The 288,358-nt window shown below is 43.1% G+C and overlaps 4 protein-coding genes and 2 non-coding genes across 8 annotated transcripts in view; 4 read left to right on the forward strand and 2 right to left on the reverse strand.

The window, feature by feature from the left end:
• Positions 1-31,886: 31,886 nt before the first annotated feature.
• IL6 (interleukin 6) lies at positions 31,887-39,547 on the forward strand. Its single transcript, XM_038742455.1, has 5 exons — positions 31,887-31,905; positions 32,081-32,265; positions 33,059-33,172; positions 34,555-34,701; positions 39,258-39,547. Exons 1-5 carry the CDS (start codon positions 31,887-31,889, stop codon positions 39,444-39,446), a joined length of 654 nt encoding a protein of 217 aa, XP_038598383.1. The 3' UTR covers positions 39,447-39,547.
• Positions 39,548-51,223: 11,676 nt separating this feature from the next.
• TOMM7 (translocase of outer mitochondrial membrane 7) lies at positions 51,224-64,735 on the reverse strand. The gene is made up of 3 exons (XM_038770535.1): positions 64,588-64,735; positions 53,997-54,045; positions 51,224-51,448 (listed from the first exon to the last, which is right to left on the reverse strand). The coding sequence occupies exons 1-3, from the start codon at positions 64,688-64,690 to the stop codon at positions 51,433-51,435; spliced, it is 168 nt and encodes a 55-aa protein (XP_038626463.1). The 5' UTR covers positions 64,691-64,735; the 3' UTR covers positions 51,224-51,432.
• A 12,231-nt stretch (positions 64,736-76,966) lies between these two features.
• LOC119924658 lies at positions 76,967-77,047 on the forward strand. Its single transcript, XR_005449359.1, has one exon. It is a non-coding gene; the product is annotated as a small nucleolar RNA SNORD93 (small nucleolar RNA).
• Positions 77,048-111,347: 34,300 nt separating this feature from the next.
• On the reverse strand, positions 111,348-226,763 carry FAM126A (family with sequence similarity 126 member A). Of its 3 annotated transcripts, XM_038761290.1 has the most exons (13): positions 226,730-226,763; positions 189,319-189,456; positions 175,803-175,881; positions 165,964-166,065; positions 158,169-158,348; positions 156,668-156,748; positions 155,276-155,391; positions 154,809-154,904; positions 136,798-136,914; positions 126,097-126,184; positions 125,654-125,813; positions 117,960-118,174; positions 116,902-117,007 (listed from the first exon to the last, which is right to left on the reverse strand). In XM_038761290.1, the coding sequence occupies exons 3-13, from the start codon at positions 175,851-175,853 to the stop codon at positions 116,993-116,995; spliced, it is 1,221 nt and encodes a 406-aa protein (XP_038617218.1). In that variant the 5' UTR covers positions 175,854-175,881; positions 189,319-189,456; positions 226,730-226,763; the 3' UTR covers positions 116,902-116,992. The 3 variants fall into 3 exon arrangements, with proteins under 3 accessions (XP_038617202.1, XP_038617212.1, XP_038617218.1); XM_038761274.1 differs by lacking the exon at positions 117,960-118,174 and having other exon boundaries at positions 111,348-117,007; XM_038761284.1 differs by lacking the exons at positions 117,960-118,174; positions 226,730-226,763 and adding an exon at positions 189,540-189,558 and having other exon boundaries at positions 111,348-117,007.
• Positions 175,339-175,476, forward strand: LOC119924517. Its single transcript, XR_005449228.1, has one exon. It is a non-coding gene; the product is annotated as a small nucleolar RNA SNORA7 (small nucleolar RNA).
• Positions 226,764-282,083: 55,320 nt separating the features above from the next.
• KLHL7 (kelch like family member 7) overlaps positions 282,084-288,358 on the forward strand; it is a 50,351-nt gene continuing 44,076 nt past the window's right edge. Inside the window, exon 1 of the mRNA XM_038768146.1 lies at positions 282,084-282,304. Within this exon, the coding sequence (XP_038624074.1) occupies positions 282,161-282,304 (144 nt within the window). The 5' untranslated portion in view covers positions 282,084-282,160. The remainder of the gene's footprint in view (positions 282,305-288,358) is intronic.

The following is a 288,358-nucleotide window of genomic DNA, read 5'->3' on the forward strand; positions in this document are numbered from 1 at the left end:
AAGCCAACCTCAGCACTTTATGTAATTCACTTTTCAGGGTGGCCTAGTGGCAAAAAGCACAGGATTGGAAGTCAGGAAACCCAGGTTCTAGTCCTGACTTGGCCACTTATCTGCTATGTAACCTTGGGCAAGTCGCTCAACTGTTTTTTGCCTCAGTTTCTGCATCTGATAAATGGGGGTTAAATATATGTCTTCTCTCCCTCTTTTAGACTGGGAGTCCTTTGTGAGACAGGGACTGTAACTAATTCGATTGTAATGTACTTTAGTACAGCGCTTGACACACAATAAGCATTAAATAAATTCTACTATTTTTATCAGATTCTTACTGCGATAATTTCGGGGGGTTTTTCCTGCTGCTCCCTCTGTATGTACAGAATGCATACCTTCCTGTCTCTCCCATGTTGCAACTCTTTGAGAACAAGGACCATTCTTTTCCATCTATTTTACCCTCCCAAGGACTTAGTACAGTACTCTGCACACAGTAGATGTTCAATAAATACAACCGAATGAATAAAGGTGTCTCCCAGATAGGTTTCAGTAACATATCATTTTGAGATATGATTTCTTCTCTTTTTGGCTCTGCAGCTCTAATCGGTAACCAACAATGTCTATTTCTCCCCTATTGTCTAATTCTTTACCACTTCAAAGCCCTAAATAAATGGAAAAGCCTCATTTCTTCCAGTGCTGAGGTTCTTCTGAACAGAACCGCAAATATCAATCTGGTGGTTGGTCTGCGTCTTCAACCACTCAGCACGGTGAATAACTCCGAGAGCATCTTCGTACAGTACATAAAAACACATCACAGGACATAAACAATGACTTCTCCTGCCAAAGAGCATGATTCAGTACCCAACAGACTGTAGTGAGCCAGATGTCATTTACTTCATAGCCTATGCAGGGCTAATCTGCTATCAGCCCAATATTATGGCATTGGGTTTAGACCAATTTAGTCAGGGGTTGGCCTAGGGATTAGCTTTTCCGGACACCCATACAGCCTCAAGTCATAGCTAGTCCTGATGACCTGTGGATATTGGCAATGTCAGTCAGTCAGTCAATCATATTTATTGAACGCTGTACTAAGCACTTGGGAAAGTACAATATAACAGCAAACAGACACATTTCCAGCCCACAGTGAGCTTACAGTCTAGAGGGGGAGAAAGACATTAATATAAATAAATTACAGATATGTACATAAGGGCTGTGGGGATAGGAAGGGAGATGAAGAAAAGGAGCAAGTCAGGGTGACAAAGAAGGGAGTGGAAGAAGAGGAAGGCTTAGTCAGAGATGAAGATGTGCCTTCGAAAAGGCTTTGAAGTAGGGGAGAGTAACTGTCTGTTTTCCTCCCTTCCCCCCTGCCCTACCTCCTTCCCCTCCCCACAGCACCTGTACATATGTTTGTACAGATTTATTACTCTATTTATTTTACTTGTACATATTTACTATTCTATTTATTTTGTTAATTATCATCATCAATCGTATTTATTGAGCGCTTACTATGTGCAGAGCACTGTACTAAGCGCTTGGGAAGTACAAATTGGCAACATATAGAGACAGTCCCTACCCAACAGTGGGCTCACAGTCTAAAAGATTATTAATTATGTGCATCTAGCTTTATTTCTATTTGTTCTGATGACTTGACACCTGTTCACATGTTTTGTCTTGTTGTCTGTCTCCCCCTTCTAGACTGTGAGCCCGTTGTTGGGTAGGGACCATCTCTATATGTTGCCAACGTGTACTTCCCAAGCGCTTAGTACAGTGCTCTGCACACAGTAAGTGCTCAATAAATACGATTGAATGAGTGAATATGAAGAAGGAAGGTGTTCCAGGCCAGAGGCAGGACTTGGGCTAGAGGTCGGTGGTGAGATAGGTGAGATCGTGGTACAGTAAGAAGGTTAGCATTAGAGGAGCAAAGTGTGCAGGAGAGTAGTGAGGTAAAGTAGGAGGGGCAAGGGGATAGAGTGCTTTTTAGAGGTTCTGTTTTTGATGCAGAGGTGGACGGGCAATCACTGCTGAATCTCACAGTGATATATCGAGGAGGAGCAGCGTGGCTCAGTGGAAAGAGCACAGGCTTTAGAGTCAGAGGTCATGGGTTCGAATCCCAACTCCTCCACGTCTGCTGTGTGACCTTGGGCAAGTCACTTAACTTCTCTGAGCCTCAGTTACCTCATCTGTAAATTGGGGATTAAGACTGTGAGCCCCACGTGGGACAACTTGATCACCTTGTAACCCCCCCAGCGCTTAGAACAGTGCTCTGCACATAGTAAGCGCTTAACAGATGCCATTATTATTATTATTATATATGGGCCAAAACAGACCAACTGGTGCTGACACAGAGCAAAGTGAACAGCTGTTGCCTCGTTACAGTCTACTCTGCCCAATGCCTCCAACAATTCAACGGCATGACTTTTATCGGATTCAAATTCTCTGCTCTTACTATTCCTTAGTGGCCATATGGCTCTCTTTATAGTGCTTTTTGCACGGAAGCTTCAGCAAACACTATAGGGCGTCACTCTGAATGTTCTCATAAAAAGCTCCGGCCTGCCAGAAGCAGGAAGGCAGTGACAGTGGTGGTGTGCGTGACAGCTCATGGAATCATCATCAATCGTATTTATTGAGCGCTTACTATGTGCAGAGCACTGTACTAAGCGCTTGGGAAGTACAAATTGGCAACATATAGAGACAGTCCCTACCCAACAGTGGGCTCACAGTCTAAATGAAACCCAGAGCAGCTGGGAACTCTGTCTGAAGGAGAGCAGCAAGAGCAGGCTGAGGACCTGTTAGCAGGAATCAGCTTTCACTGATTGAGTCTCTTCGGAACATTTCATTCCCATCACAACCACAGTTATGAGAACCTCGCTCAGCCCCAAAGGGAGCTGGGGCAACACGCTATCTAGGTCACCTTGAAAGGGGGCCAGCATTATCAAATGGAGACCCCTCCCCACTTATTTGGAGTCAGACCCGTGGCCCTAGTGCTCTGAATGCTTCAAGGCCCTACTGAGAGCTCAAGGTCCTACTGAGAGCTCACCTCCTCCAGGAGGCCTTCCCAGACTGAGATCCCTCCTTCCTCTCCTCTTCTTCCCCCTCTCCATCCCCCCACCTTACCTCCTTCCCTTCCCCACAGCACCTGTATATATGTATATACGTTTGTACGTATTTATTACTCTATTTATTTTACTTAATGGCGTTTATTAAGCGCTTACTATGTGCAGAGCACTGTTCTAAGCACTGGAGAGGTTACAAGATGATCCGGTTGTCCCACGGGGGGGCTCACAGTCTTCATCCCCATTTTACAGATGAGGGAACCGAGGCCCAGAGAAGTTAAGTGACTTGCCCAAAGTCACACAGTTAACTGGCGGAGCCAGGATTTGAACCCATGACCTCTGACTCCATAGCCCGTGCTCTTTCCCACTGAGCCACGCTGCTTCTCTAATATCTATTCTTGTACATATCTGTTTTATTTTGTTAATATGTTTTGTTTTGTTCTCTGTCTCCCCCTTCTAGACTGTAAGCCCACTGTTGGGTAGGGACCGTCTCTATATGTTGCCAACTTGTACTTCCCAAGCGCTTAGTACAGTGCTCTGCACACAGTAAGCGCTCAATAAATAAGATTGATTGATTGACTGATTGATTCACAGGTTCCTCTGTTCCTTTAATACTCATTCTCCTTTTAGCTAGAGGAACTTCAAACCTTGGACATACTTTCCTCCAAGCTCATCTCTTCAGAACCAGGAAAGGGACCTGAGTTCTAATCCCAGCTCTGCCACTTACCTGCTGTGTGACCTTGGGAAAATTGCTTAACTTCTCTGGGCCACAATTACCTCATCTGTAAAATGGGGATTGAGACTGTGAGCCCCATAGGGGACAGGGACTGCATCCAAAGTGATTAGCTTGTATCTATCCCAGCACTTAGTACGGTGCCTGGCACGTAGTAAGCAATTAAATACCATAAAAGTTAAAAAAATTCAGGGAAGAATAAACAAATAAATAAATGGAAGGGATATAAAACAATTGGCATTGAATCAGCTCCAAAGTACAAATATACTGAAGTATTCGGATCAGGTGGGTCAGGCATACCAAATGTACTGATCTTGCCATAACAGTTTCTCTCACAGGAAGGAGCTATTCTAGTTTAGTTAATCTGATAGCAGACAAACCTTTTAAAATGCACCTATTATTTCCAAAATGCATCTCTTGTACTCTGAAAAATGTGGCAGTGAAGAGATTCCTGACAAAGGAGGCAATGGCCATTCAAAGCGTGCATTTAGCTTGCTCGTAAGCTTTGACTTTCAGCCACAGCTCCACTTTTCTTCAAGGTTTTAAAACAACGAATTATTCTTTGCAAGACAGACTATTGGAATGAAGTTCAATTTAAGATCAAAAACTGAGCCAAATAAAAAGCGTTAACCGGTGACCGCGTCCACGAGCCTTAGTTGAAGAACTGATTCAAATAAAACATGGTTGCATTCTTTTTAGAGCAACGGACATTGTTACAGTAACAGAAGTGGGGTGCCGAGCGCTACAGGCAAAAACACAAATAAATCGGGGAAGTATCGTGACCTGGTTAGAGAAAGGGCACAGGCTTGGGAATCAGGAGGACTGGGTTCTAATTCCGGCTCTGCCACTTGTCCGCTGTGTGACCTTGGGCCAGCCACTTAACTTCTCTGTGCCTCAGCCACTTCACCTGTAAAATGGGGAATAAGTTTGTGAGCCCCATGTGGGACAGGGGCTGTGTTCAACCTGATTATTTTATATCTATCCCTTTGCTCGGTGCAGTGTCTGCCACTTCTGATTTTAGAAGTGGCAGAGAAGCAGCGTGGCTCAGTGGAAAGACCCCGGGCTTGGGAGCCAGAGGTCATGGGTTCTAATTCCGGCTCAGCCACTTGTCAGCTGTGTGACTTTGGGCAAGTCACTTAACTTCTCTGTGCCTCACTTACCTCATCTGTAAAATAAGAATTAAGACTGTGAGCCCCACGTGGGACAACCTGATCACCTTGTATCCCCCCCAGCACTTAGAACAGTGCTTTGCACATAGTAAGCACTTAACAAATACCATCATCATCATCATTAGAATGGAGCAGCAGGGCCTAGGATAAAGCATTTGCCTGGGATTCAGAAGGACATGGGTTCTAATCTTGTCTCTGCCACTTGTCTGTTGCTTGACCTTGGGCAAGTCACTCTACTTCTCCCTGGGTTCTAATCCTGTCTCTGCCACTTGTCTGTTACGTGACCTTGGGCAAGTCACTCTTCTTCTGACTCAGTTGCCTCATCTGTAAAATGGGGAATAAGACTGTGAGCTTAATGTGGGATATGGCCTGCGCCCAATCCAATTAGTTTACATCTACCCAGTCCCTCAAGATTGAGCTCTACATCCTCTACTAGTTTCCATCTGTGTTGACTCTCTTGGAGAACTCATTCACTCCCAAGGCTTTAACTACCATCTCTATGCGGATGATTGTCAAACCTCCATCTCCCACCCTGCTCTCTCTCCTTTGCAGTCTCACATTTCCTCCTGCCTTCAGGACATCACTACTAGGATTTCCCACCAACACCTCAGACTTAACATGTCCAAAATAGAACTCCTTATCTTCCTTCAAACCCTGCCCTCGCCATGACTTTCCTATCACTGTAGACAGCACCACCATCCTTCCCATCTCACAAGCCTGGAACCTTGGTGTTATCCTCAACTCATCCCCCTCATTCAACCCACATATTCAATGTCACTAAATCTTGTCATTCAACCTTGACATCATTGCTAAATTCTGCCCTTTCCTCTTGATCTAAACTGCTACCACGTTAATCATCATCATCATCATCAATCGTATTTATTGAGCGCTTACTATGTGCAGAGCACTGTACTAAGCGCTTGGGAAGTACAAATTGGCAACATATAGACACAGTCCCTACCCAACAGTGGGCTCACAGTCTAAAAGGGAGAGACAGAGAACAAAACCAAACATACTAACAAAATAAAATAGAATAGATATGTACAAATAAAATAAATAAATAAATAAATAGAGCAAAAAAAATATGTACAAACATATATACATATATACAGGTGCTGTGGGGAAGGGAAGGAGGTAAGATGGGGGGGATGGAGAGGGGGATGAGGGGGGAGAGGGGGACGATGCTTAATCCAAGCATTTATCTTACCCTGCCTAGATTACCGTATCAACCTCCGTATGATGACCTCCCTGCCTTCTGTCTCTCCTCACTCCGGTCCATACTTCACTCTGCTGCACAGGTCATTTTTCTACAAAATTTTCCCCACTCTTCAAGAATCTCCAGTGGTTGCCCATCCATTACCGCATCAAATGGAAACGCCTTTTGGCGGCTTTAAAGCACTCACTTTGCCCCCTCTTTCCCCAATTCGCTACTCTCCTACTACAACCCAGTCCGAAGACTTAATTCCTCTAATTGAGTACAGTTAGCCAACCTACTTACTGTACCTCGATCTCATCTATCCTGCCCCCGACCTCTCGTTGTCGTCCTGCCTCTGGCCCTCTTCATATTCGACAGATGATCAGTCTTCCCACCTTCCAAGCGCTATTGAAGGCACATCTCCTCCAAGAGGCCTTCACTGATTAAGCCCTCATTTCCTCTTCTGCGTTGCCCTTCACTTTAATTTACACCCTTTAATCACCACCCCCGCTTCAGCCCCACAGCACTTGTGTACATGTCCATAATTTATTTATTTATATTAGTGTATCTCCCTCTCCGGACTGTAACTTGTGAGTGGGGAATGATTCTACCAACTCTGTCATATTGTACTCTCCCAAGCACTTAGTACAGTGCTCTTTTTAGACTGTGAGCCCACTGTTGGGTAGGGACTATCTCTATATGTTGCCAATTTGTACTTCCCAAGCACTTAGTACAGTGCTCTGCACATAGTAAGTGCTCAATAAATACAATTGATGATGATGATGCTCTGTATACAGTAAATGCTCAATAAATGCAATTGATTGATTGACTACAGTGCCTTGCACATAGTATGCACTTAACAAATACCACTGAAAATTGGCTAGGAAAAAACACTGGAAGACACAGAGCTAAAAACAGGGCTTGGAGTTCTGATTGATTGGGAAGCAGCATGGCCTAGTGGATAGAGCACAGGCCTGGAAGTAAGAAGCAGCATGGCTCAGTGGAAAGAGTGCTGGCTTGGGAGTCAGAGGTCATGGGTTCAAATCCCGGCTCCATTGCTTGTCTGCTGTGTGACTTTGGGCAAGTCACTTAACTTCTCTGGGCCTCAGTTACCTCATCTGTAAAATGGGGATTAAGATTGTGAGCCCCACATGGGACAATCTGCTCACCTTGTATCCTCCCCAGTGCTTAGAGCAGTGCTTTGCACATAGTAAGCGCTTAACAAATACCAAAATTATTATTATTATTAAGGAATTGGGTTTTAATTCCAGCTCTGCCTCTTGTCTGCTGTGTGGCCTTAGGCAAGTCACTTCACTTCTCTGTGCCTCAGTTACCTCATCTTTAAAATGGGGATTAAGATTATGAACCCCATGTGGGACAGGGACTGTGCCCAACCTGATTATCTTGTATCTACTCCAGTGCTTACAGCAGTCCTTCACACACAGTAAGTGCATAACAAATACCATTATTATTGATTATAGTGCCTCACACATAGTAAGCACTTACAAATACCCCAATAAAACTGATTGGGAAAGGAAACTGGAGGAAGCAGAGCTAAGGGCAGGGCTTGAAGTTCTGCAGGGTCTTAGTATAGAGAAAAGGACCTTCTCATACTATGCTCAAAGTTAATAATAATAGTAATAATTATGGCATTTGCTAAGTGCTTGCTATGTGCCAAGAACTGTTCTAATCGCCGGGGTAGATATAAGGTAGTAGGGTCAGAAACAATCCCTGTCCCACATGGGGCTCACAGTCTTAAATTGGGGTGGCCCAGGGGGTGTTCCTGAAAGAGATGGGGGCTCTAGACTACTCAAGCTTAGAGTTTCTGGGAACATGGCAACTCCGGGGAGAGGTGCTTAAAACAGAGACTGGAAGAGCCGTGGGAAAGAGTGCCCAGGTCAGGAGAAAGTAGAGATTATAAGAGAATGAATCAAAAATTCCAGTGAGAGGTGTGTGCTTTTAGTGTTCCTAAGGAAAGTTAGCAATTTTCTTCTCATTCAATAGTGTGGGCATTAACAGGCTTGGTCTGCATTTTGAGAGTCATTGTCATGGAAGGAAAAATATGCAGGTTGGTTCTACTTCCTTACTTTCCTTCTCATTCATTCATTCATTCAATCGTATTGAGTGCTTACTGTGTGCAGAGCACTGTACTAAGCGCTTGGGAAGTTCAAGTTGGCAACATCTAGTGACGGTCCCTACCCAACAGCAGGCTCACAGTCTAGGAGGGGGAGACAGACAACAAAACAAAACATATTAACAAAATAAAATATAATAAATATGTACAAAAAAAATAAATGGAGTAATAAATACGTACAAATATATACATATATGCAGGTGCTGTGGGGAGGGGAAGGAAGTAAGGTGAAGGGGATAGGAATAATAATCAATTGTATTTATTGAGCACTTACTGTGTGCAGAGCACTGCACTAAGAGCCTGGGAAGTACAAGCTGGCAACCAGCTCCACCGCAGGCTCAAAACACTCTCGCAATTCCTCCAGCTCTCCTGACCATGATTTTCTTTTTATTTTATGAATTGTGCTTCAACTTGAAAGATTTCTCAAATTCTTGAATCTTTCTTTGTTTTAGAAAGTACAAACTGTTGACTGCAAATGAAATAAGATGTAAGCTGAATTGAGGAAGGGAAGGTGGTGTGATTTGTAATGGTGGTAGAAATCTAAAATATCTAGAGCAACTTGCAAAATTTGTCAAATGGTTTCTCTTCTGCTTTCTGTAAAACCACATGCACCCAGCATCGGTGATTTTGATCCCAGTACATCTGGCTGGTAGAGAAGCAGTGGGGCTCAGTGGAAAGAGCCCGGGCTTGGGAGCCAGAGGTCATGGGATTTAATCCCAACTCTGCCGCTTGTCAGCCGTGTGACTTTGGGCAAGTCACTTAACTTCTCTGGGCCTCAGTTACCTCATCTGTAAAATGGGGATTAAGACTGTGAGCCCCATGTGGGACAACCTGATCACCTTGTATCACCCCTAGAGCTTAGAACAATGCTTTGCACATAGTAAGCATTTAACAAATGTCATTATCATTATTATTATTATTAAAACATGTCAGTTTTGGCCGATACCGGAATATTGTTAAAAATTGCTCAGTTAGTAACCATCTGCCCCACCACCCCAACAAATGAAATCCTAACACTTGTGAGTAAAAAAAAAAAAAATCTGACATCTTTCCTTGCATGTACTTCCCTCAGTTTTCCTGATCCGTAAGATCTATCTGTGGGACAAAAAATATTCTTTTTCTAAAGACTAACTTGAGAAAAGACAAAATTCAATTAAAGATCATACCAAATACATTCTGCAGTAAGCCAGGAAAAGTAAGAGTAATTATTATGTTTGTATTTGTTAAGTGCTTACTAGGTGCCAAGCACTGCTCTAAGCACTGGGATAGATACAAGGTAATCATGTTGTCCCACATGGGGCTCATGGTCTTAATTTCCATTTTACAGAGGAGGTAACTGAGGCACAGAGAAGTTAAGAGAAGTTAAGTGGCTTGCCCAAGATCACAGAACAGACAAGTGGTGGAGCCGGGATTATTACCCACATCCTCTGACTCCCAAGCTCATGCTCTTTCCACTAGGCCACACTGCTTCCCAGTGCAGAGATTTCATAAATCAAATAGCGGTCAGTACTGAGAAGAAAGAAGCAAATTAAATCTCAAAAGGACCTGACCAAGTTTACAGAATTACATAGTTTAGACCAGTATGGGAAAATAAGTGGATTGGGAAACTTACTGACTCTTCAACTGTCACACATATTTTACTTACGTTTCGGAGGAAGAGTTGTCAAGTGACACTTTCGAATGTTGACCCTGGGAAAAATTTTCATTGCAAGGTAGTTCTCTCAAGTACAGTATTTGTTTGAAAATCCTCTGACACAGAAGCCAAACTTTAGGATCCAGAAAATTCCCTGAATTATGTAAACATTCTTCTTTTACAATTGGGATATTACAGGCCAAACGTTTGCGATATATCCTGTTTTTCTTGCTTCACCCTGATATCCTGAAAACTCTTCCCAGACATGCTTAAAATAACAAAAAGAAATAGTTAAATCAACTCATTGCCTGGAAACAGGTACCCGGGAAAAAATTGTCAGCAAGTGTATATTAATAAAACGTTATTACTTTATGCATCCTAGAACCCTAAGATTTCCCAGTACTTTACAAATCACCTTGCCACTTATGCCAATATGAAACTGGGCAAGGGACAGTTAAGGGATTTTCTCATGGCCACAGGAAGGGGAGGAACCGCATAAAGAATTTAATGATTGGGAAAGGTTGCAAGAATTTGGATAGTTAGCCTGATGAAGAAAGGACGGTGATTATTTATTTAATCATTTTCTTCAAGATTATGCTGGGTTATTAGCAAAAAACCTGTGAGCATCTGTTTGCCTCCACTGGGGATAAAAGAGGAAGAAATTTAGATTAGATGAAATAATAATAATGACAATAATGGCATTTGTTAAGCACTTACTATGTACAAAGCACTGTTCTAAGCGCTGGGGAGGTTACAAGGTGATCAGGTTGTCCCACGGGGGGCTCACAGTTTTAATCCCCATTTTACAGATGAGGTAACTGAGGCCCAGAGAAGTTAAGTGACTTGCCCAAAGTCACACAGCTGACACTTGGCGGAGCCGGGATTTGAACCCATGACCTCTGGCTCCAAAGCCCAGGCTCTTTCCCCTGAGCCATGCTGCTTCTCCAAGAAAAAGAAAAGGTTTGATAGAAAAGGTTGCTATGGAAGGCGATTCTGGGGAACATTATGGGCTTTCCTGTCCTGCAGAGTTTGGAAAAAAGATGATTGCCCACACACCTGGGACTTGGCGAAGGTAGTCTGGAAATAAACGGATAAACTAGAGGAATTGATAGATGATTTTTCCAGCTTCGTGCATGTAGTCTTATTATTTTTTCCCAGCTTGGTCAGATTAAACCTCAACACTTAGACCAGACTGCTCTTCCTTACAGAGTAGGGCTGGTGACAAAGTACGTTAGACTAGGCCCAATTCGGAACACCACCTGACTGCAAAGAAAATGAGGAAATGAAGGTTTTGACTGGAATGGAACCATCTTTCCATACTGGGTGCTGATCTCCACTATAAATACAGCACTGCACACGTGAAATGAAGTTATAAAACATGGAACTGGTAACTTTTTGAGGAGTCGCTTTTGTCTTTGTTGAGTTATAGTTCAAATCGGTGAAATTGATAAGGTCACATTTTGGGAAGAGAAGCAGCATGGAGTAAAAAGAGCAAGGCCCTGGGCTGGGACTCAGATGACCTGAGTTCTAATCTTTGCTCTGCTAAATCCTTGCTGTGTGACCTTGGGCAAGTCACTTAACTCTCTGTGCTTCAATTTTGTTCTCCCACCTACTTTGACTGGGAGCCCTATGTGGGACAGGGTCTGTGTCCACCCTACATAATGTCTATCGACCTAAGAGCTTCTAACAGCGTTTAACACGTAGTAATTTTTCTTGACCTTCCAAAGCAGCATGGCCGAGTGGAAAGAGCCCGGGCTTTGGAGTCGGAGGTCATGGGTTCAAATCCCGGCTCCGCCAACTGTCAGCTGTGTGACTTTGGGCAAGTCACTTCACTTCTCTGGGCCTCAGTTCCCTCATCTGTAAAATGGGGATTAAGACTGTGAGCCCCACGTGGGACAACTTGATGACCTTATATCTTCCCCAGCAGTTAGAACAGTGCTTGGCACATAGTAAGCACTTAACAAATACCAAAATTATTATTATGAAATACCATATTTTTTTAAAAAATCTCTAACACATTTTGGAGAATTACTGTTGAACTCAAGTGCAGGTGATTCCTACTCAACAAATGACTTCCCTGTACTGTTTCTGCAGGTTGGATTTTCATGGTGGATCACCACATACAACCAGTAATCCTTCCTGTATTCATTCAATCGTATTTATCTAATTACCGCACTGTTACTTTGCATGGCATAGTGGATAGAGCACAGGCCTGGGAATCAGAAGGGTGTGAGTTCAAATTCCGACTCTGCCACCTGTCTGCTCTGTGACCCCGGGCAAGTCTTTTAACCTCTCTGAGCCTCAGTTACCTCATCTGTAAAATGGGGATTGAGACCATGAGCCCATCGGACAGGGACTGTGCCCAACCCAATTTGCTTGTATTCACCCCAGCAGTCAGTGTAGGGCCTGGCACAAAGTAAGCACTTAACAAATACCATTATTATTATTATTATTAGCAGAGGCCTTAAACAGATGCCCCCCCAACCCATGGTCAATTTGCAGAATGGCCAATGACCCGTAACTCCCAACTGATTACAAATGATGAACTTGTATCTACCCCAGTGCTCAGCACAGTGCTTGATGCATAGAAAGTACTAAAGAAATATCATCATCATGATTCCTACAAATCCCAGCCGAGACAGCAAATTTTTTGAGGGGAAAGAGGGTTGGCAGCAATTTTTCCAGGAAAAGAAATTTAAATTAAAATCTTTTACCTTAATGATACACGGAATTTCTCCACCCAGTTTTCCTAGAATGTGGGGGCTGCTTCATGCGAAAACCTATGTTAAGGAAAACTCTATTGAAATACTCATTAGATCCAACACTGCATACATGAGCACAGACTATTTGTTCTAACCCCACGATGGGCTATATCCTTACAGATTCATTCATTCAATCGTATTTATTGAGCGCTTACTGTATGCAGAGCACTGTACTAAGCGCTTGATCCATGCTGTCAGCAGAACACTCCTTAATTCCTTAACACTTTATTCATATTAATGTCTGTCTCCCCTTCTAGACTGGAAGCTCGTTATGGGCTGGAAATATCTGCTCATTCTGCTGTATTGTACCCTCTCAAGCACTTAGTACAGTGCTCTGCACACAGTAAGCACTCAAAACGCTTAACAAATGCCATAATACTGCTGATTAACAGCATTCTAGAGAAAACGTGTTGTGAAAACGCACCATCTGGTAGAATCGATTGTGCGTAACTTCTGTCGCAGTTCATGTTCAACAAAACTACCTCGTGGCTCAGTGGAAAGAGCACGGGCTTTGGAGTCAGAGGTCATGGGTTCAAATTCCAGCTCTGCCAACTGTCAACTGTGTAACTTCGGGCAAGTCACTTCACAACTCTGTGCCTCAGTTACCTCATCTGTAAAATGGGGATTAGGATTGTGAGCCCCCCGTGGGACAACCTGATCACCTTGTAACCTCCTCAGTGTTTAGAACAGTGCTTTGCACATAGTAAGCGCTTAACAAATACCATCATCATTATTATTATTATTACCTGCACACATTTAATGCAGTGACCAATGGCCTTGTATGACCAGGGGTGGGCCCATGAACCCCGTGATTTATTTTAAAAATAAAAATTTGAGGAGAGGGAATAAATTTAGTCCCCAAAGGCACTAAAACAACCAATTAATAAGGCATCCTAAGATGCATCCTTTGATTTCTCCAAACACTTCTGTGCCTTGAAAAGTGCTGGATCTTAAAGCATACGCCATAGATTACCTACCTTGGAGTGGATCGAACCACTCTATTATTATTATATTATTACTGTTATTATTACTACTACTAATAATAATATTTGTTAAGGGCTTACTATATGCCAAGAACTATACTAAGCACTGGAGTAGATACAAGATAATCAGGTGGGACACGATCTCTAACTGACACACTTCTCTGAGCCCCAGTTACCCCAACTGTAAAAATGGGGATTAAGACTGTGAGCCCTACATGGGACAACTTGATCACATTGTATCCCCCCCAGCGCTTAGAACAGTGCTTTGCACGTAGTAAGCGCTTAACAAATGCCATGATTATTATTATTATTATTATGTGGCTCACGGGCTAAGTGGGAGAGAGACTAGGTACTGAATCCCCATTTTAAAGGTGAGGAAATGGAGACACAGAGAATTCAAGTGACTTGCCAATGGTCACACAGCAGGCAAATAGCAAAGTGGGATTGATATTAAGTGCCCTTCTAAATGAGAGAAGGAAAATGTTGATTGGTACTGGACATGCATCAAGAGTTTCTGACAACTCAACATGATAATAATAATGATGGCATTTTGTTAAGCACTTATTATGTGCCAGGCACTGTACTAAGCACTGGGTGGATACGAGCAAATTGAGTTGGACACAGTCCCTGTCCCACGTGGGGCTCACAGTCTCAATCCCCATTTTACAGATGAGGTAACTGAGGGTCAGCGAGGTTAAAAGACTTGTCCAAGGTCACTCAGCAGACAAACGACGGAATTGGGATTAGAACCCATGAGCTTCTGAGTCCCTGGGCAGTGTCCCTCCACTTACTTCCGTCTCTTCCACTTGGCTGCCACTGCACAAACAGAGCAGTGGGGCAAAGATTCTGTTTTCCCCATCCTGACACTACGCAGCTTTTTCAACAGGGTCGCTACACTGGTTCTCCTCCGAACAATCATGTGAAAAGCTGGGAATGTCCTTTTCTCTCTCCTGAACCATCTCAGGGAACAGTCCCTAACCTGGGGCTCCCTTGGGTTTGGTAGTTTTAGACAGAGTGGATCTTCTAGGCTGGGGTTTCCCAAACCAGAGGTCATATGCCCCTCGGGAACTGAGACCTGGTTTCCAGGGGATTTTACAGAATGGAGATAGATACAGACCTCTCAAGCAATAGCATGTGGACAACCGCCATCTCCAATACCATCACAACTGCTCTTCTCCTTCCTAGTCTGCTCTTACCAGCCCCATACCCCTCATGATGTTGTTCCTTCCCCCCTTCCCCCCAGTTGACACCTCTCATCCCCCAAATCAAATTAGCTTAAAATATTATTGTCAGTCTCCAGTGTTCAACACTGGAGTCAGGATTAGGTAGTAGGAAAGTAGAAGGCAGGAGAAGCTAATTCTCACTTTAGGTTTGCTTTTTTCTTTGACCTCTATGTCTTTATTTATATTAATGTTTGTCCCCGCCCTAGACTGTAAACTGGTTGTGGGCAGGGAACGTACAATATAAGAGAGTTGGTAGATACGTTCCCCATGGGGGCTCACCAGTCTCAAGGGGAGGGAGAATAGGTATTTAATCCCCATTTTACAGCTGAGAAACTGAGGCACAGAGAAAGCCACAAAGCAGGCAAGTGGTGGAGTCAGGATTAGAACCCAGGTCTCCTAACTCCCAATCCTGTTCTTGCTCTTTCCACTAAGTCACATTGCTTCTTTTTGTATGCCACCACTGAGTGAGACTCTCATCTCTGATGCATGACATCGACAATTAGAAAGAGCTCAGTATGGAAGTGCCAACTACAGAGAGTGAAGGAGGGGGGAAGAAAAAACTATAAGGAAAAAATATGGAGTCACATTTTATGCCAGTGCAACCTTCAACAGAAACCCCTCAAAACTGGGCAAAGCTGGTGGAATCAGTTAAGCAATCAATGGTATTTATTGAACACTTACTGTGTGCAGACCACAGTACTAATCACGTTAACCATGGGTATCTGAGCAGCGTGGCTCAGTAGAAGGAGCACGGGCTTTGGAGTCAGAGGTCATGTGTTCAAATTCTGGCTCCATCAACTGTCAGCTGTGTGACTTTGGGCAACTTCTCTCTGCCTCAGTTCCCTCATCTGTAAAATGGGGATTAAGACTGTAAGCCCCCCGTGGGACAACCTGATCACCTTGTAACCTCCCCAGCACTTAGAACAGTGCTTTGCACATAGTAAGCGCTTAATAAATGCCATTATTATTAGTAGTAGCAGTAGTTGTCACTGAAGAACAAAGAGCCAAAAAAGGACCTCTCCAGTATTTCACGGGCATAGTTCGTTCATTTATTCAATCGTATTTATTGAGCGCTTACTGTGTGCAGAGCACTGGACTAAGTGCTTGGAAAGTACAATTCAGCAACAGAGACAATACTTGCCCACAACGGGCTCATAGTCTAGAAGGGGGGAGACAGATATCAAAACAAGTAAACAGGCATCAATAGCATCAGTATAAATAAATAGAATTAAGAAATATACATACACATCAGAACAAGTAAAACAGTAAATAAATGAAATTATAGATATGTACATGTAAACACAAGTGCCAAATAAATAGAATTATAGATAGGAACATATATACATGAGTGTTGTGGAGAGGGGGGTAGAGCAAAGGGAGCAATTTGGGGTGAGGTGGGGGGGGAGCTAAGGAAAAGGGGGGATTAGCCTGGGTTTTAGTGTACAAGAGATTCTCAGTGTGACATATACCTATTGATATCAATCTTACCATCAGCAGTGAATTTTTTTTAATGGCAGTTGTTAAGCGTTTACTATGTGTCAGGCATTGTTAACATCAGCAGTGGGGTTTTTTTTGTTGTGCTTTTAATGGTATTTGTTAAGCACTTATTCTGTGCCAGGCACTGTACTAAGCACTGGGGTAGATAAAAGCTAACCAGGTTGGACACAGTCCATGTCCTACATGGGGCTCACAGTCTTAATCCCTATTTTATAGCTGAGGTAACTGAGGCTCAGAGAACTTAAGTGACTTGCCCAAGGTCACACAGCAGACAAGTGGCAGAGCCAGGATTAGAACCCATGACTTTCTGACTCCCGAGCCCGTGCTCTATCCACAGTTGCTTATGGCCAATGGAAATCCTGACATTTTATTTTAGTGGAAAGGTGATGGAAGACGTGAAGGATTTCAAAAATCCTCCAAGAAGGCAAAGATTGAAAATGTAAGACTCACTCCTCAAGCAAGGAACAGCTCAATGTATTTTTAAGGGATTTCCCCAGATGTAGTCAAAGAGAGAGGAAGAGTAATTTGCTAAGTAAATACTTCCCCTCTCTTCTTTCATAAATCCCCATCTATTTCCCATCTGAGCCCCTGAGATTAGAAATGATTATTTATGGTGTTCACGTAGATCTGGAGTTTTGTGGTTGTCAGCTCACAAGAATGCATTGTGATAACTATTCCTAGATCCCTGTTACTATCGCTAGCTTCTTGTTTTAATTTTACTACTCACAGTTGCCCTTAGAATCATTAGAAATATCGAATGTTAGGTGACCTCCTGTTGACACTGCTACTCAGATATCAATCCCCATAAACCAAGGTTCCTACCCTCTTGAGGCTTGAAATCTATGAAGACGGTAACAGAGACATGGGATATATTATTATATCGAGAACAATTCTTGAAAAGTTTACTTGTGTGGCTCATTTTTGGTCTTGTCAATCTCTATCATAGACATGGTCTATCAAGCCATCAATTGAATTTATTGAGTGCTTTCTACGTGCAAAGCACTGTACTAAGCACTTGGGAGAGTACAGTACAACGATAAATGGACACATTCCCTGCCCGCAATGAGCTGTCAATTAGAAATGCACCCTCATCTCCAATCCCATACTTCACCCCACTGCCTGGATTATTTGCCTCTCCCTCCTCAAAACATCCATTCCTCTCCTCCTTGATTTTAAGGCACTCAATCAACTTCCTTCTTGCTACTCATCCACTTCCTTATCCCACTACACCCCATCTTGTACACTTTGTTCCTCTCACGCTAACCTTACATACCTCTTTCTCATCTCTCCCACCACCAACCTCTTGCTCTCATTCTCCCCTCTGCCTGAAACTCCTCTTTCACACAAAACAAACCCCTGCTCTTCCCTCTTCAAAACCCTGATTGATTCACTCATTCAATCCTATTTATTGCACGCTGATTGTGTGCAGAGCACTGTACGAAGCATTGGGAGAGTACAATATAACAATTAACAGACACATTCCCTGCCCACAGTGAGCTTACAGTCTATAAGGGTAGAGAGACATTAATATAAATTACAGATACATATGTAAGTGCTGTGGGAAATCACACTTCCCCCAGGAGGCCTTACCCAGTTAGTGGGGGGAAGGAGAGGGAGTATAATGTTGGAAGATTTGAAATAAACTACCACTTGAGCACTTCTACATCACCTAAACACTTGAGCAAGTCCACCCTCCTCACCCCTTAGCACTTACATACTCCTCTTTCTACTCTTGCTTCCTCCTATCAGTAATATATTTTTGTGTCTCCCTGCTAGATTGTATTCTCCTGTATATTAATTCTACTGTACTCTCCCAAAAGCTTAGTACAGAGCTTTGCACATCATAGCTGCTCAATAAATGTGATTGATGGAAGAAATATTAGGAGAAGCAGAATGATGGAGTGTACATATCTATTCTATTTATTTATTTTGTTAATATGTTTGGTTTTGTTCTCTGTCTTCCCCTTCTAGACTGTGAGCCCACTGTTGGGTAGGGACTGTCTCTATATGTTGCCAATTTGTACTTCCCAAGCGCTTAATACAGTGCTCTGCACATAGTAAGTGCTCAATAAATATGATTGATTGATTGATTGATAGAGCATGGGCCCGGGAGTCAGAATTCCCAGTTCCACCACTTTTCTGCTGTGTGACCTTGGGCAAATCACTTCACTTCTCTGTGCCTCGGGTACCTCATCTGTAAAATGGGGATTGAGACTGGGAATGCGATGCGGGACAGGGACTGTGTCCAATCCAATTTGCTTGTATCCACCCCAGAGCTTAGGGAAGCACCTGGCACAGAGTAAGTAATTGACAAATACCACAATTATTATCATTATTATTATCACTAGGAGGGAGAAAAGATGGTAAATTAGTGAACGAGTTAGAAAGAGAAGATAAAAAATGCAAGCGGATTAATTTAATGGGATGCAGTGGGAGAAGTGGGGCTGAAGGGGAGAGGAAAAAAAAGGAAAGAAATTAATATTCCCAAGAAAATGGAGGCAAAGCAAGCTCAAAGTTTCTATTTCTCCTGCTCACTTCCCCTAACATTCTTCTCTGAAGGCTAGGATTTCCACTGAGTTTCATCCTCCTGTTGCTAAAGGACTTTGTTGGGAGGCAAAAACGATCTCGCCTTTCCTGCTTCGCACCATTCTACTTCAGTATTTCATCATTTCCTCAGTGAGCTGAGCACCCATGGTCGACCCCACCCTTAGCAAAAACAAAACATCCTTAAAACTTTTACATCTAATGAAATAGTCCAAGAAACAACCAAAATTTCCTAAAGAAACCCACTCAGAATTCAAAATGGGGTGAAGTTTTTTTGAGCATGGGGGTAAAGTTGCGGGCAGAGAATCCGGATAGCAGAGCCCTGAGAGGGTCTTTGAGAGACAAGGAGAAGGAACAGGAAAAATGATGAGGGAAGAAAAATGGGGAGGAAAGTTAAAGGAAAGTCAGAAATGGAAAAAACAAAACAAAGGGGGTAGGGGAGGCTCTGCCTGGATTCTCAGTGGGTTTCCTAAGGAAATTTGGGTTTGTTTTTCAGACTTTTTCATAAAATGTAAAAGTTTTAAAGATGCTCCGTGTTAGGTAAGGATAGAACAGACCAAGTCTAATCAGCTCCTGAGGAAATAATCAATCAATCAATCAATCAATCGTATTTATTGAGCGCTTACTATGTGCAGAGCACTGTACTAAGCGCTTGGGAAGTACAAATTGGCAACACATAGAGACAGTCCCTACCCAACAGTGGGCTCACAGTCTAAAAGGGGGAGAGTGAGGGAGACAGAGGAGGAAAAAGGTATGGAAAGGAAGGAAAAGAGTGGGGCAGTGGAGGAAAAGAGGGAAGGAAGGGATAGGAAGAAAAGGAGGAGGGGAGAGGAGAAGGAATCAAAAGACGAGGGGAAGGGGAAAAAAAAGAAGTAAAAGTCACTCACTCTGATTATCTCTTTCCCCTCCACTGTCAGCACTATTCTGCTTCCGCTGGGCCCTGGGACTGAGCACAAGGTATTTATTCAATCATTCAATTCAATCGTATTTATTGAGCACTTACTGTGTGCAAAGCACTGTACTAAGCACTTGGGAGAGTACACTATAACAATAAATAGACACATTCCCTGCCCACAACGAGTTTACAGTCTAGAGGGGGAGACAGACATTAATATAACCTCTCATCCTGAGCCCTGAGGTCCAGTGATGCCCACCTGACTTCACTCAATCACCCAGGAGCAGCGTGGCCTAGTGAAAATAGCACAGGCCTAGGAGTCTGAAGGCCCTGGATTCTAGGGCAGGCTCTGCCACTTATCTGTGGCGTGACCTTGGGCAAGTTACTTCACTTCTCTGCCTCGGTTACCTCATCTGTAAAATGGGGATAAGAGTGTGAGCCCCATGTGGGACAGGAACTCTGTCTGACCTGATTAACTTGTATTAACCCAGTCCTTAGAACAGTGCTTGGCACATAATGAGCGCTTAGCAAATACCACAATTATTACTACCACCCACTCTATAAACTAGTGAACAAGATTTAAAATATTAACAAAAATATAGGTAGTGGAAAAATGCTTCAGCTAAATGGTTCCTGAGAGCTAGGTGGTGAAGGGCTGAGGAAAAAAAAAATATCAGTCTTCAGTCCCTCTCCAGATCAACAATACTTGGTTGAAAATACCACAAACTTCTCAACACTCTAAAAGTCATATAAACAAGCTTAGCTTCTACAGAGTTTGGAGGAAGTGGAAAAGCAGCTCAGGAAGCAGGAACACCCCAACTTCATAGATTCCTAACAGAGTATCTTCTCACCCACGAGGTAGATGTTAGAAATGGCCTTTCAACCACACTATTTCGACTTGACTTTACATGTTCTTCATATCTGCAAAATGCTCTTTGACTGTGAACAATGTCTACATGAAGCCAAAAAGGCATTAATAACTAGATAACATCCAAGTGAGATCACTTGATAGCTCACTGCCCAGAAAACTGGGCTGTATAATGGAAAAAAACACTGTGGTAAACAGGATGTGGAAAAAGCAGGTTGAAACCCATGGATGGAAGAATTGTTTCAGGATGCTGGCCTATTTTTTCAGTTTTAGATGTCAAATCTAGAGCAGTGGGGATCACCAATATTCTCCAGAAGAGCTTTAAAATATTTTGAACTGAGGTTTTACCCCTTAAAAGGGCATAAATGCTGTCAAGAGAACTCTGGGATTCTATGGAAAAGGCACATGGGGCCTTACCTTATATGCCAATATAATCTTGGGAAGCATTTGGTGGAGAGGAAAGAGATGTTAAATGTCAGGGCTTCCTTTTACCCTTCAAAAGTGATTTAAGCCTCCTGGGAGAGCAGTTCATTCCTCTCCATCATCATAGATACAAAGCATGGACCAGTATATTTTAATTGTTTTCCATTTAGATAAATTAATGAACTCTTAGAAATCCTATTGGAGACTTTGGAAACTTGTCCTGACTTTAAAAATATTCTGAAGCAGTCGAGCTACTGTTGGCCACAGTCTCAGTTTCCTTTCCAATATCCTCTCTATGCGCTGTGTTTAGCATGAGCTTATTCAGCTACCAAATGCCCTCTCTCGTTTTCTATCATGCCACCAAGCTGCAAAACTGGACCTGAACCTGAGGGGTATTATCAAACTAGCAAAACGACTAAGCCCTCAGTAAGTAAACTACTTCTCACAACAAAGTAAAATACTATGAATAAAATACTATGGCACCACTGATTCCCAGTGGCATTTCTACCTTCTGGTGGACCTTTTCCAAAGAATCCCAGAGTTCTCTTGGTAGCATTTATACCCTTGTAAGGGGGTAAAACCTCAGTTCAAAACATTCCAAAACTCTCCTGGAGAATATTGGCTATTCCCACTGCTCTACATTCATTGTCTATATAGTGGTATTGAGAAGCAGTGTGGTCACAGGTTCAAATCCCGGCTCCACCACTTGTCAGCTGTGTGACCTTGGGCAAGTCACTTAACTTCTCTGTGCCTCAGTCACCTCATCTGTAAAACGGGGATTAAGACTGTGAGCCCCCAAGGGACAACCTGATCACTTTTTATCCCCCCCAGCGCTTAGAACAGTGCCTCGCACATAGTAAGCACTTAACAAATACCAACATTATTATTATTTGTTAAGCACTTACTATGTGCCAAGCACTGTACTTTAAGCACTAGCTTAGATACAAGATAATTAGGTTGGGCAGAGTCTGTGTCCCTCATTGGGTTCACAGGTTAAGATATAATGATCTCTTAGTTTACTCTCCCAAGCACTTAGTACAGTGCTCTGGACACAGTAAGCACTCAATAAATGCCATTAATTGCTTGATATAAACAAGGACCAGTGACTGAGTGCTTTGATTCTCTTCCAAACAGTGTTTGAAAACAGTTCCGCTCACCTTAAAATCGAGTCCATCAGTTTTAAGTCCTTTGACAGCCTTGTGATAAAACTTTGTGGAATCACCTAGTGAACTTGAAAAATCCATGCTGACAATCTGAAGAATTCAAAGAACAAAAATACATTTTTGCCAAGGTATATATGTCAAATCCTCCTTTTTAAAATTAGCCAGATATTCACATTTACCACTAAACAAAGCCATTGTACTTTCATGTTAAAAAAGATATGTGCCTTAAACAGTACCATTGTTGTGAAATGTTATCAATTTAATTTTTCAATTACAAAGTAATTTTCAAGAAAGCTACAAGACAGCACCATTTTCAAAAGGTCCTTACTTCCCTGATGGATAATTTGGCATCAAACAGAACTGGACCTCTGGTGAACAAAGTGGAATTGGAAACTGGCACAACTGTCCAATTGAATCTAATAAGGTGGAAAATTCCTCTTATTCCTAAACAAAATACTCATATCATTGTCAACTGGCAAAACTGATCACTTCTCTCTAGACCTAAAAGCCAACATATCCCTATTTAAATCATCATTAATCAAGTGAAGATACTGTGAGGCACTCCTGTGAGGCAATTCCTCTCAAGTTGCATTACATCTAATTTATTGTTGACAAGATGAGAGACCTGCCTCATGTGACCAGAGATGTTTATGAGCCTTAGACAAAGAAAACAATTCATCTGTTGGAGTTGGGAACACTTCTTGGGTATTAAGACCATTTCTCCACCATTCCATGGCAGAAGACTCACCATGGCCCTTAATCCTACAGTCTTTTTCAGAATAGAGGAATCCATTAAAAAGTTGGCTCATTAGATCAAATTCTGTCCCTTCAGCTTCACTCCCCATCTCCCCACACACCACATAGATAAACGCCCAAATTTGACCCTCGAGGAGTTTTCTGTTTTATTACATTTGGCTGTCCCCAACATCCCCTTTTAGACTGTAAACCCGCTGTTGAGTAAGGTAGAGACTGTCTCTATACGTTGCCAACTTGTACTTCCCAAGCGCTTAGTACAGTGCTCTGCACACAGTAAGCGCTCAATAAATACAATTGATTGATTGATCCATGAGTAACAAGCAGCCTAAATAGCATGAGAACCAGTGTGGCCTCATGGATAGAATAGAGGCCTCTGTAGGACCTGGGTTCTAATCCCAGCTCTGCCACTTGCCTGCTGTGTGACTTTGGGCAAGTCACTTAACATCTATGTGTCTCAGTTACCTCATCTGTAAAATGGGGATTAATACTGTGAACCCTATGTGGGACAGGGATTGTGCAACCTGATTAACTTGTGCCTACCCCAGCATTTAGTAATAATAATAATAATAATAATGGCATTTATTAAGTGCTTACTATATGCAAAGCACTGTTCTAAGCACTGGGGTGATACAAGGTGATCAGGTTGTCCCACGTGGGGCTTACAGTCTTAATCCCCATTTTACAGATGAGGTAACTGAGGCCCAGAGAAGTTAAGTGACTTGCCCAAAGTCACACAGCTGACAAGTGGTGGAGCCAGGATTTGAACCCATGACCTCCGACTCCAAAGCCCGTGCTCTTTCCACTGAGCCATGCTGCTTCCAGTACCACGCCGGGCACATAGTAAGCTCCCAACGAATACCATAAAAAAATAAAAATAAAAATCATTTCATGGCAGTGCTGGTTTCTTCAATGTCCTGACATGAACTAACATTTTTATTTCTACTGTTTGAGGTGAAATAATAATAACGATGGCATTTGAAAGTGAATCATAAGTAATTGCAGTATCTCATTGCACCATAGCCATTGGTTGAGCAGGAATAGGGGAAAGCCACAGGGCAGAAGTTTCTCAGAATGCTGCTTTTTCATCATCACCACCATACGGACCAAGCACTTAGTACAGTGCTTTGCACAGGGTAAGTGTTCAATAAATACGACTGAGTGAATATGTACCACAGGAAAAATAAGTTCTTCCTCTTTTTCCTGACAATATCAAATTAATCAATCAATCAATGGTCTTTATTGAGTGCTTACTATACGCAGAGCACTGTACTAAGCTCTTGGGAAAATACAACAAAATTAGCGGACACATTCCCTGCCTATAATGAGCTTACAGTCTAGAGGGGGAGACAGACATTAATATGAATAAATAAGAAATTTAATATTAAAGATATGCACAATATCTGTCGGCCTTGCTTCCCTACTCCCTACTCAATAGTTTGTATTCTCGGGCACACACATTAATAGAATTATCTTCTTTTTAGTAGTATTCTGTGTGGGATTTCATTGGTTTGTACGCTACAGAGTGCTTTTATTCTGAAACAGTTCCTGATCCAATTAATCTATGTCCACGTGAATGATCATGAGAGTTAGAGTCAAAATGCATTATAGTTTCTTATTTCTTATACATGTTTTTCCCTTAAAAAGTCTATCTAGCAATTATTTTTCTTGCCAGTCTATGTCATAAGATAAATATTTATTTATCTATGATAGCAGAGCTACAACCTGCGTTGGTTATAAAGTGTACTGTGGGAGAGAAGATCTTATTTGGTTTCAGAATATGTGATAATATTGCAAATATGCCAATATAGCTATGTGGGTAGGGAGCATGCCTACCAACTCTGTGTATTGTGCTCTCCCAAGTGCTTAGTACAGTGTTCTACACACAGTAAGTCCTCAATAAATACAGTTGGTTGATTGATTAGTTACAGTGGAAAAATCACTGATACACACATTATTTTATTAAAAAAATAAGTTTTACTAAGTAATAATACCAAAGAACAGTCTTTTATGGGGAAAAAAATATCACAGAATCAGAGGAGCATTGATTTCCAAATCAATCAATCCATGGAGCGAAAAGCGAGGGGTGGAGGGTGAAGAAAATATGTAAGATTGAGTAAACTGAAGGAAAATCAATGGTATTAATTGAATGTAATTATGTGCAGCCCCCTCTCAGTCACACCTGGAGAGTTTCTAAGGGAGGGAGAGTCAGGCAGAGGCCTACCCATTCCATGCGTAGCTTGGGCAGTGGCTAGCAAGTGGAAGGCAATCCGCTACAAGTCATGCATGGAAGGCAGTGATGGTAAACCACTTCCAAATTGTTACCAAGAAAAATCTCCGGATCCACTACCAGAGCGATTGCAGACGGAGAGTGGGACATTCTGGGAGAGATGTGGTGTCGCTACGTGTCGAAAACGACTTGATGGCCTAAGACAAGACAATTATGTGCAGGGCACTGCACTGAGCACTTGCGTGAGTGCAACACGAGTTGGAAGACATGGTCCCTGTCCACAAGAAGCTTACCCTTGCTTTCAAAAAGCTTACTGATATTAAAATGAATAACAGATAAAGGAAGCAACAGAACATAAAAGCATATACTTATATGCTGTGGACAGGGGGTGGGGTGAGTATCAAAGTGTTTGAGGTGGTACAGACTCCAGTGTGTAAGTGACACAAAAGGAAATAATAATAATAATTATTGTATTTGTTAAGCGTCTACAATGTGCCAAGCACTGTTCTAAACACTGGGGTAGATACAAGGCAATCGGGTTGGACACGGTCTCTGTCCCACAGGGGGCTCAATCTTAATCCCCATTTTACAGATGAGGTAACTGAGGCACAGAGAAGTGAAGTGACTTGTCCAAGGTCACACAACAGGCAAGTGGTGGAGCTGGAATTAGAACCCACTTCCTCTGACTCCCAAGCCTGTGCTCTCGCCCTGAGGGTAGATGAATAGGGTGGAGAAATAAGGAGTTAGCCAGAGAAGACACCTTGAAGAATTATTTAAATCGGGTTTTGAAGTTGGGGAGAGTGGTGGTATGTTGGATATGAAGAAGAAGCACAAGACTGGGGGACTGACAGTGAGTGAGAAGAGATCAAGGCACAGGAAGTAGGTTGGTGTTAGAGAAATGAAAAGTGTGGGTTGGGTAGTAATGGCAGAGTGAGATTAGGTAGGAAGAATAAGGAGTTTTCATTGAGTGCAGAGGAAAATAGATAGCTAATAGAGGTGTTTGAAGAGGGGAGAAACTTGGGCAGAACGACATTTCAGGAAGATGATGCAGGCAGCAGCGTATAATATAAACCGAAGGAGGGGAGAAGCTGGACTTGGGAGACTGGAGAGAAGGCCAACATAGTAGTCTAATTATGAAATAGCAAGAACTTAACCCAGGATGACGGCTGTTTGGGTGGAGAGGGAAGTGTGAATCCAGGATATGTTGCAGGATTTAGCAATAGCCTGAAAGTGAAAACTATAAAGCAGAGAGGAGCCAAAGATGACAGCCTAGTTGATAGACTTTTGGGACAGACGGGATGGTGGCGTTAGGAGGAGGAGTGGGTTTATTGGGGCAAAATGAGAATTAATCCCGCTAGATTTAAACTCCTTGAGTGCAGGATCACGTCTACTAGTTATATCATACTGTCCCAAAAACTTAATGCAGTGCTCTGTGCACTGTAGAGGCTCAATAAACACTGTTGATAAATCAATTAATCTAAATCCAAGTAAACCATCCAAAATTGGTGGGTCTGGTCCTATTTTTAAAATTTCTAGGGACGAAAATTCCATCACTAATTCATTTTAGCTCACAACTTTTGAAGTGTCTGGACAATTTTTTTCTTTATACCTAGTTTAAAATCTTCTATTTCTATAGGTTTGTTTCCTGATTCCTAACTTGAAATAGATGTATATGAACTACAAGGGGGAACACGAAGCTTCCAGGTTGGGAAAGTTTAGTTGGCCGTGATAGTTAAGTCAAATCTTATTGCTCAAGTAACAAAATCTAATTGGTAGTGTCCAAAAAGAAAAAGACACATAAAGAATGGTTGGCAGCAGGATATCCAAGTAAATGCTATATAGTGAACTAAAGCAAGACATCTTGCAAACAGGGTGGGCAAAAGAAACACTGTTAAAAACACCCCAAAGTGACATAGCTATGTTTTCCTGGGAAATGGAATGAGTAAAAATGTCCTTGGCATTTACCAATCTTTACGGTATTTGTTAAGCGCCTACTACGTGCCAAGCACTGTTCTAACCACTGGGATGGATACAAGCTAATCAGTTTGAACGCAGCTCCTGTACCACCAGGGGCTCAGAGTGTTAATCCTCATTTTACAGATGAGGTAACTGAGGCACAGAGAAGCCAAGTGACTTGGCCAAGTTTGCACAGCAGACAAGTGGCAGAACCCAGGATCTTCTGACTCCCGAACCCATGCTCTCTCCACTAGGCCATGCTGCCTCTCTGGCTCTATTTTACCATCAGATTCAATCAGTTGTGAGGGGATCCATTTGGAGCAAAAACACCAAGCAGCCCTTTGTCTCTTTGCCAAGAGACAAAGAGATGGAGCTGCAAAAGATGACTGACCCTGCACTGAGGAATTCTAGTCTAAACCAATGGGTTATTTATTCATGAACCCAGAACAGAAACAATTTCTGGTCAACTACACAATCACTTCGGGCTTACTCACAAGTAGACTGTGAGTTGCTTGGCTTGCAACACAGTCAGCAGCAGGTTCTTCAAAGACAGAGACAAGCAGACTGCTTTATACACATACACACAAATACACACTTCTCGGTCTGGTCACTGCCTGTTTCCACCACCACTTGACCCACTGCTTTCTAGCCGATTCATTTTGAAGAGTTGAAGTCTTTCAGTGTCACTCAGTGTCATGGCAAATTCCACTAAGGTTCTAGGGTGGGATAGTAGAGCAGGCTGACTTTGATTTTTTCAAAGAAAGCAGTCCTGTATTTCCTTACCTGCCAATACCAATAATCTTCTATAAATCCTCCCTCCATGTCTGAAGTGCCAACTGTAGATTGTCCTTCAAGGTTTGAGGTTGACCCTCCTGATAATAAATTATGTCAGTGTGGCTGAGGTGACTGGTGATCCCTTTGCTACCCTGCGTATATAAAGACTGACATTTCTGCTAGTAAAATAGAGCCAAAAGAAGATTTCACCACAAAAAAGAAAGCGGATAAACACAAAAACCAACAGCAGCCTGTTCAGTGATTGGCAAAAGGCACCAGGTTTAGGGGGTCATGTAGTACCCTTGAGGCTGCCCTTTATTCACCACTGATCAACATCTCTGGCATTGGTCCGTAAGCTGGTCAAAGAAGACCAGAATCGCCCAAAAATCATTCCCATTTCCATTTCTCACTTACAGCTCAACCAATGCTCCAAGAGAACCTTTTCCAGGTTTGAGCCCCCCAATGTCCACACAAACACAAACACACACACACACAGAAGTGTGTGTGGCTCAGTGGAAAGAGTCAAAGGTCACGGGTTCTAATACCGGCTCCGCTGCTTGTCAATTGTGTGACTTTGGGCAAGTCACTTCACTTCTCTGGGCCTCAGTTCCCTCATCTGTAAAATGGGGATGAAGACTGAGCCCCACATGGGACAACCTGATCACCTTGTATCCACCCTGGGGCTTAGAACAGCGCTTTGCACATAGTAAGTGGTTAACAAATGCCATCATCACTATAATTATTAAGCACAGGATGTGGTGAAATGGAGTGCCAGCTTTACGTAGATCAAGTCTTGATTCACCATTAATGGACGGGCACAAATAACGGTGACGATCGCAGGCTTTCCAACATACGCATCCTGTCAGAACAACCACAGGTCAGAGTCACGTTTAGTGAGCAATACTAAATCCCAGGAAGGGAAGGAAGGAAATGAGGGAGCGAAAGGAACATGTGACTGGATGTCCAGAAACTTGTAACAATTGAAACTGAAGTTTTAACAGACTGCAAGTTGAAAGGCACCTAAATCGCTTCCTCTTTTACTTCCAAGTATCTTGCTGTGGCATTTTGCATCATCCCGGTATTCATTTATTCATTCGATCAGATTTATTGAGCGCTTACCGTGTGCAGCGCACTGTACTAAGAGCTTGGAAAGTACAGTACAGCAATAAAGACAGAAAACCCCTGCTCACTACAGGCTTACAGTCTAGAGAGGGAAAACAGACATCAAAATAAGTAAACAGGCATCAATATAAATAAGTAGAATTACACATATATACATAAATGCTGTCGGGGGGAGTGGTAAGAGCAGAGAGAGTGAGTCGAGGTGACAAGGGAGGGAAGGGGAGCTGAGGAAAAGGGGGCTTAGTCTGGGAAGGCCTCTTGGAGGAGGTATTCTAGTATTCATAGAAGTCACGGATTATCATTTGGCATCATCCTAGTATGTGTTGAAGTCACAAATAATCAATAATCAAGTATTTGTTGAGTGTATGCTGTGTACCAAGCGCAATACTAAGCTCCTGAGAGGATACAATAGAATAGGTAGACATGATCCCTGACCTCAAGGAGCCTACAGTAGGGGCTCAATAAATACACACTGATTGATATTCTTCACTTTGTTTTTCATTTTACTTTCATTTGAAGAACTAAGGGGTCCAAGGAGTTTTCTCTTTACACTTAAATGAAAGATCCAGAAGTACAGAAATGCTCTGGGCATGTCACCCCCCACCCTCAAAAATCTCCAGTGGTTGCCTATCAACCTCCGTATCAAGCAAAAACTCCTCATTCTTGGCTTCAAGGTTGTCCATCACCTCGCCCCCTCCTACCTCAACCTCCCTTCTCTCCTTCTCCAGCCCAGCCCGCACCCTCCGCTCCTCTGCTGCTAACCTTCTCACTGGGCCTCATTCTCACCTGTCCCGCCGTCGACCCCTGGCCCACGTCCTACCTCTGGCCTGGAATGCTTTCTCTCCTCAAATCTGCCAAACTAGCACACTTCCCCCCTTCAAAGCCCTACTAAAAGCTCACCTCCTCCAGGAGGCCTTCCTGGACTAAGCCCCCATTTTCCTCTGCTCCCCCTCCCAGCCCCACAGCACTTATGTGTATATATATACTTATGTGTATATGTGTATATATGTCTTTTAGACTGTGAGCCCACTGTTGGGTAGGGACTGTCTCTATGTGATGCCAATTTGTACTTCCCAAGCGCTTAGTACAGTGCTCTGCACATAGTAAGCGCTCAATAAATATGATTGATTGATTGATATGTACATATTTATAATTCTATTAATTTTATTAATGATGTGCATATATCTATAATTCTATTTATTGATATTGATGCCTGTTTACTTGTTTTGATGTCTGTCTCCCCCTTCTAGACTGTGAGCCCACTGTGGGCAGGGATTGTCTCTATTTGTTGCTGAATTGCACTTTCCAAGTGCTTAGTATAGTGCTCCGCACAAAGTAACTGCTCAATAAATTCATACGATTGAATGAATGAATGAATAAAACAGCTGCAGGGTAAAGTTGAATTTAGGAATCCCTCATTTCCCATTTTTTGAAGGAGCAAACGTTTTTTCACATTACCTCTAGCCCATTAGGATATCATTTTGAGAGCTTTGAACCTGGATAAAATGGGAGAAATTTTACCGGAAAGATAGTTGATGACATCTTTATGGAATTGGGGGAACGTCCTCATATTTTTCAGAAATGAATTTGCAGGCATCTGGTAAGGTTCTAAAAGTCTTGATTAATTAACAAACAAGTAGAAACTGCCTTTTTATGCACCTATTTTCTTATAATTTACTGTGCTGAACAATTTGTATGCATTTTAAAATGATTGAGGTTTTTTTGGAAAACTGAATTTAATTTTTCATAACATAAATCTCCATATTTTACAGACCACACAAATGTTGAAGGATGCCCTCTCCTCTATGACAAGCTCTGAGGGGGTTCACAGCAGCCCTGCTTTCCAGATGAGCGCTAAGTAATAACAGTGTCATTCATTCAGCACTTTTATGTGCCATAGCCCAGTGGCAAATTCAGGGGTAGATAAAAAATAATCAGATCAGGCACAGTTCCTATCCCACTTGGGGCTCACAATCTAACAGGTGGGGAGAATAGGTATTTTATCCCTACTTTGCACATGAGGAAACTGATGTCCAGGGAGGAAAAGTGACTTGTCAAAGGTCACACAACAGGCCAGTGTTAAGAGCTGGGATTAGGATCACCTAACTCAAACCAGAGCTCTTTTCCACTAAGGTAAAATAAGGACAAAAACTGAACCGTATAACTACGTTTGTCTCTCCCCTCCTCTGAATGTTTTTTTTCAAAGTAGAATATAGCTAGGGTAGTGTGCAAGCTTTTTACTTTTGTTCATGGAAATACATAGACAGCACATCTCAAATCTTGACATTTCCAATGATTAAAATGATCTTCTTTAAAGTAGCTGGCTTTCTTCCTCCACAGCCAGTCCAACTGGTTGCTATTCCCCTGCAAATGACTGCAGAGTCTTCTGGTCTTTCTCAAGAGAATGTTTCAACTGCTGAGTCACTAAAAAAAGAAACTGATTAGAAAGTGGTTGGACAAATCATCACAGTGGTCTCTAGGGGCTAGCATGATGACCTAAGAGGCTTGGTTTTTTTTTTTCAAAAGAAAAAAATCCCACACTCCGGTGATGTTAGGGATCATACACTTACATCCTAGTTGATTGCACAACTTTAACGAGGTTTCCAATAATTCACACAGCCCCATCCTTCCCCCACTCAAAGATGATCACTTCGCGTTGTCAAAATGTGGATTTTCCCAAGAGCCAACTCTGAAATATAAAAATCAGGGATGCCCGCAGGAGCTCATTCTGCCCTTGAGTCCACCAGCTCAGAACCTCTTAGGGAGCAGTAAGAAATAAAAGAAAGAAATGAACTCTGTCCTCAGAAGTAAGTATGAGAAACTTTATGCGGTGGAATTGCCTCTGTGTGTGTGTGTGTCTGTGTGTGTGCGAGCTTGTGTGTGTGTGTCTGGATCTGGTAGTGAGGGAAACTGGCCAGCAGCAGGAAGTAAAGCTACAGCAGCTGTGCAGTGATCTCACTCGCTTCTCTGCTCTTTCCACAGGCACAGCTGCTCTAACCCTGCTCCTCATCATGACTGCTACGGCCTTGCCCCCCTCAAGATCCTCCAAGGAAGAACTTTCGGACGTCGCTCTGCCCAACAAGTCACCCTCGGGCCAACAGCCGTTTGGAAATCCCGAGTCCATCGCAAAGACTCTCTGGCAACAGGCTAACGGTTTGAAAGACAAGGTGGGTAAACTTGCCTTTAGGAATGTAGAATTCAGAGCGGGGCTTCTGAGATTTCCTCCGGGCCCTCGAGTCCGGGTGGAGGTCTACGAGTCTCACCCGTTGGCTGCTCTCTGTGTGCTCTGGACGAGGCTGGTTTTGAAAATGAAGGGCAGCATTGTGTTTCCGAATTTCTACTCCTCTGCCGGATCCATAGAACCCATTTTCCTTGTGGTCTGGGCACAAGGGCGGGTGATGGGAAGTCTGAGCTCTTTCCAGCTCCGCCAGTCTGGCTTTGTGGCCTGGGATGTCTTACCTCCTAGTGCTTCCAATAATAGATTCGCTCGTTACGCTTACCATAGGGAGAATGCAAGGTTTGGAAAAGGAACCAAGAAAGGCCTATTCAGCCCAGGAGGTGCTCAACAAATATAATGATATTTTGTGTGTGTGTGTGTACTGTGAGACCACAGAAGAGAAATCTTCACAAAGAGGAGAAAACTAAATGTAAAAACTGATATGATTTGTTTCTCAAATTAGCATAAGTTCTTTTGAGGTGAGATAGTGAAATAGTTAAAGTAGCATCAAAACTGTAATGCAAAGTATTTGGAGCTGTTACTCTCAGTTACGCCTCACATGCTAGATTTGTTGAATTGGCCTCTTTTTTTTTAAGGAGGATTTTTTCACTAGTGCTTGAGGGCTGATTATCAATCGTATTTATTGAGCGCTTACTATGTGCAGAGCACTGTACTAAGCGCTCACCTTAGCTCTTGTTTCAGAAACATCGGTGTGGTAAAAACTCATTTCCATCTCTTTTTAGATATGTGATCAATACAATTTGTGTGAGAAAAATAAAGTGGTACTTGCAGAAAACAATATGAACCTTCCAAAAATGACAGAAGAAGATGGATGCTTCCTTTCTGGCTTTAATGAGGTAAGGAGTTAGCCAAATTATTTTCTTCAAGTCATACAAAGTGAGTGTTTTAATAGTAGTAATAATAATAATGATGGCATTTATTAAGTGCTTACTATGTGCAAAGCACTGTTCTAAGCTCTGGGGGGGGTTACAAGGTGATCAGGTTGTCCCACAGGGGGCTCACAGTCTTAATCCTAATTTTACAGATGAGGTAACTGAGGCATAGAGAAGTTAAGTGACTTGCCCAAAGTCACAGAGCTGACAATTGGCAGAGCTGGGATTTGAACCCATGACCTCTGACTCCAAAGCCCAGGCTCTTTCCACTGAGCTACGCTGCTTCTCTTGTTTTCTTGTGTCTAGTAAGAGTTATGGTGTTTGGCAAGTGAATTCATACCCCTGAATGATATATTGTACTTTCCCAAGTGCTTAGTACAATGCTCTGCATACAGTAAGCACTCAATAAATATGATTGAATGAATGAATACATGAATCAATGAATACCTATTTTACTAGGTGGCTGCTATAAAGCCGGACCTATGTAAGATCTTGGGTCTTCAAAACAGGCTTGTGTTCAAATGGTTCCTTGGGGTAATTATGAATTTGAGTGTAGTACAAATTTACGTAGTCAAGGGAGACTTTTCCTCTGTAAAAAGGTCCGGTGATTTTTTTTTCTTTCTTTGCTGCCTTCAGCATGATGCTGTAGGTCCTTCCGCAATGATGTCCACAATTTTTCCAGTCCAATATACCACAGCGATTCCTACTATTTGGTATTGTGGCTTGGCATAACTGGACCATGTCTCACAGTGAGATGTGCCTCAGCTCACAATTCCCCCTAGGAATTTCAGCCTGGCAAGGCATGTCCATGACGCTGCACTCACGTGAACTCGTTGTGGGCAGGGAATGTGTTTGTTGCTATGTTGTACTCTTCCAAGTGCTTAGTACAGTGAGTCGCAGACAGTAAGCGTTCAATAAATACGATTGAATAAATGAATGAATGTAGATGAGGCTTCAATCGATCCCTCAATCAATGGTATTTATTGAGCATTGACTCTGTGCAGGGCACTGTACTACACGCTCGGGAGAGTACGATAGAACAGAGTTGGTAGACAGATTTCCTGCCCCTAATGAGTCTACAGTCTAGAGGATGTACCCATGCATCCATCACAGACTCCCTCTGTCCCCGGGGGACTAAGGCAAGTAATTTAATCCATGTTTCATCTTTCCAGCCTTTGGAATCTGGGGCCTGCATTTTCCCTGTACCTGATGGGTGTAGCAAGGGTCTATAAGATGATTCGTGAACAAACACATCCAGCTGAAAGTATTATAAGCGATGAACTTGAACATTTTTAACCGTAAAGTTTCTCAAGCAATAACCAATTTTACGCATTCTTTCACCCTAGGAGACGTGCCTTAAAAGGATCGTCAGTGGCCTTTCAGAATTTCAGATCTACCTGAAACATGTACATAAAACATTCAAGGGTGAAGAGAAAAAAGTGGAATCCATGCAGAGCTACACAAAACATCTCTCTAATATCGTGAAGCAGATGGTGAGTCTTCCTTTACACCTGCCAAGATGCACTTATTAGGATTTAGATTTCAAAGTAAAAAAGTACACGGATAATGCACTGTTTTTTTAAACCTCATTAATTTTGAATGCAGCAGGCAATCAGTAATCGTTATTACTTCCAGTGCATAGAAAGCACTGATTTAACCATTTGGAGCTTACAAATAAGCAAGAGCTGGTACCTGTCATCAAGAAGTTTATCCTCTAATGCGTATTCATTTTTAGACAGCTGTAGCTTCTTTGTAAATGTTTTGTGTTATTTTAGAAGTAACAAAATCTACTGGTAGAGAATTGAAAACATGCATCAATGTGTGTGGCATACCTTTAAATTAACCTAGAAAAATAGGATTGAATAAACTTCGCAAAATCTCAAATAATTATGGCAAAAGAACTCAGATAAGATAAAATAGTGGTTTGGGCTTTTTAGATGAACTTTTTAAGGAAACATGTGAACTGAGACAAAATGTCAGGCCATTGGAGAATGTTTTCCTTTGAGGTTTTACTTAAACCACGAGCCCCGGGCGGGACCGGGACTTTGTCCCAACCTGATTTTCTTGTATCTACCCTCAATGCTTAGTACGGTGCTTGGCACATAGTAAGCTCTTAACAAGCACCACTAAAATAGAAAAATCACTGGGTCAAAACTGGTTGAGATTGGGGGAAACCAAAAATTATAAATTTTCAAAGTCGGGAAATTAGTATATAGGAAACACCTTCGGCAGCCCCAGCCTGACCACCCTCCCACCTTCAGTGCCCAATTATTGAAAGAAATCTTGGTTGAAACTCACACTAACAGACCCCACAGTGAGGTCCTTCACTTTTACCTAACCAAAGATGCTCCTTCTTGATCCACAATTGAGGCATATTCTTTAAGCAGAAGAAAGAGGTACATTATCAAGACACGCCTTCTACTGACTGCCCTCTTGATAAATGAAAAATCTGCAGCTTCTAGTTTCAGTGCCAGCTAAAAGGAGAATAAAGTGGAGCTCACATATGGAACACTCTGGCCTAGAAGGAAAGATAAAATGGACACCCCTCTGTGGGTCTTCTTTCCCTCTCCTTCCCGGGCCCTTGATTTTTTCTCTTTTATAGCACCCACTATGCAGCTGGGCAGTTATATCCTTAAAACAGGATGGGGTTGGGGGAAATTCTGTCAATCACACAACCCACCCACTATTAATAAGTCCTTTCCAGCTGAGAGGCAATGTGGTTTTAAAAATAAAGTGCCAGAAAGGGTTTGTGTGAAAGAGGAAGTATTGGTTTGGGCTACACCCAAGGAGCACCCCATTATATTGCAAACTTTCTGAGGACGGAGACTGTGTTTTTCACTTTTATTGCATGTTCACAAGCACTTAGTACAGTGCTCTACACACAGTAGGTGCTCAATATATGCTGTTGCTGCTAAAAGCAATTTTTTACCAACCACAATTTTACACAAGGCTAATCCAACCTGGACTGTCAAGTGAGCATTTTGTTCAATCCTGAATTCAATTGTTCTAAAATTAGCATCTTGAGAAGAGCTAGCTTTGTAAATCAGCATATTCAACGATAATAAGAAACCATGTTGACAATGGTCTTTGACTGAAAGATAGTCCAAGGGATTTGTAAAAGACTTAAATTAGAAAAACTCTGAAAATGGCTTATCGTACGGTAACGGTATTTATTGATTACCCACAAGGCATAATGGATTTATGCATTTGGGAAAGAACATGACAATCATTTGAAAAATACAAATAAATAAATAAAATTCCACTGAGGCCAGCAGAGTTGTGGTCCTTTTCCATCCCTGAAGACACCTTTAATGGCTTTGAAAAACCTTGGTCGGGGAGAGGAAAAGGCCATATTTCCATTATTCTTAAAGTTAAAAATTCTGATTTTCATGTTTTGCTGGCTCAAGATGTGAAAAAGCAAGACTAATATGCACTTGGCTTTGCCTAGGTGATTAGGCAAGCTTTTGTATAGCATCACTCCGTTTGCCTTTGGTCTTTGTTTAGTTTTTCATGGTGTTTGTTAAGTGCTTACTATGTGTCAAACAACTCTTCTAAGGGCTGGCATAGTAGAAGTTAATTAGGCTGGACAAAGTCACTGTCCCGCATGGGGCGTGGGGCTCATAGTCTGTTGGAGGGAAAACAGGCATTCTCATTTTACAGTTGAGGAAACTGAGGCACGGAGAAGTTAAGTGACTTGCCCAAGGTCACACAGCAAGCAATTGGAAAAGCCAGGATTCGAACGTATGTCCTTCTAACTCTCAGGCCCATGCTCTCCCCACTAGACCATGCTGCGCCTCTGAGAGACTTTGGGATGGACTCTGAGAGACTTTGATTGCAGTGGGGAGTGGAGGAATCAAAAATCTGACTGAATTAGAAAGAACTAAATACAGTGTGATAGTTCCGGTCTTTAAAGTTGGCAGGCTTTGAGTCAAATTCACTTCTCCATCTTCTTGTTATCTTTTCAAAATTCAGAGATTGGTAGTAAAGCTTTAACCAGATTAATAATAATAATAATAACAATAAGAATGGCATTTATTAAGCGCTTACTATGTGTGAAGCACTATCCTAAGCGCTGGGCGGGGGGGGGGGGCGGGGGGGAACAAGGTGATCAGGTTGTCCCACATGGGGCTCACAGTCTTAATCCCCATTTTACAGATGAGGTAACTGAAGCTCAGAGAAGTTAAGTGACTTGCCCAAGGTCACAGCACCTGTATATATGTATATATGTTTGTACATATTTATTACTCTATTTATTTATTTATTTGACTTGTACATATCTATTCTATTTATTTTATTTTGTTAATATGTTTGGTTTTGTTCTCTGTCTCCCCCTTTTAGACTGTGAGCCCACTGTCGGGTAGGGACTGTCTCTATATGTTGCCAACTTGTACTTCCCAAGCGCTTAGTACAGTGCTCTGCACACAGTAAGCGCTCAATAAATACAACTGATTGATTGACATAATAATGATGGTATTTGTTAAGTGCTTACTATGTGCAAGGCACTGTTCTAAACTCTGGGGAGGTTACAAGGTGATCAGGTTGTCCCACGTGGGGCTCACGGTCTTAATCCCCATTTTCCAGATGAGGTAACTGAGGCACAAAGAAGTGAAGTGACCTGCCCAAAGTCACACAGCTGACAAGTGGCAGAGCCGGGATTAGAACCCATGACCTCTGATTCCCAAGCCCGGGCTCTTTCCACTGAGCCACGCTGCTTCTCTTTATTCATTCCATTAACAAAGAGTTGCTCTCCATACTGAGAGAATCCACAGTATTTTAAAATGTTCATTCCCCAGATTTCCCCCTTGCAATACTGCCAAATCTTTCAATTCTGGTCTTTAGCATCACCCTCGCCAGCCCAAGGACTGACAATTATATTTAATCCTGCCGGTTGCATTCAGCGCTTCAAGTTCCAAGAAAAAAATTGCTTGAGTAGTTGAGCAAATTTGAACCTAAGCCCCAAAAATGTTAGGCAGATGTTAGGTTGTTGATCCCAACTCTCGTTCAATTCATAACGATGTGATTTTAGTCATTCATTCCAACTCCTTTTCCTCATGAAACAATTTACCAGAACTGCTAAAAATCATCAATATTGACTCAAATTTTATTTCCATTCATTTCCCCTTGAGTGTATATACCAATAATAATAATAATAATGGTATTTGTTAAGTGCTTACTATGTGCCAAGGACTGTTCTAAGCACTGGGGGGGATACAAGGTGATCAGGTTGTCCCACTTGGGGCTCACAGTCTTAATCCCATTTTACAGATAAGGGAACTGCGGCCCAGAGAAGTTAAGTGATTTGCCCAAAGTCACACAGCGGACAAATGGCGGAGCCAGGATTAGAACCCATGACCTCTGACTCCCAAGCCCGGGCTCTTTCCAGTGAGCCATGCTGCTTCTCCAATAAGCAACGGAATGATCAAAAGAGCAGGCAGCCAAAGGAGAAGGAAGACAAGGACCTCTTTAAACCCACAAATTGGATAACTAGACCCTGAATAGTCTACAATCAATCAATCGTATTTATTGAGCACTTACTGTTTGCAGAGCACTGTACTAAGCGCTTGGGAAGTACAAGTTGGCAACATATAGAGACAGTCCCTTCCCAACAGTGGGCTAACAGTCTAAAAAATTCCAATAGGGATCTAATTCCAATGACCCTTCCAGGACCACAGGGTGACAAATAGAAAAGTAGCCAACCGCATCCCTTGGCACTTAAAAATATTCCTTGGGAAGGCACGGGTTCCACAGATGAAAATGTGCTGTAGCAGTAGTAGTTTGAAAGTTATTTATCGAGTACCCATTGAGTGTGACGCACTGTACTAAGCACATGGGGAAGTACAACAGATACATGAAACATGTTCCCTTCCTACAAGGAGCTTGCAACTCTAACACAGATCTCTGAGTAGCCTAAAAAGATGTCTTTTCCCAGAGGTTCTCACTAGCAGAGCATTTTCTTCAATGATGAAATCTTTCCCACACATCAAAACGTCTCTCAAAGAGATACATGGTAGAATTAAAAACAACTTTTTTTCTTTTTTCCTCCCTACAGATGAAAAATTCCGATGCAGGAACCGAACCACCTCCTGCTTCACAGGAGACCCTGTTGACAAAACTCGAGTCACTGGAAGAGTGGACTAAGACAGTCAGCATGCAGCTCATCATTTCAAACTTCACCAAATTTATGGAGGACACTATGAGAGCTGTTCGTTTTGTGAAGACCAGGAGTCTGAATGCCTGAATGTTTTAGTTCATGCACATTCCTTTGCCAACTAGAAAATCTGCCTACCTGGCAGATAATGGTGTTATTCTTTATAAGAATCCAGAGTATGAAGTATGATCATAGAGGCACTATGAATAATTATTTAAAATTTATTTATTGGTATTTAAAATATTTATTCCTAGTGTTAATTTATATTTTCATATTGTAACATATTTAAAATATTTTCTATTTGCATTCTTGTAACAAAATATTATACAATTGCTAGTCACTGGCACTTTTTACTTGTTGAGCTACATACAGCCCCTGTAAAGATAGGTGATTGGTCTCAAGTGTCTGGCTAATTTATATTTTTTTTTAAGCTGGGGATATTTATAGTCTATTTTTGCAGTTTACAAATCCTGTTTTTTTTTTACCAATAAAAATATCTTTTAAAAAATCTACCAGCTGTTAAGCCTATGCATATTGAGAGTCAAATTTCTTCCCAACTGTTAATTCCAGCTTCATTAATCACTTTGAATTAGTTATAGTATGGATTGGCTATGATGTTTACTAAGCACTTACTGAGTGTTGGGGTAGCACCGACATAATTAGTTGAAACAATCTCTGGCTTAAGTGGGGCTCACCGTCGAAGTTGGGGGAGTTGTTATTTTATCGCCAGAATGTGATGGAAAATGAGGCCTAGAGACAGTTAAGTAATTTGTCCTAGAGAATAAGGATTAAAGGCCGGGTCTTCTGTTTCCCCGGCCTATGCCCTTCACCTCGGTCAGCCATGGGTGGGAAGTATCTGTGCTAAATCATGTCATATGAACCACTAATTAGAACTACCAAATAATGCGTATAGTAGATTAAGCATTGAAAATTTGAGTAAAGCCAAAGATAAGTTTTAATCTTCAAGTATTGCAGCATCGACTCATTCCTATATTTCAAAACAAGAAAAAGGCAAGCCATCTCTCTAAATATACCTAACAGCAGGATTTGAAGACCATTTCATCCATAATTCATAATATAAAGCAATTCAAAAATAAATCCAAAGTGGAAATGAAATAAGAACCATGAACTTTTGGAAAATACTTTGCCAGAGATGGCCCATCAAACAGCATGGAGAACTGATAGGTTTTAAAATGTTTTGAGTGTTTTAAATTGGAAAGGTAGAAGTCAGTGGTCAGTGAAAAGAAAACGTGTTTCTTTTAAGGACTACCCAAATTAAAAGTTAATTTTTAACTTTTCCTATATTTGGGCAAACCGTGAAACAATTATCAAACAATAGAAAAAAATAACACAGCATAATATTAAGATCACTGAATCAAGACAGAATCATTTAGACTTTAAAAGTCTGCATCTAAAGGTAGGAAAAAAGAAATGTTGATTTAAGAGCCAAAAGAAAACTTTCAACTGAGTGGCTGTTTTAAAAAGCCGACGAGCGTCTCCAGGACTGGAAAACAAGAAAGTCTTCGATAGGTCCAAAGGAAGACTGATTTGCAAGGCCAAAGGGGGCCATAAAAGATTCAGAAGAGGATCATCGGCCATGCTCAAAATGGGCATAATTGTTTGATCTCTCTGAGTTCCAAAGAGTAATTTTGCAATTAGAAATGACTCTGAGGCCCCAGGAATGGAATTTTCCATTGGAGCTACCACGTAACTTTGGACAGCACACACATGCACACTCTTATCTATTCCCTAGACATCACTTCTTCCAGTTCCAAGCAGTGACGACACAGGGAGTACAATAGCCATCTACACATATCTGAAGGTTGCAATCACAAGGGGAGCCAGCTAACACCATATCATCATCATCATCATCATCAATCGTATTTATTGAGCGCTTACTGTGTGCAGAGCACTGTACTAAGCGCTTGGGAAGTACAAGTTGGCAACATATAGAGACAGTCCCTACTCACTCCAAGCCCCTCCTGTTCAATCCTGTCCCAAAACTTGTCCTCTTGGCTTCCTTTCCGAAGAATTCCTAGTGCTGACTCTCTCTCCAAGGCCAGAGGAAGCTTCTCATCACTTGAATTTCCAGCTAAACTTGATTCTGGCTTCCATTACCCCTTCTGTGACAAGAATTACCAGTCAACAGAACTGACTTGGGAGAAACACCAGAAAAAGGGCTGAAATACAGCAAAAAGAATCCCGCATTTGGTTTAAACCACTAGAGCCGTGACTACCATGTAAATGCAAACTGAAAATGCTACTGGTAGGAGAAAAAAGAAACAATATTAAAAAGGGGCTACTTGAAAAGTATGTCTGGGTGACCACTGGCACTTTCCCACATTTCCACATTTATCAGTCGTCGTGTCAGTTTGCAGTAGCTTTTCATCATTATTGAATTCTATTTGAGGTTCCTGGAATCTATGTGACACATTCGGTCTTCTAACATGAACTCATTTCTCTAAGGAAAATCTGGGCAGTTTAACTACCTCATGTACAAAAGGAAGTATGGCATAAAGCCTTACCCTCCGTTGCCAAATGTGGAATCCAAGGACCGAGCACTCGACTGTCTCCACTAAGGGAAAATAGAACTTTCCACTGCAAATGGTTTAACCTTTTGCATGACTTTGAAACGTACCAAATGAAGCACAGCACGGTATCTTCGGGGCCGTGGCCCAGCCTTGACCCGCCTTTGGAGAAGAGCCTCAGGGGCTGTCGCGGGTGGGTAGAGTGTGCCATCCAGAGGGAACAGCCGCTGGAAATAAAGATGAGGAGAGTTTCTGGTTTTCATTCATTCGTTCGATCATATTTATTGAGTGGCTTACTGTGTGTAAAGCACTTCACTAAGCGCTTGGGAGAGTACGATACAACAATAAACAGACACATTCCCTGCCCACAGTGAGCCCAATAGCACTTCTCCTGAAACAACTGAAGCAGAAGTTATCTTAGTAAGTTTTGGCATTATCATCAATGCTTGGCACCTACTAAGTGCTTAAAAAATACCATAATTATTATTATTATTATCTCCTCATGCAATCCAAACCCCCCTCTTTCCTCTCCCCCTCCCAATCCCCCCTGCCCTACCTCCTTCCCCTCCCCACAGCACCTGTATATGTTTGTACAGATTTTTTACTCTATTTATTCTACTTGTATGTATTTACTATTCTATTTATTTTGTTAATGATGTGCATCTAGCTTTACTTCTATTTATTCTGATGACTTGACACCTGTCCACATGTTTGGTTTTGTTGTCTGTCTCCCCCCTCTAGACTGTGAGCCCGTTGTTGGGTAGGGATCGTCTCTATATGTTGCCAACTTGTACTTCCCAAGTGCTTAGTACAGTGCTCTGCACACAGTAAGCACTCAATAAATACGATTGAATGAATGAATATATTCAATCAGTCCCAAATTCTATTGGGGCTCCCATCACATCAACCCTAGAATCTACCCTTTCCTCTCTATCCAAACTGCTAACGGGCTGATACAAACACTTATCAAACCCCACTTTGACTACTGCATCAACCTCCTCAATGATCCCTCTGCTTCCTGTCTCTCCCCACTCCGGTCTGTACTCCACTCTGCTGCCCGGATCATTTTTCTAAAAAAACCATTCAGTCCATGTCTCCTTACTCCTCAACAACTGTTGGGTAGGGACTGTCTCTATATGTTGCCAACTTGTACTTCCCAAGCGCTTAGTACAGTACTCTGCACACAGTAAGCCCTCAATAAATACGATTGATTGATTGATTGAACAACTGCCAGTGGTTGCTCATCCACTCCCATATCAAACAGAAACTCCTTACCAGTGGCTTTAAAACACTCAATCAGCTCACCCCTTCCTACCTTAATAATAATACTAATAATAATGGCATTTATTAAGCACTTACTATGTGCAAAGCACTGTTCTAATAATGATAATAATAATAATAATAATGGCATTTATTAATCACTTACTATGTGCAAAGCACTGTTCTAATAATAATAATAATAATAATGGCATTTATTAAGCACTTATTATGTGCAAAGCACTGTTCTAAGCACTGGGGAGGTTACAAGGTGATCAGGTTGTCCCACAGGGGGCTCACAGTCTTAGTCCCCATTTTACAGATGAGGTAACTGAGGCCCAGAGAAGTGAAGTGACTTGCCCAAAGTCACACAGCTGACAATTGGCAGAGCTGGGATTTGAATCCACAACCTCTGACTCCAAAGCCCGGGCTCTTTCCACTGAGCCACGCTGCTTCTCTACCTTACCGTACTGATCCTGCACACTTTGCTCTTCTAACACCAACCTATTCAACTCTACCTCAATCTCACCTGTCTCACTGCTGACCTTTTGCCTTCATCCTCCTTTTAGCCTGGAATTCCCTTTCTCCTTCATATCTGACAAACCTTCACTCTCCCCACCTTCAAAGCCCTACTAAAATCACATTTCCTCCAGGAGGCCTTCCCTAAGACCTCATTTCTGCTATTTTTCCTCCCTTCTCCTTCACCTGTACACTTGTATCGCTACCCCTGAAGCATCTGATATTCACCCCACAGCCCAGTACATATCTTTATACTCTCCCATTTCCCTTATCTGTAATGTATTTTAACACCTGTCTCTACCTCTAGACTGTAAGCTCCTTGTGGTCAGGAACTGTGTCTACCAATTCTATTGTATTGTACTCTCCCGGGGGCTAGTATAGTGCTCTACACACAATAAGCACTCAAAAAATAAGTATAAAACAATATAAAATATGGGAACATGAATTAATAAAGTATCCTTGCAAATAAAAATACTGCACTGTGTAATAAAATCATAAACCACCACCAACCATGACTTGACGACTTGACACCTGTCCACGTTTTGGTTTGTTGTCCGTCTCCCCCTTCTAGACCATGAGCCCGTTGTTGGGTCGGGACCGTCCCTATACGTTGCCAACTTGTACTTCCCAAGCGCTTAGTACAGTGCTCTGCACACAGTAAGTGCCCAATAAATACGATTGAATGAACGAATGAATGAACCACCTCTGCAGCTCATCGGCACGGGTCTCTCTCTATCAGGAATCTGCATGTTCCGGAAGAAGTGGCAGCTTCTAATGATCCAAGGGAAGGTAGAAGAAGGGAAGCTGTCTCCATACGGCTCCTCCTCTGAAGGGCAACAGTGGCAGTGATGATGCCAGGAGGAAGATGGGCAGGTCTTTGTCACCAGGAATGGTGGCTTCTTTCTTCTTGCAATCCTGGATGCTTGAAAAAGAGGGGTTTAATTTGATTTAATTTAATTTAATTTAAAAAAGAGGCCTTTAATTTGAATCTTACAGAGTCAAAAGTATTGAAATATACTAAAGTTAAGCATTCTTTCTGGACTTCAGAGCAAATACTATGTTTTCTTAAGCCACTTCCTTCCTCTCCCCCTTGTTCCCCTCTCCATCCCCCCATCTTACCTCCTTCCCTTCCCCACAGCACCTGTATATATGTATATATGTCTGTACATATTTATTACTCTATTTATTTATTTATCTTACTTGTACATATCTATTCTATTTATTTTATTTTGTTAGTATGTTTGGTTTTGTTCTCTGTCTCCCCCTTCTAGACTGTGAGCCCACTGTTGGGTAGGGACTGTCTCTATATGTTGCCAACTTGTATTTCCCAAGCGCTTAGTACAGTGCTCTGCACACAGTAAGCGCTCAATAAATACGATTGATTGATTGATTTTCAACTTATTTCAGAACTTCCTCAAATATAACCTGGAATCAGCAATCATTCCCAAGCACTTAGTACAGTGCTCTGCACACAGTAAGCGCTCAATAAATACGATTGAATGAGTGAATGAATGAATCATTCCAACCTTCTAACACAGTGAATGAACTAATGAAATGAACAATTGAATAGGAAGGTGGATTTCAACATTGTCAGTAGCCACCTTTACTGAAATTGTTTGGTAACACAAAGTACTGTAAAACTAACAGCTCACACAGACTCATACTAAACTGATAAAAGAGAATGACATTGACACACATCAGATTAATTCTTATCTAGATATAAGCAAAATGAGGCCACATAGTGAGTGTAACTTTTACTGAGTTCTTCAGCAATGGAAAAACCTATGTTGGCTAAAAAATGTGTTCATGTTTTCCTTGGAGCTGGTTTGTGCGTTCTTGGCTTAGATCCCAGGATTTCCAGCACGGTTCTTAGGTTGAAACAATCACCTTAATTCCGCTAAATGATGTTCATCAGACACTAGTAGTTCAATAAACTTTAAAATTAGACACAGATCAGGACTGCGGAGGTCAAATGCTCCAATACGCCTAGCTGTTACATCGTGTGACTAAGACTATTTGTACCACGGGCTGAAATAAAGACTTTCCATTCAGGTGGTGGGGAAGGGGAGGAGACAAAATGAAGGGAATAGGAAGAATCGGAATTATACGCTGCTGTGGAGACCCTGGTTCTAGTTAGAATACTGTATTTAATTTGGAGCAGTTTAGTACCAGAAAGAGGAAGACCACATGCAAGAAACTCCCAACTATGGGATAAGAAAATAGATTCCTTTCAGGTAGAGGAATTTCAGTTTTCTTTGAACAATTCTGCAGAGAGAACCTAACAGTACTTTTGCATATTATAACCACAGCAAGAGGACAAAGGAAGAAAGAATAATTTGGTTGGGGCAAGAAATTGAGAAGTGTAAGGTAACATCAAGTAGGGACTGTCTCTATATGTTGCCAATTTGTACTTCCCAAGCGCTTAATACAGTGCTCTGCACACAGTAAGCGCTCAATAAATACGATTGATGATTATGATCAAGGAAAGGAAAACAGCTTTCCCATCTATGAGAATGTGTGAAACTTTCAAAGATGGCCTGGAAACTATGGGCAGGGAATGTGTCTGTTTAATGTTACATTGTACTCTCCCAAGTGCTTAGTACAGTGCTCTGCACACAGTAAGCACTCAATAAATACAATTGAATGAACTGTGGAGGTTCTTTTCAATCAATCAATGGCATTTATTGAGGGCAGAGCACTGTACTAACTGCTTGAGAGAGTATAATACAACAGAGTTGGTAGACATGTTCGCTGCCCACAAGAAGCTTTCAGTTTAGAGGACCGTAAACTCTCAATCTCCTTATTGTATTTTTCTAACATTAAAATACTGGGTTTAATTGATTGTACTAAAACTCTCACTAGTTCACAAGAATGCATGAGACCCATGGGTCAGTAGGTTCCAGGTTGCTGAATTTTGTATTAGTTCTCTTTCCATAAAGCACACAACGGAAGATTAACTATTAAAAATTAATGTACACTTTTTTTTGTCTTGGAAATTAGTCCATTCACTATCTAGTACAGTGCTCTGCACACAGTAAGTGCTCAATAAATACGATTGAATGAATAAATGAAAGTCCCACTTTGATATCCTAGAAGAGATGTAGTTTGGTGTGTGAAACCAATCCTAGAGCAAACTTTTGGACAAGTCACTTATCAATCAATCAATCAATCGTATTTATTGAGCACTTACTGTGTGCAGAGCACTGTATTAAGCGCTTGGGAAGTACAAGTTGGCAACATATGGAGACAGTCCCTACCCAACAGTGGGCTCACAGTCTAAAAGGGGGAGACAGAGAACAAAACCAAACATACTAACAATCAATTAATGGTATTTATGGACCACTTATTATGTTCAGAGCACTGCATTAAGTGCTTGGGAGAGTTCAAGAGTTGGCAGACATATTCCCTGTCCACAAATTAACTTTTCTGTGCCTCAGTTCCATTTCCTCTAGACTGTAAACTCGCTGTGGGCAGGGAATGTGCCTGGTATATTGTTGCGTTGGACTCTCCCAAGCGCTTAGTATAGTGTTCTGCCCACAGTAAGCGCTAAATAAATGATTGATTTGTAAAATGGGGATTCAATACCCCTTCTCTCTCCCCCTAAGACTTTGAACCACATGTGGGACAGGAACTGTGTCTGACTTGATTATCTTGTATCTACCCCAGTGCTTAATTCAGTGCTTGGCTCAAAATAAACTGCTTAAAAAATACCAGAAAATATTGTTAATAATATAAAATATTAAATATAAAATCATCATCATCAATCGTATTTATTGAGCGCTTACTATGTGCAGAGCACTGTACTAAGCGCTTGGGAAGTACAAATTGGCAACATATAGAGACAGTCCCTACCCAACAGTGGGCTCACAGTCTAAAAGGGGGAGACAGAGAACAAAACCAAACATACTAACAAAATAAAATAAATAGAATAGACATGTACAAATAAAATAAATAAATAAATAGAGTAAAAAATATGTACATATATACAGGTGCTGTGGGGAGAGGGCAGTTTCCGTGGAATGTAGGGGACGGAAGCCAGACTGGAGGGGGTCGAGGAGAGAGGAAAATAATATATAAAACATAAAATATATAAATAAATATATATATAATATAAATATAATATATAAAATAATATAAAATATAAAATATAAAATATTATTGTTAATAATAGCAACAATATCTTCTAATTTTCTTTGAAAGGGAGGGAACCTTTTAACCGCTAGAAGAATATCCCAGGGGTTTCGACAGGCCAGAAGCAAGGGAAAACATTTTAGGGATGAAAAACTTAAATTGCGTTATTCTGAACATTTAGAATTGCGAATACTGCTCTTCCACTCCATCTGCTGGGCTTCAATAGTCCACCACCAAACTATGAAACACCCATTTTATTATCTTAAAAGAGTTTCTTTCAGAGGGCACAGTGCAACAACACAGTTCTCCGTGATATACATCAACATCTTTCTAAGGTATGAGGCAAGTGATTTTCCTCATCAACCTTCTTCCATATTAATACTGCTAGATGTGGACGGAACAAAACGGGATATCAAATACAGTAGTTTTGCCTACAAAGGGCGGAACTCCACAGAAGACAAATAATCCACTATCAATCCGGCTTTCAGCAACCGCATCGAAGGAGCGCTAGACTGCAAACTCCTAGCGGGCAAGGATCCTGTCCACCAACTCCCACATGCTTTTTCGAGTGCTCTCCTCACAGTAAGTGGTCAATAAATCCCACTGATTAATTGAAGGGGCAGAAGCTGTCTTTTGTTGGATTTGCCCAGGTTGCTCTTCAGAACTAATCTTGAGAGAATGTATATCTTCCTACTTATATTGAACGCCGGACAATTCAACTTTTCAGCAACGTGCTCTCCCTTCAAATTACGTATTTGCCTTTCATTACGTGTTGAAATGACAATAATTTACTTTCAGCAGGCTGATTCGTGATGCAGGGAACTGTCGTTTCTGCCACCTTTAAAGTCCTTTCCAAAGCATTTACGAATTGATGTCAATATGTACCGAGTTCAGTTTGGTACACGAAGAACCCAATACAAATCAGCAATCTCTTATCTCACTCCAAGTGCAGTTCAAAAACAACTCAAGCACAATGCCTTGAGAGTACTTCCTAAGGAAATAATTTGAGGACAAGGAACCTTAGTCAACAGTGGAAATTAATTTCATGGACTGCACTCAATACCATTGTGAGACCACCGTTGGGTAGGGACTGTCTCTATATGTTGCCAACTTGTACTTCCCAAGCACTTAGTACAGTGCTCTGCACACAGTAAGCGTCAATAAATACGATTGATGATGATGATGGATAAAGATGGCATTTTATAACAGCACTGCATTCTGTACATGGCATACTAAGCATGCTTAAAAAATATAATCGATTAAGTACATGCTCGATTAATACTCCATCATCTACAGCTCTATCTTTGAGCATACCTTTCATAATCATATGCAGCTATCATATAAACGTGTAGATTTATAGCTACTTATTTACTTAGTCACCTAAGAAACCTGATGCAACTGCTTTTTATAACAAATAGTGTTGCCTTGACTTCATATGGACAGCATATTTTATCTCGTTCCTTCTAGAAACTAGACAACAGGAATTCATATTTCATTGAAATTGGACAAATAGGCAGCTGTTAAGGTGGATTAACCCCCATGTCTTGTTTTGGAATTATATTAATTTCACTGGGGCTGAGCCATGATCTAGACTGTGAACCCATTGTTGGGTAGGGACTGTCTCTATATGTTACCGATTTGTACTTCCCAACCGCTTAGAATAGTGCTCTGCACACAGTAAGCGCTCAATAAATCCAACTGAATGAATCATCACGCACTCCTGCTTTTCCAGATAAAGAAGTCACCTAGTACTATTCATGATACTTAGTGGTACTAGGTTAAATAATTCTATTAGATTAGAGCAGAGGCCTCGTCTTTCCTTTACTCTATGGGAGCTCAGTAAATACTGAATGATGATGAGTGTTTCATGTTTCAGAGTATAGTCCCTTAATATGTAAAAAATTTAGCTCTAGCATTTATACAATTCACAAAGCTAACCTGCAACTCAGAGCAAAACAGTTGAATAATTTGAAATTTGAAAACTAAACACTCAAAGGTAGCATGTTTATTAACCAAAAAGTTTTTTAAAGACACTAGTTAACCAATGAACTGTTATAACAGACAAATTGGGAAACTTTTAACAACGGTACGGCTTGTTTTTGTGGTTTAGAAGGCATTATGCCACAAAATAGTCCCTAAACTTTCGAGAGGCAGAGTAAGTTGCAATCTTTTCCCCTACTTACACTGACAAAGGGAAGGAAGCAGCGTGGTTCAGTGGAAAGAGCATGGGCTTTGGAGTAAGAGGTCATGGGTTCAAATCCCCACTCCGCCAACTGTCAGCTGTGTGACTTTGGGCAACTCACTTCACTTCTCTGTGCCTGTTACCTCATCTGTAAAATGGGGATTAAAACTGTGAGCCCCGCCGTGGGACAACCTGATTACCTTGTAACCTCCCCAGCACTTAGAACAGTGCTTTGCACATAGTAAGCACATAACAAGTATCATTATTATTAGTAGTACATATACCCTTTCAGCTAGAGAAAACAGCATTGCCTTTCAAAATGAAGTCCACCATTTCAAAAAAAATCCACTAAGAGGACCAAGGAGACGTTTTTCACGTTCTCTTCAGTGCCTGAAATTTAAATCAATCAATCAATCGTATTTATAGAGTGCTTACTGTGTGCACAGCACTGTACTAAGCGCTTGGGAAGTACAAGTTGGCAACATATAGAGACAGTCCCTACCCAACAGTGGGCTCACAGTCTAAAAGGTAGTCTTCCCTACCCACCGTGGCACTAATAATTAGCATCTTTTAACAGATTTGACTCACAAAATATGAATCTTGAGATCAAATATGCCAATCCCTTACCCTGCTGACCACAAAATAAAGTATGTCCTTGACGCTTACCCATGAAGACTTTTTTCCTCTGAATTTCTTCACTAAATGAAAACTTGTTCCCCTTCATCCTAACAAATTTTGCTCCTAATAAAGGAAAAAGGGGAGAGTAGAAAGATCATATAGAAATGAGACTAATAGCAAGAACTGTGCCCCAGTCCCCAAGGGTTCCTGAACCCAAGTCCCCATCATTACCATCAATCGTATTTATTGAGCGCTTACTATGTGCAGAGCACTGTACTAAGCGCTTGGGAAGTACAAATCTGCCAGTAGTGGGGATGCTATTCCACCACAGCCCCCTACGTCCTTACCGCAGACAGCCCGCTGCACCACAGCTTCACAACTGAGCTCCCTTGGCACAGCATTGTGTGCTACCTGAGTTCCTAACCCTATAATGCAATGGGGAACTGGGACCGGTCAATGAAGATGAGAGCTTTGCTTGGATTTTCTTCCCAGTTTCTTGGGGATTTCCTGTTTCCAGCTGCAAGCTGCCCCCTGAAAGTCCGGCCTAAAATACTCAAAATTTAGGAAAAGGGTTTTCGATAACTTCAGCCCCTATACGTGGAGTGAAACCAAAAAGGACCGAGGCAAAAAACCATGATTGAAAGCATTTATTTAGATACATTCTGTTGCAAATGAGTCAGCAGAAGTCCACTCTGCCATAAGTATGTCTGAAAAAGAGGCAATATGCAGTCCAGCTGTTGAAATTTTGAAACGGCCAGTGTCTTTGTTCTGGTCAAAGTGCATCCCTTCAGTTTTCTTCCTGTCCTTTGATTGCTTCCAGTGCCGATGGTCAAATGGTCTTTCATCCCCAAAGTAGGCTGAAATGTTTGGGGAGAAGAGGAAGAATCAATTAAGTCTGAAAAGAAAAACTTTTCCAAAATGAGGACCAGGCAATCAGTCTCTTTAGACTGCTTGAGCCTATGTATATTGAAATGCCTAAAACTAGTACGTTAGAAAAAAATGTCCTCGCCTACACATACCGAAACATAGTCAATCTATTCAATCAATGGTATTTACTGAGTACAACATCCTTACCCGATTTTCCCACCTACAACCAGAGTGGTTACGGCTGCCAGGGACCAACATCAACAATTCTCTTTTGATCAATCAACTGCATTTACTGAGTGCTTACTGTGTACCAGTCACTTGGCAGAGTACAATAAAATGGACACATGCCCAGCCCACAATAATTTTATGGTCTAGAGGTGGAAACAGACATTAATGTAAGGGAGCAAATTGGGATGACACAGAAGGGAGTGGGGAAAAAAGGAAATGGGGTCAATCAGAGAAGGCCTCTTGGAGAAGTGTGTCTTCAATAAGGCTTTGAAGGGGCGGGAAGAGTAATTGTCTGTTGGGTATGAAGAAGGAGGATACTCCATCCAAAGGCAGGATGTGGTCAAGAGGACAGCGGCGAGTCAGACGAGCTCGAGGTCTGACTTGCTCACACTTACCATCTACAATGCCCAATCCAGGCTAATATTATCTTTGGTGCCTCAAGTTAGGCTTGCTCCATAAAGACTCGGGAAAACTGGATGGTTTGTTTTTTTGGCTTGCCTTTTATTTTTTTTCCCAGAAAAAATAATTTAAAAAAAATACATCTGCCATGCACAAACATGGTCCATGCAAATTTCACTTTTTAATTTTAAAGAAGTACTGGGAGAAGGCATTCATTCATTCAATCGTATTTATTGAGCGCTTACTGTGTGCAGAGCACTGTACTAAGCACTTGGGAAGTACAAGTTAAGGAAGTGCCCTGGAAAGAGCACAGGCCTGCAAGTCAGAGGACCTGGGTTCTAAATCCGGCTCTGCCACTGGCCTGCTGTGTGACCTTGACCGAGTCACAACTTCCCTGTGCCTGTTTCCTCATCTGTAAAAAGGGGATTAAACACCTGTCCTCCCTCCTACTTAGACTGTGATTCACATTTGGGACATAGATTGTAACCAGTCTGATTATTTCAGATCTACCCAAGCATTAAGTAGTGCTTGGCACACAGACCCTTAAAAAAAATTACAGTTATTATTATTTTTTAGAGATGGCACGTCAACTCCACACAATTACCTGGACAAGTTACCCTGCCTCGCCTGATGTTTGAGAAAGGCTAAATGACATCATAACAGCAAGACACGCCTAGAATCTTCTCATAAGTGTCTCTAAAAGTCCTCCCATTTATAATGAAATCAGTCCTTAAAAGCTGTCTAGATGGTCAGTGAACTGAAAGATCCAGTACTCTGACCTAGTCCCAGAAATCTGACAGAGATGAGAAACTTTGCCCAAATGATCAGATTATCTCTTTATTCATTTCGCCAAAACACTGTACCCTTTAAGCACTTGATAGTCCCTCCACAACCTCAGCCCCACAGCATTTATGTCCATATGCATAAATTATTTTAACGTCTGCCTCCCCCTCTATTCTGGAAATTGGGCAAAGAATGTGTCTACCAACTCTGTTTTATTGTTCTTTCAAAGTGCTTAGTACAGTGTTCTGCACAGAGAAAGCCCTTCATACCATCGACTCATTCTCGGTTACACCTGGAAAGAAACTGGTTCAAAATGGGTAGTTTTTCAACAGATTTTAGCTGGAATCCCGTCTTGTCCAGGTGCTAATAGGGAGCTCTTCTGTCCCTACATCAACAGACTGCAAGGACTCCGTGACACCCCTTCAATGTTGGCCTGACATGAAGTCTCTTCCTTAGATTCTAATGGCCTTGACCCAAACGGCGGCTTTGTTGCTATTAAAATTTGGCAGCAGACTCTTCTAATTGCTGCAGTTGGCAGACATGCTCCTAAAATGTGAGAAATGGATCTCAGGGAAAAGCTTCCGTGATTTCAAAGATAGCTTAATGAGAACTCAAGATGACTGAGTGATATTTTCCCTTTTAGTAATGCTTCTCCTTTTACTTAAACTGTAGTTTCAATTTGTATTGTACTCTTCCAAGCACTTAGTACTGCTGTTCACAAAATAAGTACTCAATAAATACCACTGATTGATCGACTGGTTGTAAGCTTGTTTGAGCAGGAATGTGATTACCAACTCTGTTGCGTTATACTCTCCCAAGTGCTTAGTATAGGGCAGGGAACATGTCTACGGACTCTGTTATATTGTACTTGTATATTGTGTATTGTACAGTGCTCTGCACACAGTCAGCACTCAATTAAAAAACACTGATTGACTGATGAGGAATATGTGCACTTAATTGTCTTATCTCCTTTCCTTGTCAATTCTGCATGCAGGCACAATATGCACCATTACTAGAGGTATTAGTCCCTCATTAGTGGCTCAGAGCTAAGTGCACTGTTTCACCACAACTTTTTAGGCTGTTTTCCATTCCTTTTTAAACATTCAGCGTTTAAAATTCGGCAAATACCTCAAAACAGTTGGATCAGGCATTCCAGGATCTGCACCTCTCTTAAAGCCTAGAAAAGGCAGGGGGAAGAAAAAGCTTCAGTGATGTAAAATGTATTCCCAGCTAATTTTAATTTTGGTCCAAACAAAGAACAAAAACAGGCGGAATTATCAGGGTCACCTTGCTTAGATCTTGTCAACTGAAATGGGATTCAGATAATTTAGAAGCAGCAGGGCCTAGTGGAAAGAGCACAGGCTTGGGAGTCAGAGGACATGGGTTCTAATCCCAGCTCCACCAGTTGTGTCTGCTGTTTGACCTTGCATAAGCCATTTAACTTCTCTGTGCCTCGGTCACCTCATCTGTAAAATGGGGATTACGACCATGTGCACCAAGTGGGACAATCTGATTATCTTGTATCTACTCCAGCACTTAGATTAAGTGCTTTGCACTTAGGAAGCACTTAAATACCATAATTATTATTATTTTAATAAACTCTGTTTCATTTAACCGGGAAGGAAAAACCTATATACCATTTGTACACACGCCATACATCCCAAGTACCTACCGTAGCACACCGCATCAACTGGGAACTTAACATCAATCTACATGCTACTACTATTACTTGTTCTAAGACAATTCACACTACCCCACAGCATGAAAGATGTGCATCCTTTACACCAATCCACACGTGGAATGAAAGTGTCAAAACAGGTCAAAGAAACAATACAGTTGGGAAATCCACAAAACCACGTGAGGATGAGAAATAGGTGGAGAAACTCCTTACAGTGTCCCGGGTACATTCCGCCTACAGAAAACAAAGGTGATGTATCAGTCTGCACGAAGGAAGTCAGACACACGACCAATAATGTTTTTGGCAACACGGAGTTAAAAGCTGTGACAGGTCTCCTACCTAGGCTGCATACTAACCAACAATGCAATGACGGACAAGGAAATAGAAAATTCATTCGTTCACTCAATCGTATTTATTGAGCGCTTACTGTGTGCAGAGCACTGCACTAAGCGCTTGGGAAGTACGAGTTGGCAACTTATAGAGATGGTCCCTACCCAACAATGGGCTCACAGTCTAGAAAATAAAAATCATTTTTTTTGATCCTTCAGGTAGACTGTCAAACTGAATGTACGGCAGAATGATATCAGGGGTCCGATTAAGTGTCCGAGCTGTTGTTCCAACTTTCTCTACGGCTATGCGGACGGGACTAAATCCAGTTCCTTGAGCAGTTCCTTCAACTTTGCTCAAGGGCCACAGTCCTAGCACTGAAGCAAGGCTCACCATAACACAGCTATTTGGGTTGGGACAAGAGAGGAGGAACAACAGCAGAACATCCAAACAGCTGCTCTACGGAGAGGTGAAATTGGACAGCCAAAAAAAAAGGAGGGCAGTTGAACACTGTTCTAAGCCTTGGGGTAGATACAAACTCATCAGGTCGGGCGAAGTCCATGTTCCCCACAGGCCTCATAGTCTTAATTCCCATTTTACAGATGAGGGAACTGAGGCCCAGGGAAGTTAAGTGACTTGCCCAAGGTCACACAGCAGACAAGTGCCAAAGCCAGGATTAGAATTTAGGTCCTTCCGACTCCCACGCTCATGCTCTGTCCACTAGGCCATGCTGCTTCTCATCAATCAATCAATCGTATTTATTGAGCGCTTACTATGTGCAGAGCACTGTACTAAGCGCTTGGGAAGTACAAATTGGCAACATATAGAGACAGTCCCTACCCAACAGTGGGCTCACAGTCTAAAAGGGGGAGACAGAGAACAAAACCAAACATACTAACAAAATAAAATAGAATAGATATGTACAAATAAAATAAATAGAGTAATAAATATGTACAACCATATATACATATATACAGGTATACATCACAGGAGTGATGTGAGGGCTAAATTAAAATGAGTATCGAAAGATGCTTCGGCAATAAAAGCACAAAGTAGGGCAACGAGGGTCACGGGCCAGGGCAAGGGGACCTGCGTTTTAAGGAGGGGGTCTACCACTTGTCTGCTGGGTGACCTTGTAGAAGTCACTTAACTTCCCTGTGCCTCAGTTCCCTCAACTGCCAAATGGGGATTCAATACCTGTTCTTATTTAGAATGTGGTCCCCATATGGGACCTATTTGTCTTGTATCTACTTCAGCATTTAGTACGGTGCTTGACACAGAGTAAGCACTTAACAAACACTACAATTATTATTATTAAAATGGAGTGGGAATGCGGCTGTGAGAAATTTTGAGAAATTTTTGAGAAATCTCATCTTGTATCTACTCCACTGCCTAAAAAATACGACCATCATTATTATTGCTGCAGACAACCTGCACGGCCCATTGCAGTGAAATAGGGAGCGGCTCACTTTGACAAAAGTTTCACATCACAATCATTCATTCATTCATTCAATCGTATTTATTGAGCGCTTCCTGTGTGCAGAGCACTGGACTAAGCGCTTGGGAAGTCCAAGTTGGCAACATCTAGAGACGGTCCCGACCCAACAGTGGGCTCACAGGCTAGAAGGGGGAGACACAGAACAAAACAAAACATATTAACAATATAAAATAAATAGAATAAATATGTACAAATAAAATAAATAAGAGTAGTAGACTTTCATAAAGTCACTCAGCAGACAAGTGGAGGAGCCGGGATTGGAACCCAGGTCCTTCTGATTCCTGCTTACTGAGTACTTGCTGGGTGGAGCACACACTGTACCAAAGGCTCAGGAGAGCACAGTACAACAAAGTTGGTAGACGCGGTATTTGTTGAGCACCTACTATGTGACAAGCACCGTTCTAAGCGCTGGCGTAGATACGAGATCATCAGGTTGGATACAGTCCCTGTCTCACATGGGGCTCACAGTCTTAATCCCCATTTTCCAGATTAGGTAACTGAGGCACAGAGAAGTGAATCAATCGTATTTATTGAGCGCTTACTGTGTGCAGAGCACTGTACTAAGCGCTAGGGAAGTACAGGTGATTAAGACTGTGAGCCCCACTTGGGACATGGGGTTTCCCAAGGGCGGAGACACAAAATGGACTGTTTCCCCTCCTCCTCATTCATTCAATCAATCAATCAATCAATCGTATTTATTGAGCGCTTACTATGTGCAGAGCACTGTACTAAGCGCTTGGGAAGTACAAATTGGCATCACATAGAGACAGTCCCTGCCCAACAGTGGGCTCACAGTCTAAAAGGGGGAGACAGAGAACAGAACCAAACATACAGTTCAATCATATGGTTGAACATTCAGTTCAATCATATTTATTGAGCGCTTACTGTGTGCGGAGCACTGTATTAAGCGCTTGGAAACTACAATTCAGCACTAGAGAGAGACAATCGTTGCCCACACAGGGTTTACAGTCCTCCAACTGGGTCAGCTCGGGGTGGGGGGCTTGACTCCGGCCCCGACCTTCCTCAGCATGGAGAGTCAGGAGGCCATGGGTTCTAATCCCAGCTCTGCCACTCGGCTGTGTGACCTTGGACATGTCACTTCACTTCCCTGGGCCTCAGTTACCTCATCTCTAAAATGGGGATGAAGCCTGTGAGCCCCACGTGGGACGACCTGATCACCTTGTATCTATCCTAGCGCTTAGAACAGTGCTCGGCACATAGTAAGCGCTTAACAAGTACCAGCGTTATCATCATCATTAATAATCCCGGCTCCTCCGCTTGCCCGCTGTGTGACCTTGGGCAAGTCGCTTCACTTCTCTGGGCCTCAGTGACCTCATCTGGAAAAGGGGGATGAAGACTTTGAGCCCCACGTGAGACAACCTGATCACCTTGTATCTCCCCCAGTGCTTAGAACAGTGCATGGCACATAGTAAGCACTTAACAAGTACCATCATCATCATTAATAATCTCGGCTCCGCCACTTGCCCGCTGTGTGACCTTGGGCAAGTCGCTTCACTTCTCTGGGCCTCAGTGACCTCATCTGGAAAAGGGGGGTGAAGACTGTGAGCCCCACGTGAGACAACCTGACCACCTTGTATCTCCCCCAGCGCTTAGAACAGTGCTTGGCAAATAGTAAGCACTTAACAAATACCATCATCATCATTAATAATCTCGGCTCCGCCACTTGCCCGCTGTGTGACCTTGGGCAAGTCGCTTCACTTCTCTGGGCCTCAGTTCCCTCATCTGGAAAAGGGGGATGAAGACTGTGAGCCCCACGTGGGACCGCCTGATCACCTTGTATCTTTCCCAGTGATTAGAACAGTGCTTGGCACATAGTAAGTGCTGAACAAATGCCATCATTATTATTATTATGAATCCCTGTTCCACCACTTGCCCGCTGTGTGACCTTGGGCAAGTTGCCTCACTTCTCCGGGCCTCAGTTCCCTCATCTGGAAAAGGGGAATGAAGACAGTGAGAGCCACGTGGGACAACCTGATCACCTTGTATCTCCCCCAGTGCTTAGAACAATGCTTGGCACATAGTAAGCGCTTAACAAATACCATCATCATCATTAATTAGCTCAGCTCGGCCACTTGCCCGCTGTGTGACCTTGGGAAAGTCGCTTCACTTCTCGGGGCCTCAGTTCCCTCATCTGTAAAATGGGGATGAAGACTGTGAGCCCTACGTGGAACTGCCTGATCACCCTGTATCTCCCCCAGTGCTTAGAACAGTGCTTGGCACATAGTAAGTGCTGAACAAATGCCACCGTTATTATTATTATTATTAATCCCTGCTCCGCCACTTGCCCGCTGTGTGACCTTGGGCAAGTCGCTTCACTTCTCTGGACCTCAGTGACCTCATCTGAAAAGGGGGATGAAGACTGTGATCACCTCGTATCTCCCCCAGCGCTTAGAACAATGCTTGGCACATAGCAAGCGCTTAACAAATACCATCGTCATCATTAATAATCCCAGCTCTGCCACTTGCCCTCTGTGTGACCTTGGGCGAGTCGCTTCACTTCTCTGGGCCTCAGTGACCTCATCTGTAAAATGGGGATGAAGCCTGTGAGCCCCACGTGGGACAACATGATGACCTTGTATCTCCCCCAGCGCTTAGAACAGTGCTTGACATATAGTAAGTGCTGAACAAATGCCATCATTATTATTATTATTATTATTATTAATCCCTGCTCCGCCACCTGCCCGCTGTGTGACCTTGGGCAAGTCGCTTCACTTCTCTGGGCCTCAGTGACCTCATCTGGAAAAGGGGAATGAAGACTGTGAGCCCCACGTGGGACAACCTGATCACCTTGTATCTCCCCCAGCGCTTAGAACAATGCTTGGCACATAGTAAGCACTTAACAAATACCGTCATCAACGTTAATAATCCCGGCTCCGCCACCTGCCCTCTGTGTGATTTTGGGCCAGTCACGTCACTTCTCTGGGCCTCAGTGACCTCATCTGGAAAATGGGGGTGAAGCCTGTGAGCCCCACGTGGGACAACCTGATGACCTTGTATCTCCCCCAGCGCTTAGAACAGTGCTTGGCACATTGTAAGTGCTGAACAAATGCCACCGTTATAATTATCATTATTATTATTATTAATCCCTGCTCCGACACTTGCCCGCTGTGTAACCTTGGGCAAGTTGCTTCACTTTTCTGGGCCTCAGTGACCTCATCTGGAAAATGGGGATGAAGCCTGTGAGCCCCACGTGGGACAACCTGATGACCTTGTATCTCCCCCAGCGCTTAGAACAGTGCTTGGCACATTGTAAGTGCTGAACAAATGCCATCGTTATAATTATCATTATTATTATTATTATTAATCCCTGCTCCGCCACTTGCCCGCTGTGTGACCTTGGGCAAGTTGCTCCACTTCTCTGTGCCTCAGTGACCTCCTCTGGAAAATGGGGATGAAGCCTGTGAGCTCCACGTGGGACAACCCGATCACCTTGTAACCTCCCCAGCGCTTAGAACAGTGCTTGGCACATAGTAAATGCTAAACAAATGTCATCGTCATTATTACTATTAATCCGTATTACTATTATTATTAATCCCGGCTCCGCCACTTGCCCGCTTTATGACCTTGGGCAAGTCGCTTCACTTCTCTGGGCCTCAGTGACCTCACCTGGAAAATGGGGATGAAGCCGGTGAGCGCCACGTGGGACCACCTGATGACCTGGCATCTCCCGCAGCGCTTAGAACAGCGCTTGGCACCTAGTAAGCGCTTAACAAACACCACCATTGGTGTTATTCTGAACAAAGACCCTGATGATGATGATGGTTGTTACTGTGGAATAGAAGAAGCAGCGTGGCTCACTGGAAAGAGCACGGGCTTGGGAGTCAGAGGTCTTGGGTTCAAATCCCAGCTCCGCCAATTGTCAGCTGTGTGGCCTTGGGCAAGTCACTTACCTTCTCTGTGCCTCAGTGACCTCATCTGTAAAATGGGGATGAAGACTGTGAGCCCCACGTGGGGCCACCTGATCACCTTGCATCCTCCCCAGCGCTTAGGACAGTCTTCGCACATAGTAAGCGCTTAACAAGTGCCTTTATTATTATTAAGAAGTATTCCTAATTATTAAGAATTATTAAGCATTCTTAATTAAGAAGTATTGAGAAGCAGTGTGGCTCAGTGGAAAGAGCCCGGGCTTTGGAGTCAGAGGTCACGGGTTCAAATCCTGGCTCCGCCAATTGCCTGCTGTGTGACCTTGGGCAAGTCACTTAACTTCTCTCTCTCTCCCCCTGCCCTCTGCCTTACCTCCTTTCCTTCCCCACAGCACCTGTATATATGTTTGTACGGATTTATTACTCTATTTTACTTGTACATATTTACTATTCTATTTATTTTATTTTGTTAATGTTTTGTTTTGTTGTTTGTCTCCCCCTTCTAGACTGTGAGCCCGCTGTTGGGTAGGGACCGTCTCTATGTGCTGCCAACTTGGACTTCCCAGGCGCTTACTACAGTGCTCTACACACAGTAAGCGCTCAATAAATACGATTGATTGATCCTCTGTGCCCCAGTTCCTAAATCTGTAAAATGGGGGTTAAGACTGGGAGCCCCCTGTGGGACAACCTGATGGCCTTGTAACCTCCCCAGCGCTTAGAACAGTGCTTCGCACATAGTAAGCGCTTAACAAATGCCTTTATTATTATTATTAAGAAGTATTCTTAATAATGCACGTGGCTCAATAGAAAGAGCCCGGGCTTTGGAGTCAGAGGTCATGGGTTCAAATCCCGGCTCCGCCAATTGTCAGCCGTGTGACTTTGGGCCAGTCACTTCACTTCTCTGGGCCTCAGTTCCCTCATCTGTAAAATGGGGATGAAAACTGTGAACCCCTTGTGGGACAACCTGATTACCTTGTATCTCCCCCAGCGCTTAGAGCAGTGCTTGGCACATAGTAAGCACTTAACACATACCAACATTAGGATTATTATTATTATTTGTGCCTGTTACCTCATCTGTAAAATGGGGATTAAGACTGTGAGTCCCACGTGGAACAACCTGATTCCCTTGTATCTCCCCCAGCGCTTAGAACAGTGCTTGGCACATAGTAAGCACTTAACAAATACCAACATTAGTATTATTATTATTCTCTGTGCCTCAGTGACCTCTGTGCCTCAGTGACCTCATCTGTAAAATGGGGATTAAGACTGTGAGTCCCACGTGGAACAACCTGATCGCCTTGTAGCCTCCCCAGTGCTTAGAACAGTGCTTGGCACATAGTAAGCACTTAACAAATACCAACATTAGCATTATTATTATTCTTTGTGCCTCCGTTCCCTCATCTGTAAAATGGGGGTGAAGCCTGTGAGTCCCACGTGGAACAACCTGATTACCTTGTAACCTCTCCAGCGCTTAGAACAGTGCTTGGCACATAGTAAGCGCTTAACACATACCACCATTAGTATTATTATTATTCTCTGTGCCTCAGTGACCTCATCTGTAAAATGGGGGTGAAGAACATGAGTCCCACGTGGAACAACCTGATGACCTTGTAACCTCCCCAGCGCTTGGAACAGTGCTTGGCACACAGTAAGCGCTTAACACATACCACCATTAGTATTAGTATTATTATTCTTTGTGCCTCAGTTCCCTCATCTGTAAAATGGGGATGAAGACCGTGAGTCCCATGTGGAACAACCTGATTACCTTGTATCTCCCCCAGCACTTAGAACAGTGCTTGGCACATAGTAAGCGCTTAGATACCAACATTAGCATCATTATTATTATTCTTTGTGCTTCAGTGACCTCATATGTAAAATGGGGGTGAAGACTGTGAGTCCCACGTGGAACAACCTGATGACCTTGTAACCTCCCCAGCGCTTAGAACAGTGCTTGGCACATAGTAAGCGCTTAACACACACCACCATTAGTATTATTATTATTATTCTTTGTGCCTCAGTTCCCTCATCTGTAAAATGGGGATGAAGACCGTGAGTCCCATGTGGAACAACCTGATTACCTTGTATCTCCCCCAGCGCTTAGAAAAGTGCTTGGCACATAGTAAGCGCTTAACACATACCAACATTAGCATTATTATTATTCCTTGTGCCTCAGTGACCTCATCTGTAAAATGGGGGTGAAGACTGTGAGTCCCATGTAGAACAACCTGATGACCTTGTAACCTCCCCAGCACTTGGAACAGTGCTTGGCACATAGTAAGCACTTAACAAATACCAACATTGGTATTATTATTATTCTCTGTGCCTCCGTTCCCTCATCTGTAAAATGGGGATTCAATCAATCAATCGTATTTACTGAGCGCTTACTGTGTGGAGAGCACTGTACTAAGCACTTGGGAAGTACAAATTGGCAACACATAGAGACGGTCCCTACCCAACAGTGGGCTCACAGTCTAAAAGGGGGAGACAGAGAACAAAACCAAACATACTAACAAAATAAATAGAATAGATAGGTACAAGTAAAATAAATAGAGTAATAAATCTGTACAAACATATATACATATACACAGGTGCTGTGGGGAAGGGAAGGAGGCAAGATGGGGGGATGGAGAGGGAGACTGTGAGTCCCACGTGGAACAACCTGATCACCTTGTATCTCCCCCAGCGCTTAGAACAGTGCTTGGCACATGGTAAGCGCTTAACAAATACCACCATTAGTATTATTATTATTCTCTGTGCCTCAGTGTCCTCATCTGTAAAATGGGGATGAAGACTGTGAGTCCCACGTGGAACAACCCGATGACCTTGTAACCTCCCCAGCGCTTGGAACAGTGCTTGGCACATAGTAAGCGCTTAACAAATACCACCATTAGTATTATTATTATTCTCTGTGCCTCAGTGTCCTCATCTGTAAAATGGGGATGAAGACTGTGAGGCCCACGTGGAACAACCCGATGACCCTGTAACCTCCCCAGCGCTTGGAACAGTGCTTGGCACATAGTAAGCGCTTAACAAATACCACCATTAGTATTATTATTATTCTCTGTGCCTCAGTGTCCTCATCTGTAAAATGGGGATGAAGACTGTGAGGCCCACGTGGAACAACCCGATGACCCTGTAACCTCCCCAGCGCTTGGAACAGTGCTTGGCACATGGTAAGCGCTTAACACATACCACCACTACTATTATTAGTATCTTTTAGACTGTGAGCCCACTGTTGGGTAGGGCCTGTCTCTCTATGTTGCCAATTTGTCCTTCCCAAGCGCTTAGTCCAGTGCTCTGCGCACAGTAAGCGCTCAATAACTACGATTGATGATGACTGATGATATTATTATTATTCTTTGTGCCTCAGTGACGTCATCTGTAAGATGGGGGTGAAGACTGTGAGTCCCACGTGGAACAACCCGATGGCCTTGTAGCTTCCCCAGCGCTTGGAACAGTGCTTGGCACGTAGTAACCGCCTAATAAATGCTATTATTGGTATTATTAGTATTATTAGTATCTTTTAGACTGTGAGCCCATTGTTGGGTAGGGCCTGTCTCTCTATGTTGCCAATCTGTCCTTCCCAAGCGCTTAGTCCAGTGCTCTGCACACAGGAAGCGCTCAATAGATACGATTGATGATGACTGATGATATTATTGTTATTCCTTGTGCCTCGGTGACGTCATTATAAAAAGGGGGTGAAGACTGTGAGTCCCACGTGGAACAACCTGATCACCTTGTATCCTCCCCAGCGCTTAGAACAGTGCTTGGCACATAGTAAGCGCTTAACAAATACCACCATTAGTATTATTATTATTCTCTGTGCCTCAGTGTCCTCATCTGTAAAATGGGGATGAAGACTGTGAGGCCCACGTGGACCAACCTGATTCCCTTGTATCTCCCCCAGCGCTTAGAACAGTGCTTGGCACATAGTAAGCGCTTAACAAATACCACCATGAGTATTATTATTATTCTCTGTGCCTCAGTGTCCTCATCTGTAAAATGGGGATGAAGACTGTGAGGCCCACGTGGAACAACCCGATGACCCTGTAACCTCCCCAGCGCTTGGAACAGTGCTTGGCACATAGTAAGCGCTTAACACATACCACCATTAGTATTATTATTATTCTTTATGCCTCAGTGACCTCATCTGTAAAATGGGGGTGAAGACTGTGAGGCCCACGTGGCACAACCTGATGACCTTGTAACCTCCCCAGCACATAGAACAGTGCTTGGCACATAGTAAGCGCCTAATAAATGGCATTATTGCTATTATTATTATTCTTATGATGATTATTAAGCAGTATTCGCCCCCCAGGGGGGCCCACTGACCGAGGTAGAGGACGAGAGGGATGAAGCCCCATCGGATGGCGAACTGCCCGCCCTTGAAGAGCTGCTGCAGCCGCTGCTTGGCCTCCTTGCTCAGCTTCACCATGGCGACGGCGAGGGCGATGGCGGACGGGGCTGCGTTGCCGGGGCCGGCCGTAAACGCCGCCCGCGCCCTGCCGCGAAGCGTCGTAAAAGCGGCCGCGCGGGCCGCGGCGGCTGCCGTAAAGCCGGCGGGCGGCTGAGGGGAAGGCCTCACCGCCTGACCCCAAAATGGGCGGCTGCCATTCATTCATTCAGTCAATCAATCAATCAATCAGTCGTATTTATTGAGCGCCTACTGTGTGCAGAGCACTGTGCTAAGCGCTTGGGAAGTCCAAGTTGGCAACATCTAGAGACAGTCCCGACCCAACAGTGGGCTCACAGTCTAGAAGCAGCGTGGCTCAGTGGAAGGAGTACGGGCTCTGGGGTCAGAGGTCATGGGTTCAAATCCCGCCTCCGCCATTTAGCTGTGTGACTTTGGGCAAGTCGCTTAACTTCTCTGGGCCTCAGTTACCTCATCTGGAAAATGGGGATTAAGACTGTGAGCCCCCCCGTGGGACAACCTGATCACCTTGTAACCTCCCCAGCGCTTAGAACAGCGCTTGGCGCATCGTAAGCGCTTAATAAATGCCATCATCATTATTATTATTAGAAGGGGGAGACAGACAACAAAACCAAACATACTAACAAAATAAATAGATATGTATTCATTCATTCAAGCGTATTGATTGAGCACCTACCGGGTGCAGAGCACTGGACTAAGCGCTTGGGAAGTCCAAGTTGGCAACAGATAGAGCCGGTCCCTACCCAACAGCGGGCTCACAGTCTAGAAGGGGACGGACAGACAACAAAACATATTAACAAAATAAAATAAGTAGAATAAATATGTGCAAGTCAATCAATCAATCAATTGTATTTATTGAGCGCTTACTGTGTGCAGAGCACTGTACTAAGCGCTTGGGAAGTACAAGCTGGCAACATATAGAGACGGTCCCTACCCAACAGCGGGCTCACGGTCTAGAAGGGGGAGACAGAGAACAAAACCAAACATGCTAACAAAATAAAATCAATAGAATAGATAGGTACAAGTAAAATAAATAAATCAATAGAGTAATAAATATGTACAAACATATATACAGGTGCTGTGGGGAAGGGAAGGAGGTAAGATGGGGGGGCAACATCTAGAGACGGTCCCTACCCAACAGCGGGCTCACGGTCTAGAAGGGGGAGACAGAGAACAAAACCAAACATGCTAACAAAATAAAATCAATAGAGTAGATATGTACAAGTAAAATAAATAAATAGAGTAATAAATATGTACAAACATATATGCAGGTGCTGTGGGGAAGGGAAGGAGGTAAGATGGGGGGGGCAACATATAGAGACGGTCCCTACCCAACAGCGGGCTCACGGTCTAGAAGGGGGAGACAGAGAACAAAACCAAACATGCTAACAAAATAAAATAAATAGAATAGATAGGTACAAGTAAAATAAATAAATCAATAGAGTAATAAATATGTACAAACATATATACAGGTGCTGTGGGGAAGGGAAGGAGGTAAGACGGGGGGGCAACCTATAGAGACGGTCCCTACCCAACAGCGGGCTCACAGTCTAGAAGGGGGGGATGGACAACAAAACATATTAACAAAATAAAATAAGTAGAATAAATATGTACAAGTCAATCAATCGTATTTATTGAGTGCTTACTGTGTGCAGAGCACTGTACTAAGTGCTTGGGAAGTACAAGCTGGCAACATATAGAGACAGTCCCTACCCAACAGCGGGCTCACGGTCTAGCAGGGGGAGACAGAGAACAAAACCGAACATACTAACAAAATAAAATCAATAGAATAGATAGGTACAAGTAAAATAAATAAATAAATAGAGTAATAAATATGTACAAACATATATACAGGTGCTGTGGGGAAGGGAAGGAGGTAAGATGGGGGGGCAACATCTAGAGACGGTCCCTACCCAACAGCGGGCTCACAGTCTAGAAGGGGGGGGAGGGACAACAAAACATATTAACAAAATAAAATAAGTAGAATAAATATGTACAAGTCAATCAATCAATCGTATTTATTGAGTGCTTACTGTGTGCAGAGCACTGTACTAAGCGCTTGGGAAGTACAAGCTGGCAACATATAGAGACAGTCCCTACCCAACAGTGGGCTCACGGTCTAGAAGGGGGAGACAGAGAACAAAACCAAACATACTAACAAAATAAAAGAAATAGAATAGATAGGTACAAGTAAAATAAATAAATAAATAGAGTAATAAATATGTACAAACATATATACAGGTGCTGTGGGGAAGGGAAGGAGGTAAGATGGGGGGGCAACATATAGAGACGGTCCCTACCCAACAGCGGGCTCACAGTCTAGAAGGGGGGGGGGGGACGGTCAACAAAACATATTAACAAAATAAAATAAGTAGAATAAATAGGTACAAGTCAATCAATCAATCAATCGTATTTATTGAGCGCTTACTGTGTGCAGAGCACTGGACTAAGCACTTGGAAAGTACAAGCTGGCAACATATAGAGACAGTCCCTACCCAACAGTGGGCTCACAGTCTTAAAGGGGGAGACAGAGAACAAAACCAAACATACTAACAAAATAAAATCAATGGAATAGATAGGTACAAGTAAAATAAATAAATAGAGTAATAAATATGTACAAACATATATACAGGTGCTGTGGGGAAGGGAAGGAGGTAAGATGGGGGGGCAACATCTAGAGATGGTCCCTACCCAACAGTGGGCTCACGGTCTAGAAGGGGGAGACAGAGAACAAAACCAAACATACTAACAAAATAAAATAAATAGCATAGATAGGTACAAGTAAAATAAATAAATAAATAAATAGAGTAATAAATATGTACAAACATATACATATATAAGTCGTACTTAGTGAGCGCTTACTGGGCACAGAGCACTGTGCTAAGCGCTTGGAAAGCACAATGCAGCACCATAGAGAGGTGGAAATGAGCATCTATATGTTCATTCATTCATTCAATCGTATTTATTGAGCTCTTACTGGGTGCAGAGCACTGTATTAAGCGCTTGGGAAGTCCAAGTTGGCAACGTCTAGAGACGGTCCCTACCCAACAGCGGGCTCACAGTCTAGAAGGGGGAGACAGACAACAAAACAAAACATATTAACAAAATAAAATAAGTAGAATAAGTACAAGTCGTACTTAGTGAGCGCTTACCGGGTGCAGAGCACTGTGCTAAGCGCTTGGAAAGCACAATGCAGCACCATAGAGAGGTGGAAATGAGCATCTATATGTTCGTTCATTCATTCAATCGTGTTTATTGAGCGCTCACTGGGTGCAGAGCACTGTGCTAAGCGCCTGGAAAGCACAATGCAGCACCATAGAGAGGTGGAAATGAGCATCTATATGTTCATTCATTCATTCAATCGTGTTTATTGAGCGCTCACTGGGTGCAGAGCACTGTGCTAAGCGCCTGGAAAGCACAATGCAGCACCATAGAGAGGTGGAAATGAGCATCTATATGTTCATTCATTCATTCCATCGTATTTATTGAGGGCCTATCGGGTGCAGAGCACTGGACTAAGCGCTTGGGAAGTCCAAGTTGGCAACGTCTTGAGACGGTCCCTACCCAACAGCGGGCTCACAGTCTAGAAGGGGGAGGCAGACAACAAAACAAAGCATATTAACAAAATAAAATAAGTAGAATAAATATGTAGAAGTCGTACTTAGTGAGCGCTTACTGGGCGCAGAGCACTGTGCTAAGCGCTTGGAAAGCACAATGCAGCACCATAGAGAAGTGGAAATGAGCATCTATAGGTTCATTCATTCATTCAATCGTGTTTATTGAGCGCTTACTGGGTGCAGAGCACTGGACTAAGTGCTTGGGAAGTACAAGTTGGCAACATCTAGAAACAGTCCCTACCCAACAGTGGGCTCACACTCTAGAAGGGGGGGACAGACAACAAAACAAAACATAGTAACAAAATAAAATATATAGAATAAATATGTAGAAATAAAATAAATAAATAGAGTAATAAATACGTACAAGCATATATACATATATATATATGTTGCCGACTTGCACTTCCCTAGCGCTTAGTACAGTGCTCTGCACACAGTAGGTGCTCAATAAGTACAACTGAATGAATGAATCTAGCTTTACTTCTGTTTATTCTGATGACTTGACACTTGTCCACATGTTGTGTTTTTTTGTCTCTCTCCCTCTTCTAGACTGTGAGCCCGTTGTTGGGTAGGGACCGTCTCTATATTCATTCATTCATTCATTCAATCGTATTTATTGAGCGCTTACTGTGTGCAGAGCACTGTACTAAGCGCTTGGGAAGTACAAGTCGGCGACATATAGAGACGGTCCCTACCCAACAATGGGCTCACAGTCTAGAAGGGGGAGACAGACAACAAAACAGAACATGTAGACAGGTGTCAAAATAATCAGAACAACTAGAATTATAGCTATATGCACACCATTAACAAAATAAATAGAAGAGTAAATATGTACAAATAAAATAAGTAGAGTAATAAATCTGTAGTGGGGAGGGGAAGGGGGTAGGGCAGAGGGGGGGATTCAGGAGTTAAGGAGTTCAGTCTTGGACATATTGAGTTTTAGATGGTGGGCAGACATCCAGATGGAGATGTCCTGAAGGCAGGAGGAGACACAAGCATGAAGGGAGGGAGGGAGAGCAGGGGCAGAGATGGGGATTTGGGTGTCATCAGCGTAGAGATGATAGTTGAAGCCGTGGGAGCGAATGAGGTCACCAAGGGAATGAGTGTAGATAGAGAACAGTTCTAAGCCCTGGGGTAGATACGGGGTAATCAGGTTGTCCCACGTGGGGCTCACAGTCTCAACCCCCATTTTACAGATGAAGTAACTGAGGCACCGAGAAGTTCAGTGACCTGTCCAAAGTCACACAGCCGACAAGTGGATTAGAATTAAATGATCCAAGCAGGAGAATGAAGTATGGACTGGAGTGGGGAGAAACAGCAGGCTGGGAGGTCAGCAAGGAGGTGGATACAGTAATCAAGGCCAGATAGAATCAAGCAATGGTATTTAGTGAGGGCTTCCTAAGCGCAGAACACTGTACTGAGCACATTCCTCATCAAAGTACTTGACCTCCGCAGTTACAGAATCTGTCAGCATTCAAGAATACTAGACATCCCTTTGCCATCTACCTCCACATACAGTAATAGCTGAAACATACACATTTGGTATAAAACTGGTTAAACAGCCACCCCTGTAAAAGTATAAGGATATTAATATGGACTCTTCAAAATATTTCATCTCCTTTATGGCACCTTCCTTGATGTAGCAATTCTCCCCACCCATGACACACAACACTTTTCCCTGCCCAAGGAGAAAGATTGGGATTGCCACAATAATAATCATATTTTAGGTATTTACTAAATGCCAAACACTCTATTGAAAGCTGAGGACGATATTGTGTGTGTATATATATATACACACAGAGAAAAAAATAACAAATGCCTTGTGTAGTCTAGTGGAAAGGGCACAGGTCTGGGAAGTAACCTGGCCTATTCTGACCTCAGACAAGACACTCTCACTAAGTGCTTAGTACAGTGCTCTGCACACAGTAAGCACTCAATAAATACGATTGAATGAATGAATTAATGCGCAGTTTTTTCATCTGTAAAATAGAATAATCATTCCAGCCATATTATTGAGAGAGGGAGAGGAGGGAGAGAGAGGGAAAAGGAGAGAGGTGAGGGAAAGGGAGAGGGGGGAGGGGGGGAGAGAGAGGGAGGGGGAGGAAGGGAGAGAGAGAAAGAGTGAGAGTGAGAGAGAGAGGGAGAGGGAACAGGGGAGGGAGGCCAAGGGAGGGGGAGAGAGAGAAAGAGTGAGAGAGAGAGAGAGAGAAGGAGAGGGAGAGAGAGGGGAGGGGGGAGAGGAGGAAGGAGGACAGGAGAGGGAGAGGGAGAGAGGGGGAGAGAGAGGGGAGAGGGAAAGAGAGGGGAGAGAGAGGGAGGGAGGGGGGAGAGAGGGAGGGAGGAGAGGGAGGGGGGAGAGAGAGGGAGGGAGAGAGGGAGGGAGGGAAAGAGAGAAGGAGAGAGAGAGGGAGAGGGGGGAGGGAGGGGAGGGAGAGAGGGGGAGGGAGGGGAGGGAGAGAGGGGGGAGGGAGGGGAGGGAGAGAGGGAAGGAGAAAGAGGAGAGAAGGAGAGAGAGGGAGGGAGAGAGGGAAGGAGAGAGAGAGGGAGAGGGAGGGAGAAGGAGAGGGGGAGGGAGGGGAGGGAGAGAGGGACGGAGAAAGAGGAGAGAAGGAGAGAGAGAGGGAGGGAGAGAGGGGGGAGAGGGAGGGAGGGGAGAGGGAGGGAGGGAGAGAGAGGGAGGGAGAGAGGGAAGGAGAGAAGGAGAGAGAGAGGGAGAGAGGGAGGGAGAGAGAAGGAGAGAAGGAGAGGGGGAGGGAGGGGAGGGAGAGAGAGAAGGAGGGAGGGGGAGAGAGAGAGGGAGGGAGAGGGAGAGGGGGAGAGGGAGAGGGGAGGGGGGGAGGGGGGGGGGAGAGGGAGGGAGAGAGAGAGGGAGAGGGAGGGGGGGGAGAGAGGGAGAGAGAGAGGGAGGGAGAGAGGGAGGGAGAGGGAGAGGGAGAGGGAGGAGGGGGGAGGGAGGGAGGGAGAGGGAGAGGGAGAGGGAGAGAGGGAGAGGGAGAGAGAGAGAGAGAGAGAGAGAGAGAGAGAGAGAGAGAGAGAGAGAGAGAGAGAGAGAGAGAGAGAGAGAGAGAGAGAGAGAGAGAGAGAGAGAGAGAGAGAGAGAGAGAGAGAGAGAGGAGGGGGGGGGGAGAGAGCGCAAAAGGCGGGAGAGCAAGGCGAGGCCTCGGCCAGCAGGGGGCGGGGGAGCGGCTCGGAGGAGGGAAGGGGCCGCTGCGGGGGCGGGGCGGGGCGGAGAGGGGGCGCTGGCGGGGCCGGCTTCCGGCGGCGGCGTAAGCTGCCGGGCCGGGCCGGGCGGGCGGCCACGTGCGCCCTCAGCGGCCTGTCTCCGGCCCCGGGGCCGGATCGGGCCGGACCGGACCGGACCGGACCGTGTGCGGGTGAGTGGCGGCCACGGCCGGGGGGGGAAGGCAGTCGTGTTGATTGATTGGTGATCGGGAAGCAGCACGGCCCAATACTGAAGTAGCTGCTTAGAGAGGCAGCGGGGCTCCCTGCGCAGAGCCCGGGCTGGGGAGTCGGAGGGCATGGGTTCAAATCCCGCCTGTGCCACGTGTCCGCTGTGTGACTTTAGGCGAGTCACTTCACTTCTCTGGGCCTCACTCACCTCATCTGGAAAATGGGGATGAGGACTGGGAGCCCCACGTGGGACAACCTGATTCCCTTGTATCTCCCCTAGCGCTTAGAACAGTGCTTGGCACATAGTAAGCGCTTAGCAAATACCATCATTATTATTATTACTAGTCCCTTGTCCTCAGTTTCCTTGTCCTCAGTTTCCTCATCCGTAAAATGGGGATGAAGACTGTGATCGCCACGTGGGATAACCCGATCGCCTTGTATCCTCCTCAATGCTTAGAACAGTGCTTGGCACATAGTAAGCGCTTAACAAATGCCATCATTATTATTATTACTATTCCCTGGGCCTCAGTTCCCTCACCCGTAAAATGGGGATGAAGAATGTGATCGCCACGTGGGATAACCTGATCACCTTGTATCCTCCTCAGCGCTTAGAACAGTGCTTGGCCCATAGTAAGTGCTTAACAAATGCCATCATTATTACTATTACTATTTCCTGGGCCTCAGTTCCCTCATCTGTAAAATGGGGATGAAGACTGATCGCCACGTGGGATAACCTGATCACCTTGTATCCTCCTCAGCACTTAAAACAGTGCTTTGCACATAGTAAGCGCTTAACAAATGCCATCATTATTATTATTACTATTTCCTGGGCCTCAGTTCCCTCATCTGTAAAATGGGGATGAAGACTGATCGCCACGTGGGACAACCTGATCACCTTGTATCCTCCTCAGCACTTAAAACAGTGCTTTGCACATAGTAAGCGCTTAACAAATGCCATCATTATTATTATTATTATTACTAGTCCCTGGGCCTCAGTTCCCTCATCTGTAAAATGGGGATGAGGACTGTGATCGCCACGTGGGATAACCTGATCACCTTGTATCCTCTTCAACGCTTAGAGCAGTGCTTTGCACATAGTAAGCGCTTAACAAATACCATTATTAGTACTATTCCCTGGGCCTCAGTTCCCTCATCTGTAAAATGGGGATGAAGACTGATCGCCACGTGGGATAACCTGACCACCTTGTATCCTCAACGCTTAGAGCAGTGCTTTGCACATAGTAAGCGCTTAACAAATGCCATCATCATTATTCTGATTAGTAGTAGATGATAGAGCCCAGGCCCGGGAGTGAGAAGAAGCCGATTTCTAATCCCGGCCCCGCCACTTCCATTCATTTATTTGATCGTATTCATTGGGGCGCTTACTGTGTGCAAAACGCTGTATTGTACTTTCCAATCACTTATTAATAATGATGGTATTTGTTAAGCGCTCACCATGTGCCCTGCAAGCACTGTTCTAAGCGCCGAGGTAGATACAAGCTCATCAGGTTGTCCCACGTGGGACTCGCAGTCTTCATCCCCATTTTACAGGTGAGGGAACTGAGGCACAGGGAAGTGAAATGGCTTGCCCAAGGTCACGCAGCAGACGAGTGGTGCCGCGGGATTAGAACCCAGGACCTCTGACTTCTAGTCCCGGGCTCTGCTTCTAGACTGTGACCCCACTGTTGGGTAGGGGCTGTCTCTAGATGTTGCCAACTTGTACTTCCCAAGCGCTTAGTACAGTGCTCTGCACTCAGTAAGCGCTCAATAAATTCGATTGATTGATTGATTTCCACTAAACCAGGCTGCTTCTGCAGCTTAGTACAGTGCTGTGCACACAGCAAGCGCTCAATAAGTGGGATTAAATGAATGTACCAAGCGGTTGGGAGAGTACAGTGTGACAACCCTACCCACGACGATCTATCTCACAGTCTAAAAGGGAAAATGGAAATTAATATAAATAAATAGATTACAGACATATACATATATGCCGTGGGGATAGGATAGCCACTTGTCTGCTGTGTGGCCTCGGGCGAGTCGCTTTACTTCTCTGTGCGTCCCAGTTCATCTGTAAACTGGGGTTTATTCATTCATCCAGTTGTATTTATTGAGCTCTTACTGTGTGCAGAGCACTGTACTAAACTGGGGTTTATGACCGGGCGACTGTGCCCAACCCGATTTGCTTGTATCCGCCCCAGCGCTTAGTACAGTGCCTGGCACATAGTAAGCGCTTAACAGAAATCATTCTGATTACTAGTGAGGGCTTGGGACGTATACTGAGCGCTTGCGAGAGTCTAGTACAACAATAAGCAGGGAATGTGTGTGTTTTGTTATATTGGACTCTCCCCAGCGCTTAGGACAACGCCCCGCGCAGAGTAAGCGCTCAATAAATAGGATTGAATTGAATGACTAAGCCCCAAAGGAGGTTTTGTTGAGAAGCAGCGTGGCTCAATGGAAAGAGCCCGGGCTTTGGAGTCAGAGGTCACGGGTTCAAATCCCGGCTCCGCCAACTGTCAGCTGTGTGACCTTGGGCAAGTCACTTCACTTCTCTGGTCCTCAGTTCCCTCATCTGGAAAATGGGGATTAAGACTGTGAGCCCCCCGTGGGACTGTGAGCCTACTCTTTTAGACCGTGAACCCACTGTTGGGTAGGGACTGTCTCTATATGTTGCCAATTTGTACTTCCCAAGCGCTTAGTACAGTGCCCTGCACATAGTAAGCGCTCAATAAATACGATTGATGATGATGATGATGACAACCTGATCACCATGTAACCTCCCCAGCGCTTAGAACAGTGCTTTGCACATAGTAAGCGCTTAATAAATGCCATCATTATTATTATTAGTATTTGTCCCATTCGTGGCCGGTCACCCAACCCCCTCCCGGCTCCGGACTGGCCCACGTGGACGACAGCCCCGACCTCTGGGGAAACTGAGGCCCACCGGGGCCCTAACCAACAATTCGTATGAGAGATTAGCCCTTAAACTCGTTCTCCACAGGCCTGCCGTGGCCATGTTTCATAAGGAGCATGAGAAGCAGCATGGCCTAATGGCTAGAGCATGGGCGTGGGCGTCACAATGATCTGGGTTCCAATTTCAGCCCCTCCACGTGCCTGTCGTGTGACCTCGGGTAAGTCACTTCACTTCTCTGGGCCTCAGTTACCTCATCTGTAAAATGGCGACCAAGATGGAGAGCCCCACGTGGGATAGGGACCGTGTCCAACCCGATTTGCTTGTATGCACCCCAGCGCTTAGTACAGTGCCTGGCACATAATAAGCATTTAAACAAATATGGCTATAATTATAAAATGAGCTGGATTTGGGCCCAGTCAGCGTGGCTCAGTGGAAAAGAGCACAGGCTTTGGAGTCAGAGGTCGTGGGTTCATATCCCGGCTCTGCCACTTGTCAGCTGTGTGACTTTGGGCAAGTCATTTCTCTGGGCCTCAGTTACCTCATCTGTAAAATGGGGATTAAAACTGTGAGCCCCCCGTGGGACAACCTGATCACCTTGTAACCTCCCCAGTGCTTAGAACAGTGCTTGGCACATAGTAAGCGCTTAACAAATACCAACATTATTATTATTATTATCCAGTGCTCCCTCTCTCCACCCCCCCCATATTACCTCCTTCCCTTCCCCACAGCACCTGTATATATGTTTGTACATATTTATTACTCTATTTTACTTGTACATATCTATTCTATTTATTTTATTTTGTTAGTATGTTTGGTTTTGTTCTCTGTCTCCCCCTTTTAGACTGTGAGCCCACTGTTGGGTAGGGACTGTCTCTATATGTTGCCAACTTGTACTTCCCAAGGGCTTAGTACAGTGCCCTGCACACAGGAAGCGCTCAATAAACACGATTGATTGATTGATCCAGTGCCTCAGTTTCCCTGTTCCGTCTCCTACCTAGCCTGCCACCTGAAGGGATGAGTTCATATATCCAAAAATGTACAATTCTCGCAAATGAAGGTGTTACAGCACCGTTATTATAAATAACTACTGGGCTAAGTGTCTTCCCCTCCCTCCCCCCACAGCGCACACACACACTTAACTGCTTGGACATGTGAAACTATTTCCCTTGCTGTTTCCTGTTTTTCTTTTTCAATCACTCTTGATTTTAAAAAGGTCTGGGAAATGAGCAAGTTCCCTTCTCTGCAATTATTCAGGTAGAGATTAAGCAGTAATTGATTGAAACTTTTAAAGTCTGAACCCAGAGCAAATACAGATAAAGCTTTTCTCAGGTGGACGAATTAATAGGAATTTAGCAGTGTGGCAGCATTCGTTGTGCTTCAGCCAAGACCATTTATAGAGAAATTTCCAAAATATCCTAAGTGCCAGGAAGATCTTGATACCTAGAAGCTCCAGAGCATAGGACTTTCAACTCCAAGGTACCTGTGTAAATATCCTCAAAGCCCGTGAATTTTAACTTGAATTTTAAGCGCTTAGTACAGTGCTCTGCACACAGTAAGCGCTCAATAAATACGATTGATTGATTTAACGAGCATGCAAAATGGAAGTCTAATGACTCATACTCCCCTTGTTGTGTAAGATTCAAGTAAAAGCAAAGCACTTTTGGGAATCCTGCCAGCCGGGAAACAATGAAGGGTTTAGGTGATTAGACAAGAGCCCAAACCCATAGATACAAGAAACTAGTTGAGGATTACTCAGAAAAGCTGAAGGCCATCTTGAGAGTAAATAAATAGGATTTAGTTGAGGAATTCCTACTGTTAATTGTCTACTACTGTAAATCGTCTATGTTAAATGCCTCATCATAATTAGCTTAGAGAAACTGCTTGTAAAACAGCAGAGTGGATTTTTACAAATTTTCTGGTTTTAAAAAATACATTTTTTCTTGACCCTGTTTTGGTGGTATAGAGGAAATGCCAGAGTACAATAAACTTAAATTGCTCCACTATCTGTAGTATGGCAAATTGGGGCAATGTGTCCTCTGACCCCCCGGGAAGGGTTCAAGGGCCAAGATTCACGTCCTGCCAGTCTCCCATCCCTCCAGGGATAAAAATGGGGCCCAGATGTCCCCTCGGTTCTAAGGTGGCTGGAGAGCACGCTGATAATTCCTCCCAGATGCATCCCTCAAGAGTTATTTTCCTTGAAAGTTGCCTTTAAACATTATTGTGATTCATTGCAATACTGTCAAAAAATAACGCTTACCGTTTACTTTTGCAGTTTCACCGATGGAAACGTGCACATGCTGATTTTTATTTTGGAAGGTAAGAATCAGCAGGCTTCAGTTGATCATGAATTGAATGGAATATTGGCCGAGGATGAAAATCATAATCTGATTGGGCATATCTTAGTAATATGCTCTGATGGGTTAAAGGATTTAGCTGAGGCCAAAAATATATTTACGGATATTTTTATGTTGGCTTTTTAAAAATCCTAGACCTGCTAGAGACCTTAAACGTTGATCGGGCCCAGCCTCTCCACTAAGTAGGCTCAGTCATTCATTCATATTTATTGAGAGCTCACTGTACTAATGGGAGAGTGGAATATAACAGAGTTGGTAGAAATGTTCCCTGCCCACAAGGAACTTACTGTTTAGAGAGGAGAGGTGCTGCTTCCCTGATATGTGACCTTGGACAAGACACTTAACATCCCTGCCTCAGTTTCCGTATCTCTAAAATGGGGATTAAATACCCGTTCATCCATAGGATTAAGAAAAGAAGTGTGGTCAGGGAATATGCCTACCAACTCTGTTACATTGTTCTCTCCAAAGCACTTAGTTCAGTGCTCTGCAAACAGTATGTGCTTAGTAAGTATGATTGAAGTGCAAACTTCAGGTTTGAAGCAGGTATTTATTACTCTTGTAGTAAATTTTTATGGCTTAAACCTTTCTCTCTGGCTAATGCAGTATTGTGTTTTTTTCTAGGGTTGGCCCCTTGTAAAGAAGATATTTTTTAAATCGTTTGACAGCGGATAAGGTATTTTAATGCGAAGTGATTGTTGAAATTCTTCCTCCTAGATTGAAATAAAACAGTCTCATTCAAAATAGGCAATCTAGTACAAATCTGAAAGAATAGTCTTAGTTGGAATTTTAGATTCTGTGGCTTTCTGGAACATTCGTTAGCTTCTTTCATATTGTCCAGTGCTGTATGTCATGCCTTATCCAGTCCCATGACTTACTGTGTGGTAATGCCTGAAGCCAGATACTCATTCTTCGATATAAACAGATTCCAATTCAACCCTACTAGGAAAGACAGGGAGAGTTTGTGTAGTTTCCGGTACTTATTACCAGATCCTAAAAAGACGTTCTTTCCTCCCATATTTAATATCTAGTTTTAAAATTCACATTGCCTTTCCTATTCTACTTCTATGGTCATGAAAAAAAGGGTTTTGCTTTCTTTTCTCGTGCATCTAAAGTATCTTGCAGTAGTACCGCAAAAATTAAGAAGCCAAGAAACTGCTTTTAAATTCACAATCCTTGGCAAATTGCCATTCACTAGAATGGTGTTGTTTTCGTAATCACTTTACAGGCCTTTTAGAAAATGCATTAAAAATAAATTTTCCTGATCAAATGCAAGTGAATCTCTGAGGTATTTTTTGAGCTTCTCTAAGAATATTGATAGAGCGCCTAAGAGCTCTGTCCACAGTAAAAGGAAGCATTTGGCTTTTAGAAGTATTTAATTGCTAGTACAAAATGTACTTAATCTCTCAAGACTTAATTTTGGCTTTGGATGCATGTTTATCATTGGTGTTGGATCGTTTATGGTTAAAGTAGGGTTTCGTTAAATACATGCATTGTTAGCATAAAATCTTTTAACTGCCAAGTGTAATGTTTCTAATAAAACAATTTCATTATCAAAACTTAGAAATTCTGGAGTTTTTTGTTCTGAGTAAAATTATTGGTCACATGCACATGAATAACTTTCTCGTGGTAGTTATTATGTTTTAGGGCTTTGGTCACCCTAGAGCACTGTAGGAGTTGATTACCTGTTTTTGCCAGTATAAGGAGATCTGATTTTTGAAAGTGGTGACCTGTGGGCTATTAAATTAGGAATCTGTAAGCATCTTAAGCTCTCCATCCACATACTGGCAGGTGTGTCACAGGGCCCCCTGTTTAGAAGAAACTTGGTTTGAGCTAAGCCCTCAAATCCCATACTTTTCCCTTCTGTGTCACCAGTGCACTTGGATCCATACCCTTTAAGGACTTGATTTCCACCCCACAGCACTTAAGTAGATATTCATAATTCATTTTAATGTCTGTCTGCCCATCTAGGCTGTAAGCTTCTTATGGGCAGGGAACATGTCTACCAACTCTTGAATACATGTACAACCTGATCACCTTGTAACCTCTCCAGTGCCTAGAACAGTGCTTTGCACATAGTAAGTGCTTAATAAATGCCATTCTTATTATTATTGTATTATATTCTCCTCACCTTACCTCGTTCTCGCCTGTCCCGCCATCGACCCCTGGCCCATGTCATCCCCCGGGCCTGAAATGCCCTCCCTCTGCCCCTCCGCCAAGCTAGCTCTCTTCCTCCCTTCAAGGCCCTACTGAGAGCTCACCTCCTCCAGGAGGCCTTCCCAGACTGAGCCCCTTCCCTCCTCTCCCCCTCGTCCCCTTCTCCATCCTCCCCATCTTACCTCCTTCCTTTCCCCACAGCACCTGTATATATGTTTGTACATATTTATTACTCTATTTTACGTGTACGTATCTATTCTTTTTATTTTATTTTGTTAGTATGTTTGGTTTTGTTCTCTATCTCCCCCTTTTAGACTGTGAGCCCACTGTTGGGCAGGGACTGTCTCTGTATGTTGCCAGTTTGTACTTCCCAAGCGCTTAGTACAGTGCTCTGCACACACTAAGCGCTCAATAAATACGATTGATGATGATGATATTCTCCCAAGTGCTTTAGTGCCGTGCTCTGTGCACAGTAAGTGCGCAATAAATACCACTGATTGATTGAACCCAACAGCCAGTCAGCACTGGGGAAAATGCCAAACTCCCTAAGTCCAAACCTGCCCAGGTTTGGACTTGTACCCTTTCTGTTGTTTCTGCCCGACTCGACCCGTGGGGTTATCCAAGCGTCACTCCCACGAGGTCTTGGGAGCAGCTCTGACTCCTGTTCACCGATTGCTTTAAGGCCCAGTACTCTTCTCTGCTCCTGCCTTCAAGGGGCACCGAGTGCCACGGACTTCGACTCACACTTTCATCACCCTGCAAAAGCTATATTGCTTTATTGTGATACTAAATTTGTAACCACAGGGTTTTATTCCTTAGCGGTGCCATATTTTCACGTTCTTAAGATTAAAAGAATTTCAACAACCTTATTAAAATCCATCAGTTCATAAACGAATTGACTTGAAGTCTTCTCTCGTGCAACATGTTCAAAAAGTCCCGAACACACTGAAGATACTGCCATCGCATTTTCAGGAAAGGTGAGTTTTAGCTTACAGCAAATGATAGAAGTAGTCTACGTGACTTTTGTTACCTTGTTACCCCATGCCCTCCAGTTTTATTCCTGTGTAGTTTTTAAAAATTGTTTTATCAGAAGTGAAGGAAGCATCTTCCAGGTTAGATTGGTTCGTGAACAATGGTACTGAAACATTTTCAGTATTTGTATATTCCTTTACATTAGGGCCTATTTCAACATTAGTTGTTTTGTGCTCGTCACACACCTTTGAGGTATATTGCTGATCTCCAGAGAAGCATCGTGGCATACTACAGCACAGGCCTGGAAGTCGGAAGGTCATGGGTTCTAATCCTAGCTCCGCCACTTGTCTGCTGTGTGACCTTGGGCAAATCACGTCACTTCTGTGAGTCAGTTACCTCATCTGTAAAATGGGGATTGAGACTGAGCCCTACGTGGGACAAGGGACTGTGTCCAACCCGATTTGCTTATATCAACCCCAGCATTTAGTACAGGGCCTGGCATATAGTAAACGCTTAACAAGTACCATGATTATATGTGAGCAGGTGCCATGGTAACTAATCTATATAGATTTGAAGAATTCACTCCGCTCCACCACTCACCTTGCTCCAGTTCTCCATCTCAACTCTCCTCCTTACCCTTTCCCTTGCCAATCAATCAATAGTATTGTGGGTTGGGCACTGTGCTAAGTGGTTGGGGCAGTGCAATACAATAGTGAATAGAGATAATCCCTGCCCAAAAGGAGCTTGTCTAACATTTAGGAAAATAATCGCCCGCTACAGACCATGGTAGACTCAAACTATCAGTTATGGCAGCTTTGAGGTGTCCTAGGAGAATGAGAAATTTGGCTGGGTGTCTCTTAAAGCCGGCCCCGTGTGTCAGACCAGGCAGAGTGTTACCACGTTGGACTGAGGGCCAGGAAGCTCCACCAGATATTCCAGAACTCAAGGGCAGACTCAACGGATGAAGGGGGGAAGGAAGCATGGAGTAGGATTATTTTCTAGACTGTGAGCCCACTGTTGGGTAGGGACCGTCTCTATATGTTGTCAACTTGTACTTCCCAAGCGCTTAGTACAGTGCTCTGCACACCGCTCAGTAAATACGATTGAATGAATGAATAATCTGCACACAGGGCCCCTGCCATGTGGCTTGGCCATGATAGTCTGAAAAAAGAAACATCTCTTAGAGTTAACGGCTCCTTTGCTGAGATGCCACAAGTCTGCTACTTTTATTTAAAAACTTGGCCCCAGGGATTTCCTGACACACTTGTCAGGAAATGTCTAACATAAAAGTGATACGCAGGAGAGTGATGGGAAAGGTTCCTTGGTTTTTCCACTGCAAGCTGTGGACGAGAAAAGGAAAATGAGAGTGTTCTTTATTTCAATTGTATGTGCCGTAGTCTCCATAAATGTAATTGAGACTATTAGGGAAAGGGGCAAAAGAACATTAAAGTACCACTGGGGTGCACAAGCAATTTTCCTACTGGAATAAACGGTATTTAGTGAGTTCTTACTATGTGCAGAGCACTGTACTAAGTGCTTGGGAGAGTACAGTTCCCTGCCCACAATGAGCTTACAGCCTACATTTGGAGGGTACTCTGCATACCCCCAGGGAGGGCTATTCAAGGCTTCTGCGGGTTCAGACCTGCTTTGGGAAAAGTCTAAATTCTAGAATAGAATTGTCTTTCTAAGAAAACCTACAGGATAAGATCAACCAAGAAAGCTTCTTTGCAGATAGCAGCAGAAGCTCAGCACTGAGCAGGATCCTGGGAACATTCTGGGCCTCTGTGCTTGTCTTACTGAATGAGCTCTGAACCATCTGAAAATGCCCCAGGATTTGTCGGAATGCCTTATGTAAGGAGTCCAGCAGTCCGGTAGTAGACATTGTGAAAATCCTTTAATGCTACTTAATTATTATTTTTTTAATTCATTCATTCAATCATATTTATTGAGCGCTTACTGTGTGCAGAGCACTGTACTAAGCGCTTGGGAAGTACAAGTTGGCAACATATAGAGACGGTCCCTACCCAACAACGGGCTCACAGTCTAGAAGGGGGAGCCAGACAACAAAACAAAACATTAACAAAATAAAATAAATAGAATAAGTATGTACAAATAAAATAAATAAGTAGAGTAATAAATACATATAAATATATATATATATATATATATATATATACAGCGCTTAGGAGAGTGCCTGGCACATAGTAAGTGCTTGACAAATACCATAAAATACTATACCATAAAATACCATAAAAAAAGGCTGGCCAAAGGTGGCCCTATTTTACCTTGCCTAATGGATCTCTTCTTGAGAAGCAGCGTGGCTCAGTGGAAAGAGCCCGGGCTTTGGAGTCAGAGGTCATGGGTTCAAATCCCAGCTCCGCCAATTTTCAGCTGGGTGACCTTAGGCAAGTCACTAAACTTCTCTGGGCCTAAGTTACCTCATCTGTAAAATGGGGATTAATCAATCAATCAATCGTATTTATTGAGCGCTTACTTTTACCTTTGTGCCATTCACTACTAAGCACTGGGGTAGATGCAAACTAATCAGGTTGGACCCAGTCCTTGTCCCACATGAGGGTCACAATCTTAATCCCCATTTTCCAGATGAGGTAACAAGCACAGGGAAGTTGTGACTTGTCCATGTTCACACAGCAGACATGGAGCCAGGATTAGAATTCCACCAGCCATCCAGTTGCATGAGTACCTACTTTAAAATATTTAAGCAGAGTGAAAAAAATATTGGGTAATAATAAGCACACTAAAAACTTTGAGGGGCTTCTTATGTGAAAGTTGATGAATGTCAATGAAAATAGCATTAGGGCCATACTTGCTTTTATGCTCTTCAGAATTTTGGTGTAGTTGTAACACACCATTAGTAAATTGTAAATATATGTATCTTTCCATTCTATTTGGAGAGAATAAATGTAGGAAAGTTCTGTAAATTGTCAGGTTTCCATAAAAAGTTCTAAAATTGAAGGCATGACTGTGCCTAGACCGCGGACTGTGAGCCCGCTGTTGGGTAGGGACCATCTCTATATGTTGCCAACTTGTACTTCCCAAGCGCTTAGTCCAGTGCTCTGCACACAGTAAGCGCTCAATAAATGCAATTGAATGAATGAATGAATGATGAAACACAATTTATGATATTTAATAATAATTATGGTATTTAAAATGCTTACTATGTGCCAGGCACTGTACTAAGTGCAGGGGTGGATACAAGCAAATCGGGTTGGACACAGTCCCTTTACCACATGGGGCTTACAGTCTCAGTCCTCATATTGCAGATGAGAAAACTGAGGCACAGAGAAGTTAAGTGACTTGCCCAAAGTCACACAGCTGACAATTGGTGCTCAGTAAATACCACTGATTGATTGATTGATCAGTACAGTACACAGTACTGTACTGAGCATCTGAGAGAGTGCCCATCCACCAAGCTAGCTCTCTTCCTCCCTTCAAGGCCCTGCTGAGAGCTCCCCTCCTCCAGGAGGCCTTCCCAGACTGAGCCCCTTCTTTCCTGTCCCCCTCGTCCCCCCTCCATCCCCCCATCTTACCTCCTTCCCTTCCCCACAGCACCTGTGTATATGTATATATGTTTGTACATATTTATTACTCTATTTATCTTACTTGTACCTATCTATTCTATTTATTTTATTTTGTTAGTATGTTTGGTTTTGTTCTCTGTCTCCCCCTTTTAGACTGTGAGCCCACTGTTGGGTAGGGGCTGTCTCTATGTGTTGCCAATTTGTACTTCCCAAGCGCTTAGTACAGTGCTCTGCACATAGTAAGCGCTCAATAAATACGATTGATGATGATGATGATGATGCAAAAGAGTAAAGACAAGTTCTGGTCCCTAAGGAGTCCACAATAACTCCTAGTTTAGGTGTGAAATCGCTTGCCAGCCAGTTGACCTCTATTATCGCCTGGGAGCACCACAATCCAGTCTCTCTGTATAGTAGTTGTCAGGGCTGTGCTGGCCAGGTGGGCCAGATCTGCTAAGATGATTACCACTGCAAAACATCATCAATCGTATTTATTGAGCGCTTACTATGTGCAGAGCACTGTACTAAGCGCTTGGGAAGTACAAATTGGCAACATAGAGAGACAGTCCCTACCCAACAGTGGGCTCACAGTCTAAAACAGACCACCTATTGGGAGTGGTTTGAAAATAAAGATTGGAATCCAGGAATACACTTCAGCAAACACATGTTCCAGTTTTTACTCAGCTGACTTTTCCTTCACAAATCAACATGGTCTTAAATAATAATGATGGCATTTATTAAGCGCTTACTATGTGCAGAGCACTGTTCTAAGCGCTGGGGCGGGGGGGGGGGGGATACAATTAGATCAAGTTGTCCCACATGGGGCTCACAGTCTTAATCCCCATTTTACAGATGAGGTAACTGAGGCTCAGAGAAGTGAAGTGACTTGCCCAAGGTCCACAGCAGACATGGGGCGGAGCCGGGATTCGAACCCGGTTTCAGAAAAAGGTTTAATATGGGGGGGGGGGGTAGAAGAGGGAAAGTTTTATTTTGTTGATTTAAGCCCTGTCTTCCTGCCCACACTGATCAGTGTGATATCTGATGCAATTTTTCATTCATTCATTCATTCATTCAATCATATTTATTGAGCGCTTACTGTGTGCAGAGCACTGTACTAAGTGCTTGGGAAGTCCAAGTTGGCAACATATAGAGACGGTCCCTACCCAACAGTGGGCTCACAGTCTAGAAGGGGGAGACAGAGAACAAAACCAAACATATTAACAAAATAAAATAAATAGAATAAATATGAACAAATAAAATAGAGTAATAAATACGTGCAAACATATATACATATATCCAGGTGCTGTGGGGAGGGGAAGGAGGTAAGATGGGGGGGAGGGGGAGAAGAAGGAGGGGGCTCAGTCCAGGAAGGCCTCCTAGAGGAGGGGAGCTCTCAGTAGGGCTTTGAAGGGAGAAAGAGAGCTAGCTTGGCGGATGTGCGGATCATCATCATCATCATCAATCGTATTTATTGAGCGCTTACTATGTGCAGAGCACTGTACTAAGCGCTTGGGAAGTACAAATTGGCAACATATAGAGACAGTCCCTACTCAACAGTGGGCTCACAGTCTAAAAGGGGGAGACAGAGAACAAAACCAAACATACTAACAAAATAAAATAAATAGAATAGATATGTACAAATAAAATAAATAAATAAATAAATAGAGTAATAAATATGTACAAACATATATACATATATACAGGTGCTGTGGGGAAGGGAAGGAGGATTTTTGTGTCAACCCCGAAAGGTGCTATTTCCCTGCTTCTTTTGTATCAGATTCAAGTTCCCATTCAGAAACTAGAGGTGGAATGGGCTATCACAGAAAGATATGTTGCCAACTAGTACTTCCCAAGCGCTTAGTACAGTGCTCTGCATACAGTAAGCGCTCAATAAATATGATTGATTGATTGATTGATTGATAAGATGCCTCTAAGGTATTAGCGATGGGATTAACCTATGCTTTACATATGTACATTCATAACATACGTCTTTGAAGTTCATTTTGCTGTATAAGAAACAGTTGAGTAAACACTTACAGTAAACTAGTCATGCCACGTTTGTTCAATCTCACTTTTGTAAGAAAATACCAGCGTAAGTACTATACCACAGGCAGTGACAGATGAGTTCTGACCGAATAATGATGCATGAGCAACTGTGAAATGAAACAATTATCATTAACACAATAGCCACTGCATGTTTTAAAGGCAAAGCACGCATACTTCATCTTAACATAGCCAAATCTCTTTGCCACCCAGGAAGATCTTTAAGCCATAACCAAAATGCAATACTTTGATTTTAAATGAAGGCGTTCTGCTATTAAAGAAGGTTGGATTTATCAGTAAATTAAGGGCATACATTCAAGGAAAGGGAAAGATGAAGACACCGGATGAATAAAAAAAACATGGGTTCTAATCCCAGCTCTTCCACTTATCAGCTGTGTGACTTTGGACAAGTCACAACTTCTCTGTGCCTCAGTTACCTCATCTGGAAAATGGGGATTAAGACTGTGAGCCTCCCGTGGGACAAACTGATTACCTTGTATCTCCGCCAGCGCTTAGAATAGTGCTTGGCACATAGTAAGTGCTTAACAAATACCAAAATTGTTATTATTATTATTATTATCAAATAACCGATTTCTCAATTTTCTAGTACAATAATATGTGTTTCTTTAGGCGGTTGGCACAAACCCTAGTTTTCCAAAATTGGAAGATGTAGGTTAGAGCAATTTTCTGTGCCTTGAGTGCTGACCCTACCACACCACATCTCCAAGGTCAGAATCATTAGCTACTTTGCTGACTAGCAGTGAAAGATTTGCTCACTAAAAGGACAAGGAAGTTGGAGAAAATCCTGCATTCTGTTCTAGATTGGTTAGAAGAGGGGAAGGATGATGTTGCCTGCCAAAAGTTATAGGTAGATCTATGTTTGACCAGGTAAGTCCCCAGGGCTGAATCCCTAGTTTACACAGATTACCTGGTGGAGACACAGACACAACTTTTCCACATAAGAAGTTTTCATAAAGTACAGTTCCATAAATACATTGCAGGAGGATCAGCATCAGTACACTCAAAATAGAAAGTTTCTAGGGACTTAATGCTGAAGCCTAGGCTGCATGGAACCTAACTGTTGTGTCAAAATTGATTTTTTAAAGTAATGCATGGTTTGTAGAATGATCATTCAGTCAGTCATATTTATGGAGCGCTTACTGTGTGCAGAGCACTGTACTAAGCGCTAGCTGTGCTATCCAGTGAACAATCCATGGAAAACACATGATGGAGAGGTATTCCTATAGCTCATCATTTAGATATTCACTTTTTTCCACCTTTATTTTCTTTATCCAGTCTCCAATTAAAACCCCAAATACTAACACAGAACCAGCAACCACTAAACTGAAAACGGCTGTTAGAAGAAAATTATGTCCATATAATTCTAACAGAAACTTAGATATGGCAAAGTGCCACATTTGGTCTCCCTGCAAGGCAGCAAAGGCAAAACACATTAAAATCCTGCAGCTATGGAATGGAATCAAATAACGAATAAAGAGATGCGTGTTCAAACAAAGATACAGCATCTGCTGAGGTTTTTAAAACTACAAAGCCAGGATACCATATTTTTTGCCAGGTGACAAAACACATTTTTAACGCCTTAAAGTATATTCTGGTAGCAAATTGGGTACTTTGGGAGGAGATTAACCATTTCCAGTAAGAACAGGGAAAATTTGGAGCAATTCTGTAGTGTCCTGAAATAGTTAATGAACTTTTCAAAATCCCTAACGAAGAGGGTTTAATTTATTCGCTGGCAAAATAGAACACAATATGTCTCATAGTAAGAATTTGGATATTTAGAAAGACATCAGTGTCAAGACTTCAAAAATTCTGATTATACTTAAAACCGTGACTTTGTTGATTGTTCTAAATAAAATGGATTTTATTTTTATTTCTCTTACCCATATAGACAGTGTACGGCTTACGTAAATTAAAAATCTTGGACTCGTGAGGTAGTTCAAAGCCGGCTCTGAAACACATACACACACGCACACACGCAAGGGAAATTTCAATATTATAAATTGTTAGCTGGCTAACAATTGATCAATCAATCAATAAAATTTATTGAGCATCTACTCTGCACAGAACATTGTACTAAGCACTTGGAAAAGTTCAGTAGAGTTGATACTTGCGATCCCTGCACCAAGTACTTTACAATCTAATGGGAAAAACATATGTTGAAAGAAATTATAGATTGGGGAAACTGTGTTTGCCCTCTATGTACTTTCATTCATTCAATCAAATTTATTGAGAGCTTACTGGGTGCCAAGCACTGTACTAAGCGCTCGGGAGAGAACACTACAACAACAGGCAAATTCCCTGACCACAACGAGCTCACAGTCTAGAGGGGGTGACAGACACCAATATACTGTAACCTTGTTGTGGCAGGTAATGTGCCCGTCTATTGTTGTATTGTACTCTACCCCAAGAGCTTAGTACAGTGCTCTGCACACATTAAACGCTGAATAAATACGATTGAATAAATGTAAATAAATAAATAAACCACAGACACATACATATGAGCTGTGGAGATGGGAGGGAAGATGAATGAAGGGAGTAAGTCAGGGTGATGCAGAAGGGAGTGGGAGGAGAGAAGCAGCGTGGCTCAGTGGAAAAGGGCGCGGGCTTCGGAGTCAGAGGTCGTGGGTTCAAATCCCGGCTCCGCCAATCGTCAGCTGTGTGACTTTGGGCAAGTCACTTCACTTCTCAGTTCCCTCATCTGTAAAATGGGGATTAAGACTGAGAGCCCCCTATGAGACAACCTGATCACCTTGTAACCTCCCCAGTGCTTAGAACAGTGCTTGGCATGTAGTAAGCACTTAATAAATTGTTTTGTTCTCTCCCCCTTCTAGACTGTGAGCCCACTGTTGGGTAGGAACCGTCTCTATATGTTGCCAATTTGTACATCCGAAGCGCTTAGTACAGTGCTCTACACACAGTAAGCGCTCAATAAATATGATCGAATGAATGAATAAATGCCATCACCATTATTATTATTATTATCTACATCAGTGCAGAGGGGGAGGGGCGAGTATGGCCCCAAGTGCATGGGTGAAACAAAGGAGGGCTTTCCAGACTGAGCCCCTTCCTTCCTCTCCCCCTCATCCCCCTCTCCATCCCCCCCCATCTTACCTCCTTCCCTTCCCCTCAGCACCTGTATATATGTATATATGTTTGTACATATCTATTCTATTTATTTTATTTTGTTAGTATGTTTGGTTTTGTTCTCTGTCTTCCCCTTTTTGACTGTGAGCCCACTATTGGGTAGGGACTGTCTCTATATGTTGCCAACTTGTACTTCCCAAGTGCTTAGTACAGTGCTCTGCACACAGTAAGCGCTCAATAAATACGATTGATGATTGATGATGAGGGAGAACAAGGATAGGGAGTTGACAGGTTAGCATGGGACAGTTTCCTGGAGGAGGTACAAATTTTGTAGGGCTTTGAAGACAGGGAGAGTGGTGGTTTGTCAGCTAGGAGGGAGAGCCTAAGCAGAGGGTTGAAGGTGAGGGAGAGGTGAGATTGAGGCACAGCAAGTAGGTCAGTGTTAGAGATGAGAATGGTATTTGTTAAGCGTTTACTGTGTGTTGGGCACTGTACTTCCCTTAACTTCCATCTTCAACTGCTCACTCTCCACTGGTTCCTTCCCCTCTGCCTTCAAACATGCCTATGTCTCTCCCATCCTAAAAAAACCCTCTCTTGACCCCACCTCACCTGCTAGTTATAGTCCCATATCCCTCCTACCATTCCTTTCCAAACTCCTTGAACGAGTTGTCTACACTCGCTGCCTAGAATTCCTCAACAACAACTCTCTCCTCAACCCCCTCCAGTCTGGCTTCCGTCCCCTACATTCCACGGAAACTGCCCTCTCAAAGGTCACCAATGACCTCCTGCTTGCCAAATCCAACGGCTCATACTCTGTCCTAATCCTCCTCGACCTCTCAGCTGCCTTTGACACTGTGGACCACCCCCTTCTCCTCCACACGTTATCTGACCTTGGCTTCACAGACTCCGTCCTCTCCTGGTTCTCCTCTTACCTCTCCGGTCGTTCTTTCTCCGTCTCTTTTGCAGGCTCCTCCTCCCCCTCCCATCCTCTTACGGTGGGGGTTCCCCAAGGTTCAGTGCTTGGTCCCCTTCTGTTCTCGATATACACGCACTCCCTTGGTGACCTCATTCGCTCAAACGACTTCAACTATCATCTCTACGCTGATGACACCCAGATCTCCATCTCTGCCCCTGCTCTCTCCCCCTCTCTCCAGGCTCACATCTCCTCCTGCCTTCAGGACATCTCCATTTGGATGTCTGCCCGCCACCTAAAGCTCAACATGTCGAAGACTGAACTCCTTGTCTTCCCTCCCAAACCTTGCCCTCTCCCTGACTTTCCCATCTCTGTGGACGGCACTACCATCCTTCCCGTCTCACAAGCCCGCAACCTTGGTGTCATCCTCGACTCCACTCTCTCATTCACCCCTCACATCCAAGCCGTGACCAAAACCTGCAGGTCTCAGCTCCACAACATTGCCAAGATCCGCCCTTTCCTCTCCATCCCTACCGCTACCCTGCTCATTCAAGCTCTCATCCTATCCCGTCTGGACTACTGCATCAGCCTTCTCTCTGATCTCCCATCCTCGTGTCTCTCTCCACTTCAATCCAGACTTCATGCTGCTGCCCGGATTATCTTTGTCCAGAAACGCTCTGGGCATATCACTCCCCTCCTCAAAAATCTCCAGTGGCTACCAATCAATCTGCGCATCAGGCAGAAACTCCTCACCCTGGGCTTCCAGGCTGTCCATCCCCTCGCCCCCTCCTACCTCACCTCCCTTCTCTCCTTCTACTGCCCAGCCCGCACCCTCCGCTCCTCCACTGCTAATCTCCTCACTGTACCTCGCTCTCGCCTGTCCCACCATCGACCCCCGGCCCATGTCATCCCCCGGGCCTGGAATGCCCTCCCTCTGCCCATCCGCCAAGCTAGCTCTCTTCCTCCCTTCAAGGCCCTACTGAGAGCTCACCTCCCCCAGGAGGCCTTCCCAGACTGAGCCCCTTCCTTCCTCTCCCCCTCGTCCCCCTCTCCATCCCCCCATCTTACCTCCTTCCCTTCCCCACAGCACCTGTATATATGTATATATGTTTGTACATATTTATTACCCTATTTATTTATTTCTTTATTTTACTTGTACATATCTATTCTATTTATTTTATTTTGTTAGTATATTTGGTTTTGTTCTCTGTCTCCCCCTTTTAGACTGTGAGCCCACTGTTGGGTAGGGACTGTCTCTATATGTTGCCAATTTGTACTTCCCAAGCGCTTAGTACAGTGCTCTGCACATAGTAAGCGCTCAATAAATAAGATTGATGATGATGAAGTGCTAACCCTCTCCCCTCAGTCCCCCCAGTCCTTGGCCTGACCTGATCTATGGATGTGGCTCAGATAATCAGTACCAGGACACGGAGTTGGGGGTGGGTTTGGGTCAGTGCTGATTTGGGCCAGGTGCAGGTAAAGTCAGGAACAAGTTAATGACTGAGTGGATGAATGAATGAATGAATGAAGGTTTGCTTGAAGGCCATCACTGTCATTAGAATGATTTTCCCTGCAAAGCCTTCCTCTCACCCGCCACCCAACCCTTTTTCCACACCCAGCTGCCCTTCCTTAGCCTTGGCCCCAGCCAGGAACAGTCTGCTCTGAAGGGAAGGAAGCAAGGAGGCTGCCTAATGCTTATGTTCTTTCTGCAGACACCAAAAAAACGCTCCTTACCCAGACCAACCCACGGGTATCTATGAGCAACAGTAGCAAAACTGCAGGCCAGATAAGGAGGCTTTTTTGGGTGGGTCCTGGGTAACTCTAGACTGCGGCAGGGGTATTAAATATTGTAACCATACAGGTCTCTAGAACCATCCTCCTCACTCCAGCCTAACCCCTCCACAGCTTTCTTCCCTCCGCCAAGGGAAAGTCTGGAGTTTGTATCCCTGGAAGATCCCATTGGACTTTAATCCTTATTAGTTTTTCAGGAGATGAGACTGTGGTAATGTAGCCAACTCCCCTAGCTATCCCACTTTATCGCATCATCAGTGGTAACATTTATAAAATTCTGGGGATTCCCGCAGGAAAATGCTTACAGTATTACTATTTTTATTTACAAATTAAAGGGAAAGGGAACGAGCATTCAGTGACGATGGAGTCATTTGTTGCAAATGACTGATGGGCTCGGATCCTGAGACTTCAGGACGGAGAAATCGCATAAAGAAGCTGATTACAGTGCTAGTGGTTTGCCACTCTCTCACTTCTCTGACAATCATATTCCCACTGGGGCATTCAGGGCTGCATAATTGTGTGTTTTCATCAGCCTCTTTGCATCTAGGGGCATTTTTGTCTTAGAGTTAACTTTATCTCAAACATCCACATGTTTATACCAATTAAACGCTCACTAGCCACACACAGAACGCCAATACATAATCTGAATATATATTAGATGAGATAGTATATTCATCAATTCAATGATGAATATTCAATCTGTCACCAAATCCCATCAGCCCCACTTTCACATCACTAAAATCCGCCCTTTCCTCTCCATCCAAACCATTATCACATAAATACACTCACTCATCCCTAACCTACCTGGATTACTGCATCAGCCTCCTTGCTGACCTCCCAGCCTTCTGTCTCTCCCCACTCCAGTCCATACTTCACTCTGCTCCGCAGATCATTTTTCTACAAAATGTTGCAGGACATGTCACCCCCCCAACCTTAAAAAAACTCAAGGGGTTGCCCATCCACCTTCGTATCAAACAAAACCTCCTCACCATTGGCTTTAAAGCACTCCATCACTTTGCCCCCTCCTACCTCACCTCGCTTCTCTCCTTTTACAACCCAGCTTGCACACTTTGCTCCTCTAGTACTAACCTTCTCACTGTGCCTTGATTTCACCTGTCTCGCCGCCAACTCCTAGCCCACGTCCTGCATCTGGCCTGGAATGCCTCCCTCCTCAAATCTGACAGATAATTACTCTCCCCACCCTTCAAAGCCTTATTACTCTATTACTCTATTTATTTATTTATTTTACTTGTACATATCTATTCTATTTATTTTATTTTGTTAGTATGTTTGGCTTTGTTCTCTGTCTCCCCCTTTTAGACTGTGAGCCCACTGTTGGGTAGGGACTGTCTCTATATGTTGCCAACTTGTACTTCCCAAGCACTTAGTACAGTGCTCTGCACACAGTAAACGCTCAATAAATATGATTGATTGATTGATTGATTATTGAAAGGACAATCCTCCAAGAGGTCTTCCCAGATTAAGCCCCACTTTTCCTCCTCTCCCACTCCCTTCTGAGTCACCCTGACTTGCTCCCTTTGCTCTTCCCCCCCTCCCAACCCCACATCACTTATGTACATATCTGTCATTTTATTTATTTGTCTTGATGTCTGTCTCCCCCCACCCCCCCAGACTGTAAGCTCGCTGTGGGCAGGGAATGTGTTTATTGTTGTACTGTACTCTCCCAAGTGCTTAGTACAGTGCTCTGCACACAGTAAGCACTCAATAGATATGATTGAATGAAAGAATAAAAATAATATTAATTCAACTAAAATGTGTTTTATATTCAATACCCTCCATAAATATAATAGTAACAATATTGATTAAATTAAAATGTGTCTAAAACTCAATGTCCTCCATCAATAATTAGGGAAATACCAGATGCTCAAATATTCCAAAAGAGGAGGTCTAGAGATAGCCTCCAATGTTAAATGAGAGAAATCAATTTACATTACAGTTGCTCACAATTACGTTCAAAATGTCTTTACCCATTCTACTTAACTGCATCTTCCAAGATCTACACAACTGAAATTTCAGCTTGATGTTACCAACAAGGAAACTGCTTCAATTTCTCTCAGAGCCCAAACTCATTAAAATGATGCACAGAAAAGCTAGTCAATAAAATTATCCCATAGGTCTATTATTCAATAGAAGAAACATGGCCAAGTGGAAAGGCCATGGGCCTGACAGTCAGAAACCTGGGTTCTAATCCCAGGTCTGCCACTTGCCTGCTGTGTGACCTTGGGAAAGTTACTTAACTTTTCTGTACCTCAATTGCCTCATTTGTAAAATATGGATCAAATCCCTCTCCCTTTGATTTAGACTGTATGCCCTAGGTGGGATAGAGTCTATACCCAATCCTGATTGCCTTTTATCTACTCCAACACTTAGAACACAGTGCTTGACATGTAGTAAGCATTTAACAAATATTATTATCGTTATTACCATGATCATCATCATCATCACCATTATTGTACCATTCTAATTTCTTCCTGGAGACTTACCAAAAAAATTCCTTTCTCTCGTAATCTGCACTCTGTCTACGGATTCCGTTGTCCTCCCCTTATTTCCAGAGTTTTCTAGGTCATTTAATTCTTCCAGCACTGCTGCATACTATGAAAAAGAGTTGTAAATTTTGAAAAATATAATCAAATTACCAGAATGGTGTTGCTATAAAACTATGAAAAATTAGGTGCCCCAAGCTCTGCTCTAATTGGATTCCTAAAAAAGGTTCATACTTCATTTCTTTAATTGAGAGTAATTGGGTGATTGAGCATAAGGGTAAAATAGGATAAAGTCAATGTAATTACTCTACCATTGGAGGCATATTAGTAGTATCAAAGGAAAAGGAATCTAAGTCTGTTAGTACCAAGGGTACTAATAGTTGTAATTTCACCACAAAAAAGCATATATACAGATTAAATTATCCATACTGCCTGCCAGGCCTGAAACAACTGAATGATAAACAGTTCTTTCATTAGCAACTCATTTTCTCCCCTTAATTTTCCCCAAGGGCAAAATTATGATGTTTTCTTTAACTAATGCAAGTTAAAACTTTAAGGACTGCTATTAATACATTACTTCTCGAGTATTTCTTCTCTAATCATTTTCCTACAGACAAAAGCTTCAAAATTTTAATATTTTTACTTACCATGCACTTAGAAGATGAAAATTTGCATGTGTTCTACCTTTTTTGGGTGCGTTTTTCACTCAACTACTGAGGATATATGGAAAGATGAATTCCAAAGCAGCACAGTGATCAGTTTAAGAATTTACACCTGCGCCTGCTACCATGTACCCCATTGTTTGGAAAATGCAGGAGGGGCAAATGTTTCTTGTTCGTTTTCAAAAGAAAAGCTAGCAGTTTCCGTCACACATGACAGGCTAATACAATGTGCCGTTACTAGGATGATTCTGTGCTATGTAAATTAATCCACTGGGAAAATGCAATTCGTTAGACAATCCTGAGAGAGTTGTGGTGTATCTCTCACATTTGTATGGACACATCAGGAAAGAAGAAACAGGCTAACAGAGAAGTTTCTTGCTGGATTTTTGTTGTTGCTGAATGATTCAATCGTATTTGCTTGTTTTGTTTTGTTGTCTCTCTCCCCCTTCTAGACTGTGAGCCCTTTGTTGGATAGGGATTGTCTCTATCTGTTGCCAAATTGTACTTTCCAAGCGCTTAGTACAGTGCTCTGCCCACAGTAAGCGCTCAATAGATACAGTTGAATGATTTAATGTAAGCCCTATGACTGGAGCAAGATAGAGGAAAAAGAATCTCGTGTTTCAAACACGTTAAGTAAGGAAGCAAAGAAGCACTTTACAACAGCTATTTTCAGTGTCACTATAATTAACTGATAATTATGGTATTTATTAAGTGCCTACCACGTGTCAAGCATTGTACTAAGCGCAGGGGAAGATACTAGACAATCAGGTTGGGCACAGTCCCTGTCCTAAATGGAGCTCACAGTTTAAGTAACAGGGAGGACAAGTTTTGAATCCTTATTTTACAGATGAGGAAATTGAGGCACAGGGAAGTTAAGTATCTAGCCCAAGGTCACACCGCAGGCGATTGGCAGAGCTGGAATTAGAACTCAGGGCTTCTGAATCCCAGGCCCATGCTCTTTCCATTTGGCTATACTTTAGAATATTGTGTCAAAGTTTCGCAAGGCATCAGTTTGCCAGTTTAGATCTGAAATAATCATTTCTTTACTTGGTTTTTGTTTTTTGAAAAGTTCTGTTTTATTTCTGAACCGCATGGCCTGTTGGAAAGACCGTGGGCCTAAGAGGCAGAGGATCTGGGTTCTGGTCCCAGCTCCACCATTTACCGCCGAGCAGCAGGAGCAATGCCTGAAACTCTGTTGGGTGAGCAGATGGGCTTTAGTCGCGAGGTTCCTTGAGGCTCCGAAGAGAGGGTGCTAGTGAGAGAAGCAGCGTGGCCTAGGGGATAGATGATGGGCCGGAGAGTCAGAAGGAGCTGGGTTCTAATTCTGGCTCCGCCCCTTGCCTTCTGTGTGACCTTGGGTGAGTATATTTCTAAAAAAGCATTTGGGGGATCAGGGAAAGTGAAACATTAGTGAGAAATGCACTAAGATGACAAGATCTATATTTTTGGAGCCCTACAGCATTAATAATAATAATGATAATGGCATTTTGTTAGCACTTATTGTTTGCCATTTACCTCCTCCAGGAGGCCTTCCCAGACAGAGCCCCTTCCTTCCTCTCCCCCTCGTCCCCCTCTCCATCCCTCCCATCTTACCTCCTTCCCTTCCCCACAGCACCTGTATATATGTATGTATGTTTGTACATATTTATTACTCTATTTATTTTATTTGTACATATCTATTCATTTTATTTTGTTAGTATGTTTGGTTTTGTTCTGTCTCCCCCTTTTAGACTGTGAGCCCACTGTTCGGTAGGGACTGTCTCTATATGTTGCCAATTTGTACTTCCCACGCGCTTAGTACAGTGCTCTGCACATAGTAAGCGCTCAATAAATACGATTGATGATGATGATGATGATGATTTCACTTCTCTGTGTCTCAGTTACCTCAGCTGTAAAATGGGGATTAAGACTATTAGCCCCATGTGCGACAGGGATTACATCCAAGCTGATTAGCTTGTATCTACCCCAGTGCTTAGAACAGTGCTTGGCAATCAATCAATCAATCGTATTTATTGAGCGCTTACTGTGTGCAGAGCACTGGACTAAGCGCTTGGGAAGTACAAGTCGGCAACACATAGAGGCAGTCCCTACCCAAAAGCGAGCTCACAGTCTAGAAGGGGGAGACAGAGAACAAAACCAAACATACTAACAAAATAAAATAAATAGAATAGATATGTACAAGTAAAATAAATAGAGTAATAAATATGTACAAACATATATACAGGTGCTGTGGGGAAGGGAAGGAGGTAAAATGGGGTGATGGAGAGGGGGACGAGGGGGAGAGGAAGGAAGGGGCTCAGTCTGGAAAGGCCTCCTGGAGGAAGTAAATGGCAAACAATAAGTGCTAACAAAATGCCATTATCATTATTATTATTAATGCTGTAGGGCTCCAAAAATATAGATCTTGTCGTCTTAGTGCATTTCTCACTAATGTTTCACTTTCCCTGATCCCCCAAATGCTTTTTTAGAAATATAGTCACCCCCTGCAAATGTGGCAAATATGTGCCTAATTAGATAGGTCCTTAGACTGTAAACTTGTTCTGAGCAAGGAATATATCTACCAACTCTGTTGTATTGTACTCTCCCACACACTTAGACCAGTGCTCTGTACACAGTAAGTGCTCAATGAATAAGATTGATTGATTATCATGGCAGTTGATAGGTTTTCTTTCAGTCCTTCATTCAATCATTTATTGAGCGCTTACTGTGTGCAGAGACCATACTAAGCGCTGTACAAGTTGGCAACATATAGAGATAAGCTTTCCTGAGCGCATCCCTCCTTTAACTTCACAGCTATAAACAAAATGAACTAGTCAGTTTGGACTGGTCTGTTTCTATGTAACTGTTTTTTTTTCTGATGAAGACAACTCATCCAACTCTATCCTAATCCTCCTCGACTTCTCAGCTGCCTTCAACACTGTGGACCACCCCCTTCTCCTCAACACGCTATCCAACCTTGGCTTCACAGACTCTGTCCTCTCCTGGTTCTCCTCTTATCTCTCCGGCCATTCATTCTCAGTCTCTTTTGTGGGCTCCTCCTCCCCCTCCCATTCCCTTACTGTTGGGGTTCCTCAAGGGTCAGTTCCTGGTCCCCTTCTGTTCTCTACGCTCACTGCCTTCATGAACTCATTTGCTCCCACGGCTTCAACTATCATCTCAATGCTGATGACACCCAAATCTCCATCTCTGCCCCTGCTCTCTCTCCCTCCCTTCAGGCTCGTGTCTCCTCCCGCCTTCAAGACATCTCCATCTGGATGTCTGCCCGCCATCTAAAACTCAATATGTCCAAGACTGAACTCCTTATCTTCCCTCCCAACCCCTGACCTCTCCCTGACTTTCCCATCGCTATAGATGACACTACCATCCTTCCTGTCTCACAAGCCCGCAACCTTTGTGTCATCCTCGACTCTGCGCTCTCATTCATCCCTCACATCCAATCCGTCACCAAAACCTGCTGGTCTCAACTCCACAACATCGCCAAGATCCACCCTTTCCTCTCCATCCAAACTGCTACCCTGCTGGTTCAATCTCTCATCCTATCCCGACTGGATTACTGCATCAGCCTCCTCTCTGATCTCCCATCCTCCTGTCTCTCCCCACTTCAATCTATACTTCACGCTGCTGCCCGGATCATCTTTGTGCAGAAACACTCTGGGCATGTTACTCCCCTCCTCAAAAATCTCCAGTGGCTACCAATCAACCTACGCAACAGGCAAAAACTCCTCACCCTCGGCTTCAAGGCTCTCCATCACCTCACCCCTACCTCGCCTCCCTTCTTTCCTTCTACAGCCCAGCCCACACTGTCCACTCCTCTGCTGCTAATCTCCTCTCTGTGCCTCATTCTCACCTGTCCGGCCGTCGACCCCCGGCCCACGTCCTCCCCCTGGCCCGGATGCCCTCCCTCTGCACATCCGCCGAGCTAGCTCTCTTCCTCCCTTCAAAGCCTTACTGAGCTCACCTCCTCCAGGAGGCCTTCCCAGACTGAGCCTCCTCCTTCCTCTCCTCCTCCCCATCCCCCCCACCCTACCTCCTTCCCCTCCCCACAGCACCTGTATATAAGTTTGTACAGATTTATTACTCTATTTTACTTGTACATATTTACTATTCTACTTATTATTTGTTAACATGTTTTATTTTGTTGTCTGTCTCCCCCTTCTACACTGTAAGCCCGCTGTTGGGTAGGGACCGTCTCTATATGTTGCCGACTTGTACTTCCCAAGTGCTTAGTACAGTGCTCTACACATTCTAAGCGCTCAATAAATACGATTGAATGAATGAATGAATTGTTCTATCAGTATCTCTCAGTAAATTGTAAACTTAAGGGTGTGAGTTGTTTCTATTACTTTTATTATATTCTCCCAAATGGCTAGTACAATCCTCGGTACACAGTGTACTTGTAATATTGCTCAAAGAATTATCTTTCCAACTTGAAACCTTTGGCGATCAAAACAAGGAGGAAATGTGTCACATGGTTAGAATTTGAGAAAATGGGTGGTGGCTCCTCTTCTGTGGGGACCCAAATATAGTTTTCACTAAATGAAAACGGAGTTATATTTAAGTATGTGCCAAAGAACACAAGATGGGAAGGAATTTATTAGTGCTGTTATAAAACCATAAACAGATGCTCTTACCACTCCGTAGCTGTATAGCAAATCATTAGCTCCATTGTTCATTTGATCTTTAATTAAATCTTGCAGCTGTGGGAAGTTTTTCATTGTTATTTTTTTGTTGACACGTGAGACAAAAGTTATGAAAACAAGTATTTCAAACTAAATTGGCCCCACTGACATTTCAACAATACTCCAGGAAGAGTATAAAAATCTCCAGTGGCTACCAATCAACATATGCATCAGGCAAAAAATCCTCACCCTCGGCTTCAAGGCTGTCCATCACCTCGCCCCCTCCTACCTCACCTCCCTTCTCTCCTTCTACAGCCCAGCCCGCACCCTCCACTCCTCTGCCGCTAATCTCCTTACCGTGCCTCGTTCTCACCCGTCCCACCATCGACCCCCAGCCCACGTCCTCCCCTTGGCCTGGAATGCCCTCCCTCCGCACATCCGCCAAGCTAGCTCTCTTCCTCCCTTCAAGGCCCTACTGAGAGCTCACCTCCTCCAGGAGGCCTTCCCAGACTGAGCCCCCTCCTTCCTCTCCCCCTCCTCCGACTCCCCCCTTACCTCCTTCCCCTCCCCACAGCACCTGTATATATGTTTGTACGTATTTATTACTCTATTTTATTCGTACATATTTATTCTATTTGTTAATGTGTTTTGTTTTGTTCTCTGTCTCCCCCTTCTAGACTGGAGCCCACTGTTGGGTAAGGACCATCTCTATATGTTGCCAACTTGTACTTCTCAGGTGCTTAGTACAGTGCTCTGCACACAGTAAGCGCTCAATAAATACTTTTGAATGAATGAATAAAATTTAATAAGTAAAATGAATAAGCAGTTTTTGTTCCTCTCACTTTCATTTTCAGCCTTCATTGCTTCCAGGCAAATGAAATAATTTTGTCCTTTTTTTTAATGGATATTTGTTAAATGTTTGCTACGTGCCAGGCCCTGTTCTAGGTGCTGTGGTAGATAGAAGCTAATCAGATTGGACACAGTCCATGTCCCAAATGGGGCTCCCAGTCTTAATCCCCATTTTATAGATGAGGTCACTGAGGCACAAAGAAATGAAGTGGCAGAGCTGGGATTAGAACCCAGGTCCTTCTGTCTCCCAGGCCTAGGCTCTATTCACTAGGCCACGGTACTTAAGAATGCTTCTTTACAGAATGTACATGTGAAATTAGCAGAAAAATGATTTGTGCTTAAAAACTGTATAATGACTTCTGGAAAAGATATATCATGTGTTCAAAGCCACTAGCTCACCCCCATAGCGGCATTATTTGTTTGTTCAGATGATGTGGGCCCCCGACTTGCAGAAACATTTCTTTCCATGTAAGCCCACTCTGACGTTCAAAGCTTTCCCTGTGCCTTTGTTCCCACCTGCATGTTTCTTTGAATTTTCCTCCCAATCTCTCTATGACTTCAATAGGCTTTCATGAGTATTTCTGTCACAAGTAATCTCCACTTTATACCCCACTGTGTCAAAAAGGTAAGAGTTCTGAACTAAGAAAAGATTTGAAGGCCAGATTTTCCTGTTCCAAGTGAATCTAACTTCGTCATTCAAAAACCATAAATTCAACCCCAGGTAGTCCCCCTTTGTTTGATTCTCCGTGTTTCATCACGGTCTAACTTGAAAACAGGAACACCTTAAAACAGGCTTGAAAGGCAGGTATCAGACACCAGTATTGCAGGGATGCTTTGAGACGCACAATTTATTCCGTTGGTTGCTTCAGTCACCCTATTGTGGAAACCACCTTTGAAATCAGTAGGGTTTCAAATACCCTAAACGATTCCAAGTTCTTCAAACCGTTTCTGTTCTTGCAGGCCGGGTATTTGATCGTCTGTTTTAAAGAGAAGTCTTCTGACAGGCAAGATCACATTTTTGTATGGTTTGCAAGCTGCAGCAAGACACGGAATCCACATCATTTGGGTCTTTATTCGGGCAAGTTCCCCTGCTGGCCCCTAACAAAAACACAAAAGCTATTTTCAAATTGTACATTGGCACCATTTTTCATTCTCCAGGGAAATATGTGAAAATTCTTTCGTTCACTTCATCCACCTCTGAATTAGATTGCCACCCTTTAGGGACTAACACTTGGACAGGAAGGAGACTAGGGCCTGGGAGTTGGAAGGACTTGGGTTCTAGTCTCGGCTCTGCCACTTTGCTGTGTGACTGTGGGCAAGTCACTTCACTTCTCTGTGTCTCAGTTACCTCATCTGTACAATGTGGATTATGACAGTGAGCCCCATGTGGGACAGGGACCGTGTCCAACCCGATTTCCTTGTATCTGCCCCAGCCCCTAGACTGTGAGCCTGTTGTTGGGTAGGGACCGTCTCTATATGTTGCCAACTTGTACTTCCCAAGCGCTTAGTACAGTACTCTGCACACAGTAAGTGTTCAATAAATATGATTGAATGAATAATAAGCTCTTGGCAAATACCATTTTAAAAAAACCGAATAAGCTTAACCTTTTAGGAGGTTAATTGCATCCATTTATGATTATAGTCAGGGATTATAAAGTACAGCGGCATTTGGAGGTCTAGAAGAGACCTGCATTTTATTGCTGGGACCACAGTGACACAATTCCTGTCATCTCATTTTTCCCATTTCTTGTCTGATGCTGTCGAGTCATCTCCGACCCATAGCAACTCCGTGGACACATCTCTCCCACCGCACTTTCCAACCTTGCCCTCTCCCTGACTTTCCCATCTCTGTTGACGGCACTACCATCCTTCCCGTCTCACAAGCCCGCAACCTTGGTGTCATCCTCGACTCCGCTCTCTCATTCACCCCTCACATCCAAGCCGTCACCAAAACCTGCCGGTCTCAGCTCCGCAACATTGCCAAGATCCGCCCTTTCCTCTCCATCCAAACTGCTACCCTGCTCATTCAAGCTGTCATCCTATCCCGTCTGGACTACTGCATCAGCCTTCTCTCTGATCTCCCATCCTCGTGTCTCTCTCCACTTCAATCCATACTTCATGCTGCTGCCCGGATTATCTTTGTCCAGAAACGCTCTGGGCATGTTACTCCCCTCCTCAAAAATCTCCAATGGCTACCGATCAATCTGCCCATCAGGCAGAAACTCCTCACCCTGGGCTTCCAGGCTGTCCATCCCCTCGCCCCCTCCTACCTCACCTCCCTTCTCTCCTTCTCCAGCCCAGCCCACACCCTCCGCTCCTCTGCCGCCAATCTCCTCACCATACCTCGTTCTCGCCTGTCCCGCCATCGACCCCCGGCCCACGTCATCCCCCGGGCCTGGAATGCCCTCCCTCTGCCCATCCACCAAGCTAGCTCTCTTCCTCCCTTCAAGGCCCTGCTGAGAGCTCACCTCCTCCAAGAGGCCTTCCCAGACTGAGCCCCTTCCTTCCTCTCCCCCTCGTCCCCCTCTCCATCCCCCCATCTTACCTCCTTCCCTTCCCCACAGCACCTCTATATATGTATATATGTTTGTACATATTTATTACTCTGTTTATTTATTTATTTTACTTGTACATATCTATTCTATTTATTTTATTTTGTTAGTATGTTTGGTTTTGTTCTCTGTCTCCCCCTTTTAGACTGTGAGCCCACTGTTGGGTAGGGACTGTCTCTATATGTTGCCAATTTGTACTTCCCAAGAGCTTAGTACAGTGCTCTGCACATAGTAATGTGCTCAATAAATACGATTGATTGATTGATTGATTGATTGATTCTTGGTAAAAATACAGAACTGGTTTACCACTGCCTTCTTCCATGCAGTAAACTTGAGTCTCTGCCCTCTACTCTCTCCCATGTCGCTGCTCCCCAGCACAGATGAGTTTGGACTTGTAGCAGATTGCTTTCCACTGTCCAAGCTAGGGATGGAATGGACAGGCCTCTGCTTGACTCTCCCTCACGTAGTCGAGACTGGTAGAGTACTGCAAACTCTCCAGGTGTGATCCTGAGAGATTTCCCAGTTCTAGGAATATTCAAAAACCAAGGCTGTTGTGAAGGTAAATGGTAACTAAAAGAAGTTGGATGTGCTGAGGGAAGATCACTTTCTCCAAACTCCTTAGGACAAAAAAGGAGGGTGGGTAGTGGTCTCTAGACTGTAAATTTGTTGTAGGCAATCAATCAATCAATCAATCAATCGTATTTATTGAGTGCTTACTGTGTGCAGAGCACTGTACTAAGCGCTTGGGAAGTACAAGTTGGCAACATATAGAGACAGTCGCTACCCAACAGTGGGCTCACAGTCTAAAAGGGGGAGACAGAGAACAAAACCAAACATACTAACAAAATAAAATAGAATAGATACGTACAAGTAAAATAAATAGAGTAATAAATATGTACAATATAAGGCAGGGAATGTGTCTACCAACTCTCCTAAGTACAGTGCTCTACAAACAGTAAGCACTCAATAAATAGGATTGATTGATTCTTTAGTACCTGATTCTGGACAAGGAGTTTGGAGATGATGTTTTCATTTTTTGTTTTGCTTCCCTGTAGACTCTGTCAGTTATTATAGCAAATATTTAGCCTCTTTGTGCCTCAAACCTCTAGATCGTAAGCTCACTGTGGGTAGGGAATGTCTCTGTTTATTGTTGTATTGCACTTTCCCAAGTGCTGAGTACAGTGCTCTGCACCCAGAAAGCACTCAATAAATGCGATTGAATGAATGAATGAACCATCTATGATGAAGGGAGGGTAGCAACTACATCCAGCCCCTTCCCCAGCCCTTGTCTTTCAGAGGTGGGGCGTGGAGTAAATGAAATATTCTGCTTGTTCAAGCAGAACATGCTTGTTCTGTTGTCTTCCCAGCTCTCTGGAGGGAAGGATGCTGTGGCAGACTGTAGCTTCCTGCATTTGTTGAGGGATGACAGATCCCGCCCTTCCTCCTACCCCCGCCTCCCACAGGGGTTTCTCAATCCTCTGGGATAAATTATGGGATCACAGAGGTGGCTATCCTTCAGTTCATCCAAGAGAACTCAGTGGTTTTGGAAATCCTACTTTAGGACTTCACAGCTCCGGAAAACCAAAAACATCGTAACATTTTCCTCTTCATTGCAGCCAGTAAGAGGCAGTTAAATTGTGGACAACCCATAGCGTATTAGAAGATAATATGTAGAAAATTATCTTTTTTCTTCACAATAGACTAACAATAATAATAATAGTGTTTGTTAAGTGCTTACTATGTGCCAAGCACTGTATTAATCACAGGGGTAGACACAAGTTAATCAGGTCTGACAGTTCCTATCCCACATGGGATTCCCAGCATAGAGGAGAGGGAGAAGGGGTGTTTAATCCCCATTTGACGGATGATAAAACCGAGGCACAGGGATGTGAAGTGACTTGCCCAAGATCACACAGCAGGCAAGTGGTAGAGCCGGAATTGGAACCAAGTCCTCTGACTCCCAAGTGCTCTTTCCACTAATAATAATAATAATGGCATTTATTAAGCGCTTACTACGTGCAAAGCACTGTTCTAAGCGCTGGGGAGGTTACAAGTTGATCGGGTTGTCCCTCGTGGGGCTCACAGTCTTAATCCCCATTTTACAGATGAGGTAACTGAGGCTCAGAGAAGTGAAGTGACTTGCCCAAAGTCACACAGCTGACAATTGGTGGAGCGGAATTTGAACCCATGACCTCTGACTCCAAAGCCCGGGCTCTTTCCTACTGAGCCACGCTGCTTCTCCACTAGGCCAGTTACAGTTGTGGAAGAATTGTATTCACAGGATCTGGCAAAATTATGGGTGTGTGTTCTCTTACTCATTCCTCCCCTCCATGTAATTCCATGTTTGCTGTCCTTTAAAGGATCATAGTTTTCATTTTAAAGGATCTTAATTTTTCTGCAATATAAAATTTAAATATATACCTACTTCCCTCTGTGGTTACATCATCTACTCCACAACCATTCATTATTACTTATGTAGAAAATGAAAAAAAATCACAAAAATTAGGAATATTGTGAACCTTAACTTCATTTAATGGGGCAGTCTGAAAAAGCAGGAGAGGAAAGTATTTCCTAATAAGGTTGAAATAAAATTATACCTTACTCTGAACATATGTATAGCAAACATATTCTTACCTGAACACATTTCATATAGTAATTATCACCTTTTTCAGTGCCAAAAGTAGGAAATAAGACTTTGCCATAGAAACAGCCTTGAGTTGCAACAGGCCAAGAGTGACTAAGTGGAGGAGGGGCCTTGTACTGCTACTACAACAAATACATTGCCAAATTTTCTGCCTACAAGGGTAGATGGTTTCAAGGATATTTTATTGATCACTTTGGCCTAGGTTTCTGAACTGTAAATGAACTGGAAGACTCTCTAATATATTTACATTCAGCTAGAGATAATCCTTTTGGGTTTATCTAAGAGTCTAACTGATTTCACTTGCAAAAAAAAAAAATTGGCTTTTGGGAATATTTAAAAATCCTTCTTATAGTTCCAAAGTTTGCTCTTTCAAAAATAATCTCACTCTAAATTGCCCCCACCACTCAAATTCCAATAAACTGTAGTTTTCTCTTCTCAGATAATATAGCATGGTGACTAAAGGAGACTTTTTTCTAGACTGCCATATCTGAAGAGTTGGATTTTGGGTAAAAATCAGCAGTTAATAATATTAATTGCTATAATCTAATAAATGACTAGGCCAGGAGCTTATTTACTGTCCTCTGGTAATGTTATGAGAAAAGCCAGAATTTTTGTCTTCTGTTCTCAGCAAAAATACTTTGTGACAAGTACAGGAATTAGATCACTTTGGGTTTGATATTACTGGGGAAATGGCTGGGAGTTATTTCCCACTGGTACACATTTAGCCTCCTGTGGCACTTAGTTACATATCTTACTGCCTCCTACCTGTAATTTATTTAGGTTCGTAAGCTCCTGCCCACAGAGAGCTTATATTTTAAATGGGGAGAGAGATAGAAATATCCCTGCACATGGCAGGTGCTCAAATTCTGAGGATGATAATATTGAGACGGAGAAGGGGACATCATTTTCGATTTTATAGGAACTCCCCACAAGAATTTTCTTCAGGGAAGTGCTTTAAGTGACAATGACAGGTTCTACTACAGAACCCCAAGGAACAGCAGCAATAATATCAAGGGACACTGGCCAGTAGCAATAGTATTTGCTAAGCGTCTACTGCATGCAATGCACTCTACTAAGAACTGAGAAAAATATACTGGCTAAAATTAAACATGGTCTCTGGTTCCAAAACGTCACACAATCTAAGAATAATGAGGGGAAATTGGCAACATATGCATAGGGAAAAATAAAACAATAAAGTCCCAAACCAGTCTAAAACACAAGGATACAAAAGCGACTTCTTGGACAGGTATTCCCTCACTAGCCTGGCTCCTGGTTCTTACAGGTACTCAGAAGTCCTTTGGTAGTATCCAGGATTAGTGAATGATCCACTGATCCCAATAACTTCGATTTTTTCAAAATCATCATTAAAACAATCCTTCTTTCCCATAGCCTTTGCTTTACTATCACTTGCTGCCTTTCATGGCAAAAAGTGGATTACATTTATATTTTTAAGCCAGCCAGTGAACAGGGATCCCTTCTCTCATGTAAATATGAAGAAAACATTAATAAATCCTGCAGAAACCACACCTTCTTCTGTCTTACCAGAAGAGTTCACAAGCAAAATAGATCCTATACTAAAAGGTGTATGTTACCTCTCTAGAGAAGATCAGGTTCTGAAATTTCTTCCTGGGTAGGTTTAGTAAGAGCATAAATAGTTATCTGTCTTTAAAAGGCCATTTTGCAAGATAATTAGATCCTTTTGATCCCAGCATGAATGCTAGCCTCTAAAGAAGATCATTGACAACCGCTGCTATCTTCAAGCCAGCAGGAGACTATTTCATAATGTAAACTCAATGATTCAGATACACCCAGTAGCTTTAAAAATTGGAAATTGTGCATAGAAGAAGCACCAGAAATTTTCACAGAAAACTGAAAACTGGTTTTTAGTCTGCTTCCTTCCTCTGAAAAGCACACCGAACGATCATCAATTTGAAATGTACTGATAATTTTCTCAAACCTCACGGAGAAGCATGGCACTGCAATTAAAATAGACTTCCACGGTACACTTTATTCAAGCCAGGGACAGCTATTTATTGAAAAAAATACTATAAGATAAAGGACATTCCCTACTTTTCAAATAACGTGCCTCTACTTATAATTAGATACTGAGCATCAACCATATAGAGCAAAGAAATGCAGGTCTCATGCTATAAATTAAAATTCAAAAAGCATAAGAAAGCAAAGGATTGATTAAAAGGAAAAGTTATTCCTGTTTGCTTTTCGAGGTTAAGGTGTTCTATTTCTTTCCTTCGACTCTTGGGCAGATCCTGCCTCAGCCAAGTCAACAGGGTATGGTAAGAAATTAAGGAATGACTGCATGAAAGGAGAAATTTTAGAAGGAAGTTGAGGAAGCAGTGGAGGCGGGTATTGTTTGAAGAAAGCGGCAGCGATGCAAAGATGGCTATGGACAGAAATGCACTACGCAAGATTTCAAGAAGTGAGTGATGAGGAAGGAGTGGGAAAGGTAATAAGACAAAGGATGCATTTGCCCAAGTGAAGAGAGTAAGAGCTCTAAGTGAAAACTATCAGTGCAAGGCAGCGAGGGATGGGCAAAGATCTTCAATGTGAGCTCAAAAAAAGTCCAAGTGTTATGCGGATTTCATTATCTAAGCAATGATTTCACAGTCCTCACGTACTTACCTAAAAAGTATCGGGTTTCCATCTTCTTCCAGTTCCCCTTCGACTTAGAAAATTTTGGGTCTTCGGAGTCTCCCACAGAGGGAAGATTCATGGCTAGGAAAAATCACTAAAACATTCCGGGGATGTTCAGATAAGGATGGTATCTCGTTTCCTTTTTGGTTGACGTATAGTATGTATCATTCAATCGTATTTACTGAGTGCTTACTGTTGTGTGGAAAGCACTGTACTAAGTGCTTGGGAGAGCACAATTTGACAATTAACAGACACATTCCCTGACCACAAGGAGCTTACAGTCTGGGTGGGGTGGGGGAAGACAGACATTAAATAAAAATAAATAATCACAGAAATGTACATAAGTGCTGTGAGGCTAGGAGCAGGGGAAGAAGGAATTCAGTACTTACGCTCCATCTTTCGTGAAAATTTCTTTTTCCTGAATTTTAGTTCTCCATTTCTACACTAAAGCATATCTGCTGCATTCAACTAGAAAGGACTAGTAATTTTATAAATTTGAAGTACGGGCCCAATAGATACCTTTTGATCTGCATCCTCTTTTGTCCAGTGTATAGCACTGTAGGGATGGGTGGCGTATTCCCTTTTTTTATGCCTGTGAGACATGGACCGACACAGAAGACCAACACAGTTTCGTGGCATCACCTTTAAACCATATTCATCATCAGATGCCACGATAAGATTGGCAAAAATGAAATCCTGGAACAGTCAACTCACCATCACAAAGCCCTGGGAAGTTTATATGAGGAGAATGGGTGACAGAAGGATATCTAAGCAGCTGATGAATGGAGAACTGAATTGAGAACCCTATACAAGTAGAAGGCTAGAGAAAAGTGTTTTAAAATCATCATGAAGTACAGTCTCGGACAATATAGTGAAGCAATGCACCGTCGAGGGATATAATAATAATTGTGGTATTTGTTAAGCGCTTATATATCAAGCATTGTAATAAGCGGTGGGATAGATACAAGATAATCAGGTCCCACATAGGACTCACACTCTAAGTAGGAGGGAGAACAGGCACTGAATCCTCATTTAGCACATCAGGGAACTGAGGGCCAGAGAAGTTAAGTGACTTGCCCAAGGTCACTCAGCAGGGACGTAGTAGAGCCGGGATTCGAACACAGGTCCTCTGTCTCCCAGGCCCATTTTCTTTCCACTAGGCCACGCTGCTTAAAGAGATTACCTTGGCCTGGCCTGTAGCAATCAAAATGGTTAATCTCTTTGAACAGGGGCCTTGGGAAAACACAAGGAACAAGTGGCCACAAATGGCGAATACATCGACATGGCAAAGGACAATCTTTACATGTGCATATAGTGGAATGCTTCCTTGACCACTTGATCTTTTTAACTGCATCTGCTTTCACCATCAGGAACATCTTCGAATATGAAGCAGCATGGCTTTGGAGAAGCAGCGTGGCTCAGTGGAAAGAGCCCGGGCTTGGGAATCAGAGGTCATCGGTTCAAATCCCAGCTCCGCCAATTGTCAGCTGTGTGACTTTGGGCAAGTCACTTAACTTCTCTGGGCCTCGGTTACCTCATCTGTAAAATGGGGATTAAGACTGTGAGCCCCCCTGTGGGACAACCTGATCACCTTGTAACCTCCCCAGCGCTTAGAACAGTGCTTTGCACATAGTAAGCGCTTAATAAATGCCATCATTATTATTATGAAGGACAGTTATGTATACATCAGTAAATCCAAGTGCAATCAGATTCAGATCCCAAGAAATAGATCTGTGAATTGCATTTTATTGTAAAAATAAACCTTGTGCTTCCACTGCCCCCTTTCAATCAAAGCTCGGTCACTCATCTGCTGTGTGGCCTTGGGCAAGTCACTTCACTTCTCTGTGCCTCAGTTACCTTATCTGTAAAATGAGGATTAGGACTGTGAGCACCATGTGGGACATGGACTATGTCCAACCTGATTATCTTGTCTCTATCCCAGTGCTTAGTACAGTGCCTGGCACATAGTAAATGCTTAATATCATTTTTAAAAAATCATACCACTAAAAACTTTCACTGTTCTGGACAGTAGATAATCAAGAATAGCAATTTGCAGAGGGAGGCAGATCAGTCAATCAATCATATTTATTGAGCGCTTACTGCGTGCAGAGCACTGTACTAAGCGCTTGGGAAGTACAAGTTGGCAACATATAGAGACAGTCCCTACCCAACAGTGGGCTCACAGTCTAAAAAGGGGGAGACAGAGAACAAAACCAAAACATACTAACAAAATAAAATAAATAGAATAGATATGTACAAGTAAAATAAATAAATAAATAAATAAATAGAGCAGATGACAGTGTGGTGCTAATTCTTCTGGCATCAATTTGGATAGATAGTAAAACCTTTGAGTAATGGTTTTCTTAAATATACTACCATACTGTTAAGCGCTTACCATCTTCCAGGCACTGTACTAAACAATGAGGTAGATCCAAGATAACCTGGAGGATTTAATCTCCATTTTACAGATGAGATAACTGAGGCACAGAGAAGTTAAGTGACTTACCCAAAGCCCAAGGTCACACAGGTGAAAAGTGGCTGAGCTGGGATTAGAACTCTGGTTCTCTGACTCCCATTCCTGTGCTCTTTCCACTAGGTCACACTGCTTCCCTTAATCTTTAAAACAGACACGGAATCTACCGAATGAGATTCCAACTTCCCTTCTACCTCCCATCCCCTCCCTCACCTTAGCAATTCTGTGATTAAATTACCCAGTGCTGGAGAAACATTGTTCATTTCAGTTTGCATCAAACCCACTTAGCACATTACAGTTTTCCTTCAATAAATGAACCTCCCCAGCAGGACTCACTCTCACTCAACACCTGTAAAACACTTTGAGATGAAAGGACATAAAGGCTATATTTGTCATAGCATCCACAAGCTTTTGCAACGATTTAAAAAAGTATTAGTTACTGTTGTCTCTAGACACATATGCAAGTCAACAAAATGGTTAGAGTGGCAGACAGGACTACTAACGTGAAATTTTAGCACTTTTGACTACAGTGTCCTGATTCGTGTCTCTGCTTGAAGAACAGTATTATCGTGTGCCTCCATCACCTTAGACCTCTAAGTTGACACTGCAAAAAATAACTTCCAGTTCCATGATTTCTCATTCTTCTGGCTCATCTATCCTGCTGATTCAACTACCTTCAACGGCTCCAAGATTCCTTCAGTCGATCTCCTCCCACTAAATCACATCCTTACCTTGCACATAACCTCCTAAAGTTCAACCCTGTTTTGGCTTGGCATCGTCCATTCAACTCCTCCAATTTAGTAAGAAAGCCTTGCTCCTTCCCACCACACCAACGCCCTCTCAAAATTTCCCTCCACTCCCGTCATTATTCTATAAACTCTCGGTCATTTTAATGGATCATAATGAGAATGTGAGCTGAAAAACAAGCAATTTTATTTACGTCAAATTTTATTTCAACAAATCTGTTAAGAACAAGACGCAAGGCTACTGTATAAAGTAGTAAATACCGAAAACATTTACACAGTGTACAAAACTTCAAAAAATAATCTCCAGTTAATCTCCATGGCCATAAAAATGTAGGTAGCGCATAAAAGTAACCCAACTTGTGGTTTCTACTTAGGAATGTAAACTCTAAGTGTAGACTTTAAAAGCAAATCCATTTACCATGTAAAAATTAGGACCTCTGCCTAATGGGGGAAAAAGGATAACAAAGAACCGAACACAACCGCACCTACACAAAAGAAAGCAGCAGAGATATTTTAAATCCGGATTTTGAGTTGACCAATAAGAAGTCATAAAAACAAGACGTTGGTATCCCTAAATCAAACTCTACTGAGCCTCTACTATTTAAAATGGATTAAACAACACAAAGAGTCCAAAGCCCTATACATTGTCATTGCTGTAAGCTTTTTGGAATTGAGAAATTGACATGGTAACAAACGGTTACAATAAGACAAAACAAAATATATTACGCATCTATTTTGGGAATTGAAAAATACCTAAATACAATATGAAACAATCAACAATATTGAACGTAATTTCACTGCTAATCAAAGAGCAGTAGTTACCATTTTCTTCCCCAGATTTAAAAAATATATATTTTTCTCTTATCTTTACTTACGAAATGTCAACAAATGATTTTCTCCTTAGACCGAAGTTAATACAAAACAAATGTATAAAGAACATCTATGAACTATCTGATTTTGAGGAATCCCCCTGGTTACATTTTTATTTCAATTGAGAAAAATACTGATTTGAAATGTTTATGTTCCTCAGGAAACACTTCACAAGTGGAATCTTTCTTACTTTAGATGTCAGCTTCGGCTACTTTTAAAGTACTTATTTAAGCTTCAACAAAAAAATCACATCTCTTGGGATCCATTTTCTTCTCCGAACCACTAATCAATTTAACACATTAAATATGAAAATGTTTTTCATCCAAAGAATAAGTAATCCTGTTAAAATTGGGAAATCTCTATATTGTTGAAAAAAAATCAACTTCCATTCAATTAAAACCATTCAAGCTTTAAAATGCCGAACGAGTGATGTCCGAAGAGCACTTATTTCATAATTGAAAAGGACGGGGAAGATAACGCTGCTTCAGAACAAATAACCTTTAGCAACTTCACAAAAAGCAAATTGCTTGCTAAGGGATAGGGTTTTATATTGGGAGTCCTGAGTGGGGCTTTGGGCTGGTAGATGCCCCAATAGGGGGAATCTTGACCCCCCCACTTACAGCGGCCTGAGCCAAGGGTCTCTGGGAATTTCCACTCCCAATCCATTCTGCCTTTCCCAAGGAATCCCATGGGCCTCCAAAATGCTGTTTTGTCGTTGGGGTTTCCTACAGTTCCGTAGTAGCTTGGGGAAGAGCAGACAAACTATTACCTTTGTGGGGAAAAAGTGGGGAAAGTCTAGATGTTCTCTCAGGCCCTGACATATCAATCACAGGATCCCAGTTTGGACTTCGCATCCAATCTTTTCCTACCAGGTAGCGACACTCGTTGGTCATATGGCAACATTTGGGATCCAATACAGCGTCTAACCACCTCAGGGATCTCAATCCTCCCCAACTTACAAACCCAATAAGGAATCCAGAATGTATTTTAATGCTACAGCTATCACAAATAGTTTTATGTCCACCTCCTCCATTAGAGTGTCGGCTCTTTGTGGGTAGTGAATGTGCCACTCTGTTATTTTGCATTTCCCAAGCACCTAGTACAGTGCACCTCACCAAGAGGGTGCTCAATGAATGTTACCACTGCTAAAGCCACCCAGCATTTTACAGTTATTCGAAAACTTGCCAATATTTAATTTCTGTCTAAAATTAAACATTTAAAGTGGATATGAAGAGCTTTAGGGTCAGTGTTTAAAAAGGCTGAAAGCTAATGGGCAAATTACTTAAAAACAAAGAGTATACCTCCCTAGGGAGACTTGGAGAGCCTTATTATGAAAACACACACACACACACACATTTTACAATCCAAATACAGGCCTTTTGTTCTAACAGCATTCATGTACAGAATAGGCTTTCTTTTTTGGTTAATGAAAAAACGTATATAATGTCATACTTAGATTGCATGAAATAAATCAAATTATGAGTTTGTAATGCTCATTTGCATAGTGACTGCTCCAACACAGAGAGAACTAAAGAATCAAGATGAAGACGGCCAAGAATGATGAAAAGAATGTGGAGTACTCTCAAACGGATACTTCATTTCGTAGCTCAAGAGGACTCGAGAGGGAGAGCACTGACCAGTCTATGGCGATAGATCTGTAAGCCTGAGGAAGAGATGAGCCATTTGCCCACTCTGACACTGCAGATACTTCATTTATCCACCAATGGTATTTGATTTGCAGAATTAGAATCCTGGTCCTGATCTATAATTTGCATCGTCTAGAAGAGATTCCTCTCCTTGTTGAGTTCACTGGCTTGCCTACCAATGCTTAATAAAGGATTTCTCCTTTGGAAATACCACAAAACAATTTATCCAGCTTGAAAGGGTAAAACGACTACTATTTCTAAAGGATACTCATATTCTGGTAGCTCTAAATGAAGACAAGCTGCTAGTTTTCCTTCATTACAGAAGTCAACAGGAAACTTACAATAACACTTAATTGGGGGCCCTACATGGGCCCTAAAATTAATTTGCACTGGCCATATCTGGATGGGGGCAGTTGTCTCTTTGGAAAGGAACTGTCTGTAGATTTTTTAAATTTTTTTTTTGGCTTGAATGGTAACTGTGCTATGTCACATGATCAATCGATCAGTCATGATTTTTATTGGGTGCTTACTATGTGGAAAGCAGTCTACTAAGCCCTTGGGAAAGTATAATACAGCACGACAACGTATCTGTTATGCCTTGAACTACAAGTCCCCCTTCCAACATCTTTGGAGATCCTAAAGTCAGCACATCCGCTTGACTGAAAGACAGCAGCCTTTCCAACCTGCCAGCTCCCTATCTGTCTCCTCTGCTGCCCTAAGAGTCAAGCAGAGAGGGAATCCAGGTCGGCCAGCAGCAGGGTGAAGAGGTCCAGCCCAGCCCAGAGCTACTTACACTCCTGGGCAGTGGCTAATTTCCAAAGGTATTATTGTGCTTGGCAAACCACACCAAGTTTTGAAGAACCAAAATTGCAGTGAAAATCCACAAAGATCTTGGCAATCGTAAGCAATGAGTCTTACCACTTATAGTAGTGATGGCATTTTTGACTTCTGTAAACTGGGTACCAAAGGAAAGAGTTTGGGAGTAAGGGACAAACAGGCTTTTCTCACCACTGAATAGCAGAGATGCTTTACAGCCAAAAACACAGCTCCATTTACTTTCTTCTCAGGCCCACTCATGCTCTTTGCTGCAACATTACTTCTTACTTCCTCTTCCCCGATGCTTAGTGGTAGCCCACTGAGGGAAAGAGTTTAGCCACGATCTGGGGACCTCTAACACACATAACGTTCTTTGAAATCAAAGGCTAAAATGCTAAGTGAGAATCTGCTGCCAAGCATACATATTCATTAGTTGAATATTTTATAATTGTGTCTGTGGGAGATGCAACAATAAGTCATTTTAAATCAACCCAGTTACAAAAATACAACTGAAACATGAGGAAACAGAGTGGGACATATCAGACACATTCAGATATCTAGTTTCATTTTTTTTTAAGAAACGTGAAACAGAACAACTTAAAACGGGTGCACATTTTCTTCGTTCTTCAGTGGGTCTTCGACATCCTTATTTTCCTTTGCAAACTTCTGTTTCTTTTCCACAGTTACCAAGCTTTCACTTACTTAACTTCTTTCAGTTGAACGTGAACTGAATATTTTCAAGAATCAAAATCACCAAAGCTCTCCTGCTTTGCTTTCCTTTACTGAGGTGCTGCACGGTTCACATTGATAATCCAGCCACGAGAATGCCCATCGTTTTCAATGAATCCACACTGGAAGTCCAGAAGGAGACATTTGGAAGTGTGCATCTCATCAACATGTGTCCCACTCCGTCTCAAAGGAAACGGAAGGTATTTGGACGTGCTCCACCTAGAGCGAACACTGAAAGGCAACATACTGGCTCCACAAGCTCTTGGAATAAAAAATCTCGCTCGCAGATGACGGCAATAGGTTAACCAACCCCCTATATCTCCTGGCATCTCTAATACTGAGAAGTGAGGCATTTTATGGATGCTCTGTACAATTATCAATGTTCTAATATTAAATAGCCTGTCTTCAAACCTTAAATAACTTCTGCTTCACAGAGTTTGCTTCTCACATGATGGTTAACAGAGCATTAGCAAGATTTTCCATAACCCAACCAGGCCCTGCCCTGAGAGACGCGTTATGGAGTTTCTCCCTCTCGCCACTCCAGATTAGCCGCTGCTCCCGGGGAGAACGAGGTGGGAAGGGAAAGGTCATGAAAGAGTCGGGAGACAGAAGTTTGGGCTGTGGCTGCTGGGAGAGGTACTTCACAGCTCTCTACACCAACTCCTACCTTCCTGCAGAAGGCTCTGCCCAAATTCCACAATTCCTAAACTCTTTCTCCTCTTCCTTTCCCCCTGATCTTTAGCCTATTGCCAACAGAAATGGCAGGCCTGCTACAAACACAACTAACTCTAAGCTGGCTACTTGCACAGAAAGATTCCTGAAGTCTCACAACTGCCCCATTCTTCGTCAACATGACCAATTTAACCCTTCACTCTGAAGGTCATATATACCACTTATAAAGAGTAAAATGGAAAGTCACACAACCTCACATGTGATCTTTGTCACAACTAAGTGCCACAGGTGCCCGTCTCAGGGGACAAAAGCAAAGAAGAAAAAAACATCTCAAAACGTGTCTGGGAAAACTGCAAAAAACACATTTCAACTTTGGGGAATCCAAGTCAGCGTTACCATCAAACACAGGCAGACCCCCAGGCTTTAAAGACATTGTGAATTTCCGTTGACAGCAGAGGTGGGTGAAATGGTGTTTGATTTTCAGGCAGGACCGATGAACTACCCCCACCCAGTGCTTCTGGTCCAAATTCAATCTGTGGAGAGGGTGATGCTGATGCTTGGAGGTCTCGGCTGACTGGATGGATGCTTGTTTGGGCCAGGAAGTTCGGTTCTCTCTGATATGTACATCAGTTTCTCCTCCTGCAGACTACCGGCAGAAAACCTATTGGCATCCACACTCACGGGAGTGGCCGGATTGGGTGGAACCGTAACACCACCAACTTGCTCAAAAGATTTGCTAAAAACGGTAGTGGCTGTCCTCGCCAGACTGTGGCTACCAGGCTTCGGCAGGGACTGGCTAGTGGTAAGAGTGAGCCTCTTTAGAGACAGAAGCTCGAGGTTCTCACTCACGGCTCTCTGAGTCTGTTTTCGGGCAAAATGCTCTCTGCACGATTCCCCAGGGACTTCTTTCTCTTTGCTTCCCCCTTTGATTCCTCCAGACCTTCGTTGGGTCTTTCCTAAATTTGTCTTGCCGGTGATACCATGGCTATTATTTGATAAGGCAGACTGGCTGCTACTAGATGCAGCCCTGGAATAAAACCCTTCATCGACTTCAGAGATTTCCATGAGTTCTTCTTGAACTGTTAAATCTGTATTACCTAAACGGAGGAACAACAAAAATCCATTAGCATTAGAAGTTATCCACATCCCATAATTCATACAAAATCCATTTAGAGTGAAATCCTTCCCAGCCTAGAGCCGTGAAAGCAAAAGGCCTACTACAGTGCAATTTCAAAGGGATGAATCAAAACAATCACTTAATACGCCAAATTGGGGAAATAATTCAAGGTGATTTAAATGATAGCAATTAGGGCTGCATTGAACAAAGAAGCATGCCACAATCACATTTCATGGTGTTTTTAAAAAGTGCTCTCCTATTGTTCATGCAAAAGATTAGCAGCGGATTGGAAAAATACCCCACAGAACCCAGGAGAAAAAACCCTCCTGATAAATAACAACTGGCTGGTGATCAGTGCCCCAAGACATTCAACCGTGATTCGTGGGCTTTTAGCATTCTCCTCAGCGCTCATCTTTTAAGGACTGCACAAAACCAAGGTCCCCTTCTGGATTAGGGTTTTTGTAATGATCATTACCGTTCATTTGGTATTTCAAATATTCTTTTTTAAAAAAACAAACATGGTATTTTTCCCTTCAGTGAAGATGCCCACTGAAAAAAATGACAAGTGCTTTGAAATCAATTTTTATCACAAGGCGAAATGCACGTCTTCCTTAACACCACAGATAAATAGTCATCTGTAACATCTCAAAAATGGAAGGCAGAAAACAAGCTTTCCTTCCCAAATTTGCTCTAGCCTGTTACCCTCCATTCCAGGTAGCATGAAAATTCATTGAGAAGGAGCTGGGAGTAAATCCATGCATTTTGATATTATTAGATGACATGCAAAAAAACACTGCAATTGTGCAATTTCTCTTCAAACATGCAGCAGTGACCCTTTCACCATCAGGTACCTTGGAGTGCAGCTATAAAGTGCTGTGCTAAAACTGCACTCTGCCAGGTGAGTTTATTCCATCCTCCATCATTTTTCTTACAGATTTTTGCCTCCTGATCTCTGGCATGCCTTTGCTCTCAGTTCTAGGGTCTGTAGCTGTTTCCTGTCCACCCTGCATATGCTGAGCATCATTCTCTGATAGTGCTCTGCTCTTTTCCCCATTCCCGGTTCTTTCTCCGGCCACATTTGTGATACTAATCTCGGGAATGACAAGGATGCCCAGTTCAGTAGTGTCATTACTGTTGTCAGGTTGCTCTAGAATTGAAGGTGATAAGACAAAATGATGGCTGAAAACGAACAAGACAAAAATGCGAAACAAGAAAAATAAAAAGACTCAAAACCAAAGCTGGATGACTGAAATGTTATGAATTAGGCCAAAATTTGCATTTTTAACTGTACATCATTTCAATATTTGGAGAATTGGAGACAGCTGGACAGCATACCTCAATTCAAAATGATAAAACAAAAAAGACCAAAACACCGTACAAGACACACCACTGCTTCTCCTCCATATCCTTCAGTACACAAACCTGAAAAATAAGTTGCTAAGAAAACAGAGAACATTTCACTACTGATTCAATTTTTTCCTGTTGTAATCAGAAATGTATTTCCGACTCCAGTAAATGAATACTCTACCTGGACGGTAGGAGCAATTATCAACCATTCTTCCAAAATGTTTAGCATTGGTATGATAGTCTAATACTGAAAGTGTACCTCTTATACTGCACAAACCACACAGTTTCACTGCCTGCCGCTTAGTTTTCAATAAATCAAATTTTTACAAGGGTTAAACGACAGACTTTCATATTCTGGAAAACATGCTTTCATCGGCTTTAAAAATATTGTTGGTGAATAATTACTAAAGGCTGTGCTACATAAAAGTCCTCTAAAGTCAAAAAGCAACTTTATAACGTTTCATTTATGATAGTCTTATTATTCTTCTATCACCTGATTCTAATGGAACACAGTTGCCACTATATGCCAGAATGAAGAAACTTATTAGGAAGCAAAAGTTTATTTCCGCATTTAGCATTATTTTAAGGGGACAAACTGAGATAATATAATAGCCATTATTATGAAAACTACAAAAAAAGTCTGCATATTATAAGACAAACATAACAAGCAAGGTAGAATGGGAGGGTCATGCTAGGTTTCATACATCATGTGAACACAGAGATTAAGAACCATCAAATTAGAATTCCAGAGTGTGAAAAACAGAAACTTTTAAAGCACCTCAATAATAGGTATGCTAAATTTACATGGGATTTTGAAATAGAGTAAATGTGTTTAAAGAATTAAGATAAGTTAAAAATGATATTCCACTCCTAGGTCAACATCTGGAAAAAAAGCAGCCGAATTTATTAATATTAATAATAATGATAATAATTATTATGGTATTTGTTAAGCACTTACTATGTTGCCAAGCACTGTTCTAAGCGCTGGGGTAGACACAAAGTAATCAGGCTGTCCCATGTGGGGCTCACACTTTTAATTCCCACTCTACAGATGAGGGAACTGAGGCACAGAGAAGGTAAGTGACTTGCCCAAGGTCACATAGCAGACAAGTGGTGGAGCCGGGATTAGAACCCATGTCCTCGGACTCCCAAACCCGTGCTCTTGCCTCTCCATCTGGACAGTTTTGAAACACTGACACAACTAAGACCTCTAGGTATGGGAACCATGATAGACAGAGGAGCCAAATTTGGCTTAAAAGATTTGTCAGTCTCAAGCATGTAGTGTTTGAAATTTTGATGACACAATTTCATTTGAAAGGGAACCGTATGTTTTGAAATGAGTATAGTTGTCGAGAACCTCACATTTTTTTATGGTATTTGTTAAATGCAAGGCACTATGTGCCAGGAACTGTATTAAATGATACTAGAGGATGATCCACTATTACAGGTGAGAGAGGTGGACTCAGCCAGGACTCGGAAAGAACAGACAAAGACCCAGCTTGGGGAACTTCTTGACTGACTGCTGCTAGTCCAAATTCTGAGGGACACTCTTCAAGTTACCATCTTCAATGTTAATAGAAGCAAACTGAAAAAGATGGCTGGAAGCAGAACACAGATGTTATATGCACCAGAAAAAAAAACAGAACACCCAACCAGACAAACTACTGAAATAGAATACAAACTAAATTTTCCAAATGGTCTTTAAAAACTGCCTACCCCAGACCCACTGCAATAATCTATTCCTGCAGATCCTCGTTAAAAACAATATTTCTGTATACCAAATTCTCATTTATACACCCTAGACTAAAATATTTATTAAGAAATAGGGGTTATGTTGACTATGAAGTTGTTGCTTCCTCCTCAGACAGTACGGTGGATAACTTCCTTTTCCTTCAATAACTAAAAAGAAACGTCCTTTTCTTCCAGTAGCAACCAAATCAGAGTTGGAGTCACAGAGTTCAAGTTCAGACGTCAAAGATGCTACTTTGGTTCTTTTCAGTGAAACACATGAGGTCAGATTTTGAGTCCCTTAAAACCTGGTCTTTTTAATGGAATGACTCTAGATGCAAGCTTTTTGTAGGCAGGGATCTGTCACATTGTACTCTCCCAAGTGCTCAGTACATTACTCTCCACACAGTAAGCACTCAGTAAATACCAGTGACTGGTTAATTTAAAGTACACCCTGTTCTCCTAGAAAGTGGAGGCTGTGATCCTGAAGAACCCTACATTAAGGAGAACTCGCCTTGTAGTAATTCCCCTGTGTCGAATTCTCTGCATATGCACACAACTGTTCTTTTTGACACCATGTCTTGCTGTATCCAGACAGATACATACTGTTGGAAGAACATTCCCTAATTCTGCCATCTCATTCCAGCCAAAATGTGTAGTGTAAATACACATCATGGAAGAACTGGGTGTATCAAATAAGGTTTCTATCTCATGAGTGATGACTAGGATTTTTACCTATTCTTTCTAAAGGAAAAAGAAGCGAAAGAAGCTCTCATGTGGGTCTCTCTATTTAAACATCCTTCCAAAGGTCCTCAAAGTAATCCTAGCCCAATCTCGATTATATTTAGCAAGAATGAAGGTACAATTCAAAATTCCCTGCCTTTAGGCCACAGATTTAATCTTTGTGATAATTTGCTCAATGCCGTTTTCTCATCTTGACAAGAACAAATTTTAGCAAGTAAATCTTTAACCCTCATAAATCGAACACCAATAAAACTGGGAACGACTGATGCCAATCTGGCTCCAATTTGGACCGAATCTTAATCTTCATTAAGCACAGAAGAGAAAGGATACTTTTAATATCAATAATAGTAATAATAATTGTGGTATTCATCCAGTGCTTACTATGTGCCAAACAACTTTCTAAAGGCTGCAGTAGATACAAGCTAAACAGTTCACACACAATCCCTGTCCCATATGGGGCTCAGTCTAAACAGGAGGTAGAACAAGTTCTGAGTTCCCATTTTGCAGGGTGGGGAAATGGAGGCTTCTTTTGCTGAAAATGTGATTCCTTGTGCATACCTCCTTATTGGCCCGGATAAAGTGTGCTATTAAGAATTTGAGGAACTAATACAAAGACGCACCCAAGACATTTAATTTTTTTCAGATCTCTATCTTCCCCCCTTCTCATATTCCTCCTTAGGAAAGGACCTGTATCAAACTCTGAAGAATGCTTCCAACTTAGTATTGTACAGCATAGGGTAGCACTTGACCTCTAGTGACAAAAGATGGTTTCTCAAAAAGAATCACTGAAACCTTTAGGTACCAAGCTAGTTTTGCATAGAAATCCAAACAATAGTTTAGGAAGGTATGACATTTTCTAATTCCTCTTAATGGACTGTTTATTTCAGTGGGTTAATGCTATGAACCTTGTCCATGTTTTTTTATTTCCTTTGCACTGAAGACTCATCAAGCATAAGCCCTGCTGTATTCACATTCTCTTGGATTACAGGATGGCTGGATTTGCAGCGAGGAAGCAAAACGGGGCCTGAGCACACAGTCTAGCTAAGCAAAATTATGACTCTCTGAAGGTAAGTGATGATTTACACAGAGTAAACAGTTAAGAAAGGAAATTCCACTTAGTTTTGCTACCTGTGAACCTCTTGGACTAACAGCTGACTGCTATGAAAATGGACTGGTAACTTTTTTGAATTTTTCTGCAAGTCTGAAAATCAGAGGTAGCATTGTGGAGGAAGTGGTAATTGAAAGAGATGACCAACAGTGCTCAGCATATTTGAAGTTTGCTCAAGATGGAGACCAATGCAAGAAAATAAGTGGAAGCAGAAAGGAAAAATTTCAGAAAGAAGCCAGGGAGGAGACTGGCTCTGGTGGAACCAAAGGAGTGAGAAAAGAGTAAAAAGATGTTATGTAGCTGTGACAGAGGGCCCTGAAACTGAAGATGATGACAGGGAGCCATTGAAGGATTTTCAGGAGGGGTGACACGGTTGAAATAGGAGGCAAGAAAGTTCATTTCAGAAATAGGCCTGACTTTGCAAAATCATCTGCGGTCTCAATTCTACAGGGCATTTTTAACTCCATTGGCTTTTTTCCTTTCTCTGAAAAATCACCAAGCCTCACCTTTCTCAAGTTTCTTTTCTTCTGCCTCTACCCTTCTCTTGCAGAAAACTCACTTCCATCGTCTGATTTTCACCCTTTGAGATCCCCCTTCAATCTGCTGCTGGCTGGAAAACCTACTCTTTGAAAACAGCCGAACAGCAGAAGTGGTTTTCTCCCTTGCCTTGAATTATTTCCACCATCATCCCCACAATGAAAATAAATGAAAACTCACCTGAGGTCTCAGTATAACAGATAGATTTTAAGAGGTCAAAAATCGCAATGCATAGTGTAATGAAAATTTCCCAAATACTGGTTTTAAAGTAAAATTATGAAGTCAAAATAATTTATCTGAGGCAGAACGAAGGCAGCAGAACAAACGAATAGGGCAAAATACAACTGCATGAAAATTGGGTTGTGCGTTGATAACAAAGACCTGAATAACAGTGATGACAAACTATTGAAAAAGATTATTTGTTATAAGACACAAGTAAAATCAGAAATCAAGTCGTTATTCTCTACTGAAGGAGTCTTTCTCTTAGAATATCAGCAATCCCTGTCACCTGGCAATGATTTTTTATTATATCAAAAATAGGTTTCGAGAACAGTTGGCTTTTTGCAGCTCTGAGATTGAAAATACCCAAGTGAGCATGAAAGCTGCCTGAAGCATGTCCTCTCTTAGCTTGGAAAAACATTTTTAAATGATGGCAAATCAAAATTTTCCATGATCATTCTAACTAGAAGAACGCACCCTACTGTGAACTAATTTGGGGGGACAGGAATAAGAACATACTAAAGATGGTAATGGAAAATGGAAGACAGGGAACACAAATTGAACATGAAAATCTGAAAGGTTCTCCATAACAGGATGAAAAAAGTAGATACAAATTCTCATTTTCTTTTAGGCTTAGGATTGTGGTTATAAATATTAAATTTTATAGAAAGTAGCATGCTTTGGAAACCAACTTATTTTAGTGTATAGTTTTCTACTAAAACAGAACTAGCTTCAAACATTTCCGATCGGTTCAAATGCTAAGGAAAAACACTGATAGGTCCTCCGTTCTTAGGAAACTTTTGAATATGGTACTAATTTCCATTTCCCTTCATTCTCACTATGCCCAATGAATTTAATACAGACGAAGCGAGAAAAATAAAAACGGTTTAAATCTATCTGCTTTTTCTGCAAGATCCACTTAACTTCAAGGTAAAGGCTCTGCACTCTCAAAAACAGTTCCTGACAGTTTCAAAAATGAATTTTCCAGTAGTGACAGGATTTTTGAGGTGATAATTATACACATCAGTGATTACAAATATAATCTTTAATATACAAGCCCTTACCATTTAATTAGGTGTTTCTCTCCCTTCCGTAACATTAGTTCTTTGTCTAGAGAATTGCAGTTATTTTTTAAGCCAAAAAATGCTGGCTCCGAAGTATCTAGGTCATTATGAGAAGTAACTGCATTGATCCACAGAGTGTTAAAAATGGTATCTATTTTATAAACTGAAAGCTTTCTCTTGCTAATGGCAAATACTACCTAGTTTTTACTGTTTGTTTGACTGTTTTAAAAAATCTGAGTCATTAATTTTAAGCAATGTAAAGCACTGTGAAGACAAAAATGATCTTTGATGACATTCACTTAGTAAAGCTGGACATACCACTTCGTTGAGGACTCTTCCCTTCTCTACATGGGGCCAGGCTTCTCCCCCCCACCCCTCGCCCCAGGGGCCACAATAGATATCCTCCTCAACCCCGACAAGCTCCTGTTGGGGACATCATTGGGGGCAGGGAATATGCCCATTTTTTGTTTTATTGTACTCTCCCAAATGCTCAGTACAGTGCTCTGCACACATTAAGCGCTCAATAAATATGACTAAATGAATGGCATTAGGACCCAAGCTGGGCCAGACCTCAGATTTTCTATCTGCCCTGGAATCATCATCATCAGTCGTATTTATTGAGCGCTTACTGTGTGCAGAGCACTGTACTAAGCATGGAATCTTAGTATTCTTAATCTTAATTCTTAATCTTCCACTGTACTGGAATCTAACTGGGGTGGATTATTCCTCTGACTCCTGGTTCCAAAGAGCCACCCTTCACTCTGAGTAAACATCTCCCCACGAGCTCTCTATGATGCCACACAGCCCCTCAACATTTCCTACTCTTATAAATCCATCAGTTTCCTAAATAGGTGTTGTGCAGCATCCATTTTGATCCCAAAATAGCCTCCATTTCTGATGTCCTATTCTAGTTTAATTTCTACAGTAGTCAATATTTGTACATCCTACATCCCACCAATTGTGCTACAGTGTACTCTCCCAAGCGCTTAGCACAATGCTCCGCACACACTAAGCGCTCAATAAATACTACCGGTTGACTGATTGAACACTTCCAGCTTGGCTGTTACTTGTATCAATAGCCACAAGAACCTCTTGTCACCCAGCACTAAGAAATGAGGTGCATCTGAGTCTGATTTTTTAAATATGATGAAAGCCCCTGCTTGAAAGGTAGCTTTTGAAAGTAAGCACTGTGGGCTTTTTAGGAGGAAACAGGCAACTTTTAGCCAGCACTCGTTACTGAATGAGTAGGAGTGGCCAGTAAAAGGGGTGCAAAATGACCCAAAAGTAGTGGATTTTCTACATCTAGGAGTATTTCCCGATAATGTTGAAGGGATATGAAAGGGGCAAGGACTTTGGGTCTATGGTAATTAAACCTATGTCAGCCAGAAAACAAAAAAGGAAAGACTAAAAGTGACTTACCATGCTGCTTCACCATGATTGCCTGATAGTTTTACTGCCTTAAACTCTAATTAAAGAGGATTTGGCGCTCAGTAATGCATGGATTATAACAAAGCCAAAAAGACTAGAATGGTTACATCAGTTTTACATTTCAGACACTTAGAGTCTTTGTGTCTGAAACACTTTTTTTTTTTTAAAGGAAACAACCAAATGACCATTGTCATTCACTTAGAAGACACCATAGAAAAATGTAATGGACTTTGTCTATGTCTGTCACTTCCTGGAAATGGAAAAGGTGGTTTGGGAAGTGTATTCACTCTTTTGGGTCACTAGGTCTCTAGCAAGTGCCCTTTTGCGGCATTGTGTGATTGTGCTTCTGCAACACTGGACAGAGAGAGGAGTGACTTAGTCACTGGGGCAGCTCTGGCGGGGTAAGTATTTTGCCACTAACATGCTCTTGCTAGAGAAAAGGTCGTCTTACCATGTCTTTTCCACCTATGCCCTCTAATTGACATGCTGGTTACGGCATTTCTTGATATTCTAGATGAAGTAGGTGTAATTTCAACCTGAATACATCTTGTACCTTCCTTACTTGATTTCATGGCACCTTGAGGCAAAGAAGCCTTTATTGCGTTCGCAACCTGGAAAGAAAAAGAGCAATTAAAGTTTTGGACATTCAACAGGTACATTTTGCACATTAATATCAATTAATTAAAAGTTAAAGAAGTTACGATTTAAACCTGCAGTTCGACATGTTTTCTCGAGGCCCTCCAAATCTTTATGTCTATTCTTTTTGGGCATAGGAATTGCGTTTTCTCATAAAACCGGAGTCGTAAACCATTTAGGATTGGTGATCCTCTTTCTAATTTAGAATTCAGTATATCTGGGTTAAAACTGTATTCAAGAATATGTTTTAGCACCTACCAAAAGAGGTTCTGGATACAGCTCCAGCTGGGCTCTGTATAAAACATCATCCAAAGCTTTATGAGCCAAATCCCACTCGCCATTATAACTATAAAAGGCAAATTCAGAAAGGTGAACATTTACTAGGTAATCTCTGTAATTAGACAAAAAAAAAGTAATTAGAGACTATGGTCAAAATGTGTCTTTGTCCTCCGTAAGGAAAATAACTGATTTTATCAACTCCTTGCCTGCCAGACATCTTCAGTTAAAAACTCAGACTTCCTTTCTGATAAATCGGTCGGCCCGTTAACAGCAACAAAAGTCATTTATAACTTACACGGCTTTGAAATAACAGTTCTGTGTTTAAAGGATGGAGAAATCAGAAAAAGCAACACAAAGTGTTCAAAGCTGTTCAGTGTTTAAAGTGTAAAAGATATATATCTTGGCTTTAGGACCAAATTGCTAGGCAACAACCCAGCGTCTAACAGGAACCACACAACCAGAATGCCTTGCAATATTTTGAATATTTATCCTTTAGCATTCCGACAGTCATTTGGAAGTTTACCCAGATTTTTTAAAAGTGACATTCATTATTCCTAAAGCAGTGAAATGTATCTTGTAATTTTTTTTTAAGTATCAAGCGGGAGAAAAAGCCAAAATGGGGAGAAATTACAGTCAACTCCACAGACTAAGACCACCGTGTCATCCAATTAAAACTGGATCTGACAAGTATGAAACCCAGTTCTCATAGCATAGAACCTTTCACCATCAAAATTTTGGCCCTTAGCACGTTAGGTAGTAAGTAAAGGGGTTAAAATCTGCTGGAATGGAGTCTGGGAGGCAGATTGCTATTATTCATCCTCAACAACCACATGCATGATTGTTTATATGAGGCACCAGCGGAAATGATACATTCATTCAATCATATTTCTTGAGCACTTGCTGTGTGCAGAGCACTGTACTAAGCGCTTGGGAAGTACAAGTCAGCAACATATAGAGACGGTCCCTACCCAAAAATGGGCTCACAGTCTAGATGGTATAACAGAAAAGGATCTCGCTTGCTTTTTAATTCTCCATCATGAGTTTTAAGCAGTAAAATTTCTCTGATTTTCACTGGAGCACTGGGAAACAAATGGGTGATTTGAAGTAGATGAGATTCTCCGGGGGGCAAGAGGAAAGGAGGGAAAACGGGTGCTCTCTTTCGGGATGAACATGGTGCTAGCTGGGCGGGATCAGAGGATGAGGTCTAAGGGAAGCTCCCCTCTGGAATCATCATCGTCGTCATTAACAGCACTGACAGGAGAGGGACAACTAGGAGCACAGCACTGAACGACTGAACTTTTAGACTGTGAGCCCACTGTTGGGTAGGGACTGTCTCTATATGCTGCCTACCCGTACTTCCCAAGCGCTTAGTACAGTGCTCTGCACACAGTAAGCGCTCAATAAATACGATTGATGATGATGATGATCAAATCTCCAGTGGCTACCAATCAATCTGCGCATCAGGCAGAAACTCCTCACCCTGGGCTTCAAGGCTGTCCATCCCCTCGCCCCCTCCTACCTCACCTCCCTTCTCTCCTTCTCCAGCCCAGCCCGCACCCTCCGCTCCTCCACTGCTAATCTCCTCACCGTACCTCGCTCTCGCCTGTCCCGCCATCGACCCCCGGCCCACGTCCTCCCCCGGGCCTGGAATGCCCCCAATCCCTCTGCCCATCCGCCAAGCTAGCTCTCTTCCTCCCTTCAAGGCCCTGCTGAGAGCTCACCTCCTCCAGGAGGCCTTCCCAGACTGAGCCCCTTCCTTCCTCTCCCCCTCGTCCCCCTCTCCATCCCCTCCATCTTACCTCCTTCCCTTCCCCACAGCACCTGTATACATGTATATATGTTTGTACATATTTATTACTCTATTTTATTTGTACATATCTATTCTATTTATTTTATTTTGTTAGTATGTTTGGTTTTGTTCTCTGTCTCCCCCTTTTAGCCTGTGAGCCCACTGTTGGGTAGGGACTGTCTCTATATGTTGCCAATTTGTACTTCCCAAGCGCTTAGTACAGTGCTCTGCACATAGTAAGCGGTCAATAAATACGATTGATGATGATGATGATGAACGATCAAAAAGAAAGACCTGGTCACCGTCCTTGAGGAGCTTTCGGTTTAACAAGTGAGGCATACAGCCACAACTTGGCATATTTGGCAATCTGTCACCAGCAAGGAAGGGTCAGCCTTCCCGTGGGTTAATCACAACCCATGCAGAATGACGATAATTATGGTACTTGCTAAGCGCTTACTACGTGCCAAGCACTGTTCTGGACACTGAGGCAGATACGAGTCAATCCCGTTGCCCCATGTAGGGTTTCGCAGTTTAAGGAGGAGGAAGTAGGACTTAATCCCCATTTTACAGATGGGGCCCAGAGAAGGGCAGTGATTTGCCCAAGGTCACACAGCAGACGTGTAGCTGAGCCAGGAGTAGAAGTGAGGTCCTTCTGACACCCAGGCCCTTGCTCTATCATCATCATCATCATCCATCGTATTTATTGAGCGCTTACTGTGTGCAGAGCACTGTACTAAGCGCTTGGGAAGTACAAATTGGCAACATATAGAGACAGTCCCTACCCAACAGTGGGCTCACAGTCTAAAAGGGGGCTCACAGTCTCAAAGTCTATCCATGAGGCAACAGTTGATTATAGTGTTAATGTTATAGTGTTAATGACTTGCTCTCGCACTCTCTTCCCTTTTGCCATCATGCTCCTACTGAGGCACAGAATGCAAGGGGTGAGTAGGTGGGCAGGCGTGCAGTACTTTACCAAGGGCAAATGGGGTCTCTGCCCATGAGCACGGCTTAGTGGAAAGAACAGGGGTTTAGGAGTCAGAAGACATGGGTTCTAATCCCAGCTCCGCCACCTGTCTGCTGCGTGACCTTGGGCAAGCCACAACTTCTCTGTGCCTCAGTTACCTCGTCTGTAAAATGGGGATTAAAACTGCTAGCCCCACATGGGAAGACCTGATTACTCTGTACCTACCACGGCACTTATAACAGTGTTGGGCACATAAAAAGCGCTTAACAAATACCATAATCGTTATTTATTATTATTGTGTCAGGGGTTCTAATCCTAGTTCCGCCACCTGTCTGCTGTGTGACCTTGGGCAAGCCACAACTTCTCTGTGCCTCAGTTACCTCATCTGCAAAATGGGGATTAAAACCGCTAGCCCCACATGGGAAAACCTGATTACTCTGTACCTACCACAGCACTTAGAACAGTGTTGGGCACATAAAAAGCGCTTAACAAATACCATAATTATTATTTATTATTATTATGTCAGGGGTTCAAATCCTAGTTCCGCCACCTGTCTGCTGTGTGACCTTGGGCAAGCCACAACTTCTCTGTGCCTCAGTTACCTCATCTGTAAAATGGGGATTAAAACTGCTAGCCCCACATGGGAAGACCTGATTACTCTGTACCTACCACAGCGCTTAGAACAGTGTTGGGCACATAAAAAGCGCTTAACAAATACCATAATCGTTATTTATTATTATTATGTCAGGGGTTCTAATCCTAGTTCCGCCACCTGTCTGCTGTGTGACCTTGGGCAAGCCACAACTTCTCTGTGCCTCAGTTACCTCATCTGTAAAATGGGAATTAAAACCGCTAGCCCCACATGGGAAAACCTGATTACTCTGTACCTACCACAGCACTTAGAACAGTGTTGGGCACATAAAAAGCGCTCAACAAATACCATAATCGTTATTTATTATTATTATGTCAGGGGTTCAAATCCTAGTTCCGCCACCTGTCTGCTGTGTGACCTTGGGCAAGCCACAACTTCTCTGTGCCTCAGTTACCTCATCTGTAAAATGGGGATTAAAACCACTAGCCCCACATGGGAAAACCTGATTACTCTGTACCTACCACAGCACTTAGAACAGTGTTGGGCACATAAAAAGCGCTCAACAAATACCATAATCGTTATTTATTATTATTATGTCAGGGGTTCAAATCCTAGTTCCGCCACCTGTCTGCTGTGTGACCTTGGGCAAGCCACAACTTCTCTGTGCCTCAGTTACCTCATTTGTAAAATGAGGATTAAAACTGTTAGCCCCACATGGGAAAACCTGATTACTCTGTACCTACCACAGCGCTTAGAACAGTGTTGGGCACATAAAAAGCGCTTAACAAATACCATAATCGTTATTTATTATTATTATGTCAGGGGTTCAAATCCTAGTTCCGCCACCTGTCTGCTGTGTGACCTTGGGCAAGCCACAACTTCTCTGTGCCTCAGTTACCTCATCTGTAAAATGGGGATTAAAACTGCTAGCCCCAGATGGGAAGACCTGATTACTCTGTACCTACCACAGCACTTATAACAGTGTTGGGCACATAAAAAGCGCTCAACAAATACCATAATCGTTATTTATTATTATTGTGTCAGGGGTTCTAATCCTAGTTCCGCCACCTGTCTGCTGTGTGACCTTGGGCAAGCCACAACTTCTCTGTGCCTCAGTTACCTCATCTGTAAAATGGGGATTAAAACCGCTAGTCCCACATGGGAAAACCTGATTACTCTGTACCTACCACAGCGCTTAGAACAGTGTTGGGCACATAAAAAGCGCTTAATACCATAATTATTATTTATTATTATTATGTCAGGGGTTCAAATCCTAGTTCCGCCACCTGTCTGCTGTGTGACCTTGGGCAAGCCACAACTTCTCTGTGCCTCAGTTACCTCATCTGTAAAATGGGGATTAAAACTGTTAGCCCCACATGGGAAAACCTGATTACTCTGTACCTACCACAGCACTTAGAACAGTGTTGGGCACATAAAAAGCGCTTAACAAATACCATAATCGTTATTTATTATTATTATGTCAGGGGTTCAAATCCTAGTTCCGCCACCTGTCTGCTGTGTGACCTTGGGCAAGCCACAACTTCTCTGTGCCTCAGTTACCTCATCTGTAAAATGGGGATTAAAACCACTAGCTCCACATGGGAAAACCTGATTACTCTGTACCTACCACAGCACTTAGAACAGTGTTGGGCACGTAAAAAGCGCTTAACAAATACCATAATTATTATTTATTATTATTATGTCAGGGGTTCAAATCCTAGTTCCGCCACTTGTCAGCTGTGTGACCTTGGGCAAGTCACTTCACTTGCGTGTGCCTCAATTACCTCATCTGTAAAATGGGTAAGAAGACTTCAAGCCCTATGTGGGACAGGGACTGTGTCCAAACTCATTTGCTTGTATGCACCCCAGCGCTTGGCACATAGTGAGCGCTTAACAAATACCATTACTATTATTATATAGTAACCAGCTACAGACCGACTTGGGACTAGAACCAAAGTTTACTGATTCCCAGATCAGTGCTCTTCCCACTGGAACAACAGCAGGGCTAAATACACAGTAAGCGAAGAAGAAGAGAAGAAATACCAATTATAACAGCTCCCAAAGAAGTAATTAAATAAACAAATGCAAACATGAGCGCTACGGTGCATGATGGGCGGCAAAACCAGGAAAGAGCGGGATTAGTTGAGGAATACCAATTGGAGGAGGTGATGCTTTAGGAGAGCTTGAAAAGAGAGGTTTTGTACATTGCTTGGTTAAGTTCCAGGGTGGAGACTGTAAACTCTCTGAGGGGAGGTAATTTGTACTTCCCAAGCGCTTAGTACAGTGCTCTGCACATAGTAAGCGCTCAATAAATACGATTGATGATGATGATGATGATGATGAAGGTCGTGTTTACCAATTCTTTTGAACTCTCCCAAGACCTTATTTAGTGGATAGAGCACGGGCTTGGGAGTCAGAAGGTCACGGGTTCTAATCCCAGCTCTGGCACCTGTCTGCTGTGTGACCTTGGGTAAGTCACTTCACTTCTCTGTGCTTCACTTACCTCATCTGTAAAATGGGGATTGAGGCTGTGAGCCCCATGTGGGCCAGGGACTGTGTCCCAACCCTATTTTCTTGTACCCACCCCAGCACTTAGTACAGTGCCTGGCACATAGTAATTACTTAAATACCATCATTACTGTTATTATTATTACAGTGCTCAACTCACAGTAGGTGTGCAATAAATACTACTACTAATAATAATGATGATGGCATTTGTTAAGTGCTTACTATGTGCAGAGCACTGTTCTAAGCGCTGGGAGGGATACAAGGTGATCAAGTTGTCCCACGTGGGGCTCACAGTCTTAATCCCCATTTTACAGATGAGGTAACTGAGGCTCAGAGAAGTTAAGTGACTTGCCCAAGGTCACACAGCTGACGTGTGGTGGAGCCTGGATTCGAACACATGACCTCTGACTCCAAAGCCCGTGCTCCTTCCCGTGAGCCACGCTGCTTCTTTGCCGCTTCTGCTACTACTGATTAAATAGGAGGAAAGGTATGGACAATAGATTAGATGCAGGAGAGTCATGAGGAAAGTACAATGAGAAGATCTGCTTGGGGTGAATAATAATAATAGTATTTATTGAGCACTTATGTGCCATGCATTATGTAATAATAATAATAATAGTGTATTTGTTAAGCGCTTACTTTGTGCCAAGCACTGTTCTAAGCACAGTGGTAGATACAAGGTAATCAGTTGTCCCACATGGGGCTCACAGTCTTAATCTCCATTTTACAGATGCAGTAACAGGCACAGAGAAGTTAAGTGACTTGCCCAAAGTCAAATAATAATAATAATAATAATAATGGCATTTATTAAGCGCTTACTATGTGCAAAGCACTGTTCTAAGCACTGGGAAGGTTACAAGGTGATCAGGTTGTTCCATGGGGGGCTCACAGTCTTAATCCCCATTTTACAGACGAGGTACCTGAGACACAGAGAAGTTACGTGACTCACCCAAAGTCACACAGCTGACAATTGGCGGAGCCGGGATTTGAACCCTTGACCTCTGACTCCAAAGCCCGTGCTCTTTCCACTGAGCCACGCTGCTTCTCTGCAGATGAGGCAGAGCTAGGATTCGAACCCAAGACCTCGGACTCCAAAGCCCGTGATCTTCCCACTAAGCCATGCTGCTTCTCTGTACTGAGCACTGGGGTGAATACAAGAAAATCGAGTTGGACACAGTCCCTGTCTCCCATGTGCAGCTCAGATTCTCAATCCCCATTTTACAGGTGAGGTAAATGAAGACTAGAGAAGTGAACTGCCCAAGGTCACGCAGCAGAGAAGTGGCAGAGCCGGGATTGGAACCCATGGCCCGTGCTCTATCCACTACACCATGCTGCTTCTCATAAAGACTGTGATCTGGGTGCAGTGGTGAAAGAAAAGTTGCTTCCACTGTTGCCTGTCTACTGCAAGTAAAGTAAGGATATGGACTTATGTATATATGTTTGTACATATTTATTACTCTATTTATTTATTTTACTTGTACATAGCCATTCTATTTATTTTATTTTGTTCTCTGTCTCCCCCTTTTAGACTGTGAGCCCACTGTTGGGTAGGGACTGTCTCTATATGTTGCCAATTTGTACTTCCCGAGCGCTTAGTACAGTGCTCTGCACACAGTAAGCGCTCAATAAATACGACTGATGATGATGATGACTTTGGCAGGCAGGGGCCTCGCAACTGCCTCACTGCCAGGAGGGCCACCAGAAGTTTCTAACACGTGTCCACATTAGGAAATCATCGGCAAGGTTTCTATCTAGGAACCATGATTATGTTACTGAGCAAGTGCACCCCTTCGTCCAATAGAGCCCATCTGAGTGGAAACATCTTTTGTGCAGGAAATGTGTCATTTTGCTTCCTACTTCCTAATCAATCCATCACTGGTATTTACTGAACATTTACCGTGCACAGAGCACTAAACACTTAAAAGCACAAGAGAATTGGCAGATATGTTCCCTGCCCACAAGGAGATAATGATGATGGCATTTACTAAGCACTTACTATGTGCAAAGTACTGTTCTAAGCGCTGGGGAGGTTACGAGGTGATCAGGTTGTCCCACGGAGGGGCTCACAGTCTTAATCCCCATTTTGCAGATGAGGTCACTGAGGCACAGAGAAGTGAAGTGACTTGCCCGAAGTCACACAGCTGGCAATTGGCGGAGCCGGAATTTAAACCCATGACCTCTGACTACAAAGCCCCTGCTCTTTCCACTGGGCCACGCTGCTTTTCTAGACGACAGTCTAGAGGGGGAGGAAGGCATTAAAATAAATCACAGATACGTACACAAGTGCCCTTGGGCTGAGGGTGGAGCGACAATCAATAAATGGCATTCATTGAGCCTTTACTGTGTGCAGAGCACTGTACTAAGCACTTGGGAAAGTGCAATACAAAAGAGTTGGCACACACGTTCCCTGCCCACAGGGGGCTTAAAGTCTAGATGGGAAGACAGACATTAATATAATTAATTCATTCATTAATATAAATGAATTACAGATATAATAATAATAATAGTGGTATTGAGCACTGCCCGGAATATGTCTGTAAGTGTGTGTGTGTGGGGGGGGGGGTGTCAATATCAAGTGCTCAAAAGGAATATGGGTGGCACGGATGGGACAGGGAGTCTGAGAAAAGAGAGCTTAATCAGGGAAGGTTTCTTGGAGGAGATTGATTTTAATAAGGCTTTGAATGTGGGGAGAGTGGTGGTCAGTTGTATAAGGAGGGAGAGGGAGTTCCAGGCCAGAGGACATCATCATCATCAATCGTATTTATTGAGCGCTTACTATGTGCAGAGCACTGCACTAAGCGCTTGGGAAGTACAAATTGGCAACATATAGAGACATGGACCAGAGGGCCGTGGGGACATAAACGAGACCGAGGTACAGTGTTGGTGTTAGAAGAGTGGAATGTGCTGGCTGAGCTGTAGGAGGAAATCAGTGAGGTAAGATGTAGGGGGTGACCTGATTGACATGTTTCACCCACTGGACACTCAAATGCTACTCCCCCTCTCTGACTGTAAGCTTTTAGTGGGCAGGAAATGTGTGTACTGTCTCTATCTGTCGCCAAATTGTACTTTCTAAGCGCCTAGTACAGGGCTCTGCACACAGTAACAGCTCAATAAATATGACTGAATGAATGAAATGTTGTATTGTACTCTCCCAAGCATTCAGGAGTATAGTGTATTGCACCCAGTAATACTCAATGAATACGATTGATTGAATGAATGAATGAATGAACTACAACAACTACTACTGAAATTCTACCTTTAGGGCAGCTTCAGGATTCCCTGTACCACCTTAGAGTTGGAGGACAGAACTGGGATAGGATTGGGAGCTAAAGAGACTTTGGGTTAACTACCAACCTGTAGCTAAGCAATCTGTAGCTCCACAATCTTGTTTTCATTATCTCGCTGTCCTCTCCTAAGTGCTTAGTACAGTGCTCTGCACACAGTAACAGCTCAATAAATATGACTGAATGAATGAAATGTTGTATTGTACTCTCCCAAGCATTCAGTAGTATAGTGTATTGCACCCAGTAACACTCAATGAATACGATTGATTGAATGAATGAATGAATGAACTACAACAACTACTACTGAAATTCTACTTTTGGGGCAGCTTCAGGATTCCCTGTACCATCTTAGAGTTGGAGGACAGAACTGGGATAGGATTGGGAGCTAAAGAGACTTTGGGTTAGCTACCAACCTGTAGCTAAGCGGCATGTCTCCACAACCTCATTTTCATTATCTCGCTGTCCTCTCCCAAGTGCTTAGTACAGTGCTTTGCACACACTAAGTGCTCAATAAAGACAACTGATTGATTGATTGATAACCAGGCTGTGCCACAGTTGAATCACGAAACCAAATCTCAATTAGTTGCTCTGCTCCTACAAGGAGGGACTTCTAATTCGAAGAAGTGGAGGAGGAACAAGAACCATTTTTCACCTTGGGCTGTTTAGGCAGTTCTTTTTCCTCCTGTCTGAAGTATAATAAATGCCCATAGCAATGAAAAACAAACCATTAGAAGATTTTCTAAACCACTGGTGTTCTTTATCAGTTGGACTGATTAGCTCCAATACGGCCACTGTGAAAAATGAGCTTGAATTGGTTACTAAGGTTGACAGGGTTTTATCACTGGTAAGGAGTAATGGCAATAATTAAAGCCTAAATAAAGCTTTTCAGAGTACACTTGCTCAAATGACACATAACAGTCCAAATCCAAAGAATATGAGAAGGGGGGTAAAAGAGGAAAGATAGATCTTCAGAGCTTGTTGTAATATGCTCACAAGTCTGATGTTCACTATTGTCCTTCTGCACTAGAAAATCAGCCCTAATCTTAGCCCAGTTAGAAAATTCACTCTTTTTACCTTTTCACTGTTAGACTATAAATTAATGATGTTCTACTGCGTTTCAGTATTTTTTTTTCCTTTCTGAGAAAGCAAGGAGGTTCAAGACAGGAAAAAGCTAAGGTTTTCTGAATCAGGTAAAAACACATTGGTACTCTTCGGGGAACTGTGGAAAAAATCAGCAGAATGGAAAATATATACATATTTTTAAACCTTATTCTATTGCTACACTGATGTGTCAATGAAGCAAGATAACATTCAAGTTGATACAAATCTGACTTTGATAATCCCCTCCATTTGACTGTCACGTTATTCATACATTGTAAAAACTTTTTTGAAGATGAAAACAGTGATCAAAAGTAAATTTCATAACTCTTCACACTCAGTAACATATTAACACATGAAGATATTCCCCTCAAAAGAAAGTCTTCTCCTCATGAATTAAAACAGGCCAAGCTTTCAAAAAAGTTTATATTCATGACACACTTACAAAGCGAAATAAATCCCTGTTAACATCTGCACCATGAATTCTGAAGACACCGGTATCCTGCTGTTGACACCTTTGTATTTTCTTACATTCTGCCGCGGATATCCAGAGACACATATTCTAAAGAGATCAAGACACTGTGTTAACGATCCTGGTGATTCAGATCATCAATCCTGCAACATTTTTCAGCAAAGAATTCCCCTTCAATGTTTTTAGCAGAAACCAAAAATTCACAAAGCATCTCTTCAGTTACAATCCTTGTCCAAATTCAGGTCCGAGTCATTCTATTAAATAAACTAAAGCACAAGAAACAACTTGGATATACAAAAACCACTTAGGTTAAAAACTGAAGACATCCAGCTTATAAATGCTGAACTACTGAATGGGCAGTTCTGTGGTGTGATAGATGTATGATTAGTGAAAGAAACAGAGAAAAAGCTGATCATTTTTACGTTACCCCGTACTGGAACCTCCTACTTCAGAATTGTTAAACCATTCCCTTGCCCTACTTCAAGTGTTTCCTGAGCCCTGTGGGATTCCGCGTGTCAGGATGTCATTTCCGACGGGCACAAGTTATCCGTGTACAGGATATAACCTTCTGATACAGGTACTGGTGTCAGGCAGGGGTCATATTCCCGCTTCAGGAGAGCTTCAAAACGTCGACTCCCAAGAAGATGGAGGCCAGAGATGGCAGTAACTAACTTGGGAATTGTAAGATATGAGAAAGGAGAGAGATCCCGATGGGAGAGGATGAGACACACAAAGGCAAGAGAGAGCAACAGAGATAAAGTGGCAGATGAGACGAGAGACGACAGAGCGGCGACAGGGGCACTGCTCCCCGAAATTTCCCGAGCCTGCGCACCGCTGCCTGCACTCTACCACCTCTGTGTGTTTGCGCGTGTATATTTGTACGTATATGCGTGTGTGTGTGTGTATATACTTGTGTACGTGCGTAAAGCTTTCACTCTATTTGTTCTGACGATTTTGACACCCGTCTACGTGTTTTGTTTCGTTGTCTGTCTCCCCCTTCTAGACTGTGAGCCCGCTGTTGGGTAGGGACTGTCTCTATATGTTGCCGACTTGTTCCAAGCGCTTAGTACAGTGCGCTGCACACAGTAAGCGCTCAATAAATGCAATTGAATGAATATATTTGTATATATGTTCCATGTGTATGGACGTGCAAGCATGTATGTGTGTCTATATATGCATATGTATCTATGTGTGTGCATGTGTATGTATATATTTGTGTATGTGCGTATAGCTTTCACTCTATTTGTTCTGACGATTTTGACACCCGTCTACATGTTTTCTTTCGTTGTCTGTCTCCCCCTTCTAGACTGTGAGCCCGCTGTTGGGTAGGGGGACCGTCTCTATATGTTGCCGACTTGTACTTTCCAAGCGCTTAGTACAGTGCGCTGCACACCGTAAGCGCTCAATAAATGCAATTGAATGAATTGGACTGAGGTTAGAGACAGAACTGAAGAAAGGTAGACCGAAGATGATGTTTGTGAGGGTTGGGTATACTCCAGGAACTTTCTCCAGAACCCACTCAAAGTTTGGGTCTGTATAGTCCAGAACGATCCTCAATCTCCTGAAATGCTGATCCCTGGGCAGAAAACAACCCATCGAGGTAGGTTAGTCAGTCAGTCAATCGTATTTATTGAGTGCTTACTGGGTACAGAGCACTGTACTAAGCACTTGGAAGAGTACACTATAATGATGTGTATATAACGTACACATGTGTATATATGTGTATAACGTATAACTTATGTGTATAACGTATGTGTATATAACGATGTGATGTGTATATAACGATGTGTATATAACAATGAGACTCTTCCTTCCTCTCCCCCTCGTCCCCCTCTCCATCCCCCCATCTTACCTCCTTCCCCACAGCACCTGTATATATGTATATATGTTTGTACATATTTATTACTCTATTTATTTATTTTACTTGTATATATCTATTCTATTTATTTTATTTTGTCAGTATGTTTGGTTTTGTCTCCCCCTTTTAGACTGTGAGCCCACTGTTGGGTAGGGACTGTCTCTATATGTTGCCAATTTGTACTTCCCAAGCGCTTAGTACAGTGCTCTGCACCCAGTAAGCGCTCAATAAATACGATTGATGATGATGATGATGTAACGGACACATTCCCTGCCCACAGTGAGCTAACAGGTCAACCCATCCTGTTCCCAGGAGTCAAATACTGCCGGAAGTATACTCTCGATTACTCCAAGCGAAAAAGTCAGCACGCTTATCCGGGTCTGTTGTGTGTATTGCCTAACCAGTGCAAGCTATAAAGCCACTGGGTAGAAACACTGACCAGCTTTATAATAATTGTGGTATTTTTTTTAAGCACTTACTATGGGCTGGACACCGTACTAAGCCCTGGGGTACATCCAAGCTAATCAGGTTGGACATAGTCCCTGTCCCATACAGTCTTAACCCCCATTCTACAGATGTGGTAACTGAGGCACAGAAAAGTTAAGTGACTTGCCCAAGGTCACACAGCAGACAAGTGCCGGAGCCAGGATTAGAACACAGGTCCTCCTGACGTCCAGGTCTGTGTTCTATTCACTAGGCCCCGCTGCTTCACTGTAGTCTTTCTTGTCCATTGCCAACTCTGCCCTCTCCCTTATTCTTAGATTGTGAACACCCTATTAGCCAGGACCACATCTAAGTTACCATACTTGTTTTCTCCCAGTGCTTCCTACAGTGCTTTACACACAGTAGGTGCTAAAATATACTGAATGAAAGATACTTCTAAAAGAATAATTGGCACTTAGCCTACTACTGAGTGAGGAATGGCAGAATTAAAATTCTAAAAGGAAGATGCAAATAAATGTCAGAGGATGTTACATTGCCTATAATTCCCTAGAGCTCAGGGATAACGCACTGCACTTTCAATTTAGAAATTATTCTAGCACTAAAAGTCTTACAACCTTGATGTAGAATCAGACTGAAAAGTAATATGGCCTTTGGTCATTCAAAGCTGTTAGTCGCCTGAACACATTCATTCATTCATTCAATCGTATTTATTGAGCGCTTACTGTGTGCAGAGCACTGGACTAAGCGCTTGGGAAGAACAAGTCGGCAACATTTAGAGACGGTCCCTACCCGACAGCGGGCTCACGGTCTAGAAGGGGGAGACAGACAACAAAACAAAACATATTAACAAAATAAGATAAATAGAATAAATATGTACAAGTAAAGTAAATAAATATAATAATAAATACGTACAAACATATATCCATATATACAGATGCTGTGGGGAGGGGAAGGAGGTAAGATGGGGAGGGGGAGGAGGGGGAGAGGAAGGAGGGGGCTCAGTCTGGGAAGGCCTGCTGGAGGATGCAATGATTCGAAGCACCATAATCATCACTATTATCATTATTAATCCAGCCCAATGATTCTATGCAATGATTCTAAACGCTTAACAGCTATCATAAGCACTGCGGCTCAGTGGAAAGAGTCCGGGCTTTGGAGTCAGAGGTCATGGGTTCAAATCCCGGCTCCGCTGCTTGTCAGCTGTGTATCTACCCCAGCTCTTAGAACAGTGCCTGGCAAAGAGTAAGCGTTTAACAAATTCCATAAACAAAGGGATTAAGAGTGTGTGTCCCCCATGTGGGACGGCTACTGTGCTCAACCTGATTAATCTGTATCTATCCCAGAGCCTAAAACAGTACTTGGCACAAAGCACATCATCAGCAACATCATCATCATTACTGCTAAATCTTTTTAAAAGGCAACAGGAAGTCTTTTCTTACTCTTCCCACTCTTTACTCCTCTCCCAGCCTCCAGCCCACTTCCCCCCCTTATCATCATCATCAATCGTATTTATTGAGCGCTTACTATGTGCAGAGCACTGTACTAAGCGCTTGGGAAGTACATCACAAGGACTATCTTCCTGCTCTGCCCACATCTCTCCTCCAAACATTTCACTAGCTTCCTGTATCTCCAGGGCAAACGAAACCAACTCACAATAAATGTACTTCAAGGCTCTCCATCTGGCACCACCTTACCTATCTGCTCTCTTGGACTACTATTTATTCATTCATTCAATCGTATTTATTGAGCACTTACTGTGTACTAAGCGCTTACTTAGTATTCCTCTACTTACCGTCTGCAGTCTAGACAAACAGCATGGCCTAGTGGATAGAACACAAAGCCTGGGAGTCAGAAGGACCTGGGTTCTAATCCCGGCTCTGCCACCTGCCTGCTGTGTGACCTTGGGCAAGTCACTTCACTTCTCTGGGCCTCAGTTCCCTCATCTGTAATATGGGGATTACGACTGGGAGACCCATGTGGGACAGGGACTGTGTCCAACCTGATTAGCTTGTATCTACCCCAGCGCTTAGAACAGTGCTTGACACACAGTAAGTGCTTAACAAGTATTATGTATTTATTTACATTAATATCTGTCTCCTCCTCTAGACTGTAAACTCACTGTGGGAAGGGGATGTGTCTGTTTGTTATACTGAATTCTCCCAATAGCTTAGTACAGTGCTCTGCACAGGGGAATCGCTCAATACGATTGAATGAAATACTATTATTGCCCAACCCATCCTTAGTAATAATAATGATAATCATGGCATTTATTAAGCGCTTACTATGTGCCAGTCACTGTACTAAGCGCTTGGGTGGTTACAATCAAATCAGGATCGCCACAGTCCCTGTCCCACATGGGGCTTACAGTCTTATTCCCCACTTTCCAGAACAGGGAACTGAGGCACAGAGAAGTGAAGGGACTTACCCAAGGCCACACAGCAGACAAGTGGCAGAACCAGAATTAGAACCCATGACCTTCTGATTCCCCGGCCCATGCTCTATCCACTAGGCCATGCTGTTTCTCAATACACCTTCTAGGTGTATGTTACTCTCAAGGTACATCAGCCATCTTATAACTTATTTACACATTCCTTTACACTTAGGTACATATGTCTACTCAATTTATTGTGACAGCCTGGGTAATATATTTATGTTTGCCTCCCCTAATATGATGTAAGCTCCTTGGGGGAAAGAAACGGGTCGTTTTGTTAATCTGCACTTCCCAAGCGCCTGGTGCTCAACAAATGTTGTTACTAAGACTGCCCTCCACAACTTCAATTTACCACTTTTCAGTCCTTCCCTGTGGAATTGTGGCAGAAGATATATGAATCAAAACCTCTAATCCTGGATACTGACAAATCAGACACCTTCACTGTCGTAAAGAAACAGGTGCTTTCCTTCATATTTTTTCAACCTACCAGTAGGCTGGCCCCGAGGAGAAACAACCTATCGACCCGTCGATCGTACTTACTGAGTGCATAATCTGAGCAGAACACTGAACTAAGTACTAGTGAATTTATCCTCTAGACTGTGAGCTCATTGTGGGCAGGAATGTGTCTGTTTGTTGTTACACCCTACTCTCCCCAAGCGCTTAATACAGTGCTTTGCACACGGTATGCGCTCAATAAATACGATTGAATGGGAGTGTGCCATAGAGTTCGTAGACACAAACAACCTCAGCCCTTGAAGTCCTCAAGGAGTTAATACTCTAGCAGGGAGACAAACATTAAAATAAATTACAGAAGGGGAAGTGGATGTGCATATAAGTGCTGTAGTGGTAGTAAATAATAAATAAATAATGTTGGCATTTGTTAAGCGCTTACTATGTGCAAAGCACTGATCTAAGCGCTTGGGGGGATACAAAGTGATCAGGTTGTCCCACGTGGGGCTCACAGTCTTAATCCCCATTTTACAGATGAGGCAACTGAGGCTCAGAGAAGTTAAGTGACTTGCCCAAGGTCACACAGCAGACATGTGGCGGAGCCGGCATTCGAACCCATGACCTCTGACTCCAAAGCCCGTGCTCTTTCCACTGAGCCATGCTGCTTCTCTAGTACTAAGCACCTACCGGGTGCAGAGCACTGGATTAAGTGCTGAGAAAAAGAAATTCACTGGTGAGATTTAGACACGGCCCCTGCCCCTCTACGGGCACACAGTTTACGAGCAGAAGGAGCGGGATAACCATAAAGTGAAGAGTAATAACAACAATGACAATAATTGTGGTATTTGTTAAGTGATTTCTATGATTTCTATTTCTATTCATTCATTCATTCGATCATATTTATTGAGCACTTACTGTGTGCAGAGCACTGTACTAAGTGCTTGGAAAGTACAATTCGGCAACAGAGACAATCCTTACCCAACAATGGGCTCACAGTCTAGAACGGGGGGGGGGAGACAGACAACAAGACAAAACAAGTAGACAGGCATCAATAGCATCAATATAAACAGAATTATAGATAGATACGTCATTAATAAAATAAATAGAATAATAAATATGTACACGTATTTCATTGTACTAAACCCCGGGGTAGGTACAAAATAATCAGGTTAGATCGTCCCTGTCGCACATGGGACTCACTAGTCTCAGCCAAATGGACCTGCATGACTATTTTGTTTCTCCCTTCTGCTCTCCCTTAGAGCCGTCTGACTCTTCTTGAAAAATCCAAACAGAAGGCCCAAGTCGTATGAATGCAAAAACATGAGCATCTGCATTAAATTCACAGTGTGCTCCCCGACAGCTGCCCCCGAGATTCTAAAAAACATGTGAAAAACAAATCTTTTGGAGGATAATGTATCTGCCAAGACATTACTTGAGATTCATTTTTTTAGTGAGAATCTGAGAATACAGATAACCACTAATTTTGCTTTTTGTCTCTCAAATGTCACTGGGTTGACTGACACTTGCCCTAAGTTTCTTGAATTGCACAAAAACCACCCATTTAAAATACACCCTTGAATAGCATGATACTATGTTTAGAGTAGCTATCCCTCTTACCTATCATCTCCCTGCTAACCTGTGTTGGGAAAAGAGAGAAAATGCTACTCTGTGATTAGACAGACTAGACTGTGAGCCCACTGTTGGGTAGGGACCGTCTCTATAAGTTGCCAACTTGTACTTCCCAAGCGCTTAGTACAGTGCTCTGCACACAGTAAGCGCTCAATAAATACGATTGATTGATTGATTGATTATTGTCAGTATGTTTGGCACCTGACCAACAGACAGAGGCACCACCATTACATAAACTTACAGTAGCTCCCTCTTCAATATCATTTGGAATTTTAGCTAATTCAGTTTTATTTCCATTTGGATGTAAAGTTGTGAAGAATCTAAATGGAATTCACTAATTTTCAAAGTGGACACTCTAATCTCCGCCTCTTCAAGCTGCTCTGTAATGCTTCTCTTCCCTTCTCCCCTCAACCGCCTGGTTTTTTGTTTGTTATTTTTTCCACTAGGCAACTAAATTAGTCTTCTCTGCTGGTAGTGGTTCCTTTTCTCCTACATTTCCTCACCGTCTCCACAAAAAACTACTCATTCTCTAAGACAGAGGGTTCCCTCCCCACTATTTAGTGATAATGCTGCAGCCAAAGGGAGGGTCAGCACACATCAAACCCCTGGCCCTTGTATGTCAGTAGAGTAGATGCCCGACAGTAAAGTTGCCAAAGCCACCAGACCCCCTAAGAAGTCCAAAAAAAACCCACTTGACAGTGCAAAATTAGAATGACTTGCCCTTCAATAACCAATCTCATGGTGGTAGAAGGAGCTATTACATCACAGAAGGATCACCTGCAGGGATTTCATCTTGCCATCTTTGTTACATAAAGAAGCAGCATGGTGGAGTGGGAGTCAGAAGGTATTGATTCTAATCCCAGCTCCACTACTTGTCTTGTGTGTGACCTTGGGCAAGTCGCTTCACTTCCTTGGGCCTCAGTTCCCTTGTCTGTAAAATGGGGATTAAGACTGTGAGCCCCATGTGAGACAGAGACTTTCCAACCCGATTTTCTTGCATTCACCTTGGCGCTTAGTACAGTGCTTGACACATAGTAGGCTCTTAACACCATAATAATAATAATTATTATTATTATAATATTTGGATTTGGGAGGAGCCACTACCGATGGCTTTGGTATCTCCCTAGGTTCGGGTCACTCACTCTTGCCATATTGTTGGCTAGACTTTTCCAGAAATAGATGCTCGCACACTAGATTGAGCCAGGGTAAACGAAGTAACCTGAACTATCCTCCACATCAGACTTTTAGGACAAAGTGGTCTATCATGGATACACTTGGTGATCACTCGGGGTGCCACGCTACCGTTTTACTGCCTTTCCTCATTCCTTGGTTTCCTGCAAAGCTTGGAGAGGCAAGGAGAGAAAAAACAGACAGGATGCTAACAGCAGACAAGTGGGTGAGGAAAGGGACACTGCTTAAAGACACAGACAGCAGCAGCTGCTGGAGCAGCTCAACACATTTCCCTTTCATCCCAGATGGGTTATTTTCGAATTCCTCCATGACTCTACAATTGCAGTCAATCAGCAGTTCTCCAATATAAAGTCTGACTCCCTGCACGTCTCAGGAGGTTTTCAATATCTCTAAGCTAGTCTTCATCATCATCATCACCAATCGTATTTATTGAGCGCTTACTGTGTGCAGAGCACTGTACTAAGCGCTTGGGAAGTACAAATTGGCAACATATAGAGACGGTCCCTACCCAACAGTGGGCTCACAGTCTAAAAGGGGGAGACAAAACCAAACACACTAACAAAATAAAATAGATAGAATAGATATGTACAAGTAAAATAAATAAATAAATAAATAGAGTAATAAATAGGTACAAACATATATACACATATACAGGTGCTGTGGGGAAGGGAAGGAGGTAAGATGGGGGGGATAGAGAGGGGGACGAGGGGGAACCACCATTACAGTTTTATTTTACCCCATCAAAAGCTGGGAATTTCATGTTTTTTACTGAGCTGTGCATTTAAACTGGATACATAATTTGTTTTCAGATTGACAGTTACCACAGTTAGCGTATTAAACCCAGCTCTTCCCAACAAATGTCCTCTGTCATTGACAGCAGTAAAAGGAGAAATGTGTGGAGAAAATCCTCCTTCCCTTTCCAGTTCTGCTAACTGCAAAGAGCATCGAAGCTCGTAGGGGGTATCTCCTCCAAACATTGCACCGATAAATACTCCATCTGGCTTCAGGACTTGATGTATCTGTTTAAATGCTCGAGGAAGGTCATTCACCCAATGCAAACTTAAACTGCTAACTACAAGATCAAATGTATTTTCTTTGAAAGGAAGAAGTCTTAACATCAAATGGTAAGATAAGGCCAATATCAACGCCACATTCCCAGTCATTCTTATGGATTTGCCTTAGTTCCTTGTTGGGAATCATCTCGGATGATTAAGGGAACCTTCTATCCTTGCAGTTCCGTTTCTCATAGAGGGATACACCCCAGTGGAAACAAATTTCACTGACCGTCAAGTTCAGAAAAGCAGATCCTACAGATCCAGAGAACAGATCAAGGACTCACTTTGTTGGCTGAGGTGGTGGTGGTGGGGTGGTGCAGGTGGGGCGTTAAACTGAGGCACAAGGACTGCAACTCTTTTAGCAGAAAAATGATGAAGAAATAGCTACGGCTGATTCATTCATATTTCTTGAGCACTTATGTGTGCAGAGCACTGTACTAAGCACTTGGGAAAGTACAACACCACAAATACAGTGACGTTCCCTGCGCACAACAAGCTTACAGTCTAGAGGTGGGGAGACAGACATCAATACAAATAAAATAACAGATACATACATAAGTGCTGGGCTGATGGGCTTCTATATTCACCAGGCATTTGCCTTTCCCAGAGAACCTAGTGTCTAATTCAATGCTGAATTGAATTAACCAATTCAAGCGCTTAGTACAGTGCTCTGCACACAGTAAGCGCTCAATAAATACGATTGATTGATTGATTAACCTGGAAGAGGCTGGTATTCGGCTCTAGTGAAATGAAAAGGGCCTGGAAATGGCTGGTCTGGTGAGAAGCAGGTTTTGTTGCCTCCCCTGCACCATTCTCCCAGGCCAGTGGAGACTTCTTGCTCCAGGGCCAATGTGGTTGCCCCCATTAACAATTTATCTTTCCCCACCCATCACTAGCATTCACCACTTGATGGAGGAGTTAGCTACAGCTAGCGAAGCTGTTCACGGGCTTGGCTAGACAGGATCTCTGTTGACTGTATTTTCCCAAGAATTTAGTACAGTACTGTGCACCCAGTAAGCACTTAATAAACACCACTGGTGATTGGGCGCCAGCTGACAGTTCGATTTCCACAGGGAAGGGGAGGAGCGGGAGTGGGGAAAGCAAGGAAGAGTGGAAAGAGAAGCAAAGGTGGAAGCCAAGAGCTTTCTCGACCCAGCTGCAGAGTCTCCCCAGTTCCCTCCCTCCACCCACCTCCTTCACCTGCTGCTATTGGCTTTCAAGAATAGGCAGTGCTGTTCCAGTGAAAATGTTTGATCAGTCTTGGTTCTATTCCTAACAGGTTAATGAGTTTCAACTGTGAAGGCTTTTAACTGCTTCAGTCAAAATTGCTTTAAAAGTGTACACTTGTTCGGGTCTCTAATTTTGCTAAAAATCCAAATGTCATTAGTCATTCTTCCATCTTCTTTGCTAATGGGCAAAAAAGTACATGAACTCATTTTATACCAAAACATGGTTTATTCATTCATTCAATCGTATTTATTAAGTGCTTACTGTATGCAGGGCACTATACTAAGCGCTTGGGAAAGTACAATACGACAATAAACAGTGACATTCTCTGCCCACAACAAGCTCACGTAAGGCTATGAAATACTTTCTAGCTATTATTTTCTAGTGAAATAAGATGTGGACATCTTAGCTGGATAGTTAAGATACCCCTTGTACTGGGATGTAAGAGAAAAAGAATAGCAGTTCCTTATCTTGCTGTAATCAGTACGGGAACCCAGGGGAAAAATAACAAGATATATTAAATTGTGTTGTTCCCTGTCGTTGTGGGCAGGGAACGTCACTGTATTTGTGGTGGTGTACTTTCCCAAGTGCTTAGTACAGTGCTCTGCACACATAAGTGCTCAAGAAATATGAATGAATCAGCCGTAGCTATTTCTTCATCATTTTTCTGCTAAAAGAATTCACGGGATTTCTTTTTAACCACACAGGAAAGAAGGCTTGCAAAATATCAGTCATTGTGAATGTTGCTTGTAAAACGTGACATCATCTGTGTAAATAACATTATGGCTAATGAAGAGCTATCAGAGTAAATCTAATTATTAAACTGTTGAGAACAATTAAATCATTATAGTAAAGAAAATCCGAGTGTTCACTAACCTTCCAGCACTCACTCCTCCCCAGAATGCAGGAGCTTGGGATACTAACTTAATGACAAAAGTGGGCAGTCACTTGTTTATGCCATTGGGCTCTACTGGGTTCTCCCCGGCTTCTACTGCTTTGCACACACTAAGCGCTCAATAAATATGATCGACTGGTAGCTGGGCTGATCCCAGAGAGGGGGATCCAAACTATTCCCAGCTCTCTCCTGTTGTAGTGGGCTGGGACTGAGGCCCAAACACGGGCCCTTGAGGAACGACGGACTTTCCCAGCATGTAGATGACCGCTTGTCCCCCAGACAGCTCTTTGCCAGGGAGATGGTGTGGCCCTGGGGAGCCTGAATGCCGGCTGTTAAAGCCAGCTGCAAAGGGCAACGTGTCCCAACCCATCCTAACAACACAGCCTTGTTATCCAGGTGGGAGGTTCTGTCCTCCTTTCTCCACCCCTGGAAACACGCAGGCGAGAGGAAATAGGGTTGGCGAGAACCACAGCGTGCTCAATGCAATATAGCGACTCCACTTTAAGTCTCCGAGAACCCTGCTCTTTAACACTGGTACGTGTCTGATTTAAGGCTCTGCAGAAACTCAGGTGCTTGGCAGTAATACCCTGTGCCTGGAGAGCTCTTGGGGAAAAAAAAAAAAACATGACATGTTTGTGCTGGCTAAGGGCACACTGGGAGGAGGTGTTATTCTCCCCAGCCTACCCACAAACGGCAAGTTCTTTTTATTTTGTTTATTTATGATTTGTTTAGGGCTTTCTGCAAAGCACTTGAATAATGGAATGTCCCCATCTACTTGCGGAATATTTGCTAATGCCTCGGAAGACAGAAATGCTGCCATAGCACTGTTCCTTGTGTAACCTTAGGCGACTAGCCGGTCCATTCCTCAGTCTGGTTGGGGTTTAGAGGATTTAGTAAACTGATTCACATTTCAAAACGAAGAATCCAAGGCTCAAGACTGGATCTCTCCATCATGGCATCCTGCTTATAAGCAGAGGGACCCATCTCCTTGGGAGTCTTCCTCTCCTGCTCTCATCCTCTTTTCCTCTCTCCCTTTCTTTTGTCAACCTCCTCACACATATATAGGGGGCATTTCATCCATAGTCAGTGCACAGGTAGATAGGTGGAAACACTGTCATTTGTATCTATCTTACAGGTTGTTGGGGAAAAAAGGAAAAACAGTTTTAGTTTTGCTTAGCCTTCCCTCCCACTGCTCTCTTCACCCTACTTCTTTGACCAGGGAAGAGCAGCCAGCGATAGGTACAGGGAAAGGTGGGAAGAGGAGAAATTGGGCAAAGAAGTGGGGAAGAACACTGAAAAAAGGAAGAGGAGGGAGAGTGAGATCATGATGGGCAGGGAACTTGTCCACCAACTCTGTTATATTGTACTCCCCTAAGCGCTTAGTACATGCTCTGCACACAGTACGTGCTCAATAAATATGACTGATTGAAAGAAAAGAAAAAGAAAAGAAAGGGAGGCAAACAAATGATCAGGTTGAAAGGGAGGGAAACGTTGAAGCAAATGGCATAGTTAAGCGCGTAGTACAGTACTCTGCACACAGTATACACTCAATACAATTGAAAGAATAGTTAGGAAAGAGAAAAGCAAGGATGTAAAATCAGAGAGAAAAAAAGAAAACAAGAGGAAAAAGGGCAAGTCACTGGAAAAATTACAAAGGAAAATAAGAGACCATAAGGAACAGATGAAGAAACAGAACAAAAAGAGAAAGGATTAGGAGAGGATCATTAAAGGAGCAAGAAACAAGAGAAAGCAGAAAGAAATGGGACAGTGATAGTGAAGGATCAAGTGGGTGTGGAAAAGGTATGTATGTACAAATGACAGTAGTCAGACTAAAAAGGATGCTAACACCCAGGGGATTATATTTTGTTACTTTTAGTAGTAGCAGTAATAATAATGCTTGTGGTATTCGTTAGGTGCCTAAAAGGTGTCAAGCATCATCCTAAATATTGGAATAGGTACAAAATAATCAGGTTGGGAAATAGTCCTGCCCCACATGAGGTTCACAAGCTAAAAAGGAGCAAAAACAGGTACTGAATCTCACCGTACAGATGTGAAAACTGAGGCACAGAGAAGTTAGTGACTTGTCCAAGGTCACACAGCAGGCAAGTGGTGGAGTCAGAATTAGAACTCAGGGCCGCAAACTCTCAGGCCCATGATCTTTCTGCTCAGCCACCCTACAAATAACCAATCTTATTTTTTTTATGGTATTAGGTAAGCATTTACTATAGTACCGGCACTGTACTGAGCACTGGGGTAGAAACAAGCTAATCAGGTTGGACAGAGTCCACATCCTACATGGGAGTCACGGTCCTAATCCCCATTTTACAGATGAGGTAACTGAGGCACAGAGTAGTGAAGTGACTTGCCCCAGGTTACACAGCAGACAAGCGGCAGAGGCAGGATTAGAACCCAGGTCCTCTAACCAGGCTGCTAGAGATTTTGAGAGATAGTGCTCTGCTGGAGAAGATGCGTTCTATAAAACCTATAGGGACAAGTATCTAATTCCTTGATATTACGCCATAGTCCTAATTTTGCCATTGTGCACATTTTTTCTTAATTCTAAACGTACATATCCAGAGAAAAGAAATTTGACCTAACAGCAAATTTCAGTGTGACCCATCTGCTTTAAGAAAAGTTAAAAAGCTGGAGGCAAAGTAAGCAAGTTAGCTCTTCAAGGGCAAAGACTGTATTGCACTGTAATTGCACTGTAATCGAGAAGCAGTGTGGCTCAGTGGAAAGAGCCCGGGCTTGGAAGTCAGAGGTCGTGGGTTCTAATCCCAGCTCCGCCACTTGTCAGCTGTGTGACTTTGGGCAAGTCACTTAACTTCTCTGTGCCTCAGTTCTCCCATCTGTAAAATGGGGATGAAGACTGGGAGCCCCACGCTGGACAACCTTGATTACCTTGTATACCTTGTACCCACCCCCCAGCGCTTAGAAAAGTGCTTGGCACATAGTAAGCACTTAACAAATACCAACATTATTATTATTATTATTATTATTAATTATTTTGTACATTCCCAAAGCAGTTAACAGTCCTCTACACATGCTAGGTGCTCAATGAATAAATATTGTTGATACTGGTGCAGATGAATGGTCCCTGCTCCTGGCAAGCATGTGCAGAATTTCACTGGGTGACCACTCAAGCTCTGGTCACACAGTTTGCTTAAATATTTATTCCATTCAGATACATACCACAAAATTATATTTCTGGAATTCTCAGAATAAGGGCAAATACCCCAGAAATGTTTCTTTCTTGGCTTCAACCAATACTATTTTACTGAGTGCCTTCTGTGTGCAAACCACTGTACTAAGAGCTTGGAAGAGAAGAGTGAACGTAAAAGACACGATAAAGGCAGGAGGAAAGAGTTTGAGGCAGTAAGATGGGAACGAAGGGGTCAGCGGTAGAAAAGGCAAGGATGAGGCACAGTGAGAGGGTCTGGGACATGAATCAATGATATTTATTGAGTGCTTACTCTGTGCAGAGTGCTGTATTAAGTGCTTGGGAAAGTACAAGAAGCAGCATGGCTCAGTGGAAAGAGTCCAGGCTTGGGAGTCAGAGGTCTAATCCCGGCTCCGCCACTTGTCAGCTGTGTGACTTTGGGCAAGTCACTTCACTTCTCTGGGCCTCAGTTCCCTCATCTGGAAAATGGGGATTAAGATTGTGAGCCCCACATCAGACCACCTGATCACCTTGTATCCCCCAGTGCTTTGCACACAGTAAGCATTTCACAAATGCTATCATTATTATTATTACAGTATCAGAGTTGGTTCACACAACCTCTGCCTACAAGGAACTTACTGTCAAGAAGGGGAAGATGGACATTAAAATAAATTATAGCTAGGAGAAATGGGAGAATAAAAGGATATGTACATAAGTGCTGGGTGACTATCAAGAGTTTAAGGGGTACAGAACCAAGTGCATAGGCTATGCATAAGAGAGGGCGGGTAGGGGAAATGAAGGTTTAGTTGGGGAAGGTGTGGAGTGTGGTGGTCTGTCAGATGGTATGGGGGAGAGAGATCCAAGCCAGAGGACACGGGCAAGGGGTCAGAAATAATAATAATAATAATAATAATAATAATAACAATAATGATGGCATTTGTTAAGCACTTACTATGTGCAAAGCACTGTTCTAAGTGCTGGGGAAGATACAAGGTGATCAGGTTGTCCCACGTGGGGCTCACAGTCTTAATCCCCATTTTACAGATGAGGGAACTGAGGTTCCGAGAAGTTAAGTGACTTGCCCAAGGTCACACAGCAGACATGTGGCGGAGCTGGGATTCGAACCCATGACCTCTGGCTCCAAAGCCCATGCTCTTTTCCACTGAGCCACACTGCTTCTCTTAATGAGATAGAAATGAGATAGAATAGCAATAAGATAGAAAAGATCAAGGTACAGTGAGTAAGCTGCCATTAAAGGACCAGTGCGTGCAGGCTGGGCTGTAGTAGCAGATCAGCAAGGCGAGTTAAGTGAGAGAGCTGATTGAGGGCCTTAAAGTTTATGGTATGGAGTTCATGTTTGATGCAGAAGTGGATGGGCAGCCATTGGAGGTTTTCGAAAAGTAGGAAGATATAGGATGAATACTTCTTGTTTTGTTGGGATTTTTTTTTTTAAGAAAAATGATCCAGGCAGCAGAGTGACGTGTGGACTAGAATAGGGAGAGGCAGAGGGCATGGAGATCAGCAGTGCTTAGATGCGCTTGGTAGTAATAATAATAATAATGGCATTTGCTAAGCGCTTACTATGTGCCAAGCACTGTTCTAAGCCCTGGGGGGAATACGAGGCAATCAGGTTGTCTCACATGGGGCTCACGGTCTTAATCCCCATCTTCCAGATGAGGTAACTGAGGCACACAGAAGTTCAGTGATTTGCCCAAAGTCACACAGCTGACAAGTGGCAGAAGCAGGATTAGAACCCAGACCTCTGACTGCCAAGCCAGTGCTCTTTCCACTGAGCCATGCTGCTTCTCAACAGTATTCAATAGTACTTTCGATAGAGAGGAAAGGGCATATTCTAGAGATGATATGAAGGTAGAATCAACAGGATTTGGTGGCAGATTAAATATGTGGGTTGAATGAGAGTGAGTTTCAGGATTATAAAACAGGGAAGATGGTGGTGTTGTCTAAAGTATTGGGAAAGTCAAGGGGAGGACACGTTTTGGGTGGCAAAATGCGCATTTTAAGTTTGAGGTGTTGGCAAAACACCCAGTTAGAGATGTCCTGAAGGCAAGAGGAAATGGAAGTCTACAGAAGTCTAGAAGGAGACAGGTCGGGGCTGGAGATGTAGATTTGGGAATCATATGCATAGAGACGGTAGCTGAAAGTACGGGAGTGAATGATGGAGAATAAAAGGGGATCCAGAACAGATAGACATATATCCCCACAGAAAGAAGTTGGGAGGCAGAGGAGGACCCATCACAACCAGCCCCCCTTGCTTTTGGGGGGAAGTTTTATGGCATTTGTTAAGCACTTACTATGTGACAGGCACTATTCTAAGGATTGGGGTACAAAGTAATCAGGTTGGACCCAGTCCATGTTCCACATGGGGCTCACAGTCTTAATTCCCATTTTACAGATGAGGTAACAGACACAGAGAAATTAAGTGGCTCCCAGGCCAGCGGTCTATCCACTATACCATGCTCTTCTGGCTTTAAGTTTCAATCACCACTATCTTCCCTGATACTCGGCGACATTCCATTGTTTCTCCACAACCAACTTATTACCCCTGGTGTTCCCTCTTATCTGGTTCTACATTTTCTCCTATTTCTCATCATCATCAACATCATCAATCGCATTTATTGAGCACTTACTGTGTGCAGAGCACTGTACTAAGTGCTTGGGAAGTACAAGTTGGCAACACATAGAGACAGTCCCTACCCAACAGTGGGCTCACAGTCTAAAAGTCTCCTTATGTGTCTGTGACCATTCGCCCCTTTCCCCTCTATTTTTTTTGGATTGTGATCCCTTCTAGGAATAGGGATTATGTCTAATCTCCGACTGTGTGATCCTTCCCAGCACTTAGTACAGTGCTCTGAACTCAGTAACTGCTCAATGAATACTATTACTATTGTTAGTAGTTATACTGTAAGCCCCATGTTGGACAGGGAATAAGTCCAACCCAATTAACGTGGATCTTCCCAGACTGAGCCCCTTCCTTCCTCTCCCCCTTGTCCCCCTCTCCATTCCCCCATCTCACCTCCTTCCCTTCCCCACAGCACCTGTATATATGTATATATGTTTGTACTTATTTATTACTCTATTTATTTACTTATTTATTTTACTTGTACATATCTATTCTATTTATTTTATTTTGTTAGTATGTTTGGTTTAGTTCTCTGTCTCCCCGTTTTAGACTGTGAGCCCACTGTTGGGTAGGGACTGTCTCTATATGTTGCCAACTTGTACTTCCCAAGCACTTAGTACAGTGCTCTGCACACAGTAAGCACTCAATAAATACGATTGATGATGATGATGATGATCTATCCCAGTGCTCAGAGCAGTGCTTCACATATAGTGAGCACTTAAATACAATCGTAATAACATGAGCTTGAAAGCTCCTTGGAGGCAGGGATTGTGTCTCCCTATTCTACTGAATTACACTTGTCCAAGCGCTTAGTATAGTGCTCTGAACACAGTAAGCACTCAATAAATAGTACTGATAGAATGTAGTACACTAAGACGCTATCAATTTCAAAAGAAAGAGATAATTACACAGAGTGCTGGTTAATTTAGATTCTGAGCAACACCAAACTTGTAACCCCAAATTCAAATACTTCGACAATGGAAACTTTCAACTTTTAATTTACCTTGAGCATATCTGGCACAGGGACTGAAGAGAAACATCAGGCATATAAGTCAAGGCAGCATTGTAACATAACAAGAGGAACGTCAATACTTCAAATCTAAAGATAAACGGAAAAGATTTTCGTTTAAGGTGACAACATAATTAGCACTCGTGTATACTCAAAATTAAAGGGAGAGAATAAGTCACTACGGAACATTCCTACAATATTACTGCACTGAAATTCTTGCAAAACTAACAGCTATCCAGTAACTTCGATATTTATAAAATTTGATTCTACCTAAAATTCAAAGTAAGACAAAGTCAAGAACGAGACCTCTGAAAGGCTGCTGAAATTTTCTCTTACATGAATTATCATCTACTAAGGGGAGCCCTATTACACAAGTTCCTTGGCAAATCGTTTGAACATCTACATATAAAGAAATTCGTTGCTTTAATTTAAGGGCTTAGGCAAACGATTTTGTTCTTTACCTGTTCTGCGCTGTTAACATTTCCCTTTGAGGATGTGGTCCACTGTACACAACCTTTGACAAACCATGCTGGGATAAAGCACCCTCTGTCAAAGCCATGGAGCCGATGCTGGAAGGCTACGGAAAAGACCGAGTATGACTGGATTTCTCAAGACTACTACTTAAAAAAACAACCCACAATATGGTATGGAATGCAGATACTACTGTGGAGGAGCATCCTAAAAAAAAATCTCTGAGGCAAGGTAGTATTTAGGCAAGGCTATAGTAAAAACTGACTCAAACTGGCACGGGTTAGGCCCAGGGCAAGGCACAGAAAGTTTCCAAAAAGATGAGCCCATGCGGGTGGGGTGGACAGAACCAATCAATCAATCCGTATTTATTGAGTGCTAATTTTGTTGTATTGGGCTCTCCTGAGAGCCTAATACAGTGGTCTGCATATAGGAAGCACTCAATAAATACCACTGATTGATTACTGTGTGCAGAGCACTGTACTAAGCACTTAGGAAAGTACAATACAACAGAGTTGGCAGACTTATTCCCTACCCACAATGATTTTATAGTCTAGAAGAGAGAAGGGGAAAAGCAAAGCATTTCAAACCAGAGCTGCAGTAGCACTGCAGCCCATTGTGGACTGTGTTCCCCCAGTGCAGCCCAGAGGTATCCCACGGGAAGCAGCGTGGCTCGGCGGAAAGAGCCCGGGCTTTGGAGTCAGAGGTCATGGGTTCAAATCCCGGCTCCGCCAACTGTCAGCTGTGTGACTTTGGGCAACTCACTTCACTTCTCTGGGCCTCAGTTACCTCATCTGTAAAACGGGGATTAAGACTGTGAGCCCTCCACGGGACAACCTGATCACCTTGTACCTCCTCAGCGCTTAGAACAGTGCTTTGCACATCGTAAGCGCTTAATAAATGCCATTATTATCATTATTATTATCTGGGCCTCAGTTACCTCATTCGTAAAGTGTGGATTAAGACTGTGAGCCCCATGTGGGGCTAGACTGTGTCTGATCTCATTATCTTCTCTCTATCCCAGTGTTTAGCATAATGCTTGGCACAGAGTAAGTGGTTAATACCACAGCTACTAATTATTATTATTATCCACTTTGAAATAACTGAAACCAGGAATGGCGCACCAGTGCCTATTTTGTTTCCAGTGTCCCTTTCTGCCCTATCAATCAATAATGTTTATTGAGCACACGAGGCTCACGGCCTTAATCCCCATTTTACAGATGAGGAAACGGAAGCACAGGGAAGTTAAGTGTCTTACCCTGGGTCACACGGCAGGCGATTAGCAAAAATGGGATTAGAACCCAGATCCTCTGATTCCCAGGTCCCTGCTCCTTCTACTAGACCACACTACACAAACAGCTTTATTTTTATAAACCACTACTTACTTCATGATATACTGATGGTTTGGATAAGGAAGGGATCGTAAAACTCAGCACTTTGCTATGACCCTGTTTGTCAACAATCTCCTATTAAAAAAGGGAAAGAATACTTTCAAACATGTGGTTAGTCTTTATCCTCTGCTACTTATGGATTCAATTATACTCTGTAAATACGTTTAGAATTCCCACTTAATAAGAACAAAATCCCAGATAGTCAAATCATGTTTTAACATCCCTGTGTGCTTGGTCAAAATTGAAAATCTGAAGACACACTGCATTTTCATCCCACTGACCTGAAACTATTTAATAATTAATCCAGTTGTCTTTGAAATTTAGGTTTATTTTCTAGCTTTACTGAAATATAGATTTATTGCCTAAAACTGGAGGTTTTCCCATTTGATGCATGGGTTTCAAATGCATCTGGTTTAAAGCTGTCCTGAATCAAATTTAGGAAAGACCTTTACTGTATAAAGTGTTATATTTATTTTATAATTACAAACACATATTGAATGAAAAAAATCCCAAATCCCCTTTGCCTTATTTAATCTCTCTCTCTCTCTCTCTCTCTCTCTCTCTCTCTCTCTCTCTCTCTCTCTCTCTCTCTCTCTCTCTCTCTCTCTCTCTCTCTCTCTCTCTCTCTCTCTCTCTCTCTCTCTCTCTCTCTCTCTCTCTCTCTCTCTCTCTCTCTCTCTCTCTCTCTCTCTCTCTCTCTCTCTCTCTCTCTCTCTCTCTCTCTCTCTCTCTCTCTCTCTCTCTCTCTCTCTCTCTCTCTCTCTCTCTCTCTCTCTCTCTCTCTCTCTCCATTTCCTAAGTCCACTCCCCTGAACCAGCCCACCAAAGCAGGGATTTATCCACCTCTGTTTTGAAAGTAGATGCAATATTTACCTGCATAATTGCCTCACTTCTTTGCATACTTTTTGCAACCCAAAAACATGGGAAAGGCTATTACATAGGGAAATAAATATAGTATTATGGGGAGCAGGATAAAAAGAGAGGCGATGGAAAAGAGGGGTAAGCAGGTACTTGAGACTCCCCGTCTTACCTTTCCGGCACTCTCCTAAATCCTGCACCTAATAAGCACCGGATTAATTCACCATCACCATCCCCTTCTCCTCTTCCTACCCTACAGTTCCCGGCGAAGATAATCTCCTGTGAGAGCCTCTACCTGCAGTCAATTCTATCTGTGGCTTTAGTGAGCTCTGACCCTTCTTCTCTTACTACTCTGGTGCTCCCAATTTCAAAGAAGAAACTACCTCACACACAGCATTAGCACAGCCTGATCCTCCTCTTCTTAACCTGGCATACATCATTAATGCTAACAAAAATAATCTTTCATTTCCTCTTCAAAAGCAGGGGACAATTATGACAGAGAAGCAATTACGTGAGGGATAGAGTGGCTAGATGGCTGATGGCTTTATTAAAACTTTCAGGGAATTCTCCTTTCGCCTTCAATAGGTGAATTACTGTCTCTTTGTCTATCCAACCTATGGTTGTGATTTATACAAACCAAATTGTAAACACCCAGAAGAAGAGCCTCAATGCATCCACTACTCTGCATATCTCTGCTGGCTGAAACTGCGAGGTAGCACCATATCAATTCAGGTAGAAACTGCAGTGTAAATCTCAGTAGCTGTTCCTCCCCACTGCGATAGAACTCAAATAGCTGGTGGCAGACAGGTTCAAGCAGCTGAAAGAAAAACATTTTAAACACAAACGTCATATATTATTTCACTGACAATGTTTAAGCAGAAAAGGCTTTCCTTGTTCTGTGAGTACCTAGGAAAACAAAAGAGTTCAGTTTTTGAGGCAAAGCACAATGGGCTTGTAACTACTCAATCACAGGTGACTTTTTTTTTTAGGCACTGCAAAATCTTCACCAGAAGGCTACACCACACAATACAGTACATAAGAAAATAAGAATTGCCATTTTTGAGTTCAGGGTCAATGATATTTTGGGATTTTTTTTTTGCAATGTTGAAAATATTTAAATTTGAAAGGCTACGTCTTTCTGTCTCAAGTCAATTTCTAATTATTTAATCCCGAGGGAAGCCAGGACCTCATATATGTTGCCAATTTGTACTTCCCAAGCGCTTAGTACAGTGCTCTGCACATAGTAAGCGCTCAATAAATACGATTGATGATGCTGATGATGATGACATTAACTTCCTTAGTGTTTTATTCCCGTGGGCAAAAGGGAAAGCCTCGATTATGAATGACCAAACCCAGCTGATAATGTATTTCTCGGACATTAGTCAAATATTTGATTCCGGATCCTGTAAAATTTTAATTGCAAATTTATCAAATGAAAGTACCGGCACCAATTTGAGTTAAGCAGACACACAGGGACCTAAAATCAGCTGAAAGACCATAATCAAGAATGATGTCAGATGGAAGCAGAGTTGAAAGTGAAGAGGTGATTTATCTTAATAAAAGTTTGTATGAATGATCAAGGAGATGATGTGGTATCATGGAACGATTATAAGAGTGGGAATCAGGCAACCAAGTTCTACTCCCAGTTCTGCCACTGGCCTGCTCTGTGTCTCTGAGTAAGTCACTTAACCCATTTGTGCCTCAGTTTTCTCACCTGTGAAATGGAGATCTCACATTGGTAACATGAGAAGCATTCATTCATTCAATCATATTTACTGAGTGCTTACTGTGTGCAGAGCACTGAATTAAGCGCTTGGGAAGGACAAGTTGGCAACATATAGAGACGGTCCCTACCCAACAACGGGCTCACAGTCTAGAAGGGGGAGACAGATAAAGCAAAACATGTAGACAGGTGTCAAAATCATCAGAACAAATGGAATTATAGCTATATGCACATCATTAACAAAATAAATAGACTAGTAAATATGTACAAGTAAAACAAATAGAGTAATAAATCTGTACAAATACACATACAGGTGCCGTGGGGAGGGGAAGGAGGAAGGGTGGGGGGATAGGGAGGGGGAGAGAAAAGAGGGGGCTCAGTCTGGGAAGGCCTCCTGGAGGAGGTGAGCTCTCAGTAAGGCCTTGAAGGGAGGAAGAGAGCTAGTTTGGCAGATGTGTGGAGGGAGGGCATTCCAGGCCAGGGGAAGAATGTGGGCCGGGGTTCGACGACGGGACAGGCGAGAACAAGGCCCAGTGAGGAGGTTAGCGGCAGAGGAGCGGAGGGTGAGGGCTGGGCTGTAGAAGGGTCAGAAAATATAATAGTAATAATATTAATTATGATATTTGTTAAGTGCTTACCATGTGCTAAGCGCTGTTCTAAGCACTGGGGTGGATACGGGGTAATCAGGATGTCCCACGTGAGGCTCACACCTCTAGTTCCCATTTTACAGATGAGGTAACAGGCACAGAGAAGTTAGGTGACTTGCCCAAGTTCACAGAGCAGAGAAGTGGTGGAGTCGGGATAAGAACCCATGTCCTCTGACCCCCAAGCCCGGGCTCTTTCCACTAAGCCACACTTCCGTCTTGCGCCGGTCCAAGAAATTCACCTCTAGCGGCACAATACGACTACCCTCGGCCGTCCTTCTTAATCATGGCCCCAGTTCCAAACACCAACAAAATAGGGAGTGGGGACCTATTCCATCATTCCTAGCTGGAGTATCCAGGTGACCGGGCCTGATTTGAACACTAATTTTTTCAAAGTTATGTTCAATCTACCCCAACGTTTAGGTTTTTTACAACAATATAGCGACTATTACTATTACATAAATGAAGAACAACGAATCGGAATGGCATAACACCAGTAATGCCTGAAAGATAAAGTGAAAATATCATTGCACAAGACGATTTTTTGAAAAGCCCTTGATATCTCTGGAAATAAAAAAATATGCCAAGACACATATTCAGTAGTGATAGGAATTTGAGGAGAAATAAAGCCAATGCATAAAACACCCCAACACGTAAAGGAGACATTAAATTTTCCTGTGGCAAATGCATTAAGATCTCATTTATTCGATTTCCATGTTTCACTAAAGGCCAATCACTGTACCGGCCGCTTCCCTCCTTCTCCACCTCCTTCTTGGCTCACCTAACTCATCTACTGGGCCTACGGAGTGGGGTGGGGAGGCAAGGCATGATGAGGGAGATTCCAGCTTCCGCCCTTTTCTGGAAAGTCTAAAAATTACTATTTATTATATCATTATCACTATTTATTTATTATGTCTAGTTAGGATAAGGGTCAGTCTGGTTAACCTGTTTCCCCCCTCTAGACTGTGAGCTTGCTGCGGGCAGGGAATGTGTCTGCTTATTTTCGTACTGTACATTCCCAAGCGCTTAGTACAGTGCTCTGCACACAGTAAGTGCTCAATAAATACAACTGAATGAGCTGAATGAATTAATAATTTGTTTCCAAAAGGATTCAGTGAAAAGACCTAGAATCAGATCACAAATTTATGAACTATAGCATTTCAGCCCGCTCCACTCCAAATCCCAAATACAAAATTATCTCCCAAAGTAAACTCTTAACATTTCAAATTATCACATTCATGGGAACCTCACTGCTTTCTCTTGACTCCTTTTTATTATCTCAGGTTTCTCAGCCCAAATCACTTCACCTCTAATCTCTGAAGGTAACGTCCCATGCTCCCAAAAATAAACTGAGAAACTCATGAAAGGAGGAATTTCATTGCATTCCTTTCATTTTGTGGGTGGAAAAAAAGCCAAGGGAATTCAGCTTACCCTGGCATGGGAGTTGGAGAAATGAACAAATCTCACATTTTTTAATATATATATTAAGGAACAACTCAACTGCAATACATATCATACTTCATATCCTTTAATATCACAGTCAGCTTTCATCCATCTTGCTTGAATTGCTCATTTCTATAACTTCAACCAAAATGGCAATCAAAAAAGCTTAACTACCATTTTTAACCTTTTTTTAAGTTTATCAACCTATCAACTACCTCAATTAGGATCAGGGCAAAATTCAGGGTTAGGTTTGAGAATAAAGGCAAATGTTACCTTTAATGATTGGCCTTGTACTGATGATCGGACTGTCAATCGCTAAACATTGGAAAATAGACTTTATTACTCTGTAAGTGTTCTGTTTTAGATAATTAGTTGTGCGGTCCTCAAAACAAGCCCAAACAAGCCTTCAAATAATCCCTCACAGAAGAACTGAAGAAGAAGAGAAGCAGCGTGGCTCAGTGGAAAGAGCACGGGCTTTGGAGTCAGAGGTCATGGGTTCGAATCCCGGCTCCACCACAATTCTGCTGTGTGACCTTGGGTAAGTCACTTAACTTCTCTGAGCCTCAGTTACCTCATCTGTAAAAATAGGGATTAAGACTGTGAGCCCCACGTGGGACAACTTGATCACATTGTATCCCCCAGTGCTTAGAACAGTGCTTTGCACATAGTAAGCGCTTAACAAATGCCAACATCATCATCAGCTGAACACCAGGGAAAACAATAGTATGTTATTAAGCATCAGCATAATAATTCAACTACATTTGATATGCTGCTTTGACAGAACAAACAAACTATTTTCTGGGCTTAGCAACAATATTTATGAGGTTTAAAATGAAGTTTCAGTGACTTCTATAATAATTATTCCTTCAACTGCCCCTTAGCTTTCTTTTAAGACCCTGCTACAGTAGGTAACTTTTATTGCCAATCTTTTTCTGTGACACTTTCGGGATTTCAAAAATTTGTTAGAATAGTTCTATTTTTTTCCCCTCACATACAAAAGGGACTTCACCACAAGCCCTGACTAGCCACTTCAGAGGCTGTGCCTGTATCATCTACCAGTGGAACTTCTTACCTCCCCGTCTATCATCTCTCCTTATGTTTTTAAGAGATTTCTTAGGGAAGTAGTGAGAGGCAGAAAAGAACTGAGTTGTGCTATAAATCCCCTCCTAGGTCCAGATTTTAAAATGGTGTCTCCTTAAGGCACTAGTGTACCAGACTGTCTTGACCACAGTACTATCCACAGAATCAAGGAAGCGAGAAGCAGCCTGCCTTGGTGGAAAGAGCACGGGCTTGAGAGTCAGAGGTCGTGGGTTCTAATCCCTGCTCCACCACTTGGCAACTTTGACTTTGGTCAAGTCACTTAACTTCTCTGTGTCTCAGTTACCTCATCTGTAAAACAGGGATGAAGACTGTGAGCTCCAGGTGGGACAACCTGATTAACTGTATCTACCCCAGTGCTTAGAACAGTACTTGGCACATGGTAAGTGCTTAACAAATACCATCATTATTACAGTGTGGCTCAGTGGAAAGAGCCCGGGCTTGGGAGCCAGAGGTCATGGGTTCTAATCCCGGCTCTGCCACTTGTCAGCTGTGTGACTCTGGGCAAGTCACTTCACTTCACTTTGCCAAGCTAGCTCTCTTCCTCCCTTCAAGGCCCTACTGAGAGCTCACCTCCTCCAGGAGGCCTTCCCAGACTGAGCCCCTTCCTTCCTCTCCCCCTCGCCCCCCTCTCCATCCCCCTCATCTTACCTCCTTCCCTTCCCCACAGCACCTGTATATATGTATATGTTTGTACATATTTATTACTCTATTTATTTATTTATTATACTTGTACCTATCTATTCTATTTATTTTATTTTGTTAGTATGTTTGGTTTTGTTCTCTGTCTCCCCCTTTTAGACTGTGAGCCCACTGTTGGGTAGGGACTGTCTCTATATGTTGCCAACTTGTACTTCCCAAGCGCTTAGTACAGTGCTCTGCACACAGTAAGCACTCAGTAAATACGATTGATTGATTGATTCTCTGGGCCTCAGTTACCTCATCTGTAAAATGGGGACTGAGACTGTGAGCCCCACATGGGGCAACCTGATCCTCATCATCAATCGTATTTATTGAGCGCTTACTGTGTGCAGAGCACTGTACTAAGCGCTTGGGAAGTACAAATTGGCAACATATAGAGACAGTCCCTACCCAACAGTGGGCTCACAGTCTAAAACCTGATCACCTCGTATCCCTCCCAGCGCTTAGAGCAGTGCTTCGCACATAGTCAGCGCTTAACAAACACCATCATTATTATTATTAATAACTAGAGTCAATTCCCCGAATTTAAAAAATTCAAAAGATCCACGAATGTTACCATTCATCGACCCCAAGGGGGTGCTCTCATACTCATGCATTCTTTTAAAGCTCCCAGGAAGGATAGATCCCATCACCGAGGGAATTCTGTTGTATTTTTGAACCATAAAATGACTCGGTTTATGTGGCATCCCATGAAGTTCTGAGACTTATAATGGTTTGCTTCAGGTCTTCAAATACTTCTGGAAATCACTTTAACTGTAAAGATTCTTCTCATGCATAATTCAGCTTTTCTTAAAAAAAAAATCATTCAGTTGCACTTATTAAGTGCTTAGTCATATCCGGAAAAGCGGCCTTTATAGCAAAGGAAATAAATCAGAACATAAATTAAAATGCACAAGTGTTTCATAGTGAAGCTCCCACGGCTTCAACTATCATCTCTATGCTGATGACACCCAAATCTACATCTCCGCCCCTGCTCCCTCTCCCTCCCTCCAGGCTCGTATCTCCTCCTACCTTCAGGACATCTCCATCTGGACGTCTGCCTGCCATCTAAAACTCAGTATGTCCAAGACTGAGCTCCTTATCTTCCCTCCCAAGCCCTGTCCTCTCCCTGACTTTCCCATCACTGTAGACGGCACTACCATCCTTCCCGTCTCACAAGCCCGCAACCTTTGGTGTCATCCTCAGCTCCACTCTCATTCACCCCACACATCCAATCCATCACCAAAACCTGCTGCTCTCACCTCCACAACAACGCCAAGATCCGCCCTTTCCTCTCCATCCAAACCGCTACCTTGCTGGTTCAATCTCTCATCCTTTCCCGACTGGATTACTGCATCAGCCTCCTCCCTGATCTCCTATCCTCCTGTCTCTCCCCACTTCAGTCTATACTTCACTCTACTGCCCATATTATCTTTGTACAGAAACGCTCTGGGCATGTCACTCCCCTCCTCAAAAATCTCCAGTGGCTACCAGTCAACCTACACATCAGGCAAAAACTCCTCACTCTCGGCTTCAAGACTCTCCATCACCTCACCCGCTCTTACCTCACCTCCCTTCTCTCCTTCTACAGCCCAGACTGCACCCTCTGCTCCTCTGCCACCGCTAACCTCCTCACTGTACCTCATTCTCGCCGTCCCGCTTTCGACCCCCGGCCCACGTCCTTCCCCTGGCCTGGAATGCCCTCCCTCCACACATCTGCCAAACTAGCTCTCTTCCTCCCTTCAAAGCCCTACTGAGAGCTCACCTCCTCCAGGAGGCCTTCCCACACTGAGCCCCCTTTCCCTCTCCTCCTCCCCATCCCCCCCGCCCTACCTCTTTCCCCTCCCCACTGCACTTGTATATATTTGTACAGATTTACTACTCTATTTTACTTGTACATATTTACTACCCTATTTATTTTGTTAATGATGTGCATATAGCTGTAATTCTATTTATTCTGATGGTTTTGACACCTGTCTACATGTTTTGTTTTGTTGTCTGTCTCCCCCTTCTAGACTGTGAGCCCGCTGTTGAGTAGGGACCGTTTCTATATGTTGCCGATTTGTACTTCCCAAGCGCTTAGTACAGTGCTCTGCACACAGTAAGTGTTCAATAAATACGATTGAATGAATGAAGCATAATCTGTCAAAATATCCATCATCTCCCCAAAATGACAAAATGCAGAGAAGATTTCACTTGGATAGACAAAGTGGTCTTAAAGTGGTCAAAGTATGACGACCCAACGAAATTTTAACGTCTAAAAACAGGGGAAAAAAAAAACCTCAAAAAGTCACGGCCCCCCAAAACTCAAATTGAATCAAGAAGCTCACAGTGAAAGATGGGAACTAACTGGTAAATGACACATGATTCCATTCCATTGTCTCACTGGGTCACATGGTCTTCGGCATTGCTTATGTTTGGGTGAGACGCATACAGTATAAAAATATAAAATATATATAAAAATAGAAAAACATAAAGACCAAAAAGTGCTATTTAAAATTTAAATTTGATCCACAGCATCACAGCTTCAAGACAAAAAAGGATTAGCTAGTAGTTCAGGCAAATTCCCAGGATCCTGGGTCACTGAACAGAATGCCTAAGTGGAATGCAACTTCTAACAAATGGGGAATATATCCTTGTGACCGTATTAGAGAAATAGGGGCCACATCAGGAGAGAAATGTTGCACCCCCACCCCTCCACGCAGTTCTCCCACCAGGAAAACTACAGCCAAATGGCCCCAGCAATGTCTAACTCCATCTGGATCACAATTCCATCTGAAAGTACATATGACCTGAGGCCTTAGGAGACTTGAATTTTTTTTTACAGTAGCCAGTATACTTACTTCACTGTGTGGCTCCTGGATAACTTTATATAAAGACGGAACCAAAGAATTCTTATCTTTCAAATTGTTGGCATAGTTTGATACAGAGGTTTCCGGTAGTGTCTAAAAACAAACAGAAAATATATAATTGTTAACAGCAGCTTAGATAAGCTGTCGAGACCGGAAACAAAATCTGGCATGTTAACACTGCTTTATTTTTAGTCTTGCCTTGGTAAGAGAAAAAGGAAAAAAAAGTCGCATATGAAAAAGAGACATCACAACTTTTACATTATCTTTCCAGATACGCAACCCATTCCATTTTAAGAGAAGATGGGCACATAACGTGTTAGCAAAGTATGTGATCAATGGCCAACCACTCATTTCATTATTTCAATTTATCAAAAGAACACGCATATTTAAAGGCCTCGTGTCATGCCCAGAATCTGTCTTTTCTGCTATACTGAGTATGAGACAAAATACAGACTTCCCAGAACTAGGGAACATTCTCTTCGATGAAAAGGGCAGCAATTCTATTACCACGCTTTAACTGCGGCCACCGTAGGCATTTAAAAAAATGGACTGGCAAATTCAAATCACCCAAGGGGATCCACTTCCAAATGGCAAATGGGATCTTGACTAGAAGGATCCATAATCTACAGAAAAATATGGAAAGACAACAGGTTTATGGTCTTTGGAAATGTGACTGTAGAATGAATGGTTGTATCAATCGATGGCATTTATTGAGCGCTTAATGTATATCACATGGTTCATTTTCCCATATATTTACATGCTATGAATAAGTAGTTGTTCCAGAACCACTGGGGAAAAAAATCATATGAAATTCCTTCATACGCTATCTACTGTAACATTAAATTTTGCTAAATTACTGTTCAATCTTTGTTAAAGGAATTAAAAGAGTAAAATCACAACATTAATATTGCATTTTTCTTTCACAAACTCAAGAACCAATTCACTCAAAAATATTAAAAAACAAAGATATCACAAAGCAAAACGAGAAGAGACAGAGTACCAACCCTGATGCTAGTCCTGAGATGAAGGAGTTACTCAGTAGTTGCTTGTGGGCAGGGAATGAACGAGTCTGCCAACACTGTTTTGTTGTATTCTTCCAAGTGCTTAATACGGTGCTCTGCACACAGTAAGCGCCCAATAAATACTATTGATTAGCTCAGTGACTCTCCCTGCCCTAACCAGGCAAAATAGACTGTGAGCTCATTGCTGGGTAGGGACCATCTCTATTTGTTGCCGATTTGTATTTCCCAAGCACTTAGTACAGTGCTCTGCAAACAGTAAGCCCTCAATGAAGGAATGAAATACACTGCTTGGGATGTGTTTCCAGACCAGATGAGTGCAATTAATCAATTACTGCACACAGCAAGCGCTCAATAAATACAACTGAATGAATGAATGAATGCTATTTATTGAGCACTTGCTGTGTGCAGAGTACAACTCCCATTTTTCCCTTCCCACTCTTTATCAAACCTCTGTTTCTGGCAGCTTGCCTATTTTCCTCTCCATGCCTTGAACTTATTCCTCCCTCCCTGCCTCCCACCCCAATAATCCCTTTGTACTAAACTTTACTGTTCAGTACAGTATTTTGGTTCATTATTCCAACACCATGACAACTACTAAAACCCCCTCCTCCTGCCCACCCAATCTCCACCTTGCTGTTTCTCTTTTGCCAAAGCCACAGGGGCGGTCAATCAATCAATGGTATATATATTTGGTGCTTACTATGCACAGCGTACTGTACTAAGCATTTGGGAGAGTACGAAAGAGTTGGTAGATACTCCCTGCCCACAGTGATCTTATAGTCAACAGGGGGAGAAAGACATCACTATAAATAATTTATAATATACAATTTAAAGACACATGTAAGTGCTGTGGGGTTGAAGGTGGGGCAGATATCAGATGCCCAAAGGTCACAGATCAAAGCGCATAGATGACGCAGAAGGGAAAGGGAGCCGTGGGGGGGGAATCAGGGCTTAATTGAGGAAGGCCTCTTGGAGGAGATGTGACCTTAAAGCTTACAGTCATTTCTCTTCACTTCAATCGTATTTACTGAGCACTTACTCTGTGCCGAGCACTATACTAAGTGCTTGGGAGAGTACAACAGAACAATAACGGACACATTCCCCACCCACAACAAGCTTACAGGCTAGAGAGACAGACATTAAACTAAATCAATTATAAATAAATCACAAATATGTATATAAGTGTCATGGGGCTGGGGGTGGAGGATGACTAGAGGGAGCAGGTCAGGGAGTAGGAGAAGAGGAAAGATGGAATTAGTCAGGGAAGGCCTCTTGGAGGAGATATGCCTTCAATAAGACTTCGAAGGTGGGGGAGAGTCACTGCCCGTCGGGTATGAGGAGGGAGGGCGTTCCAGGGCAGACGTGGGAGGGATGTGGACGAGAGGTCCAAGGCCAGATAGTTGAGTTTGAGGTAAATTGAGAAGGTTTGCATTAGAGGACCTTACGGTCTAGAGGGCAGAGACGAGGAAAGACTAAGGCTGGATGTGGAGAGGGAGAGGGGCAGCAGCCACCCACTCCCAACCCCCTTTCCTGACAAGTCAGCTGCAGTCCGTCCCTGTCTCTGTCCCCACAGCTATAGCTGTGCCGGGGCATTCAGGTCTAAGCAGCAGGCAGTTGGGGGACGGAGGGCGGTGGTAGTGGCGGCAGCTGCTGTGGCCGCTACAAACATTAGCTTGAAATGTGAAAGAACCAAAATACCACGGTGAATAAAATGCCTGCCAGGAATAGGGGAGGGCGGGGAAGGGAGGGGAAACGCAGATGGAGAGGGAACTGACATCGGGGTGGAACTTGGGACAAGACGGAAACAGCCCAGGGCACATCCCTAAGTTCCACATATGGCGGGAGTGGTCATAACTGGGGGTGCACTATGTTCCCAATGGAATGGAAAACCCTCCTCCAGTGAATACCGCTGCAGTACATCCTCGCAAAACACTGAATGCCTCTTGCATGCACTCCGTTCTCCTGCTCAAGCCTTCTAATTATTCTGAGTATAGAATGAGTAATTGAGATAATCATCTACCGAGATGTATGAAGTAGAAATTCCTAACCAGTTGCTTCAAAGCCATCCACCCAATGGGCTCCCTTCCCTAATTGTCGCTCTCTTTTTTCCCACGGTTCTCCTTTTTGTGCATTGCACTCCTAACCAAGGTAATAGACTGTTCTTCAGTCAATCAATTGTATTTATTGAGTGTTTACTGTGTGCAGAGCACTGAACTAAGAACTCGGGAGAGTCCGACACAACTGACACATTCCCTTCCCACAACAAGCTTCTATAACATGGCAGTTATGCTCTTGAAGAAACTCTTCTGAAGGAAAACACGTTATAATAGTCGCACCTTACCCAACACGATATTCCAACAGCAGGTAATGATAATAACTGTGGTATTTGTTAAGCGCTTACTATGTTTTAAGCACCCTTCTAAGCGCTGGGGTGGATACAAGCAAATTGGGTTGGACACAGTCTCTGTTCATTCATTCATTCAATCGTATTTATTGAGCGCTTACTGTGTGCAGAGCACTGTACTAAGCGCTTGGGAAGTACAAGTTGGCAACAAGTTGGTTCCACATGGGGTTAAGAGCATGGGCTTGGGAGTCAGAAGTCATGGATTCTAATGCCGCCTCTGCCACTGGTCAGCTGTGTGACTTTGGGCAAGTCACTTAACTTCTCTGCGCTTCAGTTACCTCATCTGTAAAGTGGGGATTAAGACTGTGAGCCTCACGTGGGACAACCTGATTACCTTGGATCTACCTAAGCGCTTAGAACAGTGCTTGGCACATAGTAAGCGCTTAACAAATATCATCGTCATTATTATTATTATTATTATTATTTTACAGATGATGTAACTGAGGCACAGAGACGTTAAGTGACTTACCCAAGGTCACACAGCAGACACGTGGTAGAGGCGGAATTAGAATCCAGACCCTTCTGACTCCCACGCCTGAGCTCTATCCACTGGCCACGATCCTGTATTTTCTACACAGAAGTTGTCATACAATAACTTTTATAAAAAACGTGCAGTGAAAACACACACGTAGGACAGACCTTATTACGCTTCTGTATTTGTGCCCTTGCCAGCGCCATTTCCCTCAGAGAATACCTTTTTCCTCTTCCCTTTTCAAAACAGAGTCTATTCTTCCTTCAAAATGCCACTAGGCCGCCTTAAATTGACTCTAAGTTTAGTCCTTCCAGTTGCACTTTAACATTTAAGTAGAACTGTGGGAATTGCGTGGGATTTCCTAGGGGTCTTAAATAGTAAGTCTGATTGCGTCTAAGGCTTCCGGGACAAGAGTGAAATAAATGTAGGCGCGATGGCCTCCAATAACCTTTGCTGAAATTTAACCACTTAGGCAACTTGATGCCATCACCTTCAAATCATGACGGTTACAATTAGCCATATCTCTGCTTGGGAAGCGTGTAATGTGGACAGCTTCCTTTTTTCATGGTATTTTTTAAGTGGCAAGTACTGTTCTAAGCACTGAGGTAGATATTCGTTTATCAGATTGGACACAGTCCCTGTTCCATATGGGACTCACAGGCTAATTTGGAGTGAGCTGGATTTAATCCCCATTTTACAGATGAGGTAACTGGGGTGCAGAGAAGTTAGGTGACTTGCTCAAGGTCACACGGCAAGCAACCGGCAGAGCCGGGATTAGAACCCAGGTCCTTCTGACTCCTGGACCTGTGCTCTCCCCACTAGACCTTGTTGGTTCCCTGTCCTTATGTTATCTATTCACTTTGACAAAGGTTGGAACAAACTCTTCTCCAGATGGGATAAAAGAGGAGGAGTTGCTTATGAAGAAGACATACAGCACTTTGCAGGATTTTTAAAGACCTTGGTAATAGCCTCTCTATTCAACCAATGGTACTGATTGAGCACCTATTGTGTGCAGAGCACTGTTCTAAGCATTTAGGAGAGTACTGTACAATAGAGTTGGTAGGAAGGATACCTGTCCATAAGGAACTTACAGTCCAGAGGGGGCCACAGACATTAAAATATATTACACATAGAGAAAATGGTAGAGCGTAAGGCTAAGGACATAAGTGCTGTGGGGCTCAGTGGGGAATGAATATCAGCAGTTAAGTGGTACACATCTGAGTGCTTAAGATACGCAGAGGGGAAAGGTGGTAGGGGAAAATAACGGCTTAGTCGGGGAAGGTCTCTGAGGAGATGTGATTTTAGGAGGACTTTAGAGTTGGGGAGGTTGGTGGTATGTTGGATATGAGGGGAAAGGGAGTTCTAGGCCCAAGGGAAGATGTGGGCAAGGAGCCAGTGGTGGAATAGAAGAGATGGAGGTACAGAGAGTAGGTTGGTGTCAGAGAAGCAAAGTGTGAGGTTTGGTTTGTAGCAGAGCAGTAAGATAAGGTATGAGGTGGAGAGCTGATTGAGGGACAGTAAGGAGCGTCTGTTTGGTGTGGAGGTCAGTGGGCAACCACTGGAGGTTTTTGAGGATGGGGAGATACGGTGTGAACATTATTTTTTTTTAGAAAAATGATCCAGGCAGCATGTGAAATAGAGACTGGAGAAGGGAGAGAAAAGAGGTAGGGAGGTCAGCAGGAGGCTGACGCAGCAGTCACTGTGAGATATGATAAATGCTTGGAGAAGCTTGGGAGCAGCTGGATGGAGAGGAGAGGTCTGATTCTAGAGCTGTTGGTTTTCAGTAAGCAGGACTGCTTGGATATTGCCTGCAGTTCCCTGATTCCCAGGAATTCCTCAGGATTCTACCAAGGGATGGATGGCATAATTCTCAACCATATCTGAAGAATTGCTGGATTGCCTACCAAAAATTCAGGTTCTCTAAAGTTGTGGAGCTATGCCACATGAGCTAATCTCCCATCTTTCCACCTTGGTTAGAAAAATGGTTCTGAGTTTCACTTCTTTTTAAACCAGAAGGCTTGGGTTGCCTCTGCTTTGGCACTTGGAGTATTCCAAGGAAGGAACATTCCCCAGACCTTACGGACGATCTGCAGCCACTCTAAATGCTAGGACAACAGTCTTTACCATTTCTTTTACAGAGATGCGCTCCTACATATTTGTGGTCAGAGAGCGCAGGGTTCTCCCCAATTTTTGGAGAATCTGAAATTTCATCAAAAAATTCATTCATTTGTTTTGATGAACAGTGAGATTATGTATTTGTTAAGCTCTTACTATGTGTCGGGCACTGTACTAAGCGCTGGAATGGGTACAAACACGGGGGTGGGGTGGGTAGAGATGCAGCATGGCTTAGCGGATATAGCATGGGCCTGGAAATCAGAGGATGTGGGTTCAAATCCTGGCTCCACCACTTGTCTGCTGTGTGGCCTTGGACAAGTCACTTCACTTCTCTGTGCCTCAATTACCTCATCTGTAAAATGGGGATTAAGACTGTGAGTCCCATGAGGGAAAGGGGCTGTGTCCAATCTGATAAACATGTATCTACCCCAGCGCTTAGAACAGTGGCACATGGTAAGCGCTTAACAAGTACCATAATTACCACTATTTTTATTATAAGCACAGTCCCTGTCCCAGGAGGGGCTAATTTACCTAATAAATAACAAGGTAACTGCCATCACAACTTCAACTGGCAAATAAAATACCGCATATTTCACATTATGGACAGGGGTGGGGATTTTTTAACATCTTCTCTGAGCAAGAATTTTGTTTACCAGAATAGTAGGTAAATCTGAGTCATTCCACAATTACCCAGCAACAAAAAAAAATTTAACGGGTAATGTTTACATAAGGTAGAGATTAGCAATTGTCAATATTTCAAAAGCATGTAACAAAAGATCACTAAACTGCATTCCGTTTAACCACCTGATCAACAGTAATGTAACCCAGGGAAAACAGACTGTAAGCCCGTTGTAGGCTGGGATTGTCTCTATTGCTGAATTGTACTTTCCAAGCGCTTAGTACAGTGCTCTGCACACAGTAAGCCCTCAATAACTATGATTGAATGAATGAATTTATTGAAAGAGACTGATTGTCAAATACAATAGAAGTACCAACATAATCCTAATGCCTGAATTTGGAAACATGCCCAAAAAACTGAATGCCAACTCTAAATAGAATGTGATAGAGCATTTGAAATCTGATTTGTAAGTGGAACAAATATTATATTACTTTGTACATACAATGTCAACTGAATTTGCACCACCCTTTTGTATTCAGTTTATAATAGTAACGGTCATCTTGAGGGGAAAGTATTTTTGAAAAAAAAAAATATCCAAAGACAAAGGCACAACTTTCTAGACAGGCAGAACTTGGGCCATTCCTGCTGAAAGGACTCTACTTCCCCATTCCCAACTAGTATTCTGAATTTGTGCGAATCACATCTCTTCTTAATGCCAGTTTCTCATCAATAAAAAGGGACAAATGATCTTTCCCATGCTACTACAGAGGAATGAAATATAAAAAGGCTCACTGTACTCTGAATTTTACAACACTTTGCCAGTTAAAACAATACAGCACATTCAGTATTTCTGGCACCTCTGTTTCCCTATCCTGTACTGACTTTTCACACAAACTCACCGGTTTTTCCCACTCAAGGTTCAAAAGACTGAATAAGAAATCTTGAAAGTAATGATAAGAAACAATGTGGTGCAGCACGTGAAAAGGAAACCAGATGTTCAAACTTAGAGTTTCATTTGACACACGGCTAAGAAGCAGAATTGTCATTAACCAGAGTGAGGGATTTGGAGAGAGAATAAACAAAGAAACAAAACAAAATCAATTGCCAATCACACTCATTGTATAACTGGTATCATTTTAAATCACTTATGTGAGAGGTGTATAAACTATCCCCTAAAACTAATCTACTTCAATGTCTGTAAACTCCTTGTGGTCAAGGGTTGTGCCTGCCAGCTCTGTTACACTGTACTTTCCCAAGTGCTTAATACAGTGCTCTGCATCATCATCATCAATCGTATTTATTGAGCGCTTACTATGTGCAGAGCACTGTATTAAGCGCTTGGGAAGTACAAATTGGCAACATATAGAGACAGTCCCTACCCAACAGTGGGCTCACAGTCTAAAAGGGGGCTCACAGTCTAAAAGGGGGCTCACAGTCTAAAAGTCTGCACACAGTAGGTACTCAATAAATACCACTGAATTAACTGATTCATAGATTTCCTAGAAATCAGAAAGAATGAGCAAGATGGGCTCTTTAACTAAGCCCAATAAACACTACTGCAGGTAATCTGAAAGATGTTGGAGTAAAAATATTTCCCCACCCACCCCCGCCCCCAAAAATGTAAAGGCATAACTACTTTTCTTTAGTGATAATACTGAACTATTTATTTTTAGTTTCAACGCCCTTAAAGGCCTAACATTCTCCTTAGAGATAGGGTTGATTAAAATGACAAAGCAACGAAGCATTTCAAAGTATAAAACTACCCAGCCAAATGTTAGCTAAAATCAAAACTCCACTCCTGAAACATGCTACTCCTTTGCCTCTGCCACTGGGTAAGCGGGCGGCAGCATTCATTCATTCATTCGTACTGATTGAGCGCTTACAGTGTGCAGAGCGCTGTACTAAGCGCTTGGAAAGTACAAGTCGGCAACATATAGAGAGGGCTCACAGTCTAGAGCGCTTAACAAATACCATTAAAGAAAGTCTGTGGGGGCCGGAGGGGAGAGAGGTGTGCAACCAGCCAAATTCGGGATAGTGCTCCACCATCTCCTCTTCTTGCTAGGCATGCCCACCCCTGTAATTTTCCCTTCTTATTTCCTCCCGCTCCTCTCAGGTTCACACCTGGAGAGTTTCCAGTACTCTACCGGTCTTGGCTATGGGAGGGAGAGTCAAGCAAAGGCATCCCATTCCATTCTTAGCTTGGGAAGTGGCAAGCGAGTGGAAGGCGAACTGCTACAAGTCAGAACTCACCAGTGCCGGGCAGCAGCGGCACATGAGAGAGTCGAGGGCAGAGACTCGAGTTTACTGCATGGAAGGCGGCAATGGTAAACCACTTCCATATTTTTACCAAAAAAACTCTCTGGATCCACTATCAGAATGACTGCTGATGGAGAGCGGGGCATTCCGGGAGAGATGTGTCCATGGTGTTGTTACGGGTTGGAAACAACTCAACGGCATAAAACAAGACAAGATTTAATCCCACCAGATGATTCAAGGCTCAAAGCCTCTTTTTGGCTCCCAGGAAAGGAAGAATAGGATTGGCAGACAAAGAGGGGATTGAGAAGGAACTCTTAGCAGACCACTAATTAAAAAGGTTGCCAATCAAAAAGAGTGCCATTTGTAAAACCCATTGTACTTCCCAAGTGCTTAGTACAGTGCTCTGCACACAGTAAGCGCTCAATAAATACGATTGATTGATCCAGACTAGAATTTTCTGGAGACTGTCATACTTATGCCCCACTCAGGGTCACACCTGGAGTGTTTCCAGTACTCTACCAGTCTCGGCTTTGGGAGGGAGAGTCAAGCAGAGGCCTATCCACTCCATTTCTAGCTCGGTCAGTGGCTGGCGAGTGGAAGGCAATCTGCTACAAGTCAAAACTCACCTGTGCTGGGCAGCTGTGGCGTGGGAGAGAGTCGAGGGTGGAGACAAGTTTACTACGTGGAAGGAGGCAATGGTAAACCACTTCCATATTTTTCTTATCAAGAAAACTCCATGGTTACACTACCAGAAGGACTGCAGATGGAGGTGGGGCGTTCTGAGAGAGATGTGTCCATGGCGTCACCGGTGGGTTGGAGACGACTTGACGGCACAAGACAAGACGAGTCATACTCACACATATCTTTTCAAAGGGTTATACGAGAGCAAAACCAAGAGCGTTCAATGCTGAAACTGGATTTCCATTAAACAATAAACGTTACCTTGAACTCTGAGAGCCATTCCTCCACAATCCCTTTGTCCAACGTGAACATCTTCCAGCATCTGTTCTTACCCTTCAACCTAAATTTAACAGAAAAAAAGTACTCTTGTAAATGCAAATAGCCTACTTACAACTAAAACACTACTAGGCAAAATATCAAACATAATCTGTTCAACATTTAATAAGATCAGTGTGCATTAGCAAGCCAAAGCCAAAAACTCCTAGGACTATAAATGCACGGGATGAAAAAAAGAACAAGTCATGCTCATCTAAACTTAATTTAGAAGGGGCCTCAAAGAGATTTGACCCATTTCTTCCATTCTTAACCCAGTAATAATCGCCCGAGATAAACCACTCAATCCAATAAATAATTTTTAACATTCATGAGAGGGAAAGACAATGTGCAGTTCACACAATGGCCAAAAACGAGAACGAATCCTTGAAAGGACACAGAAAATTACGAAGAACTTAATGTGTTGGGGGAAAAAAATCAAAATAGATTTTAAAACATACACATGCAAAAAACAGTCTCATTTTATTAATCATAAATGTACTAAAATGTATTGCCCCTTTCTTTTGTTTCATTTGGTAAGTAGAGCTATATAAATTCCCAGAGAATGACAGAACTCAAAAGAAGCTAAAAGGTAAAATTTTTGGAAGTGATTAGTATAAAACCAAAAAGCAAATATTTGAAATAACGAAAAGCTTTCTAGTAAATTTCTCATCAAACACTGGCAGGCTTTGAGGATATATATTAAGAAAAAAGTTGTAACCTGGGTGAAAAAAAGACTGGGCATAATTGTAAGAGGAGTGGGATTGTGGACCTGATTCTCTAAAAACAAAGAAATTATTATCCATCGATCAATCAGTCATTGGTATTTGAGCACTTACGGGTGCAGAGCACTGTACTAAGTGGTTGGGAAAGTACAATACAGTAGAGTTGGTAGACACAATCCCTGCCCACAAGGATCTTACAGTCTAGAGGTGTTCCCCCCCCCAACCCTCAGGCAAAGGTAGAATCACTGGTTTAAAATTAATTAAAAGACAAGGAGAAAAAAACATCAAAAAGAACTTAGGAGCCCTGACCCTCCTTATGAAGAGTGTTTTAAATTCACTGAGAATTAGGCACTAATGGAAATTTCAAATTTTAAATTCTGAATTAGGAAACACTGCCCCCTTCTAAAAATGATCGACTTCTGGGAAGAGGTCCTTTAACCTGATAAAGGTTATCAGACTGGGGAAGACTGATATAGGACTTTGGCACCAAGCATTACAGGAACGGTTTTGACAAACTGAACATGAAGAAGCTTCTTCACACACAGGCTCAAATTCTTGATTTGTTGCAAGCTATCTGGAACTTGAAAAATATAACAGCTTTGAAACCACACATTTTTTATTAAACAATAATAATGATGGTATTTGTTAAGCGTTTACTATGCGCAAAGCACTGTTCTAAGCGCTGGGGTAGATACAAGGTTAGCAGGTTGTCCCACGTGGGGCTCACAGTCTTAGTCCCCATTTGAGGACTGAGGCACAAAGAAGTTAAGTGACTTGCCCAAAGTCACACAGCTGACAAGCGGCAGAGCCGGGATTCAAACCCATGACCTCTGACTCCAAAGCCCGTGCTCTTTCCACTAAGCCACGCTGCTTCTCTTATAACGGCAAAAGGAAACCAATTGAAACGATTGAAAATAGCTTATCTTGTGTCCACTGTCTCCCTCGAGCCACCACAACTCCGACTCCTAGATGGATGACAGCATGAAGGTCACGCCTGCTCCCTCACAGTTCCACAGTCCCCCTTCAAGGAGAAGGGCTCCGAATGCCACGCGCTCTCTTCAACACCTCTCGAAGTGTTTCTTCCATCCACTCTGCTAACATCAACCCACTTGCAAAGCAATTCACCAATCTGTCACTGCTTTAGAGTCGAGCTGAAGCAAACATAATTAGCTTTCAAGATCCCGTTTCCCTCCCTAGGTTATCTGCCCTGCCACTGTGCTGCCACTGTCGCCTTTCGGCTTGGCCTCGCCAATCATCATCGTCAATCATATTTATTGAGCGCTTACTGCGTGCAGAGCACTGTACTAAGCGCTTGGGAAGTTCAAATTGGCAACATACAGAGACAGTCTCTGCCCAACAGTGGGCTCACAGTCTAAAAGGGGGACACAGAGAACAAAACCAAACATACTAACAAAATAAAATAAATAGAATAGATATGTACAAGTAAAATGAATAAATAGAGTAATAAATATGTACAAACATATAGACATATATACAGGTGCTGTGGGGAAGGGAAGGAGGTAAGATGGGGGGTGGAGAGGGGGACGAGGGGGAGAGGAGGGAAGGGGCTCAGTCCGGGAAGGCCTCCTGGAGGAGGTGAGCTCTCAGTAGGGTCTTGAAGGCAGGAAGAGATCATCATCTCTGGGGAAGACTGATATAGGACTTTGGCACCAAGCATTACAGGAACGGTTTTGACAAACTGAACATGAAGAAGCTTCTTCACACACAGGCTCAGAAATGATGATGATGAAGCTTCCCTTTGGAAATAATGGAGGTGGTTTCGTCCTTAGACTTAAGGACCAGGGACCTGTGCAGAGGAATTGATTTTTGTGCTAGTGACTTACACTATGTCACTGGCACACTTGTTCTTCCCTGCTAGTTTTGTTCCCGCCGGGGCCCAGGGTGCCAAGATAATTTAGGGGGGCAGAGACACAATACACTGCACGGTGCCCACTGAGGCTTTTTCAGCGAAGGACCCTTTTGCGGCCAAAGTGGCCGGAGTGTAGCGTCTGATCCTGTCCTGCAGTATCATAACCCAGAGATTGCATTGGGATCCACTGATACCTTCACTGGCCACATTAGACAACTACTTTCAGGATACGCGATGGGCCTGGCCACCTTGCAGAATACCCTAGTTGGTTCTTTGGATAGAAACTTTCATTCATTCATTCACTCGTGCAATCGTATTTATTGAGCGCTTACTGTGTGCAAGGCACTATACTAAGCGCTTGTTCACCACTGAGACATCACCCCAACAGGCAGGGTCGCGACTAGAACAGAGCTTCTGATTCTAAGGGCAGAGCTGTTTCCAGGAGACCAACAGCTAGCCTGCTGGTTATGATATACAGGTGTTCTAGGAAATACAAATTAAACCAAAGTCAAAATTTGTAAAATAAATAAACAAATATTTATTTATTTATTTTACTTGTACATATCTATTCTATTTATTTTATTTTGTTAGTATGTTTGGTTTTGTTCTCTGTCTCCCCCTTTTAGACTGTGAGCCCACTGTTGGGTAGGGACTGTCTCTATATGTTGCCAACTTGTACTTCCCAAGCATTTAGTACAGCGCTCTGCACACAGTAAGTGCTCAATAAATACGATTGATTGATTGATTGATTGAAAATTCAAGTTCTCAGTAAGCCATATTGGGGGAGGGAGGGAGAAGGAACCTGATTTGAACTCCTTCCATCTCTACTCAAGTTTTTCTGGTGGCCCACGTAGACCGATTGGCTATGTGTACTTTTCTATCTCTCAAAGGATGTCTCTTCACTTTCAGTTTTAAAATCCAATTTAAGTCGAGAGTTCTAAGAACTAACAACCAACTTCCTACGTTCTGAGCCAGTGTACAAAAGCTCAGAGTAAATTAGGCAATTCAGAATTCGGTTAACTCTTTCCAGTCACCAGGAGGCTGCCTTAATGCTTCAAGTCTAGTGGCCTGAAAAGTGCTCATGAAATTTCCAAAAGTGCTTTATTCCCTTGGAGTAATTTTCACAGTGTAAGTCGGTGCTAAATTTAACCTAAGAATTGCCAAGTACAATATAAACTCCTCACTGAAAATGAAAAACATATCTTCATTTAATATGTAGTGTTGATTTTTTATTGTTTTACCTTTCATTGTGGGTCTGTCCCTCTAATAATAATAATGATGATGATGGTATTTGTTAAGCACTTACTATGTGTCAATCACTGTTCTTAGAGCTGGGGTAGATATGAGTTAATCAGGTTAGATACAGTCCCCGTCCCACGTGGCGCTCACAGCCTCAATCTCCATTTTACAGTTGAGGTAACTGAGGTCCAAAGAAGTGAAGTGACTTGCCCAAGGTCACACAACAGACAAATGGCAGAGCCAGGATTAGAACCCAGGTCCTTCTGACTGCTAGGCCTGGGCTCTATCCACTAAGCCATATTGCTTCTCCTACGACCTCTACCACGCACCAACCTTAGTCTTGGATTGTGAGCCCCTCTGGGGGTCAGGGACTGGGTCAAATTCCCCCTTTTGTACTTTTTCCCAATGCTCAGTACAGTTCTTTTCCCGCAAAAGGGAATTAATAGCTACTATTAAAATGAGAGTGAAATAAAGTCTTTTTGTACTAATAAGTTTTCACAAAGCCATTCTAAGTATCCAACAAAAAACATCAGGGGTACCACTCATGCCTCTTCCTAACCTGCTTTTTTAAGGGGACATAGGAAGTCAACAGGGTGGACCATAGAGGAAAGGCACATCCATAAGGAACAAAAGTTCCCAGGAGCACCACAGATATGGGGAGCCAATTCCGACTGGAAAGCTCCGAAACTTTAGGGCTAGTCCCACTACTAATTTCTAAGGATTTGGTGAACATATTTTGATGTTAAAAAACCAAAGTTTACCCATATGCTGACCCTTAAACAAAGCCAAAATGGCTGGACAGGTACGCTGAGGTATGCCAACGGGTGGGGTGACCAGAGGACAGCAGGCCCGCACCAGCAGACACAAAAGGGTTTGGGAAGGGCGTCGGAAGCCAAGGACCGCAGAGGGTGGAGGGGGGTGGAAGAAAGAGATGGTACCCTGTGAATGGGCCCTAAAGACTCCGGGGCTCGGGAGCTAGCCTTGGCAGCTTCTGAACCCAGATTGGGTAGGACTTGGGTACAGAGCCAGGGCCCCCCTCCACAACTACCACCTGGGAAGCAGCAGCAGAAGCAGTCAATATTCACTAAGTGCCTACTGTGTGCACAGCACTGTAATAAGCACTTGGGAGAGTATAACAGACACATTCCCTGCCCACAATGAGTTTACAGTCAACTGGGCCATCCCAGGCCAGGCACCCTAGCTCCGGCTGCTTGAGGGGGGTACCGGTGGCTGAAAATGGCAACCCCAATTTTAAAAGCAAGCTTATATTTCCAAATCTCTAGTGTGCAAGTGGGAATTCTAATTTGCCTATCAACCTTAAGATGAAGCAAAAACGCCTCACTCTCGGCTTCAAAGCTCCCCATCCCCTCGCCCCCTCCTACCTCACCTCCCTTCTGTCCTTCTCCAGCCCAGCCCGCACCCTCCGCTCCTCTGCTGCCGCTAACCTCCTCACTGGGCCTCGTTATCGCCTGTCCTACCGTCGACCCCCGGCCCACGTCATTCCCCGGGCCTGGAATACCTGTATATATGTATATATGTTTGTACATATTTATTACTCTATTTATTTATTTTACTTGTACCTATCTATTCTATTTATTTTATTTTGTTAGTATGTTTGGTTTTGTTCTCTGTCTTCCCCTTTTAGACTGTGAGCCCACTGTTGGGTAGGGACTGTCTCTATATGTTGCCAATTTGCACTTCCCAAGCGCTTAGTACAGTGCTCTGCACATAGTAAGCGCTCAATAAATACGATTGATGATGATGATGATGGAATGCCCTCCCTCCACACATCTGCCAAATTAGCTCTCTTCCTCCCTACAAAACCCTACTGAGAGCTCACCTCCTCCAGGAGGCCTTCCCAGGCTGAGCCTCCCCATTTTCCTCTCCTCCTCCTCCTCCCCTCTCCATCGCCTACCTCCCTCTCTCTGCCCTTCCCCTCCCCACAGCACCTTGGTATATTTGTACATATTGTACATATCTTTTAGACTGTGAGCCCACTGTTGGGTAGGGACTGTCTCTATATGTTGCCAACTTGCACTTCCCAAGTGCTTAGTACAGTGCTCTGCACACAGTAAGCGCTCAATAAATAAGATTGATGATGATTTATGACTATTTTATTAATGATGTTTATATAGCTACAATTCTATTTATTCTGAATGCACTGACACCTGTTAACTTGATATGTTTTGTTGTCTGTCTCCCCCTTCTAGACCGTGAGCCCGTTGTTGGGAAGGGACCGTCTCTAGATGTTGCCGATTTGTAGTTCCCAAGCGCTTAGTACAGTGCTCTGCACACAGTAAGCGTTCAATAAAAATGATTGAATGAATGGATAATTTCAAGGTGAATTTGGCCTAGTGGATACAGCATATGCCTCGGAGTGAGAAAGTCATGGGTTCAAATCCCAGCTCCGCCACTTGTCTGCTGTGTGACCCTGGGCAAGTCACTTAATAATAATAATAATAATGGCATTTATTAAGCGCTTACTGTGTGCAAAGCACTGTTCTAAGCGCTGGGGAGGTTACAAGGTGATCAGGTTGTCCCACGTGGGGCTCACAGTCTTAATCCCCATTTTACAGATGAGGGAACTGAGGCCCAGAGAAGTGAAGTGACTTGCCCAAAGTCACACAGCTGACAATTGGTGGAGCCGGAATTCGAACCCATCAATCAATCAATCAATCAATCGTATTTATTGAGCGCTTACTATGTGCAGAGCACTGTACTAAGCGCTTGGGAAGTACAAATTGGCATCACATAGAGACAGTCCCTACCCAACAGTGGGCTCACAGTCTAAAAGGGGGAGACAGAGAACAGAACCAAACATACCAACAAAATAAAATAAGTAGGATAGAAATGTACAAGTAAAATAAATAAATAAATAAATAAATAGAGTAATAAATGACCTCTGACTCCAAAGCCCGGGCTCTTTCCACTGAGCCACGCTGCTTCTCTCAGCCTCTCAACTTCTCTGTGCCTCAGTTCCCTCATCTGTAAAATGGGGATTAAGACTGGGCACCCCGTATGGGACAGGGACTGTGTCCAACCCAATTATCATGTATCCAGCCCAGAGCTTAGAACAACAGTGCCTGGAACATAGTAAGCCCTTAATAAATACCATAATTATTATTATAATAATTATTATTTACCAAATGTACAGTCATAACATTATCCTGATCACTTGGAAGAGCATTACAATGAGCCAAGCACACTGAATTGGTGGAGAGCACTTTCCAAAAACTTCAAGCTAATCCAAACAAACAAACAAAAAAAATCCATCGGCTCAAAATGTAACTGCCCCATCCCAGTTCCAGAAAATCTTTTTATTCAGTCTCCTAAAGTGTCTATCATTTCTAATGTTCTGAAAAGGTTGACTTAAGAGTGTATCAAATACCATACTAAATAAGGAAACGTAAAGCAGCCATTTGAAGACTTTCAGAATATTCGATTCTGTGTGGGCTTTTTTGGTGACTTGTGGAGTACATTATCTTCCTTTATGCCCCGCTCCTCTTGCCAAAGCCAGCTGAAGTGACAAAGATACTCATTTAGAAAAGAATTCAATGCACTTTTTTCTGCAATAGTCACCCTTCTATTTAAACATGGAAAAGTAAGAAGTAAATAAATGTGCTGCCGCTATCATGAATGAAGTTTTCACTGAAATTTAAAGGAGATAAAATAATTAAACTAGGGTAAAATTTGTATTTGAAGGCTTATTTTTCCTCATTGTTAAAGGTATTGCGACACACATAAAATGTTTTCCAGCTGAGGTTTCAATGACTCAAAATTTCTGGAACAGTGCAAAATTATTTCTATAAAACAAATAATACAATTAGGTTGAAATAACATTAAAAAATAGCCTTTAGTGTCTACTACTGAGTCACTGATAGGAAATGCACGGAAGGATCACTTAAATATGTACCCTGCCATTAGTGAGTCCGACCCGGGCTCCAAGTATATATATATATATACCTGTATATTTGTATATATGTTTGTACATATTTATTACTTTATTTATTTATTTATTTTACTTGTGCATATCTATTCTATTTATTTCATTTTGTTAATATGTTTGGTTTTGTTGTCTGTCTCCCCCTTCTAGACTGTGAGCCCACTGTTGGGTAGGGACTGTCTCTCTATGTTGCCAACTTGGACTTCCCAAGCGCTTAGTACAGTGCTCTGCACACAGTAAGCGCTCAATAAATACGATTGATTGATTGATTGATTAGGCAATAATATATAAATTCAAACTCCTTTAAGACTTTTACTAAACAGAGAATTTCTTAGGGGAGCAGCAGAAATTTACACGCACCAGGCGACTTCAAAATTTGAAGTCTCAACGCGAAAACTTCCCAAGAGAACATTTCACGAAGCTAGTACCCCAAACCAAAATATTCTACAAAGTACGAGATCTCTGCTCGTAGATTACCGGCGTCTTTTCCTTTTTTTTTTATTAACCACGCAACTTCGCACTAATTTGTTGCCGAAAATTTCTTCCGAGTGATCCTACGCTTCAGGAGGAGTGGAACTGCGTGATTAAAACCTTCAATAGCAGCGGAGGGAACGAGAGGCGGGGTGAATAGGGTGTTTAATACAAAATAGAAACAGTGATTAAAAAACCGTTTCTGTCTAGCATGTTCTGGCACTCCACTTGGCAAGTGACTCTGTACAGCTGCCAACCGCACCCCCGGGTGACTCATTTTACATTAGTCTCTTAACCCATCGACAGCTATGGCCGCCTACGGCATCCGGATTTTTCAAGGATTTTCTCATTTTTACGCATCCCCAGCAATCGGGTGCCTTGCCTCCTATTTTCTCACAATTTTCCAAATGAGGTGTGCATCCCTCCTGCTGCTCCTCTGGGGAAAAAGGGGGTTCACCGACTCATCCCCCCAAAGGCAATGACTCAACACACCTCTCTACAATGGGTATTAGAGATGTTAGAGTATGACAGTACTCACCAGGCAGAGGCATAATATATGTGCAGGAGAAGCAGCATGGTGGAATGGATACAACTCCCAGTGCCTCCCACTGACTCCCAGTGCCTGGGAGTCGGAAGGTCAAGGGTTGTAATCCCAGTTCCGCCACTTAATAATAATAATAATAATAATAATGGCATTTATTAAGCGCTTACTATGTGCAAAGCACTGTTCTAAGCGCTGGGGGGTTACAAGGTGATCAGGTTGTCATCGTCATCATCATCAATCGTATTTATTGAGCGCTTACTATGTGCAGAGCACTGTACTAAGCACTTGGGAAGTACAAATTGGCAACATTGTCCCACGGGGGGGTCTCACAGTCAACCCCCATTTTACAGATGAGGGAACTGAGGCCCAGAGAAGTGAAGTGACTTGGCCAAGGTCACACAGCTGGCAACTGGCAGAGCCGGGATCTGAACCCACGACCACTGACTCCAAAGCCCGGGCTCTTTCCACTGTCCGCTGTGTGACCTACGGCGAGTCACTTCACATCTCTGTGCCGCAGTTCCCTCATCTGTAAAACGGGGATTGAGACTGTGAGCACCAAGTGGGACAAGGAACTGGGCCCAACCTGATTTGTCTGTATCCACCTCAGTGCTTAGGACAGTGCCTGGCACATAGTAAACGCTTAATAGACCCCATTATTAGCATTATTAGGCTTCGTTTCCAAAGTGAGCAATTAAATCACTCCTAAACAGATATACCCACGGATGGCCAAAATGGCCGAGGGAAATGACTGACACGATGAGGAAGGAGGGGCTAATCAGGTTGAAGCAGCGTGGCTCAGCGGAAAGAGCCCGGGCTTTGGAGTCAGAGGTCATGGGTTCGAATCCCGGCTCCGCCACATGTTCATTCATTCATTCAATCGTATTCATTGAGCGCTTACTGTGTGCAGAGCACTGTACTAAGCGCTCGGAAAGTACAAGTCGGCAACATATAGAGACGGTCCCTACCCAACAACGGGCTCACAGTCTAGAAGGGGGAGACGGACAACAAAACAAAACGTGTAGACAGGTGTCAAAGTCGTCAGAACAAATAGAATTTAAGCTATGTGTACATCATTAACAAAATAAATGGAATAGTAAATATGTACAAGTAAAAGAGCAATAAATCTATAATAATAATAATAATAATGGCATTTATTAAGCACTTACTACGTACAAAGCACTGCTCTAAGCACTGGGGAGGTTACAGGGCGATCAATCCCCATTTCACAGATGAGGGAACTGAGGCACAGAGAAGTTAAGTGACTCACCCAAAGTCACACAGCTGACAATTGGCAGAGCCGGGGTTTGAACCCACGACCTCCGACACCAAGGCCCGTGCTCTTTCCACTGAGCCACGCTGTGCTGTGGGGAGGTGTGTGACCTTGGGCCAGTCACTTAACTTCTCTGAGCCTCAGTTCCCTCATCTGTAAAATGGGGATGAAGACTGTGAGCCCCACGGGGGACAACCTGATCACTTTGTAGCCCCCCCCCAGCGCTTAGAACAGTGCTTCGCACATAGTAAGCGCTTAACAAATGCCAACATTATTGTTATCATCACTCACCCACTCCAAAGTCCCAAGAGGAGTTTTGCAATCATCTACTACTCATCATCATCATCAATCGTATTTATTGAGCGCTTACTGTGTGCAGAGCACTGTACTAAGCGCTTGGGAAGGACAAATTGGCAACATACTCCAAGCCCCTGGCTAATCCTGGGGTTCCAGGGGCAGTGACACAACAGGGGGACGGCAGGAGAGGGGAAAGGAGAGAGCATGTTGGACAGTCAACCTGAGTGCAGCCGTGTAAACAGCGAAGAAATGGAATCACCTAAGCCTTTCAATCCATGCCCCCTCTACTTCCATATGCACAGCACTTCCATACATATCCTTATATTCCTGTTTTTCCCCATCTGCAATTTATTTCAATAGCTATCTCCCCGGCTAGAACGTAAGCTTCTTGAGGACAAGGACTGTATCTACCCGCTCCCAGGTGCACAGTATAGTCCTCTGCACACATTAAGTGCTCAATAAATACCACTGATTCCAAAGAAGCCATTCCTCTCGACTTTTCTCCGTATCACAGAACTCCAAATCTCTCTTCCCCTCCCCTCCCTGACCACCACTCTGCATTTCAGACCCCAGGGACGGCAAGGTTCCCAGGCTCAACACAATCCATGCCTCTGCAGACCGCAGCTGCTGCACCCACTGTTCATTTCCATTTCTTGGAGGCCAGCTCTCAAAATGTTCTACCTCAAGCTAAAAGTTGGCTAATTACACATAGGATTATAGGGGCAGCCTAATTAACCTCGATTTGGGGTTCTTTATTAGAAGGAATCAGCAACCATTAGAGATTGAGAGGGAGTGATGTGCACCGATTAGCATTTTAAAAAGGCACCACTCTTCTAGAGAACTGCCCTCCTCGTAAGCAACTTTGAAAAGATTTAATATCAACAATATCCACCACTCCCCGAGGACCCCTTCTTCCTAACCTCAAACTCACATCCAATTGTCACGGGCTGTCATGAAAGGAGGAGTTAATACAGACGGTGTACCCAGAATGACCTCAAAAAAGTAATAATAATAATAATATTTTGGACGTACAAAGGGACCCATGAACTTATCTTCTTTTCTCATACGGCTGCTTTTAACGCAAAAAATTCACTGTTCCTAGGTTGTTTGATCCCTTGCTCTACAGAATACCATCGTTATTAGAAAGGAGTTTCAAATTTTTAAACTATATCCCTGCGGTTTCAAGACTTCACCTTACAGTCAACTAGTCAAAGGTACTCAACGAGTGTTTACTGTGTGCAGAACACTGTACTACCCCCTTATGTTCCTCCCCACTTTTTTTAAAAATGCTATCTGTTAAGCACTTACTATGTGTCAGGCACTGTATTAAGTGCTGGGGTGGATAGAAGCTAATCAGGTTGGACCCAGGCCAACCATCTCCATTTTACAGATGAGGCACAGAGAAGTGAAGTGACTTGTCCAAGGTCACACAGCAGACAAGTGGCAGACCCGGGATTAAAACCTAGGTCTTTCTGACTGCCCGGGCCCGTGCTCTATCCACTAGGCAATACTGCTTCTTACCCAGGCCTTCCACCCACATGGCTCCCCACCCCCACACTCCCATAGATATTCACTCATTCATTCACATTTATTCAGCGCTTACTGTGTACAAGTGTGGGGGGAGCAGCGTGGCTCAGCGGAAAGAGCCCGGGCTTTGGAGTCAGAGCTCATGGGTTCGAATCCCGGCTCTGCCCATTGTCAGCTGTGTGACTTTGGGCAAGTCACTTCACTTCTCTGTGCCTCGGTTACCTCATCTGTAAAATGGGGATTAAGATTGTGAGCCCCCCGTGGGACAACCTGATCACCTTGTAACCTCCCCAGCGCTTAGACCAGTGCTTTGCACATTGTAAGCGCTTAATAAATGCCATTATTATTATTATTATTTTTACAAAGCACTATACTAAGTGCTTGGGAGAGTACAAAATAACAACAGACACATTCCTGCCCACAATCAGCTCACAGTCTAGATATACCTTTGTACACCTTCCTGCCTGCACATAATAATAATTATGGTATTTGTTAAGCGCCTATGTGCCAGACACTGTATTTGTGCACGCACGCACGCACGCACGCACACACATACATATATATATATACATATATATATACACATATATATATACACATATATATACATATATATATATATATATATATATATATATATATATATATACACACACACACTAACTAATCATCACAGAGCCAAGGTCTCTTTCTGGTAAAGCAGAGAGGAGGAACAGCAGAAATATCTTCAGTGAAACAAAGAGGTAGATGATAATAAGAAATGATTTTTTATATGTCCATAGCCTGGACAGCCATCAAAGCAAGTGAATCTGCACGCATTAAGTGCCCAACTGAGTTCAGTAGTACTCAACCAATCAATCAATCAATGGCATTTGAGCACTGACTGTGTGCAGAGCACTGCACTAAGCAGTTGGGAGAATATAACAGAGTTGGCAGACACGTTTCCTGCCCACAAGGAGCTTACAGTCTAGAGGGGAAGACAGTCATTAATATAAATGAATTACGGATCTGACATAAGTGAGCCCACTGTTGGGTAGGGACTGTCTCTATATGTTGCCAACTTATACTTCCCAAGCGCTTAGTACAGTGCTCTGCACACAGTAAGTGCTCAATAAATACGATTGATTGATTGATTGATTGATAAGTACAGTGGGGCTGAGGGTAGGCTGAATAAAGGGTGCAAATCCAACCTCCACCCCGGACTCCTTTACCTTGTGCCCTTCTTTGGGTTCAAGGCATCTTGTTGGTGCAGAGGTACCAGCCTTATAACAATAATAATAAGGTATTTGTCAGGTGCTTAGATGTGCCGAGCACTGTTCTAAGCAGTGGGTAGATAAAAGGTAATCAGGTTGTCCCACGTGGGGCTCACGGTCTTAATCCCCATTTTACAGATGAGGTAACTGAGGCACAAAGAAGTTAAGTGACTTGCCCAAGGTCACAAAGCAGACAAGTGGCGGGGCTGGGATTAGAACCCAGGTCCTCGGGCTCCTGCCACTAGGCCACGCTGCTTATTATTCTTGCAGCCTCTCCGACAAGGTTGAGGGAGGTAAGGGGAAAGAAGAAGAAACCCATAACTCACCTTAACGAGAGCCTTAGGAAATAAAGGCCGCCTGCTGCTGGAGACGGTGCAGAGATGTGACGGGGGACTGCAATCTTCACGCTAATACAGTTGGCAAAAGGCAAGCTGACCCGGATTTGACATTTCCCTTCAAGGTGCCTGAAGCAGAACAGAAGACCCGTTGTTATTCATTGTGGTCTCGTAAATGACTGCTAATGATATTTTCCAGTTTAGCATCCTACCCTCAGTTGGGCAAAGGTAGTAGAAGTAGTTACTGGGCCACTTGACGGGCGGTGCACTGTACTTACCGAGGGCTTGGCCTACAAAACAAAGAAATGACAGGTTCCCTACCCTTAAGAAGCTTACACTCTAATGGGGAAGACAGACATAAAATAGTTACAAATACAGCAATTTAAATAAATCACTGGATGAGCATATACACATAAGTGCTGAGAATGGATGCAGATAAATACTTATGTCTAGAGATACTGATTGATTTATATAATTTAGGGTGTTGCGCGTTAATCAGGGAAAGCTTATTGGAGGAGGTGGGAGTTCAGGGGCACTGTGGATATGGGGAGGGCTGAGATCTTTCGGAGACTGTAAACCCATCCTCAAGATTGCAAGCTCGTCCTTTAGACTGTAAACTCTCTGTGGGCAGGGAATATGTCTGTTTATTGTTCTATTGTACTCTACCAAGCATTTAATATAGTGCTTTGCACACAGTAAGTGCTCAATAAATACTAGTGAATGAATTTGGGGAGGGAGGGAGTTCCTAGCCAGGGAACTAGAACGAACGATGCGACTGAGATTGGAGATGGCAAAACAAGGGACAGTTAGAAGGTCAGTTTGGGAGGAACAAATGAACCCTGTCCTCCTCCTGACTTTTCCAACACTGTAGACGGCACCACAAACCTTCTGGTCTCACAGGCCCATAACCTTGGCGTTTTCCTTGACTCTTCTCTCACGCAACCCACATATTCAATCCATCACTAAATCCTGTTGGTCCCAACTTCACAACATCACTAAAATCTACCTTTTCCTACCTTTTTCTACCTTGGTTTTGTTCTCTGTCTCCCCCTTCTAGACTGTGAGCCCACTGTTGGGTAGGGACTGTCTCTATATGTTGCCAGCTTGCACATCCCAAGCGCTTAGTACAGTGCTCTGCACACAGTAAGCGCTCAATAAATACAACTGATTGATTGATTGATTTTCCTCTCCATCCAAACTGCTACCATGTTAATCCAATTACTCATCCTATCCCACCTGGATTACTGCATCAACCTCCTTGCTGATGTCCCAGTATCCTGTCTCTCCCCACTCCAGGCCATACTTCACTCTGCTGCCTGGATCATTTTCTGCAAAAACATTCAGGCCAGTCACCCCACTCTTCAAAAAACTCCAGTGGTTGCCCATCCACTTCTGCATTAAAAAAACCCCAACTCCTCACCATTGCCTTGAAAGCAGTTCACCACCTTGCCCCCTCCTACCTCAATTTGCTAGTCCACTGCCTTGCCCCCTCCTACCTCACCTTGCTACTCTCCTTCTACAGCCCAGCCCGCACACTTCACTCTTCTAGTGTTAACCTTCTCATCGCACCTCATTCTCGCCTGTCTCGCTGCAAAGACCTGGTCCATATCCTGCTTATGGACTGGAACGCCCTTCTTCCTCAAATCCGACAATTACACCCTACCCCCATCCCTTCAAAGCCTTACTGAAAGCACATCTCCTCCAAGAGGCCTTCCCAGACTAGCCCCCCCACTTCTTCTTCTTTCACTCCCTTCTGCATCGACCTGACTTACTCCTTTTGTTCTTCCCCCTTCCCAGCCCCACAGACTTATTTGTTTATTTGTATTGATGTCTGTCTCCCCCCTCTAGATTGTAAGCTTGTTCTGGGTGGGGAATGTGTCTGTTTATTGCTATATGGTACTTTCCCAAGTGCTTAGTAAAGTGCATACAGTAAGCACTCAATTAATACGATTGAATGAATGAATGAACGAATGAAGTGAGGTAGGGAGTAGTGGATGAAAAAAGCAGGTACATATAGTGGGGTGAGTTTGTGGGGAGGTTTGAAGGCCACGGTGAGGTGCTTTTGTTTGAAGTAGAAGGTTTTGAAAAGTGTAGAGATGTATGCTGAGGGACATTTCAAAAAGCCGTAGCTGGCAGTATGGACTGGAGGGAGAGAATCTGGAGCCACGACCCCAGCGAGGAGGATGATGTAATGGTCTAGCTACGATACGATCACAGCTCACACCATGATGGTAGCTACTTAGAGGACAGGAAGACTGATATCTTAGGACAGTTGTACCCAAAGAACCAGGAGAATTTTAGCAGTGTGTCAAATGTTGTGGTTAAAAGACAAAAAGTCAAAAATGACCCCAAGATGGTGGGCTTCAGGGACAGGAGGGTGGCATTGTTAACGACCGAGTTGGGAAAGTTAGGAGACAGAGTGGTTTTGGCTGGAGAGATGAGTAGACCTCATCATCAATCGTATTTATTGAGCGCTTACTATGTGCAGAGCTGTTTTAAACATATTGAGCTTGAGGGATCAGAGGGCCATAGAAGTGAAGATGACTTGGAGATAAGAGGAAATGCAGGACTGCATGCTAGATGAGAGGTCAGGGCTTGAGAGCTAGATTTGGCAGTTGGACATTTATTTGGATTGATTGAGAGTTTACTGTGTGCAGATTAATGTACTAAGCATTTAGGAGGATACAATATAACACACTCCCTGTCCACAATGAATTTACAGTCTACTGGGGGAGACAAACATTAATATAAATTACAGATACACACATAAGTATGGTGGGGCTGGGAGGGGGGATGAATAAAGGGGGCAAGTCAGGGAGACACAGGAGTTGAAGAAAGGAAAAGAAGACTTAGTCAGGGAAGGTCTCTTGGAGGAAATGTGTCTTCAGTAAGCCTTTGAAGTGGGGGAGAGTAATAGTCTGTCAAAAATGAAGAGGAAGGGCGTTCCAGGACAGAGGCAGGATGTGGGCAAGAGGTCAGCCATGAGACAGACGAGATGGCGGTACAGTGAGGTTACCATTAAAGGAGTGAAGTGTGCAGGCTGGGTTGTAGTAGGAGAGTAGCGTGGTGAGGTAGGAGGGAGCAAGGGGATTGAGTGCTTTACAGCCAAAGGTGAAGCGCTTCCGTTTGATGGGAGGTGAATGGGCAACCACTGGAGTTTCCTGAAGAGTGGGGAAGCACGTCTTGAATGTTTTTGTAGAAAAATGATCTGGCGATCCTCGACTCCGCTCTCTCGTTCACCCCTCACATCCAACCCATTATCCAAACCTGCCGGTCTCACCTCCACAACATCACCAAGATTCACCCTTTCCTCTCCATCCAAACCGCTACCCTGCTCGTTCAAGCTCTCATCCTATCCCGACTGGATTACTGCATCAGCCTCCTCTCTGATCTCCCATCCTCCTGTCCCTCCCCACTTCATTCTATACTTCACGCTGCTGCCCGGATAATCTTTGTGCAGAAACGCTCTGGGCATGTTACTCCCCTCCTCAAGAATCCCCAGTGGCTGCCGATCAACCTACGCATCAGGCAAAAACTCCTCACTCTCGGCTTCAAGGCTGTCCATCACCTCGCCCCCTCCTACCTCACCTCCCTTCTCTCTTTCTCCAGCCCAGCCCGCACCCTCCACTCCTCTGCCGCTAACCTCCTCACTGTGCCTCGTTCTCGCCTGTCCCGCCGTCGACCCCCGGCCCACGTCCTCCCCCTGGCCTGGAATGCCCTCCCTCCACACATCTGCCAAGCTAGCTCTTTTCCTCCCTTCAAAGCCCTAATGAGAGCTCACCTCCTCCAAGAGGCCTTCCCAGACTGAGCCCCCTTTTTCTTCTCCTCCTCCCCATCCCCCCCGGCCCTACCTCCTTCCCCTCCCCACAGCACCTGTATATAGGTTTGTACAGATTTATTACTCTATTTATTTTACTTGTACATATTTACTATTCATTTTGTTAAGGATGTGCATCTAGCTTTAATTCTATTTGTTCTGATGACTTGACACCTGTCCACATGTTTTGTTTTGTTGTCTGTCTCCCCCTTCTAGACTGTGAGCCCGTTGTTGGGTAGGAACCATCTCTATATTTTGCCAACTTGTACTTCCCGAGTGCTTAGTACAGTGCTTTGCACACAGCAAGCGCTCAAGAAATACGATTGAATGAATGAATGAAAGTACAGAGTGGAGTGGGGAGAGACAGGAGACTGTGAGGTTAGCAAGGAGGCTGATAAAGTAATAAAGGCGGGATAGGCTAGAGAAGCAGCGTGGCTCAGTGGAAAGAGCCTGGGCTTGGGAGTCAGAGGTCATGGGTTCTAATTCCGGCTCCGCCACTTGTCAGCTGGGTGATTTTGGGCAAGTCACTTCACTTCTCTGTGCCTCAGTTACCTCATCTGTAAAATGGAGATTAAGACTGTGAGCCCCACGTGGGACAACCTCATCACCTTGTAGCCTCCCCAGCGCTCAGAACAGTGCTTTGCACATAGTAAGCGCATAACAAACGCTATCATTATATTATTATTAACATTATTGTGATTGAATTAACGTGGTAGCAGTATGGATGGAGAGGAGAGGGCAATTTTAGTGATGTTGTGAAGGTGGGACCAACAGGATTTAGTGATAGATTGAATACGCGGTTTGAGTTAGAGAGAGGAGTCAAGAATAATGCCAAGTTAACGGACTTGTGAGACAGGAAGGATAGTGGTGCTGACTACAGAAATGGGAAAGTCACAGGGAGGACAGAGTGTGGGTGGGAAGATAAGAAGTTCAGTTTTAGACATGCTAAGTTTGAGGTGACGGGAGGACATCCAAGTAGAGAAGTCTTGAAGGCCGGAGGAAAAACAAGACTGCAGAGAGGGAAAAAGATCAGGGATGGACATGTACGTTCATTTACTCATTCAATCGTATTTATTGAGCGCTTACTGTGTGCATTCATTCATTCATTCGCATTTATTGAGCGCTTACTGTGTGCAAAGCACTGCGCTTGGGAAGTACAAGTCGGCAACATATAGAAACGGTCCCTACCCAACAATGGGCTTACAGTCTAGAAGGGGGAGACAGACAACAATACAAAACATGTAGACAGGTGTCAAAATCGTCAGAATAAACAGAATTAAAGCTATAATGCGGAGCACTATACTGAGTGCTTGGGAAAGTACGGCACAACAATAATGACAACAATGACATTCCCTGCCCACAGAGAGCTTACAGTCTAGAGGCGAGGGGAGACAGACATCATTACAAATCAACAAAATTACAGCTATGTACCTAAGTGCTGTCAGTCATCTCCCTGGGGGAAGGAGGTGGTGCGGTCTCACCCTCTTGGGGCCCCAGCTGCGGCAGCCACGACTGATGTACTTAAGTTCTCTGTGCCTCAGTTACCTCATCTGTAAAATGGGGATTAAGACTGTGAGCCCCACCATGACAGAGACTCCATGGTGCTATCTTCCTGCTCTCGGAGCACTGTAGCTTAGGGTGGCCAAGAAGCCACCTCCTCCCCAGCACACACCATTTCTACACCTCAGTGCTGTCAGGACACCTTGAGGAAGGTCACGGACTTTCCCCTCGGCAGAAAAAACCTTGTTCTACCACCTCCTCTCCTGACCACTGGCCCAATTCTGGTCCTACCACCATTCTGCCTAGAAACGGACTATAAGAACACACCACTTCTCGGCTGATCATTATAGTATCGTGGCAGAGAAATATTGTACTGTATACTTTCATTCTGCGGTACCACCAAACTGCTGGAAGGGCCCTTTTGGCAGCTCTGGATGTACAACAGTATTTGGGAACGATGGTGTACTGACGGTACTGTCTGTACTGTAGATTTGGTTGTTATCCACATAGAAGTGGTAGCTGAAGCCATGGGAGCGAACGATTTCTCCAAGGGAGTGGATGGAGATGGAGAACAGAGGGGGCCCCAGAACTGAACACTGAGGGATACCCGCAGTCACGGTGTTGGAGGTAGAGGAGGAGCCTGTGAAAGACTGAGAATGAGAGGCCAGAGAGACAGGAGGAGAACCAGGAGAGGACAGTGTCAGTGAAGCCCAGGTTGGATAATGTTTCCCGGAGAAGGGGTAGGTAGACAGTATCAAATGCTGCTGAGAGGTCGAAAAGGATTAGGACAAAGTAGAGGCATTGGATTTGGCTAGAGGGAGATCACTTGTGACCTTTGAGAAGGTGCTTTCTGTGGAGTGAAGGGCACGGAAGCCAGATTGGAGGGGGTCCAGGAGAGAACTGGTTGTTCACACAGATGGGTTAGCCGAAACCATGTGAGCAACTGAGCTCCCTGAGAGAGAGTGAATACAGAGAAAGAAGAGTAGGGGACTCAGACAGAGCCTTTTGCACCCCCCGAGTATGAGAGTGAGACAGAAGAGGCGCCAACCTGTCAGAGAGATGAGTCAATCTATCAATCAGTGGCATTTACTGAACACTTACCATAATGCAGAGCAATATACTAAACACTTGGGAGAGTACGATGGAGTTGGTAGACATGATCCCTACCCACAAGTAGCATACAATCTAAGTGGAGACCCAGGTTGGCAATGGGTCAATAAAACAAAGGTCTGATATGATACGGATGTGAAGAAGAGGGAGTGCGTCACAGTGTCAAAAGCAGCAGCAGCAGCAGAGAGGAGGGAACCTTAAAAAAGGTGAACAGTAAATGGGTCATGAAGAGAACTGGTGGAGAAGAAATTAAAGCAGCAAGTGTACTAAATCCAGGAGTTTGGAGGAATCAGAGAAGGGAGATGGGATGATGGATGCAGGGGGTCATGGGATAGAGAGGGTTTTTATATATGGAGAAGATTTGGCCACGTTTGAAGCCAGAGGGGAGGAAGCCATCAGAGATTGAGATGATGAAAAGAGCAGCCAGGGAGGGGAGGGAGTGTGGCAGTAAGTGATTTTTAAAAGGTAAGAGGGGATAAGGTGAAATGCTCAACTTGAAGGGGTCTATTTAATGAGCAAGCAGGAGGCCTTCTCTTGAGAACAATTGGAAAGCCAGAGAAAGAAGCAGCTGTAGAGTGGTGAGGAGCTTGTGGGGTAATTTTGGAAAGTTAATTTGTGATGGTTTCAACTTCACCGATAAAACAGCTGGTGAGATCACTGGGTATTAGGGAGGGAGGTGGGGCTGGGGTTGGCAACTTGGAATCTTTGGGAAGGAGTGGAGGTTTTTGAAAAGTTGTGGGTGTGGGAGGCTTGCCGATCAATCAACAGTATTTATCTATCGCTTATGGTGTGCTGAACTCTGCGCTGAGCACTTGGAGAGTGCAAGAATAATAGATTTGGTAGTCAGGATCCCTGCAAACAAGGAGCTGTCTTCTCCTGTTCCTAACAGTAACAGTTTCCATCTCACTACTCATACTGTCTTGTCTCTGAGCACGGGGTCAAACCACTTCCCAAATTTTATGTGACAGATTTTTCATTTACATTTCAGGGCATTTTCTTTATGACAGCTGATGGATATCTTTCCTGGGGGTGAAGTCACATCCAGTGGATTATTGGATTGCGACAAATCACCCAGGGCAGAGCAACCCAAACTTATTTTTCCACCGAGGCAGCTAACAGTACCGGAGAGAGAGTTTCCCCGCTTTCTTATGGTACCTGTAATGTTAAAATGTTGAGCACTGCCTTGGAGGAAATTCCCCAAAAAGCATCCTGAAATTTGTCCACGAAACATACAGACAAGTCTGCTGCTTCCCGAGCAATGAAATTTCAGCGATCCCTGAATTTTCTTGGCTGTCACAGAGATAATGCACTTGAACTCTTGAATACTTTTTGATTCATCATTATTATCTGTCTCTGACATCTTTGAAATGTTTGATGTAGAAATAACATTTAGGAAATTTGAAAAGCACTTAGGTGCTGCAAAATGATTTTGCATAAAGCACAAAAGGCTCACTTATTCCCTAAATAATTCTAAGCTACTCATGACAAAGAATGCAAACCGTGGCTTCCACAACAAAATGAAAAGTTCTGGTCAAGAAAACCCACTTAATGGATTTTTTAGTAGCACAATGTCATGAATGGAAAGAATTCATACTGTCAATCAGTGAAACTGCTGCTTCTCAATATACCTGCTCAACTACACCTAGGATATGACGGTGTCTTAGGATGGTTAAACCATAAATGATATGCTTTGCTTTCTTCTTGAGAAAAATCTCATTCTGCTATTTTGTTATTCAAAATAAGGTGTGAGATCTACTAATGGAGAGAATGTCACAGTGCTTTAGCCTTTCCAAGCAAGGATTTTGTAAGTGAAACTAAATCTAAATCTTTACCTTAGGTTAATCTTTCTTGGTTAAAGGTAAAGTTCCCATTTAAAGTTTTGCGCAACGAACTCAACTCGATACTCAGCTTCAGTTCTAGCACGGCTGGGATAACAGCAGATGAAATTTTGGTGGTGTGATTACCTAACGCCCGGATAATCTTTGTGCAGAAACGCTCTGGGCATGTTACTCCCCTCCTCAAAAATCTCCAGTGGCTACTCATCAACCTACGCAGCGGGCAAAAGCTCCTCACTCTCAGCTTCAAGGGTCTCCATCCCCTCGCCCCCTCCTACCTCACCTCCCTTCTTTCCTTCTCCAGCCCAGCCCGCACCCTCCGCTCCTCTGCCGCTAACCTCCTCACTGTGCCTCGTTCTCGCCTGTCCCACAGTCGACCCCCGGCCCACGTCCTCCCCCCTGCCTGGACTGCCCTCCCTCCACACATCCGCCAAGCTAGCTCTCTTCCTCCCTTCAAAGCCCTACTGAGAGCTCACCTCCTCCAGGAAACCTTCCCAGACTGAGCCCCCTCCTTCCTCTCTCCCTCCTCCCCCTCCCCATCCCCCCTGCCCTACCTCCTTCCCCTCCTCACAGCACCTGTATATATGTTTGTACAGATTTATTACTCTATTATACTTGTACATATTTACTAGTCTATTTATTTTATTTTGTTAATATGTTTTGTTTTGTTGTCTGTCTCCCCTTTCTAGACTGTGAGCCCGCTGTTGGGTAGGGACCGTCTCTATATGTTGCCAACTTGTACTTCCCAAGCACTTAGTACAGTGCTCTGCACACAGTAAGTGCTCAATAAATACGATTGAATGAATGAATGAATAATAGAAGTGTTTTTAACCTACTCATCCCAGGATTGGTGAATTTTCAGAGCATTCCCATACACAACTCAGATGGAAGACTAGTACTGCAGTTAAAGATGGGCAGATTTAAACAACTAGCAGTCTTTCTTAGGCTTTGCATCTGATTAAGCAGGGTGCCAAATATGTATTTATACTAATGTCTGCCTCCTCCTGTACACTGTAAGCTCGTTGTGGGCAGGGAACGTGTCTACCAACTTGTTGTATTGTACTCTCACAAGTACTGTACTCTGCACACAGTAAGCATTCAATAAATACCAATGATAGATTGAAATAAGACTACAGGAAACATAACATCTAGTCTGAGGTAAGGGGGACATAGTAATTGTATAAGTGCTCAATAAATTCCATTGACTGATTGAAATAAGACTACAGGAAACAGAACATCTAATCTGAGGTAAGGGGGGACATAGTAATTGTGTAAGTGCTCAATAAATTCCATTGATTGATTGAAATAAGAATACAGGACACCTAGTTGAAGTAAGGGGAAAATAATAATTGTGGTATTTGTTAAGCACTTACTACATGCCAGGCACTGTACTAAGAGCTGGGGCAGACACAGGAAAATCAGGTTGGACACAGATCCTGCCCCCATGAGGCTCACAGTCTTAACACCCATTTTACAGATGAGGAAACTGAGGCCCAGAGAAGTCAAGTAACTTGCCCAAGGTCATTCAGAAGACAAGTGGCAGAGCCGGGATTAGAACCCAGGCCCTCTGACTCCCAAGCCCGGACTCTACCCATTAGGCCACGCTGCTTCCTCCCTGGAATTCCCTCCCTCTCAAGTCTTCGTCTCAATGAAAACCACTAGGAAGAAATGGAGAGGTGGGTCAAAGGATACAGACAGACCCTCGGCACAGGTCAGATTTTCAAGACTTGACTCAGCTCTGGTCTCAACCCAAATTAAACTAACTTGACAAAATCTGTGAGTCTGACCTCCTCCTATCCCACAGTTTAAGAAGGCCTACTGGAGTAAAACAATCAATCAGTCAATCGTATTTATTGAGCGCTTACTGTGTGCAGAGCACTGTACTAAGTGCTTGGGAAGTATAAGTTGGCAACATATAGAGACAGTCCCTACCCAACAGTGGGCTCACAGTCTAAATCGTATTTATTGAGTGCTTACTGTGTGCAGAGCACTGTACTAAGCGCTTGGGAAGTATAAGTTGGCAACATATAGAGACAGTCCCTACCCAACAGTGGGCTCACAGTCTAAAACTAAAAACAACCAGTTTCTTTTTAAAAGAACTGCCTTTAAATGGCTGCCAAGAATCTCTACCTGTATATATCAGGCAGGTTTGTTCATTTGCTCAAGTGTAGGCTGTTTTCAAGGCCCAGAATGCGCTGTCACCATCACTAAAAGAACTACCCAACTCTCCCTCATAGTACAGTCCCACGATACAGTGTGTCACCATCCTGAAAGCCAGTTAATTAAATTGGGGGTTACCTAAATGTTTAGTTTGGGGCAACTGAAGGGAACTGACGGAAGCAGAGCCGAGCTTATTGGGTTCAGACGAGAGCTTGACCCATCCAGACACGCAGGCTTGGCTTCGGACCCCCAGGCTCTCGAGATCACAAGACTGAAGCTCTAACAGTGCACGCTGGCAATGGCTCAATGGGAGCAGGGGCTCACAAGAGGAAATACAGGAGGTTCCATGGCACGAGAGACTAGAATTAGACCGAGACGCTACCCCTCCAGCTTTGCCTCTGTAGTTCTCCTTCAGTTCCAGAAAAGTCCAGCCTTAGATAAGGAGGATAATGAGTTCATCTGTAACTCAGAGACATGCTGATTTATATCTCTGAGCCCTAGGAAAAAGCAGGTCTGGGCAACAGCAATATCCCCATCCCAGTAAGAAAGGTAGCGAAACTGCTGGCCTTCACAATTGAAGAAGTTGCCTCGGATGATTACGACTATCCACGTGACAGGATGCTGCTACTGCTGCTGCTGAAAAGGATGAGATGTGATTAGCTGTCAGTTCCACTCCGTGAACGTGGAAGGACTGCCCTGAGGTCTGTGGTTGGCTGCAACCACTCTCTGCAGCACCTGGTGTTGTTTTGAACTCTGAGGGCCATTTGAATCACTGAGCAGGAGAGGGACGGTTGTTCCCAGCCCGGTGCCTTCTTTTAGACTGTGAGCCCACTGTTGGGTAGGGACTGTCTCTATATGCTGCCAACTTGTACTTCCCAAGCGCTTAGTACAGTGCTCTGCACACAGTAAGCGCTCAATAAATACGATTGATTGATTGAGGCCCCCGGTTCGTCCGAGGCACGGCGTGACCCTGTCTCCAACCAGGCCCCCCTCCAGGTGGAGTGGGTTGGGCAAGCACGCCTGCCTTCCTAATTCTTAGAGAGCAGGAAAGGTCATCACTGTTTCAGTTGGATTGACCCTGCTGAAGCATAAAGAACCAGAACGTTATTCCACATGGGGCTCGTCCTCTTAATCCCCACTTTACAGATGAGGTAACTGAGGAACAGAGAAGTGAAGCGATTTGCCCAAGGCCAAGCAGCAGACAAGTGGAAAAGCCAAGATTAGAACCTATGACCTTCTGACTCCCAGGAATGTTTTGCAGTGCTCATTGTTGATTTATTGTTTTTGCTGGGGGTTTTTTAAGGTATTTGTTAAGCATTCACTCTGGGTCAGACACTGTTCCAAGTACTGGGGTAAAGACAAGTTAACTAGGTTGGACACAGTCCCTGTCCTGCATGGGGCTCACAATCTAAATAGGAAGGAGAATAGGTATTGAATCCCCGTTTTGGGGTTGAAGAAGCTGAGACACAGAAGAAGGGAAGTGACTTGCCCAAAGTCACACCGCAAGCAATTGACAGAGCCAGGATTAGAACCCAGGTCCTCTGATTCCCAAGCCCATGCTTTTTCCACTAGGACACACTTCTTCTCACGTTTGTCGTGTCCTTTCCTTTCTTGGGTTTTCAATCCTCCCCATTTTTAGGTCAGGAGCTCCATGTGGGCCAGGGGCCATAGCTGAAATATTCCGCATAACCCTTTCCCAGGTGCCCTCCGCAAAATGGATGGATGAATGGAGTCTCCCATCAGGAACGACGGATGACACTCGGTTCTGAGGCTTTGGGACAGAGAACCTGCACAGAGGAACTGAAGAGAGAGCTAGTCGCTTGTGCACAGTCACACGCTCTTGTCCCTGCCCGAAAGCACCCAACAAACTATGATAATTACAACAGAGGGGCCAACTACATCCTAGTAACATCGACTACTACTACTAATTGTGGTTTTTCATTGATTCATTCGATCATACTTATCGTGTGCAGAGCACTGCATTAAGCACTTGGGAGAGTACAATACAGTGCCAGGCACTACGCTAATCACTGGAGTAGATACTCAGCATGGCTCAGTGGAAAGAGCCCGGGCTTTGGAGTCAGGGGTCATGGGTTCAAATCCCGGCTCTGCCAATTGTCAGCTGTGTGGCTTTGGGCAAGTCACTTAACTTCTCTGTGCCTCAGCTACCTTGTCTGTAAAATGGGGATTAAGACTGCAAGCCCTCCGATGGACAACCTGATCACCTTGTAACCTCTCCAGTGCTTAGAACAGTGCTTTGCCCATAGTAAGGTCTTAATAAATGCCATTATTATTATTATTAATTGGGTTTGACATAGTACTCTTAGCCCCTCTTAGGGCTCACAGTCTTAATCCCCGTTTTACAGATGAGGTAACTAAGGCCCAGGGACTTGTCAACCATCACACAGTAGACAAGTGGCAGAGCCAGGATTAGAACCCACATCCTTCTGACTGCCAAGCCCATGCTCTAGCCACTAGGCAACGCTTTTTCTAGTCAACTGTTACCCTCTCCCCTCCGGTCAGGCAGTCAGTCAGTTGTATTTATTGAGCGCTTACTTAGTTTAGTAGTGGCCACTGCAGGACTGTAAGCGCCCGAAGGGCAGGGTCCATGTAGCGCTCTAAACACAGCGAGTGCTTATTAATACTATTACTACGACTAAAAAGTACTCTCCCTAATCCTACTCCCCACCCAGCAATGTCAGGGAAGGAGCATATGTCCACACCTGATGACCCTGTCATCCAGTGCTTGGCATAGAGTCAGCACTTAAATACCACAATTACTATAGTGGCAGCATGCGTTAGTGGCTAGAGCACAGGCTTGGGAGGCAGAAGGAACTGGGTTCTAATCCTGGCTCTGCCATATGTCTGCTGTATGACCTTGGGCAAGTCACTTAACTTCTCTGGGCCTCAAGTTACCTCACCTGTAAAATGGGGATTGAGACTGTGAGCCCCATGTGGGATAGGGACTGTGTCCAAATTGATCCCGGCTCCGCCACTTGTCAGCTGCGTGACCTTGGGCAAGCCACTTAACTTCTCTGTGCCTCAGTTACCTCATCTGTAAAATGGGGATTAAGACTGTGAGCCCCAAGTGGGACAACCTGATCACCTTGTAGCCCCCCAGCGCTTAGAACAGTGCTTGGCAAATACCACCATTATTATTATTATTAGTTTGTATCTACCCCAGCACTTAAAAGAGTGGTTGGCACAATAGTGAGTGCTTAACAAGTACCATAATAATAATGATAATTATTATTATATAATATATAATATATAATATATTATGTTAATATATAATATATAATATAATATTTATATATGAATAATAATTATTATTATATAACACAATGTGTGTATGTTTGGGACATGGAGAGAGAAGGTACACTTAGGGTGGAGGAGGATTCCATTACGTTGTGAGCTCCTTGTGGAACAGGGACTGTGACCTGATGATCTTGCACCTACCCCATGCTGAGGTCAGGGCTCGGCCCAAAGTAAGCACTTAACAAATACCACAATTATTCCTCAAAAGGCTTCCTCTGCCCTGCTAGACACACTAGAGCTTTAGCCTGGTCCTGTCAAATCCATCCCTCTGGAATCCTCCCTAAGCCTCCGATTACAAAGAGTCACCCCACTCCTAACTGCCACGTGTCTGGTTGGTCTATCACTGTTGTTTCCCAGTAGATAAAGCCATGCTGTACAGTTGAAGCTGTGCTTCACTGAACCTTTAAATCATTAATGAGTACCATTATTTCTTCTTGTAAGAAAATAGCTGGGGTAGAAAAAGAGGAGAAATGTTTCCACAACAAACATAGTTTGATACCAGAAAAATATTTTTACTCGGTCAAAAGAGCATATGGTGATTGATCAATTTTCCTGAATTTTCCTACAGCATAAATGAATTCTTCAGAGGTGGGTGACATATTTAACGTATTTTACCTTATATTTAACATAAATTTAAGATTAAATTCTTAAGTCACGGCGGGCAGATTGGACCCATGGCCCCCGTCTGTCACAGTTCGCCTTCCACAAAATGCCCCAGTCTGGGGCTGGCCATCTGGGCCGGGGAGGGTGGGTGGGATAAGCCAAAAGAATAAGACAGACTAATTAAATAATAATAAAATAAATTATAAATAAATTGAGAACTGTTCATTTTTGTGATAATTTAATTCATTGAGGCAACATGTACCAGATAATCAATTGTATTTATTGAGCACTTACTGTGTGCAGTGTGGTGGGTGGGATAAGCCAAAAAAATAAGACAAACTAATTAAATAATAATAATAAAATAAATTATAAATAAATTGAGAACTATTCATTTTTGTGATAATTTAATTCATTGAGGCAACATGTACCTGTATATATGTATATATGTTTGTACATATTTGTTACTCTATTTATTTATTTATTTATCTTGTGCATATCTATTCTATTTTATTTTGTTAGTATGTTTGGTTTTGTTCTCTGTCTCCCCCTTCTAGACTGTGAGCCCACTGTTGGGTAGGGACTGTCTCTATATGTTGCCAACTTGTACTTCCCAAGCGCTTAGTACAGTGCTCTGCACACAGTAAGCGCTCAACAAATACGATTTATGATGATGTACCAGATAGTCAATTGTATTTATTGAGCACTTCCTGTGTGCAGAGCACTGAACTAAGCACTTGGGAGAGTGCAATTTAACAGACACAATTCCCTAGCCACAACAAGCTTACAGTCTAGAGGGGGAATATTATATGTCACAAATTAGGCTGTGAGGGACCCTCAAGCTACCCCATCCTCTGAGGTGGACGTGGGGGTGGGGGGAAACTTCAGACCCTGCTAGGACAGATAGAAACTCACTACTGAGGACACCCTCCCAGAGGGGAGGCTCATCTGCTTAAATACCAGGTACTTGGCTGGTGGCTCCCCAGGGAAAAGACAAAGATGAGGGGGCTAATACACTGGGGAGAAGAAGCCTCTCTGGCATTTTAAGAGTTAGGCCTGAGAGCTTCTAAGGAACGGGACCCAAGAGAAAGGTTCTCCAGATCTGGGTCCAGGGACTGGGATCCCCGAAAAAGAAGGCTCCTACCTCTGAGTGGGGTACACCACTGTGTCGACTGGGCAGCAGTGTCACCCCAATATCCGAAAGGGAAGGATCTGGAGGGGGTAACCTGGAACCTGAGATTTCCTGAGAGAGGCTGAGGGGAAAGGACGGAATGAACGTGTGCACCAGGATTTATTCAATCGTTCATTCAGTCGTATTTCCTGAGTACTTACTGTGTGCAAAGCACTGTACTAAGCGCTTGGGAGAATACAATATAACAACAAACGGACGCATTCTTGCCCATAACGAGTTCACAGTCTAGAGGGGGAGACAGACATTAATATAAGCAAACAAATTACAGATATAGGCTTGTAAGAAAGTAGAAAGAGTCCTGGGGAGGGAAGAAAATATGTAAGAGGAAAGGGGAGGATGCTTCTGGATCAAGGGATTTTAATTTTTGATACATAACTCTTATCTGGTCATTCACTCATTCAATCATATTTATTGAGCACTTACGGTGTGCAGAGCACTGTACTAAGCGCTTGGGAAGTACAAGTCGGCAACATATAGAGACGGTCCCCACCCAACAACGGGCTCACAGTCTAGAAGGGGGAGACAGACAGCGAAACAAAACATGTAGACAGGTGTCAAAATCGGCAGAACAAATAGAATTACAGTTATAGGCACATCATTAACAAAATAAATAGAATAGTAAATATGTACAAGTGAAATAGAGTAATAAATCTGTACAAATGCATAAACAAGTGCTGTGGGGAGGGGAAGGAGGTAGGGCGGGGGGATGGGGGATAGTAAATACCTAACGAGTGCTCCAGTCTCTGTTTTAGAGGGAAGCAGATGCCTGGAAAGCCAACGGAGGGAAAGGAAGATAAGACCCCTCCATGCTTCCTTCTGCCAACTTCAAGAGTTCCCCGAATGACCCCCTTGCAATTCTGGGTGCTTTTTTACGGTCTTTATTAAGTGCTTTTCTAAGCACTAGGGTAGAAAGATACAAGTTAGTCCACTGGGACACACAGTCCCAGGCTCACATAAGGCTCACAGGCCTTGTCACAGGCTAAGTGCACATCTGACAGCCATGGGACGATGGTATTGGCTTAACGAGCAGAGAAAAAGGATTTGCTTGTTGAGAGGGCCTCTAACTTCTGTAAGCTCCTGGAAGGTAAAATTGGAGGGCTTTAGAACCCTGTATATGCCATCAGGAGGCTGTTGGGTGACTCTGAAAGTTATTTCGGCCTGGAGAATGGCTGAGGAGACCCCCATCCATCACACAGGCCTGAAAGCTCAAGTAATTGGACCATGAGAGAGAGACAGCGAGAGAGAGGGCCAGAGAGAGAGAGAATGGGTGTGTCTGGTTGGGGGGGGTAGTGCGGTAATAGTTGTAGTTGTAGTCTCAGTATATAGGAAATGGGGTGAAATTCTACCCATGTATTCACACAGGGTTGAAAAGTCCAACAGCACTGATACTCTACCACAGGGTGAGCAGTAAGAACAGTCCTTTGGCACCTTGATGCTATTACCCACTTCCGTCCCAATCTTCCCGAGGCCCGTGCTCCAGATCAGCCACACATCTCCTGACTGGGGCCAGTTCACAATGCCCCGCTATACTGCTTGAGCCTGCTTCTGAAGTCGTTTAAAGATTTGCTCTGCTCTCCCTGCTGGGTGTGCCTTATTTTAGCTGGCCATCTGGCAGCTGCCCGAATATCTCCAAGACTGAACTCCTTATCTTCCCTCCCAACCCCTGCCCTCTCCCTGACTTTCCCATCACTGTAGACGGCACTACCGTCCTCCTCGTCTCACAAGCCCACAACCTTGGTGTCATCCTCGACTCTGCTCTCTCGTTCACCCCTCACATCCAATCCATCACCAAATCCTGCCGGTCTCAACTCCACAACATCACCAAGATCCGCCCTTTCCTCTCCATCCAAATCGCTACCCTGCTCATTCAAGCTCTCATCCTATCCCGACTGGATTACTGCATCAGCCTCCTCTCTGATCTCCCATCCTCCTGTCTCTCCCCACTTCAGTCTATACTTCACGCTGCTGCCTGGATCATCTTTGTGCAGAAACGCTCTGGGCATGTTACTCCCCTCCTCAAAAATCTCCAGTGGCTACCAGTCAACCTATGCATCAGGCAAAAACTCCCCACTCTCGGCTTCAAGGCTGTCCGTCACCTCGCCCCCTCCTACCTCACCTCCCTTCTCTCCTTCTCCAGCCCAGCCCGCACCCTCCACTCCTCTGCCATAGCTAACCTCCTCACTATGCCTCATTCTGGCCTGTCCCGCCATCTACCCCCGGCCCACGTCCTCCCCCTGGCCTGGAATGCCCTCCCTCCACACATGCACCAAGCTCGCTCTCTTCCTCCCTTCAAAGCCCTCCTGAGAGCTCACCTCCTCCAGGAGGCCTTCCCAGATTGAGCCCCCTCCTTCCTCTCTCCCTCCTCCCCCTCCCCATCCCCCCCGCCCTACCTCCTTCCCCTCCCCACAGCACCTATATATGCATTTGTACGGATTTATTACTCTATTTATTTTACTTGTACATATTTACTATTCTATTTATTTTGCTAATGATGTGCATCTAGCTTTACTTCTATATATTCTGATGACTTGACACCTGTCCACATGTTTTGTTTTGTTGTCTGTCTCCCCCTTCTAGACTGTGAGCCCGTTGCTGGGTAGGGACCGTGTCTATATGTTGCCAACTTGTTCTTCCCAAGTGCTTAGTACAGTGCTCTGCACACAGTAAGCACTCAATAAATACGATAGAGTGAATGAATGAATATTCCCCTGCGGGCCTCCACACTCACCACGTGGCCCACTGGGTATAGGTTGACCACCTGGTGAAGGGCCTCACCGTTTGGCATCCTTCTGCCTTTATCATTTTGTTATGGTATTTGTTAAGCACTTACTATGTGCCGAGCACTGTTCTAAGCGCTCACGTAAGGCTCACAGGTGACCTGATGAACCTGACAGCAGCTGGATGCAACTTTTGAGGGAGTTTCGCATCTCCACCACAGCAGCCTCCATCGCTCGCCTGATGGGTCACCCTGAGCCAGTCATTTAACTCCTCTGTGCCTCGGTTTACTCATTCATAAAACGGGGATGATGACAATGGTATTTGGTAAGCCCTTACTGTGTGTCAAGTACTGTTCTAAGTGTTGGGGTGACACAAGCTAATCAAGTTAGACATAGCCCCTGCCCCACGTGGGACTCACGGTCTTAATTCCCATTTTACAGATGAGGTAACAGACCCAGAGAAGTGAAGTGACTTCCCCAAGGTCACACAGCATACAAGTGGCAGAGCCAGGATTTTCCTTCTGGATCTCAGGCCTGTGCTCCATACACTTGGCCATGCTGCTTCCCCAATATAAAATACAGGGATAAAATACCTGTTTTCCACCCTTCTAAGATGATGAGCCCAAGTGAAACAGGAACGGATGAGCCCGGTGCTTAGTAAAGTGCTCTCTACATAGTAGGTGCTTAATAAATACTATTATTAGTAGTAGTATTACTATATGCTGGTCCAGAACTTCAGTTGGGATCTACCTGGGAATGGAGAACTAGGAGCTACCCTGGTGGTTTTTTTGCAGAAAGCTTTCTCTCCTTTCTTCCTGAAGACGACGACAGCAATAGTACCTATGGCGGTGAAGTCAAAGTATAGGACTAGAGGAGTTAGAAGACTGGATTAACTAAAGAACGATTCAAACATTCTCTGAAAATCTGAGCATCCAAATCACTTATCTTTGCAGATAGATAGTCTCCAAAAAAAATCTATCAGCAAAAATCATTCCATCCTTCCCAGTTGCAGCATATCCATAGTCCACCAGCCCAATGTTACCTGAATTATGCCCATGAATCTAGTATTTTCAATTTCTATTACATTTCTTATTTTCCTACAGCCTGATTCCTTTTGACTAAGCCATATCTGGAAGCGGGGGACGGGGTTTAGAGGTCAGTACTCATTTACTTACCTTAATTCAGCCTCATCAGGGAACTTCCTGAAATTTCCAAATGACAGAAAAGTGCTCACTAAAGTACTCTCTTTTGAGCGCTATCAATCTGGGCTCGAAGTCAGAGTGTAAACCTGATTCTTAAATCCTTTTTTTTTCTTGTTTTATGTTATAGCTGTAACACTACCTCAACGTCCATTTTTCTCGAAACCCTCTTTAAAATTAGTCTCCTTCCTTTCCAAGAAACGTACAGTATTTTTAGATCTTCATTGGGTTTAAACAGAAAATGTAGTTTTTTCTTTCTCCTTTCTCTCTCTCTCCCCCGCTCTTTCTCTTATTGTGCTCTGACAAGCTACTCCCAGGAAGCTCAGACTATTCAGTGTTTTCTGGGGTCATACAAGTTGTGTGACAGAAGAAGTGGACAACAATTTGCTCCACCACAAACCAGTGTATGTATTCCCTGGGCCTCTGGAACATTAGATTGTCAAGTCTCCTGCCTATGCATGCCATACGTGTTTATAAATAATGAGACAGCACCCCAGGACTAAAGCGACTCAGGAACACAGCCAGAACTAATCGTGTTATTAAAAATAGACTGCCGTTGCAAAGATGCAGTGCAGTGCTGAAATTCAAGTTCCTTTCTGCTTATATCCAAAATATGACTACTTCTGATTAAAGGCAGAACGAAAGTCTGAAAAACTCCATCTTATCAATTAAAACCCAACCATTCTACTCCTTATTTTCAGTAATCCAAGAGCTCAAAGAGTTGGAAAAAAAAACTCACCGTAAATATTATTTACTAGCAAGACTGCTGATATGCACATTTCTGTTTATGTTTAAAAACAATATTCAAATATCTTGGATAGATTTTTGAAATTATTACAAATGAATAGTATGCTGTTACTATTTACGGAAATGCATACTAATGGCAATAAAGAAAAACTGTAAGTGTAGGAATTACAGTTAATATGTTAAACCAAACATATTAACAAAATAAATAGAATAGATATGTACAAGGAAATTAAATAAATAAATATAAATAAATAGAGTAATAAATATGTACAAACATATATACATATATACAGTTAAGGAGATTACTGCTTTTGGCAATTGGGTATAGATGGCAACGAATACTATTTTGTGTCATATAGAGCTCACTTTGCTACTAACAATAATGAAAATTGAAACGATTTAAATTTTAAAATGATATTAAAATAACTAAATGATTATTGAACTGATGTGAGACCACAATAAAGCACCTCACTAATTTCATGTCTTGAGAAGTGATCCTCAATTCCACTCTGAATTTTTCATGAGGAAGACCATTCTTCTGTGGTTACGCATAATCCAACATCAATATATATACACTTATCTACCAATAACACCAGGAAACTGTAAGAGGCAGTATGACTAACAAACAAACTAATTAATACTATATCGAGCTTAAAGCTTCTCAAGGTTACGTTCCCAAGAAAAAGTAACAGGTTTGATATGACATGACTATGGAAATACACTAATCTGAATAAATGCATTAAAAGAAACACAAAAAAAGTGTTCTCAACTAAGCCTCCCAAAAGACTACATCGAGTTCATTAATACATCACTTCTGTGAAATAAGCAACTAATTCAATTAGCTCTCCTTTCACCGATATAACAACTAAAGCAATCAAATTTCTTTAATCAATCACTCAATCGTATTTATTGAGCGCTTACTGTGTGCAGAGCACTGTACTAAGCACTTGGGAAGTACAAGTTGGCAACATATAGAGACAGTCCCTACCCAACAGTGGGCTCACGGTCTAGAAGGGGGAGACAGAGAACAAAACCAAACATATTAACAAAATAAAATAAATAGAATAGATATGTACAAGTAAAATAGAGTAATAAATATGTACAAATATATACATATATACAGTTAAGGAGATAACTGATGCGTAGAAAAAGTTGGCAGTTCAATATTCACTTGGGTACTCTTTCAGTTAGTTTGAATGTAAAAATTTAGAAACTTTTCTTATCTTTCATTTATATAAGGAAAATTGAATATTGTCTAGCTTCTTCAATACGGACAACACCCAAAATAAATCCATTCATCGGAAAAATTCTGGCCAACTTTTGAAAATCTAACAAGTTTATCTTTTTTTTAATGTATTTGTTAAGCGCTTACTTTGTGCTGAGCACTGTGCTATGCACTGGAAAGATAACAAGCTAATAGGGTTGGACGCAGTCCATGTCCTGAATGGGGCTCATAGTATTAATCCTATTTTATAGATGAGGTAACAGCGAAGATAAGTGACTTTGCCCAAGGTCACCTGGCAGACAAGTGGCACAGCCAGGATTAGAACCCAGGTTCTTCTGACTTCCAGGCTCATGGTCTATCCACTAAGCATCACTGCTTTGACTTTGTCTAATAAATACATAAACTTTTGGAGGGTGGGGACCATGTCTTTCACATATATTCTCATAATAATAACGATGACGGCATTTGTTAAGCGCTTACTATGTGCAAAGCACTGTTCTAAGCACTGGGAAGGATACAAGGTGATCGGGTTGTCCCACGTGGGGCTCACAGTCTTAATCCCCATATTACAGATGAGGTACGTGAGGCACAGAGAAGTTAAGTGACTTGCCCAAAGTCACACAGCTGAAAGTGGCGGAGCCGGTATTAGAACCCATGACCTCTGACTCCCAAGCCCGGGCTCTTTCCAATCAATCAATCAGTCAATCGTATTTATTGAGCGCTTACTGTGTGCAGAGCACTGTACTAAGCACTTGGGAAGTACAAGTTGGCAACATATAGAGACAGTCCCTACCCAACAGTGGGCTCACAGTCTAAAAGGGGGAGACAGAGAACAAAACCATACTAAAAAAATAAAATAAATAGAATAGATATGTACAGGTAAAATAGAGTAATAAATATGTACAAACATATATCCATATATACAGGTGCTGTGGGGAAGGGAAGGAGGTAAGATGGGGGGATGGAGAGGGGGACGAGGGGGAGAGGAAGGAAGGGGCTCAGTCTGGGAAGGCCCCCACTGAGCCCCGCTGCTTCCCAAATGCTCTCATGCTGTGCAGCACCTAAAATGCTGTAAGCACTCAACTGAAAGTAGCTGATAAACTGAAATTCATTTCTGTGTACTAAGCGGGAAGCGAGGAAAGTGTACCACAGGGCACTATTACAAAAAGGCAATGTTATAAGGCAATCTAGGCTGAAAGGAATGTTCGTATGGGGGTTGTCCATGAGTCAGAGTTTGTCTCGGCCGGGAGAATGATGCAAGAGAGGGAAAGAACATAAGAGGGTTTTATTAGTTGAAAACCGCTCCTTGAGGGTGCTATTTGAGTTTGAGGAGCTTGCCTCTTCCAGAAGGCGAAGTGAGGCAAGACGACCTCAAGTTTGGAGGTTTAGCTGTGGAGACATGTGTCCTAAAAATCTGCCCCGGTAAGAGTTTCTCTGGAATACCAAACAAGAAGCAGCATGGCCTAGTGAACACAGTCCATGCCTCACATGGAGCTCACGGTCTCAATCTTCATTTTACAGATGAGGTAACTGAGGCACTGAGAAGTTAATAATAATAATAATAATAATAATAATAATAATAATAATAATGGCATTTATTAAGCGCTATGTGCAAAGCACTGTTCTAAGTGCTGGGGAGGTTACAAGGTGATCAGGTTGTCCCACGGGGGACTCACAGTCTCAATCCCCATTTTACAGATGAGGTAACTGAGGCCCAGAGAAGTGAAGTGACTTGCCTAAAGTCACACAGCCGACAGTTGGCAGAGCCGGGATTTGAACCCATGACCTCTGACTCCAAAGCCCGGGCTCTTTCTGTTGAGCCATGCTGCTTCTCCAACAGCAGATAATTGGTGGAACCGGGATTAAAACCCAGTTCCTCCTGACTCCCAAGCCCGTGCTCTACCCATTAGGCAACGCTGACTCTGTCATCCAATGAGGAAACTGCCATCCCTTTCAATCAATCAATCAATCGTATTTATTGAGTGTTTACTGTGTGCAGAGCACTGTACTAAGCGCTTGGGAAGTACAAGTCGGCAACACATAGAGACAGTCCCGACCCAACAGCGGGCTCACAGTCTGGAAGACTTTCAATACAGAGCCTCCAAAACCAGAGAATACCAATTAAAATAATCTCCGCTTATAATTACAAATAGTTTGTTACAATGTTTTTTTTTTTCCAATCGATGGATTTTAGGATTAGAATGAAATAATTAAATGTGGAGAAACTGAGGCAATTACTTACCCTGTATCATATCATCAGAAACCAAATCCGCTACTGTCTTTCATGTTTGAACACGCCATTACTGACGGTGAGATTTTACCTCAATAATATTGAGTATTTACTGTGTACAGAACACTATACTCAGTACATGAGAGGAGAAGTAAAAAACAAGGTTTCTGCCCCTCAAGAAATGTTTAATCTAATGGGGAAGAAAAGGGGACATAAAGGACTAAACAAAATAAAAAATAAAAGTAAAGGAATAAATATGTGGAGTCCATAATTTGATATAAGTATACGTGTTACAGGTGGCTAAAGAGAAAATCTCTATCAGTATAGGACACACTCATATATCCTCAACAATTTCATAAACCATTGTTGAGATTAGCACACCCAAGATTGCTACTAAGAGTTGGGGGCTGTGTTTCTTGCAAGAACCTGAACATGTCAGCATTTAAAACTAAGAAAGCATCCCAGAAACTAAGATATAATTTAAATAAACTGAATTATTTCACTGGATTGCCCTTTAACAGACTCTTCATAGTCTGACTTCAAAGGAGGTATTCGTAAGCGCCTTTTCAGCATGCAAAATAGACAACAGCCCTCTTTTCAATTAATTTAGCGCATAATTGAGTACCTATTGTGTTCCGAACACTATCTTTAACGCCTGTGTACATTAAGAACTATTATTACGGTATTTAAGTGCCTACTATGTGCCAGGCACTGTACTAAGCGCTAGGATGGATACAAGCATATCAAGCCGAACACAGCCCCACTTGGGGCTCACAGTCTCAATTCCCATTTTACAGATGAGGTAGCAGACAAGTGGCGGAGGGAGATTAGAAAATGCAGACTGTATCCCTGCCCCCAAGGTGTTTAGGACAAATACATTTTATGATAGGAGAAAGATACACCCATTTTAAAAGTTATTTTAAGTTAAGGCTATATTTTATAGACAGGAGAGCCCCTAGGTAGGGTGGGGGGCTTAGGACAAGTAAGCCAGTGTGGGGTGGGGTACAGTTTGGGAGGCGGGGGTGGGGGGAAGGCGAGAAAAAGGAGAAGTTCCTTTCTCTTCCCCTGCCAACGGACAAACCAAGACTCACAAAAGATACTCCACTGTCCCCCATTACCCTGAACCAAGAAGGGCTTCGGATAGCTCCACTGGGGAAATCAATCCGTCGTATTTATTGAGCACTTACTGTGCGCAGAGCACTGTACTAAGCATTTGGGAGCGTAAAATGCTTGGGAGAGTACAATACTACGCAGTTGGTAATAATACGAATGATTATGGTATTTGTTAAGCGCTTCCTATGCGTAAAGCACTGTTCTCAGCACTGGGGAGGTTACAAGGTGATCAGGTTGTCCCACGGGGTGCTCACAGTCTTAATCCCCATTTTACAGATGACGGAACTGAGGCCCAGAGAAGTTAAGTGGCTTCCCCAAGGTCACACAGCAGACAAGTGGAAGAGCCGGCATTAGAACCCACGTCCTCCGACTCCCAAGCCCGTGCTCTTTCCAGTAAGCCACACAGCCTCTAGGGGATGGTAGACCCGTTCCCTGCCCACAACGAGCTTATGGTCTAGGGGGCGAGGTAGATATGACTATAAATAAGTTACGGGTAGGTATGTAAGTGCCTTGGGGCTGAGGGTAGGGTGAATATAAGCAGCTTTCAAATCTCCATCTTGGCAACTTTCATATCTCCACCTCAGTACTTGAGTCTTCTTAAAGCTTCTGTTTGAGGACAGGAAACATTCCCCCGATCCTTGCATATCATTAGGCTTATTATTACATGTTGCCAACTTGTACTTCCCAAGTGCTTAGTACAGTGCTCTGCACACAGTAAGCACTCAATAAATACGATTGATTGATTGATTAGGCTGTTTTGTCTGCTGCTACTGCCTCCTAACAGTCCACTACTCTTCCACTTACTACGGCTCCGCAACATTTGCTCTCTCCACCCTGCTTACATATACTCCATTTATTCTTGCAATTACTCAGACTTCCTGCTAGCAGCCATTCTCCTCCTATGTCATTCCATGAGCACTGTTTCAGGGTTGGTGACCTAATAACCTTCCAATACATCCAATCTTTGGATCTGATTTTCAACCAGGCTTCCAGGTGACACTTAGGAAATCGAGATGTGGAATGAACTTTCTCTGACAGGACCGGGGCCAGCCACATCACAGGCTGGACATCTTCACGGCTTTGGAAACCTTCAACTGGAAATGAAGCTCACTGTCCTGTCTGTGCCAACCTCACGTGGGACACGCTGCCCTTCTTAATTGAGTTTTCTACCTCAGCCATGTCAGTTCACTGCTAGATGGCAGAAATCAGGGATGGGATTAAGCGTCTATCCTGGTGGTGAAAATCTCTGACGGTGTAAAGTTCTCTGGTGCAAACTCACAGATAACCTCAGTTTTCCTCAGGCTTACTGTCTATCCTTAGTATTGCACTGACTCTATAAAGTGTTTCATAATCATCTTCATGCAATAATAATGATTCATTCATTTCATCGTAATTATTGAGTGTTTACTGTCTGCAAAGCACTGTACTAAGTGCTTTGGAGAGTACACTATAACAATAAACAGACACATTTCCTGCCCACAAGACCCTTACATGATAGCATCTACTAAGTCCTTACTATGGGCTAAGCACTGTATCAAGCACTGGGGTAGATATAATATAGGCAGATGAGACGCAGACCCTGTCCCACAAGAGGAAGGGAGAACAAGTATTTTATCCCCATTCTACAGAGAAAGAAGCTGAGGCCCAGGGAAGTTAAGTGATTTGCCCAGGGTCACACAGCAGACAAGTGGCAGAACTTGATTTCCTGACTCTCAGTCCTCTGTTCTTTCCTCATGCACGTCTTCGCTGTTTATGCCTCCAGCCCATAGCCATCGGCATAATGCAGCTCCTAGATAATGAACTCAATCAATGGCATTGAACTCAAAGACCTTCAGTGATCCTCAGAGTCTGCAGAGTTGGAAGAGTCTCTCCACGAAACAGAAATGTAGTCTGACTACCTTCAAGATGCCCGGTCACATCTTTTAGCACTTGGGACAGTGCTTGGCACATAGTAAGCACTTAACGAATGCCATCATTATTATTCAAGCATGGCAACAAAGATTTCATAAGACTGGACTTAATATTCAGCCCTGATTTATTCAGTGGCAATAAGGAAAGGGTAACACTGACTCCATCAGCCATGACAGCATGGAGCCCAGGAAACTTCCCTGAACAAATTTGGAAGAGTACTTAGAAATAATCTGCAAATGGTTTTTCCCTCTTCCTCCTATCTGTAATGTATTTTAGGATCTATCTCCCCAGCTAGACTGTAAACTCCTCGAGGGCAGGGATCAGGCTTACTAATTCTATTGTTTTCTCCCAAGTGCTTAGAACAGTGTACACAGCAGGACCTCAATAAATACTACATTAACTGATTAATAAGAGATCTAAAACCTGGCCCACAAGTTTTACATATTAACATCTTATAAAAATTGTGGCAACTGTGGTATTTGTTAAGCGCTTACTATATGTCACCGCTGAGATTGATACAAGCAAATAGGGTTGGACACAGTCCCTGTCCCTCATAGGTTCACAGTCTTAATCCCCATTTTCCAGAGGTGGTAACTGAAGCACAGAGAAGTGAAATGACTTGCCCAGAATCACACAGCAGACGAGTGGGGAAGTTGGGGCTAAAACCCAGGTCCTCTGGCCCCCAGGTCCTTCTAACACCCAAGTCCATGCTCTATCCACTAGTTCATGCTGCATTTGGAAGTTAAATTTTAAAAGGTACTGGACTTATGTGTATTATTCCCACTAAACTAATGGGATACTGAATGCATTCTAAACATTTAAAATAAAAAGTGATTAGCTTTTAACAGTTCCAAGAGATGTAAAGTCTTATTTACCACCTAACATACGAAGCACTTATTTTTTACGGGATTCAACATAAGACAAATTGCTTAAACTAACGTAAAAGTACTGTGGAAAACATACTCTTCCATATGAGCTATACAATATGTATACAGACAGGATTCAAGAGTGCTTAAGTGCTGGAAATTGCTGAAAATCAAATAAGTTAAAAAGAGAATTTAATCATTATGTCACGCAAAACATTTTAAAATGAAATCAAGTTCTTTTTGTGTATGATCATATCCATACTGTACTGAACCTTTAACACTATCAATAATTAATTTTAAAAGCATGACAGTTCAACATGAAGCAGACTGATGGGAATTGGCGAGCTTTAATAAAAAAATGAACTCTAGCTTGTATATTTTATTAAGCAAGAAGCATTTTAAAAATATGCCACAGATGATTTCCTTAGTAGTGAGATCTACACTGCAAAGATAATCAGAAATAATACTGAAATTGATGACCATAATAGACTTTGAGCCCACTGTTGGGTAGGGACTGTATATGTTGCCAACTTGTACTTCCAAAGTGCTTAGTACAGTGCTCTGCACACAGTAAGCGCTCAATAAATACGATTGATTGATTGATTGATTGAAAAGGCCTTGCATATATCTAAAATACCACAACTGTAAGCGCACACAGTTGGTCATGATTAAGGTAGGCTCCTTTCAGACCATTTCCCACGTTAGGGAACCGTTAGTGTGTTTTAGTGGAAAGAGCTCAGGCTTGGGAGTCAGAGGACTTGGGTTCTAATCCCGGCTCTGCCACTTGTCTGCTGAGCGACCTTGGGCAAACCACTTAACTTCTCTGTGCCTCAGGCACCTCATCTGTAAAATAGGGATTAAGACTGAGCTCCCCATGTGGGACAACCTGATTACCTTGTACCTACCCTGGAGCTTAGAACAGTGCTTGGCACATAGTAAGTGCTTAACAAATACCATAATTATTATTATTTTAATGATCATGTTGTTTTATTTTTATAAGTTATATTGTCCTATACACAATTTTTGAAGGAAAAAAATGTTACATTGATAATCCTGACACAGAAGCAGCGTGGCTCAGTGGAAAGAGCATGGGCTTGGGAGCCAGAGGTTCTAATCCCGGCTCCGTCACATGTCAGCTGCGTGACTTTGGGCAAGTCACTTAACTTCTCTGGGCCTCAGTCACCTCATCTGTAAAATGGGGATTAAGACTGTGAGCCCCACGTGGGACAACCTGATCACCTTGTAAACCTCCCCCTCCATTGCTTAGAACAGTGCTTCGCATACAGTAAGCGCTTAACAAATGCCATCATTATTATTATTATTATTATGTTTCAAACTTGGTTAAAAAAAAATCATGAAATCTTTTATGATTAGTTAAAAACCAAGATAAGGCTTCAATGGCATGGGTTAAGGAGGCATGCGGCCGATTCATACAAGCTATACCTAAAAAACGTATCCCTAAAACAAAAACACTGCCTAAGGTACAAATTACAATTCTCACAAATAATAAAAATTTATATTTCAATTCAGCCCAATCTGACACCATAAACACAGTGACCAATCAGAGTCTATGATCAGGTCACCTATATTGCATATAGTGGCTGGCATATTGTTTGCACTCCACATTTATTCCATGATGAGATGCTGCTGCTAAAGGAGGAAACTGAGACAGAAGTTCTGTAAGTCTTCCAGTAAAAATGACAATACTAAGCACGAACAAAAAAAACCAACAGGACTTGCTTTTTTTTGTTTCGACAGAGCTATTTTCTTTTTTTTTGCAAATGTCTTTAAAAATTCATTCAAAGCGTGGGGAAAAAAATCTGCTTTCCTACTTTCAGTCCCTTTCTCTCAATTAGCAAACGTTAGGGATTGTAGCCAATTGCTTATACTGGCAAAGCTGCGCGAGTTTTTCATACCTCGGACTGTCTTTGGTAATCTTCCTGGAAAGATTGCAAAGTGTCCCCTGAATGCAAGAAAAAAAGATCTCCCAGGGCACTGAGTTACACGAACAGAAGGTGAACATAATTTAACAGAAGCTCGGCAATTGTGTTGAATAATGGTTACTGCAATCATCATACCTTTAATTGGATCAGGATTTTAGATCCACAATGCTATAAGGCATGTCAAACGCGCAAGAGAAAACTATAACGGGAATGAAGTGAAGGCACCACATGGAGCAATCTGCTCAAGTAAGCCGACTCCTCAGATCTGTAGCTCTAAATTCTGGGACAATCCCAGCCTGCAATTGCTGCTGCTGGAAATCCCGAGTCCTTCCTTAAAGAGTGAACAGGGATAGTCAAGGGCGACAAATAATGGATTTGTCCAAAAAAATGGGGAGGACCCCCTGTATGATGTACCGTAACTTCTCATTTTGGCACCACAATTACAGGAAGCTCCGAAAATTAAAGGACGTCTCCACTCTTGCACCATAAAGCGTATTTGTGGGATCACGGGAATTTTGCCAAAACCAGTTCACAGTACAAATACTTTGGTATTCGTGTTGAACAAATTAAAGCTACCATTTTAACCATGCTGGGCCCCAGCTAAACCGGCTGTAGGACAGGGAGTCTAGAGGCAGCCAAGCCCAAGTGCGGGGGGCTATTGTGGGCTGAGCCTACCTTCCCCCTACTGAGTAAGGAACGCTACTCAGACCGGCAAACGGCTCATTGCTGCAGGGAAGAGTCACTTGAGACGGTGGCAAGGGACTTCATTCAAAGCAAAGATGAGGAAAGACAGGAGGGGGGGGACAGAGAAGAGAAGGGGGGGCAGAGGAGGGAAGGGGGAGAGAGAAGGGGAGAGAGAAGGGGAGAGAGAGGTGGGAGAGAGGGGGAGAGGGGGAGAGAGGGGGAGAGAAAAGGAGAGAGAGAAGGGGAGAGAGAAGGGGGAGAGAGGGGAGAAGAGAGAAGGGGAAAGAGGGGAGAGAGATCGTGGGAGAGAGGGAGAGAGAAAAAAGTGGGGGAGAGAGAAGGGGGAACGAAGGAGGGGAGGGGGAGAGGAGAGGGGGAGAGAGAGAAGGGGGAGAGAGAGAAGGGGGGAGAGAGAGAAGGGGGAGAGAGAGAAGGGGGAGAGAGCAGGGGAGAGGAAAGAGGGGGAGGGAGAGAAGAGGGGGAGGGAGAAAAGAGAGGGAGGGAGAAAAGAGAGGGAGGGAGAAAAGAGAGGGAGGGAGAAAAGAGGGGAAGGGAGAAAGGAGGGGAGGGAGAAAGGAGGGGAGGGAGAAAGGAGGGGAGGGAGAAAGGAGGGGGAGAGAGAAAAGGGGGGGAGAGAGAAAAGGGGGGGAGAGAGAAAAGGGGGAGAGAAGAGATGGGGGAGAGAAGAGATGGGGGAGAGAAGAGATGGGGGAGAGAAGAGAGGGGGGAGAGAGAAGAGGGGGGAGAGAAGAGGGGGAGAGAGAAGAGGGGGTTGAGAGAAGAGGGGGTGAGTGAAGAGGGGGAGAGAGAAGAGGGGGAGAGAGAAGAGGGGGAGAGAAGAGGGGGGTGAGAGAAGGAAGGGGGAAGGGGAAGAGGGGGAAGGGGAAGAGGAGGAAGGGGAAGAGGGGGGAAGGGAAGGGGGGAAGGGGAAAAGAGGAGGAAGGGGGAAGGGGAAGAGAGGAAGAAGGGGAAGAGAGAAAGAAGAGGAGAGAAAGAAGAGGAAGAGAGAAGGAAGGGGAAGGGGGGGAGGGAAGGGGAAGACAGGGTAGAACTAGAACTAGAGAGGGTAAGGGCACAGAGCCAGAAGAGGAGAAAGGCGGGAGAAAAGAGGGGAGGGGAGGAGAGAGAGGCGAGCGGCGGGCCGGCTTGGGCAGCCCAGGGGACAGCCGGCGGCCGGGGAACGGGAGGGGAGGGCAGGGGAGGGGCGGCCCAGGCAGCGGGGGCCCCGGGGCCCGGGGATGACGGGGGGGGGCGGGGGGGGGGGGGTCCCCGGGGGGGACGCGGCGGGCTCCGGGGACCTACACACACACTCTCTCCCCTTCCTTCATTCCATCGTATTTACTGAGCGCTCACTGTGTGCACAGCACTGGGCTAAGCGCTTGGGAAGTGGAAAGAGCCCGGCCTTAGGAGTCAGAGGCCCTGGGTTCTAATCCCGGCTCCGCCACTTATCAGTTATGTGACTTTGGCCAAGTCATTTCACTTCTCTGTGCCTCAGTTCCCTCGTCTGTAAAACAGGGGTGAAGCCTGTGAGCCCCACGTGGGACATCCTAATTATCTTGTATCTACCTCACCGCTTAGAACAGTGTTTGACACATAAGAGCTTAACAAATGCCATCATTATTATTCTTCTTCTCTGGGCCTCAGTGACCTCATCTGTAAAACGGGGATGAAGACTGTGAGCCCCCCGTAGGACAACCTGATGACCTTGTATCCCCCCAGCGCTTAGAACAGTGCTTGACACACAGTAACCGCTTAACAAATGCCATCGTCATTATTCTTCTTCTCTGGGCCTCAGTGACCTCATCTGTAAAACGGGGATGAAGACTGTGAGCCCCCCGTGGGACAACCTGATGACCTTGTATCCCCCCAGCACTTAGAACAGTGCTTGACACACAGTAATAATAATAATAATAATAATAATGGCATTTATTAAGCACTTACTATGTGCAAAGCACTGTTCTAAGCACTGGAAGCGCTTAACAAATGCCATCATTCTTCTTCTTCTTCTCTGGGCCTCAGTGACCTCATCTGTAAAACGGGGATGAAGACTGTGAGCCCCCCGTGGGACAACCTGATTACCTTGTATCCCCCCAGCACTTAGAACAGTGCTTGACACACAGTAATAATAATAATGGCATTTATTAAGCGCTTACTATGTGCAAAGCACTGTTCTAAGCGCTGGAAGCACTTCACAAATGCCATCATTCTTCTTCTTCTTCTCTGGGCCTCAGTGACCTCATCTGTAAAACGGGGATGAAGACTGTGAGCCCCCCGTGGGACAACCTGATTACCTTGTATCCCCCTCAGCGCTCAGAACAGTGCCAAGGAAGTGCCAGGGCTGTGAGCCCGCTGTTGGGTAGGGACCGTCTCCCCCCTCACCCCCCTGCCTTACCTCCTTCCCCTCTCCACAGAACCTGCATATATGCATATATGTTTGTACGGATTTATTACTCTATTTTCCTATTTATTTTATTTGTACATATTTATTCTATTTTGTTAATATGTTTTGTTTCGTTCTCTGTCTCCCCCTTCCTTCATTCATTCATTTAATCGTATTTATTGAGCGCTTACTGTGTGCAGAGCACTGGACTAAGCATTTGGGAAGTACAAGTTGGCAACATAGAGACTGTCCCTCCCCTTCTAGACTGTGAGCCCACTGTTGGGTAGGGACCGTCTATGTTGCCAACTTGTACTTCCCAAACGCTTAGTCCAGTGCTCTGCTCCCAGTAAGCGCTCAGTAAATACGATTGAATGAATGAATGAATGCTCGGCACCTAGTAAGCGCTTTAACAAATGCCATTATCATTATTGTTCATTCATTCAATCGTATTTATTGAGCCCTTACGTATGAGCCCACTGTTGGGTAGGGACCATCGCTCTATGTTGCCAACTTGTACTTCCGAAGCACTTAGTACAGTGCTCTGCACACAGTAAGCGCTCAATAAATACGATTGAATGAATGAATTCCTCTATTTATCTATTTATTTTATTGGTACATATTTATTCTATTTATTTTATTTTGCTAATATGTTTTGTTTTTGTTGTCTGTCTCCCCCTACTAGACTGAGCCCGTTGTTGGGTAGGGACCGTCTGTCTACGTTGCCAACTTGCCCTTCCCAAGCGCTTAGTACAGTGCTCTGCACACAGTAAGCGCTCAATAAATATGATTGAATGAATGAATGAATGCTCAGCACCTAGTAAGTGCTTTAACAAATGCCATTATCACTGTTCATTCATTCATTCAATCGCATTTATTGAGCGCTTACTGTGTGCGGAGCACTGGACTAAGCGCTTGGGAAGGACAAGTTGGCAACATCGAGAGACGGTCCCTGCCCAACAGTGGGCTCACAGTCATTCATTCAATTGTATTTATTGAGCGCTTACTGTGTTCAGAGCACTGTCCTAAGCGCTTGGGAAGTCCAAGTTGGCAACATAGAGAGACAGTCCCTACCCAACAGTGGGCTCACAGTCATTCACTCATTCATTCAATCATATTTATTGAGTGCTTACTGTGTGCAGAGCACTGGACTAAGTGCTTGGGAAGGACAAGTAGGACGGTCCTAACCCAACAGTGGGCTCACAGTCATTCATTAAATCGCATTTACTAAGCGCTTACTGTGTGCAGAGCACTGTACTAAGCGCTTGGGAAGTACAAGTTGGCAACACAGGGAGACGGTCCCTACCCAGCAGTGGGTTCACAGTCATTCATTCAATCATATTTATTGAGCGCTTACTGTGTGCAGAGCACTGGACTAATCGCTTGGGAAGTCCAAGTTGGCAACATATATTCATTCATTCATTCAATCGTATTTACTGAGCACTTACTGTGTGCAGAGCACTGGACTAAGCGCTTGAGAAGGACAAGTTGGCAACATAGGGAGACGGTCCCTACCCAGCAGTGTGCTCACAGTCATTCATTCATTCAATTGTATTTATTGAGTGCTTACTGTGTGCAGAGCACTGTCCTAAGCGCTTGGGAAGTCCAAGTTGGCAACATAGAGAGACAGTCCCTACCCAGGAGTGGGCTCACAGTCATTCATTCATTCATTCAATTGTATTTATTGAGCACTAACTGTGTACAGAGCACTGGACTAAGCGTTTGGGAAGGACAAGTTAGGAACATAGAGAGACGGTCCCTGCCCAGCAGTGGGCTCACAGTCATTCATTCAATCGTATTTACTGAGCGCTTACTGTGTGCGGAGCACTGGACTAAGCGCTTGGGAAGGACAAGTTGGCAACATATATTCATTCATTCAATCGTATTTATTGTGTGTGGAGCACTGTACTAAGCGCTTGGGAAGGACAAATTGGCAACATAGGGAGACGGTCCCTACCCAAGAGTGGGCTCACAGTCATTCATTCAATCGTATTTACTGAGTGCTTACTGTGTGTGGAGCCCTGGACTAATCGCTTGGGAAGTCCAAGTTGGCAACATATATTCATTCATTCATTCAATCGTATTTACTGTGTGCGGAGCACTGTACTAAGCGCTTGGGAAGGTCAAATTGGCAACATAGGGAGACGGTCCCTACCCAAGAGTGGGCTCACAGTCATTCATTCAATCGTATTTACTGAGCACTTACTGTGTGCAGAGCACTGTACTATGCGCTTGGGAGGTACAAGTTGGCGACATACATTCATTCATTCAATCGCATTTATTGAGCGCTTACTGTGTACTAAGCACTTGGGAAGTACAAATTGTCAACATAGAGAGATGCTCCCTACCGAACAGTGGGCCCACAGTCATTCATTCAATCGTATGTATTGAGCGCTTACTGTGTGCGGAGCACTGTACTAAGCGCTTGGGAAGTCCAAGCTGGCAACATATAGTCATTCATTCAATCAATCGTATGTACTGAGCGCTTACTGTGTGCAGAGCACTGGACTAAGCGCTTGGGAGGTACAAGTTGGCAACATATATTCATTCATTCATTCAATCGTATTTACTGGGCGCTTACTGTGTGCGGAGCACTGGACTAAGCGCTTGGGAAGGACAAGTTGGCAACATAGAGAGAAGGTCCCTCCCCACCGGCGGGCTGTTTTGTTCCAAATGGGCCGCAACTTTGTCGGGGCAGCGGGCCCCGGCCTGCCGCCGCCCAACGGCCGCCGCCCGCCCGCTTGCCGTTACCCGGAGCCGTTACTCAATCAACCAATCAATCAATCGTATTTATTGAGCGCTTACTGTGTGCAGAGCACTGTCCTAAGCGCTCGGGAAGTCCAAGTTGGCAACATAGAGAGACAGTCCCTACCCAACAGCGGACTCACAGTCTAGAAGGGGGAGACCCCCCTCCTTCCTCTCCCCCTCGTCCCCCTCTCCATCCCTCCCCCGTCTTACCTCCTTCCCTTCCCCACAGCGCCTGTATATATGTTTGTACAGGTTTATTACTCTATTTATTTATTTATTTTACTTGTACATATCTATTCTATTTATTTTATTTTGTTAGTATGTTTGGTTTTGTTCTCTGTCTCCCCCTTCTAGACTGTGAGCCCACTGTTGGGTAGGGACTGTCTCTAGATGTTGCCAATTTGTACTTCCCAAGCGCTTAGTACAGTGCTCTGCACATAGTAAGCGCTCAATAAATACGATTGATTGATTGATTGATTGTTGGGTAGGGACTGTCTCTCTATGTTGCCAGCTTGGACTTCCCAAGCGCTTAGTACAGTGCTCTGCACACAGTAAGCGCTCAACAAGTACGATTGATTGAGACAAGAGAACAAAACCAAACATATTAACAAAATGAAGTAAATAGAATAGATATGTACAAGTAAAATAAATAAAATAATAAATATGTACAAACACATACATATATACAGGTATATCAATCAATCAATCGTATTTATTGAGCGCTTACTATGTGCAGAGCACTGGACTGAGCGCTTGGGAAGTAAAAGTTGGCAACATATAGAGGCGGTCCCTACCCAACAGTGGGCTCACAGTCTAGAAGGGGGAGACAGAGAACAAAACCAAACATATTAACAAAATGAAGTAAATAGAATAGATATGCACAAGTAAAATGAATACAGTAATAAATATGTACAAACATATACTTATATACAGGTATATCAATCAATCGTATTTATTGAGCGCTTACTGTGTGCAGAGCACTGGACTAAGCGCTTGGGAAGTCCAAGCTGGCAACATAGAGAGACGGTCTCCACCCAACAGTGGGCTCACAGTCTAGAAGGGGGAGGCAGAGAACAAAACCAAACATACTAACAAAATGAAATAAATAGAATAGATATGCACAAGTAAAATAAATAGAGTAATAAACAAGTACAAACATACATACAGGTATATCAATCAATCAATCGTATTTATTGAGCGCTTACTGTGTGCAGAGCCCTGGACTAAGCGCTTGGGAAGTCCAAGTTGGCAACATCGAGATACAGTCCCTACCCAACAGTGGGCTCACAGTCTAGAAGGGGGAGGCAGAGAACAAAACCAAACATACTAACAAAATGAAATAAATAGAATCGACATGTACAAGTAAAATAAATGAATAAATAGAGTAACAAATATGTACAAACATATATACAGGTATATATATAAATAATATATATAATATATTTATATATATATAAATAGAGTAACAAATATGTACAAACATATATACAGGTATATATATATAAATAATATATATAATATATTTATATATATAAATAGAGTAACAAATATGTACAAACATATATACAGGTATATATATATAAATAATATATATAATATATTTATATATATAAATAGAGTAACAAATATGTACAAACATATATACAGGTATATATATATAAATAATATATATAATATATTTATATATATAAATAGAGTAACAAATATGTACAAACATATACACAGGCATATATATATAAATAATATATATATAATATATTTATATATATAGAGTAACAAATATGTACAAACATATATACAGGTATATATATACAAATAGTATATATATTTATATATAAATAGAGTAACAAATATGTACAAACATATATATAGGTATATATATACAAATAATATATATAATATATTTATATATATAGAGTAACAAATACGTACAAACATATATACAGGTGTATATATAGATATATATAAATAATATATATAATATATTTATATAAATAGAGTAACAAATATGTACAAACATATATACAGGCATATATAGATATATATATAGATAGATATAGATATATATATACTGGGAGCCCAAGGGAAAGTTGCGGTGGGTCGGACTCACCGCGGCGGTTCCTCGGATCCTCCGCCGGCCTCCGCCGGCCTCCGCCCCGCTCCGCGCCCCGCGCCCCAACTGCCGCCCGTCACCCCCTCTGACGGGCACCGCCACCGGCCCAGCCCCGCTCAGCCAATCAGCACCGCCCCTCCCGCTCCCGCCCAATCGGCGCCGCGCGGGGGCGGGACCGCAGCTACGGCTCCTCCAATAGGAGCCCGCCTCGGGACGGTGGGCGGGGCCGAGGAGCGCGACGACGGGAGGCGGGGAAAAAACTCCTTCTGGGGGCGTGGCTAAGGGCGATGGGCGTGGTCGTCATGGAAATAAGGGGGGTGATTGATGGGCGCGGCGGCTGTCATTCATTCATTCATTCATTCATTCATTCAATCGTATTTATCGATCATCATCATCATCATCAATCGTATTTATTGAGCGCTTACTATGTGCTGAGCACTGTACTAAGCGCTTGGGAAGTACAAATTGGCAACATATAGAGACAGTCCCTACCCAACAATCAATCAATCAATCAATCATATTTATTGAGCGCTTACTATGTGCAGAGCACTGCACTAAGCGCTTGGGAAGTACAAATGGGCAACATCTAGAGACAGTCCCTACCCAACAGTGGGCTCCCAGTCTAGAAGGGGGAGACAGAGAAAAAAAAAAACAAAACCAAACATACTAACAAAATAAAATAAATAGAATAGATAGGTACAAGTAAAATAAATAAATAAATAGAGTAATAAATATGTACAAACATATATGCATATATACAGGCGCTGCGGGGAAGGGAAGGAGGTAAGATGGGGGGATGGAGGGGCGACGAGGGGGAGAGGAAGGAAGGGGCTCAGTCTGGGAAGGCCTCCTGGAGGAGGTGAGCTCTCAGCAGGGCCTTGAAGGGAGGAAGAGAGCGAGCTTGGCGGATGGGCCGAGGGAGGGCATGGGCTCACAATCTAAAAGGGGGAGACAGAGAACAAAACCAAACGTACTAACAAAATAAAATAAATAGAATAGATAGGTACAAATAAAATAAATAAATAAATAAATAGAGTAATATGATGATGGCATTTATAAAGCGCTTACTATGTACAAAGCACTGTTCTGAGTGCTGGGGAGGTTACAAGGTGATCAGGTTGTCCCACGAGGGGCTCACAGTCTTCATCCCCATTTTACAGATGAGGTAACTGAGGCCCAGAGAAGTGAAGTGACTTGCCCAAAGTCACACAGCTGACAGTTGGCAGAGCCAGGATTTGAACCCATGACCTCTGACTCCAAAGCCCGGGCTCTTTCCACTGAGCCGTGCTGCTTCCACATTTATTGAGCGCTTACCGTGCGCAGAGCACTGGACTAAGCGCTTGGGAAGGACAAGTTGGCAACATAGAGAGACGGTCCCTGCCCAACAGAGGGCTCACAGTCATTCATTCACTCATTCAATCGTATTTATTGAGCGCTTACTGTGTGCAGAGCACTGTACTAAGCGCTTGGGAAGGACAAATTGGCAACATAGAGAAACGGTCCCTGCCCAACAGCGGGCTCACAGCCTGGAGGAGCAGCGTAGCTCAGTGGCAAGAGCAGGGGCTTTGGAGTCAGAGGTCCTGGGTTCAAATCCCAGCTCTGCCAATTGTCAGCTGTGTGACTTTGGGCAAGTCGCTTCACTTCTCTGGGCCTCAGTTCCCTCATCTGTAAAATGGGATGAAGACTGTGAGCCCCCCGTGGGACAATCTGATCACCTTGTAACCGCCCCAGCACTTAGAACAGTGCTTTGCACATAGTAAGCGCTTAATAAATGCCATTATTATTATTAGAAGGGCGATGGGCGTGGTCGTCATGGAAATGAGGGGGATGATTGATGGGCGTGGCAGCTGTCATTCATTCATTCATTCAATCGTATTTATTCATTCATTCATTCAATAGTATTTATTGAGCGCTTACTGTGTGCAGAGCACTGGACTAAGCGCTTGGGAAGGGCAAGTTGGCAACATAGAGAGACGGTCCCTACCCAACAGTGGGCTCACAGTCATTCATTCATTCATTCAATCGGATTTATTGAGCGCTTACTGTGTGCAGAGCACTGGACTAAGCGCTTGGGAAGGACAAGTTGGCAACATAGAGAGACGGTCCCTGCCCAACAGCGGGTTCACAGTCTAGAAGGGTGATGGGCGTGGTCGTTATGGAAATGAGGGGGATGATTGATGGGCCTGGTGGCTGTCATTCATTCATTCATTCATTCATTCAATCGTATTTATTGAGCGCTTACTGTGTGCCGAGCACTGTACTAAGGGCAAGTTGGCAACATAGAGAGATGGTCCCTACCAGAGCGCTTACTGTGCGCAGAGCACTGGACTAAGCGCTTGGGAAGGACAAGTTGGCAACATAGAGAGATGGTCCCTACCCAACAGTGGGCTTACAGTCATTCATTCATTCATTCAATCGGATTTATTGAGCACTTACTGTGTGCAGAGCACTGGACTAAGCAAGCGCTTGGGAAGGACAAGTTGGCAACGTAGAGAGACGGTCCCTGCCCAACAGCGGGCTCACAGTCTAGAAGGGCGATGAGCGTGGTTGTCATGGAAATTATGGGATGATTGATGGGCGCGGCGGCTGTCATTCATTCATTCATTCATTCAATCATATTTATTGAGCACTTACTGTGTGCAGAGCACTGGACTAAGCGCTTGGGAAGTACAAGTTGGCAACATAGAAAGACGGTCCCTACCCAACAACGGGCTCAGTCTAGAATGGGGGGAGACAGACAACAAAACAAAACATATTAACAAAATAAATTAAATAGAATAAATATGTTCAAGTAAAACAAATAAATAAATAAATAGAGTAATAAATATGTACAAACATATATATACAGGGTATCTTACCTCCTTCCCTTCCCCACAGCACCTGTATATATGTATATATGGTTGCACATATTTATTATTCTATTTATTTATTTATTTATTTTACTTGTACTTATCTATCCTATTTATTTTATTTTGTTAGTATGTTTGGTTTTGTTCTCTGTCTCCCCTTTTAGACTGTGAGCCCACTGTTGGGTAGGGACTGTCTCTATATGTTGCCAATTTGCACTTCCCAAGCGCTTAGTACAGTGCTCTGCACATAGTAAGCGCTCAATAAATACGATTGATGATGATGATGATACACATATACAGGAAATGGCATGGAAATTAGGGAGATGGTTGATGGGCGGGGCAGCTGTCATTCATTCATTCCTTCGTTCATTCAACCATATTTATTGAGCGCTTACTGTGTGCAGAGCACTGGACTGAGTGCTTGGGAAGTCCAAGTCGGCACCAGATAGAGACGGTCCCTATTCATTCCATCATATTTATTGAGCGCTTACTGTGTGCAGAGCACTGGACTAAGCGCTTGGGAAGTACAAGTCGGCAACAGATAGAGACAGTCCCTACCCAACAACGGGCTCCCAGTCTAGAGGGATTACTGTGGACATTCATTCATTCAATCGTATTTATTGAGCGCTTACTGTGTGCAGAGCACTGGACTAAGCGCTTGGGAAGTACAATTCGGCAACAGAGACGGTCCCTACCCAACAACGGGCTCACAGTCTAGAAGGGGGAGATGGATAATCTTCTGCCTTCTGGTTGTGGAAAGTAGGGAGATGATTGATGGGTGGGGTGACTGTCATTCATTCATTCCTTCATTCATTCAATCGTACTTATTGAGCACTTACTGTGCACAGAGCATTGGACTACGCGCTTGGGAAGCACAAGTCAGCGTCAGTCTCTGAATAATAATAATAGTAATAATGGTAATCATCATCATCATCAATCGTATTTATTGAGCACTTACTATGTGCAGAGCACTGTACTAAGCGCTTGGGAAGTACAAATTGGCAACATATAGAGACAGTCCCTACCCAACAGCGGGCTCACAGTCTAAAAGGGGGAGACAGAGAACAAAACCAAACATACTAATAAAACAAAATAAATAGAATAGAATAGAATAATAATAGATAACGGTATTTGTTAATTGCTTACTCTGTGCCAAGCACTGTGCTAAGCCCTGGGGGAGATACAAGGTAATTAGGTTGTCCCACGTGAGGCTCACAGTCTTCATCCCCGTTTTACAGATGAGGGAACTGAGGCCCAGAGATGTTAAGTGACTTGCCCAAGGTCACACAGCTGACAAGTGGTGGAGCTGGCATTAGAACCCATGACCTCTGACTCCCAAGCCCCGGCTTTTACGGTATTCGTTACATGCTTACTAGTTGCCAGGCACTGTACTAAGCACTGGGGTGGATACAAGCCAATCGGGTTGGACACAGTCCCCGTTGCACATGGGGCTCACGGTCTCAATCCCCATGAGGGAACTGAGGCACGGAGAAGCGAAGTGATTTTCATTTATTCAATCGTATTTATTGAGCACTTACTGTGTGCAGAGCACTACTCTAAGCGCTTGGAAAGTACAATTTGGCAACAGATAGAGACGGTCCCTACCCAACAACGGGCTCACAGTCTAGAAGTGGGAGATAGACAACAAAGCAAGTAGATAAGTGTCAATACCATCAAAATAGATAAATGGAATTATAGCTATATACACATCCTTAATAAAATAAATAGAATCATCAATGTGTACAAATATACACAAGTGCTGTGGGGAGGGGAAGGGGGAAGGGCAGAGGGAGGGAGCCCACTGTTGGGTAGGGACTGTCTCTATATGTTGCCAACTTGTGCTTCCCAAGCGCTTAGTACAGTGCTCTGCATACAGTAAGCGCTCAATAAATGCGATTGATTGATTGATTGATTGTATGTATTTATTACTCTATTTTACTTGTACATATCTATTCTATTTATTTTATTTTGTTAGTATGTTTGGTTTTGTTCTCTGTCTCCCGCCATCGACCCCCGGCCCACGTCATCCCCCGGGCCTGGAATGCCCTCCCTCTGCCCATCCGCCAAGCTAGCTCTCTTCCTCCCTTCAAGGCCCTGCTGAGAGCTCACCTCCTCCAGGAGGCCTTCCCAGACTGAGCGCCTTCTTTCCTCTCCCCCTCGTCCCCCTCTCCATCCCCCCCGTCTTACCTCCTTCCCTTCCCCACAGCACCTGTATATATGTATATATGGTTGTACATATTTATTACTCTATTTATTTATTTATTTATTTATTTTACTTGTACATTTCTATCCTACTTATTTTATTTTGTTGGTATGTTTGGTTCTGTTCTCTGTCTCCCCCTTTTAGACTGTGAGCCCACTGTTGGGTAGGGACTGTCTCTATGTGATGCCAATTTGTACTTCCCAAGCGCTTAGTACAGTGCTCTGCACATAGTAAGCGCTCAATAAATACGATTGATTGATTGATTGATTGATTTTAGACTGTGAGCCCACTGTTGGGTAGGGACTGTCTCCATATGTTGCCAAGTTGTACTTCCCAAGCGCTTAGTCCAGTGCTCTGCACACAGTAAGCGCTCAATAAATACGATCGATTGATTGATTGACAAGTGGTAGAGCCGGCATTTGAACCCATGACCTCCGACTCCAAAGCCCGGGCTCTTTCCACTGCTGCTGTTGGGTAGGGACCGTCTCTATATGTTGCCAACCTGGACTTCCCAAGCGCTTCGTCCAGTGCTCTGCGCACAGTAAGCGCTCAATAAATACGATTGAATGAATGAATGAATGTGGGGCTGAGGGGGGGTTGAATAACAAATGCTTAAGGCATGCACAGGAAACTGAGGCAACAGAAGAGGAAATGAGGACGTGTGATTTTAGTAGGGGTTTGAAGGTGAGGAGTGGGGTGGTTTGTTGGACTTGAGAGGGAAGGAGGTTTCAAGTCAGAAGGAGGATGTGGGTAAGGCGCTGGGGGTGAGATAGCTGAGATCAAGGTCCAGTAAGTAGGTTGGCATTACAGAAGAGAAATACGCGGGCTGGGCCGTAATCGAAGATCAATAAGGTAAGGCAGGAGGACGAGAGAAAGCCCATGATAAAGAGCTTCTATATGATGCAGAGATCCATTCATTCATTCAATTCAATCAATCAATCAATCAATCGTATTTATTGAGCGCTTACTGTGTGCAATTGCTCTGCACACAGTAAGCGCTTGATAAATACGACTGGATGAATGAATGAGTATTTATTTTCCTCGTACATATTTATTCTATTTATTTTATTTGGTTAATATGTTTTGTTGTCTGTCTCCCCCTTCTAATAATAATAATATAATAATGGCATCTATTAAGCGCTTACTATGTGCAAAGCACTGTTCTAAGCATCAATCGTATTTATTATCATCAATCGTATTTATTGAGCGCTTACTATGTGCAGAGCACTGGACTAAGCGCTTGGGAAGTACAAATTGGCAACATATAGAGACAGTCCCTACCCAACAGTGGGCTCACAGTCTAAAAGGGGAGGTTACAGGTTAAGCGCTGGGGAGGTTACAGGGTGATCAACTTGCCCCACGGGAGGCTCACAGCCTTAATCCCCATTTTACAGATGAGGGAACTGAGGCCCAGAGGAGTGAAGTGACTTGCCCAAAGTCACACAGCTGACAATCTTCCACACTGTGAGCCCACTGTTGGGTAGGGACCGTCTCTAGATGTCGCCAACCTGTACTTCCCAAGCGCTTAGTACAGTGCTCTGCACACAGTAAGCGCTCAATAAATACGATTGTTGCTGATGATGATGATGCAGAGCACTGTACTGAGCTCTTGGGAAGTACAAGTTGGCAACATATAGAGACAGTCCCTACCCAACAGTGGGCTCACGGTCTAAAAGGGGGAGACAGAGAACAAAACCAAACGTACTAACAAAATAAAATAAATAGAATAGATATGTACAAGCAAAATAAATAGAGTAATAAATATGTACAAACACATATACATATATGCATATATATATATATATATAAATCGTATTTACTGAGCGCTTTCTGTGTGCCCACAGAAAGTACAAGACAGCAATACACAGTGACATTCCCTGCCCATAGTGAGCTCACAGTCCAGAGGCGGGGAGGCAGACATCAATAGAAATAAATAAAATTACAGATATATGCATAAGTGTTGTGGGGCTGGGAGGGGGAGAAGGGCAAAGGGGAAAATAAAATGACATATATGTACATAAGTGCTTTGGGGCTGGGAGGGGGGGAAGAGAAAAAGGAGCAAGTCAGGGTGATGCAGAGGGAGTGGGAGATGAGGAAAAGTGGGACTTCGTCTGGGAAGGCCTCTTGGAGGAGATGATGTGCCTTCAGTAAGGCTTTGAGGTGGGGGAGAGTGGTTGTCTGTCAGATTAGAGGAAGGAATAATAATAATAATAGCATTTATTAAGGCATTCCAGGCCAGAGGATGGATGTGGGCAAACAGCAGAGGGAGGAAGTCGGGGTGATGGGGAGGGGAGGAGGAGCAGAGGAAAACGGGGGCTTAATCTGGGAAGGCCTCCTGGAGGAGATGAGCTTTTCAGTAGGGATGATTAGTAAGTACCAGGGATAGCTTTTGGGCTGGTAAGATATGGGGTACTGGGAATTTACTGAGGAAGGCTGGAGGAAGCGAGTATTGATTTGAGGGAGTCTCCCATCAGGAACAACAAACAGATGAACTTTGGTTCCGAGACTTTAGGCCCAAGAATCTGCTTGAGGGAAGTGATTATACCACTTCCCCCGCTCCATCCCCCCAGCACCTGTATATATGAATATATGTTTGTACATATTGATTACTCTATTTATTTATTTATTTATTTTACTTGTACATATCTATTCTATTTATTTTATTTTGTTAGTATGTTTGGTTTTGTTCTCTGTCTCCCCCTTTTAGACTGTGAGCCCGCCGTTGGGTAGGGACCGTCTCTATATGTTGCCAATTTGTACTTCCCAAGCGCTTAGTACAGTGCTCTGCACATAGTAAGCGCTCAATAAATACGACTGATGATGATGATGGATGAGCAACTATTGGAGTTTTTTGCGGAGTGGGGAGTCATGGGCTGAATGCTTTTTGAGGAAATGATCTGCGCAGCAGAGTGAAGTATGAAATTGCTGTAGGAAGGACACAGGGAAGTCAGTGAGGAGGGATTCAAGGTGGGATATGAAAAGTATCTGGATCAGCAGCACTTAGTTCAGTGCTCTGCCCTAGTAAGTGCTCAATACATACCACTGTTGATGATGATGGCGACGACAATAATGATCAGTGCAGTAGCAGTTTGGATGCAGAGGAAAGTGTGACATCATCATCATCATCATCAATCGTATTTATTGAGCGCTTACTATGTGCAGAGCACTGTACTAAGCGCTTGGGAAGTACAAATTGGCAACATATAGAGACAGTCCCTACCCAACAGTGGGCTCACAGTCTAAAAGGGGGAGACAGAGAACAAACCAAACATACTAACAAAAGAAAATAAATAGAATAGATATGTACAAATAAAATAAATAAATAGAGTAATAAATATGTACAAACATATATACATATATACAGGTGCTGTGGGGAAGGGAATGAGGTAAGATGGGGGGGGATGGAGAGAGGGACGAGGGGGAGAGGAAGGAAGGGGCTCAGTCTGGGAAGGCCTCCTGGAAGAGGTGAGGGAGGAAGAGAGCTAGCTTGGTGGATGGGCAGAGCCTCAGTTACCTCATCTGGAAAATGGAGATGAAGATTGTGAGGCCCCCACCGTGGGACAGCCTGATCACCTTGTAACTCCCCAGTGCTTAGAACAGTGCTTGGCACATAGTAAGTGCTTAATAAATGTCATTATTATTATTGTTATTATTATTATTCTCCCAGTTATGATTTTTTTTTCCTCCAGCAAGCAACAGCAGTTGTCCTTTCGAACCAACCAGTGAGGGGTGGCAACCCCTTGGTCTCTTGGTCACCCGAGCAGGAAATGTGGGAATTGGTAATGGACAGGGTACAGAGTCGACGGCAACACCCCTTTGGAGACCCGTGGGTAGCGAACACCCGCCGGGAGAGGTGACCCAGGGCAACGCCACTAGGACTGTAGGGCACAAGCAGTGCAGAAGCCACATGGTGTAGTGATGATGATGGCATTTATTAATAATAACGATGGCATTTGTTAAGCGCTTATGATGTACAAAGCACTGTTCTAAGCGCTGGGGGGATGCAAGGTGATCAGGTTGTCCCACGTGGGGCTCCCAGTCTTCATCCAAATTTTCCAGATTAGGTAACTGAGGCTCCAAAAAGTGAAGCCCAAAGTCACCCAGCAGACATGTGGTGGAGCTGGGATTCGAACCCATGCCCTCTGACTCCAAAGCCCGGGCTCTTTCCACTGAGCCACGCGGCTTCCCTATTATTTATTTATTTATTAAGTGCTTACTTGGTGCCAAGCACTGTTCTAAACGCTGGGGTGGTTACAAGGTGAGCAGGTTGTCCCACGGGGGTTCACAGTCTTCATCCCCATTTTACAGTTGAGGGAGCTGAGGCCCAGAGAAGTGAAATGACTTGCCCAAAGTCACACAGCTGACAACTGGCGGAGCCGGAATTTGAACCCATGACTCCAGCTTCCCCAAGTGTCTGCTGTGTGACCTTGGGCAAGTCATTTCACTTCTCTGGGCCTCAGTTCCCTCATCTGGGGGATTGACACGGAGAGGGAAGTGTGAAGTCTAAAGATGTTGTGAAGGTAGAACTGATAGGATTTCATGACTGATTAAACATAATAATAATAATAATGGCATTTATTAAGCGCTTACTATGTGCAAAGCACTGTTCTAAGCGCTGGGGAGGTTACAAGGTGATCAGGTTGTTCCATGGGGGGCTCACAGTCTTAATCCCTATTTTACAGATGAAGGAACTGAGGCCCAGAGAAGTTAAGTGACTTGCCCAAAGTCACCCAAGTGACAAGCGTCGGAGCTGGGATTTGAACCCATGACCTCTGACTCCCAAGCCCGGGCTCTAGCCACTAAGCCAAAATGTGCCTGGCACATAGCAAGCACTTAGTAAAAATCATTCTTATTATTATCTGAACAGTAAATATCAAAAAACTGCAAAGACAATAATAATAATAGTAGTATTTATTAAGCACTTACTATGTGCCAGGCACTGTTCTAAGCGCTGGGGAGGTTACAAGGTGATCGGGTTGTCCCACGTGGGGCTCACAGTTTCAATCCCCATTTTACAGATGAGGGAACTGAGGCTCAGAGAAGTAAAGTGACTTGCCTCAGGTCTCACAACAGACAAGTGGCAGAGAGAGGATTCGAACCCACGCCCTCCTTACTCCCAGGCCCGTGGTCTATCTACTACACCATGCCATTTCTCTGCCAAGATCTCTATACTGTGCCCTCCTAAAAGATTTGACCCTGTTAGTGGACTTGGGCTCTAGAAGCAACCAAACAACTTTGGGTGGCCTGAAAAATTAATCAATATCTCAAGGCTGCTTGGGTCAGAGTTGATAAGGCCTTTTTGACTTATTCCTTACAGTTATGGAGAAAAGTTAAGATATGTAATCAGCCCTGATTGTCCTATAACGAACTTCAATGATCAAAGTTACAACATAAATTAGACTCTACTCCCAACTCAACAGAATATAAATACCAGTGCTTCGTATGCTCATGACTATATTCTTATAATACACAACTGTGAGCCCGTTTTGGGGTAGGGACCGTCCCTATATGTTGCCAACTTGTACTTTCCAAGCACTTAGTCCAGTGCTCTGCCCACAGTAAGCGCTCAATAAATACGATTGAATGAATATTTATTTTACTTGTACGTATTTATTCTATTTATTTTATTTTGTTAATATGTTTGGTGTGGTTGTCTGTCTCCCCCTTCTAGACTGTGAGCCTGCTGTTGGGTAGGGACTGTCTCTATATGTTGCCAACTTGTACTTCCCAAGCGCTTAGTACAGTGCTCTGCACACATTAAGTGCTCAATAAATAATAATAATAATAATAATAATAATGGCATTTATTAAGCGCTTACTATGTGCAAAGCACTGTTCTAAACACTGGGGAGGTCACAATAATAATAATAATAATAATGGCATTTATTAAGCGCTTACTATGTGCAAAGCACTGTTCTAAACGCTGGGGAGGTCACAATAATAATAATAATAATAATAATAATGGCATTTATTAAGCGCTTACTATGTGCAAAGCACTGTTCTAAGCACCGGGGAGGTTACAAGGTGATCAGGTTGTCCCACATGGGGCTCACAGTCTTCATTCCCATTTTACAGATGAGGTCACTGATGCACAGAGAAGTTAAGTGACTTCCCCAAAGTCACACAGCTGACAATTGGCAGAGCTGGGATTTGAACCCATGACCTCTGACTCCAAAGGCCGGGCTCTTTTCCACTGAGCCACGCTGCTTCCCAAGGTGATCAGCTTGTCCTACAGGGAGCTCACAGTTTTTAATCCCCATTTTACAGATGAGGTAACTGAGGCACAGAGAAGTTAAGTGACTCGCCCAAAGTCACACAGCGGACAATTTGGCAGAGCCGGGATTTGAACCCATGACTGCTGACTCCAAAGTCCGTGCTCTTTCCATTGAGCCACGCTGATTGAATGAATGACTGAATGAATGAACTAAGAACATAGATAATATATGGCAGTTTGCTGACTAAATCAATCATTCAATCAATCAATCATATTTATTGAGCGCTTACAGTGTGCAGAGCACTGTACTAAGCGCTTGGGAAGTCCAAGTTGGCAACAGAGAGAGACGGTCCCTACCCAACAGTGGGCTCACAGTCTAAAAGGGGGAGACAGAGGACAAAACCAAACATATTAACAAAATAAAATAAATAGAATAGATATGTACAGGTAAAATAAATAAATAAATAAATAGAGTAATCATCATCATCATCAATCGTATTTATTGAGCGCTTACTATGTGCAGAGCACTGTACTAAGCGCTTGGGAAGTACAAATTGGCAACATATAGAGACAGTCCCTACCCAACAGTGGGCTCACAGTCTCAAAGGGGGAGACAGAGAACAAAACCAAACATACCAACAAAATAAAACAAATAGAATAGATATGTACAAGTAAAATAAATAAATAAATAGAGTAATAAATATGTACAAACATTTATGCATATATACAGGTGCTGTGGGGAAGGGAAGGAGGTAAGATGGGGGGGGATGGAGAGGGGAACGAGGGGGAGAGGAAGGAAGGGGCTCAATCTGGGAATCTAGTACAGTGCTGAGCGCTTAGTACAGTGCTCTGCACATAGTAAGCGCTCAATAAATACGATTGATGATGATGATGATGGGAAGGCCTCCTGGAGGAGGTGAGCTCTCAGTAGGGCCTTGACAGGAGGAAGAGAAATAAGAGGTAGGAACTAAAAATAAGCCTGAAGGAGAACACCTGTACTTCCCTCTATCAACTCGTGTTGGAGACACCCCTCATAATAATAATTAATAATAATGATGATGATAATTGTATTTGTTAAGTGCTTACTATGTGCCAATCGTTGTTTTAGGCGCTGGGGTAGATACAAGCTAGTCCGGTTGGACACAGCCCCTGCCCCACATGGGGCTCACATGGGGCTTTTGTATGAGAACCATACGAAGAATAGGAAGAAAAAAGACCCATTAGGTATCCAGTGCAGGCCAAATTAAAAGGACGGAATACAGCTGTGGAATACTAGAAAGCAACAGCTAGACAAATGTAGTAAGCCCAAACCAGAAGAGTAATAATAATAAATACCTCATTTTCAAATGAGGTAACTGAGGCACAGAGAAATTAAGTGATTTACCCTAAGTCGTACAGCAGACAATCAATCAATCAATCAATCAATCGTATTTATTGAGCACTTACTATGTGCAGAGCACTGTACTAAGCACTTGGGAAGTACAAATTGGCAACATATAGAGACAGTCCCTACCCAACAGTGGGCTCACAGTCTAAAAGGGGGAGACAGAGAACAAAACCAAGCATACTAACAAAATAAAATAAATAGAATAGATATGTACAAGTAAAATAAATAAATAAATAAATAGAGTAATAAATATGTACAAGCATATATACACATATACGGGTGCTGTGGGGAAGGGAAGGAGGCAAGATGGGGGGGACGGAGAGGGGGACGAGGGGGAGAGGAAGGAAGGGGCTCAGTCTGGGAAGGCCTCCTGGAGGAGGTGAGCTCTCAGCAGGGCCTTGAAGGGAGGAAGAGAGCTAGCTTGGCGGGTGGGCAGAGGGAGGGCATGACCCAGGATTAGAACCCGGGCCTTTCTGACTAGGCTGTCAGCAGTGTCTGCAGTTGTTAATGAATTCTTCTATCAATCAATCAATCAATCGTATTTATTGAGCGCTTACTGTGTGCAGAGCACTGTACTAAGCGCTTGGGAAGTACTAAGTAGGACACTATACAATGGCCTCCAATAATTAGGGATTAGGAAAAAATAAATGAAGACAGTCTACATCATCAATCGCATTTATTGAGCGCTTACTGTGTGCAGAGCGCTGTACTAAGCGCTTGGGAAGTACTAAGTAGGACACTTTACAATGGCCTCCAATAATTAGGGATTAGGAAAAAATAAATAAAGACAGTCTACAGTCAACATGCCATCAAGCTTCAGACCAAACTAGAAAGAAAGCCTGTAGACCTGTGATAAAAAAATTCAATCCATTTTCTTGAATAGTTTTATCCACATCACAAATCAAAACAGCTGTAGCACTAAATAGCAAGGCAGGATTAATCAATCAATCATATTTATTGAGCGCCTGCTGTGTGCAGAGCACCTGTATATATGTATATATGTTTGTACATATTTATTACTCTATTTATTTATTTATTTTACTTGTACATATCTATTCTATTTATTTTATTTTGTTGATATGTTTGGTTTTGTTGTCTGTCTCCCCCTTCTAGACTGTGAGCCCACTGTTAGGTAGGGACTGTATATGTTGCCAACTTATACTTCCCAAGTGCTTAGTACAGTGCTCTGCACACAGTAAGCGCTCAATAAATTTGATTGATTGATTGATTGATTGACGTCTGACTCCAAAGCCCGTGTTCTTTCCACCGAGCCACGCTGCTTCTTTTGACACCTGACCACATGTTTTGTTCTGTTGTCTGTCTCCCCCTTCTAGACTGTGAGCCCGTTGTTGGGTAGGGACCGTCTCTATATGTTGCCAACTTGTACTTCCCAAGCGCTTAGTACAGTGCTCTGCACACAGTAAGCGCTCAATAAATACGATTGAATGAATGAATGAATGTACTAAGTATCTGGGAGAATATAATGCAACAGAGTTGGTAAACACATTTCCTGCCCACAACAAGCAGCGTGGCTCAGTGGAAAGAGCCCGGGCTTTGGAGCCAGGGGTCATGGGTTCAAATCCCGGCTCGGCCACTGTCAGCTGTGTGACTTCGGGCAAGTCACTTCACTTCTCTGAGCCTCAGTTCCCTCATCTGTGAAATGGGGATTAAGACTGTGAGCCCCACATGGGACAACCTGATCACCCTGTAAACTCCACAGCGCTTAGAACAGTGCTTTGCACATAGTAAGTGCTTAATAAATGCCATTAAAAAAAACAAACAGACTATATCAATCAATCATATTTTTTATGACATTTGTTAAACGTTTACTATGTACCAGGCACCGTAATAAGACTTGGGGTGGATACAAGGTAATCAGATTGGACACAGTCTCTGTCCCATACGGGGCTCACAGTCTAAATCCCCATTTTTACAGATGAGGTAACTGAGCCACAGAGAAGTTAAGTATCTTGTGTAAATTCACACAGCACACAAGTGGCTGAGCCAGGTTTGGAACCCAGATCCTTCTGAATCCCAGGCCCGGTCTCCATTATAACAGAGTTAGTAGACGTGTTCCCTGCCCATAACTACCTGACAAGTTCCCAGAACTCACGTGGCTCAGTGGAAAGAGCACGGACTTTGGAGTCAAGGGTCATGGGTTCAAATCCCGGCTCCGCCAATTGTCAGCTGTCTGACTTTGGGCAAGTCACTTAACTTCTCTTAGTTCTTTTAGACTGTGGACCCACTGTTGGGTAGGGACTGTCTCTATATGTTGCCAACGTGTACTTCCCAAGCGCTTAGTACAGTGCTCTGCTCACAATAAGCGCTCAATAAATGCGATTGATTGATTCTCTGTGCCTCAGTTACCTCATCTGTGAAATGGGAGTGAAGACTGTGTCCCCCCCGTGGGACAACCTGATCACCTTGTAACCTCCCCAGCGCTTAGAACAGTGCTTTGCACATAGTAAGCGCTTAATAAATGTCATTATAAAAAAAAAGCTACAAGTATTGATGCATACTTCTGCAACATAGCTTGAGTGTGCTGGATAAATGCAAAGATTAGAGGTCAATGGGATTTACAAATTAAGTAAACTAAGTGGAATGACCATAAAAAGGATAGGAAGAAAAAAGACCCATTAGGTATCCAGTGCAGGCCAAACTAAAATGATGGAATACAGCTGGGGAATATTAGAAAGCAACAGCTAGGCAAACATAGTATGCCACAACCAGAATAGTAATAACAATAAAATCTTTTTTTTGCTTTTGGTATAGCATTTTAATTTTTCCAAAGCCACCCACTTCCTTACTCTGTTCCAGCTGGCTGGAACTCCCTCTTCCTTCAACTTCATCACACCACAGCTCTTCCTATCTTCGAAACCCTCCTTCTCCAGGGTACATTTCCTGATTAAACTCCAATTTCTCCAGGTTGCCTCCACCAACAGCTGTCCCTAGAACTTAGGTTTATGCACCTTAGCACTTGTGCATAGTCTCAATTCCATTAATTTTACTTATTCATTTATCCTTCTGCTCTCTGAACAGCCGTTGTGTTCTTTCTTTCTCCTCTATCTGGGCATATCTTGGGTCTGTTAGTCTTCCCAGCTAGACTGCAAGCTCCTTAAAAGGCAGGGACCATGTCTCTTCCTCAACTGTACTCTCCCAAGCATTAGTACAATGCCCTTAACACAGTAGGGACACAATAACATATCTTTTTCCTTTTTTTCACATCTGTAATTTTAATTTCTGCCTGCCCCACTAAATTGTAAGTTACTCAAGGGCAGTGATTGTAGCTACTAACTCTATGGGAAGCAGTGTGGCTTAGTGGATACTGCATAGGCCTAGGAGTTATAAGAATTAGGTTGTTGTTGTATTGTACTCTCCCAAGCACTGAGTAAAGTGCTTTGCATACAGTAAGCCCTCAATAAATATGATTGAATGCATGGCTTCTAATCCCAGCTCTGCCACATGTCTGTTGTTTGACCTTGGGTAAATCACTTAATTTCTCTGTGCTTCAGTTATCTCAACTGTAAAATGGAGATAAGAGTGTGAGCCCCATGTGAGTCAGGGACTGTGTCTAACCTGATCAACTTGTCTCTATCTCAGAGCTTAGAACCGGGCTTGGCACATGGTAAGCACTTAACAAGTACCATTCCTATTATTATTGCTCTCCCAAGCTCTTAGTACAGTGCTTTGCACAAAATGGGTGCTCCATAATTGATAGAAAATGAGAGAGGGATGTACAGGGTTCCAGAAACCCCAGGCAGTAGCTGCCAATTATGTGGACTCCTGGATCAATCAGAAAGCAATCTTGACTATGCAATCTCGCAAACCTGCTTTTATACTTGTCCAGACAAGTTTCCCGTCCTACCAAGGTCCTTCCCCTCCTAGTATTATTCTGGAGCATAGGGGTGAGGAGGCAGAGGGGGAGGAGGCCACGTTTGAGGTTCAGGGGAGCAAGGAGAGCCCTAGAAAGGGGAATAAAAACGGGGAGAGTGGTTACCGGAGTGGCATGTAAGAGTATTATTTTTTCACTTATCTGTAGCGCCGAGTCATTGCGTCGTAGGTGGCTCTGGCACGGAACCTGATAAATTGCATATAAATCTAGGGGAAAATGCACCCCAGAATTTAGTCATTCACAGTACAGTCACCTTTTTGAGGAACACATGAAGGCTGTTTTGAGGGGTGTGCCTGAATTTGGAAAGAAAATGCTACCAGCGGTATTATTAAGAAAGATGTGAGATCAATTCACATTTTTTAAGGTATTTGTTAAGCCTATATGCCAGGCACTGATCTAAGCGCTGGGGTAGATACAAGATAATCAGGTTGGACACAGTCCTATCCCACAGTGCACTCACAGTTTTAATCTCTGTTTTACAGATGAGATCATTGAGGCACGGGGAAATGGAGTGACATGCCCTAGGTCACACAGCAGACGAGTGGCAGAGCCAGGATTAGAACCCAGGTGCTTCTGAGTCCCAGGCCTATGTTCTATCCACTAGGCCACACGGCTTCTCACTTCTCTTTGTATTTTTCCATCAGTCATCTCATGCAGAAAAGGCAAGTTCCACTGTATATGTAAAAACAAATGAATGTTCTTCAACCCCGGTTCTATAGATCAAGAATCCGTACCAGCGCTGGTATTTGAGGGTTAAAATACCAGGAAACCTCCTGAAAGACCATTTCTTTGAAGAGAGAAATACTTTAAATCCAAGGTAGGAAAAATATCCATCAATCAATTAATCACATTTATTGAGTGCTTACTGTGGGCAGAGCACTTATCTAGTTGCTTAGGAGAGTACAGTACAGAAGAATTCACCGACAAGTTCTCTGTCCACAGGGAGTTTACAGTCTAGAGGGATAGACAGACAAAATAAATTCCAGTTATGTACACAGGTGTTGTAGTGCTGAAGGTGGGATGAATATCAAGTGAAAAAAGGGTACAGCTCCATGGGCACAGGCAATGCAGAAGAGAGAGTAGGGGAATAATAATAATTATTATGATGATGATTATGGTATTTGTTAAGCACCTACCACGTACCAGGCACTGTACTATGAGCTGGGGTGGATATAAGGAAATCAGGTTGGACACAGTCCCTGTCCCATTTGGGGCTCACAGTCTCAATCCCCATTTTACAGATAAAATAACTGAGGCACAGAGAAGTTAAGTATCTTGGCCAAGATCACACAGCAGACAAGTGGTGGAACAGGGATTAGAACCCATGACCTTCTGACTCGCATGCCCGTGCTATATCCATTACACCATGCTACTTCTCTAAAATGAGGGCTTAGTTGAGGAAGGCCACTTGGAGGAGATGTGATTTTAGTAAGGCTTTGGAAGTGGGGAGAATGGTTGTCTGTCATGTGTAAAGGAGGAGAAAGTTCCAGGCCAGAGGGAGGATTTGGGGTATAAATATATTACCCGCATTTCAATCCATTCCTTCCACAGCATTGATAAGCTTTGATTTACTATAGGAGCTTTTTAAATCTCCATCAAAGATATAAACCTTTGGACAAATAGGTTTGTAAAAACCTAACACCAATCTCCTTTTTGTACTAGAACAAATTATGTAAACATTTTTTAAAACCTAAGCATTTTTAATATTTGGCATATAGCTTGATTAATCTTTCCAAGGGCAAAAGGATCAAAGAGGAATGCATTTAAAACCTAGAATTGAGAAAACTCTTTAATTAACAACTAATTTTATGTGAGTAAAATGCACAAAATAGAAACTTGGCAAAAACCAGCAGATCTTCAAAATTGAAGAGTTCATTGTGAGCAGGGAATGTGTCAATTGTCATGTGCTGTGCTCTTCCAAATGCTTAGTACAATGTCCTGTACACAGTAAGCACTCAATAACTATGACTAATTGATTGGAAGAGCTAGGGGAAAGGGGCTATGGGGATTGCTCTTGGCCCAGATAATTTTATTTTACAGGCTGACAGTCCAATATCTTTTAAGAGCAGTAATGTGCTTCCCAAAAGAAAGAAATTTAAAATGTTTTCAAATCATTTCCTTAGCAATACAAAAGAATCATCAATTAGAATTGTTTAAAAGACATTCAGAGAAGTCAAGATTTTCTTTCCTCTAAAAGCTTGAGCCAATTGTGGTTATTTTTCACTAGAAAAAAATGTGTGCCTGGGCAGACAATTTTATGACCAACTGTCAGCCTGCTGTGATTTGAAATGAGAGCCAACCTTTGCAGCCAATTGCTCTTTGAAAAGATATTGTGTGGTGACCTTCCTTCTCTACATAGTTTATTCATTGATCGGGATGCGTCTAGTTTGTCTCCTTAATCCTCATTCGATTCATCAGTGCTTTCCAGGGCGATGACAGATCGCCAGTTTCGGTGCAGCAGGGCTACGTTTGACCTTCAGGAGCCAAGACTGTGGGACCACTTTAGGGCTGCACCAGAACAAAACCCAGTGTGAACTGGGCAGGCCGAACTCTTCGCCATCCTGCTGGGGTTGGCGGGAGGAAAAAGGGGAAATGACAGCAAAATATCCTGCTCTTTTTGATTTGCATAGCTACCTTAGGGTCCTAAAAAAGGAAAAATGGACCTTCCTACTTGTAGCATCTTACCCCAGTGGCCCAACTTCTCATCAGCCTTTGCCACCGCATCCTGCCATCAGGTACACTTCCCAACCCCTTCCCAAAATGCTCCACCTTGGAATGGTGCTATCCAACCTTCTCCCCACTGCCTCAGATAACACTTTTGAAGGTCCTCATTCACGAGTGACACTTTGCTCTACCCCTGGAGAAGCAGTCTGGCTTAGTGGCCTAGTGGCCTGGTACAGTGCTAAGCACTTAGTACAGTGCTCTGCACACAGTAAGCGCTCAATAAATACGATTGATGATAGTGGAAAGAGCACAGGCCTGGGAATCAGAGGACCTGCATTCTAATACCGGCTCCACCATGTACCTGATGGATGACTTTGGGCAGGTCATTTCTCTGTGCCTCAGTTCCCTCATCTGCAACATGGGGACTCAATCCCTGTTCTCCCTCCTATTTAGGCTGTGAGCTCCTTATGGAGCCTGAGTAACTTGTAACTACCCCAACACTTAGTACAGTGCTTGGCACATAGTACGTGCTTAACAAATACTACAGTTATCATTACTATGATCATCCCCAACACCAAAAGGAAAAGGCAGTGGAATACAGTTTCAATCCAGGCTTCCAAGCCTGCTATTACCCAACCTGGGGAAAGTGTGCCCAGGGAATAGAACACAGGCCTGAGAGTCGAAGTATCTGGGTTTTAATGCCACCTCCACTACTCGTCTTCTGTGTGATCTTGGACAAGTCCTTTCGCTTTTCTCTTCCTCAGTTACCTCATCTGTAAAATGGGGATTGAGACTGTGAACCCCACATGGGGCAGGGACAGTTTCCAACTGTCCGGGACTGTGCTTAACTATAAAAAGGGGGATCACGGGGCCTCATGCCCAGCACTTTCTTTCCAGGCCCAACCCGATATTCTGAGCCTTCTGTTGGCCAACTAGGCAAGAGTTTCATATAAATGCATTAGAGAAGGAAGGGTTAGGGTGTAATCAACGCGAAGCCCTAAGGTAAAAGTGTCCTTGTGCTTAGTCCCTCTTTTTATGCACCCCTACAATAAGGGAAGTGTGGGCAGAACTTACTCCACTGTTAAGAACAATAACCAAGAACCAGGTTAGTCTAAGGAAAGTGCAATGGAGAAAGAGAGAGAGATGAATACTAGATCCAAGAAATTCTGGCTTCTGCTCCTCCCATTCACTTGTTTCCCTGTGACTGTTATAAATAGGTGCCTCCATTTTCAACTTTTCCCTTATCTTCTTCATCATCTAAGACACACCTCAAATTTTATGCCAGAAAAATCCACTGAGGAAGCAAAGCTCTTTCAATCAATCAATCAATCAATCATATTTATTGAGCACTTACTGTGTGCAGAGCACTGTACTAAGCGCTTGGGAAGTACAAGTTGGCAACATATAGAGACAGTCCCTACCCAACAGTGGGCTCACAGTCTAGAAGAGTGGGCTCACAGTCTAGAAGGTAGACTGTGAGACTTTCAAAGTCTCAGCAGGTACAATACATAATCATTTTATTTTAAATTTCAGTTGAAATGGGTTTTAAAAACTTCTGACAAATTCATTCATTCAATCATATTTATTGAGCACTTACTGTGTGCAGAGCACTGTACTAAGCGCTTGAGAAGTACAAGTTGGCAACATATAAAGACGGTCCCTACTCAACAACGGGCTCATGATAATACTGACTTCCTATCAAAGTTGAGTAGGATGAGCCCTAATAACACAAGTAGCGTGGCTGATTATTTTCATATGTTTTTCTTTTTTAAAATGGTATTTGTTATTTTTAAAATGGCATTTGCTAAGCACTTACAATGTGCCAGGCACTGTACTAAGTGTTGGGGTAGATAGAAGCTAATCAGGATGGACACAGTCCATGTCCCACATGGGACCCACGGTCTTAATTCCCATTTTAAAGAGGAGGTAACTGAGGCTACAGAGAAGTTAGGTGACTTGCCCAAGGTGACACAGCGGACAGGTGGCAGAGGCGGTTTTAGAACCCAGTTCCTCTGAGTCCCAGGCCCGTGCTCTTTCCACTAGACCACGCTACTTCTGTAAATGAGACATGAATTCTGTGCAGGTGTTATAAAAGGGACTCTGGCTAGGCCATTCTGAAAATATAGGTGAGCATTTCAAAATCAAGCTTACCGCTTGAATCATCATCATCATCATCAATCGTATTTATTGAGCGCTTACTATGTGCAGAGCACTGTACTAAGCGCTTGGGAAGTACAAGTTGGCAACATATAGGGACAGTCCCTACCCAACAGTGGGCTCACAGTCTAAAAAGGAACAAAACCAAACATACTAACAAAATAAAATAAATAGAATAGATATGTACAAGTAAAATAAATAAATAAATAGAGTAATAAATATGTACAAACATATATCCATATATACAGGTGCTGTGGGGAAGGGAAGGAGGTAAGATGGGGGGATGGAGAGGGGGACGAGGGGGAGAGGAAGGAAGGGGCTCGGTCTGGGAAGGCCTCCTTTGAATGAAAGGACTTTGAATGAAAATAATAGTACCTCTTTATAGAGAAAGAGGTACTTTACAAAGAAGCTTTATAGAGAAGCAGCGTGGCTCAGTGGAAAGAGCACGGGCTTGGGAGTCAGAGGTCATGGGTTCTAACCCTGGCTCCGCCACTTGTCAGCTGTGTGACTTTGGGCAAGTAGCTTCACTTCTCTGTGCCTCAGTTCCCTCATCTGTAAAATGGGAATTAAGACTGTGAGCTCCACGGGGGACAACCTGATCACCTTGTATATACCCCAGTGCTTAGAACAGTGCTTGGCACATAGTAAGCGCTTAACAAATACCAACATTATTATTATTATTATTCTCTGTGCCTCAGTTACCTCATCTGTAAAATGGGGATTAAGACTGTGAGCCCCACAGGAGACAACCTGTTCACCTTGCATCTACCCCAGCGCTTAGAACAGTGCTTGGCATATAGTAAGCGCTTAACAAATACCAACATTATTATTATTCTCTGTGCCTCAGTTACCTCATCTGTAAAATGGCAATTAAGACATTGAGCCCCCCATGGGACAACCTGATCACCTTGTAACCTCCCCAGCGCTTAGAACAGTGCTTTGCACATAGTAAGTGCTTAATAAATGCCATCATTATTATTATTATTATAAGTAATCATTCATTTTTTTGAATGACACTTTTACTGTCATTCACCTCAATTTTTATTCATTAAAACAATTACAATAATCATGGGTTAAAGGTACTTTATACACTTTGGGATGAACTGGACTTCCTCTTCTTTTTAGGAAGCGTGTTGAGTTGTCAGCCTTCGAATCCTCAGTTCTTTGTTGTGCAGTGGCAGCACAGCTAGCAACGCACGCTATTTGCATGCATAGTAAAAGTCAGAGTCAGAGATGTTAGGAAGTCAACTTGTGCAGGACCAGTGTCTGTTTATTGTTGCATTGTACCCTTCCAAACGCTTAGTACAGTGCTCTGCACACAGTAATCGCTCGATAAATATGATTGATTGAATGAATGAATGAGTGAATCCACTGTAAGGCCCGGATTCATCCTCCGTTAGTCCCGCTAGACTGAAAGCTTGAGGACGGAGATCGTGTCAATCCACGGTATCGCCCTCTCCCAAGTGATTAGTACAGTGTTCTGAAAAATCTAAGCACTCAATAAATATCACTGATTGATCGATCGATGTCTGGCCAATATTTCCCTTAGGCTCAGTGCCTGTATTCACACATAAGGAAGAGAAAAGAAGAGGCACTCTTCCAAGTAAAATTGTCAAGGCACGCCAAGGGCATCTATCCCCAGCTCTACAATAGCTCTCTATTCACTCTTGCACACATTAAAAAAAGGCCTGAATCGAAGATTATTCTAGAGTCTGTCCAATTTTAAACTCTGAATTTAAGCTGCTGCATAAGCTGAATTCATTTTCAGCTGCAGCAACGAACCGCAAGAGCGACTGTATGAATGTTACCCTAGAACTGAAATAAATAATCTGTTCTTTTCTCTTGTGGTCTCAGAAATCATTTTCTTGTTGCCAGGGAAGTTCATTTCCGACCTTTCCCCACATTAGAAGTATTCAAAAAAATGCTTCTTTCTCTTTAGTTTGTTTAGTCAATTGTCACTCTGCCTTGGGGTTTTTATTGCAATTTCCCAAAGTCAGGTGGTGAACTAGACTATCTTAGGCTCCTGTAAGACATCTCTCCCCTTTCTTTCTTTTCTCCTTACATATATATAAATATATTGATAGGGGTCTTCCCCTAGGAACAAACCAATCACTGTAGTCTTATGAAACAACAAAAGCATATTTATTTATAGATGTAACTGCATGAGTGAGCTGGTATCAAGGTTTTTCTGCGGTTTATTCCCCATGTTCTACTCTCTGTCCTCAGCTACAATACTTCTTGTGTGCCTCTAAAATATCCCCCTTCTTAGCGATACATTGTCCCAACACTTCACAACTCTGCAGCAGCAATGAGGTTGTCTATTTTCCAGGCCTAACTAGGCAAAAATAGGACCAGGCCTAGGACAGAGCAGAAGTGCAAGAAGAAAAAATCGACTCGAACAGACTTATAGATGTTTTGTCCTAATTAATTTACAAAATCCTAGTTACAGCAACGCGAAAGCCACCCTTAGCAGCTATGTATTTTATTTCGTGTTCTCGGCACTTGTAGGCATAGAAATGCTTATTGGTATATTCAACTATTTATTGAGCTATTTAATTCTGACGTATTTTATACCATCTGTTAGATAATAATAATAATTTTTAATATTAGAGGTGGTAGTCAAATTACTGTTATTGTAATAATAATTTGACCACCACCTCTGACATAAAAATTATTATTTTTATAAATATAATAAATATAATATAATATAAAAATTATTATATAACAGATGGTAGTCAAAGTACTATTATTGTAATAATAATTTGACCACCATCTGTTATAGAATAATTAGCATTATTATTATATAACAGATGGTAGCAAAATTATTATGTGAGATGGTAGTCAAATTATTATTATAATAGTATTTGTTAAGTGCTTACTATGTGCCAAGTACTGTATTGTAAATCACTTTTGTCAGCCTGTCTCCTCCCCATTAATTAATCAATACATCAGTGGTATCTACTGAGCACTTAATGTGTGCAGAACATTGTACTAAGTGCTTGGGAGAGTACAGTATAGTAGAACTGGTAGACACATTCCCTGGTCACTGCGAGTTTACAGCCTAAAGGGCTAGATTTTCAATTCTTTTAGGGCAGCAAATGAGGTTTTTGTTTCTTTATTATTATTATATAACAGATGGTAGTAAAATTATTACGTGAGATAGTAGTCAAATTGTTATTATTATTATAGTATTTGTTAAGTGCTTACTATGTACCAAGTACTGTATTGTAAATCACTTTTGTCTGCCTGTCTCCCCCCCATTAATTAATCAATACATCAGTGGTATCTACTGAGCACTTAATGTGTGCAGAGCATTGTACTAAGTGCTTGGGAGAATACAGTATAGTAGAACTGGTAGACACATTTTTGTTTCTTTATTATTATTATATAACAGATGGTAGTAAGATTATTATGTGAGATAGTAGTCAAATTATTATTATTATAATAGTATTTGTTAAGTGCTTACTATGTACCAAGTACTGTATTGTAAATCACTTTTGTCTGCCTGTCTCCTCCCCATTAATTAATCAATACATCAGTGGTATCTACTGAGCGCTTAATGTGTGCAGAGCATTGTACTAAGTGCTTGGGAGAGTACAGTATAGTAGAACTGGTAGACACATTTTTGTTTCTTTATAATTATTATATAACAGATGGTAGTAAAATTATTATGTGAGATGGTAGTCAAATTATTATTATAATAGTATTTGTTAAGTGCTTACTATGTACCAAGTACTGTATTGTAAATCACTTTTGTCTGCCTGTCTCCTCCCCATTAATTAATCAATACATCAGTGGTATCTACTGAGCGCTTAATGTGTGCAGAGCATTGTACTAAGTGCTTGGGAGAGTACAGTATAGTAGAACTGGTAGACACATTTTTGTTTCTTTATTATTATTATATAACAGGTGGTAGTAAAATTATTATGTGAGATGGTAGTCAAATTATTATTATAATAGTATTTGTTAAGTGCTTACTATGTACCAAGTACTGTATGTAAATCACTTTTGTCTGCCTGTCTCCTCCCCATTAATTAATCAATACATCAGTGGTATCTACTGAGCGCTTAATGTGTGCAGAGCATTGTACTAAGTGCTTGGGAGAGTACAGTATAGTAGAACTGGTAGACACATTCCCTGGCCACTGTGAGTTTACAGCCTAAAGGGCTAGATTTTCAATTTTTTTAGGGCAGCAAATGAGGTTTTTCTTTGTTTGGATCACTGCTATTTCTGTCGTACACTCCCAAGCGCTTAGTATGGTGCTTTGTGCTCAGTAGGAACTGGGTAAATACCATTGATTAACCAATTTGACTTGGGGAAACAAAACTTCAACCTTGCAGCCAAAATCTGGGGTAGAAGGAGTAGTAAAAGCATTTCCTGAGTGCCTACTCTGCAAGGGACTTGGGAAGTCAGCCAATTGTATTTATTGAGCCCTTAATGTGTGCAGAGCACTGTATTAAGCACTTGGGATAGTACAGTATAACGATAAACAGACACAATCCCTGTCCAGAACAAGCTTAAAGTCTAGAGGACAAAACAGGCAGGTATCACATTCCCAGACCACAGTTAGCTGACATTCTAATGGGGGAGACAGGCATAGAGTACTTTAAAAACAAAAAGATCAATATAAATAACTGAATGTACAAACGAGTAAACATATATGTTACATCCAAGGAGGAATATAAGTATAAACTGCTAGTGGTCTAGAAAATAGGGAGACATTGGACATTCATTCATTCATTCAATCATATTTATTGAGCACTTACTGTGTGCAGAGCACTGTATTAAGCGCTCGGGAAGTACAAATTGGCAATCATCATCAATAGTATTTATTGAGCACTTACTATGTGCAGAGCACTGTACTAAGCGCTTAATCAAGGGACATTCTGAGTCTTGATCCAGACGAGGCCCTGTCTGACCTGCCCTGGCTCCCTCAATCTGTTTGGGTGATTTAATTTATATGTTCATTATTAGTGGTATAGATTTTTCATTATTTGCTTTTGAAATCCTGCAGAGCCTATAAATAAGAGGGAAGATTTAGCATCCTGTTTATACGTCCGTTGACCAGTGTGAACAATGATGATCATCAACAATTTATGTAACACTCTACTTTGTGAAGTCACTAGTCTAGGTACCAAGGAAGTTATCACAGAGTCTTACGAAGATGTGGTCCCTCTTCACAAGGAATTTACAAGCCAAGTCTGGGATTGAGGAAGAAAGGAAGAGGGCTACAACACAGAGAGGACACTCTGGCCCTTTGGATTCTGTTTTTTCCCTGTCTCTCTAGATTTCACTGAAGAGTGCTGCCTAGGTAGCAAAATTCAGTATTTTAAGTTCTGGGTTTTTGGTGAAAACCTTTGGTTATGTGTAGGATTTACCGACTATGGGCTGATGCATAACTTCAGCTTTCTTCAGACTTACCGTTGACCCATAGCTCTGTGTGGAATCCGTTAAGCGATTCATGATCATTTATATGACATCTTGGGTTGGGATTTCTAGAACATCATCAATCGTATTTATTGAGCGCTTACTGTATGCAGAGCACTGTAGTAAGAGCTTAGCACTGTACTAAGCACTTAGCACTGTACTAAGCACTTTAGAACACAAGTTAGAACACATGTTTAGAACACATGTCCCTTAGAACACAGATCTCTGCATCAAGCCATTCCTGAAGTGCAACTCAAAGACTTCTGAAGATGTATGTAGCTGAAAGATTTTGCCAGTAGGTTAGAGGGGTATTTTTGATTTCAGAATTAGAGGGGAAGAAAAGACAAAAGTAAACCCAAGTAAGTGATTATATATACATATGTTTGTGAATACATATATCTATATCCATATATCTATGTCTATATATATATATGCCTACATAGACATAGATATATAGATATAGTTATCTTGCACAGGCCTGAAAGTCAGAAGGACCTGGGTTCTATTCCCAGTTCTGCCACTTGTCTGCTCTGTGACCTTAGTCAAGTCACTTCACTTTTCTGTGCCTCAATTTCCCTCATCTGTAAAATGGGGCTTAAGACTGTGAGCCCCACATAGAACAGGTACTGTGTCAAACCCGACTTGCTTGTAACTACCCCAGCGCTTAGAATAGTGCCTGGTACAAAGTAAGCACTTAACAAATACCACAGTGATTATTATTATTGAGGGTGAAATTCAACTGTGCGACTGAAAAGGCCAGTGTGGGATCTGAAATCCCAGCCCCAGTGGGCACCTAAAATACTTGTCCCTTGGGTTGTCACATTTAATGTTTGCAGTGCCTGTTTTTCTCTTTTGCCTCCTTGTCTCGCATTCTGTTTCAGGAGCGGATCCCTTTAAACAGCTGCACCGTCTCCCTTTAAATAAGGCCTTCCCTTGTTTGGTCCCTTAGCAAAATTCACTGGCTCTAATTCTATGACCCCGAGGCTGGCATGCAAATCAGTGGATGTGGTTAAGAGCCAAATCAAACATGCAATCCCAGTGAGGATTCAGTTGTCCTCATCGGATTCTTGTTTCACATAATAATAATAATAATAATAATGGTATTTGTTAAGTACTTACTTCTCTGGGCCTCAGTTACCTCATCTGTAAAATGGAGATGAAGACTGTGAGCCCCACATGGGACAACCTGATCACCTTGTATCCTCCCCAGCACTTAGAACAGTGCTTTACACATAGTAAGCACTTAATAAATGCCATTATTATTATTATTATTATTACTATGTGCCAAACACTGTTCTAAGCACTGGGGTAGACACAAGGTAATCAGGTTGTCCCACGTGGGGCAGTGGGACAGTCTTAATCCCTATTTTACAGATAAGATAACTGAGGTACAGAGAAGTTAAGTGCCTTGCCCAAAGTCACATATTTGACAAGTGGCAGAGCCGGGATTAGAACCCACGACCTCTGACTCCCAAGCCCTGCTCTTTCCGCTAAGCCACGCTGCTTCACATGCTAAACTAGATAAGAATAATAATTTTGGTATTTGTTAAGCATTTACTATGTGCAAAGCACTGTTCTAAGCGCTGGGGAGGATACAAGGTGATCAGGTTGTCCCATGTGGGGCTCACAGTCTTAATTCCCATTTTACAGATGAGGGAACTGAGGCCCAGAGACTTGCCCAAAGTCACACAGCTGACAAGCGGCGGAGCTGGGATTTGAACCCATGACCTCTGACTCCAAAGCCCAGGCTCTTTCCACTGAGCCACGCTGCTTCCCTTAGATCCATTGCACTTCAATTCCTTCAATCAATCAATCAATCAATCAATGGTATTTATTAAGCATTTACTGTGCACAGAACATTCTCCTCAGCCCTTGGGAGAGTACAATAGAGTTGGTAGACACTATTTCTTTACCTAATTTCTGCATTGTAAGTGAATGTGGATGGAATCCTGTCAAGAGCACTGAAAATGAAGATTGAATTCATAATCGCAATAATAACTCTGTTATTTGTTGAGTGCTTGATTCTGTGCCAAGCACTATACTAAGCACTGGAGTAAGATAAAAGATCGTACTCTCTCAGACACTTAGAAGAGTGCTCTGCCCATCGTAAATGCTCAGTAAAAACCACTGATTGACAAACAGGTCGGACACAGTCCCTGTCCCATGTGGGTTTCACAGTCTATGAGGAAGAGCAGATACTTAATTCCCATTTTACAGATGAGGAAACAAAGGTACAGATAAGTCAAATGACTTGCCCAGGGTCCCACAGCAGGCTGGAGGTAGAGCAAGGATTGGAACCCAGGTCTCCCATCTCCCCAGGCTCATGTTCTTTACACCAGGCCATGTTGCTTCTCTAATTTATCTAGTGTGGAGGATTCATTCAGTCATTCAATCGTATTTATTGAGCGCTTACTGTGTGCAGAGCACTGTACTAAGCGCTTGGGAAGGCCAAATCAGCAACATGTAGAGACAGTCCCTACCCAACAACGGACTCACAGTCTACAAACCCCAAGCCTTCCAACAGTACATCAGGTGCACTTCAACCTCTTTGCCTTCCACAACCTAGAACTGGATAGAAAATTTCCTTTGTTTTTTACATAGATCGTTCCCTTCATGTAAGGACACATCTCTATTTTATCCTATGGCATCCAACAAACAACCATTTTGTGTGTGGTCCTGGCAGATTTGTATTTGAAACCCTCTACGTGAATGGTCACATTTAACACGATTCCAGGACATTTTACATTACCTGAAGGGAGAATGAATTGAACCTCTAAAACCTTGCGAAGAAAAGCCAATATTAATTGAAGGGATTGTTTCCACCTTTTCTTTCGCTCTTTCCAAAGCCAGGGAATTAAATGAAAGAGACTGTAATAATTATAGTGCTGTCAATCTAACGGATATTCACGTTATGATTTTCATTCATTCATTTAATCATATTTATTGAGCGCTTACTGGGTGCAAAGCACTGTACTAAGCACTTGGGAGAGTACAGTAGAACAACAGACACATTCCCTGCTGAGAGCTCACCTCCTCCAGGAGGCCTTCCCAGACTGAGCCTCTTCCTTCCTTTCCCCCTCGTCCCCCTCTCCATCCCCCCATCTTACCTCCTTCCCTTCCCCACAGCACCTGTATATATGTTTGTACATATTTATTACTCTATTTATTTATTTATTTATTTATTTTACTTGTATGTATCTATCCTATTTATTTTATTTTGTTAGTATGTTTGGTTTTGTTCTCTGTCTCCCCCTTTTAGACTGTGAGCCCACTGTTGGGTAGGGACTGTCTCTATATGTTGCCAATTTGTACTTCCCAAGCGCTTAGTACAGTGCTCTGCACATAGTAAGCGCTCAATAAATACGATTGATGATGATGATGATTCCCTGATCACAACGAGTTCACGGTCTAGAGGATTTGTTATGATGATGGATAGAGAACACTTACCCAACACCGCAGGTGCTTTTAAAAAACATGAAACTAAAGGTATTTGGTTTTACTTGGGTTTCTTGGGTCTAATTTCACTTGGTAATAAAGCAGTTATGCCAGAAACAACATATAATATCTGCTAAGAATGGTTGGAATTAAAAGGAGAATATTCCCACCCTCACTGCCAATACCAGTAGACAATCTGAATTCAGACGCTGAAAAATAAGCTTCTTCTGAATGCAGGAAATGGTTTTCTAAATTCTAAGCGTTTAACGAGCCTTAAGCCGGGCTGGAGAGGCTACACATCTTATGTTACCGGGTAAACAACTGTGTTGTTTCCCAAGTACCTATTGCAAAAAATGAAAACCCCTTAGATCCTGATATCTATGTCTACAGTCTGGATGTGCTAATTTCGGCAGTGATGGGATTTACGTGTGTGTTTCAGGAGAAAGCATATTATTTCGTACTTTTCTGATTTTCAGTAAAAAGCCTTGAATATGTATCTAATTTGATAGTTTATTACTTGCTGAATTTTAAAATTTCCATCGTCTAGTGCCCTGCTGATACACTGACATCTGCTGGTAAATTCAGAATTAAGCTCTTGGAGATCATCCGTCCTGCCGAACAGAATACTGTATCTTTTCATATTTTTCTTTTATTTCACGAGATCCCTGCTCTAGCTATAAAATTCATTCATTCAATCGTATTTATTGAGAGCTTACTGTGTGCAGAGCACTGTACTAAGCGCTTGGGAAGTCCAAGTTGGCAACATAGAGAGACGGGCCCAACCCAGCAGTGGGTTCACAGTCTAGAAGGGGGAGACAGACAACAAAACAAAACAAATTAACAAAATAAAATCAATAGAATAAATATGTACAAGTAAATAAATAGAGTAATAAATATGTACAAACATATATACAGGTGCTGTGGGCGGTCATTCATTCATTCATTCAATCGTATTTATTTAGCGCTCACTGTGTGCAGAGCACTGTACTAAGCGCTTGGGAAGTCCAAGTTGGCAACATAGAGAGACGGTCCCTACCCAACAGTGGGCTCACAGTCTAGAAGGGGGAGACAGACAACAAAACATATTAACAAAATAAAATAAAAAGAGTATGTACAAGTAAAATAAATAGAGTAATAAATATGTACAAGCATATATACAGGTGCTATGGGAGGTCAGGTGGAATCCTAATAATAATAATATTCATTCACTCATTCAATCATATTTATTGAGCACTTACTGTGTGCAGAGCACTGTACTAGGCGCTTGGGACGGTGCATTGGCATAGTTTGTATAAAAAACATAACATCACAGCTGAAAAATACCACTAGAGTGATCGTGAAGGAAATAACTGATAAAATAATGGTGGCACAACCAAATGGATGCTGTTAATAATAATAGTAATAATAATAATGGCATTTATTACGCACTTACTATGTGGAAAGCACTGCTCTAGGCACTCGGGGGATACAAGGTGATGAGGTTGTCCCACGTGGGGCTCACAGTCTTAATCCCCATTTTTCAGATGGGGGAACTGAGGCCCAGAGAAGTGAAGTGACTTGCTGACAAGTGGCGGAGCCAAGATTTGAACCCACGACTGCTGACTCGAAAGCCCGTGCACCTTCCACTGAGCCACGCTACTTCTCTAAGAGGGATATCTGTTAAGCGCTTACTATGTGCCGGGCCACTGTACTAAGCTCTGGGGTGGATACAAGCAAATCAGGTTTCCGATCAAGCCGAAATGAAGAAGCACAATGTTTGTAAGTGATTTTATTAAAAAGGAACGTACGATGAAAAAAATGAGCACCAGAAAAGTGATCAGACGGTGAGAAGCGTTTCTGTTGCCTGTTGCCTTTTAGACCGTGAGCCCACTGTTGGGTAGGGACTGTCTCTATATGTTGCCAATTTGTACTTCCCAAGCGCTTAGTGCAGTGCTCTGCACATAGTAAGCACTCAATAAATACGATTGATGATTGATGATGATGTTGCCCCTGCTGCCCAGGAGGGAGGCCAGAACTCAGGCCAGTGAATCTCCTTTCTTTTGTCTAAGGGCAGCATTGGGGAAAGGCCACAGTTGCTATCTTCATCATCATCATCATCAATCGTATTTATTGAGCGCTTACTGTGTGCAGAGCACTGTACTAAGCGCTTGGGAAGTACAAGTTGGCAACATAGAGAGACAGTCCCTACCCAACAGTGGGCTCACAGTCTAAAAGGGGGAGACAGAGAACAAAACCAAACACACTAACAAAATAAAATCAATAGAATAGATATGTACAAGTAAAATAAATAAATAGAGTAACAAATATGTACAAACATATATACATATAAACAGGTGCTGTGGGGAAGGGAAGGAGGTAAGATGGGGGGGATGGAGAGGGGGACGAGGGGGAGATTATATTAATTATAATTATATTCATTGGTTATATTAAGAAGGAACATACGATGAAAAGAATGAGCACCAGAAAAGTGATCTGACGGTGAGAAGCGTTTCTGTTGCCCCTGCTGCCCAGGAGGGAGGCCAGAACTCAGGCCAGTGAATCTCCTTTCTTTTGTCTAAGGGCAGGATTGGGGAAAGGTCACAGTTACTATCTTCATCATCATCATCATCAATCGTATTTATTGAGCACTTACTGTGTGCAGAGCACTGTACTAAGTGCTTGGGAAGGACAAGTTGGCAACATAGAGAGACAGTCCCTACCCAACAGTGGGCTCACAGTCTAAAAGGGGGAGACAGAGAACAAAACCAAACATACTAACAAAATAAAATCAATAGAATAGATATGTACAAGTAAAATAAATAAATAAATAGAGTAACAAATATGTACAAACATATATACATATAAACAGGTGCTGTGGGGAAGGGAAGGAGGTAAGATGGGGGGGATGGAGAGGGGGACGAGGGGGAGATTATATTAATTATAATTATATTCATTGGTTATATTAAGAAGGAACATACGATGAAAAGAATGAGCACCAGAAAAGTGATCTGACGGTGAGAAGCGTTTCTGTTGCCCCTGCTGCCCAGGAGGGAGGCCAGAACTCAGGCCAGTGAATCTCCTTTCTTTTGTCTAAGGGCAGGATTGGGGAAAGGTCACAGTTACTATCTTCATCATCATCATCATCAATCGTATTTATTGAGCACTTACTGTGTGCAGAGCACTGTACTAAGTGCTTGGGAAGGACAAGTTGGCAACATAGAGAGACAGTCCCTACCCAACAGTGGGCTCACAGTCTAAAAGGGGGAGACAGAGAACAAAACCAAACATACTAACAAAATAAAATCAATAGAATAGATATGTACAAGTAAAATAAATAAATAAATAGAGTAACAAATATGTACAAACATATATACATATAAACAGGTGCTGTGGGGAAGGGAAGGAGGTAAGATGGGGGGGATGGAGAGGGGGACGAGGGGGAGATTATATTAATTATAATTATATTCATTGGTTATATTAAGAAGGAACGTACGATGAAAAGAATGAGCACCAGAAAAGTGATCTGACGGTGAGAAGCGTTTCTGTTGCCCCTGCTGCCCAGGAGGGAGGCCAGAACTCAGGCCAGTGAATCTCCTTTCTTTTGTCTAAGGGCAGGATTGGGGAAAGGCCACAGTTGCTATCTTCATCATCATCATCATCAATCGTATTTATTGAGCACTTACTGTGTGCAGAGCACTGTACTAAGCGCTTGGGAAGGGCAAGTTGGCAACATAGAGAGACAGTCCCTACCCAACAGTGGGCTCACAGTCTAAAAGGGGGAGACAGAGAACAAAACCAAACATACTAACAAAATAAAATCAATAGAATAGATATGTACAAGTAAAATAAATATAGAGTAACAAATATGTACAAACATATATACATATGAACAGGTGCTGCGGGGAAGGGAAGGAGGTAAGATGGGGGGGATGGAGAGGGGGACGAGGGGGAGAGGAAGGAAGGGGCTCCTATCTCCTTTGTCCCCTCAGCTGGACCTTCTTGGGGGTCAGAAGACAAGTGGAAGAAGCCGTTGGCGGCCCAGCTGGATCCAGCAGACTTGAGTGACGGAAAGAGTTCTTCCAAAGCTGTTCCACAGCTGACAAGCACAACATAAATCATCATCATCATCATCATCAATCGTATTTATTGAGCGCTTACTGTGTGCAGAGCACTGTACGAAGCGCTTGGGAAGTACAAGTTGGCAACATATAGAGACAGTCCCTACCCAACAGTGGGCTCACAGTCTAAAAGGGGGAGACAGAGAACAAAACCAAACATACCAACAAAATAAATAAATAAATAAATAAATAAATAAATAAATAAATAAATGAATAAAATAAAAATCTCCCTGTCGAAGCATGGCATAGCGGAGTCGGAACCCTGGCTCTGCCACTTGTCTGCTGCGGGACCATGGGCAAGTCATCCCTTCTAGACTGTGAGCCCGTTGTTGGGTAGGGACCGTCTCTATATGTTGCCAACTTGTCCTTCCCAAGCGCTTAGTTCAGTGCTCTGCACACAGTAAGTGCTCGATAAATACGATTGAATGAATGAATGAATGAATTCAATTTCTCTGTGCCTCAGTTCTCTCAGCAGTAAAACGGGGATCGAGCCCCACGTGGTACAAGGGACTATGTCCAACAAATTAGCTTGTATCTACCCCACCACTTAGCACAGTGCTTGGCACATAGTAAGCGCTTAACAAATACCATTATTATTATTATTGTTATTATTCACACAAGGAATATGAAAAAAATTCTTCAATCACTGGGCCCCGCCCTCATCTCCACTCCCCATCATCTTGCCTTCCTTCCAACTTCTTCCCCACAGCCCACCGGCTTGGCATGCCCTCCCCGCAGCGTGGCTCAGTGGAAAGAGCCCGGGCTTTGGAGTCAGAGGTCATAGGTTCGAATCCCGGCTCCACCACAAGTCTGCTGTGTGACCTTGGGCAAGTCACTTAACTTCTCTGAGCTTCAGTTACCTCATCTGTAAAAATGGGGATTAAGACTGTGAGCCCCACGTGGGACAACTTGATCACACTGTATCCCCCCCAGTGCTTAGGACAGTGCTTTGCACATAGTAAGCGCTTAACAAATGCCATTATTATTATTATTATTATTATTATCCCCGAAAGCTCCCTCCTCTCCAAGTCTCCCCTGCATTACTCCCTCCCGCTGCACCCAACCCCAAATCTGGGTCCCTCCCCCGACTCCCCAGCCAAATATACAATATACACCATCTCATATGCTTACTGTTTTAAACAGTGTGGCTTAGTGGATAGAATATGGGCCCGAGAGTCAGAGAGACCTTGGTTCTAATCCCGGCTCTGCCACTTGTCTGCTGTGTGACTTTGGGCAAGTCACTACGCTTCTGTGTGCCTCAGTTACCTCGTCTGTAAAATGGATATTAAGACTGTGAACCCCATATGGGACATGGACTATGTCCAACTTGAATAACTTGTATCTACCCCAGTGCTTAGTACAGTGCCTGACACATACTAACCAATTAATACCATTTTTTAAAAGTGTGCAATCAATCAATCAATCAATCAATCAACAATAATATTATATTGGTATTTATTAAGTGCCTAGTATGTGCCAAACACTACCCTAAGCACTGGGGCAGGTACAAGAAAACCAGATTGGACACAGACCTTGTTACAGTCTGAGACAGAGATGGAACAGGTATTTTATCCTCATTTTACAGATGAGAAAACGGAGGCATGGAGAAGATAAGAGACTTGCCAAGAACACACAGCGGATAACTGACAAAGCTGGAACTGGAACCTGGGTCTCCTGACTTCCAACACCGTGCTCTTTCCATAAATGAATGAATTAGCAAAGAGGAGGAATTTTTTAAATGAACATCCTACCTAGCCCCTGGACACTGAGTGGGACAAAGACATATTAAGACTTTTATTGCACCTCAAAGGTTGGGAGTCACCATAATAACTGTTCCAAATCCACCAGGTAATCATATAATAGCTCTAAACTTGGCTATGTAGACCTGATGCTACTAATTAGGGTTTTCAATGAGTCCCTCCAGGTTGTAGTTCAGTTAATAACAATTATTATTATAGTATTTGTTTACTTTACTATGTACCAAGCACTGTTCTAAGTGCTGGGGTAGATACACGGTAATCAGGTTGTCCCACATAGGGCTCACAGTCTTAATCCCCATTTTACAGATGAAGCAATTGAGGCCAATAGAAGTCAAGTGACTTGTCCAAGGTCACAGAGCAGACAAGTGGCAAATTTGGGATTAGAACCCGCGAACTTTTCTCTATCCATCATGCCGTACTGGTTCTAAGGCAGCACCCGAAGGAAGGCAGCATTGCTTCCTTACAACAAGTTGGGGCAGTGCTTTAGAAAGGAACTGTGACCTACTGAGTCATTAACCCTCTTCTACATAAATGCCTATTATTCCAATTTGACTCCTTTAAGTTCCCAGGAGAATGCTTCATAAAAGTGGGGGGCGGAAAGAGGCGGAAAAGACCAGGAACTGTTCCGCCTCTTTTCCGTAAGTGGAAATCCACACCGAAGGAGGTGTAAAGCAGGAGCACAGAGGAGGAAACAATGAGCACCCACACCTTTTTTATGATTCTAAGGGACATCTTCCCCAGCAACTCTTTCCTCTCTTCCTTTAAAGTGTTTGCAGGCGGGTCTCTCCCTCAGATGCCACGAGAAGCAGCGTGGTTTAGTGATAGAGCACGGGCCTGGGAATCAGAGAACCAGGGTTGTAGTCCCACCTTCGCTAATTACTTGTTGTGTGATCTTGGGCATATCACTTAACTTCTTTGGGCCTCAGTTACCTCATCTGTAAAATGGGGATTAAGACTGTGAGCCCCATGTGCGACAGGGACTTTGTCCAATCTCTCTAGCTTGTAGCCTGTCTAGCTGTCTAGAAGCAGTGTGGCTCAGTGGAAAGAGCCCGGGCTTTGGAGTCAGAGGTCATGGGTTCAAATCCTGGCCCCACCACTTGTCAGCTGTGTGACTATGGGCAAGTCACTTCATTTCTCTGGGGCTCAGTTCCCTCATCTGTAAAATGGGGATTAAGACTGTGAGCCCCACGTGGGACAACCTCATCACCTTGTAACCTCCCCAGCGCTTAGAACAGTGCTTTGTACATAATAAATGCTTAATAAATGCCATTATTATTATTATTATTATCTACCCCAGTGCTTAGAACAGTGCTTGACACATAGTAAGTGCTTAACAAATACCTTAAAACAATCTAAAAGTTGGGGCACGGCAACAGGGGACTGTCAGGACAGGCAGAACAAGAGCTGACCTCTCCCTCAACCTCACAGGGACAGAATTTCTAACTCATTACTAAAGAACTCCTCATTTCAAGCAGATCATTTCACCAGTCCCACAAATTCCCGTTCTTCAAGACAGTCGATTTCTCGGTGAAAAAAATAACTGTTTATTTCTGAAGCGGATATTCTCAGTTCCCTAAGGAAATGCTTATAATAGTAATAATAATAATGATGGCATTTATTAAGTAAAGCACTGTTCTAAGCGCTGGGGAGGTTACAAGGTGATCAGGTTGTCCCACGGGGGGCTCACAGTCTTAATCCCCGTTTTACAGATGAGGTCACTGAGACGCAGAGAAGTGAAGTGACTTGCCCAGAGTCACACAGCTGACAATGGGCGGAGCCGGGATTTGAACCCATGACCTCTGATTTGCAAGTCTGTGTTCTTTCCACTGAGCAATGCTGCTTCTCATAAATAATGTTGGTATTTGTTAAGTGCTTACTATGTGCCAAGCACTGTTCCAAGCTCTGGGGAGGATAGAAGGTAATCAAGGTTGTCCCACGTGGGGCTCACAGTCTTAATCCCCATTTTACAAATGAGGAAACTGAGGCACAGAGAAATTAAGAGACTTGCCCAAAGTCACACAGCTGACAAGTGGTGGAGCCGGGATTAGAATCAGTCAATCAATCAATCGTATTTATTGAGCGCTTACTGTGTGCAGAGCACTGTACTAAGCGCTTGGGAAGTACAAGTTGGCAACATATAGAGACAGTCCCTACCCAGCAGTGGGCTCACAGTCTAAAAGATTAGAAGCCATGACCTCTGATTCCCCAGCCCGGACTCTTTCCACTGAGCCATGCTGCTTATCATTTCTGCCTCAAATTGTTAATAGCAATATGATGGCTTTTGAAAAACTCCTCTCCAAAGACAAATGAACCCCGAGGGACCTTTTAATGTAAAGACGAAGGCTTAAATGTGCAGAAGGTCCTTAGTCAAGTTTTATATGAATACATTTCCCTGTACTCTAATTACCAATGACTGACAAAATATGCCATCAGACAGTGGCTGCTGCTACAATTATCTGGTCAAACGAATGGCTGAAAGGCTCTGTTTCCTTTCTGAAGGCCACACTGCCCAACCAAAGGCTTTCTATCAACCTCCAAGATGACTGAATTAAACGTGCATGGGATTTAATTGCTTTTAATTTGGATGTCCCTTAGAAGCAAAGCATTTCCCTTCTTGGAAAAGTACTGGAAATGTACTGAGGCTTGCCAGGGTGATGGAGGAAAGAGTGGAGATGGCACTGTTGGAGATGCTGCCAAGAAAACTCAGGCGTAGCCAGCTTGCTGCTGCCAGGAAATACTGAACATTGTGTTGGGAAGTGCCCTTTGAACTCTTCTGAAAATGGAAAATTGTTTGCCCTTTCCCAAAAACTTCAACCATTTCATCGGCTGTGGTTCATTCTGAATTCTAAAACACTTTGAGCATCTTACAAACTACTATTCCTTGAATAACACACGTGAATCTATGTGTTCTCAAAAATCTTGACTTTACGTTCAGGTTTCCACAGCACTAAGTTAAGGGAAAGACCGGGCAATTATTTGAGGTAATTCTGGCTTGAGTTATCTGGATTCATTATCTCTGTGGGCTAAATTCACTAGAAAAATTTCTGGCTTTCCACTTTATTTTGTGCCAGTTAGTCCTAGCCCAAGACATTGATTCCCTGCTTAACAAAGTTCAAATCTTTCCAAGGCAAAAAAAAAAAAAAATTAAAAGAAAAATTGAAGAATCTAAGGAATATATATATATAAATATATATATATATATATTTATATATATATATATATATATATCTCCATGGCAGCTGCTGCATAAAGATATTGGTGAGTATATTCCTCCCCTTCAACTTGTGGCAGCCTGACTCCTGATATGAGAAGAGGGCACCTATATTTTGCCCAACTCCATCATGTAGAGTCTTTTAGACTGTGAGCCCACTGTTGGGTAGGGACTGTCTCTATGTGTTGCCAATTTGTACTTCCCAAGCGCTTAGTACAGTGCTCTGCACATAGTAAGCGCTCAATAAATACGATTGATTGATTGATTGATTGATGTAGAGGTCCCAGACAGATGAAGAGGATATTCAATTGGAAATGGCCTCTAAATGGAAATGTTCTTTGATCAGACAGGGTTGGTCTGAAGGGATGGAGCCCAAAATCCATTTAAAAGGAGAAGACTAGTCGAACAATCAGTCTATCAGTGGAATTTGTTGAATGCTTACTGTGTGCAGAGCACTGTACTAAGTGCTTGGGAGAGTACAATGTAACAGAGTTGGTAGACACATTCCCTTCCCACTGGGAAATGAAAATTACTGAAATTAGTTAGTGATTCCATCAGCCTGGAAGATTAGTAATCTTTGACTCCAGAAAAAGCTATCTTGTCTGCCCAGTGTCATCCTTGCTAATATTATTCATTTATTCATTCAGTCATATATATTGAGCGCTTACTGTGTGTAGAGCTCTGTACTAAGTGCTTGGAAAGTTCAATTCAGCAACAGAAACAATCCCTACCCAACAACAGTAAGTTCGCCACATAGAGATCCTGGTTAAAAATATGTTTTTCTATTATGAGTATGTGCAAAATATATAAATCTATAATTAATCTATCATATTTATTGAACACTTAACTCTGTGCACAGCACTGCACTAAGCACTTGGGGGAGTACAGTGTACCAGAGTTGGTAGACATATTCCCTGCCCCCAAGGAGCGTACAGTCTACAGATACGTTTTCAAATCCCTCCAGCAAATCGACTTTTATCTTAATATAATTTGGAACTAAACAGTCTCATTGTATTCTAATCAGATGAAGAAGGAAATTTGTAATTAATGTTTTTCCTGGAAGACTCTGGAAATTTCACTTGTGACAAGCATTTAATCAGATTTTAATCAACATTCCATCACTGGTGTTTGGTGATTTTATGAAATAGAAACAGCCAGGGCATTCCACTTGCTCCGTTTTCTTTGCTCTAATCAGTGACAACCTGTGGTTCTAAGGTCTCTTCTGAAGCTGAGTTCTTTTAAAATATAATAAGAAAATCGCATCAGAGGGGAAGAAAGACAGCTTCAGGTTAAAAAAAGCTTAAATAAAATGCATTCTACACCTCCATTCTATGCCTGAATTGGAGAAATTCAAACATGTACTGGCAGAATTAAACAGGTAGATTCGGACACGGAGTTAAAATAATTCTAGATACAAAAGTCATAATTCCACTTAATGATTCACTAGTTTCCCATGAATACAAAATTGGTGACCATTCTTCTTAGAGTCACATATTGAAGCCACTGTTTTGATTATCTGCTCCAATCTGTCAACCCCCTAAATATATCGTACATTCTTCGGGTGTCAGCAGAAAAAGCAAGTTAGGGCCTTGGACTTGAGTGTTGGGCAATTCTATCTCGAACACGAATCCCAGCACTTGCACATTTTTCACTAGATATTTATGTTTTAATTTCAAGGGAGGTGGCTAGATTGTCTCATGAAAATGACTCACCCAGCCGTACTTAAAAGACTTTGCAATGCCATAAGAATTTTAAGATGGGAAAATATTTCATTTTAAAACCGCACACTAGAACCTGAAACTATTGCCTTGATCCCCCGCAATCTGGGTTCTTTCTCACCAGATCCAATGACCCCTACTTCATCCTTATGCTCCTCAATCTCTCAGCCGCCTCCAACACTGTAGACCACCCCACCTCTCATGGAAGCACTGTCTAGCAACTGGCTTCACTGACACTGTCCTCTCTTGGTTCTGCTCCTGTTTCTCTGGCTGCTCCTTCTAAGTTTCATTCGTAGGCTCCTCTTCTGCCTCCAACACCCAGCTGCCCCCAGCTGTGGGAATCCTCGAGTCTCAGTTTTCAGTTCTGGACCCCCTTCTATTCTTCCTCTACCTCCACTCTCTTGGAGAATTCATTCAATTTATGTTGGGGCGCGGGGCGCGGAGTGGGGTGGAGGCCGGCGGGAGCCCGGTGCGCTGGGGCGTGGAGGAGCCCAGGAGCCACCGCGGTGAGTCCGACCCGGGTATGTATCATCATCAATCGTATTTATTGAGCGCTTACTATGTGCACAGCACTGTACTAAGCGCTTGGGAAGTCCAAATTGGTGACATATAGAGACAGTCCCTACCCAACAGTGGGCTCACAGTCTAAAAGGGGGAGACAGAGAACAAAACCAAACATACTAACAAAATAAAATAAATAGAATAGATATGTACAAGTAAAATAAATAAATAAATAAATAGAGTAATAAATATGTACAAACATATATACACATATACAGGTAATATTTATTACTCTATTTTATTTTTATTTATTCATTTATTTATGTATTTATTTATTTATTGCTTATTTATTTATTACTCTATTTATTTTACTTGTACATATCTATTCTATTCATTTCATTTTGTTAATATGTTTGGTTTTGTTCTCTGTCTCCCCCTTTTAGACTGTGAGCCCACTGTTGGGTAGGGACTGTCTCTATGTGATGCCAATTTGTACTTCCCAAGCGCTTAGTACAGTGCTCTGCACATAGTAAGCGCTCAATAAATACGATTGATTGATTGATTGATTGATTGATTGCACACTGTGAAGTGCCCATGAGGGGTTTTTTTTTTACACGTAGGATGCATTTATGACTGACAAGACTGAAGACCAAGCTAGGCCATAGCAGGACAGAGTGCATTAGTAGCTACTGCTGTCTATGGTGCCCAAATTCTTCTTCTTCAAACGCTGTGGAGTAGTTTCCGACCCATAGCGACTCCGGGGACACACACTCTTTGGAATGTCCCATCTTCTATCGTAAGGTCGTTCTGGTGTGTGTATCTCTAGAGTTTTCTTGTGAAGATACGAAAGTGGTTTATCATTGCCTTCTTCCTTGCGATAAAAACTTCAGTCTCTGCTGTTATCTTTGATCAGTGTTTCGATCACTTGATAGTATATAGTATATTACTCTACTATACATTACTATATACTAGTATATAGTATCAGTGTTTTGATCACTTGATAGTATATAGTATATTACTCTACTATACATTACTATATACTATATACTATATACTATACATATATACTATAGAGTATATATTACTCTATATACAGAGTATATTACTCTGTTTCTCTATACTGTACTATACTATACTATAGTATAGTATACTATAGTATAGTATAGTACAGTATAGAGAAACAGTGTGGTTCAGTGGCAAGAGCCCAGGCTTTCGAGTCAGACGTCAGGGGTTCGAATCCCTCTCCACCGCTTGTCAGCTGTGTGACCTTGGGTAAGTCACTTCACTTCTCTGGGCCTCAGTTCCATCTGTAAAATGGGGATGAAGACTGTGAGCCCCGCGGGGGGCAACCTGATCACCTTGTAACCCCCTCAGCGCTTAGAACAGTGCTTTGCACATAGTAAGCGCTTAATAAATGCCATCATTATTATTATTATTCGCCTTTGATTCTTTCCCGGGCTGCTGTTGCCCAGCACAGGGGAACTGACTTTGTCTGACACTTTGGCTTAGATTTTTCCTAATGGGTAGCCTTATATGGCCCATTGTTGGGTAGCGACCGTCTCTATATAATAATAATAATAATAATAATAATGGCATTTGTTAAGCGCTTACTATGTGCAAAGCACTGTTCTAAGCACTGGGGGGGGGGGGATACAAGGTGATCAGGTTGTCCCACGTGGGGCTCACAGTCAATTCCCATTTTACAGATGAGGTAACTGAGGCTCAGAGAAGTTGTGACTTTCCCAAGGTCACACAGCACACAGGGATTCGAACCCATGACCTCTGACTCCAAAGCCCAGGCTCTTTCCACTGAGCCACGCTGCTTCTCTATATGTTGCCAACTTGTACTTCCCAAGCACTTAGTACAGTGCTCTTCACTCGGTATGTGCTCAATAAATACGATTGAATAAATGAATGAATAGCTCTAAGTTTCATCAGAGAAGTAAAGTGATTTACCAAGGTCACATGGCAGACAAGTGGTGGAGACGGGATTAGAACCCAGGTCCTTCTGACTCCGAGGCCCGGGCTCTATCCACTAGGCAACACTGCTTCTCTAGCTAGACTCTGTTGCCGAATTGTACTTTCCATGATGGACAAGGACTTTGTCACACATGAATATTTTGTATCATCATCATCATCATCATCATCATCAATCGTATTTATTGAGTGCTGTGTGCAGAGCACTGTACTAAGCGCTTGGGAAGTACAAATTGGCAACATATAGAGACAGTCTCTACCCAACAGTGGGCAGTATCTACCCCAGCTCTTAGAACAGTGCCTCTAGACTGTAAGCTCACTGTGGGCAGGGTATGTGTCTGTTGTTTTGCTATATTACACTCTCCCAAGTGGTTAGTACAGTGCTCTGCACACAGTAAGCGCTCAGCAAATACGATAACTTTTAGACTTAGAACTTTTACATCCCCTTTTAGACTGCGAGCCCACTGTTGGGTAGGGACCGTCTCTATATGTTGCCAATTTGTACTTCCCAAGCGCTTAGTACAGTGCTCTGCACATAGTAAGCGCTCAATAAATACGATTGATGATGATGATGATGATAACTGACCGCCTGACTCTTTCCTGCCGCAATAAGACATCAATTCATAGGTGAATCATTAGCCAGCTATTTTTCAGGATTCCTACTGTGCTCGTTCATGTCGTGGAATGCTTTAGGTGGTTCTTCGGTTATAAACCTCCACTACCAACGGCAGATCGTAGCATATTTTCTGTCTGCACAACTTCCTGTGGTAATAAATTCCATATGTCTACGGCCCACTATGCGAAGAAATGTTTCGTTCTTTTCAAGTCTGCCACCTTCAAGCTTCCATGAGGGTTGGGGGATTTCGTGAGCAACAGATCCCGTGCAAACCTTTTATGATTTTATAGACTTCAATCAAAGTCCCTGTCCACTTGGATTTTTCCAGGTTTCAGGAAGATTGTGACCCTAAAAGGACAAAGGGCGACCTTTTAGAATTGAGAAGTAGTGTAACCTAGTGGAAAAAGCAGGGGGCTGGAAATCAGAAGACCTGGGCTATAATCCACACGCTTCCACTTACCTGCTATGTCACCTCAGGTAAATCACCTAACATCTCTGTGCCTCAGTTTCCACATCTGTAAAATGGGAATGAAAAACCTGTTCTCCCTCCTACTTTTGTTTATGGTATTTTTTAAGCGCTTACTATGTGCCAGAACTGTACTAAGGGCTGGGGTAAATACCAGCTAATCAGGTTGGACACAGTCCCTGTCCCATGTGGGGCTCACAGTCTCAATCCCCCATTTTACAGATGAGATAACTGAGGCACAGAGAAGTAAAGTGACTTGCCCAAGGTCACACAGCAGACAAGTGGCATAGTCGGGATTAGAGCCCGGGTCTTTCTGACTCCACTAGGCCATGCTGCTTCTCTATAATAATAATAATAATAATAATGGCATTTATTAAGCACTTACTATGTGCAAAGCACTGTTCTAAGTGCTAGGGAGGTTACAAGGTGATCAGGTTGTCCCACGAGGGGCTCACAGTCTTAATCCCCATTTTATAGGTGAGGGAACTGAGGCCCAGAGAAGTGAAGTGGCTTGCCCAAAGTCACACAGCTGACAATTGGTGGAGTCAGGATTTGAACCCAGGACCTCTGACTCCAAAGCCCGTGCTCTTTTCACTGAGCCACGCTGCTTCTCTAGTTAGACTCTGAGTCCACGATGGACAAGGACTTTGTCACATCTGATTATCTTGTACCTACCCAGCACTTAAAACAATGCCGCTAGATTGTAAGCTCATTGTGGGCAGGGAATATATCTGTTATAGTGCTATATTGTACTCTCCCAAGTGCTTAGTACAGTGCTCTGCACACAGTATGTGCTCAATAAATACGATTGAGTGACTTCCTGACACATAGTAAGCACTTAAATACCACTCATTATTACTATTATTAGACATTCAACATAAAAGGGATTGTCAGGCAAAGGTTAGTTGTATCTGCAACACTCATACACGCTAATCAAAATATTCCTGTTGTAAGTGTTATTTTCAATCCTTAAGGACATTTATCTACAAACATATATAGTATATATTTATGGTAGGATCTATAGAGACTCAGTATCCATGTGTGGAAGGGTTTAGGTGGTAGTGGTCAGCAGAATCTTGGCTCTCTCTAAGTTTGTCATTCCACAATGGGATGACTTAAATTCCTTACCTACCTCATAATAATAATAATAATAATGGCATTTATTAAGCGCTTACTATGTGCAAAGCACTGTTCTAAGCGCTGGGGAGGTTACAAGGTGATCAGGTTGTCCCACTAGGGGCTCACAGTCTTAATCCCCATTTGACAGATGAGGTAACTGAGGCCCAGAGAAGTGAAGGGACTTGCCCAGAGTCACACAGCTGACAAGCGGCGGAGCTGGGATTAGAACCCACGACCTGTGACTCTCAGGCCTGGGCTCTTTCCATAATTTCTATTTATTTATTTATTTATTTTATTTGTACATATCTATTCTATTTATTTTATTTTGTTAGTATGTTTGGTTTTGTTCTCTGTCTCCCCCTTTTAGACTGTGAGCCCACTGTTGGGTAGGGACTGTCTCTATATGTTGCCAATTTGTACTTCCCAAGCGCTTAGTACAGTGCTCTGCACATAGTAAGCGCTCAATAAATATGATTGATGATGATGATGATGATGATGAGGTTCCCCAGGGCCCGTCTCTCCTCCCCGCTCCCCACGTGGTCCCCCGTCTCACTCGCTTGTGACCAGAGTTGTTCTTTCTGGACAATCACTGCTGTCATCTTTGCCTAGCCTCTTGATGTGCCATGAAGAGGTGGTTATTTTCATTTCACCTGATTATTTTTGTGTGTGAGTTTTTCTAACCAAGGGAGAGGCAGCGTGGCCTAGAGGATAACGCAGGGGCCCAGGAGTCAGAAAGACCTGGATTCTAATTCCTGCTCTGCCATTTCTCTGCTCTGTGACCTTGGGCAAGTCGCTTCACTTCTCTGTGCCTTAGTTACCCCATCTGTCAAATGGGGATTCAGACTGTGAGCCCCATGTGGGCTCTACTGAGAGCTCTCCTACTGAGAGCTCACCTCCTCCAGGAGGCCTTCCCAGACTGAGCGCCTTCCTTCCTCTCCCCCTCCATCCCCCCATCTTACCTCCTTCCCTTCCCCTCAGCACCTGTATGTATGAATATATGTTTGTACATATTTATTACTCTATTTATTTTACCTGTACATATCTATTCTATTTATTTTATTTTGTTAGTATGTTTGGTTTTGTTCTCTGTCTCCCCCTTTTAGACTGTGAGCCCACGGTTGGGTAGGGACTGTCTCTATATGTTGCCAACTTGTACTTCCCAAGCACTTAGTCCAGTGCTCTGCACACAGTAAGCGCTCAATAAATACGATTGATGATGATGATGATGATGTGGGACAGGGACTGTGTCCAATCTGACCGCCGTTATTTAAAAAAGACAAAAATCAGTGCACTCGCTTTGAATGTGTTAGGCAGGAAGTTTTAAAGGTGCATTTTGCAGCTTCTTCACTCTACATATTCCCAAATAGGGCTGCTAAGCATCACGTTGCCTCCTCAGGAATTGCTATCCTCAGCTCCTTTCTTGTATGGGACTTTCAATTTGGAGAACTTGTGGTTGGGTCGTTTTCCTGTCATCTGCACTCCCCTTGTCCTCATTTGAGGATGGTTGACAGGACCGGAGAGGCTGCCGGAGGCCACATCATCATCATCATTAATCGTATTTATTGAGCACTTACTGTGTGCAGAGCACTGGACTAAGCGCTTGGGAAGTACAAGTTGGCAACATATAGAGACAGTCCCTACCCAACAGCGGGCTCACAGTCTAAAAGGCCACAGATCACCATCATCATCATCATCATCAATCGTATTTATTGAGCGCTTACTATGTGCAGAGCACTGGACTAAGCGCTTGGGAAGTACAAATTGGCAACATATAGAGACAGTCCCTACCCAACAGTGGGCTCACAGTCTAAAAGGGGGAGACAGAGAACAAAACCAAACATACCAACAAAATAAAATAAATAGGATAGAAATGTACAAGTAAAATAAATAAATAAATAAATAAATAGAGTAATAAATATGTGCAACCATATATACATATATACAGGTGCTGTGGGGAAGGGAAGGAGGTAAGATGGGGGGGATGGAGAGGGGGACGAGGGGGAGAGGAAGGAAGGGGCTCAGTCTGGGCCCCATACATCACCATACATCTATCTCCCCACCATTATAACCGCAACTGGCCCTCATCCTCTTGATTCACCCCATCAGTTAGTGAAGTGCTCACATCCACTTTTCAAATGGCTTGAATCCTCTCTCTTAACCCAAGAACGGGGGAACTGAACAAATTCCAAGATGGATTTCAAAGTATGCACTCAAGTCTGTTGGTCATATTTATTGAGCGTTTACTGTGTGCAGAGGACTGTACTAAGCGTTTGGGAGAGTAAAATACCACAAGAAAAAGACACATTGTGAATGAGGCATCTCATTCATTCATTCATTCAATTGTATTTATTGAGGGCTTACTGTGAATGAGTACACATATTTACATGAGTGCTCAGGAAGCTGTAAATAAAGTTTATGAATGCTGGAGTTGGCTGAAGGGATGCTGTGGCTCAGGATGCTGGGAAATTAATCAGGGAAGGCATGTTGGAGAAGATGGTATTTTAGGAGGGATTTATTTCTTGAGCGCTCACTGTGTGCAGAGCACTGTATGCAGCGCTTGGGAGGGTGCATTCCAACAGAGTTAGTAGACACATTCCCTGCCCACAATGAGCTTTGTGCTTTCCAAGGGCTTAGGACACTGCACCATAAGCGGTAGCTCAATAAATGCTCCTCCTCCTCCTCCTCCTTCTCATATATTTAGTTTATCAAGAAATGAACCAGTCCTTTTTCAATGTGACCTGAAGAAATATTTGGCAATCCCGGACATATTGGACTCACTCACCCTTTCTCAAGTCCTTTCAAATTAGTTTTGATCACATTTCTTGGAATCATTGCCATTTCCCTGGTTATTACCAAGGAAGAGAAAAACAGGTAGGCTGCCAATCCTTTCCCCTCGATCCTAGAATAAAATGGGACGCTTTTGCTCTAACTATCCCAAAATGAATGTAATTCCTCAGGGAATTTGTCCTTCATTCTGGAAGACGGCATCATGGATGACTTTTAAACTACACATTTGCTTTTAATCATGGGTAAGTTTTTCAATGTTTGTGACTTCCAAGTCTGAAATAAGGAAAGTTAACAGTTTCTAAACTAGCAACTTTGATTTTATGACTGCTTTAAGGTAATACTATTTTTAAAGAGAATGGACTTCGCTTAGATTGTCGAGTTCAAGAAAATTGGAATGAATTTAAAGGAAATCTGTCAAAGGAGCTTTCAAAAATGCCTGAGCATTTTCCTCCTATTTTTTCCTGTAACTTCATATTTTTTCTATAACTTATGTGAGAAAATTCAGATTCATAAAAAATACTGCTCCTGTACCTATTTTGTGGGAAAGGGGAGGCGCGTTCTAGTGGAAACAGCATGTGTTTGGGAGTCAGAGGACCTGGTTTTCTAGTCCCAGCTCTGCCACTGGCTAGTAATAGTAATAACAATGACAATAATAATCATAGTTATATTAATAATAAATCATATTTATTCAGCATTTACTGTATGCAGCATACAGTACTAAGCGCAGGGGAATATACAATATAACAGAGTTGGTAGACACGTTTCCCGCCCACAGTGAGGAAAGTTATACAGTTAAACCATTTAATATAGTCTAATTCTTCTAAAGTGAAACTTGATTCCTATCCATATTTACTGAAAAATATAATAAACAGGAATTTTTACCACCTCATAAAACTAAATGTCCATTAATTATATTCTATATTCTTTTCTCGGAAAATGAACTTGACTGAATTACATTACAAATTCAGTAATGTAATTACTTGAATTACTGGATTACTTGACAAAGTAATATGTCAAAAATCCCCCAAAAATCTGTTCATAAGACATGGACCATAATCCAATTTGTAGCAAATACATCTGCTGAATCTTAGAAGGAAGGTCATCGTCTGCTAGTGTACAGAGGGTCCTCATAACATAGCTCTAAGCAATTTTCAGAACATCGAGAGGACGTCTTTGTCTTCAAGAAGTTTGCCTTCTCTAACAAGCTGAAAGTATAAGTGACCATTACTAGATTTTGAATTTGCATTTGAATTTGATTTCGGTTAAAAGGTATCTTGAAGAACTTATCAAATGGTTTTTGGCTGAGAACTCAACATAAAGTATTTACATAAAACCCTGCTTTTAACTAAGCATTTATTCTGCAAGTTTGACATAAATGTATTCTGCATGAATGTAAATTATTCCGTTGTCCCGAGAAAAGAACATCTTATCAACGAAGAATGCTCCTCTACATCAAAAATCCCAAGAGATCTGATGCTCATCTATTTCAGACAGTGTATACTAGGGACTTGTACTTCTATCTTATCAACTGCAAGGAATGTTTTTGAATAAATATGAAGCTAATGATCTTCGTTTCTTGTTACTTTTATTTTCTCTCACACGTATTCAATCTACTGGCATCAATTTATCCTAAAAATATATATTTTTTTAATTATTTCCTCAAATTCTTCCTTTGCAATGGGGGCTAAAGTCTTCTTTGAAAGAATTACCAATTTAGGAATAAATCTAAGTTAATTTTAAACAAAGAGTTTTGATGTTGAGTAATCCAACATAAAACGATTTCCCCAAACTCTGTAACGGCCATGGGATCGGCAGAAAGGCTTCACACAGCTGTTTCTCAAGAGCTGCCACATTATCCATATGAAAATATTTAGCTGTATAAACGGCAACCTGTTTTTGCACTTTTGCACCAAAACACTGGCCTGACATCCCAACTGAAGCACAGAACCCCAAGGGGACCAAGAGAGGGAGGAGGGGACAGTAGAGGAGGGGGAGGGGACAGTATTCATTCATTCATTCCATCGTATTTATTGAGCGCTTACTGTCTGCAGAGCACTGGACTAAGCGCTTGGGAGAGTACAAATCGGCAACATGTAGAGATGGTCCCTACTCAATAACGGGCTCACAGTCTAGAGGGGGGAGACAGACAACAAAACAAGTAGACAGGTGTCAATACCGTCAAAACAGATAAATAGAATTATAGCTATATTCCTGTCATTAATAAAATAAATAAGAGTATATGTACAAATATACACAAGTGCTGTGGGAAGGGGAAGGGGGTAGGGCAGAGGGAGGGAGGAGGAGTGATGGGGAGGGGGGAAGAACAGAAGAAAAGGGGAGAGAGACAGTGACAGGGGGAAGAGGTGGGGAGGGGGGCAAGGAGAGGAGGTGGGGGCAGGCAGAGTAATAGTAATAATAATAATAATAATAATAATAGTATTTGTTCAGAGCTTACTATGTGTCAAGCACTGTTCTAAGAGCTGGGAGAGATAAAAACTGTGAGCCCCACATGGGACAACCTGATTACCTTGTATCCCCGCCCCCCCCAGCGCTTAGAACAGTACTTGGCACATAGTAAGCGCTTGACAAATGCCATCATTATTAGTAGTAGTATTCAATTCAATCGTATTTACTGAGCGTTTACTGTGTGCAGAGCACTGCACTAAGCGCTTGGGAAGTACAAGTTGGCAGCAGACAGTGACGGCCCCTACCCAACAACGGGCTCACAGTCTAGAAGGGGAGACAAGGCAACAGAACAAGTGTCCAAATCGTCAGAATAAGTAGAATTACAGCTATATGCGCGTCATTAACAAAAGAGAGTAGTAAATATGTACAAGTAAAATTAATAATAGAGTAATAAATCTGTAAAAATATATAGAAGTACTGTGGGGAGGGGAAGGAGGTAAGGCGGGGGGATGGGGAGGAGGAGAGGAAAAGGGGGGCTGAGTGTGGGAAGGCCTCCTGGAGGAGGTGAGCGCTCAGTAGGGCTTTGAAGGGGGGAAGAGAGCTAGCTTGGTGGTTGTGTGGAGGGAGGAGGTGGGCCGGGGGTCGATGGCGGGACAGGCCAGAATGAGGCCCAGTGAGGCGGTGAGTGGTGGCACAGGAGTGGAGGGTGCGGGCTGGGCTGGAGAAGGAGAAAAGGGAGGTGAGGTAGGAGGGGGCGAGGTGATGGACGGCCTTGAAGCCAAGAGTGAGGAGTTTTTGCTTGATTCATAGGTTGGCAGGCAGACACTGGAGATTTTTGAGGAGGGGAGTGACCTAGTATTATCAGGTGGCCCCACGAGGGGCTCCCAGTCTTAATCCTCATTATGCAGACAAGGGAACTGAGGCTCAGGGAAGTGAAGTGACTTGCCCAAAGTCACTCAGCTGGTAAGTGGCGGAGCCGGGATTAGAATCCACGACCTCTGACTCCCAAGCCCGGGCTCTGGCCACTTAAAGCCAGGGGAAAGGGAGCAAGGATGCCTGTCCCGCCATCGACCCCCGGCCCACGTCCTCCCCCTGGCCTGGAATGGCCTCCTTCTGCCCACCCGCCAAGCTCGCTCTCTTCCTCCCTTCAAGGCCCTGCTGAGAGCTCACCTCCTCCAGGAGGCCTTCCCAGACTGAGCCCCTTCCTTCCTCTCCCCCTCGTCCCCCTCTCCATCCCCCCCATCTTACCTCCTTCCCTTCCCCACAGCACCTGTATATATGGTTATATGTTTGTACATATTTATTACCCTATTTATTTATTTATTTATTTTACTTGTACATATCTATTCTTTTTATTTTATTTTGTTAGTATGTTTGGTTTCGTTGTCTGTCTCCCCCTTTTAGACTGTGACCCCGCTGTTGGGTAGGGATTGCCTCTCTATGTTGCCAACTTGTACTTCCCAAGTGCTTAGTCCAGTGCTCCGCACACAGTAAGCGCTCAATAAATACGATTGATGGTGATGATGATGATGTATATATGTTTGCACATATTTATTACTCTATTAATTTATTTTACTTGTACATATCTATTCTGTTTATTTTATTTTGTTAGTATGTTTGGTTTTGTTCTCTGTCTCCCCCTTTTAGACTGTGAGCCCGCTGTTGGGTAGGGGCTGTCTCTCTATGGCGCCAACTTGTACTTCCCAAGCGCTCAGTCCAGTGCTCTGCACACAGTAAGCGCTCAATAAATACGATTGATGATGATGATGATGATGTATATATGTTTGTACATATTTATTACTCTATTAATTTATTTTACCTGTACATATCTATTCTTTTTATTTTATTTTGTTAGTATGCTTGGTTTTGTTCTCTGTCTCCCCCTTAGACTGTGAGCCCACTGTTGGGTAGGGACTATCTCTCTATGTTGCCAACTTGTACTTCCCAAGCGCTTAGTCCAGTGCTCTGCACACAGTAAGCGCTCAATAAATACGATTGATGATGATGATGTGTATATGTTTGTGCATATTTATGACTCTATTAATTTATTTTACTTGTACATATCTATTCTATCTATTTTATTTTGTTAGTATGTTTGGTTTCGTTCTCCGTCTGCCCCTTTTAGACTGTGAGCCCACTGTTGGGTAGGGGCCGTCTCTCTACGTTGCCAACTTGTACTTCCCAAGCGCTCAGTCCAGTGCTCTGCACACAGTAAGAGCTCAATAAATACGATTGATGATGATGATGATGATGGTAGAGAAGGATGGGGGGGCGAGGCGTTTAGTACAGTGCTGTGCACACGGTAAGCGCTCACTAAATACGACTGAATGAATGAGGAGAGGAGAGAGAGGGGGTTGGGGAGGGGAGAAGGGGGAAGGGGAGAGAGAGTTGTTCTGTTTTCTCTCTCCTCCTTCTAGACTGTGAGCCCGTTGTTGGGTAGGGACCGTCTCTCTTACCGAGTTGTACTTCTCAAGCGCTTAGTACAGTGCTCTTTTAGACTGTGAGCCCGCTGTTGGGTAGGGGCCGTCTCTCTATGTTGCCAACTTGGACTTCCCAAGCGCTTAGTCCAGTGCTCTGCACACAGTAAGCGCTCAATAAATACAATTGATGATGATGATGTACGTATTTATTACTCTATTTATTTTACTTGTAACTATCTATTCTATTTATTTCATTTTGTTAGCATGTTTGGTTTTGTTCTCTGTCTCCCCCTTTTAGACTGTGAGCCCGCTGTTGGGTAGGGACTGTCTCTAGTTGTTGCCAACTTGGACTTCCCAAGCGCTTAGTCCAGTGCTCTGCACACAGTAAGCGCTCAATAAATACGATTGATGATGATGATGTACGTATTTATTACTCGATTTATTTATTTATTTTACTTGTACCTATCTATTCTATTTATTTTCTTTTGTTAGTATGTTTGGTTTTGTTCTCTGTCTCCCCCTTTTAGACTGTGAGCCCACTGTTGGGTAGGGACTGTCTCTCTATGTTGCCAACTTGTACTTCCAGTGCTCTGCACACAGTAAGTGCTCAATAAATACAATTGATGATGATGATGTACGTATTTATTACTCGATTTATTTATTTATTTTACTTGTACCTATCTATTCTATTTATTTTCTTTTGTTAGTATGTTTGGTTTTGTTCTCTGTCTCCCCCTTTTAGACTATGAGCCCACTGTTGGGTAGGGACTGTCTATGTTGCCAACTTGTACTTCCAGTGCTCTGCACACAGTATGCGCTCAATAAGTACAATTGATGATGATGATGTACGTATTTATTACTCTATTTATTTATTTATTTTACTTGTACCTATCTATTCTATTTATTTAATTTTGTCAGTATGTTTGGTTTTGTTCTCTGTCTCCCCCTTTTAGACTGTGAGCCCACGGTTGGGTAGGGACTGTCTCTCTATGTTGCCAACTTGTACTTCCAGTGCTGTGCACACAGTAAGCGCTCAATAAATACAATTGATGATGATGATGTACGTATTTATCACTCTATTTATTTATTTATTTTACTTGTACCTATCTATTCTATTTATCTTATTTTGTTAGCACGTTTGGTTTTGTTCTCCGTCTCCCCCTTCTAGACTGTGAGCCCGCTGTTGGGTAGGGACTGTCTCTAGATGTTGCCAACTTGGACTTCCCAAGCGCTTAGTACAATCAATCAATCCATCAATCGTATTTATTGAGCGCTTACTATGTGCAGAGCACTGGACTAAGCGCTTGGGAAGTACAAATTGGCAACACATAGAGACAGTCCCTACCCAACAGCGGGCTCACAGTCTAGAAGGGGGAGACAGAGAACAGAACCAAACATACCAACAAAATAAAATAAATAGGATAGAAATGTACAAGTAAAATAAATAGAGTAATAAATATGTACAAACATATATACAGGTGCTGTGGGGAAGGGAAGGAGGTAAGATGGGGGAATGGAGAGGGGGACGAGGGGGAAAGGAAGGAAGGGGCTCAGTCTGGGAAGGCCTCCTGGAGGAGGTGAGCTCTCAGCAGGGCCAGTCTGCCAATCAGCCAATCTGTCAATCAATCAATGCTAATAATAATAGTGTTTTTCTTCATTCATTTTTTTTTTATAATGGCATTTGTTAAGCACTTACTATGTGCAAAGCACTGTTCTAAGCGCTGGGGAGGTTACAAGGCAATCGGGCTGTCCCACAGTACAGTACAGAGTACAGTCCAGTGCTCTGCGCACTCAATAAATATGATCGATTGATTGCTCTGCACACAGTAAGCGCTCAATAAATACGACTGAATGAATGACTAATACTATGGGGGGGGAGAGGGCAGAGGGCGAGGGGGGCAGGTACGCGCAGGCGCAGAGGAGGGGGCGGGGAAGGGGAGGCTCTTCCTGTTCGTCTCCCCTCCCCCCCCCCGCGCGCTTGGCCCGGGCACTTCCGGCTCGCGCGCCGCCTCCCCCCGCTCCGCGCCGCTCCGCTCCGGCTGGGTCCGGTCCGATCCGGCCCGATCCGGTCCGCCTCGCCTCAGGCTCCCTCAGCGCGGCCGCCCGGGCCTAGCCGCCCGCCCATGGCGGCCTCGGCGCCCGAGAAGCCCGCCGCCGCCGCCGCCGCCGCCACCGCCAAGAAGAAGACGGAGAAGAAGCTGGCCGCCCGGGAGGAGGCCAAGCTGCTGGCCGGCTTCATGGGCGTCATGAACACCATGAGGAAACAGGTAGCCACCCCCTGGGGCTCCACCCCCAATCAATCAATCAATCGTATTTATTGAGCAATTACTATGTGCAGAGCATTGTACTAAGCGCTTGGGAAGTCCAAGTTGGCAACATATAGAGACAGGCCCTACCCAACATGGGGCGCTCAGTCTAAAAGGGGGAGACAGAACAAAACCAAACGTACTAATAAAATAAATAGAATGTATTTATTCCTTGCCCACAAGTCTCTGTTCCCATACTAGACAATCAATCAATCAATCAATCGTATTGATTGAGCGCTTACTGTGTGCAGGGCACTGTGCTAAGCGCTTGGGACAAGTTGGCAACGTCTAGAGACGGCCCCAGCCCAACAGTGGGCTCACAGTCTAAAAGGGGGAGACAGAACAAAACCAAACGTACTAATAAAATAAATAGTATGTATTTATTCCTTGCCCACGAGTCTCTGTTCCCATACTGGACAATCAATCGTATTTATTGAGCGCTCACTGTGTGCAGAGCACTGTGCTAAGCGCTTGGGACAAGTTGGCAACGTCTAGAGACGGCCCCAGCCCAACAGTGGGCTCACAGTCTAAAAGGGGGAGACAGAACAAAACCAAACATACTAATAAAATAAATAGAATGTATTTATTCCTTGTCCACAAGTCTCTGTTCCCATACTGGACAATCAATCGTATTTATTGAGCGCTCACTGTGTGCAGGGCACTGTGCTAAGCGCTTGGGAAGGACAAGTTGGCAACGTCTAGAGACAGTCCCTACCCAACAGCGGGCTCACAGGCTAAAAGGGGGAGACAGAGAACAAAACCAAACATACAAACAAAATAAATAGAATGTATTTATTCCTTGCCCACGAGTCTCTGTTCCCATACTGGACAATCAATCGTATTTATTGAGCGCTCACTGGGTGCAGGGCACTGTGCTAAGCGCTTGGGACAAGTTGGCAACGTCTAGAGACGGCCCCAACCCAACAGTGGGCTCACAGTCTAAAAGGGGGAGACAGAGAACCGAACCAAACATACTAATAAAATAAATAGAATGTATTTATTCCTTGCCCACGAGTCTCTGTTCCCATACTGGACAATCAATCGTATTTATTGAGCGCTCACTGGGTGCAGAGCACTGTGCTAAGCGCTTGGGACAAGTTGGCGACGTCTAGAGACGGCCCCAGCCCAACAGTGGGCTCACAGTCTAAAAGGGGGAGACAGAACAAAACCAAACATACTAATAAAATAAATAGAATGTATTTATTCCTTGCCCACGAGTCTCTGTTCCCATACTGGACAATCAATCGTATTTATTGAGCGCTCACTGGATGCAGAGCACTGTGCTAAGCGCTTGGGACAAGTTGGCAACGTCTAGAGACGGCCCCAGCCCAACAGTGGGCTCACAGTCTAAAAGGGGGAGACAGAACAAAACCAAACATACTAATAAAATAAATAGAATGTATTTATTCCTTGTCCACAAGTCTCTGTTCCCATACTGGACAATCAATCGTATTTATTGAGCGCTCACTGTGTGCAGGGCACTGTGCTAAGCGCTTGGGAAGGACAAGTTGGCAACGTCTAGAGACAGTCCCTACCCAACAGCGGGCTCACAGGCTAAAAGGGGGAGACAGAGAACAAAACCAAACATACAAACAAAATAAATAGAATGTATTTATTCCTTGCCCACGAGTCTCTGTTCCCATACTGGACAATCAATCGTATTTATTGAGCGCTCACTGTGTGCAGGGCACTGTGCTAAGCGCTTGGGACAAGTTGGCAACGTCTAGAGACGGCCCCAACCCAACAGTGGGCTCACAGTCTAAAAGGGGGAGACAGAGAACCGAACCAAACGTACTAATAAAATAAATAGAATGTATTTATTCCTTGCCCACGAGTCTCTGTTCCCATACTGGACAATCAGTCGTATTTATTGAGCGCTCACTGTGTGCAGAGCACTGTGCCAAGCGCTTGGGACAAGTTGGCAACGTCTAGAGACGGCCCCAGCCCAACAGTGGGCTCACAGTCTAAAAGGGGGAGACAGAACAAAACCAAACATACAAACAAAATAAATAGAATGTATTTATTCCTTGTCCACGAGTCTCTGTTCCCATACTGGACAATCAATCGTATTTATTGAGCGCTCACTGTGTGCAGAGCACTGTGCTAAGCGCTTGGGACAAGTTGGCAACGTCTAGAGACGGCCCCAGCCCAACAGTGGGCTCACAGTCTAAAAGGGGGAGACAGAACAAAACCAAACGTACTAATAAAATAAATAGAATGTATTTATTCCTTGCCCACGAGTCTCTGTTCCCATACTGGACAATCAATCGTATTTATTGAGCGCTCACTGGGTGCAGGGCACTGTGCTAAGCGCTTGGGAAGGACAAGTTGGCAACGTCTAGAGACAGTCCCTACCCAACAGCGGGCTCACAGGCTAAAAGGGGGAGACAGAGAACAAAACCAAACATACTAATAAAATAAATAGAATGTATTTATTCCTTGCCCACGAGTCTCTGTTCCCATACTGGACAATCAATCGTATTTATTGAGCGCTCACTGTGTGCAGAGCACTGTGCTAAGCGCTTGGGACAAGTTGGCGACGTCTAGAGACGGCCCCAACCCAACAGTGGGCTCACAGTCTAAAAGGGGGAGACAGAGAACCGAACCAAACGTACTAATAAAATAAATAGAATGTATTTATTCCTTGCCCACGAGTCTCTGTTCCCATACTGGACAATCAATCGTATTTATTGAGCGCTCACTGTGTGCAGGGCACTGTGCTAAGCGCTTGGGACAAGTTGGCAACGTCTAGAGACGGCCCCAGCCCAACAGTGGGCTCACAGTCTAAAAGGGGGAGACAGAACAAAACCAAACATACTAATAAAATAAATAGAATGTATTTATTCCTTGCCCACGAGTCTCTGTTCCCATACTGGACAATCAATCGTATTTATTGAGCGCTCACTGTGTGTAGGGCACTGTGCTAAGCACTTGGGACAAGTTGGCGACGTCTAGAGACGGCCCCAACCCAACAGTGGGCTCACAGTCTAAAAGGGGGAGACAGAACAAAACCAAACATACAAACAAAATAAATAGAATGTATTTATTCCTTGCCCACGAGTCTCTGTTCCCATACTGGACAATCAATCGTATTTATTGAGCACTCACTGGGTGCAGGGCACTGTGCTAAGCGCTTGGGACAAGTTGGCAACGTCTAGAGACGGCCCCAGCCCAACAGTGGGCTCACAGTCTAAAAGGGGGAGACAGAACAAAACCAAACATACAAACAAAATAAATAGAATGTATTTATTCCTTGCCCACGAGTCTCTGTTCCCATACTGGACAATCAATCGTATTTATTGAGCGCTCACTGGGTGCAGAGCACTGTGCTAAGCGCTTGGGACAAGTTGGCAACGTCTAGAGACGGCCCCAGCCCAACAGTGGGCTCACAGTCTAAAAGGGGGAGACAGAACAAAACCAAACATACTAATAAAATAAATAGAATGTATTTATTCCTTGCCCACGAGTCTCTGTTCCCATACTGGACAATCAATCGTATTTATTGAGCGCTCACTGTGTGCAGAGCACTGTGCTAAGCGCTTGGGACAAGTTGGCAACGTCTAGAGACGGCCCCAGCCCAACAGTGGGCTCACAGTCTAAAAGGGGGAGACAGAACAAAACCAAACATACTAATAAAATAAATAGAATGTATTTATTCCTTGCCCACGAGTCTCTGTTCCCATACTGGACAATCAATCGTATTTATTGAGCGCTCACTGTGTGCAGAGCACTGTGCTAAGCGCTTGGGACAAGTTGGCGACGTCTAGAGACGGCCCCAACCCAACAGTGGGCTCACAGTCTAAAAGGGGGAGACAGAGCAAAACCAAACATACTAATAAAATAAATAGAATGTATTTATTCCTTGCCCACGAGTCTCTGTTCCCATACTGGACAATCAATCAATCGTATTTATTGAGCGCTCACTGTGTGCAGAGCACTGGACTAAGCGCTTGGGAAGTACAAGTTGGCAGCATATAGAGACAGGCCCTACCCAACAGTGGGCTCACAGTCTAGAAGGGGGAGACAGAGAACAAAACCAAACATACTGACAAAATAAAATAAATAGAATGTATTTATTCCTTGTCCACAAGTCTCTGTTCCCATACTGGACAATCAATCGATCAATCATACTTATTGAGCGCTTACTGGGTGCAGAGCACTGTGCTAAGCGCTTGGGAAGTCCAAGTTGGCAACATATAGAGACAGGCCCTAACCAACAGTGGGCTCACAGTCTAGAAGGGGGAGACAGACAACAAAACCAAACATACTAACAAAATAAATAGAATGTATTTATTCCTTGTCCACAAGTCTCTGTTCCCATACTGGACAATCAATCAATCAATCAATCGTATTTATTGAGCGCTTACTGGGTGCAGAGCACTGGACTAAGCGCTTGGGAAGTCCAAGTTGGCACCATATAGAGACGGTCCCTACCCAACAGCGGGCTCACAGTCTAAAAGGGGAAGACAGACAACAAAACCAAACATACTAACAAAATAAATAGAATGTATTTATTCCCTGCCCACAAGTCTCTGTTCCCATACTGGACAATCAATTAGTCAATCAATCGTATTTATTGAGCGCTTACTGGGTGCAGAGCACTGGACTAAGCGCTTGGGAAGTACAAATTGGCAACATAGAGAGACAGTCCTTACCCAGCAGTGGGCTCACAGTCTAAAAGGGGGAGACAGAGAACAAAACCAAACATACTAACAAAATAAAATGAATAGATAGGTACAAGTAAAATAAGTAAATAAATAAATAGAGTAATAAATATGTACAAGCATATATCCATATGTACAGGTGCTGTGGGGAAGGGAAGGAGGTAAGATGGGGGGATGGAGAGGGGGGCGAGGGGGAGAGGAAGGAAGGGGCTCAGTCTGGGAAGGCCTCCTGGAGGAGGTGAGCTCTCAGCAGGGCCTTGAAGGGAGGAAGAGAGCTAGCTTGGCGGGTGGGCAGAGGGAGGGCATTCCAGGCCCGGGGGAGGATGTGGGCCGGGGGTCGATGGCGGGACAGGCGAGAACGAGGTACGGTGAATCAATCAATCAATCGTATTTATTGAGCGCTTACTGTGTGCAGAGCACTGTACTAAGCGCTTGGAAAGTCCAAATTGGCAACGTATAGAGACGGTCCCTACCCAACAGTGGGCTCACAGTCTAAAAGGGGGAGACAGAGAACAAAACCAAACATACTGACAAAATAAAATAAATAGAATGTATTTATTCCATGCCCACAAGTCTCTGTTCCCATACTGGGCAATCAATCAATCAATCAATCGTATTTATTGAGCGCTTACTGTGTGCAGAGCACTATACTAAGCGCTTGGGAAGTGCAAGTTGGCAACATAGAGAGACAGTCCCTACCCAACAGTGGGCTCACAGTCTTAAAGGGGGAGACGGAGAACAAAACCAAACATACTAACAAAACAAAATAATAAATGGAATAGATATGTACAAGTAAAATAAATAGAGTGATAAATATGTACAAACATATATACAGGTGCTGTGGGGAAGGGAAGGAAGCGCTCAGCCCACTGAGAAGCACTCAATAAATACATGGGGGGGTGATGGGGAGTGCCGAGACCCGCCGGTGCGCTGAAGAGCACCGTGTTGGGGTGGAGCGGCAGAATAATAATAATGATGGCATTTGTTAAGCGCTTACTTTGTGCTAAGCACCGTTCTAAGCGCTGCGGGGGGGTACATGGTGATCAGGTTGTCCCCCGGGGGCTCACAGTTTTAATCCCCATTTTACAGACGAAGGAACTGAGGCCCAGAGAAGTCAAGTGACTTGCCCAAAGTCACACAGCTGACCGTTGAAGGAGCCGGGATTTGAACCCATGACCTCCGACTCCAAAGCCCGGGCTCTTTCCACTGAGCCACGCTAACGGGGAGGGGTGGGGGAGGGCTCACAGTCTTCATCCCCATTTTACAGATGAGAGAACTGAGGCCCAGAGAAGTGAAGTGACTGGCCCAAAGCCACACGGCTGACAGATGGCGGAGCCGGGATTAGAACCCA

This window comes from Tachyglossus aculeatus, chromosome 2 (assembly GCF_015852505.1).
Source record: "Tachyglossus aculeatus isolate mTacAcu1 chromosome 2, mTacAcu1.pri, whole genome shotgun sequence".
Classification (NCBI taxonomy): Eukaryota; Metazoa; Chordata; class Mammalia; order Monotremata; family Tachyglossidae; genus Tachyglossus; species Tachyglossus aculeatus.

Coding starts and splice junctions, on each gene's coding strand:
- IL6 (XM_038742455.1), top strand. Junction 33,173..34,554: donor TCCTTTCTGGCTTTAATGAG/GTAAGGAGTTAG, acceptor CTTTCACCCTAG/GAGACGTGCCTTAAAAGGAT. Junction 34,702..39,257: donor CTAATATCGTGAAGCAGATG/GTGAGTCTTCCT, acceptor TCCTCCCTACAG/ATGAAAAATTCCGATGCAGG.
- TOMM7 (XM_038770535.1), bottom strand. CDS start 64,690: ATGGTGAAGCTGAGCAAGGAGGCCAAGCAGCGGCTGCAGCAGCTCTTC. Junction 54,046..64,587: donor CCCTCTCGTCCTCTACCTCG/GTCAGTGGGCCC, acceptor TGCCTTTTCTAG/GCTTTAAGAGAGGTGCAGAT.
- FAM126A (XM_038761274.1), bottom strand. CDS start 175,853: ATGTTCACGTTGGACAAAGGGATTGTGGAGGAATGGCTCTCAGAGTTC. Junction 156,749..158,168: donor TTCTGGGTGTTTACAATTTG/GTTTGTATAAAT, acceptor CTTTTTTAATAG/GAGATTGTTGACAAACAGGG. Junction 126,185..136,797: donor ACAGGGATTTATTTCGCTTT/GTAAGTGTGTCA, acceptor TGCCTTTTATAG/TTATAATGGCGAGTGGGATT.